General features: G+C 36.7%; 1 long non-coding RNA gene across 1 annotated transcript; it reads right to left on the reverse strand.

Annotated features, from left to right (window-relative positions):
• Positions 1-6,381: 6,381 nt before the first annotated feature.
• Positions 6,382-237,639, reverse strand: LOC140712842 (uncharacterized). Its single transcript, XR_012094649.1, has 5 exons — positions 237,482-237,639; positions 204,620-204,710; positions 86,888-87,008; positions 11,939-12,053; positions 6,382-7,003 (listed from the first exon to the last, which is right to left on the reverse strand). It is a non-coding gene; the product is annotated as an uncharacterized lncRNA (long non-coding RNA).
• Between the last annotated feature and the right edge of the window lie 50,719 nt (positions 237,640-288,358).

The following is a 288,358-nucleotide window of genomic DNA, read 5'->3' on the forward strand; positions in this document are numbered from 1 at the left end:
ACCTTTTCAGAGCAAATAATTGCCAGAGTCATGTTATCTGAAGATGTCAGAATTCCCACATAAAAGTTGTTACATAAATTAAAATAATGCATTGACATTAAACATTAATAACACAATGACAACAAAGATAAATAATTCATTTTTGTGACACAAAAACCCTAACAGGTTTCCAAACCTGGGTATTCCCAAGTCACATCCAGTAATACCTATGCAAACTTGTTAACATATTAAATTAGCCTGGAAATCTTGTAGGCAGAAAAGAAAATCTGCCCTTCTGAGCTTTCTGCTATTTCCTGCCTCTCGTTAGGCTGGAAATGTTTGAGGACTGCCTTTCTCCTGGTATTTCAACGTGCTGGCTTCTGGTCCCAGATGGAACCAAGAAAAGCAGAGGAGTGTGAAAAATAAAAATATTTTCAGTGTTGTTAACCCAACCTTTTAAAGTCTTAAGAGATTTCCTTTGGATTGGAAAAGAAACTATTAGAATTTAGGGGTGCTGCTTTTCCCCCCAGGCCAGATAACACATGTTCTCATGTTTCCAATGTCATAAAATATACCTTAAAGCAACTAAAATCAGATCAGCTGCAGGTTTAGCTGAGCGATTCGGCTTTTTAAAAAAATTATTATTATTTAAGTGCAGATCCTCCCCCTGTTCAGGGAAGTTTCTAAAAATGTCTAGTCCTGCTGTGTCCTTAATAACTTCCCCAATTGGAAGTGCAAGGGTGAGCTCTGTTTAGGGCCTGTAAAGCTCATGGTCTTTTAACATCTTGAAGCAGGCTCACTGCATATCAGAAAAAAACGATGAAGGTAATTGTTCTATCTACACTATGAGAAAACAGAAAGGAGACTTGAGCTAGGTCTTCACCACGAAATAGACTAAGGCAAAAAATGCAGATTTCTCAAAAAATAACCAACCAACATTTTTTAAAATCTCATTTCTCTTGAGAATTTTCATACCAACACAGATACACTAGCTATATTTATTTGCTTTTTTAATTCTCTTGAATTGAAGTGGCTGGATAGTTATTTTGTGTCTTCTTATTTTATCTAGGGGAACCAAGATGGTCACTGGGAGCACTAGAGGTTATCAAATATGTTTTTTTTTAAGAGATGAAGAATCTAAGCCCTATTGAGTTCTTATTGAGAGGCTGTGCTAGTCACATGTATGTGTTATTCTCATTTAATTTGGGATAACTTCTGATTATACTTATACTACTGCTAACAGTGTGGTAAACTGAATAATTCTACATCCTAATCCCCAGAACCTTTGAATATGTAACCTTACATGGCAAAAGTGACTCTGCACTTCTGATTAAAGAATCTGAGACAAGGAAGTTACCCTGCATTCTATGGGTGGGCCAGGATCAAGGAGCATGCATTGCATTTAGATATCATCTCTTTTCAGCATCCTTAAATTAGAAATGGCCCCTTAGTCTTTCTTTATTTTCCTTGGCCTAATATTTCTGAAGAGTATATTTGGTTACATTTTAGAATATGTCCCTTCTTTTGGGCTTCTCTGTTTCTTCTCATAATCATATTCATACAAGATATGGTTAAAACTGTAAACAAAAGCAAAGATCTCATAACATTCCAAATGTGAATATTAAATACAATCAGGCCCTAGATAATTGACGTTAGGACCTGCACCTATCAATGTGAGTATTCAGTCAAACTCTGAAACTCATAAATACAGAGTAAGTGTGCCATTGGAGATTTCTCAGTAATTTTTACAGACTCTCAACTTGACAAAGATAAAGAAGCCTCTTGCTGGTGTTGGATTTGCTTTTGCCTAGGCTCCCTAAAAAGCAGAGCCTGAGTCAAGGGTTAAGTGCCGATGCCTTATTGGGAGCCACAAATCCAGGGAAGCAAGGATGAGAAAGAGGCGAGGATGCAGCAAGAATGGGAAGCAGTGTGATGTGGTGCATTATGCTCAGCCTCCGCTTCTTGATGAAACTCAGAGACCCAGAAGGTTACTTAGCGGGAACGTCTGCTCAGCAGCACACATGATACTTCTTTGGACAGACTGTATGTCAGAGCCTCAGAGCAGTTCACAAACTGGATAAATGACAGAGAATCTCTACCCAGCTCCCCAGCTCCTGACCCATAGGTCAGAGTTCACCCATGAAACTTGAATTCCCCTGAATCTCTGGATAGCAGCATCATCTGGACCATTCGGTGATGACTCGGGACGCAGATTCCAAAAACTCTGAGCATGAGGTTTGTTGACTTGCTGAGGGATAGAGAGTAAGAGACAGAGAGAGAAAGAAAGAAAGAGAGAGTGTGTGCCAATCACTCCTAGGGTAAGTAACTGGCTGGCCCCAGGCAGTAAAAAACACATGGACAGACAGACTGGCTGGCTAGACCTGATGGAAATCAAAAGGAACACATATCTTATCTTGTCAGATGCAGTACATTTCTTCTCTGAGTCTGTTTTCTTAATTTTTTGGCAATGCATAGCTGAGTATTTTAAAGCATCTTCATTTCAAACTTCTAAAATAGACAACTGACGCAAGTGGACCTACCAAATATTGTAGCTGTTTTACAGTTTACAGTATATGAAGATTTGGCCCCTTATATAATGATTCAGCAAAGATAAAGAACATTGCATAAGCTGAGCATGCGATTTTGTGCCTTCAAGTATTTTAAAGGACAGTGTGGGGGAAGTGGCAAGAGATAGCTCTTCTATTCCAGTGACAAAAAGAGAATCATTGTGGAGGATTTTAATGTCCTAATTAAGGTTCATAATGACTTGCACAAATACAGGAGCTCAATGAAGAAAAAAATAATAGAGTGGGTCAGGAGATTTGAAATATGTTCAAGAAATTTTGTCTTAATAAAATGAAATGGCTGAATTGGATATAGCAGCTCAAGGTGAAAGATTCAGTGAGTTGGCCTTTTGTATGAGAAGTGAGCAAAGGTGTTTTAGAATCTATTGATCGAAGAATGTTTCCATTGTATAAAACTGGGAATTAGATGAGACGAAAAGGTGACATCATCAAATGGAGTCTTGAAACAGTTACAAAATCCAAGAAGCAATCCAAAGACACTCTTACTTTGATCTAGTTTTCCAGAATATAAAAAGTATATTTTGTGACGTTACCAGGTCAGTGCCAGCTCTCTATAACTTTATATTATGGAAGGTAGAGAAAGATGTGAGAAAGATGGAAAGATACATATATGCAGATATTATATTTATTATTTTTCCAGAAAACTTGCCTCAAAACCTCAACTTCATGTCCTCTATGAAGAGAATCAGTTAATTCACTAGCTAGTAAAGAATGAATGAAACTATCGTCTTTTGTTCAGTAGAATGGTTTAATTAAGTAGTTAAGTAAAAAGGAAGCATATGGAATACTTTGGCTTGGTTTTCAGTAACTTCTGGAACAGAAACAAAGGTCCACTTGTTTAAGATCTCAAAATAATTCTAAATACGGCATTTAAAAACAAACACAATAAAATTCAATCCTTAACCGAAGATCCATAAAAGACAAACAATTAGAGTAATTGTTTTTACTGCTGTTATTATAAGTAATAATTTCATTTATTTCATGGTGAGTTTTGCTTAGCTACAGTGGTTTTCCATAAAAGAAAAACATTGAGGTTTTTTTGGTGGTAATGAAGAGGAAAGAATATATAACATTTTTTAAGTGTGGAATTAATTATTTTGAAAAATGTTTCAGCAGTATAAATTATCTGAAAGAAATATATCTGCTATAAAATTTCTGACTTATGTAATTGTATGTCTATAAATATTATTTTAATAATCATTTTGCTTGTATTGCTAGTTGTGTTGACCGAAACTCAGAAATAGAAAAGTCACTCAATAAGAGTGACATCATGGGGCTTCCATATTCTCCCTCAATGACTTCCAGATCAAATTTTCTCAGTGTATAAATGAAAAGATGATGTTTCTAACAGCCAGCCCTGCAGACTCGACCTGGGATCTGAAGATCCAGCTGTGTTCACTTTGCTTCTTCTACCGTCACTGTAATGAACATGCTACATGGCTGACAACTGTGTTGACGGTGCGTGAGGTTGAATATCATCTAGCTTGTCTCTTCTGTGAAGGATTTTCTGACTCTGCCAGCCTAAGAAGAATAAAGAAAAATGAGTATATTTTGGTCTTTTAAAAATGTTTGTCTCTTGAGCAGGATTAGAAAGAAACTGGAAAACACACAGAGCGCCAAATTATTGACTAAAGACGATTCTTTTACAGAGACACTTTGCATCCTTCTCCACATAATCCCTTCTCTATCAAGGGATGATAATTGAGGCTCTATGCACTTCACCAAAGAACAACCCACACACTTGTCACTGCTGTGATGAAGGATGATTTCTGTGGGCCGCAAAATATTTAAGAGTTTAATTCTCATCTGATGTCACAAAATGCAAGTAATTTAAAGTCACCCATGTGCTAAGAGAACAGCAAGTTTTTATCATTCAAAATTCTTATTCTTTGGAGCATTTTACTTCCCATGATTGTGATCATAGAACTCATACCTGCCCTGAGCCATCTATATTCATATCCATTGTCTATCCAGAATCATTTTTTTTCAGATATTTTCGCCCCTTTCTGTTTCCTTTCTCTCACCACAAAAATCTGCCTGCTGCTTTCCTCTTAACCTACCCCACCACGCTGAGGCTATCAAGAGAGGTGTAAACAGGAAGAACTTAGAAAATAGGGGTTTAAGGAGCTTAGATGGAAGCATGATGCCCAAAACCCAAGGGTCAGGGATGTGTAAATCTTTGTAAGGATGTGTCCTGATGGACTACAAGTGCCAAGCGGTCAGGAGGACAGATGGGAAGAGGAAAAGGTAGGAAGGAGATCAACGGCATGCATGCAGTGACAACAGTCCCTAGAAGTAAATCTGAGCCGGGCTTGAGCAGCCAATCCCACTTGTTGTGCTTCACCCCACTTCCCTTCCTCTTTACACATGCAGACTTCAGCTCAAATGCCCAGAAATGCAGGTTCTCCCCTGCACTGTTAACTCTTCATCATATCAGCTGTTTTTTTCCTTCTTGTGACTTAGCACAATCTTTAATTATCTTGTCTATTCAATAATTAATTTTTAGAGATGAGGGTGTCATTATGTTGCTGAGGCTGGTCTTGAACACTTGGGTTCAAGCGATCTTCCTGCCTCAGTCTCTTGAGTAGTTGGGGTTACAGTTGAGTGTCACTGCACCTGGCATTGTCTATTAATTTCATTTTTATATATCATTCTACTAGATTGCACCCTTCCTGAGGTTAGGGACTCCATAATTGGATCTTAATAAATATTTTAAAGAAGGAATAAGATGTATTGAAAAGACAATGGATGGAAAAGCTTGAAGTGTGGCCAAAATGAACAGAGAAAGCATTTCAATGAAGGGAAAGAACAGATCCTATAACTAGAAGCTGAGATTTGTGTTTTACAGTTACATAGTGTCCTGATGTGAGCACCAGTAGGCACAGAAGCTACTCAGCTTCTTCACTGACTGACCATACCATTGTCTAAGCAGATTTTCTAAGAGGATTGGAACATTGGGAAGAAATGGTAATCAGTGATTTGGTGGTTCTCAATAAAACTAAAACATCATATTTTAAACTGGATATGTGAGCCAAGCTTAAAGAATGAGAGGCTGCTCCTTGTGTCTGGAATCTGGTGCTGGTTATTTGATTTGTGGTGAGATGGAATGTTCTGGCAGATAGGGGCTTAGCACAGCAGAGGGGAGATAAGAGAGTTTGTGATTCAGTGCTGTTTGTGCTTTGCTAGTCCCTGGCTCTACTCAAAATCTGGCTCTTGAGTAAAGCCCCAGATTTACTCAACCTTCAGGAGACTGGAGCACCGAACACTTGAATAATAAAAATGTATTAAAAAAAAAAAAAAGCTTATGAAAACATTTTGTAACATTTTTCAATCACTATACTTGAAAAGCAATGCAGCAGATACAATATGGAGTTTAGACTAAAGTTCAAGTTTGAATCCACTTCTATCAATTACTGGCTTTAAGACTTTAAACAATTACTTCATTTATCTTAAGAGCGTTTATCCATCTGTAACATAAAGATAATGATAATGGAGCTGTTGAAAAGATGAAAGACATTGTGAACGTATTTTTCCAACTCTAAAATTGTAAACACATTTTAATAATTACTACATCTTTTAACACAGAAATTGATGTTCTTGAAGAGTTCAGCTCAGTTGACCACCACGTATTATAATTCAGTTTTTAAGGATGTGGGTTCTGATGTCAGGCTAGCTGGATCGGAAGCCTTAACTTTCCAGTGCCTCAAACTTTTCATCTCTAAAATGGGTATAAAGATAGGGTTTACGTCACACTATTGTCTTAATATGAAATAATCCATATCAAACCCTTAACACAGGTCTAGAACATAGTAGGAGGTCCATCCATGTTGACAGGTATTTATTACTTTTATTGGCATTCGTTTTACAGGTGTTGGTTTTACTTTCTGTTCGCTATGGGATGCCCCTTGAGACTTCTTTGCTCAAGTCCAGGTGCATTTACACATGATGACCACTAGATGGCAGATGCACCATTTTTATTGCTCAGATTGGTACCCAGCAGCACTTTGTTCTTGGACTCTTCCTGGCATTCAAGGATCTTGGAGAACCCCAGAAACAGCACCTTGAGTGAAGTAATCAGATTACTTTTTTCTAGGAATAAGTCATTTGTAAGTGACGTTTATTAATATGCTTTTGTGTTGTAATCATTCAGGATAACAGTCAAAAAAAGGGATAAAACATATATATATATATGGATATATGTATGTATATATATCTATCTCAATAGGTTATACTTTCTCTTCTAACAATCTCCAAAAGAAAGGTGGGTGAAAGAGCATTTTCTTCTGAGAGTTTATGATCCGTATTCGATGTTAGAACTGGTCCGTGGGTTTTCTGAGAGTTTATGATCCGTATTCGATGTTAGAACTGGTCCGTGGGTTTGAGGAAGAAAGATACTGAGCTAGACAATACGGAGTTTCTATCTTCATGTAGCTTACAGTCTAGGAAGAGAGAAACATAAAAGGACATAATATGATATGATGTAACATATGATGATAATGATATGACATAAAGATAATGCTATCAGTGATAACACAACATGGTCAATTCTGGTGCTGAACTAGTAACTGATTACTCTGAGAGCTCAATTAACTCTGGGAGTTAGGGACATGTTCACAAGAAGGTAACATTAGAGTTGCGCGTTGGAAGTGATGAAAATAGTAGAAAATAAATAGGGAGAAGTGGTCTTCTAGTTCCCCACACCCCAAATGCACATATAAAGGCATGAAGTTGTGAACGACCATGGTGCATTTAGGGGAACAAGAGGAATGCCTGGTAGCGCTACATCACACAAAGCCTCAAATGATACAGAAGACTAGCAGACAGTCTTAAAACACGGAAGTCACAAGATCCAAGTGAGTTGTTGGAAAATTACTTTGACAAAATGGCTACAGTTTTTGGAGGCATGAGACCTAAATGAATGCCGATCCATTTCATTACAACCATATCTTTATCTCCTTCCACTTCCCCCATCCTCGGTTTTGGAAATAGGTATTAGTAGATACCAAATAGCTCTTTGCCAAACATTCTGTTTTGAACCTAGAGTTAAGTCCTCCAATAGCCAGCTAAACCACAGAAAAATTTGCCCTACGAGTCCATTTGGGACATTGGGGTAGGTTAAGTGAGACAGTCTTCCTGCCTCTCATTCCTATCATCTGATTACATAGGGCCTTTGGGACCATATTCAGTATTTTGCACTTTATTTGGAGTGCAATGGGAACTTTTGAACGGGTTCTGAAAGATGAGTGAAAAGAACTTGGGCTGAAACGAGGCCTGTGGATTAGAGGGTAACTAGAGTGAGTGCCACAACCTCGACAAGGCAAGGTGAGTTTTACCCAATGCTAGTAGAATTGGAGAGAAGGGACAGATTTCTGATATGTTTAGTGATTAAAATACCAAACTTGGCAACCAATCAGATGTTGTGAGTCTTCCAGAAGGCACTGCTAATGAACATATCATTTCAGCTTGTCTCTTCATTGCTGAATACTTTACATCAGGAGCAGCAACAGAAAAGGCCAAACCTCAAATCTGCTACTATAGATGTATTTTTATAGGCTTCTAATAAAAATGGGTCTTCATTACAATATTTAACTGCTTTAAGAATCTTACTGAAGTTTTAGCTCTCCTGTTGTGTTAGTTAAGAAGGTCAAGGGTAAGCTGAGGTAACAGTGTTAAAATCATAGTGATTTAACACTGCATAGACTTATTCCGCCTTATGGGACATATGCAGTGTGAGTTAGTGAGAGGGTCAGCTCCACGTGGTCATTCAGGGAACCAGCCTCAAGGAGGTTCAGCCATCCTGTAGCTGCACCTCTGAAACACAGGCCTTCCTCAGCTGCCATTGCAGGGGAAGGGAACTGAGAATCCCACCTGAAGCTTTTCATGCTGCAGCCAGAAGTGATATATTTCCACACACATTCCACTGGATCAGTCACATAACCCCACCTAACTGCAAGACAGCAAATAGAATATCTAGAGCATTACAGGCTCTACCTCACCCTGCCCCCTGCCCCCCACCCCCACTGCCCCCGCCCCACACTCATCATTTTTCACAAAGAGACATTTTTTTTTTTCCCCCCTAATTCTTCCTCTGAGATACTATCCCCGGGTGAGGAGGAGAGAGTAACCCATAGTGGAAGGTGGATGCTGGGTAGTCAGCGAGCCTCATTTACTGGCTAAGGAACTTTTTCCTCCAGATGAGCAAGACTGAAAATTGGGCTTTAACAGTTTTACAAAGACCTCAAGTCATGGGTTCTCAGGTTTGTAGGAAATGAGTGCATTAGAAACGAGAATGTCAAGGGTGGGCTGCAATGACTCATCCTCCCTGGAGCACTGGGCTCGCCCTTTCTGGGTGTGTGAAGGTCGTTGACTTCTTTCCTCCACTCCTGGATCATCACTGAACGGAGACTTTCCTAATTGAGATGTCAACTCTCAGTCAGATTGGCAGCTAAAGCCCCTTCTCAAGGCTCAGCTATTGAGTGAAAAAGGATTTAAACTGACATGAACACCAACCTGGGCCGAGAACAAGTCTGTGAGGTAAATTCTTCATCCTGACGACCCCAGGCCTCTTTCAGATTCTCTATTATCTAACAGAGTCCTGCTTTGACTCCTTGAGTCATTGCTAGCTGCGTACCCAGAGTCACTGCAGAGACATCGTTCTTGTCCCCTTTAGTTTGGTTCTAAATGAAAAGTAACACAAATGGAGTCAAGGGTCTTTCTGTCTGTGTGATTGGCTTCTACCCTCAAAGAAAACTTTTTCAGGCTACCAGGCTGCTATTTAGATTCGCAGTGGCCTCAGCTTGGGAGGCCACCATGCTGCTGTTCCCTTCGACCATCCATCTCCTCAGAGAACTTCCTCGTTTTACCACCCCCAGAAGCTCTTAAATTACATAATGTGGAAAAAAAGCGATTGCTTTGGAGATCAAATCTACATAACTGGAAATTTTAAAGATAATTTTTGGAAGGTGTGTGTGTGTGTGCGCGCGCGCACATGTGTGTGTGTATTCCCCTTTGCTTCAAAATGCTATTGCTTGTCATATAGTAAAATGCCAAAAACGTATTAGATAAAAATACTTCTGTCTGTGTGGTCACAGTTGAAGTGACTATGGCAAGTTATTTCTATGATTTATTTTCTCCCTTTGTAAAATGGAGTTTTTCCAAATGCAAATTGCCAATACTAAACACTGCCTAGATCATCAAGCTGTTTCATAATAAAATAATGTATGTGGAAGCTCTTTAAAAAATCTTTTAATCACCATACACACATCCAGTATTTCTATCATTAATACTCCCTTTTTTTTTTTTTTCCGTTGGGAAGATGACTGAAACAAGGGACTTCCAAAAATAATTTGCACCTTCAGGAAGTTCTACTACACACAGTTCATTGAAAATATGAATGCAATGACAATAAATAATGGCTATGCAGCAGGATTTTCAAAGTAGAAGTAACGACTATTGCCTTAAAAGCACGCACATATGCAGAACTACAATTATCCCCACCTCCTTTGCAATTCTTTTTTGAATTAGTTCTGTCTGCTCTTCACTTTAACATCCCTCCAAAATAAATTAAAACAAATCTTTTAATTTCTGAATGAGATATGGTACCCTCTTTTGGATATTGTCATCATATCACCGATGGAACGGTACCAAGGTCTATTTCAATGCAACAAATGAACAGACCAAAATTCAGGGGACCACGTGTTCACTGGGTTAGGAGACAGTTTCTCTGGAAATACACAGTGTTCATCATCCCTGCAATGTAAACTATCTATTTATATCTCAAATAATGATAAGTGGAAGTGTGATCATGAAAGGAGAGATGCAGATTTTCTATAAATGTGTTTTTCTTGTGATAATATGTGAAATTATATTCCATGTTAAATTGCTCGAGGCAAGCAAGGTTTAATATGTATCTAAATAATTAAGCTAATTGTGTAAAAATATATTTGCAGAATTCACCAAATGTGTTAATACATTTCACATCATGTTTACCCATTTTACATGACTGAAATTTGCTTTGTGAAATATTCTCCAAAATACTGAAAGACCTCACAGTCTTCACAATTGTTATCAATACTCAGTGCTTCTTGGGAAGGCAAAATAGGTGCGAAGAGTCACATCTCAAGAAACGGCATGCTGTCTTTCCCTTTCCTCTACCTGTTTCTCCCCCTTCTTCTCTATTGAATTTCAAATTCACGTTCCTAATGTACTTTGGGATATTCATGTCATACCCCTAATGGCATTGTAAAAACCAAAGCATATCTTCTTACAGGAGAGTGTTCCCATCTCAATTAGTTTTGCAGGATCAACAGTGCAATTTGCCAGCAGATTCCCCTTGCAACGTGTTGGTCAGACTGATGTCACATGACCTTTCCAATCTTTCCCATGTATAAATTGCACAGAACGTTGGGTGTGGAGCCAGAGTGCTGCCATTGAAAGAAGAAGGAGAAGAAGGAAAAAAAATAAACAAAAAAAAACCTTTACCACTCCTTATTTCTTCTTAGAGTGAATACACATATTTTGGTGTGCAAAAGAGTAATGCCGGTCAGGCATGTTTTGGCACATAAACATATTGTGAATGCCAAATGACTCAGTTTTTGACTGGACGTGTGTTTGTGTTGCTCAGTTAAAAAGTGCTAGTGTGCTGTCAGCACAATTTATAAGATGAGTAAGGAGGACAACATCTCTGGGCTGCCTCTCCCACTTTGCCTCAGGGAGAACTTCACAATTTCCTCGGAATTACTGCTCCTTGTTAACCTCTGCCTTGTTTGTTCCCCAGCACAGCTCCTCTCCCACCTCACCTTTCTCCCAGTCTTCCTGTTCTCTACTGCTATGGGTCTTAGATATACTTCTGTCACATTGTGTCAAAATTATGTGGCATACATTCTGTCTACCCTCTGTATGGGGCCACTTGAGGTCTTTGCCTTACTCATTTTGGGTGATCTTTATTTTCCTAGACCAGAGCAGCCTAAAGATAAGCACGGATATTGCTATTACATTACTGAGCAGTACCAATGTAGTGTTGTTAAGAGCACTACCCCGGGGGCCATAATGCACATTCAAAGGTTTGTGGAGGAAAGGTGCCCACCGGTAGCCTTGACACAGATTGTCACAGAATGTTTATACTCCAGACTAAGGATGGAGGATGTTATCTCCAAATATAGTTTTTGTTTGTAGAGACTTGTTCTCAAAACTTTTTATCTTCAGTTTCTCTTCCAACTTAGCTTTTTGACTGAAAGTTAGCTGCCTAGAGAAATGCATTAATTTTACAATGGCTCAGGGATCATGTAGTGGAGCAGAGCTGATGCAATGGACCCAGCTTTCCAACCAACTCAACACCATGCATACATGAAAACACAGAACGATTCACTGCTCACATGAGTGTAGATAGTCCCCTGTTCACCTGTCGCCACCACCTGCTGCCCCTTCCTCTCGTCTCCAAGGTTCTTCCACACTCTGTCAGTATCTATATCTGTGCCTCAGCTTCTGCATCTATAAAAGGAAATAACATTGCCTACTTTTAGTGTTTTTTGAGAATTGAATAAATGCATGTAAAATACTCAAACAACTCACAAGGTAAGTGTAATAGAAGTAGTAAATTGTAAAAAAAAAAAAAAAAAAAAAAAAAGTAACATAAATAGTAACTGTCAGCTACCATCATCATCTCAGTCCCTGATATTTGCCCTTTGCCCTGTAAAATAATATTCATCTGGATAGAATTCTCCGGCTCACTTTTAGTATCCTCCGCAGAACTCTGCTATGCAATACAGTAGCCACTAGTCACGTGTGGCTACTGAGAACATGAAATGTAGCTAGTCCATAGCAGGATGTGCTACAGGAGTAAAATACATGCTGGATTTACAAGACCAAAAAAGCATGTAAAATATCTCATTAATATTTCTTATAGATTACATGTTAAAATTATATTAATATTGTGGATTGCATAAAATGTATTATTAAAATTAATTTTCCTTGTTTCTTTCTACTTTTCTCAAAATGTAGCTACTAGAAAATTCCAAATTACATATGCAGCTTCCATTTGTGGTTCACATTATCGTTCTATTGGATAATGGTATCCCAGGTTCTAATTCCTTTAGATTTCCCTTCAGGAGCCCCACCTCTAGACTGTGAGTAAGAGATGCTTCTGCTTTCTGTTATGAATTTGCAAGGCCAGGGTTGCCTGGGGCAGTTAAGTCTAGCCTGCTCTGCCAAGAGAGAGTGAAGGGAGAAAAACTGATGGGCGTGCAAGTTACAAGTTGGTTACTAAGGGCCTAAGTGGAGCCCTTAGGAAAGAGTTATTGCCTCTTAAATAGCACCTTTCTCTCTGGGAGTGAATGAAAGGAGGAGTTCTTTCTGTTAAAGTCATTTAAGATCCTTTGCTGAAAGGAACCATATGCTACACAATGAAATATATTCCAGGCAAGATGCATATGCTTTGCACAATAAATACATATGCAAATCTTACAGAGATTTTTAAAAAGAAAATGTGCTGATATTATTCACATCAGTATCGTTTAATGCATTCTTGTTCTTCTGATCTGAAGTCAAATCTAAAGCTTTTCCTTTCTCCTCTGCCCTAGCCCCTGACAATGAATATTTTATACAAAAACAATCTAAGATTTTTGGTTTTGGTCAAGAGGAATTTGTTTCTAGTTCCTGAAATTTAAGTCTCAATAAATCATAAGCTCCAAACAGACTGGCAGATATCCAAATGGGCCTGGCAACATCTGTAAATGCCTCTCTGGGACAATATGGGTGGGAACAGCCCTGAACAGAAATCCCAAGACCTGAGACTGCGGCCTGCCCTTTTCAAGTCTAAGAATCACAAAGCATTTTCTCTTTAGGACCATTCTCAGACTCAAACTATTTTGAACACAGATCTGCAATCCGTAATTGGAACTGGTATTGAAAGGAAATCAGAATGCTCCTTCAATCACATACTTGCAAGGTTTCTCTCTGCCTAAATGAGTCTCCATTGCAGGTGGTAGAGTAGGAGAGGCCTTGTGGGGGTCCCAATAAAGTTATGCTGGCTGGTAAATAAAGATGAAAATTCAGAAATCAGTGCAGTCCTGGGAAAGTCCATTCAGGGAGTAAAAGGTCTCGTGGAGCATGGTGCTATCTCTTTAATTGTCCCCTGCTCCGTCTGTTGCTTCCCATCATACATTCTTCTGAAAAGCCGTATTGCTACAAATACACATTTAGGATTTGATTACAGAGTCTCATCCATTTACATGTACAAGATGGAGCCTACTGTGACAGATTAATGCTCCTAAAGTTTGTACAGGAAGGTTAAATAAAGTGTTACTTTTATGACACCAAATATCTTTATGATGCTTTTGCTAAATCAGAGACCTCTTGGTGATGCTGCAGATGTGCCAGATACTTATCGCAAGCTGGCAAAATGCCACCAGTGCTTTTCTCATCTATCACACTTCCTACCTTTCCGCATAAGCCATCCTCACTGCTGTGTGTAATACAATAGTCTCCAGGCAGCTTTCTCTTCTGCACATTTAGTCAAAGTGAAACAATTCAAGTCCTGTCATCCTGAGATGTTACAATGTTACTAGAAAGAGCATTTCACACACAATTCTGCCCTTTCCAACATGGATATGACACACCCACACACAGATAGTCTTTGGGAATTGTGAAGTCATCATCAAAGCTGCCACCACAGTTCACATACTTCTCTCCTTCCACCCTTCTTTTGATGTTCATTCACTTCCTTTGTCTGGCCCTTCTTCCCATGTGAAAGGCCTGGAATGTTCTCTGAGCATTTTTGACCACACACTAAATTTCCTGCTTCCTTCCTTTTTTAAAACTTTTATTTTAGGTTCAGGGGTACATATGCAGGTTTGTTATATGTGTGTCGCAGGGGTTTGGTGTACGGATTACTTTGTCACCCAGATAATAAGCATGGTACCCATTAGGTAGTCTTTTTTAATCTTAATGCTCCTTCCACCCTCCACCCTCAAGCAGGCCCCAGTGTCTATTGTTCCTTTCTTTTTGTCCATGTATATTAAATGTTTAGCTCCTACTTATAAGTGAGAATATGCAGTATTTGGTTTTCTGTTACCATGTTAGTTCCCTTAGGATAATGGCCTCCAGCTGCATCCACGTCCCTGCAAAGGACATGATCTTGTTCTTTTTTTATGACTGCATAATATTCCATGCTGTATATGTACCACATCCTCTTTATCCAGTCTCCCACTGAGGGGAGTTTAGGTTAGTTGCATTTCGTTGCTATTGTGAATAGTGCTGCAATGAACCTATGCATGCATATGTCTTTATGGCAGAATGATTTATATTCCTTTGGGTATATACCCAATGATGAGATTGCTGAGTGGAATGGTAGTTCTGTTTTAAGTTCTTTTGAGAAATCACCAAACGTCCTTCCGCAACAACTGAACTAACTTTTATTCCCACAAGCAGTGTGCAAGCATTAACTTTTCTCCACAACCACACCAGCATCTGTTATTTTCTGGCTTTTTAACAATAGCCACTCTTAACTGGTATGAGATAGTATCTCATTTTGGTTTTGATTTGCATTACTCTAATGATTAGTGATGTTGAGCATTTTTTCATTTGCTTGTTGGCAGCATGTATGTTTTATTTTGAAAAGTGTCTGTTCATGTCCTTGCCCACTTTTTAATAGGGTTGTTTTGTTCTTGCTTGTTAATTTGTTTAATTTCCTTACAGATTCTAGATATTAGGTATTTGTGGGATATATAGCTCACAAATATTTTTCTCCCATTCTGTAGGTTATCTGTTTCCTCTGTTCATAGTTACTTTTGCTGTGCAGGAGCTCTTTAGTTTAATTAGGTCTCATTTATCAATGTTTGTTTTTGTTGCAATTGCATTTGGTATTTTCATCATAAAATCTTTGCCATGGCCTATGCCCAGAATGGTATTTCCTAGGTTATCTTCCAGAGTTTTATAATTTTAAGTTTTACATTTTTTTTTTTTTTTTTTGATGGAGTTTCACTCTTTTCGTCCAGGCTGGAGTGAAGTGGCATGACTTTGGCTCACTGCAACCTTTGCCCCCTGGGTTCAGGCGATTCTCCTGGCTCAGCCTCCCGAGTAGCTGGGATTATAGGCACTTGCCATCATGCCTGGTTAATTTTTTCTTTTGTATTATTAGTAGAGACGGGGTTTCTCCATGTCAGCCAGGCTGATCTCGAACCCCTGACCTCAGGCAATCCACCTGCCTTGGCCTCCTGAAGTGCTGGGATTAGCCAGCACACCTGGCTACATTTAAGTATTTAATCTATCTTGAGTTGATTTTTATATATGATATAAAGTAGGGGGTCCAGTTTCAATCTTCTGCATCTAGCTAACCAGCTATCCCAGAACGTTTTATTGAATAGGAAACCCTTTCCCCATTGCTGATAAAGTTTATATATTTGTTCCCACCCAAATTTCACGTTGAATTGTAATCTTCAGTATTGGAGGTGGAACCAGGTGGGAGGCGATTGAATTATGGGAGTGATTTCTCATGAACTGTTTAGCACCATCCTCTTGATGCTAATCCTCACAATAGTGAGTGACTCACTCACGAGATCTGACTGTTAATAAGCATATGGCACCTTGCTCTCCCCTTTTCTGGCTCCTGTTCTCCTAATGTGACATGCCTGTTCCCCGTTCACCTTGTATCATGATTGTAAGCTTCCTGAGGCCTCCCCAGAAGCTGAGCAGATGCTAACACCATGCATCTTGTAATGCCCACAGAACTGTGAGTTAATTAAATCTCTTTTGTTACAAATTACCCATTCTCAGGTATTCTGTGCAATGCAGGAACAGCATAATAAAGAAAAATGGTAATGAGAAGTGGGGCATTGCTATAAAGATACCTGAAAATGTGAAAGTGCCTTTGGAACTGAGTAATTCTTTGGAATTACTCAGAGGATGGAAGAGTTTGGAGTGCTCAGAAGCAGACAGGAACACAAGGGAAAATTTGGAACTTCTTAGAGACTTGTTAAGTGGTTGTGACCAAAATGCTGATAGAAATAAGGACAGTGAAGGCCAGACTGATGGGGCCTCAAATGGAAATGAGGAATTTATTGGGAGCTAGAGCAAAGGTCACCCTTGTTGTGCCTTAGCAAAATAAGTTGGCTGCATTGTGTTCCTGCCCTAGGGATCTGTAGAAGTTTGAACTTCATAGTGATGATTTAAGGTATCTGGCAGAATCAATTTCTAAGCAGTAAAGCATTCAAGATGTGGCCTGGCTGCTTCTAACAACCTAGCCTCAGATGCAGGAGCAAAGACATGACTTAATGTTGGAATTTATATTTAAAAGGAAAGCAGAGTATAAAAGTTTGGACAATTTGCACCCTGGTCATGCGGCAGGGAAAGATAAAGCTTTTTTGGGAGAGGAATTCAAGCTGGCTGTGGAGTAACCACTTGGTAGAGATATTTGCATAACTGAAAGGAAGCCAAGTGCTAATACACAAGACACTTGGAAAAAGACTTCAAAGGCATTTCAGAGACCTTCACTGCAGCCCCTCCCATCACAAACCCAGAGACCTAGGAGGGAAAAATGGTTTTGTGGGCCATGCCCAGGGCCCTGGTGCCCTGTCCAGCCTCACACACTACTCCCCACATTCTGGCCACTTCAGCTCCAGCCTCAGCTCAAAGGAGACAAGGTACAGCTCAGGCCACTGCTCCAGAGGGCTCAAGCCATAGCCTTGGTGATTTCCATGTGGTGTTAAGCCTGTGAGTGTGCAGAGTTCAAGAGTGAAGAATGCTTGGTAGCTTCTGCTTAGATTTCAGAGGCTATACGAGAAAGCATGGGTGCCCAGGCAGTAGTCTGCTACAAGGGTAGAGTCCTCACAGAGAACTTCTACTAAGGCAGTGCCAAGGGGAAATGTGCAATTGGAGCCCCCACACAGATTTCCCAACGGAGCACTGCCTAGTGGAACTGTGAAATAGTGCCACCATCCTCCAGACCCCATAATGGCAGATTCACCTGTAGCTTGCACCTGTGCCTGGAAAAGTTGCAGGCATTCAACTCTAACACGCAGGAGCAGCCCTGGGGCTGATCCCTGCAAAGCCACAAGGGCAGAGCTGCCCAGGGCCTTGGGAGCCCACCCCTTACAGCAGTGTGCCCTGGGTATGGGACATTGAGTCAAAGGAGATTATTTTGGAGCTTTAAGATGGATGTTCTGCTGGGTTTTGAACTGGCATGGGTCCTGTAGCCCCCGTCTTTTTTTCTGATTTCTCCCTCTAGGAATAAGAATGTTTACCCAAAGGCTATACCCCCATTTTATTTCAGAAATAACTAACTTGTTTTTCATTTTGCAGATTCAGAGGTAGAAGGAGAGGAGTCTCAGATAAGATTTTGGACTCGGACTTTAGACTTTAGAATTAACACTGGAATGGATCAAGACTTTGGATGGTCATTGGGAAGGTCTGACTGTATTTTTCGATGCTGTTACCAGAAAGGGGTCCCAATCCAGACCCCCAGAGGGGTTCTTGGATCTCATGTGAGAAATAATTCAAGATGAGTCCACAGAGTAAAGTAAAAGCAAATTTGTTAGGAAAGTAAAGGAATAAAAGAATGGCTACTCCATAGACAAAGCAGCCCCATGGGCTGCTGGTTGGTTATTTTTATGGTTATTTCTTGATCATATGTTAAATAAGGGGTGGATTATTTATGAGTTTTCTGGGAAAGGGGTAAGTAATCCCCAGAACTGAGGGTTCTTCCCCTTTTTAGACCACATAGGATAACTTCTGGACATCGCATTTGTAAACTGTCATGGCACTGGTGTGAGTGTCTTTTAGCATGCTAATGCATTATAATTAACCAATAATGAGCAGTGAGGATGGCCAGAGGTCACTTTCATCACCATGTTGGATTTGGAGGGTTTTGGCTGGCTGCTTTATTGCATCCTGTTTTATCAGTGGGGTCTTTGTGACCTGTGTCTTGTGCTAATCTCCTATCTCATCCCTTAGGCACCAAGAATACCTCACCTCCTGAGAATGCAGCCCAGTAGGTGTCAGCATCATTTTACCCAGACCCTATTCAAGATGGAGTTGCTCTAGTTTAAATGCCTCTGACAATGTGAGAAGGACATGAGATTTGGGAGGGCCAGAGTTGTGTATCATTACTGCTTGCTATTGGGCCAATGAAAGAAAGCAAGAGAAGACAGAAGATAGAGAGGGCCCCTTCAGGTATGCTATGTGTGTTTTTCAAGTATGACAAAGACCTTTTAGGACTTTTGCCTCCTCTTATGTTGTATTTCAAGCCATGATGAATGGCTTGAAACTAAACACCAGGCTATTTGAGAGATGGTCAAATGGTACTGAATAGACAACTCTGCACTTGCATCTGGAAGGATCTTAAGAATCTCTAGTAAAGGGTATAGGAATACAAAGAAAGAATATTCTTTTCTAAAGGAGTTGAGTCTTCCTGGTGTAAAAAATCATTTGCTGCTTAAATAGCACAGAAAGAGGCTGGGACCTTGAGCATTCCACTAGAGCACTGAGTAGGAGAGGTGTTAAAATAACATTCCCCTCCCCCATATAGCTGCCTCATAAAGTAGATTTACTCTCAGCAAACACTGAGCCAGCTTTTCAACTCACTCTCAGTCCCCAAGGAGCTCCCTATGAAATCAGGGAAAGTGTCACAGCTCAGATGAAGTCACCAGGGGAAATTTAGTCTTCTGGTCAAACTTAGGCTGTCTAATTCAATCTACCCTTCATCACTGGTGCTCAGGAACTCAATGGGATCACAGAAGAAGAAGAAACAAATTGAAACCTTATTTCCATTTGCTCTCTCACTGATTGAGTCACTCACAAAAATGTTTTAAAATACCAACAAATCCAGACCATGCCAGTAAGTCCCCTCTGGGTTCTTAGGTCATGTGTACATAGAGTACTAATGTGAAAAGTGATTGTTGATTCCTTCTTTTTTATTGAATTGAGCCCAGATTTGTTTGAGCAAAGCTTTCAGCTATGACATGATGAATATGAAGATGCTTTGCAAACTGTGAATTATAATACAAAAATGAAAAACTGAATGTAAAGCACCATGCAGAATGGAATACTACACTGCCCTTAAAATATACACTGAAAGAGATAGAGGTCCTATGTAGTGAAGTGGCAAATACAATTGTTAATGTCATGTTTATAATATAATCCTGTTTGGGGGCAGAAATACTGTGTGTGTGTGTGTGTGTTGGGGGCAGGGGTGTGTGTATTTATAGTATATTTCCATAATAAGATTTGAAAGCTGGAAGCCAGTTATGTACCATGGTCACCTCAGGGATGTGGACTTCAATGGGGGAGGTCCTGAAAGGATAAATTTCTGTATTGTTTGAGTATTTTCTCCACTTAGAATGCATTACTTTTGTTACTAAACTATTTTTAAATAATAATGAATCAAATCGAAATTAAATGTTCTCTCAAATCCACCGGTTCACAATTAAATCTGCAAAAGATTAGGGCACTTAATCACTAATTTGATCAAAATCATCTTTACTTTGCATTTGAATGCATCGTCACCAGCTTGGTGACCACAAGAAGCTCCTATAGCAGTAACTTCCTCACTGCTAGACTGCAGCTAAAATGGTGTGACCTTACAATCAATAACTGAGAGGCAACCTGCTGATCTTCCAGCTCTTCTGACTATTTCCCTGAATTTAATCCATTTCTGTGAAAGTATCTGGGGTGGTTTCTGCTTCCTAGGCTGAACTCTGATACAAGGAGAGAAAATAACTGTCCTTAGTCCCTGGAGAAACTGAGGCATTCTGGTTGAGTTCAGAGGGGAGGATGTTCCTGCAGGAGGCATGGGAATAAGCAAAATTCCGGAATCATGGACTTTGATTTCTTTTCTATGATATAGTTGGGAGACATTTGGCTAGAGTAGAAAATAAGATGTTCCCAAAGGTGGTAAAAATTGAAGTTGAAAAGAAAGGTTTGAATGAGATTTTTCAGAGTACTGAATATAAAGCTAAAAATTGTGGACTATACACAATGGGAGTGGAAAAGTTTTTTGAGGAATTCTATGATCAGGATCCACATAAGCAAGAGAAAGAGAGAGACGCTCTTTGTAAAAATGTGGCCCTGTGCTAACTTTTCCATGGGAATTTTAAGTTCAGTTTAATGGCATTTAATGAAAGAATACCATGTGCATGGCACTAAAGAAGTGACAATTGATTTGTTTCTTTGCCTGCTGACAGAGAGACCCAAGAAGCAGGTCTAGCAGCCTCCACAGAAGAAAGAATTAAGACTGGCAAATGTGAGCAGATCTAATACTAATAGTGTGGTCTGGGGCAGGCTGATACCCCAATTCTGGAGACATTTCTGGATGTTACGATGCATCATGCATTCTGGACAGTGAGACAAGTTTGTGCTGCAAAGTTTGATATCAGGAAGTACAAGTGCAGGGGAGGCCTGGATCCATAACCCCCTTCCCGAATCCTTGGGTTGGTAACTTAACCACTCCAAGCCTCACTTTCATTTTAGTGCAAATAGAAATCACACTAACTATGTTATAGTGTTGAGAAGATTAATTGAAATTATATTTGTAAAGCACTTTAAACTGAAAAACATATAAAAATATAAAGTACGCAAATGTGTTTCCAAGTGGACAGACTTGCTATGTGCAAAAATTTTTCAAGAATTTCCTTTTCACAGGGTGTCAGAAGTGTTTCAGCTAGCAGAAATAAATATGCTAATTGGAAGTAGATGAATCATAATCTGTGTCTTTTTTGTGAGAGGTTAGATGTGACATGAACTATGTGAAACTAACAAAAGAGAATCATGATTAAAACAATTAGGGGGCGATCAAATCAATGTATCTCAAAGATGGCCCTGTCTGTAAACTCTCAGCTTCTCTATATGAACACCTAACTTCGCACCATATTTTCATCACATAGTCAATTCTGGAATGCTACATCTGTTTTTCCTTTTTAATTCATGTTTCTTTACATTTTATATTTAGACAATCTCTTTATTCTAAGATTAATCTATAATATTTTTCAGAATTAAAAGTAGAATTGCCATGCACACCATCATGCATGATTCCTCCAAAAGAGGAATCATGTAAGATTCCTCTTTTCTGTTTCCCGTATGCCCTCATAGAGCAAGATAGGGTGCGAGAAGCAAGAGGAAGAAGAAAACAGAAGGGCAGCCATCAAGGAGTAATCTCTTCTACCAAGAGACTGGAAGAAAGCAAGAGGAGAAGTTAGGCTGCTTGTTCCCCTGGTTCCCTACCGGCATGGTTGTCTTAGGCTGGATGTCCATCATTCCTAAGGGCCAAAACTTGCAGAATGAGCTTCTCTACAAGAGACTCTTTTTTTCTGGATTCTGCTAATCACTCTGTTCTGTCATACTGTAGGACCTAGGGATGTCAAAAGCTCAACAGATACTAAGCGTGGGTTATCCTTGTTGCTTCCCTTCCCCTTCCCACCCCTCTGTACATAGTCCTGTTATAGGTAAATCCCCCTTAAATTATCCTAATTTGAGCATACCATCTGTTTTTCCGCGAGGTACTGACTGGTACATCCTCACGAATAGGATGCTTCTCAATCCCCTCTTTAGACGAAACCATGGTGGATGATAGACAAGGAGCAACTTCAGGGAAGGTGAATCAGAGGCCAAGGGAAAAAATTGACAAGGGAGTTCTTCTGAAAGAGCAGAATCAGGGTCTAATCAAATAAATTTCTTGAATGTGTGCCCAGTAGAATTTTTAAATGCTTTCCATTTTTTCACTCCCTGAATAGGAGTTTTTATTGTTGCTTTCTTGCCCCCCTTTCCATCTTACAAATAAGGTTTGTGTGGAAAAGGAGAAACTAGATTTTGTGTCTTTTTAATTCACAGGTAATCAAATCAAAGCAGCCAGTTGTATACAGGCTTGACAGAGGTAAGGTAACATCACCAGGAGGCCGCAGACAGAATGACATGGCTGCGTCCTTTTGCAGAGGGATGAGTGTGGTTAGTGTATGAGCAGAAGGAAGCTAAAAGATACTTCGTGATGAGGAGTTTAGACTGTGGCAGGTACTGTTAGTGCCTATGAATATCTGTCTTTTTTCACTTCCTGGTACGTAACTGGATTGTATTTTCTAGACTTTCCTGCAGTTTGATGGAACTGAATTCTAACCTATGAGTATGAGAGAAAGTGAAATGCAACACTCCCAGGCCTGGCCCATAAAAATTTTCCACAATCATATCTTCTTTATCTTCTTTATCCATCTACTACCTACATGGAGAAAACTACGAGAACCTGGAAGAGGTCAAGACATTAAAAAAACAAAAAACAAAAAAAAAAGCCCAGTCTTTTAAGGACCACCTGGAGCTGAGCCCTCCCAACAATTGCCATTAGACTGAGATATGAATGAGAAGACAAATATTTACCGTAAAGCCATGAATTTGGGAAAGTTGTCTCTTAAAGTAGCCAGCATTATTTACCATAAGGAATACAATGAGTCAGAACATGTTCAGCTGCTAGTGTCAAACAACTCAACCTAAACTGGTTTAAAGCAAACTAGAATTTCTGAGCTAACATAATGGGGAGTTCAGTGGTAGGAAACCCTTTTAGGTATTGCTTGATGCAGAATCTCACTGTCAGCCAGACATGATTCGCTCTGTATCTCAGCTTGATGAGGTTCTGTTCTCTGCATTGTGCTGTTTTCTTTCTTCGGCTCTCCTTCTCCATTATATGATGCCTGCAACAGCTGCAGAATTCACAATCTCACTGCTTGGTTTTCATGCTCAGCCTGCTTTCACTGGCCTAAAATGGCCCAACTTTGGCTCAGCCACCTTTATTGGTCGTGGGTGGGGAACAGGCTGATTTATGAGGTCCCTTCGGGGCTCCCAGAGAGTAAATATGATGCTCTCTAAAACCACATAATAGGAGTTCAGAGTGGAGGAAAAGATAATTCTCAAAGGAAAGTCAGGGTAGTTCTTCCCTGGTAAAAGGTATGTGACAAAAACTATAAATGCTCACTGCATTCTCTTTCTTCCAATTCTTCCCTTTTGTCTCTCATTGTTATTAAGCAACAATAAAACATTTTCTTTTATCTCTCTTCTTATTTTTAATACACAGCCCTTTTATACCCCTAATTATGGTTCATATGAGTTTGAGAAAAACCATAAATTTTGTAGTTGGATTCAGCCTAATGAAGGGCTATGCCATTAATTTGTAGACATCTTGAAAGATACCTGTCAAAAGGAAATTATCTCTTGTAATTAAATTCTTTTCCCTTCAAATACAATTAATGTAAAATGTTTTCAAACTACTTCTAATTTCTCTCATATTTTTAATGTTTAGTTTAATTCCTAGTCTTGTATAACAGTATCGTTTGTTACTATTTTCATTGCCAATGTAAGCTACGCTGTGAGCTAAATAGACCTTTGTGAACTACTCTAGGAACCTTACAACTATTTGTAACATTGTTACAATGGGGAAATGTATTCTGAGTTTCAAACAGTCAATTTTTAAATAGTCTTTTAACATACAATTCCTTCGTAAACACAAGACTCTTTCATTTACCTTTTGCTATGTAATAAACCACCTAATACTTTGTGGCACCAAACAAATATTTTTATTTCTCATGGTTGCTTGAGTTGTCTGCTCAGTTTGGTGTCTCTTGCTTGAGAACATGTCATGTGGTTACAGCCAGGAGAGCAAGCATCTGAAGGCTCAGCTAAGTTATTAATAGATGTCTCACAAAGCTCACTGAAACGTCTTGCAGTTGACACTAGCCATCGTCTGGTAGATGAGCTGGGGATGTTACAGGAGTACCTTCCGATGGCCACTCCATGGGATTTGGGCTTCTCAGACTATGGCAGTAGGCTCTGGGAGACAGAATCCAGACAGTGAGAGCTCCACATGACCCAGGTGCAACCTACATGGCTTTCTATCACCTGGCCTCAGAAGTCCCTGAATGCATTTCCACCACATTCTATTGGTAAAGAAAGTTACCAAGGTCCACCTAGATGTAGAGGAGGAAAATTAGACTCCACCTCACAATTTACAGTATAGCGCAGAGTTTTCCGGCATTTTTGTTGCACCATGGAGCCTATTGGGATCTCTTCAGATGTAGCATAGATGAAATAGCTAAAAGCTGGACTACCTCTGTTCATATTTAGACTTTATTCCTTGTTGATGTTGAGTAAATTTCTTAACCTTCCATGCCTTGGCATCTTCATCTATAAACTGGTGATAATACTGACCTATGTGGTAGGATGGTTTGAAAATAATAAGTAATGTTTTAAAAAGTGCTTGGTTCAGTTCTTGGCAAACATCATTTATCATTATTAGCATTATCTGGGTTTAAAGATGATGTTTCAAGACAAGCGTATTGGGGGTCTTCAGAAATCCATGGAAAAGGTGTATTATGAAAAAAACTGTGTGAATTTCAAAATGTTTTGGCACAAAAATAAACTCATACTAATTTGTTATAACATGTCTAAACAGTAGCTAGTTTCAGGCACTAAAAAGGATAAGACATGGTTTGAAAAGTCCGCCTATCAAAGCAACATGATTTCTCTTAAAATTGAAGCAAGAACAAACATCACATTTATGATGATACTCGGGTGGAAGAATGGTGAAATCATCGATGCTTTAGAAAAAGCATATGGGAACAATACTTCAAAGAAAACAGCAGTTTACAAATGGATAACTCATTTTAAGAAGGGACCAGCTAATGTTGAAGATGAAGCCCACACCAGAAGACCATGTGTGTCAATTTGGAAGCAAAATATTAATCTTGTTTGGGCCCTAATTGAAGAGGACTGGTGATTAATAGCAGAAATAATAGCCAACACCATAGACATCTCAATTGGTTCAGCATTCACTATTCTAACCGAAAAAGTAAAGTTGAGCCAACTTTCCACTGGATGTATGTCAAAACGGTTGCACCCAGATGAGCTGCAGACAAGAGCAAGGCTTTCAACAGAAACTGCAAACAAGTGGGATCAAGGTCCTGAAGCATTTCTTCAAAGAATTGTAACAGGAGATGAAACATGGCTTTACCAGTACAATCCTGGAGACAAAGCAGAATCAAAGCAATGGCTACCAAGAGGTGCAAATGGTCCAGTCAAAGCAAAGGCCAACCATTCAAGAGCAAAGTCAATGGCAAGAGTTTTTTGGAGATGCTCAAGGCATGTCACCTGTTGATTTTCTGCAGGACCAAAGAATGGTAACATCTGCTTATTATGAGAATGTTTTGAGAAAGTTAACCAAAGTTTTAGCAGTAAAGCCCCTGGGAACCTTCGCCAGAGTCCTGCACCATGACAGGGCACCTACTCATGCTTCCCATCAAACAAGGGCAATTTTATGAGTTTCTATGCGAAATTATTAGGCATACACCTTACAGTCCTGATTTGGCTCCCTCTGGCTATTTTTTGTTTCCTAATTTTGAAAAGTCTTTAAAATGCATCAACTGTTCTTCAGTAAATAATGTAGCAAAAAGACTACACTGACATAGTTAAATTCTTAGCACCCTCAGTTCTTTGGAGATTGACTAAATTATATCATAACTTGCCAAAGTGTCTTGACTTTGATGAAGCTTATGTTAAGAAATAAAGTTTACATTTTTTATTTTTATCTTTTAATTCTATTTTCCATAAACATTTTGAAGTCCCCTCTTATTTGAGTGTGGCATCATTTCTATGGAGCTCATCCAAGCATGTAAGATCTTTTTTATTTAAGACTGTCAGCAGAGCATGACACAATTTTTGAGTGCCTTTTTTTAAAAAAAACAAATCTTAGGGACTGGGCATCAATTCTCCCACTTCCCTCTCGTGATAGAGCTACTTTGATTGCTATTAGTCACATTTGAAATCAGATACACAAATGCTTTTTGCATAAGCTGGGCTGTTACTATCTTGCTTTTGGTTGGTTACTGGAATGCCATTCATATATCTTTCCTGTCTCCTAGCAGGGAGACTAAATTGGTTTGTCATGCAGGCCAGTGGATCTCTTCTACTACTAAATTTGGTGAGTGATAATAGAGGAACTAATTTTTTAGAGGTAAATTAATTTACATGTTCTATTACACATCACATCTTCTAGGATAACTGCTGTTTAAAATAAAGATTTATTTTCAAGTGAGAATGAAGAAAATATGTTTATGGCATGATGAATTATTTTAATACATATTTTTAAATAGAAAGTAGTGTATAGATTGTTTTTCAATAAGTGAATAATTAGAATTAACTTCTTTATAAAAAGATACACGATTTCTATCACAGCCTTTTTATCAGTTCTTAAATGGGACATCCCATGAAAATTATAAGGCTAATACAAACACGTTAGATTTTTATTTTGGCCAAAAGAACTCCGAATAGCAGTTCTACAAACCAAAAAAAAAATTTGGCAGAACAGATTGTAGAAATTATAACTAAGCTAGAGGACATTTTCTATTTCTAGAAGAAAATGTTACTTGTATCCAAGGAGCATTGTTGTTTCGGGTTTAGGCTCCCTTTCCAAAGAAGTCTGGAGTTTTTTTCATCTCAGCCTACAGAATAGAGTAGTTAGGTGCTGGGACAGCTTAAAAGACTGCCTTTTTGGATCAAGTATAAAGGGAATGTGAGCCTTCTGGGACTTGGGTAGAGTACATTGCTCAGGTCATCTTGACCTCCAGGGATGGCTAGTACTGTTTCTCCCATAAAAGCTGTTTTCCCTGAACTCTCCAGGGACAGAATGTCAGAGCAAGTAGGGTCCAGAGAGCCCATAGATGATCCCTGTTATTTTACAACTGGGGAAACTGAAATCAAAACTAGAAAGTTAATTATTTGTTGCCTATTTGTAGCAGTGTCCAGGTATTAGACTTCAGTGTTATTCTCTTTCCAGTAGACTAGGAAGCCCTCAAGTACTCTGTACCCACTGCCACAATGCCATGAGCATATCTTAGGTTGAATATCTATTGTGACCCAGGGCATCAATAAAAGATTTTTGGGGAGACAGACTTCACTCAACTGGAACTTGTATGTTAGCTCTAGGGACTAGTTTTCATTTGAGCCAACTCTCACTTTGCTATTAAGTCACATTCAGAGTCCCGTTCTTGCTAAGATTGAACTTACTCTTAACCTTACGAAAATCAAATAGTGCATTAGAGGGTGTTAATCTATATACCTTTAAATAAGGTCCCCTCCTTTATTCACTCACTCACACACCCATGCATTCATTCACAGATAACTCATTCAACTCACTCTATGCCAAGCACCACGTGCAGCACTGGGAAAGTAACACACACAGTCCTGTCTTTATCACCCATGGAAAGTGAAAACATATTTAACCCTAGTCAAATTTCAAATATACACATTTCTTATCTTACCTGACTCACCTTTTCACACTCTTAACCTTGTCTTTAATGAAGAAAGTTCATAATTTTAATAAAAGTATGTTTCAATCTTTTTTGGTCAGTGTTTTTGTTGTTGTTTTGCCCGTTTTAAAAATTGAGCAAAAGATGTGAACAGAAGCTTTGCAAAAGAAAATATCTGAATGGAAAATGAGCACATGTAAAGATGTTCAGCATTATTAGCTAGCAGAGAAACACAAAGTAAAATTTTAGTACGATACCAATGCCTCTCAACCCGCAGGGCTAAAATTTAAAAATTACAACTGACGATACCAAGTATTGGTGAGAATGTGAAACAACTAGGACCTTCATACATTACTTGGTGTTAGTGTAAGTTGGTATAGCTAATTTGGAAAATCATTTGACAGTATCTACTAAAACTAAATATATGTTACTTTTTATCCCAGAATTCCACTCCGAGATATATATCCCAGAAAAATAAGTGTTTATGTTTACCAAGAGATACATAGAAGATTGCTTATGGCAGCATTACTAAGGATATCAAAAATTTGGAAACAACCCAAATGTTCATTAAAAATACAGCATGTAAATACATTATGCTATATTTATACAAAGGAATACTGTACAATGGTGAAAATTAATGACTCCATGTCCAACGAGATGAATCTCTCAGGACTTATGTTGAGTGAAAAAATCAAAACACTGAACAGTATATCATGCATTGTTTCATTTATATAAAGTTCCAAAGCACATTAAACAAATCTAAGGTGCTAGATATTAGAATAATGGTGTTATCAACTGGGAATCCTAGAAGTTGGCATAGATTCTTAATATGTTCTATAACTCAGTTTGGATGGTGGGTATATGGATATATACAAATGTAAAAAATTCTTTGAATTGCACACGTAAGGTTTATCTACTTGTGCAGTGTAAGCTGTATCTCACTAAGAAAGAAAAATAAAATACGTTCTCTTCAGAAATTAAAGAAAGTGAACAAAGGAATTGAATTTGCAGGTGCTACATAACTTATAGAGGCTTGCTGAGTTGTTACACACTTTAGTGCCTTTCTCCCAATTCATCCATGGACAAATAGTCAGTTGACCTCTGTTTATGGCGCGGACACCTGAGTCTCACCTACCCTTCTATTAAGTCATTTGTCTTACCATCACAAACATAAGTAAAGGTCTACTAGCCATCTCACTCATAATGTCCAATTGATGGGATCTGGAGTTTTCCAGTGTTGCAATGAAAGTGTCAAGGAAATGGTCTCTCATTAAATATTTGCCCAGAATGTATTGTGGGTCTGAGTGAAATATAAAAGATGCCAGTTAAACCACTTTCTACAGCCGCCGAAGGGGACTTCTTCAGAATTGCACCGTATTTGCTGAACTGTCATTTCCTACTACATTGAGACAAACTCGTGTTCAAGGATTCATGGGTTTCTGTGATTGTAATAGCAAATCATAATTTAGTTTGTGTGTAATTCTTACCAATCTTGTAAAAGTGCCTCATCTTAATTTAATGTCTCAAATTAATTATAATTGAATCAATCAGCATCTGAGAATTTCTGAGAGGTTTTGTAACATCTCTCGGAAGAATTAATGTCTCCTGCAGGGTGTTGCGAAACAAGGGATTTTAATCATTTACAGCCTTTTCTCACCTTTAAGTGTGCTGCAGATTCAAAGTATATATCTCCACAGTAAAATCTAGATTTTGGCTCACTAAAAAAAAAAAAAAGAAAAAAATGTGTGTCCCATCCCACCAACTGACAGTGTTTCAAGCTATTAATAGGCTGATCCTTGTATACTTGTTTCTCTGATATTTTTAGAGTCTGCATTGGAGTGCATGAAATTGTTTTTTTCCCTCTTCTTAAAGAAGTAATTATTGAGACTAGATTTTGCCAACAACATCATGCAAAATAAAATAATAGCTTAGAATTGTTTAGGACTACAATATTACTACTTTCACATTGTTACTATGAAGAGTATTTTTAGTGGTTTATTTCATGTAAACAGAGCATTCTATGTAGCCCATCATTACATTAGTTTATGTTTACTGTACTTCCCTTAAAATTGCCTTTGTAGAGGGTACAGAATGCATATTTTCTTTCAACAAGGGAATACAATGCACTGGAAAGTCAAATCAAGAGAAAACCACTTTAGGAAATGATTACAGCCAAACGTATGAAATTGCACCCACTTCACTAATTACTGCTAATCTAATTTTATTTTTAGCTTCTAAGACAACACCCTGAAAACACACTTCTCCTAGATGATCTATATAAAGTTATTTTACAATCCCAATGAAATTAACCTAGTAATAGTGTCAAAGACAAGGAGAATCTACCTTTGGAATAAGGCCTTTTTTTTTTTTTTTTTTTTGAGACAGAGTCTTGCTCTATTCCCCACCCCAGGCTGGAGTGCAGTGGCACCATCTTGGCTCAGTGCAACCTCTGCCTCCCGGGTTCAAGCGATTCTCATGCCTCAGTCTCCCAAGTAGCTGGAATTACAGGTGCATGCCACCACACCCGGCTCATTTTTGTATTTTTAGTAGAGATGGGGTTTCTCCATGTTGGTCAGGCTGGTCTCAAACTCCTGACCTCAGGTGATCTGCCTGCCTCGGCCTCCCAAAGTGCTGGGATTACAGGTGTGAGCCACCACGCCCAGCCAAATAAGGGTTTTTAATCTGAGGCTGGACACCATGGCTCATGCCTGGAATCCCAGCACTTTGGGAGGCTAAAACAGGAGGATTGCTTGAGCTCAGGAGTTCAAGACCGACCTGGGCAACATAGTGAGATCTTATCTCTATAAAAAATTTAAAAATTAGTCAGACATGTTGGCATGCACCTGTGGTCCCAGCTACTCAGGAGGCCAGGAGGCCGAGGTGGGAGGATCACTTGATCCGAGGAGGTTGAGGCTGCAGTGCACCATGTTCACCCCACTGCACTCCAGCCTAAGCAACAGAGCGAGACCTTGTCTTAAAAAAGAAAAAAAAGGAAAAAAAAAGGAAAAGAAAAAAAGTATTTTTAATCTGACTCTCTACTTATAACACATCACCTCTGCTGCAGTCCATGATGAAGATGTTACCTATAAATCTATGCCAAGGATACATGGTGTTAATAGGCCCAGATGCCAGTCCTGCATACCGACTCCCAGATAGCAGTTTGGTCATGTAAAGAAGGACTCAAATTTTAAGAAGGATAAAGTCCTGACCCATGAGATTACTTTTGAGTTAGGCTTCTAGGGATTCAGAAACTGACTTAGCACTTCTGAATCCTAGCATTTCTAGGTCTTCAAAAAATTCTTGTCAAAGAAAATAATTTGTTATGGCACTTAATAGCATATTTACGATCAGGTTGGTACACAGGTAATTGCGGGTTTTGCTACTGCAGTAATGGCAAACATTACTTTCTTTCAAAACTCAACCAAAATGCAAACAACTTCATGTTTCTCCCCTCCTTAATCTCAAAAGCATTAGATGTTCTGTGTTGGATTCTAATAGGAACCTAAGAAACTCTGCATTTAGTAGTAATAGGATTAATTATAATCATGTGTGCGTCTGTGTGTGTGTGTTTGTGAATATGTGTCTCTGTGTGTGTGAGTATCCCTCTAGAGCTGTGAAGTCCAGCGTGGTTGCCACTTGCAATATTCAGCATTTATTTGAATTTGAATTTATTAAAATCGAAAACACAGTTTCTCATTTATACTATTCTCTTATGGCTAGTGGCTCCTCTTTCTGACGCTGAAGAAAGTTCTGTTGGATAGCACTGTTCTCCAGAGTGAGCACTCTGGGGCAGACAGTATTTCTCATGTATATCACAATACTTAGCACATAAGAGGTCAGTACGTGATTGATGATTGAATAAACAAGTAAATTCTTTTTATATGGCAGGCAATAAATAATATTTATTAATAAAGGAATTCAACGAATAATTACCTAAAGCATTGCTGACTTTGATCTCCTGATTTTCAACCTTTCTCTGCTTTTGATGCCTTAGATCGCATCTCTTTTCTTGATTAATGACATTTCCTAATTAATGTTCCCTCTTTATTCTAACCCCTTTCAATCTACAGTCTAAATTTCTCAGATAGTGATCTTCCTCAATAATGTTACTGTACTTATTCATATTTTTCCTTTGCTAAAATATCTTACGGTGGGACTTCTGCTTCAGGCCACATTGGAATAGATGACACCAGACAATCTCTCATCATATACAACTGGAAAATGAAACAATATTTAGAAAACATTCATTTGCCAAAATTAGACAAAGGACAGAACGAGATTCTGATGCTGGAGAGTAAGAAAACAAACAAGACGATCAAGTTTTTCTTGGAAGAACTCCAATACCATGGTGAAAGGAGATGGAACCCAAGCAGAGAATGGCAGCTTGTATTCTGACAAGCCAAGGTGATGAGATCTTGTTGAAAATCCAAGGTCTTGAACAGAGGCACCAGAATGTCACACCTTCCTTGCATGGATAAACTATCTCTAGAGTGAAGGCTACTCTAGACTCATCCTGGCAAAGCTTACACCTAAGCCTCAGATGCTCAAGTGGATCTAAACATAACTTAATTGTTTGCCAAAATAAATACCTTTTAATGAAAACTAAAATTTAGACACCAAACAAAATGTTTAAATTTCTAGACATATGAGGAAGCAGGAAACTGTGACCCTCAATTAAAACAAATAAATAAACAGAAACAGGCATGGAAATGTCAGATATGAGACATAAATAATGGGATTAAGGGTTAAAAACTTTAAAACAGCTATAAAAATGCTAAGGATTTTAAAGAAACTTAATGTGAGGCCAAATTAAAGCAATAAAAATTACCAAATGGGAATTCTATAGTTTAAATATACAACATTGAGAATTAAAAATTCACTCAATGGACTTAAGAGTGGATTGACAGAAGAAAAGAACAATGAACTTGAACACATATATTAGAAACTATCCAGCTGAAGCAGAGAAAGAGAGAAAAGGTAGGTGCATGCACACACACACACAAAATGAACAGAAATTAGTGACCTGTGAGACAATGGTAGATAGCCTAATATACATGTTACTATGTAACTATCTTTAAAGGGGCAGTTAGAGACTGTAACATATTTGACAAAATAATAGCTGAAAAGTTTCCAATTCTGATGAAAACTATAAATCAACAGATTCTGGATACCCAGCAAATATGTAGCATGACAAACATAAAGAAAACCACCTCAAGGTATGTCAGAATCAAATTGATGTAAACCAGAGATATTGAGAAAATTGTAACAAAACAGAGGGAAAAAAAGGCAACATTACATACAAAGCAATGAAGATAAGAATGACTCCTTGAAAACAATGCAGGTCAGAGGACAATAGAATGAGAATTTTCGTGTGTAGGAAAAAGGTAATCATCACCCTGAAATTATATATCCAGTAAATGAAAATGAAAAGTAAAATGAAAGTAAAATACATAGATTTTCACTTAAAAGAAGTTGAGAGAATCAATGGCCAGATATCTGGCCATTGAGAGAAATAGTAAATCTGCACTGAGAGAAATAGTAAAGAAAATTCTTCATGCTGAAGGAAAATGAAATCAGATGGAAATTTAGATCAACAGAAAGATATGTAAAGGGAAATAGAATTAATAAATATATGAGTAAATATAAAAGAGATTTTTCTCAATTTAAATGTCTTTCAAAGATAATTGGCTACATAAAGCAATAATAATAATACTAATAATAATAATGTGTTTTAGGGTTTGTAACACTCATAGATGTCAACTATATGACCAAAATAGTACAAAAGATGAGAGGAAAAAAAATGAAAGTAAGACTTATTGGTAAAACAGTATTAATATTCTTCAAAGATAGATTATGAGATTTAAGATACATATTATAAACTCAGAAGAGACCACTGGAAAGAAACTAAAATGGTATACCAATCAAAACAATGGAGAAGATAGAATGGAACGCTAAAAATAAGTAAAAAGAGAAGTGCTAGGAAAGGAGGTAAAAAGCAATGAAGAATAGGTAGAAAACTAGAAAATAAATAACAGAATGGCAGATTTTAAAATCAGGCAATTTGATGTTATTTTAAATATAAATCATGTAAAACAAAGAATGGTTAAAAAGAAGAAACTGTCTTAATGGATAATAAAGCAAAACTAAACTATATACTGCTTATAAGAAATACAGTTTAAAAATAAAGATGTAGATATGTTAAAAGAAAATACCATAACCCAAGCCAAGACTATTCTTAAGAATGCAGGATCCTCCTGTAGATTTTATTTCTGGCCAAGGTACATTCCTGAGGCCCAGACACATCCCTCCTATCCCTTTGACTTGGCAGTTTAAAATTTCCTTAGATTTCACCATTCTTTAAATGCTCCCTTTGCCCAAACTATTAAGAGTTGGCTTCTTTTCCATGAGACCAAAATCCAAGTAATATAGAACTTTAGGAATGTCTCCCCATACAGATTAAGGCCCTAACAAAAAGAGTGTTGCCCTGGCTCAAGTCCACCACTTCTACTGTGAGATATGTCGAGAATCACTTTCCTAGATGACTGTGCTCTTAAGTCATCACAAATAAACCTTGTTCATTAACACATGAGTGGTTCGATTTCACTTGCAGGCCTTTTTGCCTTTTGGTCCTACGGATGGGGTAAAAAGCCATAGAGATTATGGTTAGAAAATGGTCTGTGATGAGCTTTGACAAATGATGACTGGGTAAGTAAACTTCTTATGATGGTGAAATTATTTTCTAACAACACTTAATGCAAGTGTGACATTAAGACCAGGGCGATTCATCATTAACTTAAATAACATAATCTGGACCTTTTGAAGAAAAATCAGAAGAATACATAAAAGGATAATATTTTAAAATAAAGTGGCTTTGAAAGATTAAACTAGGCTGAACAAAAACTCCCAGATAATGAAGCCAATTTCAAAGGCAATAGCAAAAATCCAGTTGAACCCTTAAATTTTTGTTCACTTACACAAGGGAATTTATTGACAGAGATTAAGAGCCATCCTTGGTGATGGTGTAATCATCTTTTCATTTGTTGATGGGCAGACAATTGCATTTAAATATAAGAGTAGTAATGCTCTAAAGCTACCCAAAGTGCATCACAGGTGCAGCTACTAAAGCCAGCACTCCAGAAAGTGAGTGTTCATGGGCTGTATGCTTATAAAGGTAGAAATCTGCAAAGCACATAGAAACATAGGGAGAAAAAGAAAATGCACACAGCCTTATATTCTTCTATACTATTAGGAAAATAATGGTAATTACCTCAAAATATTGCTGTGAAAATTAAGAGATAGAATTTATGTTAGAATCTGAAACATAAGAGGCCCTCCATAAATGTAAGCTATGCTTATTATTAATGTGCCATCTAGGGTCATATAATAGTCTTAGTTTAACTTCCCAGCAGCAAAGGTATGACAGTGAACAAGGTCGTACACAGGGTAACATTGGCTCAATCCACAGGACAGAGAGAGATGTCCCAGTCTGGACAAGGGAGATGCAATATTTACACCATGCTTCCATCAGTCATTGGTTAAAAGCTACCCTTCAGGCACCTACATTCCCAGGCACTTCTGGCAAAGCAGAGTCTGCAGCCAGCCTGGCAGAAGTCTTTCAACAGAGACGCAGGTGCTGGCTTTGGGAGGGAAAGTACACTAGGAATGGTGTGCACAGAAATGGTGAAGAGATCTGAGGGATGCGGATGGAGCATCTACTACAATGTCCTTTCTGCTTATGTTGTTTGTTTATATAGTTGAAAGAACATTATAAAATTCATTATGTTCCTCATGGAATGTAATATCCACAATGGAAGAACTTTCTGGTTTTTGGTTTTTGGTTTCATCTCTGGTAGTACTCCTTGACCTGGAACAGCGACATGGCTGGCATTCAATAAATATTTGTTGAATAAATACAACTTTGTGATCTGCTTTTATGGTTCAACGTTATATGGCAAAAATCTCTTTCTGAAAATACAATTCCTATTTTTGTAAAACTTTCCTCAATACAGCACTCCTAGTTTGTATAACCATTTAGATTTTACATCATGTTTAGCTATCATAAATGCTGTTTTCACAAACTTTCTCGATAAATTCACAGATATAGAATTACTGGGTGAGACCATACTCATGATTTTATAAAATATGGCTTTTCTTCTCTCAGATATTTTGACAAGCATGATCAACAGTATTGACTCTGAGGTGACCCTGAACTAAATCATTGGCAGCTGAAAATATTAGGCAGATCATATTCTTAACTCAGTCAATTCACTGTAAAGCAATAACATTGTCAAAACTTCTGGTCAGAAGACGATCTTGAACTTTCAGTATATTATATATTTGGAACAAACATGACACATATCTTAATGACCATCAAATCTCAAGCCCAAATGCTAGGTAGGGCTCTGTCCACAGGCATCAAAGCCACACAGGCCAGCAGCTCAGTGTGCCTGAACTGGTTATGTGAAGACACCTGCTGACACCAGGATTCCCAAGTATTTCTTGTTTGATGAGCAGAGAAGGACAGTATTGCATACTTGAAAATGCTGGAGCTTTGTGTCCCTGAAGACAGTGGTGTGTGATTGGCGGTTTCAGGTCACTCTGATTGTATATTGACTCTCCTTTTGATAGCAGCTGCCAGATACCACTTGCAGAGTTCACATCCTGGCATCTTCTCCACCAGGTCAGCATGACATTTTTGTTCAAAGGGAGTCATCCCATCTCTGATTGCTGCATACCACTGGGTTCTGGTGGCTTCAACTCTTTTCCTATCTATTGGAACCTCTGAGCTGTTCCATTTCTTTCCCAATATGTGCATGGCTCCATTCATTCAACAATGCAGACACATTTCTGTGAGTTGCATGTCAGATATCCAACCCCCAGCAAAATCAGGAATGCTACCTTAAAAGAAAAAAAAAAAAAAAAGCTATCTATTCTAAGAATGCCTTTCAATTAAAATGTAGGCTAGATTTTCTGGCAGTAGTAGAGAAATTAACCAAACTAGTTTCATTTTCAGACTTCTTATTTTTCAGACTTATGTTTCAGAATCTAGCAATTTATATTTTCAAGTCCTTGAAAATAGGAACTTGTCATATACCATTTTTATGCATATATGCAAACATAGCATCTATAGTGTTTTGTATATGAGAAGCTTCTTGTAAATACCTTTTGATTTAAGTGAAAACGGCTTAATGAAAGTTTTTTTATTTGTTAAAAAAAACTGGATTCCTTTGTGAAATGTGGGCAAAACAGACAGCTGGATGACTGATATTTTTCACTTTTCAGAAAGTACTGGCTTTGTGTCGAAAGGACTTTGGTGTTTTAGGTCTAATTCCATCTGCGGCACTCTAAGCACTATTTCAATTGCCCCTTTCAACTAGCCTAGAAAAATTCCATGAAGTTGAGTCCTGGCTAAGCTTTTAGATTGCTTTATGGCATTCTTTCCTTTCTTTGCACAGGTTGTCAGCATGTACTTTTTCTAAGCTTAAATAAACTACTTCTTTGCTTATAAGAAGTCATGTACAGTATATTGTACTTCTCAAGGGTAATATTCCTCCTTCTGCATATATTCCCCAAATGAGAGAACTGTAAACATCTGTTTCTGGCAAGCTAAGAAAGAGAAGCGATGTCAGAGCCAGCAACTTGCTTCCTATGGGAATAATTTCGGGTTTGTACACCTCCTTGACTGTTAATTTATAAACATGCTAACTATATTATTCTCCCCATCAAAAATTCATGCCAGTTTTGAGCAGTCTTGTGGAAACAAAAACAACATATAATAATCTAGAATCAAATTCTCAAGTTTCCATTAAGTGGAATAGAGGTCAAGGAAAACTGAGCAAATGTTATATTGTCTCATGCATTGCAAATCTAAATTATGTACAAATAGCATAAATAGAGTTCATACTATAGAAGTAAATTATCTTGCTCGTATCATCTCCAGGTAGAATAAGAAAACCCAGCCAGAAGTGGCCAGCAACTAGTGGGACTGGTTAGACAGGGGCCGGGAAGCTGAGTGTGCAAGATGAAGTCTGATTATTGAGGACCAGATAACTACTTAATTGTGAGAGCAGCCAGGATTTGAAACCCTGGGTCTGGGCCATGTGCATGGAGTTTGCAGGTCTTGGTAACCAAAGAAAGACAAAGAAAATAAAGGCCAGAAACCAGTCAAGGAAAGTCTGAGCAGACAGTTTTCTTAGAAATAAAGCAATAGAGAAGGTGAGGGAGTTTGAGGCCATATAAGTTTTTTAATTAGTTCATTTATTTTTTAATTGACAACCAAAAGTATATTTATCACCTACAACATGATATTTTGATATATGTACACATTATGTAATGGCTAAATAGAGCTAATTACCATATAAGTTTCTAACTGAAGCAGCAAGGTCGGTCTGATTCTAACAAGATGATTTTTTTTTTTTTCCTAATGGGGCATGGATCATAGGAGCAAAAAGGAAGCAATGGCAGCTAGAGCGAAAGTCAGATGCTCTTTGGGACACATCAGAACTAGAAACTAGACACAGTGGGAGAGAGGGCCAGACTTGGAATATCAATAGTCTTTTGGAGGAGGTCCCAGCAGCTGGGGAAGTCCAAAAAGATGGCAGAACCTGCCATCCAGGGGATTTGGCAACAGGTAGAAGCTGGAGGTCCAGGTAGGCAGGTGGTGCATATAGAAGGGCCAGAGGTGAGTAGTACCTGGCTCCCTGGCAGGTGGGCAGAGCACAGGAAAAGGGTATGTTGACAGTAGCAGATAGAGTCCCAGACCTGAAGAAAAGGGATCAAATGGACACTTTTGTCTTTAAAACAATTGTAGCTGGCAGGTAGGAACACAGGGAAAAAATGAGAGGGAAGACAAGTACCTGTGTCTTGTAGCCAAGGCACGAAGCTGGGCCTAGACACATGGAAACAAGGAAAATAAATATTCAGGATCAGAGAGGGGCAGGAAAGAAGGCAAACTTGATATAAATCCTTAGCACTAGGGATGCTTTGCTTTCTCTTGTCCAAGGACCAAGGAAATCACAGAAACTACAGCAAGAGGTACCTCTTGATTGTGAGGGTGGAAAAATTGTTAAGAGGCCCCAGAGTTGGGAGATACAGGATGCAGCGAGACAGATAGTACACAGACCTAAAGTGGAACAGGGATAGGACATAGGGCCAAGAAGAAGTCTTACAATATCCCCCTAATGCAATGGTGTCCTCGGTTCCAATCTGGATCCCAGATTTGTAGCAATAGATGCAGTGGAGTACTCAGGAATTTGCAGGAGCGTATGTGTAATCTCTGGGTTCCTGTTGTTGTTTTTCTGATGGTATCTTTCTAGTTTATGCTGAAAAGTGGTTGATTTAAAACGTGTCCTCAAACTCTTTTACACTCCTTCTATCAAGAGGTGGAGCCGAATTCCTCTCCCCTTGAATATAAGTGGCCATAAGAGACCTGCTTCTAAAGAATGGGACACAGAAAGGAGTAACACTGTATGATTTCCCAGGCTATGGTAGAAAAGGTGACACAGATTCCTTCTGGCTTGCTCTTGTTGCTCTTCTTTTTGAAAACTACTCTCTGTGCTGTGAAGGCCAAGTCACATGGAGAGGTCAGCTGTGGTTGTTTGATTGCAGTCCCCACTGAGGCCCCAGCTGACAGCTAGCACCAGCAACTAGACATAAGTGAAGAAGTCTTTGAGATGACTCCAGATTCAGCCACCATCTGATTTCAGTCACATGTGAGATCCTAGTAAGATCTGCCTAGCTTAGTTCAGTCAACCCCTAAAACCATGAAATCACAATGATGATGATGAATAACTTGTTTTACACCATAAAATTTGGAGCAATTCATTACACAGCAGTAGATAACTAGAATGACTTGGATACCTTAATGGGGTTGCTATTGTAACAATAACAGAAACATGGGTATTGGCTTTGGGGCTAAACCATAGGCAGATGCTAGAAGGGCCTTGAGGAGGCTGCTGGTGAGGGGATAAAGGAAAGGGAAGAGAAAGATTATTGGATGCTGATGGAAAGATACTTGCTATATAGCAGCAAAACTTTTAACAGCACTGTTGCTTACAGTAATATAAAAAATAGAAATGTATCCAATGAGTTAGATAATTTAGCTAAAGAGGTTTCCAGAGTGTGAAAGTTGCTTCCCAGCTTCTCTAGCTGCTTATAATAAAATGACACAGGAGAGAGATGAACTAAAAGCAAAAACAAAATCAAGAACAACAAACCCCCCAAAACTGTTAAGTATATCACAAATGAGCCACAACTTGCTGGGTTCAAAAATAAAGCTGTTTTCTCATTTCCAGCTTCTCCAGGTGGTAAATGTTTTCTCTTGCCATTTTTTCAATTGCAAAATCATACCCCATCTTCCTAATTAAGTATGATAATAGCTGGCTTTCTTAGATGCCCTTTATTAGGTCAAGGAAATGTCCTTCTATTCTTAGTATGCAGAGAATTTCTAAAGTGATTGAGTGCAATGTTTTGTCTAATACATTTTTTTCATCCATTGAGGTACTTGTTTCATATTGTTAAAAACTAAAAGTTTGCTAATAGTTGGGCTGCATTCAGTGATTTCCAGATGTTAAATCAGCCTTCCATTCTTGAGTTAAACCCAATTCAGTGATGTTGTATTATCCTTTAATATATATATTGTTGCATTCAATTGGGTAAAATTATGTTAAGAATTTTTGAGTTTATGTTAATAAGAGCTATTGTTCTATGGTTTTCTTGAGATTGTTCCACGTGGTTATTGTATCAGGGTAATCCTAGCATCATAAAATGTACTAGGAAATGATCGCTGCTCTTCTATTTTCTGAAAGAGTTTGTTTATAACTGGTATTACTTCTTCCTTAAACATTTAGTAGAATTCATTAGTAAAGCCATTTGAGCCTGTAAATATTTGTGAAATTTATAATTATAAATTCAGTAGATGTGGGACTATTTAGGTGATCTAATTCTTCTTGAGTGAGCCTTGATGGTTGTGTCTTTCAAGATGTCTGTCCTAGGTGGTCTAACTTAATGGTACAACATTATTCATTGTATTTCCTTATTACTTGCAATGTCTGTAGGTCCTCCAGTTATGTCCCCACAGTCATTTCTGTTACTGGTAATTTATGTCTTTACGCTTCTCTTCCTGATCAGTATGGCTAGAGATTCATCCATGTTATTAGTCTTTTTAAAAACCTGGCTTATTTAATTTTTACTATTGCTTTTCTATATTTCTTTTATTTCTGTTGTTGCCTATATTATTTCCTTAATTCTGATAACTTTATATTTGTTTGTTTCTAGTTTATATATTTTTAATATAAACATTTAATGTTATGAAATGACTTCTATGCTACATATTAGAAGTTTAATAGATTGTATTTTATTTTCATTTAGTATAACATTTCTAATTTTACTTGTTATTTTACCTTTGAGTTCTTTAAAATGTTTTTTTAAAATTTCTAAATATTTGAGGATTATACAGATTTTTTTGTTACTGATTTCTGGTATAATTCTATTGTGGTCACTGAACGTAATTTAAATTTATTGGGACATATTATATTGCCTACAAAGTTATCTACTTTAATTAATAGTCCATGAGTACTTGAAAAGAATGTGTATTTTGCAGCTGTTGAATTGGATTGGTCTATAAATATAAACCAGTTTAGAGTGCTTTAAAGTGTTGTTCAAGTTATCTTATCATTCCTGATATTCTGTGTAATTGTTCTATCACATACTGAGAAAGCATGTTGAAATGCCCAACTATTATTTTGTAATTATTTTTTCTTTTTATCCTGTTAGTTTTATCTTTCTATATGTTTCAGCTCTGTACACACATACATATTTAGTGAGTGAGTACATATTTGGTGCTACATATGGTGAGTTATTTGGTGAGTACATATTTAGGATAATTTTGTTCTCTTGATGAATGGCTTCTTTATCATAATGGAATGTTCCTCCTTAACTCTGAAAATAATCTTTGTCCTGAAACCTACTTTGTGATTAATATAGCTGCTCTACATTTCTTTATGTTAGGGGTAGTATAGTATATCTTTCTCTGTTATTTTACTTCTTGCTTATCTGTGGTTTGATATTTAGAACCGGTTTCTTGTATACAGCATATTCGGTCTTGCTTTTTTTAAAAAAAAAAAAATCCAACCTAATAATCTATGCTATTTTGGTAGAGTGTTTAGATAGTTAAAATGTAATCTAATTAATACTGTTTCTAGGTTTAAATTTATCGTCTTGTTATTTGTTTTCTATTTGTACTATCTTTTCTTTATTTTCATTTTCCTCTATTTTTAATTGAGTATTTTTTTGACTTCATTTTATCTCCATAATTGGTTTACTAGATAAATGCTTTGTTTACTTACTTTTTAGTTACTGCTGCAGGGTTTAAAATATGTATTTTTAATATGTCACAATCTCCTTTCAGATGTTATACCATTTCATGTGTATTTTCGTTTTCTTCCTTCTGTGTGTGTGTGTGTGTGTGTGTGTGTGCATGTGTGGCAAAGCAGGGGTGGAGGGGATTGTCCTACGTTAATTTCTATAGATAGATGGATACGTTATCAGGGCCACACACATTGTTATTCATTTTGGTTTAAACAACAAATCAACTTTTTTAAGTACTCAATATTATTCTGTTCAGTTTTCCTACATATTTACTATTATGGTGCTTATAATTTCTTTATGAAATCCTAGTTTCTATCTGCTAATATTTTCTTTTGCATGAAGAACTTCCCTTAAAATACCTCTAATTAAATTATCTCAGTTTCTCTTTTTCCCTAGATGAGTGATTATTTACTCTTAAATTATAAATATTATTTTACTGGGTATAGATAGAATTGTAGACTAATTTCTCTTTCTTTTGACTCTTTCTGACTTTTGACTTTTTAAAAAGATGTTGCCTTATTTTCTTCTATTTTGCATAGATTCTGTCAAAAAAAACTACTGTCATTTTTATCTTTCATCATTTGAATGTGTATTGTTCTTTTATTTGGCTGCTTTAAAGTGTTTTATTCAATCCCTGGTTTTCTGAAATTTTATGATGATGTGTATTTGTGTGGTTTTCTTTACTTGGGTTTTATTAATTTTCTTTATCTAAAATTTAGTTTGTATCAAGTTTGAAAACATTTCAAATATGACTTTTCTTTTCTGTTTCTCTCTATCCTCCCCTTTTCACCTCACATTCTAGGTCTCTCCTTCCCGTACTTACGTTGCACTGTTTGATGCTGTCCTACAGGTCACTTATGCTCTTTCTGTTTACTGAGTACTTGTCTCTTTGTATTTCATTTTGACAAGTTTTTATTCTTATGCTTACAAGTTCACAGGTATTTTCTTCTGTGGTGCCTAATCTGTTAATTCCATCTGCTCTATTTTTTATTTGAAGTACATTATTGTAATTCTAGATATTCCATTTGTTTTTTAAATCTATTTTACATGCCCTCCCATCATGTTCATTTATTTTCTGTACTATCTTGAGTATATTTAGCGTATTTATAGTCAGTATTTAAATATTCTTTCTGCTAAATCCTTTTATCTGTGTCATTTCTGACTTTCTATTTATTGATTTTTCTGCCTGATAATAGTTTATCATTTCTGGCCTCTTGTCCTGTCTAGCAATTTTTATTGGATGCCAGACATTGTATTTTACTTATTAGATGGTGGGTTTGAATGTTGTTCCTTATACAGATTGAAATTTTTTATGGTATTCAATTAATTTGTTTGGAATAAGTTTAATACTTTTGAGGTTTGTTCTCAAGCTTTGTTAAAGCGATTCCAAAGCAGCCTTTATCTTGGACTAACTTAAGTATTTTAACTAAGAGGCTGTCCTTCCGAAGACTCTATAATATTGTCTGTGTATTATGAGTTCTTTTAAGCCTGGCACAAATTCTTCCCATCCTGCATGAGCTGCATAAATTGTCTGATCTATTCCCTTCTGGCAGTTCTTTCCTTGATTTAAGACAGTTTTTCCTTGCCATACAGAGATTAGCACACAACCAAAGATTTGAGGAAGGCTCTCTCTTCCAATCTATGGTGGTTTCTCTTACTGTAGCCCTCTCCTTTGTGATACTCTGTGCCAAAAATACTCCACCGAATTGGTCTCCCCAAACTCTAATTTCTGTCTCTTTCTCGGGAAGACTGACAGTATCTGTTTTAGTTTCTGCTTCTTGTAGTGGAAACTGCTTCTAGGCAATAAGCTTGGAAAATCATACAGCTCACCTCCTTTTTTTCTACTTTTTTTCAGGAAATGCAGCCCTATATTGCATATTATCCAGTGTTGAAACCTATTGTTTCATACTTGCTTCTTGGTTGAAGAACTGTTTAATTTAAGGAAGTAAATATGGTGCTTACCATTATATGAGAAACAGAAGTGCTGGTCATATTGATTAAATCTACACTATTTATTATGGCCTCAAAGGCCCTGTTACTCTGATAGCTACCTAGATCTCCATAAGCTCATACAACTTTATCTCAATATTTTGCTGATACATTAACCTCTCTTCTGTTTTTGAAATGGGCCAAGCACTTTAGGACCACTGCCTAGAATGTCCTTCATTCAGCACATCCCATGGATTGCTCCTTGCCATTCTTGAGAACTCAGCTCACTTGTTACCTTCCCAGGCAACATTTCCCAGGTGCTCATTATATCAAAATAAATACTACTCATCATCCCAGTTATATACGCCAGTTATTGTGTTGATTAGTGTTAGTAGCTGTATTTTTATTTGTTTTTCTTTACCAAGCCAAAGTTCTCTTCTACTGTCTTTAATGGTGTTTCCACAGCAGCATTTAGAACAGTGCATTTCATATAGTAGACAATTAATATTGTCATTTTTTAAATTGATGCATAAATTACATATAATGAATACTAATATCTGCTATGGTTTGACTGTGTCTCCCAAAAAGCACATATTGGAAACAGTACAGTAATGCTAAGCGATAGGACCTTTAAGAGGTGACTAGGTCATGAAGGCTTCACCCTCATGAATGAACACTGTTACCACTTTGATATAAAAGGCTGAGTTTGACCTTCTGTTCTGTCTCTTACCTTCTCTTTGTCCTTCCTCCATGGGATGACATAGCAAGATAGTCCTTACTAGATGCTGGTCTCTTGATCTTGGACTTACCAGCCTCCAGAACCATAAGTCAACAAATTTTTATTAATTATAAAGTACCCAGTATGTGGCATTCTGTTATAGCAACATAAAACAAAGTAAGACAGAAACTGGTACTGGAGAGTGGGTGTAGCTATAAAAAAACACTTAAAAATGTGGACATGCCTTTGGCACTGGGTAATGGCCAGAGACTGGAAGAGTTTGGAGGAGTTGGCTGGAAAAAGACTATTATTATGAATAGAGAATTAATGGAAATTCTGGTGAGGGCTTGGAAGAAGAGGAAAGCTGTAGTGGATGTCTGAAACTTCTTAGAGATTATTTAAGTTATCATGATCAGAATTTTGGTAGAAATATGGATGGTAAAGACAAATGACAAAATTTCCATGGAAATGAGGAACAAGGTGTTGAAAACTGGAGGAAAGGCTATTCTTCTTATAAAGTAACAAAGAACTTGGCTGAATTGTGTTCTTGACCAAGGGCTTTGTGGAAGGTACAATTTAAGGGGGGTATCTTTTGGAAGAAATATCTAAGCAGTGAAGCATCCAGTGTGCTACATTGCTTCTTTTAACTGTATATAGTAAAACATGAGAAGAAATTATTTAAAGATGGAATTTATATTTAAAAGAGAAACAGAACTCGGGAATTTGAAGGATTTTCAGCCTGGAAGAGTGGTAGAGAATGACGAAGCATTTTAAGGAGAGGAAACCAAGGAATTGGCCCAACCATTTGATAAGGAAATTAATATGCATAGAAGGAATCCAGAGGTTATTCAGCAGGACAATGGAAGAATAACTCTGAATGCACTTCAAAGATTACCTGTGCCACCCTTACCATCACAGTCCCAGAATGCTAAGGCATAGGGGAAGGAAATAAGCCTAAAGAAAGGTCTAGGGCACCCTCAGAAGCTAGGGGCTCACTACCCAGGGCCACTGACAATCTCTGTTCCCACATTCTGGTACAGCGCTCTTTAGCTGCCCAGCCATGGCTCAAGAGGGCCCAGGTACAGCTCAACCTACTCCTCCAGAAGGTACAAGCCATGGCATCAATTTGGTGCTAATTCTGCAGGTGTACAGAATGCAAGAGTTGTGGGAGCATGACTTCCTCCACCTAGATTTCAAAGGATGTTGCTGACAACCTGGGGACCCAGGCAGAGACTTGTCACGGGTAGAGGCACCACAGAGAGCCCCTACTAGGGAAATGCCAAGTAGACCTATGGGGCAAGGACTATCACAAGGTAATGCTTAGTAGAACCCAAGAGATGGACCCTCTTCCAAGACCCCCAAACTGTAAAGGTACCAGTGTTTAAAATCAGGTTAGGAGAGTTGCAGGCCTGAGATTGCAACCCATGAGAGCTGTTGCGTGGGCTAAGCCCAGCAACACCATAAGGGAGGGGCTGTGTGGGGACATAGGGGCCAAACTGCCCTCTCAGTGTGTCCAGGAGGCAGTAATGGAGTGAAATATTATTTTGAAGTCTTAAAATTTAATTTTGTCTGCACTGCTGGTTACGGACTTACTTGGGGCCTGCTACTCCTTTCTCCCTCCTGTTTCTCACTTTGGAATGGCAATATTTATCTGACACTTGTCCTATTATTGTATTTTGGAAGTAGATAACTCATTTTGATTTCACAGGCTCACAAAGGAAGGGAATTTGCTTCAGAGTGAATTGTGCCTTGAGTCTTACCCATATCTGATTTAGATGATACTCTGGACTTTGGACTTTTGAGTTGCTGATAAAATAAGTTAATTGGGCTATTGGGATGGAATAAATGTATTTTGAACGTGAAAAGGACATGAATTTGGGGGGTCAGGGTGGAATGTTGTGGTTTGAATGTGCTACCCAGAAAGGATGGGTTGAAAACTTATTCCCCAATTCAACGATGCTAAGAGGTGGAAGCTTCAAGAGGTGATTAGCCATGAGGGCTCCACCCTCATAAATGGATTAAGGCTGTTATTGAGGGAGTGATTTCATTATAAAAAGCCAAGTTCAGGCCCCCATCTCCCTCTCTCTCTTTCCCTTTCTCTCTCCTTCCCTTCCTGTCTCTTTGCCCATTCACGACAAGATAATATAGCAAGAAGACACTCATCAGACTCCAGCCCCTTGATCTTGGACTTCCCAGCTTCCAGAAACATGAGCCAGTAGATTTCTGTTTATTATAGATCACCCAGTCTTAGGTATTCTGTTACAGCAGGAAAAACGGACAAAGACATGACATATATCAATATGAAAACATTTTTATAACCCCAGAAAGTTCTCTTGTGCTCCTGTGCATCAATTCCCTATGACAAAGCAACTATTATTGTGATTTGTATCACTATAGGTTAGTTTTATCTATTCCAGAATTTCATATAAGTGCAGTAATACAGGATGCCTATTTTGTGTTTGATTTCTATCACTGAGCATAGTATTTTTCTTTTACCCATGTTGTTACATGTATTAGTAGATTATTTCTTTTTATTACTGAGTATCTTACTGTATACATAAAATAACTTATCCATTATCCTGTTGATGGAAATCAAAATTGTTTCTAGTTTTGGCTTATGATAAATAAAACTGATGTGAACTTTTTTTGTATGAAGCTTATGGTAGAAAAATGTTTTCATTTCCCTTGAATCTGTACATAGGAGTGAAATTGCTGAACCATAGGGTAGATGTGTATTTAACTTTTTTAGAAACTGAATTTTCTGAATGGTGGTATTACTTTACATTTCCACAACCAACTTATCAGAGTTTTCAGTTGTTTTATATCCTCTGCAAAATTTGGTGTTTTCACTCTGTGATTCAATAACTTGCCATTCTGGTAGATGCGTGGGTAGGTATCTCATGGTACCTTAATTTAATTTGCATTGTCTTAATGAGTAAATATATTCAGCACCTTTTCATATACTTATTAGCAATTTGCATATATTCTTTTACCAGGTATCTTTTTGAGTCTTTTACCAAGTTGTATTGGGTTTGTTTGCCTTTTTTGTTATTTAATTGAGTATTCTTAACATTCTGAATACAATAAAGTTTCTCTTCGATTCTCAATTTGCTGATAATTTTATGCATATAGTAAATTGTTAAATGTTAGCCTCTGTCTCTATTAGGATAATCATTTTTTTTCTTTTTAAATTTGCTAACATGGTTAAATGTACTGTTTGTCAGATGTTGAATTAATCCTGGATTCCTAAGAAAAACTCAAATTGATCATAATACGATATCTTTGTATATTTTGATTGGATTCATTTGCTAAAATTTCTTCTTCATTGATAAGAATAACTAAGGAAACCAGATGGACCTGAAATTTTATATGTGGAAAATTATTTAATTACAAATTTCGTTTCTTTAAAGTAATAACATGCTATTTAGATTTTCTGTTTTATCTTAGTCAGTTTTGGTAACTTATATCTTGCAAGGAATTTCTCTATTTTTCCTAAACAATAACACTTCCTGGCATTCAGTTGTTCACAGTGTCTCATCATTATCCTTTCAACATCTTCAGGATCTGTGCTAATATTCCATATTTTATTTCTGATATTTTCTTGGTTTTCTTGATCAGTCTTGCTAGGGTTTATTATTTTGATTAACTTTGTCAAAGAATCACATTCTTGCCTTGTTAATATTCTCTATTGTTTTTTTCTCTTCAACTTCATTGAATTCCACTCTTACTTTTATTATTTTCTTTCTTATATTTACCTTATCTTTAATTTGTTCTTTGCTTTCTAAATTATTCAGGTGAAAGTATGGTCATTAGTTTTACCTTTTTCCTCTAACACAAATTTCTAATATATATCTCTGACATTTATTTATAAATAATATTTAAATAAAATATATAATTTTAATGTAGATTTTCTTCTAGTGATTGCTTCTTCTGCATGCCTCGTATATTTATATTTTTGTTTTCAGTATTTTAGAGTTTATAATTTTTTCCAATTTCTATTAAGATTTTTTCTTTGATTCATAGGTTAATTAAAAGTATTACTTGGCCCAGTGGTCCATGCCTATAATCTCAGTGCTTTGGGAGGCTGAAGCAGGAGGATCACTTGAGGCCAGGAGTTCAAGACCAGCCTGGGTAACAAAGCTACGTCCCTGTCTCTACAGGGAAAAAAAATACATATCTGGGCTCAGTGGTGCACATTTGTAATCCTAGCTACTCTAGAGGCTAAAGTTGGAGAACTACTCACATCCAGGAATTCAAGGCTGCAGTGAGCCATTATCATGCCACTGCCCTCCAGCCTGGACAACAGAGCAAGGTCCCCATTTCTTAAATACCAAAAAAGTGTTACTAATCTTATAACTACTGGTTTCTTATTTAGCATAATGTGGTTCACAAGCATATTCTGTATAATTTTAGTCCTTTGAAATATATTAAGACTTGTTTTATGACACAGCATGAAGTCTGTCTGAGCCAATATTTCATCTGCACTTTAGAAAAATATGTATTCTGCTTGTGTTGGGTGTATGGTTCCATAAATATCCATTAGGTCAACTTGGGCGAGAGTGTAGTTTAAATCTTTTGTATCTTTATAAATCTTGTCTATTTACTTGTTTTATAACAGGGAGAGCTAGCTAAAGTTTCCAATTACTGTTGAAGATTCATATAAATTCTCTAAAAATGTTTCCCTTATATATGTAGGATCCTTGTCTTTGGATGTAGATGCATTTCGTAATATTATGCCTTCTTGATTGATATTTTTATCATTATGAAATTCTTTTTATTTTTGGTTTTACTCTTTATCTTATAGTTTACTTTGCCTAATATGTGTATGGTTAGTATTTGCATGCTGACTATTTCAATCATTCTGTTTTCAACCTGTTTATGTTTTTAATGAATTTCTCATAAGTAGCACATAGGCAAATCTTACTTTCTTATTCAGACCATGTTTTTCTTTTAAATGTTTAGTCCATTTACATTTGCTGCAATTAATATATCGTTTTTCAAGTTTATCATATTTATGTTTGATTTTTCTTTGTCGACTCTACTCTCTCTTTTCTTTTTATCTGCCTCTTTTTTTTTTTTTTTTTTTTTGCTAGAGGTGAATTAAACATGTTTTATTATTCATTTAACCTCTTCCAGTAGATTTTTATTTATGTCTCTTTGTGCTAATTTTTTAGCTGTCAGCTTATTACAATATGCATCTTCAACTTACCACATTCTATACTCAAAAAATATTTTGTGTCATAAAAAGTGAGAACTTGATAACAATATACACATATGTATATTACTGTACTCCCATTTTTTGTCCTTGTCATTTATTTTAGTTCTATGTTTACCACAAAACTCATGCTCACATTTTATTATTTTTACTTTAAATAACCAATAGATTTTAAAGGAGATTTAATTATGTTTATGTATAAAAGAAAGGGTAACTTTTTAAAGGATATTTTGAAATATCTTTTAAATTACAGGCACGGTGGCTCATGCCTGTAATCCCAGCACTTTGGGAGGCCAAGGTGGATGGATCACCTGAGGTCAGGAGATTGAGACCAGCTTGGCCAATCTGGTGAAACCCTCTCTCCCCTAAAAATACAAAAATTAGCTGGGCATGGTGGCGGGCGCCTGTGATCCCAGCCACTCAGGAGGCTGAGGCAGGAGAATCACTTGAACCTGGGAGGCAGAGGTTGCATTGAGCCTAGATCATACCATTGTACTCCAGCCTGGGTGACAGAGTTGGACTTCATCTCAAAAAAAAAAAAAAAAAAAAAGAGAGAGAAAAGAAAAAATATATTTTATGTTTACTGGCCTATCACTTTTGTTTGAGTTTCTCCATTCCTTTCTTTAGAATCAAGTTTCTATCTGATAATATGTCCTTTCTGAATATAAAACTCCTTTATAAATTTATTATAGTGTAGGTTTGCTGTCAGTTTTCATCTGCCTGAAATATATTTATTTGTTTTTTAATATTAAAGTGTACTTTAAAGAATAGAATTCTAGTGGCCGGGCATGGGCTCACCCCTGTAATCTCAGCACTTTGGGAGGCTGAGTCGGGCGGATCACCTAAGGTCGGGGGTTCAAGACCAGCCTGACCAATATGGAGAAACCCCGTTTCTACTAAAAATACAAAGTTATCCAGTCGTGGTGGTGCATGCCTGTAATCCCAGCTACTTGGAAGGCTGAGACAGGAGGATCACTGGAACTGGCGAGGTGGAGGTTGCGGTGAGTCAAGATCACACCATTGCACTTCAGCCTGGGAAACAAGAGCAAAACTCCACCTCAAAAAAAGAAAAGAATAAAATTCTAGATGACATGTTATTTGCTGTTGGTGGTGGTGGTGGTGGGGGTGATGTGTGTGTTTGTGTGTGTGTGTGTGTGTGTGTGTATTCCAGCCATTTAACACACTGTTCATATTGTCTTCTGGCTTTTGTTGCATTTTGAAGACAATTCAGTTGTAATTTTATGATTGATTCATAAAAGTAACATTTCTTTTTTTGTTGCCTTCAAGTTTTTGTTTTTGTTTTTGTTTTAATCTTCAAATCTTAGCCATTTAACTGGGAAGAGTATGTGCATGTGTGTTCCTTGGTATTTTTCCTGCTTTGGGTTATCTGAGATTCTTAGATCTATGACTTATTGTCTTTCGTTAATTTTGGAAAATTTTGGTCATTATCTCTTCGCATATTTTTGCTGCCCCATTTCCTGTCTTCTATATCTGGCTTTCCAGTTCGATGCGAGTTAAACTATTTGATTTTTTTCCACAGGCTTTGAATGCTATGGGCTGTTTTTTCCTTCACTCTTTTGCTTCCTTGTATTTCAGTTTAGATAATATCTATTCGCCTAACTTCCAGTCCACTAATTCTTTTTTCTGCTGTGTCCAGTCTGCTGATCCACCCATAGAAGGCGTTTTCCCCTCTGATATTGTTCTTATTCCTAGCATTTTCATTTGTTTCCTTTTTTACAATTCCTTTCGGCCAAAATCGTTCCTCTGTTATGCAGGCTTTCCATCTCTTTCAACTATGTACATTAAGATGTCAAGTACAGGAAAAACAAAACAAGAAGAGTTCCCAGAGGGAAAAGAAAAATGATATTCTAGCTAAAAATGGTCTATAGATAAACTGAAATAGTTGATGGTCAGTTTTGAGACTCAAATAAGTATAAGAAATATCTCAAATACAAGCAAAAATAGAGTTAAAAGCCATTTGAGAAAAAAACTAAGGTAAATACAAGATACATTCAGGAAACTCAACATGAAAATGACTGAATTCCTTAAAAGAAAAAAATAGGACAATGGTTGTATTAGTCCGTTTTCATGCTGCTGATAAAGACGTACCTGAGATAGGGCAGTTTACAAAAGGAAGAGGTTTATTGGACTTACAGTTCCACATCACTGGGGAGGCCTCGCAATCATGGTGGGAGGTGAAAGGCATGTCTCACATGGCAGCAGGCAAGAGAGAGAGAGCTAGCATTGGATCCCATGAGACCCATTTACAACCCCGAGAACAGCACGGGAAAGCTCCACCCTCATATTTCAATCCTGTCTCACTGGGGCCCTCCCACAGCACGTGGGCATTATGGGAGCTACAAGATGAGATTTGGATGGGTACACAGAGCCAAACCATATCAATAGTTAATAAAAAATATGAAAGAAAATTATCTGAAGGACATGAAAGCATGTTGGCAGACAAGGCTCTTTATATTCCAGGAAGAGTAGATCATAAAATACATTCAACTACAAAAGTCTTAGAGTCTGAACACTAAGAGAAAGTTGTTACGAGCTTCCGGAAAAAAATAAAGTACTTACAAAGGAAAGAAACATTGCACTGGCATTGTACTTCTCATCGGAAACACTGAATGTTAGAAGGTGGTAGAAGAAGGTCTACTGGTTGGGGGTGGAGAGGTCAGGGAGAAATGCAGCCCAAGAATATCAAATACAGCCCCAACAGCTTTCACTTTCAAAGTGCAATAAGAGATCTGCATGCATGGAACGTTTTAGGCTTAGGGTGTTAGTGTATGTGTTTTGATGCTATACCTCAAAATACAATAATCACAAAGAGAGAAATTTATTTCTCTCTTGTAATACTCCAGAGGAGAGAAGACGACGAAGGGCGTTCTAAGGAATAATCCCAGAATATAGGTTCCTCGCGACCTGCTGCTCTGCCATTCTGTAAGGCAGGGAATCGTTACCTTTGTTTGTGCCACGGAAATTTCTGACAGACTGGTGAATCCTATGAAGCTCATCTCAAAATAAATATAGATACATAAAATAAATTACACAGAATTACAAAAAATTGAATTATGATTATCAACATGTATAAAATACATTTGTGATAACATAATATACATGCTTTATAATGATGACATTAAATAACAATTTCTGGTGGTGGGTTCTAATAATTCTTATAATTTCAAAGTGGCCATGAGTGTAAACATCAGCTTGATGAGGTAAGTTTACCATTGTTCCTGTTTCATAGGTGAGGAAACTGAATTATGAGGGATTAAACAACTCATCCAAGATTACATGCCTAGTAATCAGCGGAGCCAAGTTTATAGCCTGGGCAGTCAGTCTGGTTACAAAGTCTATGTTCTAAATAACTAAGAGAAATAGGAAGTTACTAAATAACTGAGAGAAAAAGGAAGATAAGATTAATCAATAACAAAATTAATGAAATTAATTTATTATTATAACGGATAAGTATATACCAATATACAGATAAGTATACATAAGTAAAAACAGATAAGTAAATACCACAACAAGTTATTTAAAAGACCAATAAAAGATATAAACAAATAGTTAACCTAAATAAGGAAAATACAGAGAAAAATACAACTAGAGATGTGGGATGGAGCTACAGATTTAAATGAGAATATAAGTGTGACTTCTCATGATAAGTGATATGTTTCATTGGTTGTCCAGGGACCTCAGTGAAGTTACCAGGCAAAGCTACCTGTGAGTTCTTTTGTCCCCAATCAACTAGCCAGCCATTGACACTGGTCACTTGCGTCAATACGTTTGCCCCATTTTTTTGCACTTGAATACTAATTTAAAATGTTTTTGAAGAAATCTGTTGGAGTCAGGTAGAAGTTTAAGGCAGAGCCAGACAGGCTGCTGGTTAAACATCCCAGATCTGCCAGAGGTCAGTGCCTGGAAACCTGGCTGGGCACTAAGGATTTTGCAGCTAGAAGTGAGTCACGGGAAGTGGAGAATCTAGAAGCCAAGGAGTCGTGCAAGGGCGGAGTGAGCAAGGAGGTTGTTGAGGTCAAGGGGCCAGCAATCTACAAGGTCAGGCTGAGTCAGAATCACCATGGAGCAAGAACACCAAAGTGAGTCTGATGGCTGTGCAGGAAGTGTTTGTCTACCGGCGGCTGCATCCAGGGAGACAGTGAGGAACTGGCCAGTAATGCCAGATTCCAGATGGAGCAGGTGAAGCAAATGAGACTTCAGAGAAGTTCTCACACCAAGGATACACAGCTATTTCCTTTCCGAATAAAATCATTAGTAATGATCTGATCATTTGATTTAGACTAAGTGGTTACACCTTTCCATTCAAAATCTATTACAATGATGACTTTATAAAATGGAGAAACTAAGCACAGCCAACATGAGTTCCTTCAACAACCATTAGAAAAATGTAATAACAACTTAGATGTGGCCACAATATTTTCTTTTCTTTCCTTTTTTTTTTTTTTTTTTTTTTTTTTTGAGACAGTCTCACTCTGTTAACCAGGCTGGAGTGCAGTGGCGCAATATTGGCTCACTGCGACCTCTGCCTCTTGGGTTCAAGCGATTTTCCTCCCTTAGCCTCCAGAGTAACTGGGATTACAGATGCGCACCACCACGCCCGGCTAATTTTTGTATTATGAGTAGAGACGGGGTTTCATCATGTTGGCCACAATATTTTCTAGAACTAGTTTTGTTTACTTTAACTTCTTTCTATTAGGAATTCTGATCTTTGCCACTGGTTAAAATATAATAATGGGATTCAGTTTTCTGAGGGAATTTATAACTACATTGAACTTGTCCCTGAAAAGGAATGAAATGATGCAAGGGAACACTCATCCTCCAGATGTGCTTGACTGCTTGTATTTATTTGCTGGTGTTAATTTTAAGTTGTTTAAATATACACATGTACTGGATAGACTTCATGTAATATTAAGAAACCATTGCATAATTATGCCTTGAAATCTCTTGTGCCTAGTGAATGTGTGTGAGATGAGGACAAAGACATTCTAAATGTCATGTGGAGACATTCAGGAGTCCTGTAGTGGCTGGAAATGAAGGAACTCACACACATGTACAGGTACAGAAAGATTTAGGTTAGGAAAGGGAAGAAAGATGAAAGGTGGAGGGATTGTTCTAATGAGCAAATTCATTAATGTGATGTTTCCCATCTCACACATGACTCTGACAAGGAACAGATCAATTGGAAGTCATCGCTCCTCTTAGATGAGAAACAGAGTTTTGAAGCCCTGAAGCCCGCAGGTAAGGGAGTTGGAGAGGACCAATATGGTGCGTATCTGATAGTCCCAAAGATACTGTCTGAAATCTGACCTTGCTCTGCTAGGTCATCCTTAAGCAACTCTACAAATCCGACCAGGGACAAGAAGCTGAAATTGATTGAAAATACATATTTCATTATACTGATTCCTGCATCGGAGATGCCTCCAATCTGTGGACTGGGTCTTTTGTGATAGGCATTCTACATGCATACACTCATTTAATTTTCACAACTTTGTAATGCTGGAGCTGAAAATGCAAAAACTGCATTTCCAGGTTCCTTTGCCAGTGCACTGTCTCCTAATAGAAGCCACTCGTGGAAAATCAGCAGTTGTGAAAAGAGGAGCGATTGTTCTTATTTTTTACCTCTCTTGTTTTTCTTTCTTCTGGTGATCCCTGAAAGGGGCTATATCCCTGGTCTTTTCCACCATTCCAGTTCCTGATGCTTCTCTCCCATTTCCCCAGCCCTGTCACAGTAGTCCCTCATCAGGGTCCCCGTGCCAGAAGCATGGGCCCCTTTTCCACACTCCCAGGTTTTGGTAACCTCACATCTTCCTTTGTGTTTCCCTATCTAAAAGTGGTTACTAATTTCTAGATTACTTCATCTTCCATATTTTGTTCCTCAAATGTTACAAAATCTGCATAACCAAGATCATGTACTAAATTTCTTCATTTAAAATACTAGCGATTTTCTATTTTTTTTTTCTCCAAGGCCGAGGCTGATTCTGTGTCCTCCTGATTCAACTTTATCCCTGCTGACACAGTTCTTGCTCTTCCTCAGAACACTTTCTTTCTCCATGGTTAGAGAAAAAACACAGAGGGCAAATAAAGCAAAAAGGGTCTTCTGTGTACCAGATCACAAAACCCTATTATGCTAAATATGCACATATTTGCTACTTTATAATATTGGCATTCCTAGTTTGAAAGGGCATCTAGAGGCTGATGTCAATCCTTCCAGAATGAATATGAATCTAGTAACATAAACTGGGAGAGAAAGCAAAGGTCAACCCATAGGTTCAGCCTAGATATTAGAGTCTGTTATCTGGCCAAGGTGCTCCCAGATCCTAGCATGATACTTAGGGACAATATAAAACACCCACACATTTCTAGAAATCAATGGCAGCCTAGGACTTTCCATCACGAGAAAGATAGCATGCACTCTGGGTTAGGATATAGAGAATACAACTTATTTCTCTACAAATATGGATAGAATATTAGAGTCGAAAGGCAATAGAATATTAGAGTTGAAAGGCAATCTAGAGACCGTAAGTTCCAATTATATTTATAAAGGGGAAGAGGCCAAATGTAAGGACTGTGAAAGTAAAAGACATTCAAGGGTCATTGTAGAACTACTGTCTTGGCAAACATCAATAACAAAAACTTCAGACTGATGAAGAAATTAGGTACAGACACACAAACAATGAGGTGAATCCAAAAAGATTCCCCTCCTTAATGAATATAAAAAGAAGTCAGCACAGTTTTGATACACAGAGAGATCAGCAATAGCATCCAGTGACTGGGGAAGGTATAACATTTAGGTTCCTTCCGGACAATCCTCAGCAATAGGCCACATTGGGGAGGATAGGTCAGCCAGCGCGGAAATTGCATCAGACCTCTGAAACTTGAAATTTACCCTCCAAGCCCAGCTTTGTATTCGTAGGACTCTAGTACTCCTGTACTTAGAGTCATCTGAAAATGTGCTAGAGACCCCTCATCCTAGCCAGGTGTACCTCATTACCTTTGAATCGTCCGGCATACAAGAAGCCAGTGGAGAACAGCACAGTATAGAGCACTCGCGCATGAACACAGCCCTGGTTTGTACCCTGCTCTCCCAGCCCCACAGGGCCTAACAAGCTCTTTACCAGCTATAGGGCGCATCCTGCAGTCACAGAATTAATTATAGAATCTAGTCAAGAGTCCAGCATTTCTGATGCCCAGTCAAATGCTTTCTCCACTAAAGCACAAAAGAGTGACATCATTTTACAAGTGTACTAGAATTTTGTTGCACCAAGTCCTATTTAAAGTAAGTAAATTGGGAATTATAAATCCATTAAATATATTGAACTATTACTTATAACAATAGCAGTGTTGTTCTTGGATTCCCAGATGTGAATATACAGCCTTTTCCCTAATTAAGACAAAGGAATGCAAAATATTTTTAAAAGTTCTAAAATGAACCATTTATAAACTACTATACAGTAGTATGCACTCAATGGTTGCCTGTGGAATTGAGCTGAAATAAATCATGATGCATTTTTAGAATGTAAACTGAAACTGGTTTCAATGTGTTCAAACTGTTGTGTGTGTGTGTGTTTTAATTCTGGATTTCAGCCTAATTCAAATCTATTTTTAAGTAAATTCTCTAGTAGTTTTTCAGATAATTCTTCAGAATATTCTACTTATATAGTTCACAAAAAAGTTAAAGTGAAATTGGTTTCAGTTGAACTCAATCTGAAACCTGAGAATTGCCTGTTTTAAACAACATTTTTATTATTACTTCTGTTAATGTCTAATTCAAAGAATACATTAGCTATATATTGTTAAGACATTTTTTTTCCAAAGAGCAGTGTAGTTTCTTTTTTAAAACAGTGCTTTTATTTCAAAAAAAATAATATGTTCAATTATAGTAGGCTGCTGCATTTTAAATCATATGCCTATTTGTTTCATTAAAAGTAACATTTATCCATTTAAAAAACAAGAGGTTACTGATTCTAATGAAGACTTAATAAGGTTCTGATAAACATTCGGAATATAAAATTTTTAAATAACATGTTTATTGAAACAACTTTAGCTGAATTTCTGTTGGCTCAGTTTTTAAAAACCCAAGTTAAATCTAAAGTCCTGAGAGTGAATGCTTATTTCACAGTCAAATTGATGGAGTAAGCATATTTCTCAGTCAGAATGCAGTAATGTTTTGTTAATACCACAGCAAACAATTAGATCTGCAGGTTTGTCCATTCATAGCTAGCAGGCAAATTATTCTATCCGACATGTCTAAGTGATAAGATATTCAATGAAACATTGCTTAATAGACATATGAAAACAACTAGGAAGTAGATGATAAGCCTTAAATAAAGGTCAGGCTTGACTTAATTTAAATGTTTGAGGCTTTCCAAATTTCCACTTATATTTGTTTACTCTATTAATTGAGTCTTTCTTCCTAGGAACACACACATAACAGGCACTGAAGTGCTTAACAAACCACCATAATTACAAAATGCTATATTCTGAGTAAAAGAAAAACAAACTATGAGTTGTGTTTTTAGCTAAGACTCACATCTGTTTTTCAAACTGATTAAGATCTCTACCTACAGCCTCTGTCACTGTCTACGACAGCCTCTGTCACTAGATGCTTATGCAATTCATCTTACTGTCTGAATTAATTAGAGTAATTATTCCAGATCCCTGCACATAGTAGGCCCCCAACAATTATCTGCCATCTTATTGACTGGAAAATAAGTCTTGCACCTGTGATACTGCTCCTTGAAAGGCAGCTGCAGTTACACACCATTGAATCTTCATTTCTACAAAGGTAACTTTATCAACCAATGTACTTCAAAACGCTAAAGAAAATTTTCGTTTTCATTCTTTCTTCATGCTTTTGCAATTAAATTAGAATTGATATCATTCAAGAACAATTTTGACTTTAAAATCAAACCATTCTAACCACTCCACCCTGAAACCTGAGGGCAGCCCTCCGTGTCACTCTCCAGTTAGTTGATTTTAGATATTACATAATGCAGTACTTGACAAAACAACTTATCTGTTTCAATCTTTAATAATTTACATTACAGAATCACAGGAAAATGATCAATACTACTAATTTATTAACAGTCTTGAACATAGGCTAAGGAAAATTTGTGAATGCTAGTTTTCTACAGACTTGCTTTTCTCCATTACACCATTAAGCTGGGAGGATACAAGACTTGTAATCCCAAATACCACTGCAAACAACATCCGTCAATATTAACGAGAAATAAGCAAACACAGAAAGAAGCAATAGAGAAAAGAAGGAAAAATATATAGAAAGTACAGGCCCAGCAACATAATGAAGATGAAAATTTTAACCTATGAAATTGGGACTAGTACCAAGTAAAAATGGGATGTGGGCAACATTATGTTTGTAAATCTCTGCACTGTCGTCCCTTCCTCCACTCCACCCCAAACACCGAGAACTCCTAAATGAGAATTTTCACTGGAGCACATCAGTATTTGGTAGGTGAAAACGTAGCAAAAGCTCTGAGTCATAGGCATTTCTTTTTTCTGGGTATATGGCCACTACCCATTATGGGAAACTCCATACATGTTTATTTATAACTTATGTGAATACTATTTTTTTTGGTACCTTGTCCTAGCCTAACTCCTTTCAGTTTGTTTAATTTAATATGATCAAGTAGACTTAACTTGAAATTAACCAAAACATTTACTTTTTTATTTTAAAAATTTAGGATTTGGAGGGAATGAAAATACGAGTTATAATTTTGTCATTCCTGACTGAATTTCCATGAAACACTATAGCCAGCGCAGAATTCTTGGTGGAGAAAAACTTAGCAGAAATAAACATAAAATTCATTCCAAAAATTTTGTTAGAATAAGAGAAACAAGAGACCTTGTACATCTTTCTTATCTCTTGACTTTTCTGTATGTATTTTGTATGTATGCATACTCATGATTGTCTCCCCACTTGCAGGAAATCTCAAAGCTCAATCGGAATAAACATACTTCCCTTCTTTTCCTGTAATGACTTTTCTGTCTAGAAAATGCATTTATCTGTAAAATGGAACTAACCTTTGGCTCTTTCTGAAAAGGGGGTCATCTGAAAAGTAATGAATTTACATTTTAAAAAACTTCTATGAAATAGTATTATGCATAGATTGTTTACAAATTATTATTAGTTTATATCAGACATCTCATCGTTGACACAGGGCCTCACCAAAATCTCCTCTCAGCTGAGGCTCAGTAATTCCTACAGACAAGGATCCCTGCAGACATCTGATTTCTAAATTTTTGAACTGCAGAGAAGCATATACTAGGGCCATGTTTCTCTGGGCACTTGTTTATCTTGGGTTCAGTTGGTGTGTTACAGAAATATATTAGACCCCCAGTCCCAGGAGGAAACTGAAACTGTGAGAAAGACAAAATCTGGCTGACCTTCTGTAAAAACAGCCGGGCAACCCTGCTGATAGGCTACAGCAGCAAAAACAGAGGGCAGAATTACTGAGATTTTGTCTCGGAGGATGTCAATTTATTTTAAAATGTTTAACTCTGAAAGGAGTAACTCAGCTACACCCTCTCGTTTCATCTGCATTAAGCAGGTAACAAATGGCAATGTGTAATCTATATGGGTAATAGTGTCAATGAGAGATCAAGATTATACATGATACTTGCTAAATTTGTTATGCCTCATTAGTGTTGTGGCTTATTACGGAGAGCTCCACAGTTTCCAGGCATTCCCTCATGGGCTGTCCTGATGGATAATGCAAATAAAGAAAGGAAAGGCACCAATGACACAGTGCTCACACTGCATTTGTCAGGGGCATAGTTAGCTGGATTAGGTATGCTCTGCATTTTCTATCACCGTCACATATTGATCTGAATGTATAGTCACGCTCACTTAGCACTGCTGTAATTTCCACAGTAGTGTTCTCTGAGAGTACTAATCACACCCAAACCAAACTTTCTGAAAGAATGTCAAGATTTTCCCATATGAAAATGCCATTTTGACTAAATAGTGGTCTTTAAGATCTTCAGCTGAAAGACAAATTTACATGTAGATTAGGTTTTGGAAGTTATTTAAAAAGGAAAAACAGGCATTCTTTTTCTAAAGGCCATTCACAACATGTAAAAGCATTGAAAATGTATATATTTAAGTTCCTTTACTGGTTAATTAAAAGTAAGAAACAGTTTGACTAATCTATTCCTAAAGAAATAATGCTAATTTAGGATGTGGGTGTCTCTCACGTCCTACTCACTAGGTTCTCAGCCATTGATGCTTTCATGGGAAGTCATGCTCTCCATGTTTGCTTGAATGTGTCACCTGGATATAGATTATGATCAAGATTAATGCATTATTTCTTCTCTAAATGCCACCAAAGAAGGTCCTGTTTTTCACTTAAACAATATGGCACATGCTTACACTGAGATAGAGCAGAAAAAGGGATGGAATGCTAAAAATCGCCACCGTCAAGAGCTGTTTGAAAATTTCTAGGGACAACCATCTAGCAAATTGAAAAGAGGATGGTGCACTGAAATGAAGAAGATTATTATCTGCAGTGAGGTGCTTGGCAACTTATTTTTACCTTTGATTGGTTCCACCTAATCCTTTAGTTATTTTACCCAATACCCAGGAAATATTTTACTTCTGTTTATCCCAGGAAAATTGAGATAACCTTTTTCTCTCATATTCATATATTATCATGGGTACTTTTCATAAAAATACACTATGGCTGAGATACTCTAAATCTGTTTTCCCATTAAACATTTTCTTAACCTATAGCTCACACTGTGTACTTTAAGCTAAAGTTGTTAGAAAAACAATATATATTTAGAAAGGTTGATAAGAAATCCTGTGAGTTTCTAAGGAGACCAATGTATATTAGCGAGTTTTCAACCTCCAGCAAAATTAGAATCATCTGTGGAATTTATACTCATGCCCGAGTCTGACCTCTAGTCTCAAATAATTGGCTTTAAATGGGGTTTAACCACCAATATTTTAGAAAATTCCTCAGTCAGAAAAATTTCTAAGATTTGATCACACTGGTAGCCAGTGGTATAAACCAAATACTTAATAGAACAATGAATACTGGAAGAGAATTTTATTTTTAAAAAAAGATGGAAAGGTTATCAGGTAAAGAAAAACACATTATTGAGGAAGAAATACGAAGATATTCAATGCTAGCAATCACTATATTTTTGCACATGAGTAGGAAAAAGAAAATTTAAAAATACATTAGGAAAACAAACAAAGAAACAAACAATGTCTTATTGGAATCTCCAATTAGAGAAAGATGTATTCCACTAGAGTTTAAAACAAAAGTAGGATTTTTAAATGCAAGATAGAAGGCACCTCAGAAATTTTCTTGCCTGATTCCCACAACATTAGAGCTTGAGCTGGAACTGGGGAGCACCTTTCATTTGGAGAAATTAATATGCTAGGAGATTAACCACATATAATCAGGTTAATAAGCCAGTTAGATTAAGATCAGAGCCTAGAGACCCGCATGCTCCACATATGATAGTGGGCTCTTTCCCTCACATTTCACTGTTCCATAAGCATAGGAATCCAGAAGCATCCACATGCCACAGAAAGGTCTAAGGATGAAATTCAGAGTGTGTTGAAATTAACTTTCCACCTAGGCCTGGAGTTAACAGGGTTATGATAATTACATTGAAATAGCAATTAAATATTAGCAAGAACAGCACTGAACTGTACTTTGTGTATGTGTAACGGGGAAGGGAGGTGCAAAATCACTGATGCTAAGCATAACTCTTAATAAAATACTTGTGCTAATTTTTAGACAAGAGCCTTTGAGTGGAAAAAATATATTAATCTTTCTGAGTTATCAATTTCCATGATGTTTGAACCAAAAATTGATAACTAAGGCATCTCTTTCCTAAATATAGGAAAGATGTGTTAGAGAAAATTTAAAGTTTCAAGAGATGAGCTTGCAAGCATTAATCTTAAGCACTATAATGATTTCAAAAACACTACATTGTAATTATAATTTAATAATAACTTCTTTTTAAACTACTAGAATTTAGTAAATGAAAGAAACCTTTTGTAACTTAATTAACTTGGAAGGTTTTACACTTAGTCATTCAACAAGCATCTCATTGTTTACAACATGCTAGCAGTGTTGCTGGGGACTGAGAAGACAAGATAGACAATGCGGTGCTGTGGCTTTCAAGCTTTTTTGACAATAACTCCCAGAAAGAAGTACATCTTATGCAGCAAACAAATATTTGTGTTTAACCCAAACAGAAGTTTCAAAAAAAACCATACTTCCCCTAACTATATGTGAGGCACTTGCATATTTGCTTTTCTATTCTACTCTCTTCCTTTGCATACCATCATCCTATCTTTTTCATTTTCTAGCTTATCACATTGATCTTGTGACATAGCAATCGATCACATTTAGCATTCAGAAAATCACCTGAGGCCATGACTGAGAGCAACAAGTGAGTCCTTGCTTAAACTACACTGTAAAGATTATGACGCATTATAGACCATAGAGAGATAAATAATTCAGATTAATGGATGTGATTTTGGATAAGATGATGTTAGAAGCGAGGACTGAAGGAGAAACAGGTGGTAGGTAGGCGACTGGGATAGAAGATGCTTCCTGGGGAGAAAGCAGCAAATGTAAATGCAAGGATGCAAAACATATATAAAAATATTAGAGACTACAACAATTTTGGCATGTCTGAAGCTAATGATACTGTGTGCATGAAGAAGCAATACTAGACAGTACGGCCAAATGCTATACAATTGTACCCAAACTCACAGCCCAAAGACAGGAACTAAACCAGCTTCCCAAGCACTGATTTGGGAACTATTCATTACCAGTCTGTGAAAAGTACAGAAATTCTAATGCTCAGAAACTTTTCTAGAAATGTGACATTGTCCTCACATTAAAGCACCTGATTAGTGGGCTTGTTTCATTGTACGGGAAATAGACCATGTTGTATATTGTTGAACTCATGTGATAAGCCACATGTGGAACAAGATGTGTGTTAGTCATGCACAGCAGTACCACACTAAAACATTAATATATTAAGATCAGCTTTACAATTAAGTGTAAAAGTCTTTAAAAGGTATTCATTTGTTTTTGTATCTTTTAGCATTCATTTAAAAATTTTTAGCGAAAATTGCTTTTCAATTTATAGTCTAGTTTTATTTGCAAAAGTAATAATTTTATATTATTTATTTTTAATTTGCAGATGGCAAAACAAGCTTCACTGGAAATTTCCTTGTTTTTTTTTTTTTTTTTTTGGAGATATGGTCTCACTCTGTTGCCTAGGCTGGAGTGCAGTAGCACCATCATAGTTCAACCTTCTGGGCTCAAGTGATCCTCCTGCCTCAGCCTCCCAAGTAGCTGGGACTACAGGTGTGCACCACCATGCCTGGCTAATTTTTTAATTTTTTTTTCAGCTTTTTGTAGAGATATGGTCTCCCTGTGTTGGCCAGGTTTGGAAATTCCTTGTAAAAAAAAATAAAGACACACTTTTGAAAGTTGTATTACTAGTGATAAATCACGTAATTATGAACATGATTTTAAATAAAAACCCAAAGAGTTCGTGTTTATTTCATTTGGAAGTACAAATCATATGTTGAGTTCAATTTTGTTACCATAATTGACGCTGAAGTGCTAAAACCTACTGCGAAGGTATACTGGTTATTGAAACAATGGAACCATTATCATATAAGCAGTATTTACGTTTTAAGAAGACATAAAAAGATAAGTCCAAAACCAAAAGAATTCTTCAAAGGAAAGATTATTGATTTCAAAAGCCAGAAGAATCAGATGTCACTATTCCATAGAATATATTGAGTTTCTTGTAAAGGAAGACTTTAGGTAACTAAAATTAACAACAACAACAACAACAACAAAATCACAGATAAATGCCAAGACATTAATGAAAGTCTGCATTAAATGCATTTACTTAGAATCGTTGGGCAGATCTGTAGCATATGAGGTAGCTCAAATATCACTCTCCCATGATGTAGTCTCAGCACATACAGGAATTAGCTAACGAAGTGGAAAACCAACTCATAGAACACATAAGCTAGCCAAGTATTTTTTTTCTTGCAACTTGATGAATACGTATGTATTTCTAAGATGACAATTCTTTTAGTATATGTGTAGTCTGAACATGATGATAATATGAAGGATGAATTTTGTTCACCTTTATTGTGGATAAACAACAACATTTGAATTGTCTAATAGGAAGGATTGCATTATCAACAAAAGAAGTTTGGAGTTTGACTTTTGTGTAGAATTATGTCTAGTGGCACAGTTGTAATAGCAGGAAAACAGTCTGGAGTTATCAATCAGATTAAGAACTTGTATCACAAAGTGAATTGACACATTGCTTCCTTCATCAAGAAAGTCTTGGTACCAAAAAGCAAAATAAAACAAAAGTTTAAACTAAACAGTTTGCTTAGTGGGACAGTAAAAATTGTAAATTACATAAAAACTAGTGTGTTTATATTTGATATTTTTCCTTTTCAATAATATTGATGTTGATCATAAGCAATTGTTATGTATATTGAGGTAAGATTCATTCAGGAGAAAATATCTATGAAAAACGCTTGAATTGTAGAATTAATTGCTAATATTTCTGTAAGATAAATTTATTTTGCCTCAGGCTTTAAAGGTTTAAATTGCTCAGTTTGACTCGCCTAATTTTCTCATGTTTTTATACATCTAATGCTCTTGATACTTCTATGCAATGATGTAATACAACATAAAGTATGAAACTGATGACAAAATCATATAGTGAGATAAACACAAAGAAAGAATGTATAATGTATGAGCAAAAACGAATTTAGAAACTAGGAGTCCACTTTCAAGACTTCTTAATAATTGTTGATAGTTTGAAGTTATTAAAAATATTTTTTGCAAAATTTTAAAATTAAAATCTAGTATGGTAGAGGTAGATTTAGGAAAATCAACTCTTTCGGATTTTAGTCATTCTAATGAAATATAGCTATGTCTCGCAAGAATATTGTTGGGTTAAACTATGGATTTAGAAACTGTTTCTAAATCACAGGCCACAATTTAAAACGGGATGTTTTGGTATTAGGAGATATTCTTATTCTCTTCTACATTGGACATAGCAGCAGCAAATCTTTAAGGCTGAAAAAAATCCATTTATTCCTTTTCAAAAATCTGGGAATAGGTAATGCATTTTTTTTTAACCAGGAACTGCCAACCATAAGGCCAATAACTTCTTGACTTTCTTCATTCCCTGAGAGACCAAATTCTCATTTTACTTTGTCTTCTGTGACGCATATTCAAGTGTGGAGTTATCTTTGAAGTGAATTTTTCAAGTGACTTCACTTAGATAATCTCCAGGATTGAGAAATATAATAAATACAACAGTAAAATACATCAATCCTTTGAATTTGGTCAGTTTTTTAACAAGAACATTACCCTCAGGCAAACATCAGACTAAAAAATAGGGTAAGCACTTTATCCAAAAGGTTAACAGCCTACAATTCACTGAAGATCACAGAATGTTATGGAGTTTTTTCTGTGTGCCAGACAATGTGATAGGACTGCAAAATTAAAAGATAAGAAAGTGTAAGCCACTACTAAATCAAGTTTATAATTTTGGGACAGGATAATTTGCTCAAGTATTTAGAACATTAAAAATATAAATGCAATAAGAACACAGAGGAAATAATAACTAATTTGTAAAATGTTTCTGATGACTAACATAGATAAAAAAGAGCAGACTTTGGAGTCAAATCCAAGCTTGGCTACTTACTATCTGAAAGTAGAGAAGGCAGTGAACTCATCTGAGCCTTGTTTCCATCTGAAAATGGGACAATAATATATAATATAAATGGGATAGTCAAACATAAAAATAGCTATAAGGATAAAAAATAATAATCTATGGACTTAATAATAATCTATGCATAAAAAAATAATCTCTGTATTTTTCTAAATACAGAGTAAATGCTCAATAACTCTGATCTCCTCTTCTCTTTAGATCTTACAAAGCTTTTTCACAACAATCTTGTCAAATATTTGTAGCTGGCATCATTATGCAGCAAGGTCTGCAATTCAGTATTCAACTAATATTTCCTGAGTACATGTTGTATGCTAGACACTGCTAAAACAATGTCCCTGCTCTCAAGGAAAATACAACCAAGTGGGAGCAGGAGATAAGGAGCAGGAAATGAAAATGAAGGTGCATCTAGAAATAGGTTCTGTGAAGGAAATAAATGGACAACTGTGATAGAAAATAACGATGGAGGTGGAGATTCACATAGATGGATGATAGAGGGGAGACCATCCTGAGGAACTACAGATTAGAGTCCTGGCAAGGGGGCAGCTATGTGAAGTTCTGGGGAAGAGGAAAACGTGCAGAGGGATCATAATTGTATACAGTTGCTAAGGCAGAAAAGAGATCTTCCAAGTGAAGAAAGTCCAGTATCTAAAGAATAGTGACTGCGGAAGACCATGGTAGAAGATGGAGTAGAAAGAAGACATTAGGTCAGCTTATATAGGACTCTACAAGCCATGTTAAGAGGGTCGATCTAAGGAAACTGCATGATACAGTTGTAGAATTTTGTGTTGTATAAACCACTATGAGTACTACGTTAAGAATGGATTTGGGGAAACAATGATAGAAGAAACGACATCAGTTCAGAGCTTATCTGTCGCAGCAAGAAAGGCATGCAATAATTCTGGGGCCTGGGATGGCAGTACTGATGACAGACTGAAATTGTATGGATTTGAGGTGGTTTTCATATGTAAAATCTACGGCACTTTCTGGAAAACTGGATATGAAGAATTTTAAAAAAGGAAGAAATTAAGGAAAACTCTGGATTTGAGTTTGAGTAAAGAAGTAGATAATGACTTGAAAAATACAGTTGGTGGAATTGTGGAGATGGGAGCCTGACTTGAATAAGGTAAAGTGGAAATCACAGGGATAAAGTGTAACCAACTTGTATAGACCAGACTTTGAAGACATTTTACTGTATAGAAGAGTAGACAAAAATGGAGAAATAGCTGCAGGGAGATTTGAGGGGTCAAGGGCAATTTTTAAAAGATGGGAAGTAGAGGTAGCTTTGTCTTCTTTTTACAGGTATGAACCAATAAGATGGAGACACTAATAATATTGGAAAGAGTGAAAACATAAAGTTTTTGTAAAGGCGAGAAGGGATGAGATTTGCTGAAAAGGCCAGCCTTTTAAAAGTAAGGAACCTATCATCACTTGTTACGGGGGTGAAAAAATGAGGAAGAATGTAGATTTGAATTTTAGATTTAGTGATGAAAAACTGAGGGGGTGTCTGTCAGACTGTTTCTAATTTATTAATGTGTAGGAAAACTCTAAGGTAAGGAGATCAACTAAAATTGATTTGGAAGGGATATTGGTGGGCATAGGAGTTTTTAAAGATAGAGGAGAATATATGAAATGGTCATCTGATTGAATAAGGAGGACAAAATTGAGGACAGCAGTAAATTTCTGGGTGGAGTTAGATGGCCACTTAAGATTTGTAATTATAAATTTAATATAATATTAGTTTACCAAGTTATATAACATTCTTCAGAAACATTCATCTAATTAGGTGAAGACATAAAAAAGATGGTGAGTAGGTAGAGCTGAGACAGAAGCTGAGGCTGTACTAGATGATTATAGGAGATAAAGAGAGATTTTACAAGAAGTGACTATAATGATGTACCATGGTCCATGAAGTCTGAGTTGAATAGGAAGGAACGTAAACACAGAGAGAAGAGATTTCTACTTCTAGCTACATGGTATAAAGTGTATAGGATTTAACATCCCTCCCATAAAAATTAGGAAACAGAAGAATATCTGATTCAATTCTTTGCAAACATTGAAGAGCAATCAGAGACTATGATTACTGAGGAAAAAGGAAATAAATGAGGTGAACAATTGTTTCAACTCACTTCCTGAAGGTAGTTTCCAGGCTGCAGAGGAGGGAGAAAACCCAATCAAGAGTTTTGTAGTCTCTGTCAATTAGAAAGACAGAGATCAAAGTTCAGGGAAGTTGATGTGGTTTGAATGAGTGAAACAGATCAGAGAAAAGAAACCTGTACAAATATAGAGCTTTGGAGATGCAGATAGATGTCTCTTTTATGTTTGTGCTTAATGACCTGAGTGTATAGGACGAGGAACTTCACAAAACTCAAGAATGAACTATTGTAAGTCAATAGACAAAATAACACCTAGGGTGGGATATGGTTGGAATAATTGATGCTCCTGCCACCCAATGTATATATAACTCATGTGCCAGAATATTGTCCACCACTCTTTAAAATAATAACTATATATAGTACCTACAAATGTAAATTTTACAATAAAAATTTAGTTAGGCAAAGAAGCAGAAATATATGATCGACAGGCAGGGGAAAAAATCTCCACGAATAGAAACCGACCCTGATAATGGAGTAGTATATAAAGTGTCTGAGACAACTATCATTAGTATGTTCCATATGCTTAAGAAAGCATAAATATGTAAGGATAAAGATAAAAGATCTGTAATTTAAAAACTGTATAATAGAATGAGATTGACAGCAGAGCAGAGAAAGCAGAAAAAGATGTCAGTGAACTTGAAGATGTAGCAATAGAAACTATCCAAAATAAAGCACACAGTGAAAAGGAGGCTAAAAATATAACCAGTAACTTTCAGGACAAAATCAAACAAACACAAGAAAATTAATACACTTGCAATTGAGATCCCAGAAAGAAATGATTCAGAAGAAAAGAGAAAAAAACAATTGAAACATAACACTAAAAATTCTAAATTTGACAGTTATAAATAACAGATCCAAGAAGTTCAATGAGACATAAATAAAATAAACATTAAAATACACAAACTCGGCATGCACACATGCACACACACATCATATTTTAATCAAATTGCTTAAAAATATAATAAAAAGATACTTGTAAGCAGCCAGAGATGGGAGGAAAAAGGCATATTATATAGAGAAGAACAAACTTTTTACCAAAAAAAAGGTTGTACAAAATCTACAGAAAAGCTACTAAAACTAACAAGTGAATTTAGCATAGTTGCACAGTAAAATATTAATATATTAAAGTTGATTGTAGCTCTAAATTCAAGTAAGCGTAAATTGAAATAAAAAATACCATTTACAATAGCATAAAACATCTGAAATACTGAGAGGTAAGTTTGGCAAAAATGTACCTGATCTGTGTGTTAAAAACTACAAAATGTTACTAAGATAAATTAAATAATATCTAAATAAATCAGAGATATACCATGTTCATAAAATGGAACACTCAAGATTGTTAAAATGTCAAATCTTACAAAAGTGATTAATAATTCAGCATAATATCAAACAAAATCCCAGGAGGTATTTTATTTGTAGGAACTGACAAACTTTCTAAAATGTATATGGAAATAAAAAGTACCTGGAATGGCCAAAACAATTTTGAAAACAATAACAAAATTGGAAGACTATTCCTTGATTTTAGACCTTGAATAATATTTCTCCAAAGAAGAAATATAAATGGCCAACAAGAACATGACAAGATGCTCAATATCATTAGAAAAATACAAATTGAAACCACAGAAAGATATCACTTCATACTTAATGGCTATAATGAAAACAGATAATAACAAGTGTTAAAGGCAAAAATTGTAAGCCTCATACATTACTGATAGTAGTGTAAAATGGTGCAAATTCTTTGTAAAACAATTTGGCAGTTCTTCAGAAAAACTAAACACAGAGGTAATTGTGATACAGCAATTCTACTCCTAGGTATATACCCAAGAGAATTGAAAACATATATTCACACAAAACTTATACATAAATGTTCATAGCAACATCATTCACCACAGCCAAAAAGTGGAAACAAACCAAGGGTTCATCAGTTGATGAATGGATAAACCCATAATGTGATATATCCATACGGTAGAATATTATTTAGCCCTACAAAGGAATGATATAGATACACCCTACAACATTGATGAAACTTGAAAACATGCTAAACCAAAGAAGCCAACCACAAAATGCCAAATAATTAGTGATTCATTCATATTATATGTCCAGAATTGAGAAATCCGTAGACAGAAAGTAGATTAGAGGCTGCCAGAGGCTTAGGGGAGATAAGAATGAGCGTGAATGCTAATTGGTGCTGGGTTTCTTTTTGGGGTGATAAAAATGTTATGGAATGACATATTGACAATTGTGCACAACATTGTGAATATACTAAAATCCATGGAATTGCACACTTTAAAAGGGTAGATCTTGTGGTATGTGAATTATAAATCAATTTTAAAATACATTAAATCTAATTATAAGTGCTAAGACTATATAAATCCTGGAAGAAAACCTAGGAGAATATCTCAGCAAACTTGAATTTGGCAGAGAATTATGAAATTTAATTTTTAAAATACACCAACTATAAAAGAAACACATTACTAAGTTGCCTTTATATATTTCTTGGTTATCCCAAGTGCATGAGGATGCTTCAATATCACATAATGTATCAACATAATACAGCATAACCTCCACATATTTATTTCAATAATTATTAAAAAGACATTGAATAAGTTACACTACCTATTTGTGATTTGAAAATATCAAACTAAGGATAGAAAATAGCATCTTTACCTTGATAAAGTTCATGAACAAAAACCTTGAGTGAATAATGTTAATGGAAAATCTTAAGTATATTTCCTTTAGGACAGGAAATAGATAGGATGCTAGCATTACCCCTAATATTTAATATCCAAGAGGGGTGGCCAATAGTATAAGACATAAAAATGTAGTAAGAAATATAAGAATTTGAAAAGAAGAGGTTAAACATTCCATTTTTATTATATGATTATCTACATAAGAAAAAGAAAATTTGGAGACCAACTATTATTATATAAATATCTTTCTACACCAGCAAGGATCATCCAAATTTGTGACAAACTGAAAATAATATTCAAAATAGCAAAAAAGTACAATCTTAGGAATTTAACTTCAGAAAGAATAAATTAGATCTCTACGTTTGGGATTAAAACTCTATTAAGGAAGACTGAACAAAATAAGATATTCTATTCTTTTGTATGCAAAGCTTTAATATTATGAAAACCTCAATTTTCTACAAATTGATTAATATACTGAATATAATGCTAATCAAAAGCCCAGCTGGTATTTTATAGGAATGTGATCAATGTGTTTTTCACTTATATAGAAATATTAAGGGCCACATAAGCTTATCAAAATTGTATTATGCCATTCTTGCATTGCTGTAAAGAAATATCTGAGGCTGGGCAATTTATAAGAAAAGTTTAATTGGCTCATGGTTCTACAGGTTGTTCTGGAAGCATAGTGGCATCTTCTTCTGGGGAGACCTCAGGAAGCTTCCAATCATGGTAGAAGGCAAAGGGGAGGTAGATACATCACATGGTGAAAGCAGGAGCAGGAGAGAGAGAGTGGGATGGGGAGGAGGTACCACATATTTTTAAGCAACCAGATCTCACAAGAACTTACTATGGTGAAGATAGCACTCAAGCCATGAGGGATCCACCCCCATGACCCAGACACCTCCCACCAGGCCCCGCCTCCAGCATTGGGGATTACAATTCAACATGAGATTTGGGCAGGGACAAATATCCTAACCATTTCAAATGTTAGCAGTGGGATCAAAGAGGGGATACCTGTCTCTGCAGATGTTAGAGTATGCTATAGGCTATATAGAGCTATGTATAGAGTATGCTATAATGAGAGGCACATACAATTGGCACCAAAAATCAGTAGAGAAAGAATGGTTAGCAGGTGATGTTGAGAAACAAGCTCACGACATACACATCCCTATCCCATACCACATTTAAAAATAATGAATTCCAGATAAAATTAAAAGTAAATGAGAAACATAAAAGGAAAAAAGTTCTAGAAATTGAGAGTTTCTTATACTGTGATTAAAATATTTTATGTATTGAAAAGCAGTATAGACAAATCCTACAGGCAAGTCAAATATTAGGAGAGATATTTTTAGTTTATAAAATGGAAAAGTTAGTGGTATATAGGATATATAAGGAACTCTTAAAATTCAATAGGAAAAAAGAAAATCTAATGTCAAAATTGACAAGTTGTGAACAGTTGATTTATGAAAAGATAAATAGCTAACACACATGAGCTATTAAATACCATTAGTAATCAGAAAAAGGTAAAGTAAATCAAAGTAGCAATTTACAACCACCAACCATCATTAATTCCAAGCCTCATAAGTTTCATAATTCCACATTTTGGCAAAGATGTGGGAAAACAGCAACACTCATAATTTCTTAGGAAGAATGTAGATGGTGCAGTCATCACAGAGGGCAATCTAGCAGTCCTTAGTCAAACTAAGAATGGGTAAACTCCTGACCTAGCAATCCTCCCTCTAGGTCTATATAAAGACTTGTACAAATCTATTCACCAAAGATTTGTTTTCATTAGCAGAGAATTGGAGGCACATTAGTACTTCGCCATTGGTAGAAGATACAGCTAAAATGGAGTGGATGCACACAATCAAATGTCATCAATCAGTTAGAAGCAATTAACAAGAACAGACCAACATAGTCAAACACATACACATAAGCTGAGTGAGAACGATAATAAATGGAACACTGTATAAAATACGATTCTAGGCATATAAACTAAAATACAGTGATGCACCACATAACAACTTCTCAGTCAACTATGGACCACATATATCATAGTGGTCCCTAGAGATTATAGTGGAATTGAAAAAATCCTATTGCCTAGTGAAGTCATAGCCATCATAACATTGTAACACCACACATTACTCACATGTTTGTGGTACCAGTCATATAAAATAGCACATATAATTTTGTATAGTACATAATACTTGATAATGGTAATAAAATGCTTCGTTACTAGTTTGTATATTTACTATACTATACTTTTGATCACTGTTTTGGAGTGTACTCCTACTTACAAAGAAAAAGTTAACTGTAAAACAGCCTCAAGCAGGTTCTTCAGGAGGTGGGTTCCAGAAGCAGGCATTGTTATCACAGGAGATGACAGCTCCATGCATGTTATTTCTCCTGAAGATCATCCAGTGAGACCAGATGTGGAGGTGGAAGACGGTGATGTTGATGATCCTGACCCTGTGTAGGCCTCTTAGGCTAATGCGTGTGATTGTGTCTTTGTTTTTAACGAAAAAGTGTAAAAAGTAAAAACAAAAATTAAAAATAGAAGAAAGCTTATAGAATATGAATATAAAGAAACTATGTATGGTTGTACAATGTGTTTATGTTTTAAACTAAGTGTTCCTACAAAAGAGTCAAAAAGTTTAAAAAAACTAAAAAGGTTATAAAGTAAAAACGTTACAGTAAGTGAAGTTTTATTATTAAGAAAATAAAAATATATTTTATAAATTTAGTGTAGCCTAAGTGTACAGTGTTTATAAAGTCTACAGTAGGTGTATCCTAGGCCTTCATATGCACTCACCACTCACTCACTGACTGACCCACAGCAGCTTCCAGTCCTGCAAGTTCCATTCATGGCAAGTGCCCTATATATGTGTACCAGTATTTATCTTTTATATCTTTTTGGCCCCAGGGAACCATTTTGTGGAAGACCATTGATATGGTTTGGCTGCATCCCCTCCCAAATATCATCTTGAATTGTAGCCTCCATAATTTCCATGTGTTGTGGGAGGGATCCAGTGGGAGATAACTGAATCACGGGAATGGTTTCCCCCATACTGTTCTCACAGTAGTGAATAAGTCTCATGAGATCTGATGGTTTTAAAAGAAGTTTCCCCTTTTGCTTGGTTTTCATTCTCACGTGAGAATCAGACGTGCCTTGTAAGACACGCCTTTCCCCTTCTGTCATGATTGTGAAGTCTCCCAGTCACATGGAACTAACTGTGAGTCCATTAAACCCCCCCCTTTTTTTTTTTAAATTAATTACCCAGTCTTAGGTATGTCTTTTATCAGCAGCGTGAAAACAGATGAATACAACCATTTTTCCACGGATTGCATGGGGGGCCCACGGGGAGCATGGCTTCAGGATGATTCAAGCTCATTACATTTATTGTACACTTTATTTCCATTATTATTACATACTCACCATAAGGTAGAATCAGTGGGACCCTTATTTTCCTGCAACTAGGTGGTCCCATCTGGGGGTTATGGGAGACAGTGACAGATCATGAGTCCTTAGATTCTCATAAGGAGTGTGCAACCTATATCCCTTGCATGCGCAGTTCACAATAGAGTTCCTGCTCCTATGAAAAATTTAATGTCACTGCTAACGTGACGGGTGGCAGAGCTCAGCTTCCCTCCTTGCCTGCCACTCACCTCCTGCTGTGTGGCCAGGTCCCTCCTTAACAAGTCACAGACTGGTACTGGTCCATGGTCCAGGAGTTGTGGACCCCTGTTTTACAGCACGTTTTTGCTGTACCTTTTCTATGTTTAGATGTGTTTAGATATCCAAATAGTTACAATTGTTTATAGTATTCAGTACAGTAATATGCTGTACAGGTGTATAGCCTAGAAGCAATAGGCTGGACCATTTAGCCTCGGTGTGTGGTAAGCTGTACTTTCTCGGTTTGTGTAAGTACAAGCCATGATATTCACACAATGAGAAAACCACCCAATGACACATTTCTTAGGATGCATTCCAGTTGTTACACAACATGTGACTGTCTATAGAGTCAAAGATAAACAGGAAATTCATTACAGAAATTGCCTAGGAGGAGAGGAGAAAATGGAAGTGGAACTAACATAAATGAAATTAAATGAAGCAAAAGAAGAAACTTTTGCAGAACAATGATGATAATAAACCAAAAATACGATTAATATGATTAATTTAATACCCTAGTTCTGTATAAAGTATAACACAGGAAGCAGCTGACACCCAGACAAAAAGCAGTGAGCTCAATGAATTAGGGTACATTGAAAATATTTAAAGGGCAAGATAAAGTTAAGGCTCAGATGAGATGGAGAGAACCGCACAGGACTGAGAGTTCCCGGGTTATGATAATTAATATATTTGGGCCACCAGAGAAGACAAAGACAGGTAAATTAGAGGAATAACTCCTGATACTGTTTTAAGTGAGTGAGACTTCATTCTAGCTTTTCTCTAATATAGTATTTCTCAAATTTTCCCTGCATCAGAATCACCTAGAAGGTTTGTTAATACCTAGATTGCTAGTTCTCACCTCCAGAATGTCTGAATCAGTCAGTCTGGTGTGAGGCCTGAGACTTTTCATTTCTGACAAATTCCCAGGTGATGTTACTACTGCTGTTCCCAGTTCCACACTTTGAGAAATGCTGCTTCAATTGTTCAAAGCCAGGGAGCTTCAGACTCTCCGGTGCTCCCTGACAGCACATAGTATGGTGGAGGTTGAAAAAAGTCATTTATGGAACTTTGGTTCTTTAAAAGTGCTTAATATATACAAATAGTCAATAAGGCCGGCGCGGTGGCTTAAGCCTGTAATCCCAGCACTTGGGGAGGCTGAGACGGGCGGATCACGAGGTCAGGAGATTGAGACCATCCTGGCTAACATGGTGAAACCCCGTCTCTACTAAAAATAAAAAAAGAAATAAAAAACAAACAAACAAACAAACAAAAACTAGCCGGGCGTGGTGGCGGGCGCCTGTGGTCCCAGCTACTCGGGAGGCTGAGGCAGGAGAATGGCGTAAACCCGGGAGGCGGAGCTTGCAGTGAGCTGAGATCCAGCCACTGCACTGCAGCCTGGGCGGCAGAGCGAGACTCTGTCTCAAAAAAAAAAAAAAGAAATAGTCAATAAAACCTTGCTGAATGAATGAACGGCCCATTTTACAGATGAGAAAATGGAAGTTTCTGGAAAGTTAGGAGGCTTGCCCAAATTATGCCAATAGTTTCTAGTTTCCAAATCCAGTTACCTTCCCAGTGTATTATCCATGTGGAATCGAAGGTTAAAAATAACCCTTCTCAGCTTTGGCAAGAAAAGACTTCAATAAATAATCAGAATTAAGGCTGAGTCTTGAAGAAAGAAAATAGAATAATGTGAACTAAGTAAAGTTTGGAGGTGAAACAGAGAATTTAAATGATAATCAAGTTGTCTACTAAGTTTTATTTTGACAGAGTGATTCTCAAAATGTGAACCATGAATATTTTACGAAACCCTGGGGTATATGAGCCAAAAGAATGTAAAACTAGAAAACGGCTTGACCATATTGTGTAGCTTCTTAAATACTGGACCAAAGAGTTTGTGCCTCATTCTGTAGACAGTAGACAGCCATTAAAATTTTTGTGGAATAAAATTACATGATTGGAGCTGGTCTTTAGGGTGATGATTTAGGCAGTAACCTAACTCAAATTCTTCTCTAATTGGGAGGAAATCAGGTTCTGGACTTGCTATCTAGATGTCCAACACAGAGACGGCAATGCTTCAGCTCACTGGTTTAGGTATAGTAAATTGCCAACTCAGGGACACAAATCATATGTATTTTACATTTAAAAAATTTAAAAAGCTTGTAATAGCCACTGCTACACTGTGGTAATAAATATCATCTTATAAGCAAGTGATTTTATTATTCCATTTTCTGGTTGTCCATATGGACGAAAATCTAGAGATTAGTGTCCAGAAGAGAGGACACTTGTTTCTCATTCCTTTATGGTTGTTACGAGGACTGTTTGCAGCGGCTGCTTTCAATAGTGTCTTCATACCTTCTTTGAAAAGCTCATCTCATTGAGGAAAGAGTTATCATAAATTATAATGATTATCTGAAAAGGCATCATAAAATATAAGGAGACAAAAAAGTAAAAACAGAATTACCTAGTAAATCTCTAGTTTGTTATGGTGTTATATAATATATATATGATGATAAGGGAGCCAGAGACAATCTATGAGGTCAGAACAGTTGATAGTAAGGAGATGGAAATCACTGTATGGAAAAGTACTTTAGTCTTCTGTGTCTTGCAAGGGACTTAGAGATGTCTAAACTTGAAATAGATTTTATATGGGAATAGGCTTTTCTAATACGTTTCCAGAAGCTCAAATCTACCATCTGGTTGAAGCAGCTGTGAGGAAAACCTTTGTTGTGTTGTTTTGCAATTTGTTTCTGCTAGTGTCAGACAGAACCTCAATGCAAGAGGAAAGAAATGCATTACAAACAAAATAATATTATTTTAAATAGATAATTGGAATTAGGGTATCAGAAGTGTCTCCAAAATACCTGGCATGCTGGTAAATTTCACTGGCACACATAAGGAAGATATTTCTAGTATAATAGTGTACTACAAAAATGCCCCTTTGTAGAATCTTAATTAGATAACCACAATTAAAATGATGCTTCTGATTTTAATTTCATATTATGAACACAAGGTACATTTTCAACATTGTAAAAACAATTTAATAGTATATTAACATTAAAAAATTTTATTGAAATATATCTTTAATAAGAAATCTGATTAGAAATAATTTTTTTTTTTTTAGTATGAAAGTAATATATGGTTATAAGAGAGAACTAAAATGTAAAAATATGTTTGAAAACTATCCATAATCTCACCATCCAGAAATGACTTAATATTTGCCTATATTCCCTTCTAGTATTAGGCATTGTATCAAATTGAACATATAATTCCTCCATGAGGCCAGAAATGTTTGTCTTGTTGAGTTTTGCTTATTGTTATATCTTCAGTGCCTAAATCACTATCTACTTCATTGTAGGTGCTCAATAAATATTTGCTGAATCAGCTAATATTAACATAACTACATAATAAAAATAAAGCATCTATGATACATGTAATTTAACATTACATAAGGATGACCTATATTATTATTTTTTGTATAATAGTCCGTCATCTACTAATAAATATTTTTAATGGCTGCATTAAATTCATGAGTATATGATGATTTATTTAATCAATACATTACTCCTAGTCTAACTTCCTTGTATACATATTTTAGGAAAATTCCTCATTGATTAATTGGGATATATCCTTAGACGTGGAATGTTAGTCAGTGGGTATGAATAGTTTTACATATCTTGATATATATTTTATAGCAGTCCTACAAATGGTTGTGTCAATTTATATCAGTAGTTTAATATAATTTATACTCTCTAATCCTGAGGGCTTTTAATTTTAAAAAATTATTAATTGAATAGACAAAATAAATGTTTGTCTTGTAAGTTAAAAATATTTACCTTGCTGGTGAATTTGAACATTTTTATTATTTGTGTTAGCTGCTTCTGAGTAATTTCTTCATATTCGTTACTCATTTACGGGCAGCTGTTTTCCCTTTTTATATTAATTTTGAGAACTTTTTCAATATTTCCAGTATTCACTCTTGGTTGTCCTACATGATGGACATTGTGTTCCATTTTTCAATTTGACTTTTAAATTTTATGATTTTAAAATAAACATTTATATTTGATGTAACAATATATACAATATTTTCATTCTCTAGCAATGTTTCCTTTGATTCTGTTTATTTCCTTGCTCTTATGCTTCATAAGATATTTCCTTTGCAATATTAGATCCATTTTCTTCTAATATGTTTTTTGACTTTATTATTTACCAACAAGTGATCTGGGATTTATTTTTGTTTGTGGTAAGTGATGAATCCAAATATGTTTGTTTTTCCAAAAGTCTAACTAATTATTTTAGAGAAATTTGTCAAATAACTCATTTATTATCTGCTGACTTAAAATGTTACTTTATTTCATATATATGATGACATATATATCTATGGAATTTTTGGTGGGATTTCTATTCATTTCCACTGATCTGAATATTCTGTTTTATTACTTTTTTCAACTTTTATTATAGATACAAGGGTACACATACAGGATAGTTACATAGGAACATTGTACCCAGGTAGTGAGAATAGTACCCAACGGGTAGTTTTTCAACCCATGCCACCCTTGCTCCCCACTTTAGTAGTTTGCAGTGCCTATTTTTCCCATGTTTTTGTCCATGTGTGCTCAAAGTTTAACTCTCATTTATAAGTGAGAACATGTGATATTGGTTTTCTGTTCCTATGTTAATTCACTTAGGATAATGGCCTCCAGCTCCATCCATGTTTCTCCTGCAAATGACATGATTTCATTCTTTTTTATGGCTGCATAGTGTTCCATGCAGTATATGTACCATATTTTTTTCATCCAATCCACCCTTGTTAAGCACCTAGATTGATTCCATGTCTTTGCTATTGTGAATAGCATGGCAATGAATACACAACTGCAAGTGTCTTTTCAGTATAATGACCGATTTTCCTCTGGGTATATACACAGTACTGTAATTGCTGGGTTGAATAGTAGCTCTGTTTTAAGCTCTGTGAGAAATCCCCAACTGCTTTCCACAGTGGCTGAACTAATGTACATCCCCACCAACAGTACATAAGTGTTCCCTTTTCTCTGTAGTCTTGCCAGCTTATGTGTGTTTTTTTTTAGTAATAGTCATTTGACTGGTATGAGATGTTATCTCATTATGGTTTTGGTTTACATTTCTCTGATGATTAGTGACAAGCATTTTTTATATGTTTACTGGCCACTTTTATGTCTTCTTTTTTTATTTATGTTCTTTGTCCAATTTTTAATGGGGTTACTTGTTTTTTGCATGTTGATTTGTTTAAGTTATTTATAGATTGCTATTAGACTTTTTTTGTTGGATCCATAGGTTGTGAATATTTTCTCCCATTCTATATCTTATCTGTTTACTCTGTTGATGGTTTCTTTTGATGTGCACAAGCTCTTTAATTTAAACTAAAGTAGGTCCTATTTGTTTATTTCTGTTTTTGTTGCAGTTGTTATTACAGGCTTAGTCAAAAATCCTTTGCCAAGGCCAATGTCAAGGAGTGGTTTTCTTGGTTTTCTTCTAGTATTTTTATAGTTTGAGGTCTTATGTTTAAATTTTCAATCCATCTTGAGTTAATTATTGTATATCATGAAAGGTAAGGGTCGTGCTTCATTCTGCATATGGCTAGTGCGCTATCCCAGCACTATTTATTGAATAGAGAGTCCTTTTGCCATTATTTGTTTCTGTTGGCTTTGTCAAAGATCAGATGGTTGTAGATATGAGACTTTACTTCTGAGCTTTCTATTCTGGTCCATTGGTCTATGTGTCTGTATTTGTATCAGTACCATGCTGTTTTGATTGCTTTTGCCTTATAATACAGTTTGAAGCCAGGTAGTATGATGCCTCTAGCTTTGTTCTTTTTGCTTAGGATTGCTTCAGCTATGTAGGCCGGATCACATTGATTCACAGCCAAATTCTATCAGACATACAAAGAAGAGTTGGTATCAGTCCTACTGAAGGTATTCCAAAAAATCGAAGAAGAGCTACTTATTCTCCTATAAAACCAGCATCAGTTTTATACCAAAATCTGGTGGAGACATGACAAGTAAGAAACCTTCAGGTCAACATCCATGATGAACATAGAGGCAAAAATTCTCAACAAAATAGTAGCAAACCAAATCCAGTAGCCCATCAAAAACTTAATTCACCTCACAATGAAGTAGATTTTATTCCTGGGATGCAAGTTTGGTTCAACATGTGCAAATTAACAAGTGTAATTCACCACAAAAACAGAAATAAAAGCAAAAACTATATGATCACCTCAGTAGATGCAGAAACAGCTTTTGATAAATTCCAACATCCCTTCATGATACAAATTCTCAACAGAGTAGGAATCAAAGGAACATACCTCAAAGTAATAAGAGCCATCTATGACAAACTCGTAGTCAACATCACATTAAACAGGCAAAGGCCAAAAGCATTCCCTTTGAGAACTGGAACAAAGCAAGGATGCTCACTCTTACCAGTCCTATTCAACATAGTATGAGACATCCTAGCCAGAGCAATCAAATAATAGGCATTGAAATAGGAAAAGAAGAAGTCAAACTATCTCTCTTTACTGATGATTATTCTATACTTAGGAAACCCTAAAGATTCCACCAGAAGGCTACTAGAGCTGACAAACAATTTTAGCAGGATTTCAGAATAAAAAATGAGTAGCATTTCTATACACCAATAACATCCAGATGGAGAGTCAAATCAAGAACACAATTCCATTTACAATAGCCACAAACAAAATGAAATGCCTAGCAATATAGCTAACCAAATAGGTGGAAGGTCTCTACAAGGAGAACTACAAAACACTCCTGAAATAAATCGGAGATGAGTCAAATAAATGGGAAAACATTCCATGCTCATGGATAGGAAGAATCAATATTGTTAAAATAACCATATTGTCCAAAGTAATTTACAGATTTGACACTATTCCTATCAAGCTACCAACGCCATTCTTCACAGAATTAGGAAAAAGATAGTCTAACATTCAGGTGTTTTATCTTCATTCTATTTTCATTGTAATTGCTTGTAGTATATCGTATATTTTAGTATTTGCTAGAGTAAATCTTGTTCCATTAGTCATCTTTTCTGAAAAATGTTTTTATATTCATCTGCTTATTGAGGAATGATAGCGTATTTTAAGTTTTGAAAATTAAGGCTTTGGCCAGGCATGGTGGCTCATGCCAGCACTTTGGGAGACTGAGATGGGATAATTTCTTGAGCCCAGGAGTTCAAGACAAGTTTGGACAACATAGGGAGACTCCATCTCTACAAAAAATAGAAAATAATTAGCCAGGTGTGGTGGTGCATGCCTGTGGTCCCAACTACTCAGGAGGCTGAGGTGGGAGGATCACTTGGGCATGGGAGGTTGAGACTGATTGAGCTGTGATTGTGCCACTGCACTCCAGCGTGGGTGACGGAGTAAGACATTGTCTTATAAATAAATACATAAATATTAAGAATTTAAGTTATTTTTATAAAATACATAAATTTATTTTGAGAGATTTTGTATTTTATACTTTAGTGAGTCTTTTTTTATCGGGAATGTGGTAGAACTGTCTAATAAAATCTTGTTTCACGACCTTCAATAATTTTATATTATCTTCATATAACTAAAAATTTCTTGCTGAGTTTAGTAATGTATGTCACAGTTTTGTCTTCACTGTGCAGTTTAATCAATATGAAATAATCTTTGATTTAATACATTTTAAAAATTATTCTTTATGACCTCCTTTTACTTTATATTTGTATAAGTCTTTCAATCTTTTCACTTTTAATCTTTGTTATTTCACTAGATATTGGTGAATCTCTTATAAACACAATGCAATATCATCTTAGTCAATGAATTTAAGGATCTATTTTACCTTCATAAAGAAATATGGTTTATGTGTGTTTATTATTATTGACATATTTATTTTGCTTTATCATCTTATATATTTTTATTTTTGTTTGCTACTTCTACAGTCATTAAATGCATTATTTTCTCTGTATCTTTTTAAAAGTCTGTAGTCTAAGAGTTATAAATTTTATGTCATTTGCAGGTTATCTTGTTTCTCAAAAAAGCATTAACTAGAATTCTCCATTCAGTTGAACATAAACTGAATTCATAACTTTTTATTTCTCTTCATTTAAAATACATAATCAAACATAATTGTGCTTTCATCTAAGCTTAGAGTCATGCACTTATCTTTGTTCATGTATACAATATTAGAATAAGATTATCATGTATTAAAATGTACATATTACACTCATTGCTTTCAGAATGATTTTGACATTGTAGCATTTAATTTTAAAGCTATGTGTGAAATAATCATTTAAAATGAATCTATGTTTAATGTGTTTCTTTACTTATTGCATGTCCTTCAATTTTTTAATTTAACCTTATTTCTGGATTCTTAGGTCTTCAATTTCAAGTATATGAAAGGCAGTGTATTTTCAATGTTGTTACATATCTAAGAATATATTTTCTTCATATGTGAAAGAGAAACTCTCTGTCCTCTTATACTACAAAAGTATCTACGCAATGTCTTCATCACCCTTGATGAGTACTGTGAAGGGACAGTCACAGGCCATTGTGATATATTCACAGGGCTCGAGGAGATTTTCATAATCTTCATATTTCAAATATTTCTTCTTCTTTTAGTTATCTAGCATAGAAAATGGGGAAACCTACACATTTGCTAACATGAGTATTTTTCAGTCCAGAATATTTTCTCAAGTTATGATATTGATTTTGACCAATACTTTTTACTCCTTCTTTAAATGCTTCTCTTAAACTTACATTTTTATTTTATTATCTGTTGTCCAAATCTCTCTTGGATTTTATTATATGTAATAATAAAATTAAATTAAATTAAAATTAACCCATAAATAAAATAAAAACGTAAGTATAAAAGATAACAAATATAAAAATAAAGCCATAAGTATAAATGATGCATTTGAAGCTCCTAAGCTGTAGGGTAATTTGCAAGTCTGCACACTGAATGACTAATTAAATTTTCTGCTTTGTCAGTTTTGTATTTTATTACCTCAAGTACTTACATATTTGTTTCTTAGAGGTATTTCTTATTTATATCTGTTGATAGTCTATTCTATTGACTTCTTATTTTAGATTTTTCTCTCTTAATGGTTTAAAAGCATTATAATGACCTTATCTTTAAATTTTATTGAATGTTCCAATTTGTTTCCTGAAATATTTTTTCTGTTTCCAAAGTAGATCTATTTTTAGAGATTTCCTTTTAGGGTTTCTTACTCCATTGTTTATAAACACCATTTTCTAAAGCTATTTTATTTTTACTGTGATCTTATTCAAATTAGGTGAGATATCTTCAGACTTAATATTCACTAATGAATATGAGTCTGGACTACTTGAAGTTGGGAGATGATCAATTTTCTCCTGTGATTTTTCTTAGCCAGATTCAAGTTGACTTGCACAGAACCTATATAATTCTCTACTTTTGGTAGGCATTAACATACTGTTTAATAACCAGTGGAGCATATAACATGCTACACTACTAAGCTGGCAGTGCTCCAGGCTCCATTTTATCTGTGTTTGACCTAATGCACTTTACTTGTAGGAACCATATACCTCTTAAGCTGCAAAGCAAGCTTATTTTCAACTTACTGCCTTTTTGGCTTTTGTAATGTACTGAACCCTCATGAATGTGAATAGCTAGGCTTGAATAGTACGGATACGAACAGTCTTCAGGCTTCTCTCAAAATTAGCGCCTTGTGAGAATTGATTTGGCATAGGCTGCGGGTCTCTTTCTGAGACAATATGAAATATAGCATATTTACTTAATTTTTTTGTAGGCACGATGCATTGAAAAGCAAAGCTTGGATAAGATGTTTTCCCAAATCAAACTCATCTGCCTTCCACTGGTGGGATTCTGGCGTATATTGTCTTTCTTCTGTATCAGTGTTGATTTGTGAGTTTTTATTTTTCTAACTGTCTCTGTAGGTTTTCTTAAATTGAAATTTGTGAGGATCCGCATTTAGATCTAGGGCTGAGGTCCATTTTTATATGTCCATGTTCAGGTTTTTAGAAAAACGTAGTGCTTATGAATTATGCACTTAAGCTATGTAAAATTACATGACCAATAAAAAAATTACATGACTGTATTGTTGACAATTTCTAAATCTATTTATAAGTATCAACTAATAGTTTGATAATAGACAATAGCCAAAATGATAATAATTTATACCTTAAAATATTTTCAATTTATTAATCAAAATTTATATTTCATAACTTAGTATCAATGTCATCAGAAGCACTATAATAATATCCAAAATGGCACCAATGATTCTCTCCCAAACTTAAGCACTCAGAGATGCCTAGAAAGATCAAATACCATTCCAATGCTTCCCTATGCTCTACCTCCTGCCAAACCACGCTTGACATTCCAAATTTAGAAGTAGTCGGGTTTAAATTCTGCTAGGGATTTATTCATCTTAATGCTCTGGTTTCTGGTAAATCACTTGGGTTAGAGCACTTAAAACTCTCATCATATATTTATATCTCTCTCTGAAGAGGAGGTAGGCTTGAGATGTACAAGAGAGGGGAAGATTGAGGAGTGAAGCTGCATCCCCAGGGTAAAGAGATGCTTCCACTATTTGGGGAAAAAATCAGAGAACACAGAAGACAAAGGATAAATATGAAAAGCAGTCTTTGCCCACATTACAGTTTTGCTTCGAGCTAACACTAACCTGACTCTATGTTAGTCTACAAATAATTTCTTATCCACTACAAATCAGAATGTGATTCCATAGATAATGTCCTATGTGGGGGTGGAGTATTTGATCAAACAATATTCAGGAGGTAGACTTCATTGGCCATGCCCAAATTGTTGAGGTTTTGAGATGTTCTACTTGCCACAGCTTTTAACATGGCTTAAACCTTCGAACTCATTTTAAAATTTCTCTTAACCTGAATCTGCATGTGAAAAACATTAAAAAAAAAAAAAAAACTCATTAAAAACCAAGCTCTACAGGGACAGGGAATTTTTATTTTTCCCTTCTGTATTCCTGGCATTTAAGGGAGTGTTTGAAACATAATAGTTCCTCAGCAAATATTTGTTGATTGGATAAGTGGATAAATAAGAGATGAAGGAAGTCAGGAATCATCAAAGGGAAGTATCAAGATTGTCAAATGTTAGGAAACGTCTTTTGCAATGAATAGAGCACTGAAAGAGACATCAGAACTGGATTCTCATTTGTGGCATGGGGCCATGGGGCTAAACGGCTGTGTAACATTTGATCAACAACTTTATCCCAAACTATTGAGTTTCTCCCAGCCTAAGGTTTCCTTTCTGTAATATAAGTTCTGAGAGAGTGTTTAATGAATATAATTAGTATAAACTTCTCCACAAACCCAAGTAAGCAAATATAGCCATAGCCATAGGTATGGTTTTTTTTCCCAGTAAATTGCTCTAATATCACATGTATCATGTTAGCCAGAATATCTGTTTCTCTCTTCCCCTGAATCTTCTGTTGACCTTAGGGCTTATGCAATACAAAGAGAGAGAGAGAACATAGCATCTCACCTGTCTGCTCCTGCTATTGCTTTGCGCTGCCACATGGTATCTGTCACATTTGACAGATGGCACCAGGCCATCCAGCGATGATGCTCCTTTGGTCCACATATCTGGCCCTCCTGCCATGGCTCTAAGGGAGGGAGAATAATTGTAATTATCTGAGTCAGCTTGGGTAGCTCTTAGGCTGCAACAAGTAGCGTTCAACTCTTTGAATCCTAAACCCAACTGGCTCCCAGAGTGCAGAGCTAGCATCAGGACATGATTTGTTCCAGTAGTTGACATCTTTCTGAAGCAGAATTATCACCCTCTTCCCTTTGCAATGTTCATACCTACAGAGAGTGGGTTGATTTTCTTTAAACCCACAGAGCATAGGTTGTCTGGTCATCATATCTGTTTAATATAAGACACACCTGATTTCACATATTTCAATTTAAATTTTAATATATTTAAGGACTGCCCTCCTGCTGTCATCCAGGCTGGCTCTTTTTACACACTCTTTCACCACCCCAGGGGAATGTCAGAAAGCCAAGAAGCCCCTACCTAAAAGCCCTGTGGCTTCATCAAGGCTTGATAGTCTCTTTTATCTGAGAAGGAGAGGGGCGGAATAGTAACTGAAATCAACTCTGACCAGCTGTGTGGGAGCAGCTTGAAGCATATTGGTACAGAGGGGGTAATTGTATTTTATACTCTGGCAGATATGATAACAAACCCTTTCCTCTGGCAGTGGGACACTTTGCCAACCTTCTAAGAAAAATATCTCTAGGTGCTTCCAGAGATTCCCAAACCCACCTTTTGGAAGGAAGGCAGCTTCTTTCCAAAGATGATTTCCCATTGTAGGAATTAGAACAATAACACACAAATGTTATTCATCTCTGGGCAATGAAAATAAAGAAAAACAAAACATTGTCCATGGAATTGGCAAGCTGTAACATGTCTAAATTTAATTTGGAGTCTCATTGTCAAAGCCAATTGCAGGGAAAATTATGAAACAGATAGATCCCTACTCTAAACACTTTGCCCTAGCTCAGCATCTCCCTTTTCTATTCTATCATTCTGTTCCCTAAAATTCCAACACTCAGGCACTCAGGACTTCACACATGTATGTTTCTCTCTTTCTGTCAGTATGTTCCCAACTAATTCCTGCTGAGACTTGAGGTAATAACTATGGTATTGTTCACTGTTAGATATTAAGGAAACAGATAGTATAAAGAGAATTTGCATTGCTGAGTCTTTTGAGAGCTGACAGGTTTAATATGTTTGAGGGGAACATTGGCCTAATATTTCAAGTTGACCTGGGTGTACTTCTACTGAAAAGGCTTTTGAAAAATGTCAGGACTCCAGCTCAGTCTCCCAGCCTTGTGGCTAGGGACTCTCTGAACATCTGGTCATAGCCTGTTTGGCTTCATTGAAAACCTTTTCTGATCCTCATTCTTCCTACAGTATATGAAACGTTATGCTGAAAACCCACCCATAAGGGTGTGTGTGTGGGGGTGTGTGTGTGTGTATGTGTATGGGAAGTTTGACACTCTAGTAGCCGCCTTCACGTCCTACCCTTATTGAGAGACTTGCTCTGTGTATTTCTACTGTGTCATTGAGGTAGTGAATAAAATGAAGAATTGGAAGCCTCTTCAGAAAGGTTATTTCACTATAAAGCAAAATATTATTACCTACATTTTCCTGTTTTTCTTTATCAATGTACTTACCTTTTGCTGCTTTGCCTACTAGCCATTCTAAAATTAAAAACGTAAGCATATTTAATTGCAACCCACTCACACCGTCAACACTATGTCAATAGCTAGACCATCGTGACAAGAGCCTCATGGGTGGGTAGTAAGTCTCTTTCCATAGCCAGATTCTGGTAGTTATTGCCAGAATACAATCCTACATGTGGTATTAAATGCAAGTATTTTGATGAGCTCATCAAATGTAGCATGAAGGGAGGGGGAAAGAGGTTTTAATACAATATTGCATTTGAAGGGACATTCCCAGCATTAATTGATACAACAAAATTTGTAAAGGGTGAAAGTCATGGATCTAATTTTAAGTATGATTGCTCACATAAGTTTAAGTTCTACATGCTTTAGTTGCCAGTTTGGAAATTGCTTACTTTGTGGTCAGGTTACAGGTAAGGGAGGATAAAGAGGAAAGGACAGTTACCCAAACTGCAATCTAGTTGGACAATGTTTCATTCTTATTTCCACTTAAACTTGAAGGATATTTTGGTAGGCTATATTTAAAATCTGTATCTCTAGCACACACCCTAAGTCCCGACTCGTTTTTATTAATAATGCAGAACTGTTTTCTTTTTTAGGAGGGGTGAAATAATTGCATAGACTTTCTTCAATTATATTGTACCATATGTTGTAAGATAAGTTATATGAGCATATGTGTTTCATTATGAATATGAGCATATCAAGAAGAGAACACAAGATATTTGGACACTTATGCTGCATGCCATCTCTTCTCCAACCCCATCGAAACCCCTGAAGTCTCAGAAAATTTGGATGATAATCACCTGTGAATCTTCTCACATAAAATTTCCAGTAGTTCCTGAAGTTAATACAACCAAAAATGCCAATAGAACAGACTTTGCTATATTACAGAACATCTGGTTCTGATCCTGGCAAGACAAAATGAAAAGTAATGGAAACCAATATTTTGCCAGGATATGTTTTTTTCAAGGTTCTTTTTTAGAAATGGGCAGAGATTCAATGGGCATCAATTCCCAGAATCGTTTGTTTCCTCCCCATTTTCGGTTCTATAGCTCTTTCAATTATGCACACACCCAGATTTATATGCAGCCATATCTTCTTTTATTTGTAGAGCAAATCTTTACTTCACTGGAAATTTCTGATCTATAAGGTGGTACACTTGCAACAGAGTCAACGTGATAAATCTTTCAAGTAAGAGGATTATAGCTATTAATTAGAATCTGTTTTTGCATTTACTATTTTAAAAACAAGCAGTGGGTGTTCATGAGATGTCAGGGACACTGGCCTCTTATTATATTCATATTTCTCAAAGCTTATAAATCCTCAAGAGATCTCATGTTTCACAGAAACAACACAGTTCCAAAGACAAAATATGTTATTATGTTTGCCGTTGAAAAAAGGAATTTTTTAATTCAACATTTAAAAATAGCAAAATAATATGTGTGTGTATGTGAGTGTGTATATGTCTCCACATGTAACAAATATATTTAATTTTACATAAAAGAAAAGATCATTTTCTTTTAGATACATTAATGAAAAGGAATACATTTGTTTATGGATTTAATATTACAGGAATATTTATCAAAAAGCCACATTCCTAGAGAAGTCTGAAGAGGGGGTAGCCAGGTATAATAAGACGTTTGTCTGGGGATGCTTTACATTTCATTTTATATGAAATTAAAGCCACAGAATGGTCAGATGTTTGTGACTTTGCTAGGAAAAGAGAATATTTTCATTTTCTCATCTCTGTATACCCCTCCTTCCCTGTAATCAAAGTAGATTTTTTTGTGTGTGAAAAGTGGAATTTTAGCTACTTTGAACAGAGAAAGATGGCTTTGTGGAAACAAAGGGACAATATGAAAGAAATCACACAAGACATGTGGAAGAAATAGGGATGAGGAAAAACCAGGAATTCAGAAAATCGGAGCTACATCCTTCTAAAGCAATCTGTGGCATTACAAAACTTTTGTTTTTAAACTGATATCATGTTCCTATCATATTTATATCATTTTACCTTTACATGGTTCATGTTACTAAAGATTTCCGGTATAGAGATTTAATCCTAATCAACTCAAAAAACATTTCTCTTAAGTATTTTTATTCAACTTCCTAATTTTAGAAGATCAGATCTGCTGGAATCAGGGTAAAATATTGGGAAAACAAAAGATTTAAGGTCTTTCCAAGCTTTTCTAGAAGACTGGTCTAATTCTGTGAAATGTGCCCTCCTCTCTGTCCCCGGCAGCCTATGAGTCAAATGGAGCTCTCGTCCACAATGTGCCTTTCTCCTCAAAGCTTGTGTTTGTTCAAGGACTCACACAATCCTCCTTTTCTCATATCAGCAAATTTCCTAGGAATGGAGAAAAATTTGCACTAAATCCTTCAAAACATTAAGTCCTGTGTAACCAAAATGAAACCTACACAAAATATTTTTCAAAGTTTTCAGCAGTCCCTGTTTTCCTTCCATATGCTCAGTGTTTGTTTTTTATACTAAACAAATAAAAAGGGGAAACTTGTGTTAAGAGAAGTACGCTAGAGTTACTTTAGTGAAGTACTGCATAACTATCAAAGCCATTCTCAGTTTTGGTGCAGAAATAGATGCAAAATTTAATTAATACGTATATTCAATATCATGGCATGAAAAACGTATGCATCACAAAGGCTTAGGCAGGCCACGATCTGTCAGGTAAATACATGTTTTGATGCGTGTCCAAACCCCAAATAAAATTTTGAAACCATGTGGGAAGGTCTCAAGTAAATGTTCTTGATATTTAAAATATGCTCTGCCTTACCATATGTTTGAAGAATTATGAATATTGGCCAGTTTCTCTTTGCGAACAGTTGCAGTGCTAGGACTGACTTTTAGAAATTCCTCACTACAGGATAGTGTCTCAAGGATCATTTGAATTCTGTGTGTATGAACTATACGAAATTTTAAGTTTGGAAGGATTTGTGGCAGGGCAGTTGTGTTGGTTTAAACGCAAGGACTTGGAGGCAAAATTGGTTGCAAAGGAGCAAGGTGTATTCTTTGGAAATGGCAACATAATAGGCATTCTGCAGCAACACACTGCCTCTCTTTTTTGTGAGCAACTGGAACAATTCCCTGGAGCCGCAGAAAAGGGGTGAAGGCAAAGTGCTGTGAGACCCATGCAGGGAAGAGAAGAGCACACCACAGGGGTAGCTGAAGACCACCCACTCTATGTCTTAAAGACAGCTGAGGAGCAGTATGCGATGAACAGTAGAGAAGGACCCTTACAACCACATGAACTGGCTTTCCATTCCAATTCAGACTTTCTCTTTGGTAGTTCTGGGTAAGCTGCTTAACTTCTCAGACCTTTAGTTTCCTCATCTGTAAAATGGGACTAATCATCAAATCAATCTATACAGAGTTATATTAAGGATAAATGAGCTAACCAGTGAATGTATCAAGCACATGTTATTCTTTCAATAGGAATTCTCTTATTGAAGAGAATAAAATCATGCCAGGAGGGTATTCTCTCTCAGCATACCATCCTTGCATGATTTTATCCAAGCTTGAGATTTAAACTAAAATATGTAACGATAACTCCCAAATCTCTAATTCCAACCTTGCCTTCTCTCCAGAGTTTCAGACTCACACAGCCAGGCACCCTTTTATCTCTCAACTAGGCTAACACAACAGTTCCCTAAACAGTCTCTCTGCCATATCGCCTCAAATGCATCCTCCACACATTAGGCAAAGTGATCTATCTAAAATGCAAATCGAAATGTTCTGCTCCTTTAAAAATAATTCAGTCATGCCCCATCACTTGCAAAAAGAACCTGCAATCTACAGCCCAAAGGCCACAGAAAAGAGTATCCAACAAGATTACATGTGGTTCATAAAGGCTAAAATATTTACTATCTGGACCTTTACAGAAAAAAAAAAAATCTGCCAACATGGCACACTTTAAGTCTTGATGCCCACACAGCTCTCCTAATCTTTCTCATTCTCTTCCTTACTTTCAGCCAGACTGAACCACTGATACGGTGTTTAGTCAAATAGAATCTACAATTCCATGCCTCTACACCATAGTAAAGTCTCTGGTTTCTGTCACAAATGCCTTTCTCTTACCTTCACCTGACTAACACCTACTCATTCTTCAATTTTTACATTAGCTCTCATCTCCTCCAGGAAGCCTTTGAGTATCTGCCTCACCTATACTTACCAAGCAGAGTTAATTGTCTTTTCTGCTGCATTCCCATAATTTCTTATGAATGTTCCTATTTTAGTCCCTTTAGGCTGCTATAACAAATGTACCATTGACTGGGTAGTACATATGCAACGGAAGTTTATTGCTCACAGTTCTGGAGGCTAGGAAGTCCAAGATCAAGGTGCTAGGAGATTTGATGTCTAGTGAGGGCCTAATTCCCATAGATAGCAACTTCTAGTTGTGTCCTCACATGCCAGAAGGAGCAAACAGGCTTCCTTGAGCCTCTTTTATAAGATCACTAATCCAATTCATGAGGGCCCCACCCTCATGATCTAATCAATTCCCAAAGGCACCAGTACCTAATACCATCACTTTGGGGGTTAGGTTTCAACATGTGGATGGGGGTGGAGGGACATACACGTTCAGACCATAGCAGTATCTAACATTATAGTAATTCATATTATATGATTTTTCTCACTATGAGTCCTACTTTCCAGCTTTTTTGTATGGCTGATGATACCTGACTGGATGCTAGACATTGTGAATTTAATCCTGTTGGGTATGGATATTTCCATATTATTATAAATAGTTTGAACTTTGTTCTGAGGCACCTGTAAGTTACTTAGAAAGAGTTTGATCTATTTGGGTCTTGGTTTTAAGTTTTGTTATCTTGGACCAGAGCAGCCTTTGGGCTAACTTTGAGCCACTACTGAGCAGTCTACCTAATGCTCTGTGAATGATGAAGTTCTTCACTCTGGTTGGTGGAAAAAAAAATCATTCTCAATCCTATGTGAACTCCAAGTATTATTTCTTCTAATACTTTCAAGTGGTTCTTTTCTTGACCTTGAATGGTTCCCTCAGATACATGTGCTAATCAGTACTGGGTTGAAGACTGGAAGAGAACTCTCTTAAATCTCCAGGGCCCTTTCTCTGTGCAGTAATTTTCTTTCCTATAGTCTACCATGAGAACTCTAGCTGCTTGTTTTCCCTGAACTCTCAGCACCAACCTAAACTCAAGGGTTCCGCTGGGCTCTGACTGGGTTCTTCCTCCCTGCACCATGGCTTGGAAACTTCCTCCAGGCAGTAAGTTGGGGCTATCACATATGGCTGATCTTACGTATTCCTTACGTCTCAGAAATCATCTCATGTTTCAGAGATCTTTGTTGCCTGATGTTAAATGTCTTTTTAAAAAAAGTCTTTTATATATATTGAACATTTTTTAAAAAGTTACTTGAGCAGAAGGGTAAATTCCTGTCACTTCACCTTGATCAGAGGTGAAAGTGTCTTATAATTATTGAATTATGATTATACTATGGTCTGAATGTGTGGATCTTCTCAAAATACATATGTTGACATTGTAACCTCCAAGGTGACAGTATTAGAAGGAGGGACCTTTGGGGAGTGATTAGGTCATAATGGTGAAGCCCTCATGAATGAAATCAGTGCCCTTATAAAAGAAAGCTCTTTATTCCCTTCTGCCATGTTAGAACATAGCAACAAGAAAGTCATTTGTGAACAAGAAAGGAGGCCCTCACCAATGAATTTTGCCAGAACCTTGATCTTATACTTCCCAGCCTTCATAGCTATGAGACATAAATTTACTGTAAGCCACCCAGCCTATGGTATTTTTGTTATAGCAGCCCAAGCCGACTAAGGCAAACTGTGTTACCAAACCCTGTGATCTTTAATAGCAGGGATTTGTATGCCTAGCACCTGCACTGTATTGTGTTTCACACACAGTAGTTTCTCAACAACTTTTTAAACAAATTATTGTAATGACAGAAAAGTGAAGAAGAGAGAGACAGAAAATTAAATGGATTCTACATCTTGTATAGGGTTCTCCAGAACACTGTTATTGCCAGTACTCTCTTCAAACACAAGGTTGAATGCTTTCTAATACTAACTTTAAAGCAAGCCTGCCTACAAAGCCACATAACAAATGGAAATCAATACATAGCACATGTATTATTTATCACTATTAATCAGAGCCCACAAAAATATGCTATAATAATGTGAAAATCAAACAATGTAGTTTGACTTGATAATAATAAGTACTGAAGCTCCTTGAATTACAGAGTTTCTTTCATTGATAACCATTTGACCTCTTCTAGTCATACTGCTATGTTGTAGGAAGACAATTATATGATGTTTAACTAAAGAAATGTTTCAGTAATTGCTTTCATTAAATATCTCATGTAGATTGCTATATGAGATATTACCACCTGACAAACTGACAAACCTGCACTCTATAGTGGAAGAAAATGATATCAGATTAACGAATATTAGCATTAAATACCTAGTTTTACAAAAAGCTGTCACTAGCAGAGATGACTTAAAATACTTTTATGGGTTGAATCATGTTCTCTGAAAATTCGTACCTTCAAGTACTAACCCTGGAATGTGAGTACATCAGAATGTGACTTTATTTGGAAATGCGGTTGTTGCAGATGGAATGAGTTATATGAAGTCTTACTGAAATAGGCTGGACCCTAATTCACTCTGATTGGCCTTCTTATAAAAAAGGGAAGTTTAGACACCGACGTGCACACAGAGAGAATGCCATGTGAAGATGAAAGCAGAGATCAGAGTAATGGTTTTACAAACCAAGACACGCCAAGGATTGTCTGCAAACCAGTATAAGATAAGCAAGAAGGATGGGACAAATTTCTCCCTCACAGTATTCAAAAGAAACTAACCTTGCTGGCGTCTTGATCTCAGACTTCTAGCCTCTAGAACTGTGTGAGCTAATAAATTTCTTTTGTTAAGCCACTCAGTTTGTGTTACTTTATTGTCAGCCTTGCAAATTAATGCAAATACTAAGTTATCAAGTTCAAATATCCATTAAAGATTATCTAGTTCAAGGGCAGGAAGTTGGAAATTAGCATCTCTTGAGCTTCCACCCTGGTAATAGTATCTCATTTAAGTATTACATTTCCTTGATGTAAGTCTTCTCATCCTTGTTCTAAACTGAGACTCAGATTAAATATCTTGTTCAAATCAGAATTCAAACCCTTGTTTGTTCTATCCAAAGTCCATATTTCTCCAATAATACTACAGTGCCCTTCAAATGTTAGACATGGAAAAGGAAGGAAATGGAAGTGTAGAAGTCAGCTGATAAACAACCTTAATTCCATCTGCAACCTTAATTTCCCTTTGCCATGTAGAGTTATATATTTGAAGGCTCCAGGGATTACCACATGTTTGTTTAGGGGGCGGGGCATTATTCTGCCTCCCACAGGTCTAAGTCAGGTTATATGGGGCTTATAACAAGCCCATGTCGAATTACAGCAGAATTATTTAACGTTTTGGAACAAAGCCTTCATCTTTATTAAGTGTTTATTCTCCTTTTGGGAAACAGCTAATAGTTTGGCTTGCTACTGAACTCTCATGGAGACTGAATCCACAACTACGGAACGTCAGGTGAAAATGTTTTGGAAGACAATTCTCCATGGGTCTCTCATGTTTCTGCACATCTCATTTTCAGGTCTATGTTTCGAACTCTCTCTAAGGATGTTTTCGGGGGAAACAGTCTTGGAAGATGGAGATTATGTGGCCCTCTGATACAAAGGTTGTGCAAGTTTGCTAGTGGCCCCTTTTAAAGATTGAGGTTTCAGCTGGGTGTGATAGCTCACACCTGTAATCCTAACACTTTGTGGGGCACAGATTGGAAGATTGCTTGAAGCCAGGAGTTCAAGACCAGCCTGGGCAAAATAGTAAGACCCTGCCTCTATAAGAATTAAACAAATTAGCTGGCAGGTGGTATGCACCTGTAGTCCTAGCTACTTGGGAGGCTGAGGCAGGAGTATCTCTTGAGCCCAGGAGTTGGAGATTACAGTGAGCTATGATACATCATGCCACTGCACTCCAGCCTGTGTGACAGAGCAAGACCCTGTCTCTGGCAAAAAAAAAAAAAAAAAAAAAAAAATGATGTTTCCTAAGTTCAGGCCTCCTTAGCTGTTATGCAAACCCATTGTGTGTGATCCACCTGGGCCCTCTGGGACTTTGAAGGAAAAGAGAACCAATACAGATATGAAGCTTTGTCTACCTACTCTGCCCTGAGTAATAGAGTCCTTTGTCTCTAACAGAGGAATTGTGTGTCTTCTGCCAACAGCTATGAAAGTAATGGCAGGCTACTTTGTTAGCTTGTCAGAAGGGTCAAATCTCAGACCCTTGAAAATTCTTGAAAGTTTTGGTGACAAGGATGGGATGCTGACAGACTTGGCTTTGTAAAAGACAAAAGGACAAGGGGTTTTTGTGAGCTGGGTTAGGGAGTATGGGATGCCTTCCCAGCATCCAATAGGGAATGCTTTCACCCAAGTGGTGGGTTAGATGGGGCTCAGAGGATCCACCGCTGTCTTACCATTCAGTGAGACTGAGGGCCAGGATGTAGGATAGTAACAAGCTGCCTGAATGGTATGTTTGCTGTTCATTCTCCTCCAGGCATCAAGAGAAACAGTAAGAGGTCTCTAAAGCTTAAAACTCAAAGTCTTAGGTGGAACAGAAGCTTTAGAATTTCACTGGGTTGAGCCATGATACGGTTACTCAAAACCAGAGTGCCTTGCTTGCTTACTCTTTTGGAGGATGCCTCTCTCTCTCTCTCTCTCTTTCTGTGATCCCATTCCTTCACTCTCACTTGACCTCAACTATAGCTACTTCCTGAATGTGCCGGGGAACATCCTACACAAACCCAGGGGAGAAAGATTACCTGTGATATTGTTTGGATTTGTGTCCCTGCCCAAATCTCATGTTGAATGGTAATCCCCAATGTTGGAGGAGGGGCCTGGTGGGAGGTGATTGGATTATGTGGCCAGAGTCCCCATGCTTTTCTCATGATAGTGAATGAGTTTTCATGAGATCTGTTATTTAAGTATGTAGCTCCTCCCTCTTCATTCTTTTCCTACTGCTCCAGCCATGTAAGGTGTACTTGCTTCCTCTTCACCTTCCGCCATGATTGAAAGTTTCCTGAGGCCTCCCCAGCCATGCTTCCTGTACAGCCTGTGGAACTGTGAGTTAATTAAACTGCTTTTCTTTATAAATTACCCAGTCTCTGGTAGTTGTTTATAGCAGTGTGAGAACGGAGTAATGGAGCCTGGACCCCAATGATGGGGTTTGAGCAGGGATCCTGATGAGGGAGAGAAGTTAACAAGACCTGCTGAGTGGGTCCTTCAGCCAATTCAAAGTATTGTTTTTATTGTTTCCACTAATTGATGTGTTATATGCTGTACTTCCTTGTCACATTAGTGCCAAGGCAGATTATCCCAGTCTGGGAAAAGCTGCAGATAGAAAAGTGGTAGTGGGAACAAATTCCATTACCATTTGTCACTGGAGGGCTTCAGGATTGAATATGAGTGTTATCTCTTTCCTCTGATATGCAAAACTTCCACTATAGAGATGGAGACCTTTTGTTTGGCAAATCAGAAGTCCCAGTCTCAGTAACCCTCACTAAGAAGTGTACTACACCTCTACCAAAAGTGATGGCTGATAAACTCTGAGAATACTTGGGTTTGCCAAGTAAAGCTTTTTGGAGCTATGAGGATGGATTCGTAAAGCTCAATGTCAAGGAACAGTCAGCATCAGTCAAGAAACAACAGCTGTTGTTTCTTTGGTGTCTCACCACAAAAAGGAGGTGCAGCACCTTGTTGGACCCACAAATCTCTGGAACTGATTATTTTACCAAATGTAGCCTTTAGCAAAGTGAGGAAGCCTCTCCCTTGAGGCAGCCCTTGCAGCTTTAAATCTGTGGCCTTCCAGATAAGTCTACAAGGTGAATACATTTTGAAAAGCAGCTACTAGCTTGCTACTGAGCTTGTGTTAAAACTTTATGTCTGGCCATGAAAGCCTTGTGATTCTCTGGCTTGACATTCCATTTTGAGTGGGTTAATTTGGAGTCAATAACTAATGAGGTAGACAGGGCTCAGAAGAACTAATTGTCAAATGGGAATGGTATATTTAAGAATGTACCCTGCCTGTCCCTAGCAGCAACTCAGTTTTACATGAAAACGTGACAGCTGTCCTTCTGGGAGAAACTTTATCTCCTGCTCCTCAACGTGAAACTAAGCTACCAGCTCAATAAGGCCCTGATTTTCAAAGATTTTCCTAAATTCCTGGGTCTGGTTTATCAATGTTGACATTTTTTTCAGGCTACTGATTAGCTGACTCCAGATGCACCACTGTAGACCCTGAAATATATCTGTGGCATGTCTTTGGCTTTCCAAACCATTTGCCATCAAACAATAATGCAGCTTTTTAATCACAAAAGCTACTTCCCTTAGTTCTGGTTCCCCTAATCCATGCACCTTAGCAATGCAGTTTGGTCATTGGATGCAGCTGTTCCCAGAAATAGCTAATCTCTTTTCAGCTGTGTAGGGTGATTACCAGAATGAGAGAGGCTGGAGGTCTTACAGTTGTATTTTGAACATTCAGGATTCCATCTTGAGCATGACTGCGAATGGTGCATCTTTATATTCACCAACAAGAAATCCAGGTGAGCCTGGTGGGCCCATGCTCCAGGTAGAAATTTCTCCAGAAGAGAGCCTAGGGAAAACAAGCTTAATTCTGGGTAATTTGATTTAAAAAAATGCCATTGTATGTCTGGGACCTGACCCTTCCAGATGACGAGTCTGGGTAAAGCATGACTGGGGAAAAGGAGAACTTATAGCTGCTTAAATGGGACACAGTGATTTTGGGATAAGGGAGGGATAACAACACCCGGGCACCTGAAGATGGGCCTCCTTACACCCTGGAAAGTGTGAGAAAGGGAGGGACATTAATGCTTTCGGCATCTTCTTCCAAACGGACAACACCAGTGCCTGAAAATGAACTGCATGCTGGCCTGCCATTCCCAGCCAGATGGCTTTAAACCATGATTTGAATGCCACTGCCTGTACTCTGACCATGAAGTTTATCAGAGGCAGCAGGGGATGGCCTGGGTTCCAGCACCTCCCACACAAAACATGAGTCAACAGCTCTGGATGTCGTCTCCACTCCTTATTTACTGTGGTAGGTAAATGCCACCTAGCTGATGGCATGGATGAATAGGATTCCTCCTCAGGCAGCTACCCCAACAAGTACTAGACCCAATTATTTACACTGAACTAAGAATCGTAAGGCTCACCAGCCAGAAAAGAGGCCACATACAACGTACTGTGAGCCTGTGTCACTGACTGATATCTGAGTGTCCCAACACCTGTAAGCACTTTCCTTCCAGAAACACTGCAGGTACCCTTAGGATTGTACTTCTTTTGTGGAATCCAGGCATTGATTTGTTTACCTCCTTAAAACACAAACCCACTGTGCATGCAGGACCCATCTGAGTCTACTTCCATATTGACCCCCTGGGACTTTGGGGCAAAAGAAATTTGATACAAACATGAAGTTTAGGCTACCTGCTTGCCATGAGTCATAAAGTCTTTTGTCTCTGATCCAGGAGTCTCATGTCTCCCTCCTATGAACTGTGGCAGTCTAACCTCTTAGCTTGCAGTCAGGATAAATTCTTAGATCCTTCATGGGTATTGACAAGCTGCCGTCATGAACTGGGTGTTATCACTACTTTCGACTATCAAGTTGGACACACACAGTAGCCGTCAAATGGAAATAGCATCTACAGAAACAGTTATAAGCTGGCTGGCCAGAAGGCCAAAGTTAGCTACATGTGCCTTTAGCTTTTCAAGTGCTGCGTTGCTTCCCTTTTCTTAATTCCTGTGGCTTTATAGAGAATTTCCTATGATCAGTTGACTGGGCATGAAGAAAATCTCAAGCCTAATGTATTGGCTTTTCTTCATAAGTTAGCACAAGCTAAAGTGGACTGCTGTGGTATTACAGCCCCATTCAGTATGACCCTAAAATCTTCTCAGTAGGTCTATAGTGATTTCTGGCTAGTGACTAATAATCTGGCTGGGTCTTCAGTTTATATATAGACATTCTCTAAAAATAGGACCAGAACATGAGAATATTCACATCTCAGATGATTACCCAATAAAAATTTTTCCCAAAATTATGCCATCTCCATGTAATTTATTATATTTTTTCTTTATATATCTGAACTTTGCTGCATTCAAGAATCTGCATTTCTTTCTTTTTATTTTCCTTCCTTCCTTCCTTCCTTCCTTCCTTCCTTCCTTCCTTCCTCCCTCCCTCCCTCCCTTCCTTCCTTCCTTCCTTTTTTTCTTTCTTCTTTAGAGATAGGGTCACTATGCTGCCCAGGCTGGCCACTGCACCTGGCTAAGAATCTATATTTCATGAGTCAGTCATTTTTATAGCAAATTTGTGGTAAAAATCACTATTCACAGGTGCCAGTGGTCTATATATTTTATAGAAGCTATCAACAGCCCTAAATTCTCACTAACTTTCAAGATCTAATCTCATTTTGTCTGGTTTATCCTAATTTTATCTAGAAAATTTACCAAACTTTGTGTTTCTATTCTGGCATGTCACACTAAAAACTACTTCAAATAATTATATCTCAGCATATTTGTTTCACCAAGTAGTTTTTGTGGTCTTACAATTTATACAATATTGCCTGAGGGTTTAGGGAATGGAAAGATGCAGGAGACAGAATCTTATCCTTAGAACATTAGCAATTATAGAAAGTTTCACCATTCACTCAGTAAAAGATTCTCTTAAAATTCTAAAATGTTTGAATCTGAAGAAAATGCTAAAGACTCATAGCTGGAATAACATTCTCTAGGGTACAAAAAAACAATATTAGCCTAAAGATAAACTAATGCTCATAGACTGCCTCCCCCACTAAACCACCTACATTCTGTTAAATATAGATACTAAACCAGAAAGTCATATTTAGATTAATTTGGAGTTCTTTATGTTTCTTACTGACAGCCTTATGAGCTGTTCAATTTCTGCTCTGAGAAGTTTGAATGGTGGTGTCTCTAAGAGCTTAAAATTTTAACTTTGTATTTCTATTTTGTTTAATAAGCACTTTTCATAAACCGTCATTTCAACTATTAGTTTGAGAAAAGTAAGTTTTGTTACAACATTTCACCTAATTTTGGAAGACTTTAAAAAAAAAACTAGTCTCCAACAGGCAAGGGAATTATCATCTACTGCAACATTAACCAGAATGAAGTTAAAAATAGTAAAACCTATTTCAAAAGTTGACATTTTCTTTACAATTCTTCCCAATGTTTTTCTTTCTTAACAATTTATGTTATAATTTTTTAAATCTTCACAAAAATGATATAACTGCTGCACAGCTAGGTTATAATGACTGCACAGTTATGATTTCCAAGTATCTTGCTCTTTGTTCAGTATATTTCTTTGCTCCTTGAGAAAAGGTTATTGTACAATAATTACACACCTTGTTATACCATATTACTTTAGTATTTTACACTCTTCCCTGTTACCTTATTAGCAAAAAGGAAGGGATGTGACACAGGACTAATGGAAGTATTGACAAAAATAAGCCCTTAATAATTCCTGGCTCCAATCAGAAGCACCAATTATGATGAACATAATTAGATTAAATGAACAAAAAATATAGTTAATATATCCAACTACCTTCAGATTTCTTTCCTCTTCTTCTCCAGAATATAGACACTTTCAATAAAAAAGAGTTGAGAAGATTAGTGTTAAGCAGAGGGAAATGAAGAGGAAGGACTTCATTCCTTACTCCATATCTAAGTTCCTCACTATGTAAATTCTGGTTGCCATTTAAGCAGAAGATCATAGAATTAGCCTATACTATTCCTTGTTTCCCTCTCTATCTCCCAGTTTTTAGTTATTTTCTCTTCCTTAACTCATTGAGTTTAAGACCAACAGCTAAAGGATATCATCTCAACCTCCACTATAATTGTTCAGGAGTTATTTGGTATTATTACGTCAGTCTCAGATGAGTCCTGGCACAGTATTTCAGGTAATCAATAAGAGGACAAAACCTCACTCATTCAAATACTTATTGAATGCTCATTATGAACCAGGCCCTGGTCAAGTACTACAAATTAATTGGTGAGAAAGATGGATATAATCCATGCACTCATGAAGCTTATGGTCAAGAAGAGATAAATGCTGAACAAGAAATTAAGGTGCAAATGTCATGAAGGAGAAGTATAGGGTAGAAGCATGTAATGAGGAACTAAATTACTCTGGGGTGGGACAAACTGACTTGGAGAAAGTGAGGAAGGCATCCTGGTAGGAAATACAACTTTAAATTAATCACTGAAACCCTGCAGAAGTTAGGGAAAATGTTTAAAAATGGGAAAAGGAAGTTGAAGAAGATTAAAAACAATTCAGGAAGAGAAAACCTTTGCAGAAGTCTAGAAAAGGGAAACTGTGTGCCACAGTCCATGAACTGAAAGAGAGTTAATATGACAGAGTGTTGAGAACACATGGGGCTTTCCTTAAAGGATTTCCTTAAATCTCTGTCCTAAGCCCACTTTTCTTTTCGTTTTATACTGTTTTTATTGGCTTCAATGGACCATCACTTTTATTGTGACCTACGAGGTCATAATTTTACAATTTTATTTCTGAATGTCACACATGTCCTTTGAACTCTAGATTATTATATACTACATTCTATTCAAGGTTTCCACTGACTTCTTCAAAGGCACCCCAAATCCCACGTGTATAAAATCAGACTCATCCTCCTCCTCTGAAAATCAGTCCTCTTTCATTGGCCCCTGTCTTTCCATTATCTTGGCTTATAGACAAGAAACAGGAGTAATTTTGGACAATTGTCTCCATCCTCCTCCTGGTGATGGACTGCATGTTTGTGATCCCCACCCCCAGTTCTTATGTTGAAACCTTAATCCCTCCCCATTATGGTAGGATTTGGAGTGGGGACTTTTGGGAAGTAGTTAGACTTAGATTAGGTCATGAGGGCAGCGCCTTCATGATGGGATTAAGGCCCTTATAAAAGAGAAAAAGGACAGGGGATCCATCTCTGTTGGCTCTGCCATATAAGGATACAGCAAGAAAGCAATAATTAACTTTCGTAAATGAGAAAATAGGCCCTTACCAGATTCAAATATATTGGCACCTTAATCTTGAACTTTCCACACTTACCCAACCTTTGGAACTGTGTGAAATAAATGTTTGTTGTTTAAACCACCCAGTCTGTGGTTTTGTTATAGCAAGCCAAGCGAAGATACTCCTTTACACATCCAATATGTAATCAAACATCTTTATCTCCATCATCACCACCTTAGCCTACATAATTATCAACTTACCACTGGACTATTAAAGACATACTGCCTAGTTTCTCTCCATTCATTCTAGCTATGCAATATTTATTCTCCACACTGGAACAATAAAATAATTCACTACAGGCCTGGCACAGTGGCTCACACCTGTGGTCCCAGCACTTTGGGAGGCCAAGGTGGGTGGATAACTTGAGATCAGGAGTTCAAGACCAGCCTGGCCAACATGGTGAAACCCCATCTCTATTAAACATACAAAAATTAGCTGGGCATGGTGAAGCACACTTGTAGTCCCAGCTACTCTGGAGGCTGAGGCATGAGAATTGCTTGAACCTGGGGGGCGGAGGTTGCAGTAAGCCAAGGTCGTACGACTGTACTCCAGCCTGGGTGACAGCAACACTTCGTCTCAAAAAAAAAAAATTAATAATAATAATAATTTATGTGCTACAATATACATTTTCTGCTTCTGTGTAGGATGGAAAATACGAGAAAGAAAATATCTTCTAATCTTAAAAAACAAACAAACAAACAAAAAAACAGGATAATCTGCAAATTCCCATGATTTTTTTTTGAACCACATATTGAGCAAAGATCACAGAGTAAACCACTAACCTGAATCTAAGGAATACAGGTGCTTGCAAAGAGAGCATGTGTTAACACAGAGCAATGGTAAGAATAATTCAGCTAAAAATTTTAAGAAATAGGAGAAAACTCAGCCAACATCATACTGAATGGGCAATACTGAATGGGCAGAAGCTGAAAGCATTCCCCTTGAGAACCAGAACAAGACAATGAAGCCTACTCTCACCACTCCTATTTAATACAGTACTGAAAGTCCTGGTCAGAGCAATCAAACAAGAGAAAGAAATAAAAGACATTCAAATAAGAAGAGAGGAAATCAAACTATCTCTGTTTGCAAATGACATGATTCTATACCTATAAAACCCCATAGTCTCTGTGCAACTGCTCCTAGGTCTGATAAACTACTTCAGCAAAGTTTCAGAATACAAAATTAATGTACAAAATCAGTGACATTTCTATACACCAATAATGTCCAAGCTGAGAGCCAAATCAAGAATGCAATTTCATTCACAACAGTCAAAAAAGAATAAAATACCTAGGCATACAGCTACTCAGGGAGGTAAAAATCTCTACACTGAGAATTATAAACTATCTATGAAAGAAATCAGAGATGACACAAACAAATGGAATAATATCCCATGCTCATGGATAGGAATAATCGGTATTGTTATAACAGCCAAATGGCCATCCAAAATTTATAGATTCAATGCTATATCTATTAAACTACCAAAGACATTCTTGACAGAAATAGAAAAAACTATTATAAAATACATATGAAACCAAAAGAGCACAAGTAACCAAAGCAATCCTAAGCAACAGAACAAAGCTGGAGACATCACTTTACCTGAGTTCAAACTAGACTAGAAAGCTACAGTAACTGAAACAACATGGCACTCATACAAAAACAGACACATAAACCAATGGAACAGAATAGAAAGCCCAGAAATAATGCCACACCCCTAAACCATCTGATCTCTGACAAAGTTGACAAGAACAGGCAACGGGAAAAGGACTGCCTATTCAGCAAAAGTGCTGGGATAGCTAGCTAGCCATATGCAGAAGATTGAAACTGGACTCCTTCCATACACCATATAAAAAAATCAACTCAAAATAGATTAAAGACTTAAATGTGAAACCTAAAGCTCTAAAACCCTGGAAAATAACCTAAGAAATACCATTCTGGATATAGGCCCTAGCAAAGATTTCATGACAAACATACCAAAGGCAATTGCAACAAAAACAAAAATTGACAAATGGGACCTAATTAAACTAAAGAGCTTCTGCACAGCAAAAGTAACTATCAACAGAGTAAACAGACAACCTACAGAATACAAGAAAATATTTGCAAACTATGCATCCAACAAAGGTCTAGTATCCAGAATCTATAAGAAACTTAAAAAATTTTACAAGCAAAAACCAAACAACCCCATTAACAAGTGGGCAAAGAACATGAAAAGACACTTTTTCAAAAGAAGACACACATGTGGCCAACAAGTATATGAAAAAATGCTCAGCATCACCAATAGTTAGAGAAATGCAAATCAAAACCACAGTGAGATACCAACTCACTGTGACAGAATAGCTATTATTAAAAAGTCAGAAATTAACAGATGCTGGTGAAGTTGCAGAGAAAAGGAAAGGTTTATACATTGCTGGTGGTAATGTAAATTATGCAGCTGGGAGAGAGTAACAGAAGCAAACCGTCTACCCCTGGAATAGGGGCAGGAATATATGCTGTGCCAAGAAGTAACGCTGCAAAAGGACAGGAGCACTGAGAAGGCCACAAACCTTAATCCCAGGGACAGAGAGCACTTGCCATGAGGCTTACTGAGAAAAACAGTGAATAACACCACACTGTCTCTTACCACCAGATTAACGGGTTTAGAGTAAGAAGTAACTACAGTGTAGTGGTTTAAGATGGGCAAGAACATGAAGAGAGATCCTCTCGGAGTAACAACAAAACAGAGAGCTACAACTCAGGTTGGAACAGATGCTGAGAAAAACTCTCTAGCAAATCAACTCCCACTGAAATACGAAGTGATGTTGGAGGTATTTGAAGTCTGTGGTACACTTATAACTGTAGCAGCAACGGATCTACATCCGGCTCAACTCAAAAAGTAGACTCAAAATCTCACACTAACGACTTAGAACAAGGAAATGCATACCTAGTTCCAGCCATAAAACCTCAACCTCTGCTGTCCTAAATATGATGTATGTACATGTTTCAACTAAACACTGAGAGGCATACAAAAAATCAAGGAAAGGCAACACAGTAACAACAGACAAAGCAATATCTGATTTTAATCAGACTCAGGTATGACAAATGTTGAAACTATCATGACAGGTAACTTGAAATAACTATAGTTAATATTCTAAGTGCTCTAATGAAAAAGGTGGAAAACAAACAGGATGAGATAAATTATTTTAGCATAGATGTATAAACTATAAGAAAGGATCCAATGAAATGCTATAATTGTGTTTTTATACAATAAGAGAGATGAAGAATGCTCCCAATGAGTCCATAAGTAGATTCAGTACAGACAAAGAAAGATAAGAGGTCTGAAGATAAATCAATTGAATTTATCTGAAGTTAAACAGGAGGAAGTCGAACTATCTCTGTTTGCAAACAATGTGATTCTATATCTGAGAGAATATAATCTCTCACATATAGAGAATCATGTCATTTGCAAATAGAGAGGAGTGGAGGGACAAAGAATAAAACATTCCATAACTTTAGCACAATATCAAATTGGAATCACAGAAAAACTACAGCGATGCAAACAGCAGAATTACTTGAGAAAATAATGCCTGAGAATTTCTAAAAATCAATGATAGACAGCAAACTGTAGGCACAAAAACTCCAGGGAACAACACAAACAAAAAAATCTAGGCATATTGTATTTAAACTGTTGAAAACTAAAGACAGAATAAAATCTTGAACACAGAAGGGATTGGGGTGGAGAAGATACATTACCTACATAGAAACAAAAATAAGAAAATAGAAGACTTCTCATTAGAAATTATACAAACTAGTAGAAAACAGAATGACAGCTTTAAAGTACTGAATGAAATATCATGTCAACTAAAAATTCTACAGCCAATGAAAATATTTTCCAAAAAAATAAACAATTAAGACATCATTAACTAAAAAACAAAAACAGAGAGAATTATTTGCCATTAGACCTCTTAAGGAAGTTCTCTAGGCAAGATACATATAATAATTTTTTTCTACACAAAGAAATAGTGTTGGAAGTAGAATAAATATAGGTAAATATAAAATTTAATTTTTATTACTTTAATTCCCCTAAAATATCATCGACTGTCTAAAGCAAAAATAATGGCAAGGTATTATGTGTTTATTGCATATGTAGAGGTAAAATGTATGACAAAAATATACAAAGAATGGAGGGGATAAATTGGTAATATAAGGTTGTAAGGTCCTGAATCTACTTATGAACCAATATAATATTTTAAGGTAGAATGATGAATTAAAGATGTAGATTATAAAATCTAAAGAAATGACAAAAAATGTAGTTTGAGAAGTGTAAATAATAAGCCAACAGCGGAGAGAAATGGAATCACAAAATTACCCAAGTAATCTAAAAGATGGCAATAATAAGGGACAAAGCAAAGAACAGATGGAACAAATAGAAAGCTTGCTATATGGCAGATTTTAATTCAACCATATAATGATTATAACAAATGTAAATGGTGTAAACACACTAAGTTAATAACAGAGATAGATCAGATTTGATGGAAAAAAGTTCAACCCACTTTAAAGGCATGGATATATTAAAAATAAAAGGATGAAAAAGATATACCATGCAAACTCTACATAGCTATAGTAATATCAGACAAAGTGAACTTTAGAATAATAAATATTACCTGGAATTAATAGGGCCACTTGATAATAATAAAGGAATGAATTCTCTAGGAAGGGATAACAATCCAAATGTGTAATCATCCAAAAACATAGTTTCAAAATATATGAAGCAAAAATGGATTAAGCTGAAAAAAAAAAACAATAGACAAACCCACAGTTATGTTTGGAATCTTCAAAATTTCTCTCTCAGTGATTGATGGAAAAAGAAGACAATGAGCGAATAAGGATACAGAAGACCTGAAAAGAACTATCAAGAATTATTAACTATTTGACATTTGTAGAACACTCTACCCAACAATAGTAGCACATGTGTTCAAAGACAGAATAGACTCTAGGTCATAAAACAAATTTAAACAGAGTGTATTCTCTGATAGTAACAGAAATTGAAATAAAAGACAGATATCAATAAAACATATTAATAGAAATCAATAAGAAAGATATCTAGAAAATTCAAAGTAAAAGAAAATTGAACAAAATACTTCTAAATAATCAGTGGGTCAAGGAGGAACTCTCAAGTCAAATAAAAAACCATTATCAATTGAAAGAAAATGAAAATAGAACATACCAACTTTGTGGTGCAGTGAAAACAACACTTAGAGGAAAGCACAATCTTAAATTAAATCTTAAATTATTATATTAGAAAAGATAAGTCTCAAAACAGTAATCTAAGATTTACCTTAAGAAATTAGACAACAAAGAGCAAAATAAGCCAAAACAACCATAAAGAAGTAAATTAGATCACTGAGAAGAGAAATCAGTGAAATTGAAAATAGAACCACAGGAAAAAATCAATGAAACCAAGAGCTAGTTCTTTGAAAAAAAAATACTAAATTAATAAATCACTCACCAGCTTAACTAAGCAAAAATAGAGAAGACATAAATTACCACTATGAGAAATTAAAAAAGAGAAGATCACTACAGACCCAACCGACATCAGAAAATAATAAAAGAATACTATGAATAACTATATACCCATAAGTTTGGCAACATAGACAAAATGGATCCATTTCTTAAATACACAAACTACAAAAACCTAGTGGAAAAGAAATACACAGGCTAAGTTGATAATCATAAAGTAGTCAATTCTCTAGGAAGGTATAACAATTCAAATGTGTAATCACATAAAAATATAGTTTCAAAATATATGAAGCAAAAGTGAATAAACCTGAAAAAAATATAGACAAATCCACAATTATGTTTGGAATCTGTATTTAAAGCAAACTTATGTATATTAAAGCAATTAAGTTCTTAGTCAAGTACCTTCCAAACAGTAAAACTCCTGGTCCTGATAGTTTTTCTGGTAAATGCTACCAATATTTAAAAAAAAAAAAATTATACCAAATATACACAGCCACTTCCAGAAACTAGGATGTAGGAACAGTTCATATATCATTTTAAGAGACCAGCATCCCTGGAAACCAAACAGGGCAAACATATTGCAAAAAACAAAAGTGTAGAACAACAAATTTCATGAACATCAATGTAAAAATATCTTTAACAAAATGTTAGCAAACTGAGACCAGCAATATATTTAAAAAGACAATATGTTGTACATACATGTATTATCAAATGACTGTATTCAGGAAATCCATGGTCACTTTGGTATTCAAAAATAAACCAGTGCAATTTGCTTTATTAAAAGACTGAATAATGAAAACAATACCGGCATCTTAACTGTAATGGTATTTGACAGAATTTGGCATCCATCATAAAATATCTTTTAAAATCTACAATAGAAAAGAATATCCTTACTATGATTAGGAGTCTCTACAAAATTCTTACAGTCAGCATAGTATTTAATGGTGAAATATAATGAAATGAAATACTCCCCTCCACTCCAAATCTGGAAGATAGCAAAGATACCCCTGTCACTACTTCTTTCCACCATTGTATTTGAAGCCCTAACCAGTGCAATAAAGCAAGAAAAAGAAATAAAAGGTGTATTTATTGGAAGAAGAAATAAAGCAATTTTTTATAGCAGAGGCATAATTGTCTACATAGAAAAATTCCCCCTCCCAATTCCAATAAATGTTTTTAGAACAAATAAGTGAATTTGGTAAGGTCACTGCCTATGAGGTCAATATACAAAAGTCAATCATATTCCTTCACACTAGAAATGAACACTTGGAATATAACTGGAATTCTCTTATTGCTGGTGGGCACACACAACGGCATGAAAATTTGAAAAGTAATTTGTTTTAAGGTTAAACACACACTTAACTTATAATCCCAAATGCTACTACCAGTAGGTATTTATCCAAGAGAAATAAAGACATTTTTCACATAAAACCTATATGTGAATGTGTATAGCAGCTTTATTAATAATAATAGCAAACTGGAAGCAATCTAAAATATCCTTCAACAACTGAATGGATAAACTTTGTTATATTTATACAATGAAATACACCTCAGCAATACAAATGAACAGACTGTTGAAACATGCTACAACTTGAATAGATCTCAAAGGCGTGATGCTGAGTGAAAGAAGCCAGATCCTGAAAGTTACATGTAGCATCAGATAATTTATATGACATTTGGAAAAAGACAAAATTATAAGGACAAAGAGCAAACTAGTGGTTGCCAGACTTTGGGAGTGGAGGGTGTATTTAACACAAAGCGGGTGAGGGGGGGGAAAGAAATTTGGGATGTGATAAAAATGTTAATGTTTTGTTTCTTGAGTGTGGTGGTGGATACATAACTACATTGCTCAAAACTCATGGAATTGTACACCACAGAGTGCATTCTACTCTATGTAAATTTAAAATGTCTTGAAATATTTTTATAACTTCCTCCTATTTTTACAAGAACAAAAAATCTTTAACATTATCTCAATGACTGTACATGGTCTGGTTCCTCCTTATATCTCCATCCTAATTGTGTATCAGGGTACCCCTACTCTCAAAGCCCTTAATACATCCTTCTTTCACTCTTTGAATACACAATGCTTCCTCTTATTTGGAGATTCTGAGATATGGTTTACATTGTATCAAAATCTCTTCCCCTATCCAGCTTGCGTGCTATTATCTTAGTTGTTTCCTATTCTTCCTTCAGATTCCTGTGGAACTATTATTTTTTCAGAGAAGATTTCTCTCATCTTCCTCTATTACAAGTTTTGTATTTTCCAATCTCTTGTTCATAGAATTTACTTTCAATAGCATTAATTATTTTGTTAATATTTTTCTTGCCCACTAGTACCAAGTATAGGGCATGGCATATAGCAGGTGCTAAATAAATATTTTTCTTTATGGAACAGACATATAAACACTTTTTTCTCTAATTTACAAATAAAAACTATATATAGTTATGTTGTATAACATGATGTTTTGATATATGAATATATGTATACATTGTGGAATGGCTAAATCAAGCTAATTAGGATATCCATTACCTCATATACTCATTATTTTGTGGGAAGAATATTTAAAATCTATCCTTTCAGCAGCTTACAAGTATGTAGCACACTACTATTAGCTATTGTGTACAAAAGATCTCTTGACCTTATTCCTCCTAACAGAAATTTTATGTCCTTTGACCAACATTTCCCCAATTCCAGCCCCTGGTAACCACCATTCTACTCTCTGCTTCTACGGGTTCAACTTATTTAGATTCATATATAAGTGAGATCATGATGTATTTGTCTTTCTGTGCCCGGATTATTTCACTTAACCTAATGTCTTCTGGTTTCATTCATGTTGTTGCAAGTGAAAGGATTTTCTTTTTTTTTTTAAGGGTATACAGTACTTCATTGTGTATATGTACCACATTTTCTTCATCCTTTCATCTGTTGATAGACACTAAGGTTGAGTCCATATCTTGGCTATTGTGAATAGTGTTGCAATAAGCATGGAAATGAAGGTATCTCTTTTAACATACTAATTTATTTTTCTTTGGATATATACTCAATAGTAGGGTTTCTGAATCATATAGTCATTTTATTTTTAATTTTTTGAGAAACCTCCATATTTTTCATAATGGATGTATGAGTTAACATTCCCACCAACAGTGTGCAAGGGTTCCCTTTTCTCCACATTCTTGCCAACACTTGTTATTGTTAGTCTTTTTGATAAAAGCCAATCTAACAAGTGTGAGGTAATATCTCATTGTGGTTTTAACCTGCAATATCTGCTTAATGAGATAGGAAATACTGGAGAAGGCGGGATTTCTAGGACGCAGAATACAAAGCTCTTCAGAGCTTCTATCCAGAATGATCATTTAACTGCTGAAAACTACAAACAAAAAAAGTATAAGAACCTCTGGAGATTGTCGTAACAACATAGAATGAATAGAGAAAAATGTTATACAAGAAAATCTAATTACTTCTCAACAAGAAAAGCAAAAATCTTGGCATCTGAGCCATGGTTGCTATTTTAACACCCCTCTTCCAGTTCTGTGCTAGGAAAGCTCTACCCCAGGCATTCTACTTCAGCAAGTTGTAATCATGAAGATAGGACTCCTCGCCCTTTCATCTGTTATTCTGGAGCTATGGTTTTACCCTGGGAGTGTCAGGCCAACAGTATTTCTCATGCTTCCAACCCTCAGCTCTGTGTTACAAAAGGTCTGTTCGAGGTAAGTATAGTAGAGGACTAGGTCTCCTTTTCCCCACTCAGTCTCCACTTACAGGGTGGAAGTCCTTTTCCAGATGTGACAGGCTGAGAATACTGGATTCACATCTGCCCCTACCTAGCTTGCTTAGGTTTCATGCCACAAGGGGCAAACTAGGAAAACTAGAAGCAAGCTACCACCCCAGGGCCTATTCGTGCCCATTCATACAGTGGGAGTGCATGCCTTCTCCCTCAAGTTCCAATGTAATGGTTCAAGGGTCTGCCCCAGTGGGAAAAGCAGGCTAGTTTTGAAGGATGATTTAGGGTTTTGGTGCCCCGCCTGAAGGAACCAACTTTACTTAGAACAGAGCAAGGAGAATCCATACCCAAAGGCACTGCCAAACAATAAACGTCTTGGTAGTTCCATGATACATGCAAGACCACAGAACAGCCAGAAGTTTAACAGACAAAATCAGGGAAAGAGACAATCAAGAAGAGCCCTTTGGGAAACACAGTCAATCCTGGATGTTAGGAAGATTGCGCACATGCACAAAGTTGCATCCACTCCGAATCAATCAGAGCAGAACATGGAGTATACTTGAAAGTTTTCCCCAAGGCAAACACAATCCCACAAATACACAGTGGAAACCTCACTGGTGAAAGTGGCTTAAGCACAATCTCTGATCAAACACTGACTGAAAAATAAATTAGTCTAGCCAAGGGGTGACTCCTAGGAAGCCAGGGTTAAAAAATAAAATCACACTCATTTCTGTCAGTCTGAGAAATTATGTATATGCCCCAAGCTGCACCCTTTCAGAATGGATCAGAGTAAAAATCTGTAAGCTACTCGCCCCTAATTGAACATGGGTTACAAAAATAATAATAAGGTAAACTCACTGAACTCTGTTAGCAGCCTCCAAGTCATAAATATATTCACAGTAAAAGCTTAAATTCTGACTGGCAAAGGGGACTTAATCACAACCTTCAACATATAAGCGACTTACGTTGACACCAGTGCAACCCTAGATGTGAAACTAAACATTTTACTAGGGATAAAGATAGTCACTTTATAATGATAAAATATTATTTTTTCAAGAAGAAACAGCAATTATATAAACATACATGCATTTAACAACAAAGCTCCAAAATACATGAAGCAAAAACAATTGGAGGGACAAATAAAGAACTAAACAGGCTGGGGACGTTGGCTCACGCTTGTAATCCCAGCACTTTGGAAGGCCAAGGCGGGCAGATCACCTCAGGTCAGGAATTTGAGACCAGCCTGGCCAACATGGTGAAACCCTGTCTCTACTAAAAATACAAAAGTTAGCTGGGCATGGGTGTGCATGCCTGTAATCCCAGTTACTCGGGAGGCTGAGGTGGGAGAATCGCTTGAACCCAGGAGGCAGAGGTTGCAGTGAGTGGAGATGGTGCCACTGAACTCCAGCCTGGGTGACAGAGCAAGACTTCATCTCAAAAAAAGAAAAAGAAAAAAAAAAAAAAAAAAGAAAAGAACTAAACAAAAATAGTTGAGGACTTCAATACTCCACTTTAAATAAAAGTTAGAATAACTAGCACAGTGTATCAAAGTCTATGGAATGCAGCTACCACTGTGCTTAGGGGGAAATTTAAAACTTCAAATGCCCATAATAATCAAGAAGGAAGATCTTAAATGATATTGCAGTATTCTGCTTTCAGAAACAAAAAAAGCAAAGCAAACACACCTAAAGAGAAGGAAATAAAATAAAGGATAGAGTGAAAACAAATGAAGTATAGAATAGAAAACTAACAGTGGATATCAAAAACCACCAAAACTTTGTATTTTAGAACAATCAAAAAAATCTGAAAATCTTTAGCTATGTTGACCAAGAAAAAAAAAAGAGAGAAAATACTCAAATTAGTAAAATCAAGAATGACAAAAGGGACATCACTACAATCTCTACAAAAATAAACAGGATTATAAGAGAACATTATGAACAACTGTATGCCAACAAACTAGATAACTTAGATGAAATGGACAAATTCCTAAGAAGATATAGATGCTGAAATTAAATCAAGAATAAAAGGAGAACCTAAATATACCTATGACAACTAAACAGATTAAATTAGCAATCAAAAACTTTTCCCACAAAGAAAAGCCCAGGACCAAATGGTTTTGCTGGTGAATTCTATCAAACATTTAAAGAGTGATTAATACCAGTTCTTTACAAACTCTTCTGGAAAACAGACAGCAGAGAACACTTCTTAACTCTTTCAATAAAACCTGTATTAACATGATACCAAAACCAGACAAAAACATCATGAGAAAACTATAAATGAGTATTTTTATGAATATAAACACAAAAATCCTTTAAAAAATACTAGCAAATCAAATTCAACAGTATATAAAAAGAATTATATTCCATGACTAAGTGGGATTTTTTTTCTAGGAATTCACGGTTGGTTTAATACATAAAAATCAACTGATGTACTACACCATAACAACAGAATAAGGAACAATAACAACTAGTCATCTCAGTAGACGCTGAAAAAGCCTTTGACAAAGTCAACACTCTTCTACAATTAAAACCCTCAAGAAACTACAAATAGAAATCTTCCTTAACCTGATAAAGGGCATATAAAAACAAAACACAGCTAACATCATACTTAATGATGAAAAACTGAAGCTTTCTTCTAAAATCTGGAACAAGACAAGAATGTCTGCTCTTAATACTCCTATCCAATATTGTACCGTAGGCTCCATGCAGGGCAAATAGATAGGAAAAAGAAATAAAAGGAACCAGATCAGAAAGGAAGTAAAACAATGTCTCTTTACAGGTGACATAATCTTATATGTAGAAAATCCTGACGAATTTAGTAGAAGACTATTAGGAATAATAAACAAATTTGCAAGCTCAACATATACAAATCAATTGCTTATCTTATACTCTAGAAATTCACATTTCAAACATGAAATTTTTAAAAATTCCATTTACAATAGCATCAAAAGGAATAAAATACTTAAGTATAAATTTTTTAAATGTATAAGACTTGTATAGCTTAAACAATTTTTTATTTTTCATTTTTATGGATACATAGTAGGTGTATATATTTATGGGGTACATGAGATGTTTTGATACAGGAATGCAATATAAAATAGGCACATCATGGAGAATGGTGTATCTGTCCCCTCAAGCATTTATCCTTTGAGTTACAAACAATCCAATTACACTCTCTAAAGTTATTTTAAAATGTACAATTATTATTGACTACAGTCGCCCTATTGTGATGTTAAATAGTAGATCTTGTTCATTCTTTCTAACAATTTTTTTGTACCCATGAACCATCCCCATCTGTCCCTGAGCCCTCCACTACCCTTCCCAGCCTCTGGTAACCATCCTTGTACTCTCTGTTACCATTAGTTCTATTGTTTTGATTTTTAAATCCCACAAATAAGTGAGAACATGCAATGTGTGTCTTTCTGTGCCTGGTTTATTCCTTAAAAATATTTTTGATAGAAAGTAAATAAAATATAATAAATCAAAAGACATCTCTAAGTATATTTACAGATAGACATCTCAGACATCTCTAAGTCTATCTACAGATTCCGTGTAATCCCTATCATAATCCCTATCATATCCCATAATCCCTATCATAATCATTTTTTTGGTAGTAATTAACAGCATAATCCCAGAATTCATATAAACCTACAAAGAACCCAGAATTGCCAAAGCAGACTTAAAAATGAAGCACAAAATTGGATAACTCACACTTCCTGATTTCAAAACTTACTACAAGCTACAATAATCAAAATAGTATGCTACTGGCTTAATGACAGAAATATAAGCCAATGGAATAGAATATAGAGCCTAGAAATTAGCCTTTGTGTACACAGTTAATTGATAAATTTTGATATGGGTGTCAACACCATCAATGCAAAAAGGACAGACTTTCAACAAATATTGCTGAGAAAACTAGATATCCACACGCCAAAGAATTAATTTCAGCTCCTACCTCATACCATACACTATTCCAAACTCAAAATAAATCATAGACCTAAATGTAAGCTAAAACTACAAAACTCAAACAAAAGAGCTAAGTATGCTCATTAACAAATGAATGGATAAAGAAAACATGGTACATATACAGCCATAGGAGTACTATTCAGCCATAAAAAAAGAATGAGTTCCACTCATTTTCAACAACGTGGATGGAACTGAAGATCACTATGTTAAGTGAAATAAGCCAGGCACAGAAAGACAAAGATTGCATATTCTCACTTATTTGTGGGATCTAAAAGTTAAAACAATTGAACTCATGGTCATAGAGAGTAGAAGGATGGTTACCAAAGGCTGGGAAGAGTAGTGGTAGGTTGTGGGGAGGTGAGGGTAGTTAATGGGTACAAAAATAGAAAGAATGAATAAGACTTACTTTTTTTTTTTTGAGACAGTCTCACTCTGTCATCCAGGCCGAAGTGCAGTGGCATAATCTCTGCTCACTGCAATCTCCACCTCCCAGGTTCAAGCAATTGTCATGCCTCAGCCTCCTGAGTAGGTGGGAGGCATGCACCAACACACCCGGTTAATCTGTGTATTTTTAGTAGGGACAGGATTTCCCCATGTTGGCCAGGCTGGTTTCAAACTCCTCGCCTCAAGTGATCCACCCACTTTGGCCTCCCAAATTGCTGGGAGTATAGGCAAGAGGCACTGAGACCAGCCAAGACCTACTATTTGACAGCACAGTAGGGTAACTATAGTTAACAATACTTAATTGTATATTTTAAAATAACTTTAAAGAGTATAATTGGATTGTTTGTAACTCAAAGGATAAATGCTTGAGAGAATGGATACCCTATTCTTCATGATGTGCTCATTTCACATTGCATTTCTCTATCAAAACATCCCATGTACCCCATATGTACACCTCCTATATACCCACAATTTTAAAAAACAATAATTTTTTTAAAACTATTGTGACTTTGGGTTAGGCGATGGTCTCTTAGATATGATACCAAAATCACAAGTGACAAAATAAAGAATAAGAGATATTGTACTACATCAAAATTAAAACCCTTTCACTGAAAACTATACTATCTATCAACAAAGAGGAAAATGCTGCTCACGGAATGAGAAAAAATATTTATAAATTAGATCTATGATAACACCTATATCCAGAGTATACAAAGAACACATAACTCAACAATAAAAAGAAACCCCAATTTAGAAATGTATTAACTGTGTTTCTAGCTTCCGTAAGTTTGATGCTGTAACATCTGCCCTACATGTACATGCTGGACACACCTTGTTCTGGAAAACTTGATAATATGCCTAAGTTACCTGCTTTCCTCACCTCCCCCATCTCCTCCCTGGTTGGCTCCTCCTCCCAGGGACGTGCTTTTCAAATGCAAACTGATCAATCAGGAGTCCACAACCCAACCACCTCCTTTATAAAATTCTCACCTTCTGGGCCAGTATACACCTACCTTGATGTACAGTGGCCCAGGGCCAGGTAACAGACAACTAGGGATAGCCTCTATACCCCATAGCTCACTGAAATTATTCAAATTAGCCAAACTAGCCTGCTTGCCCTGCCTCACTAGTTCCTTCCTGAAGAGATGACAGTAAGGGCCTTGCCCTCAGTTCCCTCCTTTCTCCTCTCTTCCTCATCACTGACCCCAGTCTTCTTCATCTGGCCCCATGTGGTGTCACATGCCTCCTCTCCTTCAACTGTGAGTAATAAACTGTCTTTTCAATGGCAGTCATCTCCTGACCTATAGGCCTTGCTTCCCTCCCTCCCTTCTTCCCTCCCTTCTTCCCTCCCTCCCTCCCTCCCTCCCTCCCTTCCTCCCTTCCTTTCCTTTCCCTCCCTCCCTCCCTCCCTCCCTCCCTCCCTCCCTCCCTCCCTCCCTCCCTCCCTTCCTTCCTTCCTTCCTTCCTTCCTTCCTTCCTTCCTTCCTTCCTTCCTTCCTTCCTTCCTTCCTTCCTTCCTTCCTTCCATGAGATATTTCTTTGTCACCCAGGATAGAGGCTGGAATGCAGTGTTACAATTATGGCTCACTACAGCCTTGAACTGCTGGGCTCAAGTGATCCTCCCTCACAGCTGGAACTACAGGTGCATGCCACCATGCCCAGCTAATTTTTTATTTTTGACATTTTTTAGAGACGGTGTCCCGCTATGTTACCCAGGCTGGTCTCATATTCCTGACCTCAAGGGAGCCTCCCACTTCAGTCTCCACAGTAGCTGGGATTATAGACATGCCACTGTACCTGGCTCTAATTTTCTATTAATATAAATATTTTAAAACAAATAAAGGGCCAAACATTTGAATATATATATTTCCAAAGCAAATATCCAAATGACCAATAAGCACATAAAAGGATGTTCAACGTTAGTCATTAAGAAAATGCAAATCAAAACCACAGTGAGATTCTACCTCACAACAACTAGGACAGCTATAATAAAAAATACAAACAAGTATTTTTGTAACAAGTGTTGGCAAAGATGGGAAGGGCTTGGAATCCTCACACATTACTGGTAGGAATGTAAAATGATTCTGCCACTGTGCAAAAGAGTTTGGCAATTCCTTAACATATTAAACAGAGTTACCATATGACCATGACTTGAATGTCCTACTCAATCCCATCTAATGAGTCAATTTCCTTATATTTACCCAAGAGAAATGAAAACATATATCCACACACAAAAAAATTGTACATGAATTTTCACAGCAGCATAATTCATAATAGCCAAAAGGTAGAGACAACCCAAATTTTGACCAACTAGTGAACAGATACACAAAATGTGCCATGTCCAAATAAAGAAATATTATTCAACCACAAAAGTAAATGAAGTACTGATAAGTATTACAACATGTATGGATCTTTAAAAAATTGTCCTAAGTGAAAGAAGCCTATCACAAAAGATCAGACATTGTATGATTCCACTTATATAAAATGACTAGAATAGACAAATCTATATGGAGACAGAAAGTAGATTAGTGGTTTCCTGAGGCTAGGAGGCCACGGGTAGGAAGTGACTGATAATTGATTTCTTTCGAGGAAGAAGAAAGTGTAAAATTAGATTGTGGTGATGGTTGCACAATGCTGTGCACTTACTAAAAAGCAATGAGTTGTATATTTCGGTGGATGAATTGCATAATATGTGAATTATATCTCAATAAAGCTATTAAAAATATTGAAAGAGCAGCAATTCCTTTGACATCCAAGGGAAGATACAAAGTTCCTGGCTGGAAATACTAATCTGATAGACATTTGCACACAGGGAAAGAGATATGAACTCACAGAGGGAGGCAAGGAGGTCAAAATAAGGGCTCAGTTGACTTTCTTCACTTTACTAATTCATCAAAGGGAATTTTCTTTCAAACCTTGAAAAAACTCAAAGTAAGAACTCAATACCATCTAATGAGTACATTTTTATTGTATTTATAATAATCACAGTTGCTACTGCATGTGCATTGTGAATAGCTCACTTTTCTGTGGGTTTTGCTATTTCAGTTGGCTTTGAAAGTGTCTTAATGGTATTATAAAGCTGGGCAGGGTTATTAGCCCATTTACAGACAATGTGCCTCGTTGAGGAGTAGAGGAAAGAAAAGCAGAAGAGAGAAGAGGGGGAGCAATGGAAATAGTAATAACTTAATAACTCCACTAACGTTCTTTATTAGGATGTTCTATGCTTTGGCATCCACCCAATGAGTGAGATATTTGGTAGCTGGTGCTGGGGCATGGGGAAAATGAAATCAACCAAATCTCTAGTAACTTTGGTAGACAAATTTCAAACATTATTCATTTTTTCATTTATGACAATTTACAAATGTGTAACTGTATTTAAGAGGGTAATTAGACATTAAATAATTTGATTTTTCTAATAATAGAGAAGCTAGTATTTCATTTATGGAATATTGTTTTCTCAAAGACACTTTTCAAGAGCAATGAATGCATCTGAAATGCCAGCTGAGCAACAGTGTAGAAGGTTCTCACAGTCATGCTTCCCTCTGAGTGGAAGTGATGAAGACCTTTCTAATAGAATTTCAATTATGTTTAATTAACTTGGCTGGAGAGTACAAGTAGAATTCAAATGAAATCTAGCAAAGTTGTTTAGGTATGTGTTCAAAAAAGCAGCTCATAATTAAAAAGAGGAAACCCACAAGACTGGAGACAGGTGAGACAGCTTAAAAAGTTAACTACTAACTTCATTGTTGTGGAACATGTCACAATTTCAAAGAAATATCCATGTCTAGTTACTGCGGAGGTACTCTTCACATTTTAGCTTTATGTTTTTCTTTACTATCCTCACCCAGCTTTCCTACAAAGTGAGTAGAGATTGTGTGGAAGCACCCTAGCATATATTAATACTTAAGTCTGATATTCAGTAAGAGATTACACAGTAATAGCATATCAGAATTTATATAAGAGGTTGACAAATAAAGGGTGATTTTTTTTTTTTTTTTTTTTTTTTGAGACGAAGTCTTGCTGTGTCACCCAGGCTGGAGTGCAGTGGCCGGATCTCGGCTCACTGCAAGCTCTGCCTCCCCGGTTCACGCCATTCTCCTGCCTCAGCCTCCCGAGTAGCTGGGACTACAGGCGCCCGCCACCTCGCCTGGCTAGTTTTTTTATTTATTAGTAGAGACGGGGTTTCACCGTGTTGGCCAGGATGGTCTCGATCTCCTGACCTCGTGATCCGCCCGTCTCGGCCTCCCAAAGTGCTGGGATTACAGGCTTGAGCCACCGCGCCCGGCCAAAGGGTGATTTTTAAAACACATTGTATTTGATAATTTTATATTGGAAAAAAACTATTGTTCCCATAAAACAAGAAAACTAGATAGAATAAGAGTTATCAGCCGGGTGTAGTGGCTCACACCTGTAATCCCAGCACTTTGGGAGGTCAAGGTATGTGGAGCACTCAAGGTCAGGAGTTCGAGACCAGCCTGGCCAACATGGTGAAACATCATCTCTGCTAAAAATACAAAAATTAGCCAGGTATGGTGGTGCATACCTGTGATCCCAGCTACTCAGGAGGCTGAGGCAGGGGGAATCGCTTGAATCTGGGAGGCAGAGGTTGCAGTGAGCCAAGATCATCACGTCATTGCACCCCAGCCTGGGTGACAGAGCGAGACTCTGTCTCCAGAAAAAAAGAATAAAACTTGTCAATATCTTACTGATCAGAAGGCACATTTGGACTCTTTTACAAAGAAAATACTCTTAGAGTATTGGGATATGGAAAGTGCAGTTTTATCTAAAGGTGAAAATGCCTTTAAAGGTTCAGAAACATTGCTTTAAATAAATTCTTAATTTATCAATATTGTAAGTTTGAATTTTCAGAGGTCTCTTTCTTCAAGCAAATATATGCATAAGACATATATGTACCCATAGACACGTATTTCCACCATATACATAATAATTTAAGTGATAGAGAGTTTTGTAAACTAATTCAAAACAACTGACTTCTGTGGGGTTTTTTTGTTTTTAGGGTGTGTGTTTTTTCTGTTTTGTTTTGTTTTGTTTTTTTGAGACGGAGTGTCACTCTTGTTGCCTAGGCTGGAGTGCAATGGCACGATCTCAGCTCACCGCAAAGTCCACCTCCCAGGTTCAAGCGATTTTCCTGCCTTAGCCTCCTGAGTAGCTGGAATTACAGGCATGAGCCACCACAGCTGGCTAATTTTGTATTTTTAGTAGAGACAGGGTTTCTCTATGTAGATCAGACTGGTCTCGAACTCCCAACCTCAGGTGATCCACCTGCCTCAGTCTCCCAAAGTGCTGGGATTACAGGCATGAGCCACCATGTCCGGCAACTTCTGTGTTTTTAATGTAAAATATTTCCTACAGTATATGTTATAGTATTATGATTATTTAAGAATATGTTAGACAAATACTTTCTACTCCTTTCTTTTAGGCAGCATATCTGGTTATAAGGAGATTTTTCCAGATTACATCATAAATCAAAAAAAAATTTGAGTCTCTGTCCAAATTAAACTGCATACATCTGGTCAGAATAACACCTGAAATAATCAGACAGGTGAGACTTCACTTAAGGAAGAAATTCTAGGGAAAACATGCCTATGACCTTGATATGATTTTGGCTATGTGTCCCCACCCAAATCTCATCTTGAATTGTACTCTTATAATTCCCACGTGTTGTGGGAGGGACCCAGTGGGAGATAATTTAAATCATGGGGACAGTTTCCCCCATACTGTTCTCATGGTAGTGAATAAGTCTCACAAGATCTGATGGTTTTATCAGGGGTTTCTGCTTTTGCATCTTCCTCTCTTCTCTTGCCACCACCATGTAAGAAGTGCCTTTCACCTCCTGCCATGATTCTGAAGTCTCCCCAGCCACGTGGAACTGTAACTCCAATTAAACCTATTTTCTTCCCAGTCTCAGGTATGTCTTTATCAGCAGCGTGAAAACAGACTAATACAGACCTCAACCATGGCTAATAGTTCTCCTGTCTAAAATTTCTCCTTATACTTAAAAGGAATCATTGCTGATATACTGCATCTAAAACAAATTTTTTTCTCTTTTCTAGAAGACAGATAATTATTAATTGGTCACCGTCCTTCAAATATCATTTTTATTTCTTCTCACAGTTTATTAAAATTTTTAGAATTAAAGAAATGCAAAAAAAAAAAAAAAATTAAAACCTCATTGGCTTTGGGAAAACACCAGACAGGGCTTCAAAACAAGGTTCCTCACGTATTGGATGTGTAAATTGGGAAAACACCAGACAGGGCTTCAAAACAAGGTTCCTCACGTATTGGATGTGTAAATTAATATTATTCAATCCTAGCTGGTTGTGTAGGTACATGCCTGTAGTCCCAGCTACTCAGGAGGCTGAGGCAGGAGCATCGCTTCAGCAAAGGAGTTCAAGTCAAGCCTGGGCTGCATATATATATATAACTCAGTCTCCTGGTTATAAAAGGGTGTAGTCATATCTATCTCATAGGGTTACTGTAAGGTTTAAATGAGACAAAGCAAATAAGTGATATATCATAGACATTCAGCAAATGATATCTCTTATCATAGCATGGATGAAAATTGGTAGAGTTTGCGGATTCTGTTTCCTCTCTTCTCATAAGTGGGAAAGTGAAAACCACAAAGTCAGGCAACAATTCTAAAGTCATCCAGCATATTGATGACAGCATGAGAATCTAGGTCTCCTGACTCCTTCACCAGCCTTCAAGGGCTTCTAATTTCACACAGGAAAAATTCCAAATTCCTTAACAAGTCGTAAGGCTCTTAAGTGAGCTCTGCCTATCTACCTGTCCAGGCTCACTTCCTATCGTGTAGCCCTTCATCCCTATACCCCAGATTGCAGAATTGTTCTAAAGTCTCAAGGGATTTCAAAATCTCGCCGGACTCCCAGACCTCCTGTGCTGTACTGGGTGACCCCTCCACTAGAAACTCTTCCTGATCGTCGTCCTCCTCCAGATGGAACTGTCCACTCCCTCTTGCATACTTACTACACTGTGCTCTTTTTTTTTTTTTTTTTTTTTTAAATCTCATAGCACTGTGACTGCACTGCAGTGGCTTGTTTTGATGTCTGAATCTGTCTATTAAAACACAAGCTCCTGTGGAAAGCAGTATAGTAGGTAGCACTTCTGTCTCTGCTTCTGATATAATCTCAACGGAGAAATGAAATGTAGGGCAGTTGGGAAGTGATTACTTTTGGCGTGAATATTCGAAAACAGCTGGGAGTGTTCCAATAAGGTCCTCTGAACAAATATGTATCTCCAAACATCATGGGAGGTAGGGGACTGTGTCAGTTATTCAAATAAATGTTGGAGTGGAGTCAGATGATAAATATTTACTCTCTTAGGAATAAAATGATTCCATGTGTATATTATGCTCAACTGGGGATTTCATCTACTATTTGTTTACTTTTCATCATTTTCGTACTTATTCTAATTGTTAATACTTTACTTTCATCTTTAATAAACACAGTGTTTTAAAACTCTTCTTGGGTCTGTAATTGAAAAAAAAATACACTTATTACTTAGCAACCTACACAGAAGCAAACTCTAAAACTCTGACCTATTATATATATCTCAGACCTAGTTGGTAACTGATACACACAAGCTTTTTTATCCTCAGGAAAGTCTCATTATTCTTCCAATTCCTCTCTCTCTCCCCACACATATACACAGCCTTGTTCAGTATCTCTCTCCTCCCTCTCTTGTTGTACTTCTCGGCTGCCACAGAGTAAGTGACAGAAAAAAGGGGGAAAAAAAAACTAACAAAGACCAAAAGAAAGTGCAGTGTGACAGGAGATGCAAAAAAGCAAAAAGGAAAACTTGAAGCAAAAATGAAATACGAGTGAGTGAGCGGCAGGGCTAAATGATGAGATAGTATCATAGATTCAAAAACTTCAAAAACAAAGACCAAAATAATATAAAGGTTTGGCTGTGAATTAAATGAGGAAGGAAAATCAAGGATGTGTCAAAATACATAAAAACGCCTTTTCTCTTCAACAGACAGATGGTCACACACGTCCATAGCCTCTGCTCTAAGCCTTTAAACGTATTTGAGTTTGTCTGTATGTATATAGGTATGTACACAATTATGCCTAATTTGCTGATAATTTTTACTTTCTCAAAAAGAGTGAATTTAGGAAATCAAACATTCCCAAAGAAGTATCATGCACAGATATTTTTTTCACAGAGTAATTATTATCAGATCCTCACTCAGGACCCAAATGAAGCAAACTAATAATTTGTGACCCTTTCAAAACAATCTTTAAGCAATATTCATTCAAATGTATTCAGTAAAGATGGAGAGGTACCAATTTCTATTAATAAATATTGAATTCACATATACATTTGCTCACTAATATATTGCAGTGACTGAAGTAAAAAGGCAAAATGTTTTCTAATTTTTGAGGTTTACATTCCAACCCCAGATTTATTTTCTAAACCAGGTATGTTTTGGGAAGCAGCATAGTAAAGTGTTTAAAATTTAAGTAATGAGAAAAATCACTTGTTCTCAGTAAATAGCACTGTGCAACCACAATTGTGTTTCAGAATTTTAGCTGCTAGTTACTGCCAAGTTTTGGTGACTATCTACTAGTTAGTTTCAGAGTTGGCTGGCAAAGACTTGAGTGCTGGGGTTTCTTTTTTGTTTTTAATTTTCATTCAGGGCAGCACCACTTTGGCGGGAGCAGGACCAATATTCATTTTGCCAATAATATAAGGAATTGCTTGTGGAAACCTGAGTTTTTTTGGCACCGCATATTTGATTTATTCCACTGAAGTTTTAGCGCCCTTACAGATTAGCACCCCTGGTGAGAACCAGCTGGCCCTGAATCCAGCTTGTCCCTCACTCAGAGAGCACTTGCTATTCAACATTGTGCTGGACTTCTTAGCACACTAGACAAGAAATAAGAGGTGTAAGGATCAGAAAGGGATAAACTAAATTGTCAGTGTTCTCAGATGCTATAAGTTTCTAAAGAAAAAAAAGGCCAAGTGAATCTATGAGAACAAATGCAAAGTTTAGCAAGCTTGGAGGATTAATGGTGTTCCTTCACCTCATTAACAAACAAGTACAAAAATTAATCACATAAGATGTTTAGATTCAAAAGTCACACAAAAGCTGTAATGCACCTAGGAATAAGTTTAACAAAATATATACAAGATCTTCATGTAGAAAGTTAGAATATTTATTTAAAAACGTGAAAGAAGATTCACCTAAATAAAGTGGCTCATGAATGAGGATGTGAATACTCAATATTTTAACAGTGTAAGTCATCTCCAAATTAATCTGTACAGTTAATACAATCCCCAATGTTTTGAATGGGAGTTTACTGATTGGAAAATTCTGATGGGCTAATAAAGGCTCAAGAAGAGCCAGTAATTTAAAAGAAAAAGAATAAGAAGTTGGCACTAAGAGTCATAAAAATATAGTATAAAACTCTGGTAATTAAAACTATGTGGCATTGCAGTAGATATTAGAAAAAAAGATAATTAGACTACATTAAAGGGCTGTGGAAGAGCCCCAAGTGTGGAAAGGAATATGGTTTACAATAAGAGGAAAAGGATGGAATACCCAATGAATGGTGAAATTGTGCAGAGTTAACTGTCATTGTAGAAAATTAAAATTATATTTTTATCTTCCAATCCTCAGAAATACATTCTAGATGGATGGAAGTATAAATGGGAAAAGAAAAACTTTAAAACATTCAGAAGAGAGGCCGAGGTGGGTGGATCACGAGGTCAGGAGATCGAGACCATCCTGGCTAACACGGTGAAACCCCATCTCTACTAAAAATACAAAAAATTAGCCGGGCATGGTGGCGAGCGCCTGTAATCCCAGCCACTGGGAGGCTGAGGCAGGAGAATGGCATGAACCCAGGAGGCGGAGCTTGCAGTGAGCCCAGATCGCACCACTGCACTCCTGCCTGGGCAACGGAGCGAGACTCCGTCTCAAAAATAAAAATAAAAATAAAAATAAAAATAAATAAAACATTCAGAAGAAAATGTAAAGACTTTGTTTATGACTTCAGCATAGAGAATAACTTTTGAAAAAGGCATTAAAAAGCAAATTGTAATGACATTACAATAAAAGTTACTTTATGACACACATACACAGAGACACATAAAACCCACAGACTGAAAGAAGATAAATACAGTCCATACAACCAACAAAATTGGTGTTCAGAATAAATAAATAAATGACTACAAAACATAATGAAAAAAGTAATCCGCCAAAGAGGAAAATCAGCAAAGGATATGATTATTTAATTCACAGGAGGAAAAAATTCATAAGCCCAATAAACATTTGGAAGGCCTGCAGCTTCAGTGTTCAGCAGGTCAAATGGGTGGTGTGGATTGACTCACTCTATATCCGTTCTTCCCTTCTTAATTGGAGAGGGAGAGAAAAATAAAAACACATTTCTAGACTTTCCAGCTGTGAGGATTCTAGATACAGATTAGGTCCTGTCTATAAGGTGCACTCAAGAGAAATTCACAAGGCAAAGTGAAAAGGAAGCCATTTTCCCAGTCCATTTCAGCTGTTGTCCCAGGCAAGCTGGGTGGAAAGAAACATGATCTTGCCTGCAGCAGGGTTCAAATGTCCATTCTGCAGCTACCTGTGCTTTGAGAAGTATTTGCAGCTGATGCAGCAGTAGGAGGAATTTCTTGACTATGGCTTTCTGGTCACTAGTTGGCAGCTATCAAGCATGTGATTTCAACTCATGATCTCCAGCAATAGCCTCAGAACTGGTAATTCTTCCAGAAGGGCATTTCTGCTTTGCTCTGAAATTACTGCTGAAGAGCTAGCCTGAAGGCTGACCCTCAACTCTTCCAATAATTTTGTAAGCTCTCAATATCTGTCTGAAATCCCTTACTAATCAGTATACCTAGAAAGTCTTCTTTTTTTTCCTGCACTGAACATTGATTGATACAACAGATACATGTAAATTAAAATTACACTCTTTTCACAGCCCTCCTATAGACAAAAATTTTCATTTCTGATACTAACCAAGCATTGCTGAGGAGAGCAGGTAGTAGTCAGTGAGAAAGCTATCAATTAAAATTTTTAACATCAAAAAGATAGGAAACAGGTAATGTAACTTACTGATTAAGGACATAGTTTCAGATCCAGATAAGCAACGGTTCAAATCATGGCTCTCCTAGTTACCTTGGAAAGTCCCTTTATCCAAATTTCAGTGACCTCAGCTCTAATATGTATAATAGGAAAAAAAAGAAAAACCCTAAGTATAGTAAGAGAATTAAATGCAATAATGAATAGTGTTTATTGTATCTAAAACTATCAGACTATAATTCTAATAAGTGAAACTGACAAAAATACAAAATACATGGGAAACAAAAGTGAAATTCTAGAAAATAATAAAACCTCTGGATATATTAGAACTTTGGAGGAAATGAGCAATTCACATCTCCTGGAGTTTTCAGATTGTGCTGAAGAATGAGATTACTCATTCTTTTTATATATAATTTATTGTTTTATTTCCCCACTGATCTATTTGCTATAACTATCACTCTCAAATTGTCTCCCTCAGTTTATTTCACTCCAGGCTTTCTGTCTCGATGTCAAGCTGTGGATACTGCCACTGACTTTCATGATATGATGGGTGCCCTACTGAGCCCCGCTCTGCTCCACGGTGATGGCCCCACTTTGACCGTGGAGAAGAAGCGGTGATCTTAAAGTTTCCCAGAATATAACTCAGACCAAAGGGAGAATGCAAACAAAGCTTGCTGCAGGCTTGTGAAAAAGGATAATACACCAAGTATCTTAAAACTGCTTTAAGTTGTGTCTCTTCTTAGAACTCCCATATTGAAAGCAAAAATCAGAGCCCTTGTGTTACACTGACAGTCTTTACACAGCAGTAATCAGCTGCTCTCTGACCACCAGGTTCTCCAGTTATCTCCAAACTGTAACATGCGGCCCAATCTCTTTTGGCCTACAGAAAAATGGAGATTTATTTCAGGTCTTGCTCCAGGACAACTGTGGAACATTTTCATTTGTTTCAGGGAAAATTCTATACCTCAACATGAGTTTTGATGCCCCAAAATCTGTTAATAATTAAGTACAATGTTTTACACTGATAGGTTTTCTGATGCTGAACTACCTTTGCTTTCCAGAGATAAGCCAAAATTTGATCATAATGCATTATTCCTGTAATGAACTACTGCATTAATTTAACATATATAATTTTACATTTAGCTTTCTAGTTGAAATTATCCCTCAGTTGGCCTTTTCTGTGAAGTTTTTGTCTGGTTTTGTATCTGAACAATGCTAACTTCAGAAAGTTAGTTCTATAACATGGCATCATTTTTAATATTCTGAAACAGATATAAAAAGTAGGAATTCCTGTTTCTTGATGATTTAGTAGACGTCTCCTGTAATATCACCTCTGACTTATATCTTTTTCTTTAAATTTCTGTGGATACATAGTAGGTGTATATGTTTATGGGGGTACATTAGATGCATTGATACAGACATGCAGTAAGCAATAATCATATCATGGAAAATGGGGTATCCATCCCCTGAAGCATTTATCCTTTGTATTACTTTTTTAGTTATTTTTAAATGTACAATTAAATTATTATTGACTATAATTACCCTATTGTGCTATCAAACACTAAGTCTTATTCATACTTTCTTTTCCCCAAAAAACCACATTCCCCAACTGCCCTTCCCAGCCTTTGGTAACCATCCTTCTACTTTCTATCTCCATGAGTTCAATTTTTTTGATTTCTAGCACCCACAAATAAGTGAGAACATGCAAAGTTTGTCTTTTTGTGTCTGACTTATTTCACGTAACACAATGACTTCTAGTTCCATCCATGTTGTTGCAAATGACCGGATCTCATTTTTTTTAATGGCTAAATAGCACACCATTATGTATATGTACCACATTTTCTTTATCCAATCTTCTGTTACTGGACATTTAGGTTTATTCCAAATCTTGGCTATGGTGAATAATGCTGCAACAAACACGGGAGGGCAGATATCTCTTCAATATCCTGATTTCCTTTCTTTTGGATACATACCCAGCAGTGGGATTGTTGGATCATATGGTAGCTCTATTTTTAGTTTTCTGAGGAACCTCCAAATTGTTCTCCACAGGGGTTGTACTAATTTACATTACTACAAACAGTATATGAGGGTTCTCTTTTCTCCACATCCTCACCAGCATTTGTTATTGCTTGCCTTTTGGGTAAAAGCCATTTTTACTAGGGTGAGATGGTATCTCATTGTAGTTCTGATTTGCATTTGTCTGATGATCAGTGGTGTTGAGCACTTTTTCATATACCTGTTTGCCATCCGTATGTCTTCAAAAATTGAGAAATGTCTACTCAAATTTTTTGCGCATTTTAAATCGGATTTTTAGTTTTTTTTTTCCTATAGAGTTGTTTGAGCTTCTTACATATTTTGGTTATTAATTCCTTCTCTGATGGGTACTTTGCAAATATTTTCTCCCATTTTGTGGGTTGTCTCTGCACTTCGTTGACTGTTTCCTTTGAAGTGCAGAAGGTTTTAAACTTGTTGTGATCTCATTTGTCCATTTTTGCTTTGGTTGCTTGAGCTTGGGGGTATTACTTATGATATTTTTGCCCAGACCAACGTCCTAGAGAGTTTCCCCACTCTTTTATTGCAAAAGTTTCATAGTTTGACATCTTAGATTTAAGTCTTTAATCTGCTTTGATTTGATTTTTATATATGGCAAGAGTTAGGGGTCTAGTTTCATTCTTTTGCATATGGATATCCAGTTTTCCCAGCACCATTTATTGAAGAGACTTTCCTTTGCCCAATGTCTGTTCTTGTTAGCTTTGTCAAAAATGAGTTCACCGCAGGTGTGTGGATTTGTTTCTGGGTTCTCTAGTCTGTTCATTGATCTATGTGTCTGTTACCTTTGCATTATATCTATTGCAGGATGATGACATCACCATTTTACTTTCTCTTACTGTCATTGGTTCATTCAACACTTTTTAAAATTAATTTATATCTCCCTATTTTTTTTCATTTTATCTAGATTTCTTTTCCATTTCTGATGTTATTATTGCTTTCTGCTCTTGATTAGTTTTTCCAGGGTCTTGTCTAGTTTGTTAGTGTTTGTAAAGAAAAATTTTTTGGATGTATTGATTACCATAATTGGCTTTTGTGTTTTATTTCATTATTTCTGTCTTATATTTATCTCATCTTTCATTTGGATTTATTTTGCTTCTAGCAGCTTCAGGAGTTGAACATGTAACTTGTTTATTTTTAATATTTTTAATTTATTAAGAAGGTTTGTATATGGTGTTTCTATGGTCATTCAATTGTAAATGTTTATAATTTCTATTTAGGGTTTCTTTTTAACCAATAATTTATGTATAAATGTGCTTTTTAGTTTCCAGATGGGGTGGGTTATTGGTTAATGAGTTTTCTGCAAAAAGAAAAGAAGTTGTACACATCACTTTCTACCCAAATAATATACAGCTTGTAGCATAATTTGGTCATATGATATTCAATAATGCCAGTGATTCATAATTTATGTAATCTTCCTCTTCATGTTTGATTTTTAGCTTGGTTTTAATTTTTTCTTGTTAAAGTTAATGCTTTAATAACTTCAAGCACAATGTTTTTTTTTCCCTTCTGGAGAAAATGGAGCTTGATATTGGTAAGAGAAACCTGAAAATCTGGGGCTTCACTAGGGAAAAGATTTAGGATAGTATCCTAATGCAGAATTAAATGTGGGGAAGGAATGCTGTGAGTACCACTAAAGGCATAATTTTCTCTTGCAAATAAGAGGACATTCAAGGAATTAAGTATGAATGAATATCATTAAATTTAGTAAGCCATAATGACACGTAAGCCATGAAGAGAAATCAGGATATATTTTAAATACAACACAGCGTATTATACAATACAGTATTCATAGTAGTCATGCCCAAGAAAATTGCTTTCTGTGTCTCTTGGATTTTGAACGGGTCCTTGAGTAATCAGTTGTTGTTTTTATCTGGGCCACAGAATTTAGGTCTATTTTCCCAAGCATTTCACATCTCATTCATAATTTCAAAAGCACATGAGGCACGGATGTGCAAAAAGTGCAGGACATGACAGACAAGGATCTTGCCACCAGTAAAGATCTCTACCACCGTTGCCAATTTCAAGGACTTGCAGAGAGAGTGCCCTTTCCTCTTCCTCAGGACATTTCCATTTCCTCCAACTCCCCTGCTTGGACGTTTCTTTTTCTAAGTTTAATTGGGTTTTATTTATTTACTTATTTATTTTAATATTCAGATATTTACAACAAAACAATGTTGTGCTCTTCTTTTTGATGGGAAGATGCTTTATTCTTTCTAAACAGCAGCCAAAAAACCAAAATGCAGGTTACCTTTTCTTGACCCTTAGCAATGCCTTGTGACATACTCATCAAGAAGCCTTTCTGAGTGTCTTAATGAAAATGTAAAGACCACCTAAGTCCTTGTTAAAAGTCAAACTAGGTATATTTTGTTGATGTTTCTTGCCTGAAATGGATGTCTTACTTGTCTCCCTCTGTTTTATGTAACTTTGCCCAGCTCCAACCTGGAGGTTTGCACCATGTCTACAATCAAACATGGCAGAGAATGTGGATTTTAAATAACATTTTCCTTCATAAAGGAGCTGAGAAAACAACACCATTTCAGCATTTCAAATGTGCTATTAGAGCAGGTAATATTAGCATTATCCTGGGAGGAAATCTAAAACTTGGTGGTCTCTTGAGTCACTCAAGTTAAAGTTTTAGTGGATTCAACATTAAAAGGGATTTGAAACCATTAAGGGACTACAGTAGTGCTGCTGTTCTCAGAGTCTCCATGCTTTTAATGACTTTTCTCTTTGCCTCCACGACCATGTCTCCTTCCTGACTTCTTATAAAACCAATGTAAAAATAATTTTAAAAGAGAAGATACATAGCTAAACATAAAAGAATAAACTAGGTAAAAAATAAAGATGATTAAAACAAAGTTGACACCATAAAATAAAAGTTAGAAAGGTGAGGTAAAGAAATAAAATGAGATATTAGAAGAGTACTTAACATTTGTAAGTTGAGGAATAAAATAAATTAAATGAAATTAATATAATGGTAAAATCACGATTTTATTCTAGAGCGAAATCAAACAAACTGTAAAATCTTGGGGGAAAAGTTAAAAAAATACACATTAACAATGGTTTAAAATGGATTAAACTAGTAAAAGAAAAAACGAAATTACAAACTAAGAGATTGAGAACAAGAAATAATTTGAGTAGTAAGGTATCTTTAAAAAGCAAAACTTTTTTTCCAGCCCCCCAACTCAAGGTCCCTTTAGGTAATTATTTTCCTATTCTCTATCTCGTGAGCCACAATATGTCTGGCAATGTCTTCGGCAGAAAAAAAACCACTGCACTCTCATCACTGCATGTGCTGTCCATTCTTTCCAAGAGTCTCATCAGGCCCAGGTGCACAGCAAGTTTGCCATACTGATACTTTGGTTTTCACAGGCATGTCTGGAGGAACATGGTTTCTGTGCAAACTGAACTCCTCGGACTGCCATTACTTCTCTGTCATCCTCCCTCCACTCCCCACCAACCTTCAGATTCTATATGAACACAAAAATGGTGAGAACAGGACAGACAAATTCTTACTAAGGTGACCCTTGGGAGACAAACTATGTGCCATTGCCAAGAGGAATCTGACACTGAGAATGCCAGTCCTGACTCCTGAGTTTCTAGGAATGGAGTGAGTTTGGAGGAACCAATGTTGGCCAAAGAGCCCTGAGGAATGGGTTAGTGTCTAGAGATTATTTCAAAACCTAAATACAATGCCCTGGGATTGACTGCATTAATTCAATGCTCTGAATTAGTCCTGCAGCTCCACCACCTCCCTAAGCACACTGGGATGGAGGCTGCAGAGTCTCAGGCCCCCCAACCCATTTGTATCCATCAACTCTTTCTCCCCCAAAGGCATGCAAGGAAACAGCTATCTGGATATAAATAAATACATGCAAAGCCTCAGAGCAAATTCCCAAGTTCCCACTTCTCCTCAATAACTGTGCCCAGATAGCTCCTACAAGGACATTCTGGAGCCACCATAAGCTCCACTAGAGGATTTCTAGGAGGCCTTGGAAGGCACCACCCATGGGGGCAGCAGTGGGACCTCCTCAGGAGGGCCCTCAGCACAGCGATGTCATTTAAGAAGCTGGCTAGAGAGTGGCAGCTTTGACACTCTGAAACAACCTCGTTTCTCCTAATCATAGGAACCAGCAACAGCGAGAGTGACAATAGGCATATTTACCTATTGATACTTAACGGAGATACTTAGTGGAGAAAGTGAAGAACAGCTGCATGAATTTGTTCATGAATATACGTCAGACATCTCCTTAGGACCCCAAGGAATGAGTGGGGAGAGGGTACACGGCAGGGCCTTGAAGACCTGTAATAATTGGAGGGTCGTAAAACAAAAAGCCAGCAAAATATTCCTTTCTATCCAATTTTTCCTCCAAGTTTGCTGTGGCTAGGGAAAATGTACAAAGGCATAAAGAAGGTAACTAAAAATGACAGTAGCCTGAAGTCCACAACTGAGATGAAGTCTGATAGAAGTTGAACATTCTATAATAATAGCTCAGCCCTCAATTCTCTAACTCTCCTTAAGGTTTTATTCCTTAGGGAATCACTCTCTGTCATGATATAATATCATCTTTACCCTACCAGTTTGCAAAGAAAAAAGAATGTCATGCTTAACAGATAACTTGGAGAAGGTCCAAAAGATCATAACAAAAATGAGCAGGGCTGTTAAAACGAACAATTAGAAAATGTTAAAGGAATCAGAGTGATGTGTCCTTGAGAAAAGGAAAGTAAGGATGGCTTCATAAGAAGTTCAGGAATTTCCTTTTCAGACCTGAATAAAAGTTTTTGATTAGACAGAGGGGGTACAGAGAGGGAATGTAGAGGAATGTCGATGGAGGTGTACACTGAAGAACAACTCTTCCTAGCAAACACTGAAAAAATAAATAAGTATCAATAACAAACACAACAAAAAGTGTGTGTGCAACAATTCATCTTTTAAAAATATACATTAAAACTCTACATTAAATTCAACCTCAAAATTTAGAAAGAAGATTAGATAGTATTTGAAACTTGGAGAGAGAAGTATTCTGTTACTAGGAACATATTAAGTAATATGAATTATTATTTGTCTTTGGACCTGTGAGAGGTGCTATAGAGAAAGATCTAGAACAAAAACAAAAAGCAATGTCTGGGACAAAGCAGAAAGAAATATATTACTAAACTTATTCCAGAGAAAATCATTTGATATATGTAGAAAAATATATGAATATAATATCTAGAAAATAAAAAGAATTTCTGAACTGCCATAAAGTTCAGAAGCCTGGGGCTTAGCAAGCCTGTCAAACTTCTTTTTAATATAAAAGAGAAAAAATTGGTCATGGAATGTTCTTCCTTAGGCAATTATATATTTCACATGACTGTTAGGCAGCTGTCAGTGTCACAATGACACTATGAAAATGGAAATCTTAAAAAAAAGGTCCTGTTTATATTGATAAAAAAAACTCTACTAACCAAGTGAAAGAAACACAATAATGAGAAAATATATGAGTAGTGATCCAAATACATAGTTCTTTATTATCCTTGAAGTTTCCCAAGAAAATTCTGATAGAAAGAAAGTGAATCTGAATTTGTCGTAGAAGATAAGAGATAATATCAGATTTGAGTCAAAAGGGGATGACCTTTTTACTCCCCTCATTCTTTAAAACAATGAACGAAAGTTCACTAATAAAGATTTATGGCAACACCTCATCTTTTCATTTTACTTATTTTATGTATTTTACTTATAGCATTAGGCAAGGAAGGAGCATCAAATGACAGGCTTGCAATGGTCTGAGTCAAGCTCTGGCCTCCGTAGCAGGTAAATTTCTGCATTAGCTGTTTGTCCATCCAGTTTGAAAGATTTCCATGGTTACAACTCCAAAATCTCCTCAATAGTACATTCCTATTTGAGGAGTTCTCCCTTTAGTATAACTGGTGTTTACATATACAAATCAACCATCTTTTCTTGATTAGATACAGGCTGGTCTTTGTTGTTGGTCTTTAATGTTCTCTTTGCCCGGTCAAATAGTAACAATTCCTTTAACCTTTCTTTGGTTGTTCTTGTCTGGACCACATCAACACTCATAGGAGGTCACGGTTTTTAAGGAAACAGACTTTTACAAAACTATTACACTGTACTACCAAAGGGTTCAAGGCAAGAGAAAGAAGGCAAATAGCTTCCCACTATTATGCATTTGGGCTTTATTTATTTAAGGGTGCCATATTGAGGGTCAAATTGAGCTATCTTAAAATAGCAGGATATTATTCATAATGGTTGGCTAGTAGGTCAGGTTACCTAGAGAAGAGGTGTTCTTTGCAAAAACAAAAATTCACACTCTCTCAAATTACATAACCCTGAAAATAAATAGGAGTGAATTCATAAGAAACACTTATTTATATTCATACACAGAAACAAAGCATTAATTAAAGCTACAAATTGTTAACTCCAATAATCAAAGTAGAAATAAAATGTAGAAATGTTCTTTTCCTTCCTCCTGTAGTTTTCAAATTCTTGATCACTCCAGATACTCCTTTCTTCAGATTCCATGGCTTAGCACTGAAGCATAGTCAGAAAAAGTGGTCAAATTTGGTGCACAGCACCTGCCAAGGACCTACTTTCTCCGTTACCTATGCTACCCAGAGGCGAAATGGCAAATCAGCACCAGACAGCCACCTAGCTTCAAGGTAGGAAATAACCTACACTATAGATGTATTCATTCATGTTCCAGTATAATAAAATACTGGAGCAAACAAACACAGGCTGGGCTTTCATTTTCAATAAAGTGGCATATAGCTATAGTCTCTTTTCTCCCCCTGGGCTTCAGGCCATGCCCTCCACTTGGCCAATGTCAGTCTGTCCACTACCCCTTCACACAATGCTTGACCTGGTAAGTCTATGATCCCCACAACTGGTGCACTCTCCTTCCCCTAGTTTGCCAACATCACTCATCTGATACTTTTACATAAAGACCTCTTCAGGCTCTACCTCCATGGTATGACTTTTTTTCTCATTAAATAAAAATAAAGCTTCTTCTCAATTAATGGCATAGAGCAACTCTTTATATCCTTAACCTATTGTACATGATAACCCTTAATTTTTTCCTTTCTGTTTGCTTTATGCTTTAATTCAGCATATAATCTCACAGTGGCTTGTTATCACTTTCCTCAGCCTATTGTCATCTGTTTTCAATTGCAAACTTTAAAGAGCAGCAGGGAGCGTGTCTGTGAACTGCTCTGTATGGTATCCAGCGCAGCACTACACAGAGGTCAATGTCGACTGGATGTTCATTAATGACAGTGTGCAGGAGGTTCTGTCTTCCCAGTTCCCTCTTTTATTGAACTGTCCACTAGTGAAAGAGTGTTTAGGAAAATTTTTTTTGTTAGAGTCTAATCAGAATGCCACAGCACTGTTTCCCTCTTTGTGCCATGCCCTACAGTGGCTCTGGCATTTGAGTGAGGGGCAAAGGAGAAAGAAGGCCAATGTTTCGCGTTAGGCTATGATATAGAAGGTTTAGAACATGGTGTTTTATTGGTGGGGAATTACAATTCCATTTGAATTATACAAAATACTCCTCGGCAAAGGGGCTTGGTTGCTTCCTTCTTTCCTTCTTTTCTTCCTTCCTTGCTTTCTTTCTCTTGATCCATTCAGCTTTGAACAATTACAGTGGAGAAGATTTTATATCACCAAAGACATAATTACATGGTGAATGTAAGAAATAACAGTTTGATACAAGTTTCTATAGAAAATGTATTTTGCATTGTTATTTCAAATACTTTCACCTTACCTTGAAAGAAAAGCTCTTTCAAAGAAGTGTTTGGCTTTTCATCATCTATCTGTTTAGCCATCGCTCCTGGTATATGCATATATAGGTTCTGTGAGTTAACAGAAACAACCCTTTTTGTTTCTCTTAAAGATATCTAACTAAAGTTTCAAGTAGCCAATTAGCTTTTTGACCTAAGCTTTGTTGGCTGCAGAAAGCCTGAATCCCAGGAACATTTGGTTCTCAAGGCATTTGGATCTCATAAGAAAGATTCAGTGCCAGCACCAATCAGAATGGCTGCCAGTTGTTATTCTTCTTCACAACTGGCGGCCATTTCCAGCACTGTTAAGGAGCCGTGATCAATCTCTGCACCTGTCTATCAGTGGATGTTCATAGAGAGAACAGTGTGGGCTGCATCTGCAGATACCACATGTAACTAAAGGGGAGAAAGGGGAGGGAGACTGTAAACCCCTGAATATGTAAGTGAGAAAGGCTACAGGGAGAGAAAAAAATGTACGAAAATATGCAACAACTAGGTATATGCCACTAAAGTCAAAATAAAAGAGGGAAAGAATGATCTATAATAGGATGTTTTTTGTTGGAATACAGTTTCCACCCCATGCATAATGTGTAAACTTCGTCTTAACCCTTGAACAGATTATCTGAATGTTTCATGTATTTATCTTGTCTTTGCAACAATATTTCAAGCTTCCTACCAAACCAGAGAGTCTTATTATATATATATATCCTATATCCTATGTTGTTAGACTCCTTCTGTGCCTATAATTATGTGTTACTGTGTAAGAACTTGGCATGTCCATTGTTTTCTATAGGTCTTTTTTTTCTTTTTTCTTTTCTTTTTTTTTTTTTTTAGTAAATCTGTTATCAACTTACTTCTTACAAACAAGAAATTGAGTTATAATTGTGACAATAAATAAAAGAGACTGTAATATGCCTTTAACGAGGCATCTATAAAGTGTCCATGATATATACCTGTATTTTATATTTGTGAATGTTATAACTCTTTCTTGAGACCTGTAACAGGAAATTATAAAGAAAATATTAGACTTCAGCCAGGTGTGGTGGCTCATGCCTGTAATCCCAGCACTTTGGGAGGCCAAGGTAGGCAGATCACCTGAGGTCAGGAGTTCAAGACCAGCCTGGCCAACATGGAGAAACTCCATTTCTACTAAAAATACAAAATTAGCCAGGTGTGGTGGCACATGCCTGTAATCTCAACTAGTCGGGAGGCTGAGGCAGGAGAATTGCTTGAACCTAGGAGGCAGAGGTTGGTATGAGCCAAGATTGCACCATTGTGCTCTAGCCTGGGCAACAAGAGTGAATACTCCATCTCAAGAACAACAATAACAACCACAACAACAAAATATTAGACTTCATTTAAAAGCATTGCTTTTTTTATCTTTGCAAAGGTATATATTTATGTCTTTCATATATTGAGTACAAGGTGCAATGTACGATTCCTGAAGCCCTTTAATTCTGTGTTGAAAGCTAAGTTCACACTGCATGAAATTTCTGTTTAATCGCCCTGCAATGAACTTTGCCCCTCAGCACTTCTTTCTCAGTGAGCTTAGAATGCTTTACATAGTCAATCAATAAAGTTAACAGTTTAATGTTCCTTCTCTGATTTCATAATGTTGTTTTATAAGTATTCTTTTCAATTTCTGTGTTCAGTAAAACTTCTTTGAAAAAATGGATTTGCGTTAGTTTAAAATTGGAATGGGGAAAAAGCATTTTCTGAAATCTTAACTCTAACAAGATGTCTCATATAGTTAAAAGATCAAACAGTCTGAAAGAAAGAGTGGAAACACAGACATATTTCAAATTTAACAAAACATTAAAAATATTCCACATATGTCTAGGGATCTCAGCCCTCTGTGATACCAGTTGAATCAGATCAAGGAATAGGCATTTTAGGGAAAAAATGTACATATGTAGGAAAAAAATATACATCTATATCCACCTAAAAATCCATATTTCTTGAGATTATGACTATACGGATTTTTAGATAGAAACGGGGAATACAGGAAAAGATATCTGGAATTCTTGTGACTAGGATTGCCAAAGGTTGTAGGCAGATACATTATTTGATTTAATTCACAATATCTGTAGACTCTCCTCCTAAAAAAAAAGGCTCAGAAATAAATATTATTTTCAAGACAGCCTAGAGCTCAGCTCGTTTGATAAAACTTAGTGCAAAAGGATGGCAAGTTTTGTATCTTCTATGGTTAAACTATGTATTTCTTCTACAATAGAAACACTGACTTTTATCAACTCTAGCAGAGCCTAATGTTAATTGAGACAGAATTCTCCTTAATAAAGTCTCATCACTTACAGATTTTTCTCATATTTTCTAATGAAAAAGTAAACAAGACTTCTCAGGACTCAGCTGGGAAGAAAGCAAATGATTTTATTACTTGGGTATCATTTTAAGAGACAGATATTCAATATTTCTGTTTTGGAATATAGTCTTTTTATCTGGATGACAATAAAGACATGAGCTATCCCACAGTGTTAAGAATTCTGTAATTAATTTGCTGACTGCTATAGCCTGAATGTTACTGTCCCTCCAAAATTCATATGTTAGAGCTTAACCCCCAAGGTAATAATATTTAGAGATAGGCCTTTGGGAAATGATTTGATAGTAAGTGCTCTACGCTCATGGATGGGATTAGCGCCCTGATAAAAGGGCTTCTGGGAGCAAGTTTAACTCCTTCTTCCACATGAGGAAGCGGCAAGAAGTAGCATCTATGAAACAGCGAGCCTTCACTGGGTAACGAATTTGCTTGCACCTTGATCTTGGGCATCCCAGCCACCAGAACTATGAGAAATAAATTTCTATTATTTATGAACTACTAAGTAAAGTATTTTGTTATAGCCCAAATAGATGAAGACATTGACCATTAAGTGTTTCAAACTACACTCCTGAGATAATATAATTTCATGATCACTTGAAATTGATCATTTGAAACACAGCATAGAGGAAGCCTCTGGGCAATTCGGTGAAGTAGTGAAGTTGGTCTTCAGCACCCTCCATTGCTCTTTCTGGGCACGCACTTCCCTTTTAGTGCTCACTATTTTAGTATTCTTTGTGGGCAGCCCGGTGATCCCAATTTGGCTCTCATCTTTCTCAATGGAAGCTCCCACTATCAAAACTTGGCAGTTTCATGTCTAAATCCCTTGTTTCCAGTAGGAAAAGTAAAGTAAACTGATCAATTAACTGACTTTAACATTTGAGTGGTTCATAACAGTTTTATCTGATGTTCTTCCTCTCCAGTGACCTGAACATCATCATAATAGTAGAAAACGGAGACTTTAAGCATGATGCAAGACAAGTGAGAAGATAGCTGGGGCAAGAGTATCAGTGCCCATGAAATCAAAAAAATAAAGAGGGCTACTATTTCAAGAAGTCACACTTTCTACATGGATGTCGGGCCGTGAGGAAGGTGAAGACTTGCCAATCCTCACCACTTCTTGCATATCGCTTTTGCTGCTAGTCCAATTTCTTAAACAACAGCAACCAGCCCAGTTGATTATGTCTAGCTATCTTACTGCTCCTGGAGTTTGGAGGTGAAGATTCCTCCAGAACTAACCCATAATGTAAAACTTAAGGCTTAAAACCATATTAACAAGTTCTTCACCTTCCTCTGGCTTTGATTCCAGTCTTGCAGGCATGAGTTTCTGACATCCTGCTTTCTTCTGTGAGCACCTTAGCTTTACTTTCTTCACCTAACCATGAGGAACTGGCTGGCTGCTGATTGTCCCCAGAGGTTTGCGAAAAAGTGAAGGATGAAATAGCGTAAGATTTATTTTTAGACTTTTATATGCCCTTAATGAGGAAAAGAGAGTTTTGTATAACACCACAGGTCCATATACTGACAGCAAGGAAGCATACCTCCATATGGCATCAAATTCCTGCTGCAAGCAGAATTCAAGCAAATAAAAAATAGAAGAGACAGTCACCTTTACTGCAGTGTAACTTATCGTTATTTTCTTGCTGGAGTATAAAAGTGGCATGTAGAGATAAAGCCTCAAAGTATTATTTTATGAAGTCAACATTACTACTTTCAAGCCAAGTCAACATGCAATGACTGTAACAAATCCGCATTTCAGTGTCAATAAAATGTGAGATGACAAAACTGCTATTACAAAAGAAATTCAATAAAAAGTTAATTATCAATCTGAAAAGTGCAAAGCAGAAAGGCTTCTAATCCATCAGTCATGCATTCACTAAATATCAATAAAACACCTACTTTGTACAATAAATAGTGTTTATTATGAGTTTAGATACACTAACTCGTTTAATCCTCAAAATAACCCCATGAAATCAACATGAGACTGAGAGAAGTTATGTAACTTGCCAGTACTCAGAATTTTTTGGGGTATACAGATGCATGAGACATGTTTCTTGCCTTTGAGAATTTTCATTTTGGGAACAATTTCATTTGAGAATTATAATCAATGGAGGCAGAAGTCATGCATGTTCTATATTTGATCCTCCACTACCAGTACAGTATGTGGAGCCTAATATATACTAAGAAAATATTTCTGGTAAGAATAAAATAATTAGCAGAATTCTTCTTGAGGAGAGTATTAAGTACCTGCAAAGGGCATTTAAATTGTTGAAGGGTCTCTGTGTAGTGGTAGATGAAGATAACTTAATTAAAAATATCATTTTTTAAAATTTATTTTGAGACGGAGTCTTGCTCTATTACCCAGGCTGGAGTGCAGTGGCTCAATCTCGGCTCACTGAAACCTCCTCCTCCTGGATTCAAGCAACTCTCCTGCCTCAGCCTTCTGAATAGTTGAGACTACAGGCATGTGCCACCACACCCGTTGATTTTTTGTATTTTTAGTAGAGACGGGGTTTCACTGTGTTAGCCAGGATAGCCTCGATCTCCTGACCTTGTGATCCACCCACCTAGGCCTCCCAAAGTGCTGGGATTACAGGTGTGAGCCACTGTGCCTTGCCTAAAAATATCATTTATTTAAAGTAAATATGATTAATATCAAATGTCTTTTGATAACATTGTTTTTTAAAGCATCTTTAGGTTACTTTGACTTTTAAGTTCTAGTTTTTACTTGAAAGATAAGTCAAGGAATTCGAAATTGTCTGTTATGAGATTATAAGAGATCGTAATCTAAATATCAAATTATTGGAGGAAGTTTTAAAATAGAAAGTAATTGCCCTGGCGTGGTGGCTCACGCCTATAATCTCAGCATTTTGGGAGGCTGAGCTGAGTGGATCAACTGAAGTCAGGAGTTCGAGACCAGCCTGGGCAACATGGTGAAAGCCCGTCTCTACTAAAAATACAAAAATTAGTGGGGTGTGGTGGCAGACGCCTGTAACCCTAGCTACTCAGGAGGCTGAGGTGGGAGAATCGTTTGAACCCAGGAGGCGGAGGTTGCAGTGAGGTGAGGTTGCACCACTGCACTCTAGCCTGGGCAACAAGAATAAAACTCCATCTCAAAAAGAAAAAAAAGAAAAAAAGAAAAAAATGTAATCAAAGAATAACCTAAAAATTATGAATCAAGGTTTTGGATCTTCTCATTCTCTGCCTTTAAAAATGACGACTCTTTTTCCTTATGTAAGAAAATCAAATGTCTTTGCTTTGTATTCAAGTTCTGCCTCAACCTAATACCATCATTCAACACCAAACTCAAAAGCTGTCTCTCTTTTAAAGCCTTCCTAGATTCTCCCAGAGAATTAATTTTCTCTCCTCTCCTTGGCACAGCTACTTACATTGAAGTAGTATATCTTTTACAATATTTAATATAATACTCTACTTTGTATTAGAGCATTGTGTTATTCCTATATTAAGTGTGGATTGTTCCAATGAATAGAATATATCTTTCAACCACTCTTTTGGGGAGGACTCTTTAGAAACTCACAAACTGCACTGATTACAATTCAATGTCTTTTTGTTTTTACTTTCTGATAAAGATAATAACAAGAAAAGAAACAGTCATGTGGTAGCCAACAGCTTAAGGAAATAATAGTAATGGTGAACCAGAATCACCTTCAAACTGAGCCATATGCTCTGATTACCTAAAAACACAAGCAGAATGTGATGCAGAAACATCTGAATGAGGTGAAAGGAGAAAATTGTAGAAAAGACACTTGGGTAGGATTACTGAAATAAGGAAATGACAGGAAGGAAGCTCTGCCATGTCATTTCCCCTGTATATCTTGGGAGTTCACGTTCTGAGCAAGAGTGGTTTCTATAATAACCAATGAAACACCTGTTGAGCCCCTGCTATGCGACAAGTTCTGTTAGAGTTTGAAATCACTGTAAGGTTTGACCGTAAGGAAAATGTTACTTAGGTTCCATCAAAGATGATATGTGAATAGGATTTACAGACACCAATTCTGTGATCAGAATCCCTTCTCATATTAAGGACTGCTAAACTAAATACAGCTGCATTTGGCTAGCACCACTACGGACTTAGGCAAAGTTTCATTGATACCTAAGAAGACAAAGAGAGAAAGTGTGAGAAAGACCTCTTGAACAATTTTTACATGACACCTAATATCAAAACATTCTTTTAATTTTTACCATAAGTCTCTTTTCCAATCAAAACACTACAAAAGTTATTAAAATATTTAAATTGCCTGATTTTGGCATTGGCTTTTCCCCCATTTTTTTGGACGTGTTTCCACTTAGTGCCTTCATTATTAGTTACATAAAATGAGAATAATGTTTGCCAAATTTCATTATGGTATAGGGGAGGAAAAGACTTCTTTTTCTCACCCTTCAGTAGGTTCATACCTGAGGCCCCTATAACAAGAGACAGATTAACAAGAGAAAAGCAGACACATTTATTTAATATAGTGTATGTGACAAAAGAGCCTTTAGAAATGAAGACCCAAAGAAACAGGTAAACCTGGATCCTTTTATACTGAGTTTGATGAAGTGGATAGGCATTGAGAAGTATGAATGGATTTTTTAAAAAGTATAATCTAACAGTAATTAACTGGGGTAACTTAGAAGACTTTATTTGTTCAGATTCTTTCCTGTGTCCTTGTGTCTTCTGAGATAAGGATGTTCTTTTCCTCCATAGGAAAGGCAACTCTGAGTTAGGGTCTTACGACTTTGCCTTAGGGAAGAGGTGTGAAGGGAAAGTAAGAGTGATCTTATTACTTCTGCTACTTTCCCAAATGCCAAGGTGCCATATATTGGGGTACTATGTCCTGAACCTCATCATTAGCATTGCAGTGGGAACCAAACAAATATGCAGATGAGATAAATATGCATATGAGAGAAATAAATTTTCAAAACACAGGAACAATTATACTCATTTATACTGTAATTTATTATTCAAACATACTAATGACCCCAAAAAGGAACAAGAGAATGAAGCAAGAGATGTAAGTAATTGAGAAATTATTCAATTATGTCTTACTTTGTTTGGAAATAACATTATAAAGAAACTGAAATATAACATTGTCCATAGCACTTATGGATTAGAAAAATGAGCTTCATCCTGACTCAAAATTATGAATCAGGCTATTTAAATATTCATTCAATTATTTGGAGGGCAGGTGTGAAGGCTTTACTCTTTGGCTTCCCATTACATATAGAAGCTAATATGGTAGGGCTTCTTATTTCATATGGGAGTTAATATGAACTTTAAATTAATTCCAGAAAAATCATACCCTATGCATCTTTGAAGGAAATAATAGAGGCTTAAAATCATGAATTTTTTTGTTTGCCAATGGAAACTAACCTTCGGTTGAGGAAAACATTGGTTGTGTTTATACATCACCAAAAAAGGCTACCGATTTTTAAAAAATCAGGTAAAAAAATTACTTAGCATTGCTTAAAAAAAAAAAAAAAAGGAAACTCAATTAGTTTGACTAATTAGCTTCTCTATTTCATTTAGCTTCATTTTCATTGAGCTTTGTTTCTTAATTCAGTCAGCTGGTCCTGGATCCATAAGTTGAGTGAACTTGTGCTAAAAGGAAAGAACTGTAGTATGATAGAAGGATGCGGCAGGAGGCTTCACTTCCACACAGTCTGTGATTTAACCCTGCAGGAAGCAGGAACTACCTGGCTCTGTGAGTCTCGGGAAAGCAAGACTATTGCACTGTAACAAGAAATGAAAAGAAAGACAGGGAATTGCCTGAGAACTGTCTTCAATAAACTAATGAGGAAAAATACAAGGAAAGGAGGGCATATTGTGAAATTTGGAGAGAAGTCATGCTCTTTCTCCTCACATAACAATTGTTATGTTAATGATTGCAACTTAGTGCAGTTAGAAAAGGATTGAATAATCTATCACAAGCTAAGAAATTGTTGATACCTCTTTCTATTAGGAGAGGTTTGTCTACTGCTGGCTTTTAACTTTTGTTTTTAACTTACGTGTTAATAAATATGGGAGGATTAGATAGTATCTATACATGTTTTTAGTAGGAAAGGAAACGCATAAATAAAGCAAACAAACTTGTCTCTTAAGACTTTTTGTTTTGTACTTAACCTCATAGTCCTGATTTTAGAATAATAGTTACCTTTTATGTAATTTATCCTTCTTGGCTACAGTTGTGGTAACTCAGAAAAATTGAAATGAATTTTGAAGGTGACGCCCACATCGATCTTGATGATTTAAAGAGGTTGGGAGGTTGGCTTACCCCTCCTTTCATGCAGGATTATCTCTAATGTTTTCCAGGGAACCCAAGTGCATCCATGCAGTGGTTCCCTAAATCTTTTTCTCTACAAAATAACCAGCCAGAATTCTTGGGATGGGCGATGAGAGAGGCAGAGACATCAGGATTCTCCAATGCACTAATTGATTTAGCAGCAGTTTAAAACAATGTTGAGCATTGTCAGAGATGCTCCTTTGAGGTATTAAATCAAGTTTCCCAAGATGGATTGCATGCTAACCACATACTATCTAAAAATCTCCAGGGCTGTTTATTGTTCTGCAATTTATGATCGCCTTGTTAGAGGGTTGCACATCAGCTTCCCTAGAGCCTAGGAAGAAACAGAGACAAATAGCATGCAAACTATATTGAACAATTCATTATATTATACTGTAGAAACCTAAGCACAGTGTGGAGATAACCTTTTTATGCACACTGCCTTATTGAACAGTAATCACTCTGCAATGCTTTAGATATTTAAATCATATTTATAATAACACATATTAATGTAACATCCCTCATAAAATTCTCAAGGCATTTTATGGGATATATAAACCATGGAAAAATACAAAATTTTAAAATGCAGATATACCTACCCTGGGGTCTTTGAGGCAACCTAATGAGGAATATATACAAAATCCCAGGCTGACAGTTTAACTATTTAAATAGCATATAGAATAACTCAAACACATTTTAAGATATTGCTGGTTACGAACTCATTCTTTATCTAAATATTTGGCCAGGTTGTGTAAGTGCTTATTTTCAGTTTTACTGTTATGGGTAAAAAGGAAAAGGGATTAAAAATGTTTAGAACATTTTCAATCAAAGCTTTCAAATTCACATGCCTGAAAATCAATCACTGATTTGGGTTTATGTATTCTGTAAAATTACATTATTAGAGCCTTGGGGTTAATTTTAAGGCAAATGAAGGCATTTATCTTTGCATGGCTTGCCTAGATTTAGTATAGTGCTGTGCATTTATGTGTCTGATAGTTTGATAATTAGTTGTTGACTGATTAATCTGTTTATCTTCAAGGAAATGAAGAGTCTCCGTGTTTAATGGGGACATTCTGTCCCTTTCACAATATGGGAGGTAGATCATAGGAGGACTAAACTGACCTAGTTCCTTCACTCAAATTTTTCTTTCGGTTTTTAATGTAGTGGTGCAAGCATGCAGCATTGCTAGAATGACTGCTCCCCGGTCTTGAATGTTCCCACAGCAAGGACATCACCATTTAGTGGTCAGTTTGCAACTGATGTAACGATATACGTAGTAGTATTTAAAGCATTGGGGTCATTTTTTTAGCATTTTCTTATTTGTAACACTCAAGGCAGAAATAATATGAGTTAAAGCATGTTCTACTTTTGTTTATAGTTACCCTGCTTTCATATGAATAAGACACATAATTCATCTTCTAAAACTTACCATGTTCAAAATCATGGAGGAAAGAAAATAAGAAGAGAACATCCTGAAAACAAGCCAGTCACACCATTAGTAGTTTTGCTACCAATTGTAGCCTTTCACTTCCCTTTACTGCACTTGGCTTGATTCTATTGTATTATTCAGAGGCTAGGAATACATTGAGTGTTGTGAGAAAGCAATAGAATAAATGCAGAATAACCCAAGTTGGTCACGAGTTGTTCCAGGGTCAGAAGCCTTTCTCAACAACATCATCTGCAAGACATTATATGACTTAGAATGTTTCACATGAAGGACACATTACAGTGTGAATAAATGGTTTCCTTTTGGTTGGGAAAGAATGGAACCCAGAAGGAATCTGTTATTGGCATTGACAGTCAATTGTTTAGATATAATGAAAGGTTTTGCAGTGGTATCCTGCAGGCTGTCTGGTTCTGTGTTCTTAATTTTTTAGAAAGCTGTTAAATCCAGAAGTCTGTTCACTAGCATTGCCATAATCTGTTTAAGTTGCCGTGCAAGCCTCCTTTTATGAAATTAGGGCTTTCTGGAAAAATAGCTAAGTTCAGGCCTGACAGTAAAAGAAAAACTCTTGAGAATGATGGGTAGCTCTGCTGTTTTAACTGGCACTCTCTAGACCACTTATCTTCAATTTCCTTAAGTTTGGAACTCAAGTCTTTGGAGTCAAAACATAAAATGACAGGAAAGATTAAAAACACTTCCAGAGGTCCTGAAACTTTAATAAACCCAGTTCATTCTGGCTGAACATTTTTACATAATTCCTAGGAATGACTACCTATTGCATTTACTGTGATCCATTCAGCAATTATTTACTGAGGTCCTGTTAGATGTAGGGTTCTGTGCTAGTGCTGGGAATTCAACTGTGAACACAGAATCCTTGACTGAATAGGTTTCCCAGCCTAAGCACTTTACATTTTCAGATGATTAGACAATTGGGGGATTGGGGAGAAGAAAACACAGATACAGATATAGGTGTCCAAAGTAGGTTATGCCTGTTTGCTTCAATGAAATAGACAGATATGGGCTGACACGTACTCTCTTATTTTAAGCCATTAGTCAAAATTCCTCATGCATTATAATTGAGAACACCTCCAACAGTGTTACTTGAATTAGAGGGAATGACAGTTCATTGAGCCCTCTTCCTAGTGCACATACTATGGCTGCTCGATGGACTGAGCTCTATGGAAATCTCCCTGATAAACTCCAGGAGCTCTGTCTTCTTCCCATTGCCAGTGTTATACTGATTCCTTTTAAAGTTGCCCCCAACAACCAATACAGACACTATTTTCCATCCAAATAAATCAGAGAGACTTCTTATTTATTTATTTTTTGAACTTTTTTTTTTTTTTTTTTTTTTTTTTTTTTTTTTTAGAGACAGGATCTTGTTCTGTTACCCAGGCTGCAGTGTAGTGGAATGGTCTCAGTTCACTGCAGCCTGGATCCCCCAGGCTCAAGGGATCATCCCTTCTCAGCCCCCTGAGTAGCTGAGATTTTACGAGTGTGCACTACCACACCTGGCTATTTTTCTTTTTAACTTTTAGTAGACATGGGGCCTCCCTATGTTGCCCAGGCTGGTCTCTAACTCCTGAGCTCAAGAAATCCTCCTGCCTTTGCCTCCCAAAGTGCTGGGATTACAGACAAGACTTTAGATAATAGGTTTGTATCTAGTACCCTGTTTGTGAACAGCACTCCAGAGAAGCTACCCATGTGAAGGTGTTCATATAAATGGTTGATCAACAGACTAATTCCAAATCTGTCTCCACACTGTAACTTTTACTAAAAGCCCTTATTTGTGTCTTTGGATCAATCCAGAGTCAGCCTCCTTTCTTTATCACAGGATAGCTTTTAAAGTGTTTTAACCCAACTGTAATATTGTTTCTAATCTCTTCATGAGACCAAACACATCCAGTTTCAACTACATCGTTTGATGTCATTCAGGGATTTCCCAACATTATGATAATCCTTTTCTCTCTGATCCAATTTAGGCACTTCCTCAGTTCTCTACTCTGGAGGGGTACTATTGATGAAACTTCTGAAGTCAAAAACCTTCCATAGTGCCTTAGATTTTGTCCAGTAATCTACAATCTTTACATAAGTTTCCCATTATGATTTCGCCAATAATGACAAATGTGTATGGCAGCAGTTATAGATGTGGGTCTGGAATTAAGCTTCCTGGATTCATATCTGACCTCTGCCGATTACTAGCTCTGTAACCTTGAACCAGTGGATGAACTTCTTATGGCTTTGTTTCTTAATGCATAAAATGAAGATGATAAGTACAGTGCCAAGTTCATATGGTTGTTGTGAGAGAGAGCGCAATAAATGAAATAAAGTAATAAACACCTGAATGGAAACGGAAATACAGTAAGCATAGGAGGAGCTGTGAGCTATTTTATTAATGTCAAGAATATTTCCAGAAATAGCAAATAATCTGAGACTTAACCAGATAATCAAGTTTCTTTGTTGGCTCTGATTTTTAAAAATTAGAATATCTGGTTTTTAAGACATAATGTCTAAAATGATATAGGTCGTATGTGAAATCAACTTGTGATTTCCCTTAATATTTGAAAGCTCCGTTGAACTTTGAACATGATAGCTCATTCCAAATGTGACAGCATCATTGTTTAAAACGTCATTGTCCCAAATGTGCACAGGTCTGATTCATATGTCTTAAGTATATGTGGTTCTTTTTACAGGACTAGAAGAGATTTAGAAACATAATTTCATTTTCTTCCAAAATAGTCCTTGAGTTTAAATGAAGAAGATGGCAGTAATCCATATTTAGTAGGTGGAGAAACTGAGGAATTGAAGATTTAAGTGAGTTATGACCACTCTGCTACTTAAACATATAATGGATATTATAAAAAATGTTTCCTGTTTCCTGTGGAATTTGAGTTCTGTTGCTCCTAAGACTATTTTGAATAAGAAATCATATATATCCCATAAATCCTGAAAGATTAGCTTATAGAGGAAGTGAGCAAAACATCAGGTAAAGATATAAAGTAATTGGCATTGGTTAAAGCTTAAAGGAAATGGGACACAGTCTGCCAAAAAAAACAAAAAGCAAATGACATAAAAAATAGTTAAACAAGGGATATTAAAATACCACCAGTAACGGCGAGCACAAAGTGAAAACTGAGTGTGAAATTTGTGTGACTTTGAAGTGGCCAAGATATTAAACTCATTTAAAAAAAAATCTCTTTAGCATAAAAAAAGAAATTGGGCTGCCAAGTCATGAAATCTTGCAAAAATATATTTCAACTGAAAGCCTGTTTGCGAAGTACTTTTTCACTTGAACATAGATCAGTATGTCCAGATGACAGGGATCTATGGGTATTAGTGTAAATGGCAAGAGAATTTTCTAAGCTTCTTACAATTATGTTAGAAGTCTCATGTAGTCACAGGATATGCTAAGAACTGTCTTGGCTGCTTTTCCCTTCCCAATCTCTCATAGTAAGTATTTAGGTGTAGGTACCTATTTGGAGTCCTCTAGTGATTGAATAAGCAATCTAGCAGGTTTAAGTAACCCAGAGAGCTCACTGTTCCAGATATTTAGAAAGCTTCAACACTGCAATTTTGTTTATATATGAAATGACTTCTATTAGTAGATTAAGTCTTTGCTCATTTTAATACCCAACCTAATTATTCTTTTAATTAATACGCTCTTTCAATTCAATCAAAAGAACTAATTATTTTGTATGTGAACATATATGACACATGTGCATTAAATCAGATTTTGCTTAATTTTGAGGTTCTCGGGGAACCAAATTATCCTGGATTGAGTTTGCAAATCCAGGATAGAAGAACCAGAAAACTTGGTTTACAACTCTGTTATGTCATTTTGAATGAGTCACTTCATTTCTCTCAGTGTTTGTTTCCTCATCTTTAAAGAGCTGTATCAGTCAAGATTGGGTAGGCTATGTTGCAGTAACGAATAATTTCTAAAACCTAATGATTCTTTATGGCAGTCACTCAAGGAGCCAGACTTACGGATGGTATATTCCCATGCTTTCATGATTGCTGCAGGAGAAGAAAAGCTGCTCTGGTGATTAAGTGTTCCTGTCTGGAAGTGACATATGTCCTTCTACTCAGACTTCATTGGTTAAAGCAAGTCACATGGTTGTATCTAACGTCAAATGGGTGGGGAAATCCAAACCTACCATATGCTTGAAAGAAGATGAGCTAGTTTATTTATACTTAGTCCTATTCACTACCTAATAATTAGCTCTCTAGAATAAATGAAGTTACTTATTTGAAAATGCTTAGAATATGCTTAATCAATGATTGCATTTGGTTTGTTTGTATTTTTAAAGAACAGGGAAACAGAATATCAGAAGAATTGTAATATATGAAATAGAATGACTGAACATGTTTAATCACATTTTAAGTTCAGATTTTATTATAATTTATCACCATTCTTATGCACAAAAGTTAAGGTATACTTGAGTCTCTCTAAAAATATAAACTGGAGCTCTATTTTTAAAATTAAAATACATCTTTTATTTTTAAAAATGAGAAAATAAGAACATTAATGTTAAATGAGGTAAAAAATTTTGAAAAAAATTCAAATTTACTTGTATATGTGGACTTACTTTTTTACTTCCTCATGGTTTACATTTATATCTGTGAGGTAAATTAGAGAACAGAGGTAATTCAAGCAAAAGTTACCTCTGCTTCATTTTCGTGCAGACAAAATTACTAGGATAAATTACAGCAAAAATTAGTCAGAGGGCTGTGTTTAAAAAGAAAATGAGTTGCTTTCCTTAGTTTGAAAGTCATCAAATCTCTCCTATTTCTGTCTCTTTATTTTCCAGTGCAATGAAAGCTTCAAGCATGTAGAGAGAAAAACAACAGGACATCTCACCCAAAGAGATCAACCTCCGCAGTAGGCAACGGTTGCCAAAATAGGCAACCTTCTACCTGGATCAATTTCCACAGTAGGCAATGCAGCCAAAGAAGCCATGGAGAAGTTAGTTTCCACCCAGTTATTCCTCTCCTGGCTCCATCCTTGCTTGAGAATTTCTTAATGAAAATGAGTTCTAGCTGAGCATAGAGAAAGCATGTCAAAGCAAATTCTGTCTGTATTAAGACCTATATACATTGCTAGCAAGATTCCACTATTTAGTGGGAAGCATACCTCTGTCACTTTAAAGATGTGTGACTTGAGCAAATTACTAAATCTCCATTTTCCTGTTGTAAAATGGGTAAAATGTTACTTATCTACACACCGTGCAGGATTTGGGAGAGAAACAATGGAGATGAAGTTTGGAAAAGTAATCTGCAATGATAAAAATCAAACAAAAAATAAAATAAGATCATTTTTCTCTATCACTATGCCCTCTACGTTTGTTTGTATTTCTTTCTACACATGAGATGACGTTGCCTACTGCAGCACTATCTTCGTATGTGGCACCAAATCCAGGGTAATTGATAACTGGATATTTCTTCCCATTCAAGAAAACCCAGCATAATTTAAGTGAATACAAGTGGTATTATTAAAGAATAAACTGGATTTCTGTAAATTCATTTTAAAAAGTACATAATTTGCAAATGTGTGTACTTCAGTTTAGTGAAAACCCTTTGTGGCTTATCTCACAATAGATTATAACTCAACAGATCTAGATTCTGTGGTAAAAAGCCACTTTTCATTCACTTAGAAAAAGATGGATTTCTTAGTAATCAGGGTCATGCGCACTCTCTGTTTTGGCATGAAGAGGTGGTATGTGTAACATCCGTTATTGACTCAGATGGTGAACAACAGCAGAGACCACAGTGGTAATAGTGAAGGCAGCATCCCAACACAGGAAGCTAACACTGACTCCTAAGATAGTGTTTGCCCAAGCATAAGAATCTGGCAGGTCTCTTTATAGGTTGAATAAATGATTGTGTGTTAGAGAAAGCAAGAATGGATAACAGGCTTGTATATGTCAGATTGTAGGTACCACTGGAGCTCTCACAAAGGGCATCAGTCATAAGAGGGGGACAAATTACAGAGAAATTCACCCATGACTTTCCACATCATTTCCCCAACACTTCTTCACCTCTCATCAAATCCAAAGAAAATGACTATTTTAGATCCTAACCTGAATGGAGTGTCTCCCCTTGCATCTTGTTGTTGTACCTTTTTCCTGTCTAGTCATCGTATGCACCAAAAACAACATGTGAGGAAAACTTTTACTTAGGATATACCCCGTGGCTCCAGCACATGGTTCATTATAGAGCTGCTAACAGTCAGAGGTTGGCAGTCTTACTTAATGGAATAACAGATAGAGAGCAAGGATAATAGCTCCCTTGTCTCTCAGTCTATTAATAGTGGAACCATTAATATTGCAAAATGACTGGTAATAAGAATATTTTAGGGGGGGAAAAGCCTTTGCAATAAGTGAACTTTTATAGCTAAAAGGCTTGTTAGAACACAAATCTAATGCTTAAGAAAACAGAGCACCAGTTTACTGAATACACATATATTTATTATTTGTTATTATTGTTTGTTTACTATGTTATTCTTCCTTCCTAAAAAACATGTTTAGTCATTTCCCCCTTAGCATCAATGTCCAAAAAATACATGGCAATTCATGACCTAGGAATATATTTATATAACATCACCAACGTTTTCCATGGCAACAAGCCTTGTCAAGCTGTCAGATGCCATGAGACCGACTCCTGCGCAGTTCCCAAACAAATATAATTCTAATATAGAAATGAATAAGATCCCTGCCGCCTTACCGTAATATCTAATGCTGAACCCCCAAACATATAGGACTGTATATTGAAAAAAATAAAATAAAAAGGGAAAAATGATTTACCTCCAAGATGCATGCCACATAAACATTGTCTCCTTGGAAGATGACATGTTGTCATTATCTGAACTCCACTTACTTGAATAGTAGTTTATTTTCAGAAGATGTGACTATTGTCTTGAAATTCTGGTGATTTTTCTCAAGCAAACATGTTTCTTGAACAGTTAAAATTCAATACAAGTTTTAGACACTCAGCGCTGAAAGTAACATTGGTGCCATTGATATTCCCCTTATGAAAATTGTAAAGACTTAAAATTAAGGTAATAATGGCAAAACTTTGCTTTTTCCATCTCAGCTCTCCTATACTTACTCATGGGCCAGAAAGCCACAGAGTAAAACAGACATTTGATATAGAATTGCAGTCTAGTTCGTTGGCCAAAAAATAGAAGGCCAAAAAAAATAGAAATGGGTAGATAATATATAGGTAAAATGGATATGGATGGATGGATGAATGGATGGACAGATGGATGAATGGGTGGCTGGCTGGATCTATCTCATGGTTAAATGACAGCAGTCATTAAATCCAGGATATAGAGTACATTCTAGTCAATAAGTTAATTATTATACAAATTGTGCAGTTGAGAAAACAGGTCAAATAAGCACAGTTATTCATTCTGCATTCTTTATTAAGTTTTTATTAAAGAATAAACAGTATGAGTTCCTTGCCCTAGATGACCTACGTTCTAGAGCTCAGAAGACATGGATTTTTGTCCTGATTCCTCCATTGTTTTGATTAACTAATGCTATGTAACAAATTACCCTTACTCTTAATGGCTTTAAAAAATTAAATTTCTTATGATTCTGCGGGTTGGCAACATTTAGCTCAGCCCGGTCTGGAGGGTGATAATCTATGTGCTGCGTGTATCAGGGGGGTCCCCTGGGGTTGGGACACTGGGTCAACTGGATGCTGTCTCTCCCTGCAATGTGTCATAACCACTCCCTCTCGTTGTGACATCTTCATTTGGTCTCTTCTACAGCATAGCCAGACTTCTAAATGGGGTTAAGGGATTCCAAGAGCACAAAAGCAGAAGTTTCCAGGTCATCTTAAAGCTTAGGCCTGGAAGTAGCACAGTGTCAGTTTTGCCAAATACTATTCATTACTGTGAGTCGCAGATTCAAAAAGAAGAGACCACATTACTTTATCACAAATAGTGTAACCTAAATAATTGTTTCCTCAACTGTCAAACTAAGACATTGGACTACATTAAAGTCTGCCTTTAATAGCTCAAAGTTCCCTGAGCTATTCAATACATCATTTCGTGAAAATGATCTCCAAAACCCATAAAGTCTTAAGCTTATTTTCAAATCCACATTGAACATCTTTGATGTCTGATGGAATTGGCAGGCATCTCAAATGAGCACATTTTAACTGTGATCTTACTTTTATATCTGCTCTTACCCTTATAGTCCCTATTTCAGTTGATGGCACCTCATACTCCTAGTCATCCTTGTCCAGAAACTGGAAATCATTCTTGACTCCTCTTCCAAAAATATCCACTAATCAGTAAGTAATAACCATACAACGAAGAAGGTACTATGATTATCCCCACTTTTTAAATGAAGAAAATAAGACACAGGGAGGTTATAAACTGCCTAATGTCACAGAACTAAGCAGAGATGACTTGTTCTTAATTATGATGCTGTGCTAGGAACAGTGACCTCAACAGTTCCCAAAAGGATGAGAAGATTTGAATTGCAACTTCACTATTGCAAAGACATGAATTTTTTTGGAAAGTATAATAGATGCACTTAGATTGTGTAATAGATAATTCATAAAATTTTCAGTTAATAGTGTAGGTCTAGGAGCATGACTTTAGGAAAAGAATCAACTGGCCATCTTAAAAATACTTTGTAGCCAATCATCTCTCACACACACACACACACACACACACACACACGCACACATCCCAGCACTTTGGGAGGCCAAGGTGGGTGGATCATGAGGTCAAGAGATCGACCATCCTGGTCAACATGGTGAAACCCCGTCTCTACCAAAAATACAAAAATTAGCTGGGCATGGTGGTGCACACCTGTAGTCCCAGCTACCTGGGAGGCTGAGACAGGAGAATCGCTGGAACCCAGGAGGCGGAGGTTGCAGTGAGCTGAGATCGCACCATTGCACCCCAGCCTGGTTACAGAGAGAGATGTTGTCTAAAAAGAAAAAAGAAAACCACATTTTGTTTTAGTTACCTTATAAATTATATGGAGGGCTATAATATAAATTCTGTTTCATGGATGAGGAAGACTAAGATGTTCATGTTAAATGATTCAGCCCAGGGGAGCTGGCACTAGAATCAAGTGTAGAAACTGCTAGCAATGAGTAGCTAATAATTAATTAGCTGAAGGAACTTGGACATATGGCCTAGGTTAAAATTATTCAGAAGGCCATGATGCTGAGGTCAGACTCTCAGTAACACAATTAATCTGTTACTTTGTATCTATTTTAGTTAAAACCATTGCAGAAAACTGAGGAATGTGAAGCAAGGATCATGTGCTACAAACTTGAACTAGCAAAATAGTTTTGAAACTATTTTTAATACAATGTTTGTGTTGGGGGTGTAAGATAAGGTCCCTAAGACACTTGAAGTATATATAAAGGCTTTTCTGGAAATAAGGGAAACTATTCTTGGAAATGTTTCTTCTCCTGAGAGTGAAATAAATCAACAAATTACTATTTAAAGCATGCGAATAATCCCCTTCCCCCAACTTTTTCAAATTGCTTGTTATGGCTTTGCATATTTTTTTCCACGATTTTTTCACTGCCAAAAGAAAAATACCACATTGGCAAGGATAAAGAAATTTTCCTTGCAGCCACTGAATGGTTACAGTGTGGCTAGTCACACTCTCCCTCTTCTTGTCTTCTGGCTGCCGTTTGACAGGAGGACCCTCCCTTAGGACAACGAAGGAATTTCTTCCATCTTTGGTGTCTCCTGACGATATACCTCAAAGATCATCAGGAAAGAATTTCACAAAGACTTAATAATCACTTATCTATATAGTCTCCTCAAATTCATGCGCTTTCGTTTCACTCAAAGATTGCTTAACTTCCTTAAACATTCCTCAGAGCTGCCCTCTGTTTGTGGTTCCCAATTTCATCCAGGCTTAATATAAGCTACCATTTAGTTTATATTACCTCCTCCTCCATCCTAGCCTTCTGGCAATTCGTAAGTCTACTACATCTAAATTCATCCATTGCTTGCTATTAAACTCCACTAGATTTTTATGTAAAAATACACATTCGCTACAATGAAAAAAGAAATACAGAAATGTCCGTTCCTCCTACTGCCCCAAATGAAGTGTGGAACTTTTTTTTTTCTTGCCACATATTCATCTAAAGCCAAGTCATGAGGAGAGAGCAGAAGAGGTTTATGAGGATGCTTTGATCTGAGGCTCAGAGTAAATTGTCCACTTCACAACCCTATCCCAAGTGACCCAGTCAGGGCGCTTTCTCACGACATTTCTGACCTCATCCCAGGGAAACCATAAAATCTTCCGTATAATGCATAGTTCAGCTGGGTTTTCATCTAATAGAGATAAGTTATCTGAGTTTATATGTAGAAAAACAGAAACATTTTACTAATATATTTGGTCCAAATTCTAAAGCCAAAAAAGAGTTAATGAAGGGATCATCAAATTTCATGGCTGAAAGTGACTTCAGACAGTATTATAGTCCAACTCCTAAAGATCCCTCAAAATCCATCCTCTTTTGTCTTTCTCCACTGTCACTGCCTCCACGTCAGTGGTGTCATCTCCCATGTGGGCTACTGATTCCTCTCCCTCTTCCCTGACTTCAGGCATCACACCCTCTCCCTGCCAACTGCCCCCCGTCTTCCTCTTCTACCACCACACACACACTTGCTGCCAGAGTCCTTTTACTGAGACAGAAGCCTCACCTTATTCCCTGGCTTACAAATCTCCAATGATTTGCCACTCCCTGTTGGATGAAACCTAAACAAAACAGCGTGGGCTTTCCAAACTGTTCCAACATCCCTTACAAGGCTTATCTCTATCCCCTTCCTTCTACCCTATGTTCGGACAGGCCAGACATTTCACTGTTGCCCCAAAAGCATCATGGCCCTTCATAGCTTCTCACCTTTGCGCAGACTGTGATCTCTGTCTACCGGCCCTTCCTCTCCTGCTCCGCCCAGTAAACTCTTTATCTTTAAAGACCCAAATCAAACACTGTCTTTTTATGGCACCTTTCCCATTATTCACAGGGCAAGTTGGTGTGTAGACTCTATGCTTCACTACCACTTTGTACATATATGTCCACAAGCGCACCCGCCATGATATATCAGGACTACATTTACTTCTCCCTACTGGACATCCAGCATAGGGGTCATATCTTTCTTTCTCACATCTTTCTGTCTTGATTAGTGCTTGCGTAGAAGAGGCACTATACCTTTCTCTTTTTTTTTTTATTAAAAAAAAAAAGGAGTCACGATCTGTTGCCCAGGCTGGATTTCAGTGGCACAATGTCAGCTCACTGCAACCTCCGCCTCCTGGGTTCAAGCAATTCTCCTGCCTCAGCCTCCCAAGTAGCTGGAACTACAGGTGTGTGCCACCACGCCTGGCTACTTTTTGTATTTTTAGTAGAGATGGGGTTTCAGCATGTTAGCCAGGATGGTCTCGATCTCCTGACCTCATGATCCGCCCACCTCAGCCTCCAAAAGTGCTGAGATTACAAGCGTGAGCCACCACACCCAGCCAGCACTATAGTTTTCATTCATTCATTCATCTTCTGAATAAACATGATATGACTGATATACACAGTGTTAGTACTGAAGAACATATCAGACATGGCTTCTGCTGTCATATAGATTATAATTAAGTTCGGGAGACAGACACTAGACAAACACAAATGAATATACAATTACTGTCTGTGATATGTACTTTTATAGAAAAGAGCAGAGCACAAGAAAGAGAATAAGGAATGGATAGAATAGCTAATTTAGATGGGGGGTGTGGGTGGCAGGAAAGATATCTCTGAGAATGTGGCATATAAGCTGGAATCTGAAGGATGAGGAGAGGGTAGCCAAGAAAAGAGTGAGAAAAAGCCTGTGTGAAGGTCTCGAGGCAGGAATGAGCTTGTGAAAGGAATTGGAAATAGGTCCAAGCAGCTAAAACCGATTGAGCGAGGGGAGTAGATTGTGGAGAGGCTGGAGGGACAGGCAGGGCCAAATCACAAAGGGTGGGGAATTTATCAGAAGTGCCTTGGGAAGCCCTCCAAGTGTTAATAAATGCTGAATGTAAGTTCCATGAACAGAGGGCACATTACCTTTGGAGTAACAAAAGACTTTGTTCCTCAGAGATCCTGGATGAGAGATGAATTGAGCTAATGCTAGGATACAGGCCCTGAGCAGGGAAGAGGTTATCACTTATTCTTATAGAGTGAAATTATTGCAAGTACCCCGGGGGCAAGCTGACTTTATTTGTCACCAAAAGCTACAGTTTCAAGTATCTGAAAAGTTATGAATCACCCCCTTATGACTGAGAAAAGCATGGAATAGGTCCTCAAAGGAGCAATATTCTGATGAAGTACTAGGTCACAAGTGTTATATAACTAGCACATAATAAGCAGCACAATAGATAGAGATCTTTACTGTAATTCAAAAAGTCACTTCCAACTCAATCTGCCTAAGATAGGACATACCCTCCTCAGTCTCCCACCCTCCCACTGCTACCTGTGTCCATTAGGCCTCCTCCCAGCGTTCCCTGTCTCAGTGCATGCCAGTCCCATAAATTCCAGGTTTCAGCACTGATACTTTCCTGGCCCTCATCACCCAGAAACAATTCATTACTAAGTCCTGCTTATTTCGCTTCCTAAAGATCTCTCAAATCTGTCAACATTCCTCCACCTCCACCACCATCACAGTTAAAGCTGTTATCACCACTTGCTGAAACCATCTTTGTAAAATGATGACAGGAAGAGAAATCTGACATAGCTAACTCTATCTTGCTTCTGACCTCCAAGCTGTCCTTGGTCATTCCTGGGGCATAGACCAAGTTAACTTTGTGGGGGGGAATTTAGTTGATAGTTTCACATGAAAGCAAGGGTGATAACAGTTCCTCCTTAAAACTCACCCCACCTTTGCTCAGGGACCAAAAGCCACTTTTGTTAAGCCTAATCAAAGTTTGCAACACTAGGATTATGGGAGGGGCCTGAGCTCTACAAAGATGTAGGCATAGTTTCTATTATCCTTTACTACTCAGGAGTCATGTGGCCAGAGATCACAAGATTTGCGACTTCCCCAATTGCTCCTATAGATAACATTGCTATTGTAGAACCTAAGATTGGCTTTTTTAGATATTTTTTGGACTGTCCTTGCCTGGACCCACGACTAATGGCTCAACTGGTCCTGTGTCACCACCCAGAGGCTGACTCTGCACATGAGGACGATTTTCTACATCCCTCTGATTTCATCTCCAACCAGTCAATAGCACTCATTCCTTAGCCCCCACCAGATTGTCCATAAAAACCCCCTAACCTTTGACCACTGGGGAGAGTGATTTGAGTGATAATCCCAGTTCTTCTATGTGGGTCAGCTTTGTGTCAATAAAACTTTCTCTACTGCAATGCCAGGGTCTCAGTGAATTGATTTTGCCTATGCAGTAGGCAGGAAGAACCCATCGGATCAACACATTGCCTGGACCTCTGCAATAGCCTACTAATGGATCTCCACTATCAACTCTTCAACCCTCATATGTTTATTCTTTATCCCAAAGACAGAGGAAGTTCTAAAAATGCAAAATGGCTCATCCTCACCCTTGCCAGTGCTTAAGGCAAACTTGCAGAACAAAGTTTACTATGTACTGTGTACTGTGACTTTGGATACACTAACTAGCCGAGGTTCTGTGTGTTCTTGCTTCTGTACACCTTTCTAGCTTCATCCTGTCTTATGTTTTCCCCTAGCCCCTGTCACATTGTAGCTGTCATACAGTTTCATGAAGGCACTGTATTCGATCTTTCCACCAAACCTTTATGCAAAATGTTCCATCTGTTTGGAAAGACCTACCCACTCTTTGCCTTGCTAACACATATATGGTCTTCATCGGTCGGTTCAACCACTACTGAACTAAGTAAATCTTCCATTGCATCTTTAACTATTGCAAATCCCCTGGGTCAACCTGAAATCATCAGAAGAATTAGAACCCAATTTAAAATAATTTATTGAAACACAAAGCTGAGATACACATCTGGGTAACACAAACTCCAAAGGAATGGGGTCAGTGCTCAGAAGCTGAAAAGTTGAGGTCTTGCTTATATAGGCAGAAAACAAAGAAATTTAACAGAATTACCACATTTCCAAACAAGACTGGTTTATGAATTGCAGCAACTTGATTAGTTACAGCTTGTTTTTTCTCTCTCTCTCTTTTTTTTTTTTTTTAACAATTTAATAGAGTATATTTAACACTCCATCTTAGACGACGTGATTAGTTTTGGGATCTTGGTATAAGGGAAGTAAGAGGGAAGTTAATGTACAATGAAGATCAACAGTTAAGAGAGAAGAAGTCTCTGGCTTCGATTAGTCTTTCACAACGTCTTGCAAAACAATGTAGGTAAAGAAAAAACACTCGTCTATAATCAGAGGAACTAAGGTTACAGCTCTAGGTTATAGCTGCCTGTCACATGACTCAACTTTCATAATTCTATTTCTTTAAGGCTCAAAATAATTTAAAGACACAACAGCTTTGATTCTGAATTACTTATTTTCACACCTGTAGTACTTTGTCATAGAGCTCTGTATCCCATCTTGCATAACCTGTAGTTGATGTTTTAGATTTGATTCAGGTTTCTCTCTCTCACTATACCATAAGTTCTACATAGCATCAATCCTGTCTGCCTTGATTCTTTATCACATCCTGATTGCCTAGAACGTAGTAGGTACACAAAATATCTATTTATTGAAGGAGTTAATGCTTAGCAGTAGAAAATCATCGCCTGGGTGAAATGAAGTGCTCCTCCTCCCCACTCTGTGCTTTACTAGCCTCTAAACCTGTTTCTTCTCTGGGGTCTCTAAGAGATCTCTTAATAAGTCTGGGAGGAATTAAAATACTTCTCTCACTCAATGTTTTAAAATTCATTAACATATGTCTGCTCATTTCCTATACTAAATATTAGGTAATTCTTCTACCATTACTGAGTTTAGACAATCAACTTATATTCTCTTACAGCGACGCAGAGTTGACCCTCCCCATGCCCACTCTTCCCCCATTTTTACTGGTTCTCTGGCTTTCCTAGAATGCATCCAGAGGTGACTTTCTAAAATGAAAAATCACCTAGCTCCACAAATTTCACTCAGGTTAATGTACAAACTCTTTCTAAGGCCTTTTATGAGTTGGCCCTACCTATTCAACCCCACCACTCCCTCTACCTCCTACTCCACACTCCCAAATCACCTGCTCTCACTCATTGTAGGGCCTTTAGACACTCCCTTCCCACTGCCTCAGCTCTCCTCTCTAATCCATAGTCTACCCATATCACAGGTCTCAAACTTGGATGCTGCCTCTGCCAGCCCTTCTCATTCTCCCAGACTTTGGATTAGGTGATGCCACAACACTTGTGAAATTCAATCTTCCAGCTCCTTTCATACAATATTGCAGGTGCTATGTAGTAGACATGGTTTTGGCCTGAGCCTAAAGTCATTCAGACTTGGCTGAGTAAATTGGATGAACAATGATTGGTAGCCCTGTAAGATATCTTTAGGTATGAGTTGAACACAGTGATTTTCTGCTAAAGAATGAGAAAATAAGGGTGCATGGAACTTCGAGTAGGATATTATGAGAAGGTGGTATTAGCATCCAGTTCCCTCACAGAATTCATATACAGGTTTTGAGAACTGAAACCATGGTAGGTAGCTTTATGATTTTGTGGGCTCTAGGCACTTTCGTTTTCATGCCCCACCCACCAACACACACACACTGAGACAGAGAGAGACAGAGAGAGAGAGAGAGAGAGAGAGATCAAGAAATATATATATGACTGTGTTGACATAAGAACAAATATATCAATATTACATAATAATAAAGCATTTTCTTTAACCTAATAGTTCACTTTTTTCTTCTGATTTAAAAAAGAGAAAGGATGTTCCTGGGCCCCTAATGGTACTATGGGCCCCTAGGTGCCATGCCTCCTGGGTGAGTCAGTCCTCACCGAAGGTCATGCATCCTGGTTTGGCGCCTGGAGTGTTTCCCAAGTCTTGAATGGTCTCAGTGGAGTGATGGTTACCGAAGTGGTAGGATGCTAGTGGGAGAAAGCAGATGCTCCAAATACACAACAGACACTAGAAATGCCAAAGGGAGACTGGGAGGAGGATATTAGCCCGAGGGGCATGAATATGTTCTTGAAGATGTGTGAGATGGTTTCTTATGAGACCCATAGGAAAGGGCTATCTTGTGTGATTGTCAAGGTCCCAACAGGAAACAGATGGCACACTCAAATAGGGTACTATATGGAGGGTTATTTATAAAGGTGGTATTTACAAAGGTGTGGGTGTAAGAGAAGCAGAAATCAGTGGGAATGGAAACTGTCGACTTATTCTGTATGGGTCAACCTCCAGGGAAGAGAGCAGGGTGGACAGGAATGGAAGATGGGTCTGCAGGGGCAGTGGGAAATCTGATCATCTAATGCTAATGTGATTTACATTTGTATTCACAGGGTAAAGCTATCTGGGATAATTTAGGTTCAGCCCATTCATTGTTTATATTCTTCAGTAGACTGTTAAGATGGAAACTGTATCAGGCAGCCCACATTTATATCCTTAGCACCATTCTCAGTGTCTAACACATAGTAGTAGATGCTTAATAAAGATTTATTAAATAAATTAATAAATTTAAAAAAACATATTTCTGAGGGTTTTCCTACTAAAGTCAGGGTTGCTAAAGATAATTAGAGAGGTACACATTTTTTCAAAAAGAAGACAGGGACCCAAATGTGGTTTGCACTGTGGTCAGAGGGAGCAAAATGCCTCTCAGACAAAGCACCCATAGCAGAGACCTGGAGCAGATCTGAGGATGGAACTTCAGACTCTGGAGATTCTGTTACAGGTCTCCCATCACATGAGTATTTTTCTAGAGAAAGTAGTGCCGATGTGAGCATTTACTAACTTGTTTTTGCCTATGTGAAATGAAGTATGCCACGACTGATGCTTCCACTCGCCTTCCTTGTATCAGCTAATTTACCTAATGACTGAGTATCTGTCCTGCCTCATATGAACTCCATCCCAAGAAATAGTGAAGCAGCAACACCGAAGTAAGCTGATGATATTACCCTTGGATATCTGTGTGGTTAATCTAGCTGAAATCTCTTAGGCTTATGTCAATGTGAGTCTTTGATACAGAATATATATAAATGTTTTTTCTGAATTTCTATTCAAACTGTGAGCAATGTTTTTTATGACTATTTCTAAATGTGTGTATGCAGTGAACATCAAGTAATCATCCTGTTGAAACCCCATGAGAGGCTTTATTTCAGTGATAGATAGAATGAGCAGAGGAAGTTACTCATTAAGATAAATCAAGCTTTGTTCAAAAAAGAGCAGTCTTTTTGATATTTTTGTTCCTGATTAGTTAGAGCAGGAAAACAGAGTAATTGATACTTGTGACAATTACTATATTATATTTATTCTGTACTATTTATAACATATCATTTACATAATAATATACATAGCATTATTAGGTAATAATATATAATTTATAACATATAAACAATATAAATATATAATAAAATAATATATAATATAAACATAATAAATAATATAAATATATAACCAATATGTAATTTATTATTACATTATAGTATATATATTTTACTGGTATATATTGGTTTTTTATTTATAGTATCAACCAACAGGTTGTTAATAATAAATAACCTATTACATATCCCAGAAAAAGTAAATATATGAATGATAATGGGATCAGATTTCTCATGTTTGGAAAACAGACTATAAGTATTGAAATAAAGATGCTAGAATAAGTGGTTTTTTATTAGAATTAGAAGTATCTTTATGAATGCATAGGAGAGAAATAGAGACAGAGAGAAAGAGACACATAAGTTTATGTCTAAGTATGTATGCATAGCCATAAATATATATGCATACATATATCTCTAACTTTGTCCACTGAGAAGACTTGGGAACAGCACATCTCAGTAGTACTAAACACATTTATCTCCCAGATCTTGGCTTCTAAATAGCATTCTGCACTACGAGGACCAAGGATCTTTGGAGAAAGGGTTGAGTCCGGGGCTGTGGCAAAGGAAGTATAAGATTATTCTGGAATATCTTTTTGTCCTGGAAATCAAGGAACTGTTCATAGAATGATTAAAAACATGTCTAAAAGGATGTGGAAGGCAGCTTGAAGGGACGGCCATTGATCAAATCTGGGATAATTTAATGTTAAAATAAATAACACTTATAACAAATTATAACTCGTTGAACAAATCTGAAAGCCATGAGTTCAATTATATATGAACAAATGAAATAAAAGAAAATAATAAACGTAATATTTGATGAGAAACAAGCTATGTTACATCACTTCAGAGTACCCATAAAAATGCTTATTGTCTAGAAAGAAGAAGAGTAACTTTAAAGTAGGGAAAGCTGGCAGGCAGTGCTTTAAACAAGAGATCTAAATAAATACGAATAGTGGGCCTGTCAAAAGCATGATCCCTTAGATAAGATGCAATAAAAACAGAATAGCATCATTTTGTGATTCTTTTTGTCAAAGATGCATGATCCATTCCTAATCATGAGAAAACACTAGACTAACCCAATTTGAGAGATATTCCACAAGATAACCAGCCTGTCATCTTTGAAAGTATCAAGGCCATGAAAGTTAAAACTGACAAACGATTCCAAAATGAAGGGAACTAAAGAGGTACAAAAAGGAAATCCAAGTCAAGATTCTAAGTTGAATCCTTTTGTTATAAAAGACATTATGAGGACAACTGGAAAATTTTGAATGAGGTCTGCAGATTAAATGGTAGTAATTCATCAATGTTAATTTCCTGATTTTGATGGTTGTATTGTGGTTATGTAAGAGAATGTCCTTATTCATAGGAAATACACACTAATGTTTCAAGAGCAAAGGGGCACAGGTCAAAAAATTATTCTTCCATGATTCCAGGAAAAACAATTATCTTTGCACTGTATTTGCAACTTTTTGTAAGCCTGTGAGCCTTTTAAAATTTAATCTAAAAAGTTTTTTTATCATAAGCACTCTTCAGTGAGTATATCAGCTCTGACACGGGGTTGTCACTAGCTTAGGATGTGCATATCATAGGACACAGAAGTAGATCAGTATATGAAACTAAACAAAGCAAAGAAATGAAAAGGGTTCAAACCAGAATCCCAACAGACACTACCCAGAACATGCCAAACTAAGAGATGTTCTGTTAATACTCTAGTAGTTAGGGATTGATAGTTACTGGTACTTGTCCTGTAAAAATATATTTGAGTAACTGTTCAAAATTTATTTAATAGTGAAGGTTCAGTTCATCTCAACTTCCTTTTGTTGAATTTTCCAAGTTCTGTACGTAGAAGATGTCAACTTGCAGGGATTCAGTGGTTTTTGCTTTTCTGGTGAACAAGTAGCACGCGTTCACAAATGATCACTGAGTAGAAAAAATTATCAGGAGTTCAACCCATTGAATTTGATGGAAGCCCAGTCTGCCTTATTCAAAAAGCCTATATGGCAAACCCTAGCTAGGAGTTTAAGTGAAGTAAAATTCTATTCATTTTTTTGAGAAAAAGAAACTCACTTCCAACTCACTCTACTTCTACTCAGTAGAAAAAACACAATACACATAATATATACACTTACACACAATATATATATGCACACTAAAAATATATATATGCTATATATAGTTATTTAAAAAATAGAGTTGAGAGACTCCAGTTACCCCAATCTATTGAACATAAATAAAAATTGATTTTTTTGCAAATTTCTCAATTTCTAATTTTTAAATATTTACTAATGTAAAGTCATAACATATAATTTTATATCTAATGCAGAAAAAATCTTACAAATTTATTACTCTACATTCCATATTTCTAAATTATTGTCTTTTAAAAGTTGATTTGCTTTATTTCTTTTTCATTTGTCAAATTCCTTCTCTATAAAAATAGGGTTTATTTGGTGTTTCTCTACAAAATGGTAAATATAATAAAAGTTTTCAGAACTATGATAACTAAAAATGTAGATATTTGAAATCACTGACATCTGTACCCATAGTTTACTTTAGCCTTTTTATTCCCCAAAGGGGGAATAAATCATGGGTCCAACGTAATTTAATCTGCAATGTAGAGTATAATGAAATACTTACTGTATTTTTTGCCTTCATATTGTTGATTAATAAGAAAAAAATGCTCATTTCCCTTTAAAATACACTGTGTTTTTAAAGGAGAATAATAGATTTTTTTCCCAAATGGAACTCAAATACAGAATGCTAATTTCATCAAAGGTGCTAGCTAGTTGTAGTTTTTTTCCCCCATTTTTAACCTATAAGTGGCTTTCCCTGGCATTAATCACATCGTTCCATGTATCTATATTTATAATTTTAACAGATACTTCATAAATATGGAATCAGGCTATTATCTTAATAATGTGCCACTTTTCTATAAATACAGAGATAGGGTAATTACCACTAGAACTATTTGATAAAATTCAAAAATAGATAAATAATGAATAAGTCTTCCATTCAGTCATTAAAATTCAGAAAACAAAACAAAATATATTTAGCCATTATCCTTTTGATGAATTTGGCTCTCTGCCTTCAAACCACTACCAATTTCAGCTGGCATATAAGGAGCGTTTTATGAATACTGCCCAGTATGCGATGAACTGAACTGGAGACACTAGTCAATAACATCCCATTAGCATTATCCAAATGAAGAGGCAAATTAAGCATGAAAAATATTTTAAACAATATAAAAATTGACATGAGAAATACAAAAATCTATGAAATTTTAAGTGAAGTTCAGCATGTTTTATAATCCAAATTATGTTTCGAAACTAGAATACCATATTATTCATAGATATATGTCAGTTGCTATCAATTCCTGTGTAAGTATTGCAGAATGATAACATGATTCTTTACCTGTTTAAAACTTTATTACTGTAATGTGATTTGGCCACTATAAAGGGCTGATATGGTTTCAGGCTGCATTAGTACTGCAGGGTCCAGTTAATATGAATTAATCTCACTCTACATGATCCTCAAATTCATATGTGGAGAATTGTGTTCAATCATTCGTTCAAGAAATATTGTTTTCCTATTATGTAATGGGCTTTTATTTATTCAATACATTTCTCGACAAATATTTATTAGATACCCACATAATTTGGAATGGGACCTGTGATAATTCTTGCAATACAACAGTGAATAAGATGTTGCTTCTGGTTGCTTAAATGAGTAGATAATTTTAAAACCACAATAAGACTACGATGGTGTTAACCACTTTGTGCTACAAAAACATAGAGAGGAGAATCCAACTAGCCTTTAGAAAGGGATTTCTGCTGAAAAGACTACTTCTAAGAAACTTTTCTAGACTGCCTGGTGTATGTTAGGCAGTGTATGCACGCCCTTTGTCTTTTCTTGAGGCCAGGTTTTACAGTTTGAAATTCCGTGTCTATTTGAGAGGTTTTTCCGTTCAGTCTCCTCCATTCAATTTCAGGCTCCAAGAGAACAAGGGCAACCGATTTTGTATGCCATTGTTTCTCCATTACTTGGAACCTAGCGTGTGTTTAATAAATGACTGTGTGAAAGAGATAATTTCATGTTTGAACTCCAAGGATAGCTAGAAGTGTGTTCAGTGAAAAAAGAAAGAAATTCATTTTTAATAGGTGGTCCAAAGGCATAAAACTGAAAAAAATGATAGTGTATTTACAAACTAAGGTGAATATAGTTGACTGAAAATGGCAGTTAGGGAAATGGGGTTGGGGCCAAGGGAAATGTAGGAGTTGCATGAAGGAGGGAAGAGTTCCAAGAGTTAAAACTAAAGAAAGGAGCAGGGTCTAGACCTAGGAGAGTCTTCAGAAATAACTAAAACAATCTACATAAAGTGGTTAACAAAATATCTGGCACATATTAAGCATTTGATCTTTAATCATTCATTTATTCTTTCACTTAGCAAACATTTATTGATAGATCATAGGTTTCAGGAATTTTTCTAAATACGAGGGATTGGCATTTAACAAAATTCAATAGTTCCTTCATTCATGGAGTTTGCATTCTGGTGAGTGAGAGTGAGACAAGAGATAAGCAATAAATAAATAATTAAACCAGAAACCATAGTGTGATCATAAAAGCTGAGAATAAAACTGGGGATGTGATGTAACAACTGGAAAGCCATGTAATACGGTCAAGAAAAGACTCTCTAAGAAGATGACTTTTAAGTTGAGAATGAGTGATAAGATAGGAACTGAAGACCTAGGAATGAGCATTCTGGGCAAATTTCTTTTTAATGTGGGAACCAGCTTGGTCCAATTTTTTTTTTAATGTGGGAACCAACTTGGCATGTTTCAGGAAGACAAAGAGAACCAGTTTGATGGGAGTGTAGCGAGCTAGAAGAATCACTGATGGAGATGACTTTGAAGAGCTAGGCAGAAACCATACACTTCTCCTTCTTATAATTAAAAATCTGAGCTTTATTTTTAGTGCAATGAGGAAACAGAGGGTTTTAAAGACAAGGGGTTATATTAACAGACTAATGTTTTAGAAATATTATTTTCAGTGATGTGAAAAGACTAGATTTTATACTGAAGGGAATATGAAAAGATAATGTAGCCATAGTGCCTGCTCAGTAGAGAAAAAATAAGTAAATAATTTTATAATATTATTTGGTGGGGATGTAATAAGGGAAGAGAAACATTTGCCCTTTGGGGTAAAAGGCTTATCATAGATGATCCAAGTCATCACCCTCTCTCACATGTAAACTCTGAACCTGTCTCACCTCTTCCACCATTGCCCCCATTCAGTCTATTCACAAAACAACCACCAGAGTGATCCTTTAAAACAGTCAAATCATCGTGTCCTCCAGGTTCTTCCATGTAGTTGCAAATGACAGGTTTCCTTCCTTTTAAAGGCTGACTAGTATTCCCTTTTGTATATATACCACATTTCTTTCTCCATTTGTCCACCAATGGACATGTAAGTTGATTCTATGTATTGGCTATTATAAATAATACTGCAATAAACTTGGGAGTACAGATATCTCTCAACATGCTGATTTCATGTCATCTACATCTATACCTATTAGTAGGATTGCTGGATCATATGATAGTTTTATTTTCAATTTTTTGAGGAACCTCCATACTGTTTTCAATTATAGCTATGCCAATTTACAACCCCACTAACAGTGTGCAGGTGTTCCCTTTTCTCCACATCCTTGCCAACATGTATCATCTTTAGTCTTTATCTTTATCTTATCTTTAGTCTAACAAATGTGAAGTGATCTCTCATTGTGGTTTTAATCTGCACTCCCCTGATGATTAGTGATGATGAGCACTTTTCATAAACTGGGTTGGCCATTTTTATGTCTTCTTTGGAGAAATGTCTGTGTAGAGAGTAGAATGGTGGATACCAGGGAGGGGTGTGGTTGGGAAGATGTTGGTCAAGGATACAAAATTTCAATTAGATAGAAGTAATAAATTCAAGAGATTTATTGTACAACATGGTGACTATAGTTAATAATAAGGTATTTTATTTTGCAAATCACTAAGAGAGTACATTTTAAGTGTTCTCACCACAAAAATGGAGTATGTGAGAAAATACATGTTAATTAGTTCAATTGGGCCATTTCACAATGTATACATATGTCAAAATATCATGTTGTGCATGATAAATGTATACATTTATTTATTTTATTTGTCAATTTAAAAAATAAAATTACCCTTTTTTTCAAGATGGTTGACCAGGGACTTCAGATACCAACTCTCCTCAGAAAGATCAAGTTACAGGTGAATGGCAGTGATTTGAATGGAAAGCTGAGGAAAGAGAGCCAGGACCTGTCAGAGCCCATGGGAAGAAGCTGGGTTACAGAAAAGGAAAGTAGCAAGTTTGGCAGAGATTGACCCTTGAGGAACCCAGAACCATATGGAAATGGTAGGTGGGGTGCTTCTCTGCTCCACTCCCTCCATGACAATTTGCTGACATCCAAAGTGTCAGCAAGCCACTCTGTCCTTGTGATCCTGAGAACCACTATTGGTGGCAATTTGAAAACTTCCTGGAAACAGGAAACCAGGTGGCCAGCTCACACAGGTATGTTCACACTCCCCTCAGGCCTGAACTAAAATAGAAGACACCAGACTGAACCTATATCCTTTATGAACCACTGCCCTGCCCAGGGAACCTCAGCCCTTAGGTCACTGCATCACCAGGTCACCCACAAACTTACCCCACAACTCACTCTGACTTTGGCAACAAAAGGGGACTGGTAGGGCCCTGCCAGGTCCCTGCAGCTGCAGGGTTCCCCGAAATCTAGCCCTTGGCATGAACTTCCCCTAGGGGAGGGAGGAGCACAGTCCACCAAAGCCTGCCCTGAGACAACGGAAATGCGGGTGTGGCACCAATCACTGAAGCAGGCAGCATCAGTGGCCAGGAACACATGTGAGGAGAGGATTATTCCCCCATCCATCTAACCCTGTTGTGGATGGAGAGGCTCCCCTCCCTGGAAGCCAGTGCATGAACACTTAGAGACAGCCTTTTCATCATTTTGTTCTGCAGCTGCACCCTGTTGAAAGTGAGCCCATGCCACATGGGCTTCCACAAAGAATGGGCTCATCTCCCTCTCCTCACACACAACAGCAGTGTCCCAGCAACATAGGGCAGACAAGCTGCAGAGCTGTCTGCTCTGGACTAGGGGAAGAGGCTATGCCCCAAACCCATTTTGGTGGTCAAGTTAGAGGAGTGTTTCCACAGTCCTCAGCCTTGACTGGGAGTCAAGGGACAACATCTACATGAACTGAAGATCATGACTCTGCATCAAGGGCAATAAGAAAGTGGATTTCAGTCTTGCCTTCCTAGGATGAGGCACTGGTGCAGCCCTGACCATGCCCCTACCCCTGATACCTTAGCCACCCCAACATGATTCCTCCATCCCCACCCCTACCCACCATCAGGGCAGGCAGCTCCACTCATTAATGGGCACCTAAGGGTGAACTGGCTCTTACTCTTAAGCATCACTTACTGGATAGGAGATTGAACTGCCCCACCAAATAGTAAACCTGCTGTCAGGACATAGCACTAGTATATGAGATAAACTTCCTGAGATCTCCATACTCTTAGCACTGCAGAAGATAGTGTGTCAGCGCATACAACCAATATATCACTTTTAAAAAGCAGCATTTGAGAATGCAACCACACAAAAGCTACCTTAACAATCAAAAAACCCACACAGAGCCTCACCCCATTGAAAGCATCCAGAAATGAAGTCAAATGACAGCATATACCACAATCATACACTCAAGGAAACAAATAATTTAAAAAATTTAAAAGGCCTATTCAAATTATAGCATATGCAAATTTAAGAAGCAACAGCTCCTTCAGATGAGAAAGAATAAGTTCAAGAACTCTGGCAATAAAGACAAAGTGTTTTGACACCTCCAAAGACTGCATTAGCTCTCTATGAATGAACCCTAAGCAAAATGAGAATTCTGAAATGGCAGATAAATAATTCAAAGTATGAATTGCAATGAAACTGAATTAAATTCAAGAGAAAGATGAAAACCATCACACACACCAAAAAAAACAGAAAAATGATTCAAGATATGAAAATGAGATAGCTATATTTTAAAAAAATAGAACTTTGGGAGTTAAAAAATCAACTGAATGAAAGTGAAAATACGATTAAAGTCTTTAATAATAGACATGACCAAGCAGAAGAAAGAATTTTAGAGTTTGAATGCTGGTCTTTTGAATTAATATAATCAGACAAAAATTAAGAAAAAAGAATTTTGCAAAATGACCAATATCTTCAAGAAATATGGGATTATGTACAGCAACCAAACCTGTGACTAATAGGCATTCCTGAGAGAGAAGAAAAAGTAAACAACTTGAAAAACATATTTGAGGGAAAGATCCAGGAAAATTTCTCTAGTCTTCATAGAAGTAGACATCCAGATACAAGAAATTTAGAGAACACCTGTGAGATACTTTACAAGATAAACATCACCAAAGCAATATAGTCATCAGACTATCCAAGGTAAATGCTAAACAAAAAATCTTAAAGACAGCTAAAGAAAAAGATTAAATCACCTATAGAGATAAACCCACTGGACTAACAGCAGACTTTTCAGCAGAAATCTTATTAGCCAGAAAGGATTAGGGGCCCAATTTTAGCCTTCTTAAAAAAAAAAAAAAAAAAAAAAAGACGCCAGCCAAGAATTTTGTATGCTGCCGAATAAGTTTCATAAACAAAGGAGCAATAAAGTCTTTCTCAGATAAGCAAATGCTAAGAGAATCTGTCACCACTAGACCAGACCTGTAAGAAATGCTCGACAGCATTCTAAAGACGGAATTGAGAGGACAATACTTGCTACCATAAAAGCATGCTTAAGTACAAAGTTCACAGATCCTATGAAGCAATTATACAATTGAGACAACAAAGCAACTAGCTAACAACATGACAGGAACAAAACCTCACACATAAATATTAATTTGAACATAAACAATCTAAATCCTCCACTTACAAGATACTGGCTGAAAAATGGGATTTTAAAAAAGCAAGACCCAACCACCTACTGCCTTCAAGAAACCCACCTATGCACCCAACACCAGATCACACAGGTTTATAAAACAAATACTATTAGACATAAGAAAATAAACAGCCATACAATAATAGTGGGACAGTTCAACATCCAACTGACTGTACTACACAGACTATTGAGACAGAAAGCTAACAAAGAAACTCTGGACTTAAATTAGACTCTTGAACAAATGAACCTAATAGACATCTACAGAACATTCCACCCAACAACCACAGAATAAACACTTTTTCTCATCTGTGCATAGCACATTGTTTAGAATTGACCATATGCTTGGTCACAAAGCAAATCTCAATAAATTTAAAAAACTTGAAATTGTATCAAGTGTTTTCTCAGACAACAGTGGAATAAAATTAGAAATCAATACAAAGAGGAACTCTCAAAGCACACAAGTACATAGAAACAAAACAACTTGCTCCTGAATGACTTTTGGGTAAATGATGAAATTAAGGGAGAAATCAAAATAAATTTGAAACAAATGAAAATAGAGACAGCATACCAAAATCTCTAGGATACGGTAAAAGCAGTGTTAAGAGGAAAGTTTATAGCATCAAATACCTACATCTTATAATGTACAAAGATTTCAAGTTAACAACCTAATGTCACACCTGAAGGAACTAGAAAAACAAGAACAAATCAAACCCAAAGCTAGCAGAAGAAAAGAAATAACAAGGATCAGAGCAGAAGAAAATGAAATTGAGATTTTAAAAAGTCATACAACAGTTGAATGAAACAAAAGTTTAGTTCTTTGAAAAGATAAACAAAGTAGACTGTTAGCTGTATTAGCCAAGAAAAAAAAGAGAAGATTCAAATAAACAAAATTAGAAATAATAAAGATGACATAAGAACTGATACCATAGAATACAAAAGTTCCTCAGAGACTTACGATGAACACCTCTGTGCACAATCTATAAAGCCTAGAGGAAATGGATAAATGTCTGGAAACATATAACCTCTCAAGATTAAACCAGGAAGAAATTGAAATCTTGAATAGACCAATAATTAGTTATAAAATTCGATCAGTAATAAAAAAAATCTATCAACCAAAGAAAGTCAAGGAGCAGACAGATTCACAGCTGAATTCTACCAGACACACAAAGAAGAGCTGTTACCAATCTTATTGAACCTATAGCAAAAAAGTTGAGAAAGAGGGATTCCTCCCTAACTTATTCTACAAAACCAGTTTATTCTGATACCAAAACCTGACAAGGACACACACACACACACACACACACACACACACACAAACACAGAATATCAATAGGCCAATATCCCTGATGAACATAGACACAAAAATCCTCAAAAAATACTAATAAATCAAACACAGCAGAACATGAAAAAGGTAATTCATCACAATTACATGGATTTTATACCAAGAATGCAAGGTTGGTTGAACATACGCAAATAAATAAATATGATTCAACAAGAGAATTAAAAATGAAAATCATATGATCATCTCAACAGATACAGAAAAAGCACTTGATAAAATCCAACATTCCTTCATGATAAAGACCCTCAAAAATCTAGGCATTGAAGGAACATACCTCAAAATAATAAGAGCTATCTAAAACAAACCCACAGCCAACATCATACTGAACAGCACAAGTTAGAAGCATTTCCTCTAAGAATTAAGGCCAGGCACAGTGGCTCACACCTATAATCCCAGCACTTTGGGAGGCCGAGGCATGTGGAACACCTGAGGTCAGGATTTGAGACCAGCCTGGCCAACATGGTGAAACCCTGTCTCTACTAAAAATACAAAAAAAAAAAAAAAAAGTTAACCAGGCATGGTGGCAGGCACCTGTAATCCTAGCTACTGGGGAGGCTGAGTCATGAGAATCACTTGAACCCAGGAGGAAGATGTTGCAGTGAGCCAAGACTGCACTACTGCATTCCAGCCTGGGGGACAGAGTGAGACTTGGTCTCAAAAAACAAACAAACAAAAAACAAAGTAATCAGGCAAGAAAGTTGAATAAAAGGCATCCAAATTAGAAATTTAGAAATTAGAAAAGACATCTATTAGAGAAGAGTAATGTTAAATTATCTCTGTTTGCTGATATAAGAGCTAATACCTAGAAAACTCTAAAGATTCCTCCAAAAAATTCCTAAACCTGATAAATGCCTTCAGTAAAGTTTCAGGATACAAAAGTAATGCATGAAAATTAGTTGCATTTCTATACACCAACAATGCTCAAGCTGAGAACCAAATCAAGTACTCATTCCCATTTACAATAGCCTAAAATATTAAAATACCTAGGAATATATTTAACTAACGAGGTGAAAGACTTCTACAAGGAGAACTACAAAACACTGATGAAACAAATTGTAGATGACATGAACAAATAGGTAAACATCTCATTCTCATGGATAGGAAGAATCAATATTGTTAAAATGACCATACTGCCAAAAGCAATCTACAGATTCAACACAATTCCTATCAAGTTGCCAAAATCATTTTTTACTGAATTAGAAAGACAATTCTAAAATTCATTTAAAACCAAAAAATAGCCCAAATAGACAAAGCAACCTTAAGCAAAAAGAACAAAGCCAGAGGCATCACATTACCTGACTTCAAACTATACCTCTCAAGTCTGTAGTAACCACAATAGCATGCTAGTGGTACAAAAATAGACACATAGATCAATGGAACAGAATAGGTAACCCAGAAATAAAGCCACACACCTACAACTAACTGATCTTTGGCAAAGTCAATACAAATATACACTGGGGAAAGGACACCCTATTCAATAAATGGTGCTGGGAAAATTAGACAGCTATATACAGAAGAGACTGGACTCTTATTTCTCACCATATACAAAAATTAATTCCAGATGAGTTAATGATCTAAATGTAAGGCAAGAAACTAAAAAATATTAGAGGAAAAACTCTTCTGGATTATTGGCCTAGGCAAAGTCCACGATCAACTCCTCAAAAGCAAACACAACAAAAAAGAAAACAGACAAATGGGACTTCATTAAACTAAAGAGCTTCTGTACAGAAAAAAAAATCAATGAGTAAACAAACAACCTACAGAATGAAATAAAATATTTGCCATCTATGCATCCAACTAAGGACTAATATCCAGAATCAATAACGTACTTAAACAAATCAACAAGAAAAAAATAAATAACCTCATTTAAAAGTGGGCAAACGACATGAACAGACACTTCTTAAAACAAGACACACAAGTGGGCAACAAACAAGAAAAGAATGAATGCTCAATATCACCAGTCATCAGAGAATGCAATGAGATACCATATCACATGAGTCAGAATGGCTATTACCAAAATTTTAAAAAATAACAGATGTTGATGAAGATACCAAGGAAAAAGGAACATTTATACCCTGTTGGTGGGAATATAAATTAGCTCAGCCTCTATGGAAAACAGTACAGAGATGTTTCCAAGAACTATAAATAGAACTAACTACCATTCAACCCAACAATCCTTCTACTGGGTGTCTACCCAAAGGAAAGGAAATAATTATACCAAAAATGTACTTGTATGTTTATTACAGCACTATTCACAAGAGAAAAATCATGGAATTAACCTAAGTGTCCATCAGTGGTTGAATGCATACAGAAAATGTGATGTATATGCAGCATTAAATACTATACAGCCATAAACAATAATGAAATCCTGCCTTTTGTAGCAATATGTATGCAACCAGACGTAAGTATCGTAAATGAAATAACTCATAGAAAGTCAAACACTGCATACTTTCACTTATAAGTGGGAACTAAACAATGGGTACATACAGACATAAAGATAAAAATAGTAGACACTGGGAACTCCTAAAGGGGAGAGTATGGGAGGGAGACAAGGTTTGAAATACTACCTATTGGGTACTCTGTTCACTATTTGAGTGATGGGTTCATCTGAAGCCAAAACCTCAGCATTACCCGTGTAACAAATCTCCACATATACCCCTTGAATCTAAAATAAAATAAATAAAAAAACCGTGTGTGTTCGGCTGGTTCTTGCATTGCTATAAAGAAATACCTAAGGCTGGGTAATTTATAAAGAAAATAGGTTTAATTAACTCGCAATTCTGCAGGATGTACACAAAGCACGGCATTGGCATTGCTCATCTTCTGGTAAGGCCTTGGTCTGTTTACAATCACGGCAGAAGGCAAAGTGGGAGCAGGCATGTCACATGGCAAGAGCAGGGAGCAAGAGAGAATGAGAGGGAGTGCCACACATTTTTTGAACAATAGGACCTAGGGAGAACTCACTCACTATCATGAGGACAACACCAAAGGGATGGTGCTAAACTATTAATGAGAAATCCACCCCCATGATCCAATTCTCCTCCCACCAGGTCACACCTCCAGGATTGGGGATTACAGTTCAACATGAAATTTGGCAGGACAAATATCCACACTATATCATCACTACAACAACAACAACAAAATGGTCAGAATCCTCCAATGTCTTCGATGTCATTCAGAGTAACAGCCAAGGTCCATACAACCACCAGGCAGAACATACATAAACAGACTCTCCTGCTACCTATTTTTATTCATCACCTAATACTCTCCTTCCCACTACGTCTACTCCAGTCTTTCTAGGCTTTTTGTGATCTCTCAAGCCAACAAATAGGTCCTCACCTCAGCGCCTTTGCATTGACTTTTTTTTTTTTTCTGCCAAGTCTCCTCTTCCTAAAACTATTTTTATGGCTCAATTCCTCTCTTTATTCTAGTTTTTGGTAAAACACCACCTTTACCAGTAATGCGAATACTCATTGCTTGGATAAAACATACATACTGTAGTTGGCTGATAATGGCCCCTAGGATATGGTCATGTCTTAATCCCTGGAACCTGTGAATATTACCTTATTTAGAAAAAAGTTCTTTGAAAGTGATTAACTCAAGGATCTTGATTTTGGATTATTCTAGATTATACCAGTGGGCCTTAAATGCCATCACAAGTGTTTTTATAATAGAGAGGCAAAGAGAGATTAGACACCCAACAGAGAACAAGGTGATAAGGAGATGAAGACAAAGATTGAACTAATGCGGCCTCAAGCCAAAGAATGCCAACAGCTACCAGAAGCTGGAAGAGCCAAGGAACAGCTTCTAGCCCTAGAGCTGCGGGTTTGAGTGTGGTCCTACTGAAAACTTGATTTCAGACTTCTGACCTCCAGCAATGTATAAGAATAAACTTCTGTTGTTTTAAGATACCAAGCTTGTGTGATTTGTTAAAGCAATAATAGGAAACTACTACACATATCAAACACCTAGCCTCTTTACCTTCCTTTGTTTTTATTCCATAGAATCTCTTTTATCTCCCATAATATGCAATTGCTTTTGTTTGTGGTTTTAAATGACAAGAACATTTTGTGCAGTACCCCATTCTATAACAATGTGGGACATAGTTCTCAATGATTACTCGAGAGAGGGAGCAAAGAGAGGAAGAGAGGGTGGAAGGGAGGGACAAGGGAGGAAGAATTCAGTCTTGAATTTTTCCAGGTGGAAGAGGGATAGCACTCTATGACAAGGAGGATGTGTCCTGTTCTTAGTACTCTCATTATAAGGGCAGGATAATTAAGTAGAGTTGGAGGAAATCACCAATGATAGTGAAGGGAGTAGTACACTAATGTGCAAAATGTGATTGTAGGAGCTAGACATCTCTAATTTAGAGAAGATAATTCTTGGTCTAAGTGTGGGAAATAAATTACAATGCAAACGGACCAATGATTAAAAGTTTTGTAAAAGTGTATTCTATCATAGAAATGGGGAGTAGAATGTTGTTTACCAGAGGCTGGGGTCAAAGGGATGAGAAAAGGGGACCTGTTGGTCAAAGGGTACAAAGTTTCAATTAGACTGGAGGAGTAAGTTTTAGTGATCTGTTGGACTGCATGATGATCATAGTAATAACATTGTATATTTCAAAATTGCTAAAAGAAGAGTTTTCAAATGTTCTTGCTGCAAAAAAAATAAGTAGATGAGGTGATGGATATGTTAATTAGTTTGACGATTCCACAAGGTGTATATATATATCAAAACATTACATTCTACCCCATAAGCATATACAATTATTATAGTCAATTAAATTTTTTTTAAAAAAAAGCTTTAAAGAAATTCTAAAAGTTAACACTGAATGTATATTAGTACACCCTTTATGGAAAACAGTATGGAGATTTCTCAAATAACTTAAAATGGAACTACAATTCAATCCAGCAATCACACTACTGTGTATCTACCTAAAGGAAAAGGAATCATTCTATCAAAAAGACACCTGCACTTATATGTTTAGTAAAGATATGGAATCAATCTAAGTGTCTATCAATGGATGTTCAGATAAAGAAAATGTGGTGTATATACACAATTGAATATTATTTAGCTATAAAAAGAATGAAATCATATCTTTGGTAGCGACATAGATGAAACTGGAGGCCATTATCTTAAGTTAAACAACTCAGACACAGAGTCCAGTACCACATATTCTCACTTGTAAGTGGGAGCTAAATAATGCACACACATGAGCATAGAGTGTGGGATGATAGACATTGGAGACTCCAAAGGTTAGGAATGTGGGAGTGGAGTAAAGTATGAGAAATTGCTTAAAGGATACAAGTACATTATTCAGGTGATGGATACAACAAAAGCCCAGATTTTATCATTAAGCAATATATCCATGTAACAAAACTGCACTTATATCCCTTCAATTTGTACAAATTTTTAAAAAGAAAGAAAAGAGAGTGTTATCTATATTCGGGCACTAGAATTGACTGCATCCATAAAATATTTCATGAATGGAAAGAGGGACAGGACTAGACTGGCTCAATATTAATCATGAATGTTATAGAAAAGATTCCCACATTATGTAGCAAGTTTGAAGGGCATCTAAAATTGTTTTTATTTAAATTGGAACAGAATTAATCACGCTAATAAATGCTTCTGCTCTGATTTAAAACAGATTAGGACACCAATTCTGAGATAGCATTGATTGTTTATAATAGTTTATCTATCAACCTTTTTGTTTTGATAAAACAGAGGAATAAATAAACTCCTATAAAAATGATGGGTCACTAGAGAGTGGTTTTCAACAGAATGGGGAGTACATCAGAATCTCTTAAGATGTGAGTGGAGTCATGTATAGTGTATAGTTTAGGGGAAAAAAAATGATGGTTCTGCTGCGCTCATTGAGCTGGACATGTCTCTGCATTTATTTATTGGCCTAAATCAAGGCTATCCTTTAAAAAAAATCTAATGATTATCCTTTTAAAATGAACTGAAACACTTGATTTTTGGAGGGAGGGGATCTTCAATCTTTTGTATGGTTCCTTATTTTTTCACTTTGGATAAGATTTAATGAGTACTAATAGTGACAATGAATGGAAGTGCTTTCCTAAATCACTTTCTTTTTAGAAGTAAAACATTATTCAAAAGAAAGCTTAATGTTATTTAAATGATTCTTAAAAACTAACAATTATTTGAGAGAAATTAAGAAATTTAAGTTTTTTCATTTGCTTATTTAACGTTAGGTGGAAAGGGAGGAAAGGAAGGAAAAAAGGAAATAACTTACGAAAACTATTTTAAGAAAAGTTAGAAAACCTGAATAGCTGTATAAATGTTAAATCGAATAAAACAAAAATAAAATATTTTCACACACGCACACAAAAACAGAAAAATACCAGGCTCAGATTTTTTTTAAAAAATGAGTTCTACTGAACAGTTAAGGAACAATTAATTCTAGTCTATACTATAAACTATAGTAGAGTATAGAAAAGTAACATAATTCCCATCTTGTTTCAGAAACTCAGCATAACCTTGATAATAAATTTTGACAAAGACATTATAGGAGAGGAAAATTATGAGACTAACAAATAATTACAGATGAAAAAGGTGCTAAAGAAAGTATTAGTAAACCAAATATGGCAATGTACAAAAATCATAATAACTCATGACCTAATGAGTCATATTTTGGGAATGCAACATTGATTTAACATTAAAAATTAATCAGATTAAAAAAGAAAAGCCATATAATCACCTCAACCTATTTTTAAAAAGTAGACAAAATTCAACACCTGTTAAATATTGTTAGTTAAACCCTGTCAAATTAGAAATACAAAAGAATGTCTTCTTTTGAGAAATGTCTGTTCATATCCTTTGCCCACTTTTGGATGGGGTTGTTTGTTTTTTTCTTGTAAATTTGTTTGAGTTCTTTGTAGGTTCTGGATATTAGCCCTTTGTCAGATGAGTAGATTGCAAAAATGTTCTCCCATTCTGTAGGTTGCCTGTTCACTCTGATGGTAGTTTCTTTTGCTGTGCAGAAGCTCTTTAGTTTAATGAGATCCCATTTGTCAATTTTGGCTTTTGCTGCTGTTGCTTTTGGTGTTTTAGACATGAAGTCTTTGCCCATGCCTATGTCCTGGATGGTACTACCTAGGTTTTCCTCTAGGATTTTTATGGTATTAGGTCTAACATTTAAGTCTCTAATCCATCTTGAATTATTCATACAGTCAACAGACACATGAAAAAATGCTCATCATCACTGGCCATCAGAGAAATGCAAATCAAAACCACAATGAGATACCATCTCACACCAGTTAGAATGGCGATCATTCAAAAGTCAGGAAACAACAGGTGCTGGAGAGGATGTGGAGAAATAGGAACACTTTTACACTGTTGGTGGGATTGTAAACTAGTTCAACCATTATGGAAAACAGTATGGCGATTCCTCAAGGATCTAGAACTAGATGTACCATATGACCCAGCCATCCCATTACTGGGTATATACCCAAAGGATTATAAATTATGCTGCTATAAAGACACATGCACACGTATGTTTATTGCAGCACTATTCACAATAGCAAAGACTTGGAATCATCCCAAATGTCCATCAGTGACAGATTGGATTAAGAAAATGTGGCACATATACACCATGGAATACTATGCAGCCATATAAAAGGATGAGTTTGTGTCCTTTGTAGGGACATGGATGCAGCTGGAAACCATCATTCTTAGCAAACTATCACAAGAACAGAAAACCAAACACCGCATGTTCTCACTCATAGGTGGGAACTGAACAATGAGATCACTTGGACTCGGGAAGGGGAACATCACACACCGGGGCCTATCATGGGGAGGGGGGAGGGGGGAGGGATTGCATTGGGAGTTATACCTGATGTAAATGACGAGTTGATGGGTGCAGCACACCAACATGGCACAAGTATACATATGTAACAAACCTGCACGTTATGCACATGTACCCTACAACTTAAAGTATAATAATAATAAATTAATTAAAAAAATACAAAAAAAAAAAAAGAAATACAAAAGAATTTCTTAACATGAAAGAGAATAACTACAAATAACAAAGCAATCCTACCATTACATTGCAAAGGGTGAAATTATTTCTTTCAAACTTACGGACAAGAGTTCTTGCTTTTCTCAATTTTATTAACATTGAATTAGAGGCATAGGCAGTACAGTGAGGCAAGAACAATAAATAAAAGAAGCCAGACATGGAAAAAAAAGAAATAGAAAGTCATTATGTAGAGATGACATGGTTTTGTACATAGAAATAAAAAATAATCAAAAGACATTATAAGAATTAATGAGAGGTTAGCAAAATGGTGAGACATATAACTTAATACTATTTCTATATATCAGCAACCAAACGTTAGAAAATACAATCTGTAAACCAGACACCACTTGGAAAGAACATTAAAAAATCTTTCTCAGAATCTATCTAATAAAAGTTGCACAGTTTTAAAATATGATTGCAAAATTGACAATCTTCCCATCCTGAGGAGGGATCTATGCCTTCTTCCTTGAATCTGGGCTCTGCAACTGCTTGACCATTAGAATCTGGTGAAAGTAATACTATGCCAGTTTTCAAATGCAGGTCTCAAAGAAACTGGCACCTCCATTTCTCAGGATGCTGGCTCTTAGAACTCAGTACACCTTGCTGCAAGGAAATGCCTACCAACCTGCGTAGAAAGACCACAGGGAGAGACCTGTAACTGCAAGAAGTATGATGTCTGGCTATCTTTCAACTGCTGGACATTCCTCCTTTCCCATCATCCTTATCCCATCCAGCATCAGCCACCATCTCACTTCAACCATGAGAAAGATCTGGAGCCACAACTGCCAGTTGAACCCCAACCACAGAAACCATAAAGGGCAATAAGATGATTTTTATTGTTTTTAAGTCAGTAAGTTTTGGGATGATTCGTTACACCAACAATAAATAATTAGAGATATCTCTATGGTGAAATTTTAAAATTTTGCTGACAACATAGATCCAATGCAACTGCACCAAAATCTCAACAATCTTTGTTGGTGGTGCTCCTTAAGAACAAAGTGGGGTCTTTTCATATATCAAGAATTATTTTGAAGTTATAATAGTTCAGTGTGGTATTGGAGTAGACATAACAAATTCACTAAAACAAGGAAGAGCTCAGAAGCAGAATCACACGAATATGAAAAATTTCAATATGCTCTAAATCACATTACAGACTAGTTGAGAAAGAAGAGCATTTTCAATAAATGTCGTGAGGACATTTGTTATTCGTGACAGAAAAGAAAGTGGACCTATACCTCACACCATATACAACCAGCATTTCCAGGTGGAATAAAGACTTATCTATGAATGATAAAATTATAAACTTTTAAGATACGTTATAGGAGACTTGCATTACAACAGTCTACTAAGAATTCTCCCAATGCATTAAGAACTTCTGTAAAACCTTAAGAAAAAGACAGACAACTCAAGAGAAAAATGAACAAAAGTTATGGGCAGGCACATCATAAAAGAGAAAGCCCAAATTGCCATTAAAATCTTAAGAAATCTAAAAAGAGTGAATTTTACTGTATGCAAATTATACCACAACAAACAAACCAAAATAAAAATGTGAAAAATATGACCCTTATGAGTAATCTTGGAAATACAATTTAAAATCACAATCAAAACATTTCTCACTACCAAATCAGCCAAGAAATAAAAATTCCAATAAAATAAAGTTTTGGCAAAGATATGAAGCAAATGGAACATCTATGTACTGCTGGTAGGAATACAAATTAGCACAATTTTGGAAAACAATTCAATGTTAATAAGCTACGGATGGCACAGCAATTCCTCTGCTGGTTTTACACCCTAAAGGAATTCCTACAAATGGGCACCAGAGTTATGTAAGAGAATGTTGTAGCACTGTGTGAAATAGCAAGATTCTAGAAATAACTCCAATTTACCAATAGTAAACTAGCTAAATATATTGTGGAAACCAATAATGTAAAACATACATCAGTGGGAAAATCAAGGAACTAGATTCACAATAGTCTATAGGCAGTACGAGACCATTTATATATAATTTTAAATCATACAAAACAATGCTATGCTTTATTTAGTAATAGATATATTGTAAAGACACAAGATGTGTATGTTCATTGCAGCACTATTCCCAATAGCAAAGATATGAAATCAGTCTAAATGCCCATCAATGATAGACTGGATAAAGAAAATGTAGTACATATACACCACGGAATACTAAACTGCTGTAAAAAAGAATGATATCATGTCTTTCGCAGGGAAATGGATGGAACTGAAGGACATTATCCTTAGCAAACTAACACGGAAACAGAAAACCATATACCTCATGTTCCACTTATAAGCAGATGCAAAATGAGAACACATGGACACATAGAAGGGAACAACACACACTGGGGCTTATGAGAGGGCGGAGAATGGGAGGAGGGAGAGGATCAGGTAAAATGACTAATGAGTACTACGCTAAATACCTGGGTGATAAAAGAATCTCTACAACAAACCCCCATGACACAAGTTTACCTATGTAACAAACTTATACATGTACCTCTCAACTTAAAAGTTAAAAGAAGAGAGAGAAAAATAAATTTTAAAGAGTCATTTAACCGGTTACAAGATGGTCGAATAGGAACAGCTCCAGTCTACAGCTCCCAGCACGAGCGACGCAGAAGACGGGTGATTTCTGCATTTCCAACTGGGGTACCAGGGTCATCTCACTGGGGCTTGTTGAACAGTGGGTACAGTCCACGGAGTGCGAGCCGAAGCAGGTCGGGGCATTGCCTCACCCGGGAAGTACAAGGGGTTAGGGAATTCCCTTTCCTAGCCAAGGGAAGCCATGACAGACGGTACCTGGAAAATTGGGACACTCCCACCCTAATACTGCACTTTTCCAACAGTCTTAGCAAACGGCATACCAGGAGATTATATCCTGCGCCTGGCTCAGAGGGTCCCATGCTCATGGAGCATCGCTCACTGCTAGCACAGCAGTCTGAGATCAAACTGCAAGGCGGCAACAAGGCTGGGGGATGGGTGCCTGCCATTGCTGAGGCTTGAGTAGGTAAACAAAGCAGCTGGGAGGCCCAAACTGGGTGGAGCCCACCACAATTCAAGGAGGCCTGCCTGCCTCTGTAGACTCCACCTCTGGGGACAGGGCATAGCTGCACAAAAGGCAGAAGAAACTTGTGCAGACTTAAACGTCCCTGTCTGACAACTTTGAAGAGAGTAGTGGTTCCCCCAGCACAGAGTTTGAGATCTGAGAATGGACAGACTGCCTTGTCAAGTGGGTCCCTGAACCCCAAGTAGCCTAACTGGGAGACACCTCCCATTAGGGGCCGACCGACACCTCATACAGCCAGGTGCCCCTCTGAGACAAAGCTTTCAGAGGAAGCATCAGGCAGCAACATTAGCTGTTCTGCAGTATTTGCTGTTCTGCAACCTCTGCTGGTGATACCCAGGCAAACAAGGTCTGGAGTGGACCTCCAGCAAACTCTAATAGACCTTCAGCTGAGGGTCCTGACTGTTAGAAGGAAAACTAACAAACAGAAAGGATATCCACACCAAAACCCCATCTGAATGTCACCATCATCAAAAACCAAAAGTAGACAGAACCACAAAGACGGGGAGAAACCAGAGCAAAAAAGCTGAAAATTCTAAAAATCAGAGCACCTCTCCCCCTCCAAAGTAATGCAGCTCCTTGCTAGCAACAGAACAAAGTTGGATGGAGAATGACTTTGACGAGTTGAGAGAAGAAGGTTTCAGAGAGTCAATAATAACAAACTTCTCTGAGCTAATGGAGGATGTTCGAACCCATCGCAAAGAATCTAAAATCCTTGAAAAAAGATTAGAAGAATGGCTAACTAGAGAAAACAGCATAGAGAAGACCTTAAATGACCTGATGGAGCTGAAAACCATGGCATGAGAACTACATGGCGCAGGCACAAGCTTCAGTAGCCGATTCAATCAAGGAGAAGAAAGGGTATCAGTGATTGAAGATCAAATGAATGAAATGAAGTGAGAAGAGAAGTTTAGAGAAAAAAGAGTAAAAAGAAACAAACAAAGCCTCCACAAAATATGGGACTATCTGAAAATACCAAAACTACGTCTGATTGGTGTACCTAAAAGTGACGGGGAGAATGGAATCGAGTTGGAAAACACTCTGCAGGATATTATCCAGGAGAACTTTCCCAACGTAGCAAGGCAGGCCAACATTCAAATTCAGAAAATACAGAGAACGCCACAAAGATACTCCTCCAGAAGAGCAACTCCAAGACACATTCAGCAAAGTTGAAATGAAGGAAAAAACGTTAAGGGCAGCCAGAGAGAAATGTTGGGTTACCCACAAAGGGAAGCCCATCAGACTAATAGTGAATCTCTCGGCAGAAATTCTACAAGTCAGTAGAGAGTGGGGGCCAATATTCAACATACTTACAGAAAAGAATTTTCAAACCAGAATTTCATATCAAGCAAAACTAAGCTTCATAAGTGAAGGAGAAATAAAATCCTTCACAGACAAGCAAATGCTGAGAGATTTTGCCTTCCTTACATGAGGTCCTGAAGGAAGCACTAAATATAGAAAGGAACAACTGGTACCAGCCACTGCAAAAACATGCCAAACTGTAAAGACCATCAGTGCTAGGAAGAAATCGTCAACTAACGAGCAAAATAACCAGCTAACATCATAATGACAGGATCAAATTCACACATAACAATATTAACCTTAAATGTAAATGGACTAAATGCTCCAATTAAAAGACACAGATTGGCAAATTGTATAGAGTCAAGACCCATCAGTGTGCTGTATTCAAGAGACCCATATCACGTGCAGAGACACACATAGGCTCAAAATAAAGGGATGGAGGAAGATCTACTAAGCAAATGGAAAACAAAACAAAACAAAACAAAAAGCAAGGATTGAAATCCTACTCTCTGATAAAACTTTAAACCAGCAAAGATCAAAAGAGACAAAGAAGGCCATTACATAATGGTAAAGGGATCAATTCAACAAGAAGAGCTAACTATCCTAAATATATATGCACCCAATATAGGAGCACCCAGATTCACAAAGCAAGTCCTTAGAGACCTACAAAGAGACTTAGACTCCCATACAATAATAATGGGAGACTTTAACACCCCACTGTCAACATTAGACAGATCAAGGAGACAGAAAGTTAACAAGGATATCCAGGAATTGAACTCAGCTCTGCACCAAGAGGACCTAAGAGACATCTACAGAACTCTCCACCCCAAATCAACAGAATATACATTCTTCTTAGCACTGTATCTCACTTATTCCAAAATCGACCACATAGTTGGAAGTAAAGTATTCCTCAGCAAATGTAAAAGAACAGCAATTATAACAGTTTCTCAGACCACAGTGCAATCAAACTAGAACTCAGGATTAAGGAATTCACTCAAAACCACTCAGCTACATGGAAACTGAACAACCTGCTCCTGAATGACTACTGGGTGCATAACGAAATGAAGGCAGAAATAAAGATGTTCTTTGAAACCAATGAGAACAAAGACACAACATACCAAACCTCTGGGACACATTTAAAGCAGTATGTAGAGGGAAATTTATAGCATTAAATGCTCACAAGAGAAAGCAGGGAAGATCTAAAATGGACACCCTAACATCACAATTAAAAGAACTAGAGAAGCAAAAGCAAACACACTCAAAAGCTAGCAGAAGGCAAGAAATAAGATCAGAGCAGAACTGAAGGAGATAGAGACACAAAAACCCTCCAAAAAAATCAATGAATCCAGGAGCTGCTTTTTTGAAAAGATCAACAAAATTGATAGACCGCTAGCAAGACTAATAAAGAAGAAAAGAGAGAAGAATCAAATAGATGCAATAAAAAATGATAAAGGGGATATCACCACTGACTCCACAGAAATACAAACTACCATCAGAGAATACTATAAACACCTCTACACAAGTAAACTAGAAAATCTAGAAGAAATGGATAAATTCCTGGACACATACACCCTCCCAAGACTAAACCAGGAAGAAGATGAATCCATGAATAGACCAATAACAGGCTCTGAAATTGAGGCAATAATTAATAGCCTACCAACCAAAAAAAGTCCAGGACCAGACGGATTCATGGCCAAATTCTATCAGAGGTACAAAGAGGAGCTGGTACCATTCCTTCTGAAACTATTCCAATCAAGAGAAAAAGAGGGAATCCTCCCTAACTCATTTTATGAGGCCAGCATCATCCTGATACCAAAGCCTGGTAGAGACATAACAGAAAAAGAAAAGTTTAGAATAATATCTCTGATGAACATCAATGTAAAAATCCTCAGTGAAATACTGGCAAACCGAATCCAGCAGCACATCAAAAAGTTTATCCACCACGATCAAGTTGGCTTCATCCTTGGGATGCAAGGCTGGTTCAACAAATGCAAATTAATCAGTGTAATCCATCATATAAACAGAACCAAAGACAAAAACCCCATGATTATCTCAATAGATGCAGAAAAGGCCTTTGTCAAAGTTCAACAGCCTTTCATGCTAAAAACTCTCAATAAACTTATTGATAGGACGTATCTCAAAATAATAAGAGCTATTTATGACAAACCCACAGCCAATATCATACCGAATGGGCAAAAACTGGAAGCATTCCCTTTGAAAACTGGCACAAGACAGGGATGCCTTCTCTCACCACTCCTATTCAACATAGTGTTGGAAGTTCTGGCTAGGGCAATCAGGCAGGAGAAAGAAATAAAGGGTATTCAATTAGGAAAAGAGGAAGTCAAATTGTCCCTGTTTGCAGATGACATGATTGTATATTTAGAAAACTCCATTATCTCAGCCCAAAATCTCCTTAAACTGATAAATAACTTCAGCAATGTCTCAGGATACAAAATCAATGTGCAAAAATCACAAGCATTCCTATACACCAATAACAAACAGAAAGTCAAATCATGGGTGAACTCTCATTCACAATAGCTTCAAAGAGAATAAAATATCCAGGAATCCAACTTACAAGGGATGTGAAGGACCTCTTCAAGGAGAACTACAAACCACTGCTCAGAGAAATAAAAGAGAACACAAACAAATGGAAGAACATTCCATGCTCATGGATAGAAGAATCAATATCATGAAAAAGGCCATACTGCCCAAGGTAATTTATAGATTCAGTGCCATCCCCATCAAGCTACCAATGACTTTCTTCACAGAATTGGAAAAAAACTACTTTAAAGTTCATATGGAACAAAAAAAGAGCCTGTATAGCCAAGACAATCCTAAGCCAAAAGAACAAAGCTGGAGGCGTAACACTACCTGGCTTCAAACTATACTACAAGGCTACAGTAACCAAAACAGTGTGGTACTGGTACCAAAACAGAGATATAGACCAATGGAACAGAACAGAGGCCTCAGAAATAACACCACACATCTACAACCATCTGATCTTTGACAAACCTGACAAAAACAAGAAATGGAGAAAGGATTCCCTATTTAATAAATGGTGCTGGGAAAACTGGCTAGCCATATGTAGAAAGCTGAAACTGGATCCCTTCCTTATACCTTATACAAAAATTAATTCAAGATGGATTAAAGACTTAAATGTTAGACCTAAAACCATAAAAACTCTAGAAGAAAACCTACACAATACCATTCAGGACATAGGCATGCGCAAGGACTTCATGATTATTAAAACACCAAAAGCAATGGCAACAAAAGCCAAAATTGACAAATGGGATCTAATTAAACTAAAGAGCTTCTGCACAGCAAAAGAAACTACCATCAGAGTGAACAGGCAACCTACAGAATGGGAGACAATTTTGACAATCTACCCATCTGACAAAGGGCTAATATCCAAAATCTACCAAGAACTTAAACAAATTTACAAGAAAAAATCAAACAACCCCATCAAAAAGTGGGTGGAAGGATATGAACAGACACTTCTTAAAAGAAGACATTTATGCAGCCAACATACACATGAAAAAAATGCTCATCATCACTGGCCATCAGAGAAATGCAAATCAAACCCACAATGAGATACTATCTTACACCCGTTAAAATGGTGATCATTAAAAAGTCAAGAAACAACAGGTGCTGGAGAGGATATGGAGAAATAGGGACACTTTTACACTGTTGGTGGGACTGTAAACTAGTTCAACCATTGTGGAAGACAGTGTGGCGATTCCTCAAGGATCTAGAACTAGAAATACCATTTGACCCAGCCATCCCATTACTGGCTATATACCTAAAGGAGTATAAATCATGCTGCTATAAACACACATGCACACGTATGCTTTATTGAGCCACTATTCACAATAGCAAAGACTTGGAATCAACCCAAATGTCCATCAATGATAGACTGGATTAAGAAAATGTGGCAAATATATGCCATGGAATACTATGCAGCAATAAAAACGGATGAGTTCATGTCCTTTGTAGGGACATGGATGAAGCTAGAAACCATTATTCTGAGCAAACTATCACAAGGACAGATAACCAAACACTGCATGTTCTCACTCACAGGTGGGAATTGAACAATGAGAACACTTGGACACAGGCTGGGGAACATCACACACTGAGGCCTGTCATGGGGTAGCGGGAGCAGGGAGGGACAGCATTATGAGATATACCTAATGTAAATGACGAGTTAGTGGGTGCAGCACACCAACATAGAACATGTATACACATGAAACAAACTTGCATGTTGTGCATATGTACCCTAGAACTTAAAGTATGCATATATATATAAAAACATTAAAAAAAATCCATGAGGTTGATTTTAAAAATTCATGATTGTGGTTTTCTTGGGTTGTGCTATTGAATGACACTGGTGGGGAGACACTTGCAGGATGACAAGTCTAGGCTGGGTGTCAAGCTTGGTGTCTAAAAAGTTGTTCAATATATTATTAATTATTTCTCTATTTTGTCTGAAGTAGTCCATAAATTTTTTGTATTTTTATGTCAGATGTTGACGGCCTGAAAAATTTACAGTTCTCTGTATATATGAGGCTATTACGCCAAGACAGGGTGGAGGATACGTATTTCAAAGTATGAATGTTAGTTTTATGAGAAAGTTGGATCATAATTTCTAGGAATTATGTTCTGTGATTTAGAGAGAGTTCAGAGGTTGACATTCTATTTTTAACTGAAAGCAGACCTGTTAGCCTATGTTTCTACTTCAAAAGTATTCTTTCCAGGTGGCAGCAATGAAAATGTCTGAATCTAGAATAAGGGATAATTAATATTTATTAATCTCTTAAAGATAGGTAAGATTAAGACAATACAGGAAGGTTAAAAGATCAGGATCTTAGCATTGATTCTCAACTCTGAAACTATGGTAGTTACTGAAAAATATAACTAAAAACAACCTCAGGGTCAAAATGATGCATCTGTTTGCTTTTTTTGAGATTGAAGATTCATGTTTGCTGACTCACTTTGAACTATTTGAATCTGGTTTATCTGCTCAAGATGAGACACAGGGATCCACGGTTATGTAGAATTTTCTTCATGTGATTGTAGTCTTTTAAAAAATATGAGTAAAGGTTTTTAAAATGTTAAATAGGGACACATTTTGATTATATCTATGATTAAGCAGAAAGCAGAATGAGATCAGACGAGGGCCAATCTAAAGAGCAAGTTATCAACTGAGAAAGAATGTACGGAAACCATTTTAAATAAAGCAACTTGAGTTAATTCCATTTGTTGATGCCCTAAATACCTTGAGGGATTGACATTTGATTCTTTCAAGAACACTGAAGGTGGAAATATTATGTCATGGCCTACATGAAGGGTTAACACACATGCCAAATGTTTTCAACCTTTATTTTGCACCTTAAGTGGCAGAGCTTGGGGTAGAAGAAAGAGATGAGTCATATACATTAGGGAAAAGATAATGGGCTGTTTGGTCATGAAATCCCTACCCTGTTAAACACCTGAATTAGCCTTCTCTTTAGTCAAATAATATTTTGCCTACAACTTTCAATGTATTACATTAACAATTTTTTTCTTATAAATTTCCATACTTAGGTTATCTTTTTGTGTCTGTCTAGCATTTTCCTCTTCTGGAATCATGACATCAGATACAGAATTTTGTTGACACGTTAGGTCTTTATTTTGCCGACTCTTTGATTATAATATCTCCATGTGACATTGTTTGGCATTTGCTCACATAGTAGATTTCCATACAATTTTTAATTATTTCATCCAGATCCCTAAATGTTTTGACAAGTTAAGCTGCTCTGATTCATTTGCAACAACCTCTGCTCTGAGAAAGAATGCCTTCAATTAAAATAATGAGTGAACAGTTCAAGGAAGATATTATGGAAAAATAAAAAGGGATGCATAATACCATTGTCTATGCTTCACTGTTGAACACTCCAGCTTTTTTCCATGGAGACATAACTTTCGGCTTCCTCTTTTGCTATTAAAGATTCAAGGTACTTTATCTTAAACTACCATGCTCTAACACTCTTTAAAAATGTTGATTTGTGGGCCAAGTTCCAGCAAAGAAAAGAAATTACATTGTATGTTGTTAAGATCCTATAAATTTAAGATTTCAGGATTAAGAATGGCCATGTTTTAATAAATTGCATGACTAGGTGCTGGCTGTCCCATTCCACAGGCTGTAGAATCAAAAGCATTCCACTCATACTGCTATGTTCCTATAAAATGAAACACAGTTTGAGTCAGTGTGATCAACTGCAACAAAATGAAAGCTTGTCATTTACACCAATTTAAATGAATATGCCAAAAGGATCCAGTTATTAGCTACTGAAATATGGTTCTATGGGAAGACATGATTACTGAGCAGTAAGATCAGTCTATTTCAACTGAGATTTTTTTGTTTTTAAGACCATGTAAATCCTCAGGTCAATTGTTACACATATCCTCATTTTAGCTTTTTTTCCCTTTTAATGCAAAACATAGACAAGAATTGTTTTAATAATTTAAAATAATTAAAAAATATTTAGATAAATGAAAATTGTTATAAAATCTAAAAATTCCTCCCTCAATTATTCATGCACAAATAGAACTTCAGAGAAAAAGAGTTACAACTTCCTTTTAATGGGAAGGTAAAGCTTGTAAGAATACAAAAAAATAAACATAAAAACCACATTGGATCAAATCCATGGTCTAGCAAGCCCAAGATTCTATGTATTGTCACAAAAAAATCTACCTAATGATTGCCATCAGTGATATCATCCTTAAAAATCAAGACTTTAATTTTATACAAATAAATCAATTAATCATGTGTATATCAATGATTAGTTATACACCTCTTTATCTCTTTACAAATATTCAAGTCTCTTATTGTCTACTGTAAACTCTTAAGGAAAATTTGGGCTTGCTAATATATCCCTATGCTTCTTGGGAAATATGAGGTAATTTGTTCTATTTGGATATAAAGGAGCTTGCAGGCTGAGTTGTTTAATAGCCTTAGAATATCTTGTACTGCTTTTACCTTGTATAGCACAAACAATATAGACATGGAATGTTAAAGGTAAAAGGTATTATTGGCTGTTATAGCCAGAGAGATATTCAGTCACATAATGTATGTCCAGGATCTGATGAGGATTGGTTTTCATGTTGCACTAAGATGGAAAGTTATTATTTTCCAATGAAAGAGTCAGAAAAGAAACTATACAATTACACCATAAAGTAAGGAATATATACAAAAAGGGGGGAAGAGGAGAAACAAGTTTGCTATACCAGAAAAGGAGCAGAACAAATGAGAGATACTGTAAATATAAATATTTTATAAGAGTATTTCAAAGGGGAAATAGTGTTAGCCAATAAAATTAAAAGATGCAGAGTAACTTCTAAAGAGGAGGTTAAGGAAAATTATTATATTTAGATATTAAAAGACATAATTATGGTGAGAGAGGACCATGTCTCCAAATTTTTAGAAGAGAAACAATTGGGAAAATGATAGAATTATAAAAAGCAACAGAAAGCAGTCATAAATCAGTTACAGTTTCCTCCTTGGTAATTGTGACTACTGAAAACCATATAAAAACATTTTTCCCCCCTGTGGATCTTGATGTGGGGAATGTATCTCCAGTAGCTGCTTCCTGTTTGCCATGCCTCCTTCATTGCTCTCACCTGGTTGAATCTGTCTTCCAGCATTTTGTCCACCCAATTAGGAGTTCCCAGAAGAGGTTAGATGGGGAACCCCCAAGCCATAGCATCTAGCAAGTCTGAGAGTATGAACGATTGACCAGGGAAAACACTGCAATTCTTCCTCTTCTTACCTCCATCAGAACCCCCAAATAGTTAACCTATATTAGATGGTCATAAATAAACCTAAAGGGAAGAGTTTTACAAAAGGCTGCGGACAAAATTTGTGTTTCATTGGACTGAGAAGAAATTCTATGGTGAGTAAACAGAGGCAATAACTGAATAACTGTAAGAGTTTTCCTAAGAAATTTATTACTAAAGAGAGAGAGTGCAGCAATTCAAAGTTTAAATCATTAGCATAGCAAGAGGACATGCTAACTGGAGATGGTTGCTACAGAATTTTGTCTATGTGTGTTATTGGTGGATGATGCCTTTTTACGTTATCAAATAATGCTTCTGATAAAAGAATCCTGTTTATGCTCAAGAATTAGCCTGCTGCTGTTTTAAAAATTTTTTCTATGATCTATAATCGACAAGTGTCACTGAAACATTCATGATCATTTTAACAAGCCTTTAAAACACTTCATACCCTATTGACAGACATTAAAAAGCCATTACTCACAAAGTAAAAATGGTAATATTCTAGACTTACCAAATTTGATTCTATTGCCAACACCTGATCCCTTCCCTTGCTTAACAGAAGAAAAGCATATTGAGTACTAGATTTCAGAAATGGTCATTTGGTGTCACTCTATTCTTAGCCTCAAAATTATTAACACTGGAAAACATAGATATGTCATTATTATTTTTAGTGAGGTTTTTTTCCCTAGGTAGACTTCACCTTGGTGTGATAATGGCTTTGTTAAATGAAAGAGCTGGCATACTTGTAGGGGGTTGTAAAAATTCAAAAGAGGAATACTTAAAGTGGAAATATTAAATTCATCTTTTGACAGGTTTTCCTATAGCAAGGATGAGAGGGAGACTTTAGAGACAGGACTCTCCAATGAGGCTTTGAATGGTCTTATTTGGTCTGCATTGAGCTAATTACCTGGCTATCTGCCAAAAAGCCCCTTTACCTTGTGCTATGTAGAGTCTAATGTTAGATAATATCTAATTTTTAATGCTAAGAAGTGGCATTTGATGTTGTTACTAGTATCTGGTGGAAAGCAAGGGACAGGAGGTCAGAAACAGTTTCCTGGGAAGTGCTCTTAAACTGTTTCCTATGCAGCAGGGAAGGTGAACAAAGAGAAACCCTGTAGCCACCATTTCCTTATCCTTCATGAGAATAAAGGAAAAGGAAAAGATTTAACATAACCCGCTCAGCAGGAAACTCAACTTTACAGTTTCAGAACAGCATAATTTGGATATTTTATATCAGTCTATCGTATCCAAGCATTTCAAAAATAAAACAGGAACAGCTTTAATGCAATCTGTGTTTACTAATATGAGCTAATAAAATCTCATAATATTATTCTGTATTGCACTAATGGATATTGCATTATAGGATATTAGTTAAATCACCCATTATTTCAGTATTTGGTGTGTTATTCATCGTAGAAGCATACACACCACAGTATGAGAGATCTGAGGGGAAAAATAGAGTGCAGAAGAAAAGATGGCCTTTTAAATATGTTGATGTTAAGGGAAGGAAAGAAAGAGGGAGCAATAAAGCAAACAGGGCATTCATTTATGGAAGCGCTAAACCTTATGAGGGAGGAGGCAAAATACAGCTTCTCAGATTGCCCTGGTGACTTACAGGTTGCTCCATTAAGAATATAAATTCAGTGCTCATGGTGTTCTGAGTGATGAGAATTCTATACCCTAAACTCTACCATCATCAAGTTTGCCATCTTCCCTTTATCTCCTCAAATCTAAACACGTAAGCTTATATACTGAGATGAAGTCGAGCCCAAAATTCTACGGATAATAAATGGTGGAATGCAGACATCCACTGAGGCTATTCTGACCCCAGCCTACTACGTTACACTGCCTTCTTATCATAGTGTTTACAAAATGCCATTACATATAATTCTGTGCCCAATCAGATACCATTACTCATTAGGGGGTACTGTGAGTGGTTGGAAGCAGGGATCAAACATTTAAGAAAAACACCCTATGTTCCTGTATATCAATATTAATTCATATTTAATATTAATATTAATGCATAAATATTAAGTTAGACAAGATGATCCAGAGTCTAGAGACCTTTATCTATTTCATGCAACAAATGTGATGAGAGATTGTGGATTCCTGTGAGTGGGGCAAGTATACAGAACATCCCTTAAGAGCATGGATCTTGAAATCAGAGACAGCCTCTCTTCTTTCTCAGTTTGGCCTTTTCTAGATGTGTGACCACACGATGACAATTAAAATTTCTATCACTTGGTTTCTCTATCTAAAGTATTGGGATAATAAACATTTCCTTAAATATATTTTAATGGAATTAAATAAAATTATAACAGTAATATTTTTATTCAGTACCACAAATATAATAAAATCTCACTAAACAGACATAATAATTATTTTGAAATGCATAATAATAGCTGGGACTATGCACGGTGACTCACACTTGTAATTCTGGCACTTTGAGAGACTGAGGCAGAAGGATCACTTGGGGCCAGGAGCTTGAGACCAGCCTGGGCAATATAGCAAGACCCCATCTCTACAAAAAATATAAAATAAAAAAACAGCTAGGTGTGATGGCACATGCCTATAGTTCTGGCTATTTGGGAGGCTGAGGTGGGAAAATCACTTGAGCTCAGGAGTTTAAGGCAGCTGCAGTGAGCCATGATTCCACCGTTGCACTCCAGTCTGGGGGACAGAGCAACATCCTATCTCAAAAAATAAATAATTAATTAAATTTAAAAAGTAATAGGTGGGATGACCTTACATCCTGCTTTGCCTGAAGCAGTCTTGTTCACACCTATTATACCAGCAAAATTATTCATGTTGCTCTTTCATTGTCAAAATTATCTTTGTTTGAACAATAAATTCTTTGGGTTCTTTAATGATAGCTATGACTTAATGAATACTTATAATATGCCACTCCTGTTTTTCTTAAATGCTTATTAACTCCCTTAATCCTTATAACACTTGAAAGGTAAATACTATTATTATCCCCATTTTATAGATTGAAACAAAATAAGGCACGTAGAAGTGAAATAGCTTGGGGATTTTAAAACAAACTTTGCCATGAACTCCTAGAAATTTATTTTTTAACCGTGTATTTATTTGGGTGACCTTAGCACTGTAACTGCTCAAACATAGAAAAATAAGGAAAAGAGTAGTGATGAAAAGAGGAGAGGAAAAAAAGAACAAATAATTCCTGGATCAACTCCCTGCTCTGGATGCTATAACCATGCATTAGTTTTCTTAGTTACAATCTCCAAAATTCTAAGCCCATTTGAAAAAAAGTTTATTTGCGGTGCTGAGATATCTGAATTTCTATATTCAGCTGTAACTTCCACAAACATTAATTCTTCTTCTTTTCTTTTATGATATGACAGTGGCATTGTATAAAGTTTCATATAATTTGGGTTCATCTGTTTGCTCATGATTAGCTTTAGGTTATGCATTTGGGGAATAAATTCTACCTGAGCAATGTTGTTCCTTCTCATGATGTCACCACAGGAGTGTAAGGGTGTAAGTTTGTCCTGTTACTGCTGTTACATTTCATCACTTGGTTTAAGGTGGTATCCATCAAATTTTTCCATCATAAAGGTATGTGTATTTCACTTTATAGTTAATATATGACAGTTGGTAAATACTTGAAACCATCTAAAAACATCCTGTTCTCCAAAAAACATCCTCCCATTGTTTCATCATGCATTGCTGATTCCTCCCTGAATTGATTATTCTATTGTAAATAGTTATTTCCTAACTATATTCCTTCAACATTTATTGATTGACATTCTGTCATAAAACCAATCTTTCCCACTCATCTTTTCCCCCCTTCCTGTGTTTATTAGGTTTCTTAAAATTAAAATTAAAAAAAATTCAATGTGTCATAATCAATTACTGACTTTAATCATTTTGCTGCTCAAACTGAACCAGGATTGTCCAGCTAGGGTCCCATGAAGCTGGTCCCTGTGTCCTTTGAACATGTTCCTCCTTAGTTTCTGAGCATCTTCTTGCTTTCTGATAAAACAAGCTTGTTCTTGTTCTTTCTTAGCCCTGTAATGAATTGCTGTATAACCTTCCCTTGTTCCTTTAAAACCAAGATTTGAATGCTAAATAAGGGCATTGCTACTGAGGTGTTATTGTTTCCAAGCCTTTCAATAGACAGAACTAATATAATACACACACACACAGAGAGAGAGTTGCATGCATTATGCATTTGAGTTATACATAGATCATAAAGCATAAATATATTATGTATATCACTGATGTGTCATGGATTCATATTACTAACCATAATTACAATTCTACATCACAAAATTCTTTCTTGCACTCCCTAATTCCTTATTGGTATCTCTCTTTACTAACAGTGAGAACCCTGGTTTCTGACAATATCTAAATATTTATAAAATTCCTGATTCCCACAATACTTAAGAATCATTTCAGGATTACTATACCAACACCATTAAAAACAGCTAATTTTACTAGGTAAAGTTAATCTCTGTTATGTATAGTTAGGTTTTTTCTGTTTGTATTCATTTTTAGGAATTTGTTTAACCTTGTCATTTTAAACTTCTTGTATCTGCAGAATGTGAATATGGTTCCAACATGAAAAGTATAAAAAAGAGTATACTCCAAGTGTTGCTCCCATATTCCTTCTATCTCATCCCTCTCTAACCCTTGTAGACAATCCATTTCTTTTTCTTTTTTGGATTATCCTTCTTGTTTTCTATGTTTCTTTTTGTGCATGCATAAGCTTATTTGCCCTCCTTCCTATGATAGGTGTAGAAAGAAGTAGAGAAAATAAGCACAAACACACATACACACACACATATACACAGACATATAATTTTATTACCACTTGTTTATATATTCTAAATATATAAAGTACATATTATTTATGTATATAGTATGATATACTATACATATTCTTTTGTATGTTGCTTTTCTAACTTAAAAATATATCCTGGAAATCACTGTATATCGGTTTCTAGAGATATTCCTGATTCTTTACTATTGCACAGATATATGCCATTGTGTAGATACACCGTAGTTTATTCTAGCAATCTCCTGTGGATAGACCTTCAATTGTTTACAAAATTTTGCAATTACATATAATGCAATAATTCTGCAGTAGTTCAGTGAATACCTTGTACATTTTTTCATATTAACATGATACCTTCAAGGTAAATATTCAGAGTTTACTGAACAAAATGTAGGTAGGAATGGAGTTTTTTTTAGATATTACCAAATTCCATTTTATAGGTATCACATTTACTGCATTTCCTTAGGTATTGTATAAAAGCTCCTGTTTGTCCACAACCTCAACAACAGAGTGTGTGATCAATCTTAAACTTTTGCCAAACTGATAGGTAAAAATAGTATTAAAATAATTAACAAAATAGCAGTAGTAAATCCTTACCCATCAATAATTACTTTCAATGTAAATTGATTAAATTATCCAAGAAAAAGACATAGAGTGGCTGAATAAATAGAAAATAAGATCCAACTATATGCTGCCCACAAGATAGTCATTTTAGATTTAAAGACATACATAATTTGAAAGTGAAGGGATGGAGGAAACTATTCCATGCAAATAGTAATCAAAAGTGAGCAGAGGTGGCTAAAGTTATACGAGATAAAATACACTTCAAGTCAAAAACTGTCACAAGAGACAAAATAGGGTCACTACTTAATGATAAAGTGCTCAATTCATCAAAAGGGACATAACAGTTGTAAATATATATGCACCTAACATCAGAGCGTGTGTGTGTGTGTGTGTGTGTGTGTGTGTGTGTGTGTACATATACATGGCAAAGTTTAATGGACATGAAGGGAAAAATAGATAGCAATACAATAATAGAATAATAGTAGGAAACATCAGTACTCCACTTCCAACAATGATCAATAAGACAGAAAGTTAATAAGCAAATGCTGGAATTGAAATGTATTTTAGGTAAAATGCACCTAACTGATGCATACAGAACGTTTCACTCAACAGCAGCAGAATACACATTCTTCTCTAGTGAATGTGTAATATTTTCCAGGATAGACCACATAGTAGGCTACAAAACAAGTCTTAACAAATTTAAGAAGATCAAAATCATATTAAGTATTGTTTTCAATTACAATGATATAAAACTAGAATTTTGGAGAAATATTGAAAAATTCACAAATATGTGAAAATTAAACAATGGTCTCCTAAACAAACAATGAGACAAAGAAATAATAAAAATATAGAAATATTTTGAGAGAAACAGCAATGGAAACACAGCATACCAAAATCCGTGGGACATGGCAAAAGCATTTTTAAGAGAGGTTTATAGCAATAAATTCCTACCTTAAAAAAGAAGAAAAACCCCAAATAAATAGCCTAACATTATGTCACAAGGAAAAAGAAAAATAAACTAAACTCAAAGGTAGCAGAAAGAAGAAAGTAATAAAGTTTAAAACAGAAATAGAAACTATAAAAACCATAGAAAAGATTAGTAAAAATAAGAGTTGATTTTTTAAAAAATAAGCAAAATCAACAAACCCTTTGCTAGACTGAAGAACAAAGAAGACTCATATATATAAAATTAGAAATGAAAGTAGAGACATTACAACAGATGCCTTAGAAATAAAAAGGATCATAAGGGACTATTACGAACAAGTATATGACAACAAATTTCATAAAAAAGGAGATGGATAAATGTCTAACAAAATCTAGCATATCAAGCTTGAATCAAGAAGAAATAGAAAGTCTGAACAGACCAATAACAAAGAGATTAAAATAGTAAATAGAAACCTCCCAATAACAAAAAGCCCAGACGAGGTAGCCTGATGGCTGAATTCTAACAAATACTCAAAAAAGAATTAATACCAGTACTTCTTAAACTCTTCCAAAAACTAGAGCTGGAAGGAGTACTTCCTAACAAGTATCAAGATGGTACTGGTTTTGTCAATGTGTTACAAGTCAGACATCAACACCAAAAGAAAAGAAACTATAGTCCAGTACTTCTGATAAATATTGATGCAAAAAAACTCAATAAAATAATAGAACATCAAATTTAACATCACATCAAAAATATTATACATCATGATAAAGGGGGATTTAATCCCTGGCATGCAAGTCTGGTTTAATACATGCAAATAAATCAATGTCATACATCATATTAACAGACTGAAAAACAAAAACCACATTATCTTATCAAGGCAGAGAGGCATTTGACAAAATTTAAAGTTCATCTGTTCTTCCTGAAAACTCTTAATAGTTTAGGTACGGAAAGAAAGTTTCTCAACCTAATAAAGTCCATTTATGAAAAATACACAGCTAACGTTATAATCAGTCAGGGGAAACTCAAAGCTTTTCCTCTAAGATCCAGTATAGGGCAAGGATGTCCACTCTTAGCACTTCCAATCAACATAGAAATAAAAGATATCCAAATTGGAAAATATCTCTATTTGCAGATGACATAATCTTATATGTAGAAAATACCAAAGATTTCACCAAAAAAACCTGTTAGACCTAATAAATGAATTCAGTAAAGTTGCGAGACATCAATTCAAAGTACAAAAATTTGTGGTATTTCTATACACAAATAATGACCTAGCCAAAAATAAATCAAGAAAACAATCCTATTAAGGATGGCATTAAAAACACTTAAGAATAAATATAACCAAGGAGATAAAAAATACGTACACTAAAAAGTATAAATTATTAATGAAAGAAATGAACACAGCACAAATAAATGGAAAGATATACCATATTCAAGGATCAGAAGAATATCATTAAAATGTCCATGCTACCCAAAGAAGTATATAGATTCAAAACAAATCCTATCAAAATCTCAGTGGCATTCTTCACAGAAATAAAACAAACAATCCAAAAATTCATATGGAACCACAAAACACCCCAAATAGCCAGAGCAATTCTGAAATAAAAGGAATTAGAGGCATCACACTTCCCTATTTAAAATTCTATTATAAATCTATAGTAATCATAACAGCATAGTACTGGCATAAAAACAGACATGTAGGCTACTGGGACAAAATAGAAAGCCCAGAAATAAATCTAAACACATATAGTTAACTAATTTTTAGCAAGATCAACATGAAGACACAATAAGGAGAGGATGAGCTCTTCAATTAAAGGAACTGGGAAAATTAGATTTCCATATGCAAAAGAATGAAACCGGACCCTTATTTTACACCATACACAAAAATTGACTCAAAATGGATTGAAGACCTAAACGTCAGACTTACCACTATAAAACTCACAGAAGCAAACACAGGGGGAAATCTCCTTGATATTGGCCTTGGCAATGATTTCTTGGTATCCCACCAAAAGTTCAGGCTGCAAAAACAAAAGTAAATAAATGAGACTACCTCAAACTAAAAAGCTTTTGGACAGCAAGGGAAAGAAACAACAAAATAAAAAGGTAACCTAAAGCTTGGGAAAAAATATTTGCAAACCATGTATCTAATGGGGGTTAATACCCAAGATTTATAAAGAACTTATACAACTTAATAGCAAGGAAATATATAACCTGGTTAAATAATATGTAAAAGATTTGAATAGACATCTATCCAAAGATGACATAAAAATGGCCAGCAGGTATATTAAAAGATATCCAACATCACTAATTATTAGGAAAATGAAAATGAAAACCACAATGAGGTATCACCTCACACCTGTCAGGATGGCTATTGTAAATATTGGCAAGGGTGTGAGGAAAAGGAAACCCTTGTACACTGTTGATGGGAATGTTGATTTGTACAGCCATTATGGAAAACATTGTGGAGGTTCCCAGAGAAACTAAAAACAGAATTACTATATGACCCATAATCTCTCTTCTGGGTATATACCCAAGAAATCATCACCCCAGAAATATATCTGCACTCCCATGTTCATTGAAGTATTATTCCCAATAGCTAAGATATGGAAACAATTTAAGTATTGATCAGTGGTGAATGGATAAAGAAATGATGGTATATATACAAGGGTATATTATTCAGCCTTAAAAAGGAGATCCTGCCACTTGCCACAACACAAATAGACTATGAATAGAGTACATTTTGCTGAGTCAAAAACGCCAGATACAGAAAGAAAAATATTGCATAATCTCACATATATGTGGACTCTAAAAAAAGAAAAGGTTAAATGTGTAATATTGTGTTTTAGAAAACGAATATGGCCATATCAACAGGCATCAAGGAGCTAAAGATAATAAAAGGTGACTTCTTTTATATGTCTAGTACCATATTAAAAATTGTCAGATCATCTGGGACAAGGATGGAAGTTTTAATAGTCTGCAACTGGACAGCCATTTGCATAAAGATGAAATTGGATTCATGCCTCACACTACATAGAAAAATAATCTCTAAGTCTAAATCTCTCTTGAGAGGTCTGAATATACAAAGTAAAACCATACAAGTAGAAAAAGTGAATGAATTGCTTTAGAACCTGATGAGAGAGAGAAGGCTTTCAAACTGTGACTCAAAATCTATTTGTACTATAATTAAATATTGGTAAATTTAAATGTCTAAAAATAGAATTCTTATGAATGATAAATATCACCATTAGCAAATTCAAAAGGCAAATGACACGCTGGAAGAAAAGATTTGCAACGTATGTTGTAAACAAGAGGCTAGCACTTTTTATTTTTTTAAATGAATTTTATTGTGTATATTTAAGGTATGCCACATGATATTATAAGATACATATATAGTAAAATGGTTACTATAGTGAGACAGATTAACATATCAATTATTTCACATAGTTACACCCAATTTTCCCCCTTTGGCAAGAGCAGCTATCATCTGTTCATTTAGCAAAAATCCTGAATCCTGAAACATAATACTGGGGAAAAGAGCAAGTACAGTTACACGTTTTCAATTTAAAATACACACAAAACTAAAAACTGTGTCTTAGCATTGGGATACTTTTGTATATAGTATAACTATGAAGATATTCAAAGGAATGGTAAGTAAGAAATACTGCTTCTGTTTGAGGAAAGGTGAATGTGGGAAGTACATGGAGGGCTTCAAAGTTTTAGTAATATTTTATTTCTTAAGCTGGGTGTTGTTTTATTAACATTTGTTTCTACCTTATATTCCATTCATTTATTTATTCCACAAAGATTTCATGATCACCTACTATGTGGCAGGCATTCAAGGTAATTGACACATGAATGAACAAAACAGATGAAAAATCATTACCTTTGTGGATTTTACATTCTAGAGGAGAAATATAACAAAACAGATTTTAAAATATTATGTTAACAAAATTACATAGCATGTCAGATGGTGGTAAGGAGGGTCAGCAGTACAGGCATTAGAGGGGATATTCATTGTAAATAACTCAGGCTGGGAGGACTTTTGAGGTGGCATTTGAGCAAGGACTTAAAGGAAATGAGTAAGTATAAAGTATTTCAGAGGATAAGGATTTTAGCAGGTGCAACACTTTGTGCAAAGCCCTAAGGCTGAAAGCCTTCAATATAGATGGAGCCGAATGAGTGAAAGAGAAAGTTGGAGAAAATGAAGTCAGAAATGGCATGGGAGGTGATCAGAGGTATTCTAGGGCCCTGAAGGCAAGTGTAAGAATTTTGGCTTTTACTTGAGTGAAATGGGGAGCTGTTGAGCAGAGAGTTGACATTTTTTGCTTACTTTTTAAAGTATCAGTCCAGCTGAGGTATGAAGAATAGACTGTGGGAGGATAGAGGTGGGGAGAGGGGCAAAGATGAAATCAGGTTAAGCAGTTAAAGAGCTGCTGCAGTAATCAAGGCAAGAGATGATGATGATCCGGAGCAAGGGAAGTAGTACAAGAGGTGGTGAAAAGTAGATTCGATTCTGAACTTACAGACCACAGGATTTCTGAAAGGATGAACACAGGACGGAAGAAAAAGAAAAGTCCAGGATAACTCTATAGATTTGAGCATGGGCAAAAGAAGCATGAAATTGTAGTGAACTGACTTGGGGAAGACTGTGTGTATATTAATCTGCTAGGGTTGCCATAACAAAATACTACAGACTGGGTGGCTTTAACAACATAAATTATTTTCTCACTGTTCTGGAGGCTAGAAGTCCAAGATCAAGATCAAAGTGTCAGCAGGTTTAGTTTCTTTTGAGGCCTCTCTCCTTGGCTTGCAGACAGCAGCCTTCTTGCTGTGTTCTCATATGGACATTCCTCTATGTCCACTGACGTCTAGCACTTGTTTACTTTTTTTTTTTTTTTGAGATGGAGTTTTGACACTGCAACTTCTGCCTCTCAGGTTCAAACAATTCTCGTGCCTCAGCCTCCGAAGTGGCTGGGACTACAGTCTTGCAAAACCACACCTGGCTAATTTTTTTTTATTTTTTGTAATTTTAGTAGAGATGGGATTTTGCAGTGTTGAACGGGTTGGTTTTGAATTCCTGGCCTCAAGTGATCTGCCTGCCTCAGCCTTCCAAAGTGCTGGGATTAGAGGTGTGAGCTGCCGCACCTGGCTTTATGAGGACACCAGTCAGATTGAATCAGGGCTCACCTGTATGGTCTCATTTTACCATAATTACTTCATTAAAGGGCCCTATCTCCAAATGCAGTCACACTCTGAGGTGCTGGGGGTTAGGACTTAAACACATGAATTTAGGAAGGCAGGAGAGATATAAATTCAGCCCATCACAGTGTACGAGTAGGTTTTGGGATGCATATTAAAAAGTTATGTTTTATGCATGTTAAATTGAGGTATCTTGGATGTCTGCATAGGATTTTGAGTAGGCAAGGTGAAAAAGAAAGGGTCAAGGTTGGAGCCATCATGCCTTCAACAGCAAGTCATCAATGATCAGCAAGAAGCTCAAGGAAAACTAAGGACAGACCAATAGGAGAAGAAAATTCAATTAGCAAGACAAAACAAAGGTAGCAAGGAAGGAATGATTGTATGTTGTAAATGTTGCTGATAGGTCAAATAAAATGGGGTTCAAGAATTGGTCAACGTGAGTGTAATTGATAAAATCTGTAAGTCTCTTCTATTGGTAAAGTGGTGAGGACAGAAGCCTGGTGGAGTGGGCTTAAGAGAGAATAAAATGAAAGAAGCTGGGCCGGGCACGGGGGCTCACATCTGTAATCCCAGCACTTTGGGAGGCCGAGGCGGGCGGATCATAAAGTCAGGAGATCGACATCATCCTGGCTAACACGGTGAAACCCCGTCTCTACTAAAACTACAAAAACAAAATTAGCCGGGCGTGGTGGCGGGCGCCTGTAGTCCCAGCTATTCCGGAGGCTGAGGCGGGAGAATGGGGTGAACCCCGGAGGCGGAGCTTGCAGTGAGCTGAGATCGCGCCACTGCACTCCAGCCTGGATGACTGAGCGAGACTCCATCTCGAAAAAAAAAAAAAGAAATTGAAGTCAGAGTAAAGATGCTAGTTTCAAGAGAGTAGCAGAGAGAAAGAGTAGCTAATGGGGAAGATGGAGTTAAGAGGAAGTTTATTTTTATGATGGAAGAACAATAGCAAGTGAGTGTGCTGATGGGAAAGATCCCATAGATAGGGGAAAACTGACGGTGTAGGAGAGAGAAAGGGGATTGCTGCGTCAATGTCTTCAAGTCAACGAGTGAAAATATCATCTACTAGAAGGATTATATTTAGGAAGGGGCAAAGATAATAACAGAGAAATATACATTTATATAATGTGTTATATACACATATTTATTTTAATATATTTACATTTATGTATCATATATTTATTTACCAATATATTAAATATGTCAGTCTTAAGTCTGGCTTAATGAATAGTTACTGTTTTACTTGTTCTCCCTTCCCACCCTCATTCTATTATTCTGGAAAATGCTCCTTCATACCAAATGGGTACTTCTGCAGAGAGAGGTAGGCTGCCCATTGGCCTGAAGAATGAAGACATGATTCACAGTGGTTTACGGTAAGTGGTCCGGGTATGGTCATGTGATTCAGCTGGAACACTCAGTGTCTTTTCCCGAAATTTTCAAATGGAATTTGAGGAAAGGTTAATCATAGCACTGCAAAGTTGTAAGCTTGAAACTCATTGATGTGTGGATACGCTGTCCCAGAGAATGAAGCCAGTAAAGAGTCAGAGGAGATGGAGAAGAATGTATTCCTGACATTGTCCATGTCTACGGTTCTTGTTGCCCTCGAGGGCATTTCTGCAGAATCCTTCCCACTAACCTGAACTGTAAATAATTTTTTTTTTTTTTTTAGCTTAAGCCAAAACAGGGTGGATATTCGAGATTCTCCAGGACCTACAGAGCTGATACAAATAATGCTTCTTAACATTTGCTCCTGATGTTTCATCCACACTCTACTTAAAATTGTAGTCAACCTTTTCTCTTCGTCATTTCTCATCCCTCACATTCTAATAATTAGCCAATTCTTGAACCTCTACAATCCAACTATTTCCAGAGCCATGCCCCATCTCGCCATCCTAGTCCTCTGCCATCCTAGTCCAAGTCACTCTCATTTCTCACCTTGCAGGGTAAACAAATGATTCTTACTCCCTAGATTTTTTCCTACATTTGTTCATGCTGTTTACTCCACCTGGAGTCTCCATCAACTCAGCACAAAACTACACCCTGCTCTGCAGGGGATCCTGATCCCTACAACCTAAGTGACTTCTCCTTATTAAAAATTCTTACACTTCTCATATCATTTGCTTCATTTTTGCTTTGCCTTCCATTATTTGGATCTCTTTTAAGATGATAAGTACACTAAGAGCTGTTTAGTCAATAATGTTTCGTCTGTAGCCCCTTGTATATATTACATTCTCAGTAAGTACATATTGTTCTGAGTTACTATAAATTAACCTAGTCTTTTTGTCATTTGGATGAGAGTATTTGACTGGGGGGAATATTATGATAAACACTGCTACTACTCATAAAGTGACTTCTGGTAAATATCTGTATTCATAATGGCAAGTGGTGAAAGATATAAGAATTTATGCCTCTTGGCATGTTCCCTTCTCCACTTTAAATCTTAAGATTCAGAAAGTTGAGCAATAATGAAGGAAAATAATGTGTAAATGTAGCATTTCAGAAAAGAACATGGATGTGCCATCATTCTTCAACTGCAATTTTTTGTTCTACAGAAAAATATCACCGTGACCCCAGTTGAAGATAGCCTTCTGAACAGAAACACATCAGTTCATATCTCCACATAATTGTTGACCTAGAAACTGCTATTCTAGCTTTATAAATATTGTCTCATTTCTGAAACGTATTTGCTTAAATAAAAGCTGCTGCTATAAGGCTTAGAGGTTAATTATGCCTATTCACCCAAAAAAATGTTTGTTTTAAATTTGTTGCTAAAAATTTCTAGGTTGAGTAGCAAAATTATGTTCACATAAAAATTTGTAGTTGAAGTGCTAATAGAGATAGCTGCCAATGACTCGTTGATACTTTTACACCTTGAACCATTCATACCTCTCCTTTTAATACCACATTTTGTCAAATACACCAACATGAAATGATGGCAATTAAACAGCTTATGATTGTCTGCATAAAACCACTCTTTCAGCATTAACATTCATCCCAAACATCAGAAGATACCAAACTGAAAGGAATTCTAGTCCATGATCATTCATCTAAAAAATCTGGTTTTACAGATGGTGAACCTAAATAATAAAATGTACTATGCTATAAACATATACTAAGAAACCCCCACTGCATGATAAAGCTAATAGCTTGTCTCAGCTACAAAAGTGGAAAAGCAGCACTATTCGACTAGTAACGCCATATGATCTACCATGTAATGCAAATACTGAATATTCTATTCCTAAACAGAAAAAAGTGGGAATTTTGTTTCACGGTTATGGAATGTTGTATACTCTTTGGATTATCTTCTTTGCGCCCATTTTTATCCTGAGATAATGAAAGCTTTGCATGAGTAACCAAGGATAGACTATGGTCTTTTGAAACTAACTTTTTCTTACTGCCAAATAAATCTCTTTTAAATATGTTCTCTGTGAGGCAATCATGACATCCATTGGCCAACTGGATCTGGGGTTATGCCTGGATACTTTCCACATTGCACGTGGTCGTCAATTTGAATTGTGTATCAACTACCCATCATATTTGGCACATCTGTACTTAACATTGGCATTAATTTTACCCTATTGTTCTAATTGCAGTACTTTGATGTAATGACACCATTCAATTCACAGATGGTACTGGTGGGGGGTTTTCCCAAAAAAATATAATGTAATTTTAATTTGGAATCTGAGAATGCCAAAAATAAGAGCTTCATTGATTAAGTTATCTCAGCCTGCTAAACAGTTGAACATTTGAACTAAATAGGAAAAACTGGGAAAGAGAACAGCAGGTTTCAGTACTACTGCAAGTGTTTTGTTTTTTGATTATAGTCTATGGGGCATGCAAGACTTATCTGTTCATAAACAAACTTTGACATACTTAAGAAAAAGAAAATCTATATTTTCGAATAAGATAAGGGCATCCTGTTAAAGATGAAGTCTTTGCGAATGGGAAGCCTGCAATTTGAAAGGTAATCATTTAATTTAAAATATTAAATGTAAAAATTATTTAAAATATCACAGATTTGACATGTATATATCTCCACATATACCTATCTTTTAAATATATATATACACAAAGATTTCCTGGAGTATCATTCTCACTATTTCCTATGACATCATTAAGTAATGCCTATCACAATTTACATTTTATAGAATCAAATCAGGGGATAATTAAGGAACTTTTCAAAGGTCACAGGACCCCTCACTGATGGAGGAATGACTAGAATACAAATCTTTATCTCTTACATGAATGTATTTCATGAGATACTGCCAATTTTATTGAATTTAAAAAATGCCGCCATGTTGTTTCAACAGGAAACAGACCACTTTTCCTGTTAAGAAGAGTGGCAAGAGGTGTGAATGTAGGACCATTACACTTAGCTTTGGAATGGGGTTGGGAGAGAAGGACATTAAACCATAAGAATAACTCATTTTAGCAAGTTACCTAGAAATAAAAATTGGTGCTGGAAAAAATCATAAAGGCAGGGAGAGGCATCTGACTGCAGTATGAGTAAAAATCCAAAAGGACTTGCCACAAATCGTCAATTTACTTCAGTCAAATACTGGCAGCCAGGGTCCCAGTGAACTAAGAGAATTCTATCATAGCTGGTATGTTTGATGAAGTGATGGGATAGTAGACCTTTGAGATGTGTGTGTGTGTGTGTGTGTATCCAGAGAAGGCTGAAAGATGTCAAATCTCTGGTCCTCCCCTAGCACTGTAGTTGGGCCCCATAGGAAACAGGCTGCAGATTGAAGCCAAAGGAGCTATTTTCATCATGGACATTTCTTTATCTTGGCATCATAAGCAGTACTTCTCTGGTATGTGCAGGACAAAGTTCTTCCCACTTCTGGGTGGAAGACAGAATGGCTTCAGTTCAATGATGGGATAGGAAATTCTAGGTTATTTGGTACCATAAATGCTGGTTGTATTAGCTCATACCTTTGCCACAGGGAGAAGTATGAAGTGACTCGGCATCATTCTCAAATAGCATTGTAAGTAGCAGATATTAGAATGGGGTCCAGATTCTGGGAAGAGTCAAGGATTATTTCTGAGTACATCTGACACACCTTGAAGTTCTGTCAGATATAACTGAATGAATGAAAATTTTGGAGGTAGATGAAGAACTTGTTCATTAACTTTCACTCACAACAGAAGGTTATGTTTTACATTTACTATAAAAATCATAGGCGGCCGGGCACGGTGGCTCACCCCTGTAATCCTGGCACTTTGGGAGGCCAAGGTGGGTAGATCATTAGCTCAAGAGTTCGAGACCACCCTGGCCAACATAGTGAAAACCCATCTCTACAAATAATACAAAGAAAAAGAAAATGCCAAGCACGGTGGCGGTTGCCTGTAATCCCAGCTACTCGGGAGGCTGAGGCAGGAGAATCGCTTGAACTCGGGAGGCAGAAGTTGCAATGAGCTGAGATCGCATCACTGCCCTCCAGCCCGGGTAACAACGTGAGACTTCATTTCAGAAAACAACAACAACAAAACTCATAGGCTGAAATGTCTTGGGAAACTTGTTTTTAATGTGCAGTATTCTTAGAGTAGCGATCTAACACCTTGCTCCCTGCCAAGTGTCACAGGAGCCCCAGCCCATTAAAATTGCCAACTTGTGTTACTGCCCATAAAAGATATGCACACACTGTATAGAAGGCTGACCTGCGAAGATGTAGAGATATGGAGGAATGCTGACTTACTGCAAGCATACTTTTGAAACTATCATCTGCATTTCTGTTCAAGCTCTTTCTTCTGAGCCCCTCCCACTGTTTACATAAGAAGTAGTTATTTCTTTAAATGACATCTACCATGCAAAAAGTTATACTAAATTCTGTTTTAATTTCTCATTGTTTCTTACGGAATTTCAGTATAAATCATCCCCAAATTTGTATTGCCCTTATCTGCAGTGATCAGTATTAAAATGTTGGCCTACCCTTGATTTTTCTAGATCATGTCCTGAGTGGTAAATTGTGTCTCATGAGGTCAGTTAGAAGTCTCAGATGAGAAATCCCATTCATACCTCATGGTGGCCTTTCAAATCCTTACACATTTTTATATGCAATGGACTCCAGGAAAAGTTAATTGTGGAGAGTACATGTGTGCTAAGAGCCTTGGAACTCAGTGGGCCATAAAAGAAGGAGGTTCCTGATAGCATAAATTGCTCCCTCTACTCTTAGCTAATAGGCATCTTAATTTTAGACAGGCATCCTTTCTGAATAAGTAAACAAAGAGGGCACTTTGCATTTCTATATTTTACCACTTCTTTTTACCGTTATCTAGAATATATTTTCCTTCCAAAAATACACTGCTACCTCTCCACTTAATTTAGGTTTATCTGCTTCTATATGTCTATTACCATACTTTTTTAAAAGGTTTTATTTTCAGGTATATATTTTTATTTTACGTATACGTGTGCATGTGTGTGTATATACAAACTTCCTCACTTACTGCCAAAAGTTACTGCATTTTAGTTAATTTTTGAAGCTTGTGCAGCTGTTAATTTAAGTGGCCATTACAAGATGAGTTAGCACATAATTTTAGAATAGCATACTGCAACTTTGAAAAGACCTACACCTGTGTTTACCTGAGTACTATAGCTGGTTTTAGGGAAATCCAGATGAGACCCAGGTGCCCAACCCACTTAGTTGCAATATTTACATTTTGCACTAAATGTGTTTATGCCTCACATTTCTAGTTACACAGTCATAATTATGATGAACAGTATTTCTATACCTTCCTCTGGGAAGTGGAATTCCTTTTTTTCATGAAGCAGAAATACAAAATTGACTTACTGTTGTGCTAATTTTTCAAGCTTATTGGATGAAAATTCCAGAGCATTACTTTTCAATGACTCTCACTTTTAAGATAACTAAAGTAGTAAAGCATCTTTTACTACTGTTTGTAAGAGAAAAATAAGATACTAAGACACTGGAGGGAAGAAGTTTGATCAGATGAACTCAGAAGCATTGATAAAAGTTTGCATAGCTTTTGAGTCTACAATGTTAAATATTTATGCTAAGTAACATGTAACGCTTGATTTTTATTTATTTATTTATTTTTTTTGGAGATACAGTCTTGCTCTCTTGCCCAGGCTGGAGTGCAGTGGTACAATCTCAGCTCACTGTAGCCTCCACCCGCCGGGTTCCAGCAATTCTCTTGCCTCAGCCTCCCAAGTAGCTGGGATTACAGGCGCCCACCACCACGCTGGGCTAATTTTTTGTATTTTTAGTAGAGATAGGGTTTCACCATGTTGCCGAGACTGGTCTTGAACTCCTGAGCTCAAGTAATCCAACTACCTCAGCCTCCCAAAGTGCTGGAATTACAGGTGTGAGCCATTGCACCAATGCTTGATATTTAAATTTGCACCACTGAGACTTTTGAATATACTCTGTGCTGCCTTTCTCTTCACTGTATTCATTTGATACTTGTTGCGACAAGAACTGAGAAATTCTGAAATGTGATATTCCAGCTGAAAAGTTCTGGTTACAGGTGATCAGATTTTAAAAATTCAGGCAGCTTCCAATTGTTTCCTGAAATTAAGTCTAGATTCACAATACTCAGATTATTTGGTTTTTAAGCAACCTGTTTTCCAACTAGCCTAAAATGTGATACCAAATTAATGTAGGTTTAATCTCATTGTCTTAGTCATCACATAGGCTCTTCAGACACTAAAACGAAAAATATTTTCTTAGTTGTTCTTCATCTGGCCAGTCATTCATTTTGACCTAACGTGGGTGTCCTTTGCTCAAGATATGCTATAAGTAGCACAGTATGAATATACTTGTAGTAAGTCTGTGGGGTTATCCAATGGCATCAGCATTTTCTGGCAAATGGAGTAAATCCTTCATGCGTTTTTTTTCTGAGTTTTAGATGTTCATGATATTGATTTTTTAACTTGTCTATATAATAAGGACTTTTTTCACACACAAGTACCTTTAAAACCACTAAATTCAGTATGCAATATTTTGAATGATCTGAAATCATTCACTGGGCTGATAATAAAACCGTATCATTTTGTTGCCATCATTTTAAAGTGATATTCTTGAGTCTTAACAAAATATTTCAAAAATTTTAGATTCGTGTGTGTGTGTGTGTGTGTGTGTGTGTGTGTGTGTGAATGCCTGAGCCTTGTCTATGGGCACTAAGTTTCTTTACAGGAAACGTTATAATATATATTATATCTATATTTATAATAATGTATATAATTATAAACATAATAATCACAATAGAAATGAGTTAAGGCTACTTAGCAGCTTCCTTTACATATTAGAACAACTTTTTTTTCTAATGAGGGTTATGATGACATGAATTCAAAATATTTACTCTTCACTCTATTCCTTCTAAAAATGAAACAAAACTTATCAATACAGTCTACCGAGGCCATATCTTTTTTTTTTTTTTTTTTTTTTTTTTTTTTTTTTTTTTTTGAGAAGGAGTCTCGCTCTGTCACCCAGGCTGGATTGCAGTGGCACAATCTTGGCTCACGGCAACCTCCACCTCCTGGGTTCAAGCGATTCTCCTGTCTCAGCTTACTGAGTAGCTGGGATTACAGGCACGTGCCACCATGCCTGGCTAATTTTTCTATTTTAAGTGGAGACAGGGTTTCACCATGTTGGTCAGGCTAGTCTGGAACTCCTGACCTCAGGTGATCCATGCACCTCGGCCTCCCAAAATGCTGGGATTACAGGCATGAGCCACCATGCCCAGTCCCATCTTTTATAATGTTACTATTTCTTCATTCAAAATGTATTATGACTTATAAGTATGCAAAAGCTGTGATTAGATTGCCATTTTGTCATAATACCAACCCATTGTCCCATGCCTTTATGCTTGGACTTCCATCAGTCAGATATTCGAAGAAATATGAAGCATGATTCTCTCCTATTTAGAACACAATGCTTGATATTAATCAGTTAGAACAAGATAATATGTTTTAAATGAGAATCAACTGGCTGTTACTTGTGTCCCAAAGAAACGGGGAATGAAACTACAGCACAGTTATTTAATTGGCTGTGTTCTAAGTTCTAAACTAAACATTTTACTTTTTTTACTTGTTTATCCTCATAAATGCCATGCAACATTATAAAATTCCAATTTTATAATTTAAAAAATAAACTTTGGAGAGTTAAGGCAATCTTCTCATGCTTTATCAACTACATCCTTATAAAATGTCTTAGAGTTGAATTTATATATACATCTTCCAATTACGAGAGGTTGCACTCAACTTTTGGGCAAAAGTCACTGGCAGAGGCTAAACACATCCCTATGAATTTTATAAGACTAATCAGGGAAGAAGAGAGGGGAGAAATGAGAATATGCCCAGCCTGAGCATATTCAGCATTCATCATGAGATCAGCTGGTTCTCTGACCTGCTTCCTCAGAGTGGTTTGCTGCCTAGCGCCTCAGAATCATGTAGACCCTGTCATAAGATTAGAGTTCCCCTAAGCACCCTATAGATAATAGCTTAAGCACTGTGAAATGTTGTTTTCCCTTTGAGATGTTCTTTCAGGTCCTGCGTACCACTAACATCCACTGATCTAAAAGACCCAAAGAGGAGCTGACTCACCAAAGAAAGAAGTTTCTACATCCTAATGATTTCATCCCCCTTATCCCAACCAAGCAACGACCCCAGTTTTCCAGCCCCTTGCCTTCCATGATTCCTTTAGCAATCCTAGCCCAGATCTCCTAGGAGAGATCTATTTCAAGGGTTCCTCCCATCTCCTCGTTTGGCTGCTCTGTGATCCTTAATCTATTTCTCTTCTGCAAACCCGGAGGTCTTGCTGTACTGGTCTGTTATTGCACAGTTGGTGTATGAACCCATTGATCTTGTAACAAGGTATACAACAAATTTTCCACATACCTAATTTTAAACTTCTCACAAAAACATCAGTTACATCTGTATGTCAAGTAACATCAAGCTGAATTATGTATCAGTTAGTGCTCTTAACATAATTATCAACAGACTTCTTAATTAACCTGCCAATTCTCTCCAAACTAAAGCTCACTATGGCTTTATCTGTGAGAGTAGGTTGAGTACTTTTTCTTCCACTGAGTTTTTATTGGCTGTATTGGCTGCAGGGTCAAATAGCCCAGGGGAATGTATGTTTATCATAGCGACTACAGAAAACATATTTGCAGCACACACACAAGTGAGGACTTAAAATGTACTTTTTTTGTGACACTTCGTCACTTCATACACAGTTGAGATATTTATTTCAGTAACGTAAACTTTCTTTACCTATTACGTGGATCACCCATGTTAAGCTACTCTTCTGTTTATTGAGTTTGATTTACTGTCGAAGACTCTGAGTGTGGAAATAAACCACAGGAATCAATTGAAAATGGGGGACAGAAATAGATCATCTCTAACTTCCCCTCCCAATTCTAACAGATAGGAGCTCTTTAATGTCACCTCTAGGATAATTCCCTATGCAGCATCATAATGAAGACTTATAACTAGAAATATACAATGTAAGAGAAAAATGGAAGCTACCAATTAGGGAACACTTATTATGAGACAAAACTATGCCAGGAGTCAGCATACTTTTCCTGAAAAGGGCCAAATGGCAAGTATTTTAGGCATTACAAACGACATGGTCTCTTTAGAAACTACACAATCCTGCCATTAGGACATTGAAGCAGGTTTTGCAAAAACTAAACAAATGAGAATGGTTTTATTTTAATAACATTTTCAGTAGAAAAACCTGCATTTGGCTGGGGCCTGGCAAATGATATATATGTTTTATGTAGTTGCTGTGACAAACATCAAAGAAAGGCATTATTTAATTCTGTAGATGAAGAAACGGGGATTCAAAGAGATTTAGTATACATCAGATCTACCTGGGAAAACAGAACTGACCACCAGTAATTCGGTAGAGGGCATTTGATACAAAGCACTAGTTAAAAGGATGTTAGAAGTGCTAAGTGCTAAAGAAGGTACAGTAAGACAACCCCAAGGTTAGCAACAGAAGGAAGCTGCTATCATCCAAAAGGAGGCAGTGGCATTCATAGAGCCCAGAAGCTGTCCACCAGGGACCTCCCTGGAAAGGTATGTCCAGCGAGTCCTGGGATCCTGGAAGAGATGCAAGCCCTTTGGTGATCCAACAGAATGGGGAAGAGGTGCCCTGTCATCCTGCTTCCTGCCCCCAAATCTCCCACCACAGTGGTGGATCTCAGCCCTGAATTTTAGTTCGCAGATAACAGCTTCTTGAAGTACAGAGCCCAGCAGGGAATTGATCTCAGAGCACGCAAAAAGGATCAAGTCATAGTAACATTGTCATGATTAGGATCTCGGCCTGTCTCCTCCAACTGCTATGCACTTTTACTGTACAACAGTGTAAGTAGAGCTTGCCTCTTATCTTTTCTTCTCACATTTTACAAATGTGATATTTCTCATGCTCAAAAATATAGCTCTTGAAATTTCTAGCTTTACTCTACAGCACTCAATGTTCTCTTTCTGTAAAAAACAAAAGAGTGATGTCCATATCCACAGAAAAGTGAAGGTAATTCTGCCAATTTGCCAATGACTTATTTCACAGTGTTGAAAAGAATGTGTTTATAAAAATGTTAGCTGGTTTTCTATGTTATTTATTTATATCTTCATATGGGATGCACATGAGGACCATCCTAATTTTATTTGAGTATTAAGATGGTAGATTTTTATTCCCCTTAAACCTAGTTTCACAAAATTATTTTCAGGATAGATAGTAAAATAGTCGTTGATAGCTTGACAGCCTTGGTAGTATCTACATACATTACTCAAAAGATAACCTGTCTCGCTGTTTGCTAAAGTCACTTTGAACATATGCAGCCTACATGACAGCTGGCAGAATGGTTAATTTTAAAGCTCCGGGGTGGGGGGGGGGGGGTTACAAGAAGGCAAGATGGACAATAAACTGAGATGCCCAGAAATTATCATTTACTCCAAGATTCTCTATCCTCTGGGGGAACTTTTTCCATCACATTTCAACATGGAAATTTTTCCTCAGAGTTAGGATCAGTAACATCATGAACAGACCAAGCAAATCAGTTAAAGTTTTTAAAGAGATAGTAAAGAAAGCTGTGGCACCACACGGACGGTGTGAGGGCTCTTCCCTCACACCAAAAAAAAAAAAAAAAAAAGAGGCAACAGGAATTTGCAGAATGTACAGTTGACCCCTGAACAACAGGGGTTTGAACTGTGTGGATCCACTTATACACAGAGTTTTTCAATAAATATATTGGAAAAAATTTTGGAGATTTGAGACGATTTGAAAAAACTCAGATGAACTGCATAACCTAGAAATAGTTTTTAAAAATAAGAAAATGTCAAGTATGTCATGAATATATAAAATATATGTAGCTTCTAGTCTTATCATTTGCTACCATAAAACATACACAAATCTATTATAAAAAGTTAAAATTGATCAAAACTTACATACATAAACACACACTGTAATGGTGCCATTTGCAATCGAGAGAAATGTAAACACATGTAAAGATGTATTATTAAATTGCAACTGCATAAAATCAACAGTAGTACACATACTGTCCTACTGGAATAACTTCGTAGCCACCGCTTGTTGCTATGGTGGTGAGCTCAAGTGTTACCAGTGTCCGCTTAAGCCATGCTGTGACGCTAATCATTTCTGAGTGAGCAGTTCGTCTCTGCAGTAAATTGCGTGTCACAGTAAAAAGCGATCTCTCGTGGTTCTCGAGTATTTTTCATTGTGTTCGGTGCAAAACAGTAAACCTTGAATAACATCATGGGACCCATACGAATTGCCACTAATGATGCTGGAAGTGTTCCCAAGAAGCAGAGAAAAGTCATGACATTACAAGAAAAAGTTGAATTGCTTGGTATGTACCATAGATTGAGGTCTGCAGCTGCAGCTGCCCGCCTTTTGAGAAGGACAATTCATCTTGTAAACAGATGATATAAACTTAAGGTATCCACATATACAGTACAATACTATGAATGTGTTTTCTCTTCCTTATGATTTTCTTAATAACATTTTGTTTCCTCTAGCTCCCTTATTGTAAGAATACAGCATATAATACAAATAGCATACAAAACATGTGTTAACCGACTGTTCATGTTATCTGAGAGGCTTCCTGACAACAGTAGATTACTCATAGTTAGATTTGGGGGAAGTGAAAAGTTACATGTGGATTTTTGATGGCATGGGGGTGTTGGCACCCTTAATCCCCACAGTGTTCAAGGATCAACTGTACTTAAAATGGAAGCCTGTCACTTAAATATAAGTATAATTAAAAATCTAGAATCTGAATTCAGAATTTGAATTATAAACAGTTGCAGATGGGAAGACTCAGAGTTCTCTGTGGCTGGAATTCTAACTCCAGTAACAAAATGCAATAATCGCTCCACAAACTGACATGGAAACAAAGAGGAGACCCAGTGGACATTTCAAACTTACTCCCTGAGAGAAGACGCTTGCTTTAGCCACACTCACCTCTATGCCACATCCACCGCTTCCTGAGAAATTAAACAGAACTACACCATTTCTTATTTACAATCAGCTATGTATTTATTTCCTTTTAGATGTTCTGAATAATTGACAGAATTTAGTTCTCATTTCAAACTCTGGCTACCTCTATTCTGAGTGGAGACCCTGAAATTTTCCCATAGTCCTGAATTAAAAGAAGAAATGTAATTGCTACTGAAGGAAAATATTTGGTTGTATCCAACTGGCAATTGCTCTTGAGTTTCTGTGCCCAGTGCGCTGATCAAGGGAACTGAATAATGTAGTCAGTAAAGGCAGGTGCTCTGGGTGCATGGGTTTGAATCCTACTCTGCCACTGACTAACTGCAGGCATTTAATTAATCCAAGTTCTTTGTGTCCTCTGTGCCTCAGTTCTCTCATCTATAAAATGAGGCTAATAATAGTACCTTCCCATATTGTTGTTGTAAGAATTAACCAAGTAATGCGTTCTGATACAGTGCTTCTCCAACCTGAATGTTCTTTACAAATCACTTGGGAATCATGTTGAAATGCAAATTTTCTTTCAGTAAGTCTGGGGTGAGGACTGAAATTCTGCATTTTTAACAAGCTCTAGATAATGCTGAAGGTGTTCGTCTGTGAATCACACTTAGAGTAGCAAGGCGTCATAAAAGTGCCTGGCACATAATAAAAGTTAAATAAGTACTATGTACAGTATTATTATTTCACAACATCCACTGTAGAATCGTGGCTCACTATATCTCGTCCTATCTGGCTGTCACATACTACATACATCATGTTGCAGATACCATCTTCAAGAGTAGTTATGTTTTTCTTCTACTGGCCTGCCTTAGTTGCCCCAGGCTGAGTCGTTTTACTTTTGCTGATCCTTCCTTTTCCTTACCACATCTACTGAAGAGGTCTTTCTCTATTTTCTCAATTATTATAGAACATATTTTCTCTAATATTTTTGCAAAATGACCATGTATCATCTTTTGAGAACTTTCATACTGTGTTAGTATCTTTCTCTCCAAATAGATTGCACGTTCTCCTGTCTCATCAGCCTTCTGTATCAACCCCTTTTCCTAAGCTAAAGCTCTGTGTGTCTTAAGTGCTCAATTAATGTGTTTGGTCATTTGGAGTTGGAAAAGCCATTGCTCATCCATACTTTCTTCTTTCTAAGTTGAGTTGACAAAGGTTGGGATATGAGATCCTCTTTCTTTGTACAATTCCTGGGATACCTGGCTTACTACATTTATTTTTCTAATCCAGTTTGAGACAGAGATGCACAACATGTTTATTTCCATTAGAAAGGAGGGCAACGTGAATAGATTCCTTCCAAACATCTCCTAGCACTGCCAAAATCTTTAAGGCTGCATGTGAAAGATTTGAGGCTAAAAAGTCATACATATATTTTCAAATATTCTGAGTGTCACTTGTGCATCACAAGTTCTTCTGATAAACATTTTTGATGTTTTCTGTCTCTGCTAAAAATTTTAACTTGCTTCATGTATGTGTCTGTGCTGGTGGTTGGATGATTTTATAAGAGATTCTTCTGACTTGAATGGAGTCTTTTTGGTACTTTCAACTTTACAGGTCTAAACAGAAGAGAACATAAAGATGTAGACTTCACATTCATGAAGACCTAGGTTTTAATCCCATCTCCACTACTTCCTGACTCTGTGACTTAACAAGATACCTAAAATTTTTGTTCCTTAGGTTTCTCATTAACTACATTAGAGTAACTAATAATTTTTGTATATTTGTCCAGTGTCTGGCACAACAAAAGTGATCAATGAATCTGAGCCATTCTTATTGAAGAGAATTATTTTCATCTTTATGAAATTCAACCTGAAGTTTATGATAATCAAGTTCTTCCATAAAAGTCATCCAGTATAGTCATTCCTCTCCTCTTTTGTGAAGCTTCTTCTCCATAAATCAGAGCTTCACTCGAAAACACGTAATTTATGGACCAATAAGGATTTATTGAGTGCCAAATCAATTGAGTGTTTAGCACAACATAGGAACCATGAGTTGAATCAGAGGGAGTACAAGGAAGATTCATGTCCTAATTTTATAATAATCCCTTAAGATTGAGTTATTATGTTGTTTTATTCTGAAGAGTTGTTTCTTTGGCTTGTTTTCTTTTTTAAAAGGTCAGGAATATTAAGATTGTTTGTCTTCAGTTTTGGTCAATCAAAAGAATGAAGATAGGAAGAAATAAATAAAGGGCGAATAGCAACAACAGAAGTCAGGGAGGCAGGGACAGAGGGACAGTAGGGAAAGAAAGAAACCAATTGCGTTAAGAAGAAACTGATAAATAAGCAGTCAGGTGAAATCTCTCTAGAGAAAGGACAAATGAGCACAACTTGACTTTCATGTAACCCTTAATCTATTTAGAGAAGGAAGAATTGGGAAATGAAGTACTTCTCAGCAGTAGTTTAAGTGAAGAACTAAAATTAATTTACTTGACTTTCCAGCTATGAGACTTGTTTATACTCTATAGAAACCACAATTTCACACTCCTAGATTCTAGAACAATGTTGACAAAACAAATTCCTTGAAAAATCAGGCAAACTATTCACCACCAACTGCACTGCATCCAAGATGTCTTTATTGTGTGAGATAATCACCCTTCTACTAATTGAATAAAGCAAACTCCTTTGGAACCCAGAAAAATATATTTGAAAGAGGATGGACATGGTTACTAGGGTCTTAATTTAAAAGACTTGTTGTTACTTCACATTAATTTAAACAGTAAAAACTGTGAGAACTCTATCAATACAATTGAATAGTTATACTGAGCCAACTTTTAAAAAATGTCAATGGTCTAAAAATTTTTAGGCTAAATAAAGAAGAACAAACTTTTAAAGCAAGATTGCACTTTTTATTTTAATTATTGGAATGCTAAATGGATATTATTGATGCAATTTGATCCAAAAGTAAAATTATCATAAACAAATCCAAAAATGAAATTATTGTAAACAATTATAGCCAAGATTTTTACTCTGAAAAACTGACCTCAAGAAAAAGTTACATTTAAAACATATTGTATGCCAGATAATGTTCTGCTATATTTGTATTAATAAATGTATATGAAATAATCATTTTTTGTATGATAAAAAACTAATGCAAAGGAGCTGGATCATTAGTTGCTACAAAATATCCATGTATTACTGTATTACATTAGTTAGCTATTGCCAGAACAAAGTTACATACAAACAAAAGAAATCTCAGTGCCACACTATTAGAGACATTTTTTAAGGTAATATAGCTGTGGGTGGGGAGGAAGTTTATTGACCCAGTTGGGTGCCTCTCATTCAAGTTGGGCATGGTTACCTGCTGGGGTTTCTGCTTAGGTTTACTTCGTGTGTGTTTATGCTTGAACTCATGTTGACAAGGCAGCAGCTAATGAGAGGAAACTCCTCTCATGTCAATGGCAGACAGCAAAAGAGGACAAGTAGAAATAGTCAAGGTCTCTCAAGGTCTGGCCCTGCAAATGGCATACCCTCTCTGCTACCCCATTCAATTGGCCATAGCAGAAAAATTGTGGGAAGATCTGCAAAGCCACATGGCAAAGAGCATGGTTATAGGAAGGGCCTTTAATTATGGCCTGTTATGCAGCCCAACACCACAACCATCTTCATATAAAACAATATCATTGTTAATAACAGGAAGGACCACAAAGGACAATTATAAATCTATGAACATTTCCAAAGAGATATCTGAATGGAAGTTGTCTAACTGGAAGAAGACCCAGTTAGAGAAATATACTTATAGTATATCAGTGAGGAAAAAAGAAAGGTAAAGTCTCAACTCAAATAACTGAAGAATGATGCAGTTAATATCTACTAGAAAGCTCAATATTTAAAAAGCAAGAATGTTAAAAATTGAATTTGGAAAAGGATCTATTCCACAGCAAATTTTAAAATCCAGATTTTTTCTGTTCTTTCTCTTTCTCTCTCAAATAAGAAGGGGAAACAATGCAATATTGAAAATATGCTTTATTCTTTCATGTTATATATATATGCACATATATTTCATATATTTATGTACTATATATATATACACACACACACACAACACATATGAATGTGTCAATGTGTCAATTTAAAAATTCAGTCAGATGACGGTCTACCATTGAATGTTATGTTGATATAATCACTACAGTTGGAAGGTGCTGAGTGTCATGGTGAGGCTCAGATGGTACCATAAGAAGCCAGGGAAGAAAGTCTGTGTTGGCCGGGCACGGTGGCTCACGCCTGTAATCCCAGCACTTTGGGAGGCCGAGGCAGGTGGATCATGAGGTCAGGAGATCGAGACCACCCTGGCTAACACGGTGAAACCCCGTCTCTACTAAAAATACAAAAATTAGCCGGGCGCGGTGGCGGGCACCTGTAGTCCCAGCTACACAGGAGGCTGAGGCAGGAGAATGGCGTGAAGCCGGGAGGCGGAGCTTGTAGTGAGTGGAGATTGCGCCACTGCATTCCAGCCTGGGCGACAGAGAGAGACTCCGTCTCAAACAAACAAAACAAAACAAAACAAAACAAAACAAAAAAGTATGTGTTAACTCTGCCCTGAATATTATCTACTTCCCTTTGGGGTTTTTAACGGAGAGAGCCAAACTCAGCTACCATTTCACTAGCTGAAGAGGCCCTAAAAATTGAGATGGTGACATCTGAACAGTTTTTAGTGAAGTTCAAAGAGTCGAACTCACAAATTCCTCTGAGCTTCCCTTCCTGGCAGAAGCAGCCCCTGTTCCACTGTCTGAATCTAACCTCCCCTTGCGTAAAGACCTGTAATGACTTCTTATGAAGGCATGACTTTGAAAAGAACTGCTGGTCCTCCCTATGACCCATGTCTACTGCTTCTCAATGTCTCTAGACTCAGATCTAATTAGATCAGAAATACAAAGTGTGAACAGGTAGAGATACCACAGACCCCAAGAGAATTTCAAGATTTTTGCCAGTTATTCCTGAGGAATACGTGTGTGTGTGCGTGTGTGTGTCTGTAGGTTCTAAAGATGATAGAACAGGGTGACAATAATGTGATATTTGATCTGATCGAATTTATTGATATTGGTACATAAACCAGAGACTGATAATTCAAAGGGGGATGATAATAATTTTATCAATTTACTTGAATGACTAACATAAACCTGAACGCACAGTACCCAGCAATAAATGAAGTATAAATGCCCGAACTTTCTTGGTATACTGTAAAATGGAAACAGGTAAACCAAATGTAATTCATGGACCAAATCCAGTCTGCAAACTGTTTTAGTAAATAGAGTTTTATTGCCACACAGCTATACTTGTTATTTTATGTATTGTCTTTGGCAACTTCCATACCAAAACTACAGAGGTGGGTAGTCATGACACAGATCATATGGCTCACAATGCCTAATTTTTCTCATCTGGCCCTTTAACGAAAGTGTTTGCTGACCCCTGCCAAAATCCAAAAGTCAAGGGAGGGGCTGGAGTGAAACTTACTATGTGTGATCTACTTACCTTCCCCATATCTATTTTTTCTGGTGAATCTAGAGAACTCTTTTTTCACCAAGACCCTGAGAAATGCATAGGTAAAGGGAGCACCAAGATATCTGAAAAACTCTATAAGTCAGGAATGCTGCTGGGAAACATTACTACTGAAAAGAGCTCCCTGATTCTAACAAAACAGATGGAATCCTGGAATAACAGAGGTCAAGTGGAATACTTAATTGCCAGTGACAAGGTGTGGATAATTACCGAGACGTGCAGCCAGGCTGCAGCAATAATCTGAATGGCCTGACCTACAGAAACCTTTGTTAATGATTAAATGATCATGGTGACCCTGTAACTGGTATAAATGGACATTCTACTAAAGTCTTACTTGATTTCTAAAAGCAAAGTGAGTCACAGCCCACAACACTCTTGCCAGCTAGAGTCAATCCACAGACCGAATGAAGTAGTTCTCTTTGAGGTTCCCTTTGAGGAAGAATCCTATTACACTGCCAAAAATTTACATGGAAACATTCGTCCTAGCCTAACCAAAGGGACCTGTGTTCATTTTCTAGGGCAGTCATGCATGGGAAAAAAGGGAGAAAATACCTAAACTTTTCAAGGATTACTACCCTACATGTGAAATGATGCTAAACCCTTGGGACTCCAAATCTCACTGGTCCACTGGCCCATCAGAGTGTGGAATTAAGGCAATCAAGTGAAAAATGGACTTTTGGCTCAGATCCATCCTACAGTAGGCCCAGTGGATTCCTGAACCCATTGTCTAGCAAGGCCATGTGTTTGTAACAAAGAACAATTAACCGTTCAAAAAGCATCTCTTGGATGGCACTGGGCCACAGTAGAGAATAAGAACATAATCATGAAATATTGAACGACCGTGCAACTAGATAACGCTCATCATGAGCTAGGCATTGTCAAACCTACAAGTCATACATTTGCATCAGACACAGGAGCAAAGGTATATATTAAGATTGGACACAGGTAAATTACATGACCCAAACCTTATGTCATCTGTCTACGTTACACTTATTCCTCTTCCTCTGCTCACATTTATTGCCTGTTGGGGAATTTCCTATGATCAGTTGCCAGAAGATGAAAGATACCCAGGTTTGGTTCATCGATAACACAGCTCAATATGCTGCAAGACAAAATTAAAATGCTAACCCATAAAGGCCTCCATGAGGGGTGGCCCTCAAAAACAGTGACAGGAAATCCTCTCATTGGTAGAGATTCAAGCAATACCCCTGGTCTCCAACTTGGTGTGGAAGTGGAAACTGCCTAAGGTAAGAAAATAAATAGACCCTCTCAAATGGTTCAGTTGGTTGCTCATGGTCTAGAAGACAATTTTGGAGGACCAGGAAAAAGAAATCTGGTGAAAAAGCATGACGGTAGACTTACAGGAGTGGATTCAATGTGTCTCACATCAAGACCTCCCAGAAAGCATATGTTGCATTGAAGCTATTACACAACCAGTTAGATGGGATGATTCATCTACAGTCAGTCCTTGGCCAGTCCAGTACTTCTGCAATTGTCCAAGGATCCAAATGCCATGATGGCAAGAATGGAGGCTATACATGGGTCCCATAGCATGAACTTTCATTCATTAAGGCTTATCTAGCTACTGCTGCTTCTGAATATCTGACTCAGATTTTCAGATTGATATCTTTTGAGTACATCAACCAGGCTCTTACTGGCAAGTCAGTTATATCAGACCGTCCATCCTATGAGAGAGAGTGATATGACCTTCCTGAAATTGATAAGAGTCTGTTTGTGGGTTTGTTTTTCCTGCCCACCACTAGCACCACTACTACCTGTGCTGTTATCCAAGAACTCATCTATCATCATGGGTTCCTTTATAACATGTCCTTTCACCAAAAGACCCATTTTGAAGTATGACATTGAATGAAGTATAACAATGTATACACAACTATGGGGTACATTTGTCCTACCAAAAACCACATCACCAGAGCCTGCTAGCCTATTAAATGTAAAGCTGAGGTTCCAGCTTGGGTGTCATACACAATAGGGTTAGGACACTTTTCTTCAAGATGAGTTCAGGCATGTAATGAGGAATGGTAGAGGAACTTGAGGATACTTGCAGGGAAATTGGCTTTTTTTTTTTTCCTGAGTGAAATGGGATGCCATTAGAGAGTTTGAACAAAAGAGTGAAATGGCTTAACTTATGTTGCACAGAAACCACTCTGACTGAAGTGGAGCAAGGGCAGAGCAGGATGACCAGTTAGGTGACCTATTGTAATAAGCTATGCAAGGGACGATGATAGCTTCGCCCAGCTGAGAGCAATGCAGGTAGTGACAAATGATTGGATTTGGGCTATAATGTGATGTTAAAGCCACAGAATTTCTTCTTTTAATTTGCATTCATTTACTAGTGAGTTAAACATTTTATCAGGTAGATGGATCACATGCATGCTTTCTTTGTGATTTTCCAATGTATTTGTTCCATCATAATAAAAAATGGCAGCCCAATGAAGGAAACAATTTTGATACTTATTTTCATTCAGTAAACAGATTCAAAATCCCCCAAACAGGATACTTGAAGACTCAGATTATGTTGCCTTTTCTCTGTAAAAGTCTCTTGAAAAACTCAAATCTTCATTAATCTTTCCTTTAGAATGTTTACTTTGTGTCAATCCATCTGAAACCTGATTTTTTTTTCTTATATTTTCTTTTATACTATTTTAAGTCCTTACATACCAGTTCTTTGTGATTGTTATAACTGAATTTTAACTCCCACCCTCAAATTTATGTTGAAGCCCTAACCCCCAATATGACAGGGTTTGGAGATAGGGCCTTTAATGAGGCAAGGGTAAATGAGGTCATAAGGGTAGAGCCCTAATCCAATAGAATTGATATCATTACAAAAAGAAGAAGAGAAACCAGAGAGCATTCCCTCTGTCCAAGCAAGTACAGAGAAAAGGCCATAGGAAGACACTATGAGAAGGTGGCAATCTGCAAGCCAGAAAGAAAGGCTTCACCAGACACCAACCCTGACAACACCTCGATCTTGGTGTTCTAGCCTCCAGAACTGTGAGCAAATAAATTTCTGTTGTTTAAGCCACCTCGTTTGTGATACTCTGTGATGACAGCTCTTGTAACTAAATACTCTTTATATATTTGGACACATGGCAATTGTTAAATAAAGTTTTGTTGAACTGATCAGAGGTGAAAATTAAAATACAGTATCTAGGATGGTTATAAAAAAGAAGCAGCATATGCAACAACGAATAAAACAGGAGGTTCTGTCTGTGTAAACAGGAAGTTTTGACCTCCAAATATTCTGCAAGTATTTATTGTTTGCAACCTTGAAGATATTTTCCTTTAGGAATAATGTGATAGTTACTAGTGAGATATAGCTGGTTCAGATCTTTTCATAGTCCGTTCTTTGCTCCCACTCCCCTTCACCATGATTATTTTCTTATCATTGAAGTTTCAGCATAAATACTATTTCTCAAAGAGGTTTTTATCTCACGCACACTACCTGGAGTTGCCCTAGTCACTCTGTCTCATTATCCTAGTATATTTTCTCCATAACATTTATCTCAATTTGAAGTTATCTTATATGTTTGTTTTTTTTTATTTCTCATGAAAATATAAATGCCGCATGACCTTGTTTCTTGCTCACTGCCATATTTCTAGCATCTAAAAAACATCATAGGGATTCAATAAATATTATGTGAGAGAAATATTTTTAGAACTGACTCAAGAAATCACAGAACCAAATTTATGGTTTACAATATGGCCCACATTCTGTGAATTAACTTCAATTAATCCAACATTTCTACCCATATTTTCCTTTAGCATTAATCTTAGTTCATCTCACCATGTTATATATTTTGTAGATTGTCATTATATCTGAATATCTTTGCAAATTGTTATAAACGTGTTTTGAAGAAAGCATATAAATAAGCAAACAAAAATCAAAGTTAAAATCCGAGATTTTGATTCAAAGGTGTTTACTCTGTCATGAAAATGAAGTAGACCACAAAAGGAGCGTTTTGATTATAAACGACAACTATGCACTATGTAGTATTTCTCCTAATGGCTTAAATACACTGGTTTGATTTTTCCAACTGTAGTAGCCTGCTGTTGTTCCCTGCCACCTACCCTTTTCTATGATTCATTATGTGCATTTCTCTGTCTTCCTCTCCATCCCACAGGGCTGACCTCCAGAGCTACATTGCTCAAGTCCCCTTGCCATCTGGCTTCCAGTTGGATTCAGCCAATGGCAGGAACTGACAGGAAAATGGAGGATGGGAGGAGACAGAAGTTGAGTATTTATCACCCTGGGTTCATGCCCATACGCTCTTCCTGCCTTGCCACTGTCCTGACAGTGACAACCTTCTGCTTTGACCTTGGATCCCATCAGACCCTTTGTCTTTCACAGCTCCAGCATCCTTCATGATTTAGGAACATCATTCCTACCCCTTACTCTCTCAGACCTAAGGGTGGCAATGACTTCTCACTGTTACTAATCTCTAAGGTGTTTTTATCTCCTTGGCTTCCTTAGTCTTGGCCCACACAAATAATTCTTTCATTTACTATTCTTTAGTTAAACTCTTTGGATATGCCATCTTTTTCTTGCCAGCAAGGAACCTGATTGCATCTAATAATGAAAAGTTCCCTGGCTGTGTTTTGGTAGAAGAGGCAAGTAGTAAAACTACTCCTAACTATACCTTCATTCAGTACATATTGAGCATGTAACATATGCAATGCACTGTGCTCTTTGCTATAATAGCTACAATGCTGCATAAAACATGACTTCTGTTCTCAAGGGAATAGTTAAACAAAGGGGAAAGTAACATAAATTATTCTGTTTATTCTAACGTCAAAAGGGATGATTCTTTTTGTCTCTATATTGGCTGAGATCCCCAAATCTGAGAACAAAAGATATTGGTACCTTTTCACAATAAAAAATGTGTCAGAACATCCTTATAGAACTTTGTAAGAGACGACTCCCAAAATATCAGGCAACACTTAGCCATCACTCATTCTCAGAGTACATAAGGATAGGGGAGAAAGAAGATGTCAAGAGAACCTTATTGGTACCTACTACAATGTCTTTATAAATATGAGAGATTTGGGAACTAGTATCTGACTTATGTCTGAAAAACAGTCTAAATTTTAAAAGCTGGCTAGGTCTTTGTTATTATAGAATATTCAGAAGAATGCACCACAATCTCATCTGCAGTGAAGAAAAGGTGTGCTTCCCTGGGGCCAAATGAGAACTCTGATGAAGGGATATGATTCTGAAATGTCTTGGAAGAAACTGTGCAAAACCTTAAACAGGGAAAAGTGGACTTAAACACTCCAGGGATTGGGTAAGAGGCATAAGGAGCTAGTGCATTGAAGCCAAAGTTCTTAGTGGAGGAATCTCTGAGAAACTCATTACGGGAAGGATTAGCATTTGGACAAGTGTTCCCATGCCAGACTGCACATTTACCAGTCAAGCAGTAGCTTTGTATCTACCCTCACCTCTTTTTTTCTCCCCATTTGTAGTGGACTGAAAGCTTATGTTTTTCCAAAATTTGTTTGTTGAAATCTTAATCCCCAAGGTGATGGTATTAGGAAGTGAGGCCTTTGGAAGAGCTCTGCCCTCATGATTGAGATTAGTGTCTTTATAAAAGAGACCCCAGAGGGTTAGAAGCTAGTGAGTCCCTTTCACCATGGGAGGACAGAGCAAAAAACTGCCATCATTGTGCCAGAAGTTTGGGCCCTACCAGATACCCAGTCTGCCTTGATCTTGGACTTCCCAGCCTCCAGAATTGAGAGAAAAAAATGTCTGTTGTTTATAAGCCACTCCATTTATGATATTTTGCTATAGCACCTAAATAGACTAAGACACCATTCTACTCCCAGAAGAACCCTGAGACCACACAGTGAATGGAGGTGATGAGTAGTAAGGCAGGGTCGGGAAAATAAGATTTCTCAGGCTAAGCTGTGAGAGGAAATAAGTTTGAATTTCATGAGAGATTGAAGATCTAATAGAAAATGAGATAATTTTTTTATGTTTGAAAATGAAGATAAATGATTTGGCATAATCCCAGAATATCACAAGATTGAGAAAAGACTTAGAAGACCATGAAAGAAATGCAGTGGTATGAAAAAATGAAGTTGCTTTTTGGTCGGCCTCTATCTAATCCAGTTTACTCAATAACCTCATTAATACTGTAACCGAAGGAAGAATGAGTGTTGTATTAGTCTGTTCTCACGTTGCTAATAAATACATACCCAAGATGGGTAATTTATAAAGGAAAGAGGTTTAGTTGACTCACAGTTCCACATGGCTGGGGAGGCCTCACAATCATGGCTGAAGGGGAAGCAAGACATGCCTTACATGGTGGCAGGCAAGGGAGCTTGTGTAGGGGAACTTCCATTTATAAAACCATCAGATCTCGTGAGACTTATTCACTACCACGAGAACAGTTTGGAGAAAACTGCCCCCATGATTCAATTATTTCCACCTGGGACTGACCTTGGCCTGTGGGGTTTATTACAATTAAAGGTGAGATGTGGGTGGGGACACACCCAAACCATATCAAGTGTGACAGGAGAAAGATCTCAAATTTACATTTTGGCTTGAGTAAGACCATGTTTGCTCAGGCAATAGATATAAATACATTATTTAAATTTACCAGTTCCTACTAACCTGTTGGTAAAAATCATGTACAATTTAGCTGAGATAATTTTTTACCATATTACCCAAAGAATTCCAAGACTGTATTCAAACTTGCAACAAAACTGCAGCAATTTTTAAAAAACCAGTTTTGCTAACTCTACTTTTGAATTTTCTTGTATATCAACCTTCTCATATGATTTTAATTTTTCTGGATCCAGGATCGAGGAAATTCAAGGCAACTTAGATACAGTACAAATAATAGTAATACAGTAATAATAGAAGTAGTACAATAATAATAACTTTTAAAGTGCTAGACACTTATGATACTACTATGTGCTTCATATGTGATATATTTTAAAATTTCAAGATTCCTAGGATATACTAGATAATATTGTTTCAATTTCCAGATAAGTGCATATGTTCTTAAAAGTCAGACCTGATTAAAATTTTAAAAAGAAAGGTAGTTCTCAACTGTAAAAGGCCATTAGTCTATAGCGAAAGCAGATTTCACTGAGACTGTGATTTGTGAATTTTTCTTTTCCTACCACTTAATAAAGGCCATAACATAACCAATTTAGAGAAGATCATTCAACAGGGTATTTGTCAAATGAATTAATAATAAAAAATGTTGAATGAATATCTAAGACTGAATTTTCTATACCTTGTAACAGAGGTTAAATAATATAAAATAAAATTTAAGTCCTTGAAAAATGCCTATCTCAAGTAAATATAAATTCTTATGTGACAAAAAATGACAAAGAGGCTTTCACCACTGATCCCACATAAATGAAAACTACCATCAGAGAATATTATAAACATCTCTACATAAATAAACTAGAAAATCCGGAAGAAATGGATAAATTTCTCCCAAGACTAAACCGAAAGAAGTTGAATCCCTGAATAGACCAATAACAAGTTCTGAAATTGAGGCAGTAGTTAATAGCCTACCAACCAAAAAAAGCCCAGGACCAGACGGATTCACAGCTGAATACTACCAGAGATAAAAAGAGGAGCTGGTACCATTCCTCCTGAAACTATTCCAAATGATTGAAAAGGAGGGACTTATCCCTAATTCATTTTATAAGGCCAGCACCATCCTGATACCAAAACCTGGCAGAGACACAACAAAACATGAAAACTTCAGGCCAGTATCCCTGATGAACATCGATGCGAAAATCCTCAATAAAATACTGGCAAACCAAATCTAGCAGCTTATCAAAAAGCTTATCCCCCACAATCAAGTCAGTTTTATCCCTGAGATGCAAGGCTGGTTCAACACATCCAAATCAATAAATGTAATCCATCACATAAACAAAACCAATGACAAAAACCACATGATTATCTCAATAGATGCAGAAAAGGCCTTTGATAAAATTCAACACTACTTCATGCTAAAAACTCTCAATATACTAGGTATTGATGTAACATATCTAAAAATAATAAGACCTATTTATGACAAACCCACAGCCAATATCATACTGGATGTGCAAAAGCTGGAAGCACTCCCTTTGAAAACCGGCACAAGATAAGGATGCCCTCTCTCACCACTCCTATTCAACATAGTATTGGAAATTCTGGCCAGGGCAATTAAGCAAGAGAAAGAAAGCAAGCATATTCAAATAGGAAGAGAGGAAGTCAAATTGTCTCTGTTTGCAGATGACATCATTCTATATTTAGAAAAACCCATCATCTCAGTCCAAAAACTTAAGCTGATAAGCAATTTCAGCAACAGCTCAGGACACAAAATCAATGTGTGGAAATCACAACCACTCCTATACAGCAACAATAGACAAGCAAAGAGCCAAATCATTAATGAACTCCCATTCACAATTGCTACAAAGAGAATAAAATACCTAAGAAAGCAGCTAACAAGAGACGTGAAGGACCTCTTCAAGGAGAACTATAAACCACTGCTCAAGGAAATAAGAGAGGACACAAACAAATGGAAAAATATTCCATCCTCATGGATAGAAAGAATGAATATCATGAAAATGGTCATACTGCCCAAAGTAATTTATAGATTCAGTGCTATTCCCAGCAAACTAACATTGACATTATTCACAGAATTAGGAAAAAAAAAAAACTATAATAAATTTCATATGGAATCAAAACAAGAGCCTGTATAGCCAAGACAATCATAAGCAAAAAGAACAAAGCTGGAGGCATCATGCTACCTGACTTCAAACTATACTACAAGGCTACAGTAACCAAAACAACAGGGTACTGGTACCAAAACAGACATATAGACGAATGCAACAAAACAGAGACCCCAGAAATAACACCACACATCTACAACCATCTGATCTTCGACAAACTGGACAAACACATAATGAGGAAAGGATTTCCTACTCAGTAAATGATCCTGGGAAAACTGGCTGGCCATATGAAGAAAACTGAAACTGGACCCCTTCCCTACACCTTATACAAAAATTAACTCAAGATGGATTAAAGATTAAATGTATAACCCAAAACCATAAAAACCCTAGAAGAAAACCTAGGCAATACCATTCAGGACATAGGCATGCTCAAAGACATCATGGCGAAAATGCCAAAAGCAATTGCAACAAAAACCAAAATTGACAAATGGGATCTAATTAAACTAAAGAGCTCCTGCACAGCAAAAGAAACTATCATCAGAGTGAACAGGCAACCTACAGAACGGGAGAAAATTTTTGCAATCTACCCATCTGACAAAGCTCTAACATCCAGAATCTACAAGGAACTTAAACAAATCTACAAAAAAAAAAAAAAAAAAAAAACAAAACTCATCAAAAAGTGGGCAAAGTATATGAACAGACAATTCTCAAATGAAGACATTTATGCTGCCAACAAATATGAAAAAAAGCTCAACTTTGCTGATCATTAGATGTATGCAAATCAAAACACAATGAGATACTATCTCATGCCAGTCAGAATGGCAATTATTAAAAAGCTGAGGAACAATAGATGCTGGTGAGGCTGTGAAGAAATAGGAATGCTTTTACACTGTTGGTAGGAGTGTAAATTAGTTCAACCATAGTGGAAGACAGTTTGATGATTCCTCAAGGATATAGAACCAGAAATACTATTTGACCCAGCCATCCCATCACCTAGTATATGCCCAAAGGAATTTAAATCATTCTACTATAAAGACACAAGCATATGTATGTTTGTTGCAGCACTGTTTACAATAGCAAAGACATGGAACCAACCCAAATGCCCATCAATGATAGACTGGATAAAGAAAATGTGGTACATATATACCATGCAATACTATGTAGCCATAAAAAGGAATGAAATTATGTCCTTTGCAGGGACATGGATCAAGCTGGAAGTCATCATCCTCATCAGACTAACACAGGAGCAGAAAACCAAACATTACATGTTCTCACTCATAAGTTAGAGTTGAATGATGGCAACACATGGACACAGGGAGGGGAACAACATGCACCAGGGCCAGTCGGGTGGTGGGTGGCAAGGGGAGGGAGAGCATTAGGACAAATAGCTGATGCATGGGGGGCTTAAAACCTAGATGATGGGTTGATAGGTGCAGCAAACCACCGCACACGTATACCTATGTAACAAACTTACACATTCTGCACTTGTATTCTGGAACTTAAAGTAAAATAATTAAATAAAAAACTCATATGTAACTATTTCATCTCATTGATTTTAGCACTACTTATTTGCTGCTAAATGTGGTAAATATTCAGCTCAGCAATTAAGGATATTAACATCTTGACAATCATGATGCCCTAATTGAGGTTATTTGGGATCTATTAAAATCTGATGGAAATTTTAACCCTGTGAGAGAGATATTAACATACAACAACATTTTTTTTTAACCAGAAACCTTAAGGCACCCTGACGGTAAGGACCTGATCTAAATGGACGAAAACTGTGAAACTGAAACATAGTGATTTCTAGCAACAGCTCTTAAGCAGTTGTAATGGAGGGTGTTCTGCACAATTCCCAAAGCATAACATGACATATTTGGCATTCTGCCTGTTGCATAGATGAAACAAACTCACAGTTCTCTAACTCCAAATTCAGCTCCAATTGCCGCATCCTTCGTGGAACCTTCACTGAACTCCACAGACCAACGCAGTCTCTCTACCCTCTGTGCTTCTGTAGAACTTAGTTTAAACCGTTAAATCAGTAAAGAGCTGGGTTAAAAAAAATTAAAGCAAAAAAGATTAATATGAATGAGCACAGGACAACAATGTCCAATAGATTTTAGTCATTTCTGGATTAGTGTCCTGAGTTCATCCCTGGATTTCATCTTTAGAACAGAATAATGCAACAATGTGCAGATTTCCATGAGAAAGAAATAGGAAGAGGAAGACAGAAATGGCCACCTGTTGTCTTAACATCCTTTCCAGGAAACCTGCAGCTTGTATCTTATTCAAGATATAAACAAATCTAAATACTAAAGGATTGTGGTGGTATTTGGGATATGTGTGACTGCTAAAGAGGCTTAGATACAGTGTTTGTTTTTAAGAAGATAGCAAATTTGTGAAGAAGTAATCAGAGTTTCAGCTGCAATGCCTATTGCTTGATTTAGCAGAATACAGAAGATCAACAGACATGCAGACCCTGGAGTCACTTCTTGTCTCAGGAAATGTTCTTTTCCTTAACCTTATGCACTGCTACATCCTATGCTGCTTTCACCTTCCCTCAGTATTTGAGAGTGGTACAAGTAAGTGTAAAGTTTTATATGTACATATACACATATTTATATAATTAACTAAAATATATAACAGTGGGCAAAAATTATTGCAAATGTAATATTAGAAAATAGAAGACTATCCAAATAGTCATCCTCAAATCTCAAAACATAAACTAAACATTAGACTAGGTGTAAGAAGGGCTGAAAGTTTAAGTAAATAATCTTGTGCATTTCAGTGGATTCTTTCTAATGGGAATAATAAAACCAAATATCCAATTGTACTTTAGAAAAAGCGGTGATTTTGTGAGAAACCTTTTTCAATTATTGTACACTATTACCCCAATTTTTATAACAAGCTGCCATCTCTATTTGCAAAGGGAGGAACAAAAACATGTATCGTCTGCTGGCGATGGACTCAAATAAGAGAATTTCAATTGTTCCAAATTTTAGTGGTTTATTTACACAATTCAGTCCTATTTAAGAATCTCTGATTGGTAACAAAGACAACTGAGTTTGGACCCAAGTATTTGCACTAAAGCAGTGACACTTTAGATGTTTACTTTCTAATCTCTCTTAACCATAAATTTTTCCTTCTGTATTTGGGGATAATATATTACAGAATTTGGGAAGTAACTTTTAACAATATATGAAAAGCACTTGGTTAAGTGCCAGGTAGCTTGGAGGCCTCAACAAATTTTAGTAATAGCTATGGAGGCTATCTTAATTTTCAGTGGAAAACAATCACGTCTTTTAGTCACATCTGATTCAACAAAATGATCTGGAGAAATTGTACTTAAGGGACTCACTATTAGATAAGATCTGAATTCAATGGTTCTCTAAGCTGCAGCTTTGAGGGAGACATGCCCTGAGGTTATCTCAAAGGAATAGTTACAGTTATTACAGTAATCCTAATAAATAATAAAGTGTGACTGATACAAAAGTAATTCATATTCATGGATTAGCTGGGTACATAGGTTTAATAATATTGACATTACAGTAATATGCTTAATAGCACATTGTCATCGTATCATCTGTTAAGTATTTCTTACCAATGCATTTCATATCCTTGCCTAATAATAATTTGTTAAAGGCAATGTAGCTGCACATATTAATTCTTTCGTAAATGTGAACATCACATTCTTGAATGGCACATAACTTAATTCATGATAACTTGGGTTGCGATTACATGAATAAAAACTCAGCCTCATCTGAATTGGAAGATTGCACATTTGTAGCCTTATTATAGTTAGGAAATTGAAATGTGAAAGGAGTGACAACTGCTAAGATATGCAACAGAAAACATTTGACTACATGCAGTGTAACTGTTCTATGTCACCTTGCCACTCATCCCTTGCCATTTTAACCTCTGATTCTGAAATGTATAGCAAGATGGTTAAGAATGAAATGACCTCTCCCCTCAGACACTCAGATTATATATACATGTTCATTTCACCTTGCCTAGTTCAAAATAAAATTGATAGAGCTCAACTAGTTACATTTTCATCTATCTTACTTATAAGAGCATATTATGTTTCATTCACTTATTCAATAAGCATTTATTGATCACCTGCTACTCACCCGGCAATGGGTTAGACACTATAGATCCAAGATGAAAGACATATTTCCTATCTACAAAGCACCATAATCAAGAATAGAGATTATATAACAAATTAGAGATGGAAGAGACAGATAATGGGCAAACTGCAGCAATACTTGTCAAAACTTCTTGTCCAAAATGTACCTACTTACGATTTTTAAAAACTCATCAAGCAAGTTGTTTGCCTTCTAAATAATGTTATTCTTATGAAAGGCAATGAAATACAAGATTACATAAAGATCCTTTAAATGATTGATGTTAAATGTGGTAGGCAGGTCTGATTTTTATGTCTTCCTTATTACTCATCATATAAATCTTGCTAAAATCCATGAGATATCTCTTCTCCTGCCATGAGTATTCTCATTTTAAATATTTTATTTCTTGTATGACCTTTGATTTTGCATACTTTATACAAAGTATCTCCTGTGATAAAACTGATAATCTTGAGACTTAAACAAATGGATCCATTAGACTTCAATTGGGATGTTCTCATTTTATTGAAAAGCTTCAACAGAGGTAACAGATTGTTTCATCTTTTGTTTCTACACACAGATTATGTCTGCTTTGCTTTCCAGGTAGTGTGAATAAAGAATTAGGCAGATCCTATTATTCGTCTCATATTTTTCTCCTCCCCTCTCAGACAGCTATTGTTCTCATTTTTCACTATTACTTGAAGAAAAACAACAACAAAAACAAAACAAGCTGATTCTAAAATTCATGTTGATATTCAAGGGACCAAACATAGCCAAAATAATCTTGAAATAAAAAGTAAACAGCTGCAATACTCGGAATTCACAATTTTCAAGTTTACTACAAAGCTACAAGAATCAAGACAGTGTGGTACCCGCATGAGAACAAACATGTAAATCGACGGAATAGAATCGACAGTTCAGATATAAACCCTCCATTTACTATTAATTGATTTTTTTAACTAGGGTTCCAAGACAATTAAATGGATAATAATAGTCTTATCAACAAAAGATGATAGGACAATTGAATACCACATGTAAAAGAGTAATATTGTACCTTCTACTTCACATGGTACACAAAAATTAACTCAGAATGGATCCAAAGCCTAAAACTGTAAAACTCTTAGAAGAAACATTAAAGTAAATCTTCATGACCTTGGATTAAGCAATAATTCCTTAGATAGGTTCCCAAGTACACAAGAAACTAAAGAAAACACGTGTAAACTGAATACCTTCAAAATTGAAAACTTCTTTGTGTCAAAGGACATTATCATAAAAGTAAAGAGATGATCTACAGAATGTGAGAGAATATTTGCAAATCATATCTCTGATGAGAGTCTTGTCTCTAGAATATAAAAGGAACTTTTACAATTTAATAATGAAAAGATAACAACCCAATTTTTAAAATGAACCAAGGATCTGAATAGAAACATTTTTCCAATGAAAATATACAAGTGGCCAATAAACACATGAAAAGATGTACATTATTAGCCATCACAGAAACGCAAGTAAAAACCACAATGGGACATCACTTGATTCCCAATAGGATGGCTATAATAAAAAAGACATAATAATAGATGTTGGTGAGGATGTGAAGAAACTGGACTCTCATACACTGCTGGGGATAATATAAAATGGTGCAGCCGTTTTAAAAAACAAAACAGCAGTTCCTCGAAAGATTGAACATAGAGTTATCATATGATCTATCAATTTCACTCCATGTATGTACTCAAGACAAATGAAAACATGTATCTACACAAAAGCTTGTATGTGAATGTTCATAGTAACATTTATATTTGCCAAATATCAAAAACAATCCAAATGTGCATTAACTAATTGATTACTTATTTCACTCAGTATAATGTTTTCAGTGTTCATCTATGTTATAGCATATATTAATACCTTATTTCTTGTGATAGATGAACAATATTACAATAAATGAAGATCTCAAGAGAGCAGCCAGTCAGATAAGAGGCTGACACAAAGAGAATAGAGCACTGGCAGCTCTCTCTTAATGTTTCAAAAGCATTTTGAAGATTAAGAAACTACCAACTCCATTAAATGTCACTGAGACGTTGAATAAAGTTAGGACTGAAAACTCCCCCTGAATATGTTGATAAATTAACCTTAACAGAGTTCTTTGAGTGAAATAGTTGGACTGAGTTCAGGAGAGAAAAGGAGAAAGCAGAGAAAACTAAGAAAACAAACATTGCCCAATCCTGTAAGGACGTTTATCACACAGAGAAGCAGAGAAATGCTGCAGAAACTGGAGAAAATATGTGGTTAAGGCTGTATGTTTGTAATTTTTAAGAGATCAGATATATTATGGTGTATAGAACACTAATGGAACAATCTAGTGAAGCTGGAGAAGTTGATGGTGTAAATAACCTAAGGCAACCAGATTCCATATCTCACTTCTAATCCTTTCAAGCCAACCACTCCTTCCAAGATATTATTACAAAGGCAACACTCATATAGATACAAATCTGCAAGAGGGAGACAGATAATTTTATCTATCAGGTAATGGGAAAATGTGGAAGTTCTCTCCTGGTTGCTTCTGTTTTTATCAATGGAAAATGAAACACGCTTCTGAGTTGAGAGTACGGAGGAGGATAGAATATTACAATTTTTAGGTATGCAATAGTCACCTGGACAGTGAGGGAGTGAAGTAAATAGAAAAATAACTAAGAAAACATGATGACATTGGCAGGCACTATCAAGGGCCCATAAGCAGTTTGTGGTCACAAATTCAATTTGAGGCCAGACATTATAGATGTTTGACTCTGATTGCCACATTCCGCCCCTTGAATGTAAGCACATAGCAGGAGGAGAGTTGGAGTTGAACAAGTTGGTTTTTTACCAGGTGTGTAATACAGAGGGAGAAAGAAAAGAAAGTAGAGATTCATGCAAGGGAATATGATAATAATGGATATGGATGGACCATGCAATCTGAGCATAGTTGGGAGAAATATGTCGATAAAAATGAAGTGATAGTGCAATGGCAGTGGGGTCAATGGATTGGAGGTTCTGGTTTGGTAAAGAATTAAGGAAATAAGACAACGTGAAAGGGAATTATAGTAGATAACAGTCAGAGAGTATAATAATTTAAACCGAGCAGCTGGAAATCCTGCAATTACTGGTGATGACTTGGATGAGGGTGAGACCTTGGGAGTGGGTGGCTGAGGTTAATGGAGAACAAGATCAGTGAAGGTGAGGAAGCCAATAGCTGAGGGGGTAGAACTTGTTTAAAATGGATTGTCCATGGAGATACTGAAATCACAAAGACAAGAAGAATAATGATTGCAAAATGGCTAGTGGAAGGAAAGCCAGCCACTATTAGAGAAAACTAAAAGGGAGCATTTTTGTTAGAACCAGCAGATTGTGATTAGGGCAAGAGAGTAAAGGGATTATTCAGCAAAGAGACTGAAAATATAAGAGATTTTTATAAATATCTATGCCAGAACATACGTCTATAATAGGGAAATGTTTGGGATCTTGGGGAAGGTAGAAGATGTGGTCAGAATGGCATATACAGAGCTATGTAACAAGTACAGTGTGCATGGCTAGCTCAAGTTTACAAACTGTGTTTACGATCATACAGTAGTTTGAAAACCTTAAGACAACATAAATACATGAACTCTCATTTTCCATCAAAAGGAAAGATTTGAAAAGTTTAGCCATTTCATCTAATTTTGTGTTTGTGGAGGGAGATATGTCAGAACACCTAACCATGTGCTGGGAGATGCTGTATTGATTAGAATTCTTTTCATTTCCTTTGAGTATAGCCAAGAGCTTTTTTCCTCACACAGAATACATAAGGACTGAGTATCTGTTTGCCAGCGGACCACTGGATGGGATGAAGACAGCTCATTCTTTATTCCACTTCGATCTCTGGCCTGTCTGATGGTACTGTCAACAAGGGGGTGACACAATGCCAAGTATCGTTGTGATTTTTATGACCTGGACATCTGTCTAGTATGTACTAGACTAGGACCACAAGTTCTGTCACAGAGGCCATGGAAAAACTGCCAGATGGTAATGAATTTTAGCCACTGCTGACTTCAGCTGGATACAAACAAATGACCTAAGGGGACCAGATTCCATATCTCACTTCTAATCCTTTCAAGCTAACCACTCCTTCCAAGATATCATTACAAATGCAACAATCATGTAGAAACAAACATGAAGCCATGGAGGAGCATTAAGGTGCATAATTTGGACAACACAGCAAATATAAAACATGTTTAGGCAGAGATTGAACCAAAAAAATTACATTTTTTGTAAACCTTTGTATTCCCTTACCTCATCTCAAAAAGCCAGAAACAGAAATAATGAAAATTTGCCACGTTTGTTTTCTGTTCTGTTAACCCCAAAATAGAAAAGGTTATTGCAATCATTACCTCACTCACAACATTCACAGAATAATGTATCTGAAAGATGAAACATTTTAAAACCAGGCTTATAGCCAAAGGACAGGTTATTTTGTTCTGACGAATGTAATTTTCTAATAAATGAAGTGTTTTGTTTCGTTTTTCTTTTCATTTTTGTTTTGGTTTCTAGTCTTACCAACTTATCCAAATGTTTAGGTACTTAATTCAACAACATAGTAAATGGAAATGACTATTTAATTGTCTGCAGGGCCTACTAATGAATCTTAGTTTGGATGGCAGGAGACAGTAGACTGGATTTATACTTACCATGGCCTTGTTATGTTCACAAATATGAGATCTTACTAATATGAGATTGAATTCCTGTATTTTTTCTCTCTCTCCCAGAAATGAGGAGAGAAAGAATCCAACCTCATTTATGGTCAAAATAGTTGGTGTTCAAACTAATTAGCTCCAACTAATTAGTGAATTGAGAGCTAAAAATAGTAACCTTATATCCCTAAGTTCATTTTCTAGACATAAATTCACATAGTAAATTGCGTGGGATCTTAGTAGGAACTGTGCAGAAAGAATGCGGTAGAAAAAGTAAGAAAGATCCAATTTTCGGTCATTTTTATTTTAACACACTGTCTAAATATGAGGATTTCAGGTCCTTTCTTCCATACGCCAAGTTGGGCTACAAAGGAAACTTTTTCCAGACAGATTCTCAAAGGCCTACGGCACGTGATTCTTTCTTATTGTTCAGCTATTAGAAGTTTTGATAAAAGTTCAGTATGAAATGTTGGTTTAGAGGCTCCATATTTTAAGAGTAATGTAGAGAAGTAAAATAAAGTTTAAAATAAATGCAGTCTGTGAAGAAATAGCCAAGAGGAAAATAGTTGCACAATTACCTGGATGTGTAGATCTCCTTTCCCAAAATTCTTCCTCGCATTTGTTTTGTTTTCTTTGGGTATTTGTCATATTAAGCTTTCTATATTTGATTGGCTTTTATCATATTTCATCAAATCAAAGACTCAAGTGATTGTACAATGTACCCTATGTTATGTACTTCTAAGGAAGAAAAGAGATTTTGCCACTTAAACTATTACAATATCAGTTATAAGACTAATTTCGATTATAGAGATGTTAGAATATGTGGGGCAAGGAGAAGTGTATTCTTAGAATCAAGGACATACCAGCTCTTATAATAAGATGCCCCATCTTATCTTTCCTACTGAGTCACAAATGCCTGGAAGGTGGGAACTGTGGTCTCATCCGTCTGGCTGGTATTTTCCATAGAGCCTTCTATACAACATGTGCTCAATAAATATGTGGTAAATAAATGAATTCCCTAAGAGAAGTATCTCCAGCAGCAATAAAGTTACAACCAGAAAGTTGTTGCGATTGTCTATTAACTAACCAGTAAAGAAATTTATGAAATCAACCAGCCTATAAAATATCATCACATGTTAATTGGAAATTGCTTAACTACCTACAAGTAGGAATATTCCTAGGGGAAGCCAAAAACTAAAAATAAAAATGATAGTCCCTACAATTTAAAGCTAATAATCTAGGACAAATAAGAAATAAATATATAAAAGGAAACTAAAATAAACACACCAACTGTTATGCAAAAGAATGTAAAGAGGAGTGGCATGGACCCAAGTAATACAGACAGTTGTTATCAAAATTATTGATGATGATCCATTAGGACTGTCTTTTTGGTAGGTATATCTATTGATATTTGCCATATTCAGTTCAAATAAAAAATTTAAAGAATTCATTAATTCACTCAAAATAATAAAAAATCATTAGAGGCTAATAGTAATATTTTATTTTGAGGACAAAATAGCTATATTTGTCAAAACCAAAAAAAGTAAGAGCCACATAGACATTATTTCAAATCTCTTTAATGTCCAACTTAACAGAGGTAAGTTGAATTCTCACATTTGCTTCTGCATTGATTCTGTTGCAATACCATATGCCATGTAGCCTCTGGAAATCTCCACACTATTTTCATGAAAGAATGAGAGAGAAAAAGGCAAACAACGTTTTATCATGATTATAAAAATTGTTTTGATGTTGCTGATCTCCTGAGAGGATGTGGTGGCTCTAGGGTGACAGTTTCACACCTTGGGAATCCCCGATATAGAAAGTCAGGACAGACATAGCAAGTCAGAGAGAGGAGAGAGAGTGATGAGTCTGGAAGAGTAGGAGAAACTTTCATGGGATGTTTTCTGAAGTGTCTATGCTGGAAAGCATTCAAGTCTAAAGATGTAGAATTGAGACTTCATGAGTCATTTAAACATTTCTGCATTTCAATTTCATTGTCTGCACTTACCAAGGTTGCTGTGAGAATGTAATGAGCTAATATATATAAAAAGGCTTTGTGAAATATAAAGCTTTTTATACCTGCTATTACTTTTGTTTAGTAGGCTGGTGAATTAGGATTCAAAGGATGAATAATCAGCATATGGGTGTCTAGATCAGGTAGAAGAGAATGTTCTATTTCCGTGTATGTCCAATGATCCACTTTAGTCCTCATTGTACTTGCCCTACCAAAATATTTGACCCTGTTGATCAGTCTTTCCCCCTTTAAATGCTGCCTTTATTGGGCTATCAGTCAGAACACTGCTCTCCTATTTTCCTACCTGGGGACTCTATTTCAGCTGTCTCTGCTGGCTCTTGCTCTTCTCTTGGAGCAATTACTGTTGGGGATCCCCAGACCACTGGTCTTGCCCTTCTCCAATCCATCTGCCCTCTCTCTGTAAGCAATTTTGCCCCATCTCATGGATCTCATGGCCTGAAATAGCATCTCCGTGCTGATGAACCCCAAATTTGCATCCCTAAACCTGAATAACTAGCTGCCTATTTTACATACCTACCTGGATGCCCAATAGCAATATTAACATGTCTAAAAGCAACCTCTACCTTCACCTTACTGACTCCATCTCTTATTCCTCGCTCCTTTCCTGTTTCAATATACAGGATTCCTTGACCTTCCAACACACCTCACAGCTTCTTGCTCAAGACCTTTCCATAGCTCTCCTCTCCTACACAGATCTTCCTGCAAATACGCCCCTGGCCCCTTCCCTATTGAATCTTTGCTGTGATGTCACTTTTGCAGTCAGACCTATTTAGAAGCTGCATGCCTATTAAAATTTTCAACTCTATGCTCCTCACCCTTTCCTGGCATTCTCTATCCTACTTAGTATCTATCTTAGCATACTATAGTATGTAGTACATGCTAAAAGATGGCATAACTATTTATTACGGATTTGTTTCTCTCTTGAGTTCTAATTTTATTCGTTTTCTTTCTACATAAGCTCCATAAGGATATAGATTTTTGGTTTATTCACTGACGTATTTAATTCACAATAATGAAAGGTAAACCTTGAAATAGGGTTTTCAGGGATGCTATGAAGTCTTGTTCCACGGAGACTGCTAAAAATAGGGAGAGCCATTTGTAAGCCATTGTCTGCAGTAATCTATCTGGAGGCAGAGGCTGAATAAAATGATTCCTTGGTCCTTTGCAGTTCCATGTCTTGTGATATATGAATATGAATTTCAACTTGAAAAACACGTCCCTCACTAGTCCAATATGGGCCCAGTCTGTTACCTAATAATATAATATAGTTTAGATAAGCCTGTTTTTGACAGACTTCAAATAAGAGAAAGAAAATGAATGGGAATATGCATTGAGGAGGTTTTGAATGATCTTCTATGAGTTGTTTTTTAAGTTATATTTTTGTTTTGCCACGTTGCCAAAAATAAGGCTGGCAACTGGGTTTTCCATTTTTTTCAAAAGTCTCTACGGTTTTCTGTGCCATTACAAAGCATTTCCCAATCTTCAACAAAGATACATTTTTCAATAAGGGAAAACCTGTAGAACCAAGTTTGAAGGTTAAAAACTCAGTAATGAACGTTCTTGCTCTTCTGAGTTATCTCAGATCCTTAGCATTATTTTAATGTCATTTTTAATGTGAATTTCCATGCTATTTTAATTCATTAGTCATGGGCTATCATTTTTTGAAGTAATTACTGTAATTTCATCAAATGACATAATTATAGTAAATACTTTGATGTAATTACCATAAATATGGAAAGAGACACCCGAAGGTGTAATAATGTCACAAACTAAGATATTTATGATGTGTAAAGACAAATTATGATGACATTTATGACATGTAATAACATCACTGAGTTCTATGTTTATGTTGTATAAAGAATAATGATATAAATAGAATGTAAAATTACATCATGTAGATTAATTTCTTTTATAAATAGTATAGAAACTTGAGAACTCCACAAGGCCTCAGGTTCAGATAAATAGATCATTGCCACTTTTTAGCACTTTCCTCTTTGGACCCTAATAAATGACTATGCTATTTTATTGGGGTAAAAACATTTGCCTTTTAAAAGCTTAGACATAGACACAAAGCAGAAACACTAAATGAGAACACATATTTAGTCCTTGAATAAAATGTTCATTTGAAGAGTTGAAAATAATTATATGTTTGGGAAATAAGCCAATGTTTGGTCCATACTGTCGGTTCAGACTAACAGGTCACTTTAGCATTTTCTTAAAAAGGAATCAGCTTGGCCATTTGCTACTTACCAATGCAGACATCTATTTAATTGAAATACTTCTTCTCTCATCAGATTGTTAAGTTTTAAGTTCATGAAGAAATAACTTTGCATGTCTTCATTCTGCCTATTTGAATATGTGAAATAGGTTTTAAGAAAAAAATAAGGTAGAAGATCTCAAGCCTGAAACAAAGATTAATTTTGTGAACAATTTAGTTCTGGTTAGACTGAGGCAGACAAGTGCTGTAAAAAAAATTTCTACTGTAAAGTTATAGCTCAGGCTGATAAGTATTATGGGCATCAATCAATTTATTTATGGTAGTATTACTGATCAGTCTCTCTTTGTATACAAGGGAAATTCAATGACAGAAAATGATAGCCTTTTGCTAACATATTACAGGATTTTTTTTTTTTTTTTTTTTTTTTTTTTTTTTTTTTTTTTAGCATTCACTCAATCTGATTATACCTTGAGCCTAGAACTTCATAGTTTGAATTAGTGATTCTTTCTTACTCTCCCATGCATCTTGAAAGATGCTTCCCATTCCACAGCCTTCATATCCTCCTGTCCTTGATAATGTTTTAGGGCATGGTAATTTTCCCTCCATGGATACTGAATTCCAGATGAGTACAAGCGATGATGCTGCTAAGTGTTTTGTAACTTTTTGCCATGAACTGCCCAGGCTCCAATCACTACATAGCAAGTGGATTATGCTTGTGTTTTGTTTGCAAAACCAATAAGACCCAAGAGTCAACCATGGATTCCTATTTCTTGGAAGGTTTGTTGAATGCAGGCACTTCTGATTGCAACTTCTGAATTTGTAAGTGTTCTTAATTGCAAACAACAGAATCGACTCCAGCTAGTTAAAGCAGTAAACAAATTACTCTGGAGTTTACATAATCACCATGAGGGCTACAAAATTAGGCTCAGAAACTACACTATCAGGAAAAAAATTCCAAACGATGCCACCAGACTGCTGGCAGGCACATCACTTTCACAGGGAAAGCTTAGCCCTTCCCTGGGAAGATGATCACAGAGCCTTGAAAAGTTACTGCTAGGACCTCTGTCCCTGCTATATCTGAAGCTCAATGTCCCTGTCCCGTGTTCCTCTACACATGTCATCAACAGGATGGTTGCTGAACATGCCTCATTCCTCACATTGCTCTTTGCTGCAAGGAAGTCATTGCCTTTGTTTAATTTGCTTGTTGAAATCTGGGTCATGTGACTATCCCTCACCTACACAGGAGGTAGAAAGGTGAGGTCTTGGCCTCAATATTGAAGAAGAAATGACAATGTGGAAAATTATCTTAGAATATGATTTTCAAAAATGTGGGGGCTGACAGAAACTTTATACAGATGCTTCTTAATTTACCATTTGTTATGTCCTGATAAGCCCACTGTAAGTAAAACATATCACTAGTTGAAAGGCATGTAATGTCCCAATAAAACCAAAAGTTAAAAAATCATTCAATCAAACCATTGTAAGTCAAGATGCTCTTCGACTAGTGATAGAATTATCCTCAAAACATAACCTTTCATAAAGTTAAACTTTTGTTTAAAGTTAAACATAAACAGACTGAGTGCAGTGGCTCATGTCTATAATCCCAGTGCTTTGGGAGGCCAAGGCCGGGGGATCACCCGAGGTGAGGAGTTCAAGACCAGCCTGGCCAAAATGGTGAAACCCCATCTCTACTAAAAATTTAAAAAAAAAAAGTTTAGCTGGGCAAGCTGGTGTGTGCCTGTAATCCCACCTCCTGGGGAGGCTGAGGCAGGAGAATCACTTGAACCAGGAGGTGGAGGTTGCAGTGAGCCAAGATCGTGCCACTGCACTCCAGCCTGGATGACAAAGTGACACTCTGTCTCAAATAAATAAATAAATAAATAAATAAATAAATAAATAAATAAATAAAAAGTTAAACATAAACATATGTAGAAACATAAACTTCCCTAAAGTTGAAAAATCAAGTTATACCATTGGTAAGTTGGGGGCCATCTGTTCACATTCCCTATATCTAGGGGATAGTCTATGGGACTTCAAGTTTAGAAAACATGTGGTAATATCTTCAGCTGTTTCCAAACTATGCTACTCCAGGTTTACTTTTTTGTTAAATTACAAAGACATTTGCATGCTTTTGAGTTTCTTCCACTGTCTTAGTTACTCTGCTTCTTAGAATGAGGTTGTGGTGTGAAGAGGAGAACACAAATGAACCCTTTCCTGAATGGTTACAAGAATGGGAAAACATTGTTCTGAAAACTAAACGTCATTGTAATTTATTACATTTCATCTGTTTTAATTTAGAATGCTTTTGATTTACACTAATTTACTGGGGTCACTACCATATATCTGCCACCAAATTGACCTATAGCTACCATGAGTTCAGTTACGGTTTCTCATAGTGATTTGGACAGGCAGGAGAGTTCAGTACCAGCCAGTCACTGGGGTAGCCCTGAATGTTGGACCAACCTTCTTTTAAGCCAACAGTTTTCATTTTGGAGAAAAGAGTTACAGTGATTTAGGATCATGCCGCAAGTAAGTGTGTGTCCACACTCAGCTGACACTGTTTTTGGACCAAGTTGCCCTCTACTTTAGCTCAAAGTTAAGTAGTTTTCCCAATAGAGAAGTTCACCTCACAATCCTGCAGGATGAGGATGCAGATAGGTTGAAACACAAACAAAATAGAAAGAAAAGCTAGTACGTATAAAATTTATGAGATTTTCCAGATATTTGGGAATGGGGTAAATTATTAAAAACTATCAGAAATTTAGTCTACTGTGTTGAAAAACACAAGGCCTACTTTGGAAAATTCTAGCTAAGCAGCTGAGGAAGGAAAGTCAGAATAATCATTTTTATTAGAGTATTGAGAAGCAAATGACTGAATGTTTCAGAATGTATCTATTTAGCAGAGATGACACAAACAAAGTTAAAATTTGCAAGTAAAACTGGAGAGTGCAACTAATATTTTTAGTGATTTTTAGTTTCCTATAGTGAATTATTTTCTTAAGTCTACTATCAGCATGTCCAGTACAGATGTGGAAAATGCTGCACTTCAACTCCATTTTGCCCTGTTTTCTTTTTAAGCCACATTGCACCAATAGTTTCTCAATCACTAGAATTACTTGCTATCTAAGGCCTAAATGGTGTACTTGTAACCAGCTGTTTTATTTTCCACTTTATTCCTTCGTATTGTTTGTTTGTTTGTTTGTTTGTTTTGAGACAGTCTGTCACCCAGGCTGGAATTCAGTGGCACGATCTCAGCTCACTGCAACCTCTGCCTCCCAGGTTCAAGTGATTCTCCTTGTCTCAGCCTCCCAAGTGTCTGGCATGCACCACCATGCCTGGCTAATTTTTTTGTATTTTTAGTAGAGATGGGGTTTCACCATGTTGGTCAGCCTGGTCTCGAACCTCTGACCTCATGGTCTGCCTGCCTCAGCCTCCCAAAGTGCTGGGATTACAGGCATGAGCCACCACACCCAGCCTATTCCATTTTAAATTAGTTTTATGGCACAGAACTGTTTTGGAGGTTTGATTAAAGGCTCCACTTTCTCCACACCATCTTCAATGGAAGATACCTGAATTAATAGACTTTCTGAAGAGGTTAGTTAGGATAATGGATGCCACTAACTCTGAACATCAGATATCAGGAGTGCTGAAGGAGAGATGTTAAGCAGTCCAGAATGGGTGGTGTATTTAAGACCTGTTAATTTTTAATTTGCTTCCATTCCTGCCTTCCTGTGTGCCGCCCTGGACAGATAACCTAACCTCTCTTGCCTTGTTTCTCTGTTTTTGCTCATCTAGTGAATTAAGAATTGCTATGGTATGACACGAATATGTTCGAAACTAGTAGAAAGTGTTCAGCCCACATCCTCAGCAAAATGAAACAAGCTCCCATTTTATTTTAAGAGTGAACTCGGTTGCCTGATTTATGCTGTCACATGTTTGCAAAGACTGTAAATTGATTTTCAAACAAAACAGACTGAAAAGTCAAAGTACTTGCCAAACTTGACATTACTAACCTGTTTGAAAATGCTCACCAAAACCCATGGAACCTGATGGACTATAAATGTTTAAATCAGATTCTTGGAGAGAGAAATTCTAACTAGAAGCATCTCACAGAAGTAAGCTAATTGTAAGCCATACAAGGAAACCAAAAAATTCTCCATAGAAGTGCAACACTCAGTTTTTCTCCAAACTGATTAATTCAGTACAACCAGACTGAAAAGGCCTTATACGTATTTATTTTGAGAAAACTAACTTCTCGCGGCAGATATGCAGGGTTTACATGGACCAACATTTTGTGGGGGAGGTGGTACTTTTTAAAAATGTAGTTGACTTGGGGTAGACTTGGAAGTTTCAGAATGCTGGAAAAAAACTCAGTAGGAACGTGACTTGCCATTTTGCTGTATGTAAACACGAAGGCTAAGAGCTTAATACAAGCTTTGGGTAACACTGGGTTTGAAATTAAGTTCCATGATTTAATATTCTGTGCTTTTTTCATCATCTATGAAGTGGCAACGATAATGATTCTGACCTCATAGAGTTGTTGTGAGGGTTAAACAAGGTGAAGCCCACAAAGGGATCATGCTGAGTGAGTGGTTTTTATCAACATCTATAAAATCAAAATTTCTTTTTATACCTTCTTGAATAAGAAAGAAGGGAAATATGCTCCAGAATTTTTACAGGGCTTTTCTAGAGCAATCAACCATCCAGGTTTGTTCAGGGCTTGGCTATTATTATTATTATTACTTTGAGAATGTGAACATTCAATGCTAAAACCAGGAGAGTCCTTGGCAAACTGGAATAGTTGGTCGCCATAGCCTTTGCTAAGGAGAAACTAAGACCTAGTAGAATTAGAATCATGCCAAAAGTTAGTGGGAGCCTGGAATAGAATCAAAACTGACTGTATGCTTTTTACTTGTCCACATATCCCTTGGTGTCATAAACATGAATCAGCAAAGAGTCCAGTCTTCTCATTCTTCTCATTCATTTAATCATTCAATGAACGAGAAGTGAACCAGATGACCAGATGCTTCCACAAACTTTTATTGAGGATCTGCTATCCTCAATAAGTAAATGTAGTTGGAATGATAAATATGTAACTTCATAAATGAGATAAAGTGTGACAGCTGCTACAATGAAGGTAAGTGCAAGGTACAGCACAAAAACAAATTTAGTTTTATTGCCGAGCTCACAGTGTTATTTTCTGTTAACATGTGACTCTCTCAGCATATCCTAAACTCCTTGACAACAGGACTTGTGTGTGTCTTCTTCACCTGTAAGTCTGTGGTATCTACAGCAGTGCCTGCAATATAATAGTTGCCCTGTAGGCATTCATCAAACAAAGTATTATAGGACATTCAAAGCATGCTCCTACAGCACATTATCACATCATCATCAGTAAGTATTTCTTACCAAGAGATATATTGAGTTTTATATGCCTATAAGATGACCAGATCAATATGTTTGTTTAGCAATATATACATACACAAATGCATGCTTATATAATGTGTGTGTGTGTGTGTGTCTATCAGGGAAGAATCTGAACTAAAGATAATGACTTGAGGATTATCCACACAGAGGAAGTTGGTGAACACATTTTTAGACATCCTAAATGGAGAGATATAGATAGGATGGTAAAGTGACTGAAATAATATTTTTAAAAATAAGCTTTCATTGTTTGAATATTTTTCGATTTACAGAAAAAATGTAAAGACAGACCAGAGAGTTTCCACGTACCCTGCACCCAGTTTCCTGTTATTAATATCTTGCATTAGTGTGGTACACTTATCACAATACCAAGGTTGATATATCATTATTAACCAAAGCCCATACTTTATTCATATTTACTTCGTGTTTTCTTAACATCCTTGTCTGTTTTAGGATCTCATCCAGGATACCACATTACATTTAGGTGTTGTGTCTCTTGGGCTCCTCTTGGTTTTGACAGTTTCTCAGACTTTTTTCTTTTTCATGCCCTTGACAGTTTTGAGAAATACTTATCAGGTATTTTATAGAATGTCCTGCATTGGGATTTGTCTGAGGTTTTTCTTACGATTGGACTGGGGTTATGGGTTTTCAGGAAGAAGAACACTGAGGTAAAGTGCCACTTTCATCACATCATATCAAGGGTACATGCTATCAACATGACTTATCGGTGTGGATATTGAGCTCGATCACCTGTCTGAGACAGTGTTTGTCAGGTTTCTCTACTGTAAATAAGGTTTTATGTTTTTAATAATGAGTTTGAACTACATATAAAATTTTCCTGAAAATTACTTAAAATTTTCAAGAAAATTAATTGAAATGAATCTGCAAGAGTTACTGAAAAGAGAATAATGTTTTAATATATAAGACATATTTGAGAGTTTTCTTTTATAGTAGTACAACTTTACTCTTTCAGTTTTCCATTCTGCTGGTGGTTGAAATTAGAGAACAATCTAGCCCTATCGAATGCACTCTGGGTAAGAGTGTCAAGGCAAATCAATGCATTCTCCCAGACATTTGAATCTTCCACTAAGAAAGTAGTCAAAGTTGGTTCAATATGAGTGTGGCACTCCTAAGAAACTATTCATTAATTCTGACTATCTAGTTTCTCAAAGCTCTTTCAATTCCTCCTGTCCTTCTGGTTCTTCTTCTTTATTTTTTCCTTTGATTTTGTGACTGACTCTATTATCTTCCCATTTACCCATTCATTTTTTTCTTAATCTAGTTGGCTTCTGATGCTTACAGTGGAAAAAATCATTAGCTAATACAGTTATTTAAAAATAATAATGAAAAAGTTTATGTTTCAACATTAGATTATATTTCTCCCTTTCTCAGCTAATAAAAGTTGTCTCCCACTTTCTCCACTGCAGTTTTGTTAGTTGAGCTATTGTTTTATATTTTCATGCAATCTAATCGTAATGCTTAATCTGGGTTACAAGCAAACTTAGATCTTAATCGCTCAACAAAGGTTTTCCCTGACTCCTGCTCTATGTGCATCTCAGGTGTACCGGAGGCTCTGCTCCATGTCGCTTTACTCTAGATAGGATTTCCATATTCCCAAAGGCAGCAATCTTCAGCATTGGAGAAAGAGAAGTCTGAATTCCTGATAATTCTTGGGAATTTCCCAAATCATAGGTTAATCAGGATGCTTCATTGCACTCTACATACATATTATTTAAAGACTGGTCATAGCAATAAAAAGTAAATCCCTTTTCTGTCATAGGGTTCTACTAAAAGTTTCAGAAGTTTTCCTTAAAGAGAAAAAAAAAGATTCTTTTGATGGGTACAAGGCTTCTTTTGACTGTGCTAATCATGTTAAAAAATTAGGTAGTAATGTTGTTTATACAACCCTGTCACTATACTTAAAACACTGAATTGTGTGCTTTGAAACAGTGAATTGTATGTATGTGAATTATATCTCATTAAAGGTGTTCTAAAAAAATAATAAAAGCATAGTTTATAATTATTATGAACCAATATATAATGAGGTTATATATAAAATATAGTCTAATAAAAATTTACTATATCATATAAATATATGTTATATAGTATATATTACTATTAACCAATAGGTGATACTATACATTTTTATATAGTATATATTAGAATACATATTACATAGTAAATATACAGCATACATATGTTTATTATATTATACTATATAATATGTATTCTATATATTATATATTAGAATATATATTACAATGTATATATTAGAATATATATTACATAGTAAATATACAGCATACATATGTTTATATTATACTATATAATATGTATTCTAATAGTTACACTATATACAAATATATGTAATCTTATGATAATATACTGGTTAATATTAATAAACTAAATTTTGTTATATATAACTATACTTATAAAAATATTTGTTGTAAATTGTATATATTATATGTAATTATATACACATATATACATACACACCCATATAAGAATAACACATGAAAATTATATTTACCTAATATTGATATTTGATAAAACATTTAAAAAAAATCATTATCCCTAAAATTAATGTCAAATAAATATAATTTAAATAATTGATAGATAAGACTGCAAGTATTTAAACTCCCCTGCCAACCTTACTATTTTTTGATGTTTAATTGGGGCTTGATATTTTTGGATGAATATAAGCTTATTCATCTATATGTACTAGCACACATTGAGAGAGTAATTATGTATGAGTACTGACACATGTCATTTGTTAAAGTACCTCTCAGACTTTCCCAATATCTCCAGTTTCCCTTGAGTCTCTCTAATTCCTTCATTTTCCTCAGTATTCTGAAATTCTGAGTATAATCCTCTCTAATATTAGTTTAGATGTTTCCTATTTTACTTGGTGTATATACCTATATTTAATATAATTTCCTATGTCTCTTTTATATTATAGATTGAGTATCCCTAATCCAAAAATCTGAAAATCAAAATGTCCCAAAATCTGAAACTTTTTGAGTGCTAACATTAAAATATGCAAGAGAAATGTTCATTGGAGCATTTAAGATTTTGGATTTGGGATACTGCACCAGTAAGTATAATTTGCATTATTATGTTCTAGAACCTGAAACAAATCAAAATGCTTCTGATTCCAAGCATTTTAGGTGAGGGATATTCCACCTGTATTTCTTCTTCATTCATTTTTCTTTTTTGATTACTCAACAAAAAAAGCATATTAATTATTTCCATCTATTAACTTGCAAGTTATACATTCTAATTTCTAATTTAGACTACTTATTGTTAGCTATACTTTTCCTGATTATCACAGAGATTATAACACACATTCATGGTTTAAGTGGAAATAATTAAAATTACTGTTTTAACCACTTTACTAAACATGTAGAACCTTCTGACTTTTTTGTCTATTGATCCCCTCCTAATTTTTGTGTTTTTATTCTCTGGTATTTTAGCAGTGCATACATTTTAAATACTATAAGATGTTATTATTGTTGTTTGGAACAGCCAATGTCCATTTCTAATTATCCACATATTTTTCTCATCTAGTTTTCATCCAGTCCCTCCTGTATTTCAATGTATCTTTCTGGGATCAATTTTATTCCTCCAGAAGGGTTCTAGTTTTTGTTTGTTTGTTTTGTTTTGTTTTTAGTTTTTACATTTTAAGTCTGCTGTTGACCATTTTCTTTGTTTGAAAATGTCTTTATTTCATTTTCATTTAAAAAAGTTATTAAACAGCCTTCACAGCTCTTAAAAATATCACCCTATTGCCCTCTGATTTTTATTATTTCTGCTGAAAAATCAGCTGTCAGTCTTGTTGCTACTTTGAAGGTAATGTGATTTTTTTTTGCCAGTGGCTGTTTAGAGTTTCTCCTAATCTTTGCTTTATAGAAGTTTTACCTCACTGTGCATAGGTAGGGTTTTCTTTGTGTTTATTCTGAATTGGGATTCTCTGAGATTCTGAAATCTGTCAGTTGATGTGTTCTTTATCCCCATGAATTATGTTTCTGCACCATTCTCCTTCTCCTTCTGAATCTTCAGTTATATGTACATTAGAACTTTTAAGGATGTCCAACATATCTCATGCTCATTTGTTTTTCTTTATTGAGATATAATCAATGTACCATAACATTCACCCTTTAAAACATTATAAGTGAAATAAGCCTGTCATGAAAGGACAAATATTGTGTGATTTCACTTATATGAGGACTTAGATGGGTTGAATTTATAGAGACAGAAAGTAGAATGGTAGTTTGACCGAATTTGAAAAGAGGTGGAAATGGGGAGTTATTGCTTAATAGGTGCCGAGTTTCCATTTTGCCAGATGAAAAATGTTTTGGAGATGAATGTTGATGATGGTTGCATAACATTGTGAATGTACTTAACACCACTGAACTGCACAATTAAAATGGCTAAAATGAGAGTGGGGCCAAAATGGCTAACTAGAAGTACCGACCTTCAGAGGCTCCCATCAAAAAAAAAAAAAAAAAAAAAAAAAAAAAAAAAGCACGCATAATAAGCATGTGAATCCTTCACTGGCAAACAAGCTATCCAGGTTCTCTCATCAAAATTGACTAGAAGGCTAGTGTGACCCATGGACAGAAGGAAGAGCAGTGTGGTGTGGTGTCCCACCTGAGAGCCACATGGGAAAGAGGAACCCCCTCTCCCCAGCCAAGGGAGGCAGTGAGTGAGTGCACTACCCAGCCAGGGAAACTGTGCTTTTTCCATGGTACTGTGCAACCCATGGATCCAAAGATCCCACGCATGAACCCAAGCCACTGGGGCCTAGCATCCCAACCTGGGAACGTGGAGACTCTTGTAGCCTCTCAACTGGAGTCTGCTTAAGCCCAGTGAACTCCTGGGGGAAGGGGTGACTAGCACCACCTGGGCTGTTTGCTGTCTAAGCCCTTTGAGCTCCTTGGGGGAGGGGCAGTAGCCAGCACTGGGACTCACAACTGCCTAATAAGCTAAGCTCCCTGAGAGGGGAAGGGCGGCATTTCTATAGCTCCAGGCTGCACTTTTCCCCTGCTGGAGCCAAGGAGGCTGGATGGCTTGGTCCCAAGACTTGTACCCACAGTCCAACATACCGGCTTTGGCAGTCTGTGGCCAGAGTGGCTCTTCAGGTCTAACCCTGACCCATACTTCCTCATTGGACAGGGCTTCCCTACAGGATCTCCAATAACTCAGCCAGAGGCTCAGGGACAGAATCGGATCTCCCTGGGCCTGAGTCCCTCAGGGGAGGGGTGGCCACAGTCTCTGTGGAACAGCAGACCTAGCCCCTCCTCCTGGTAGTTCTGAGGAATCTGGGCAGCCCAGATGAGTGGGTTTCACCCCAGCAAAGCACACCCTCTCCACCAAGGGACAAGGTACTTCATTAAATGGGTCCTATTCCCTGTGTCACCCAATTGGGTGAGGCCCTGTAACAGGGGTTGTCAGACACACTATACAGGAGCAATCCTACTGGCATCAGGTTGATGCCCTTCGAGGTCAGAGGTCCCACAAGAAGGTGCAGGCATCCATCTTTGCTGTTCTCCAGCCTCCTTGACTGACATCTCCAGACACAGGAGCAAATCAGAGAAATAGGGCTAGAAGTGAACCCCCAGCAAACTTCAGCAGCCCTACAGAAGATGGACTTGACTATGGAAAGAACAACAAACAGAAAGTGACAACAACAGAATCAACAACAACAACAACAAAAAGCCTCCACAAAAACCCCATCCAAGGGTCAGTAACCTCAAATACAGAAACCAGACAAATTCATAAAAATGAGAAGCAATCAGTGAAAAAATGGTGAAAACCCAAAAGGCCAGAGTGCTTCTTCTCCTCCAAATGATCACAACATCTCTCCATCAAGGGCGCAGAACCAGGCAGAGGATCAGATGGATTAGTTGACAGAAGTAGGCTTCAGAAGAGGGTAACAAAAAACTACCTATGATGAGCTAAAGGAGCCTGTTCTAACCCAATGCAAATAAGTTAAGAACCTTGATAAAAGGTTAGAAGAAAGTGCTAATTAGAATAACCAGTTTAGAGAGGAATATGAACAACCTGATGGAGATGAAAAACAGCCCAAAAACTTCATGAAGCATACACAAGACTCAACAGCCAAATCGACTAAGCAGAAGACAGGATATCAGAGTTTGAAGACCACCTTGCTGAAATAAGACATGCAGACAAGAATAGAGAAAAAAGAATAAAAACGAATGAACAAAGCCTCCACAAAATATGGGACTTTATAAAAAGACTCAACCTATGATTGATTGGAGTACCAGAAGGAAATGGGGGAATGGAAATAAGCTGGAAAACACACTTCAGGATATTATCCAGGAGAACTTCCTCAACTTAGCAAGATAGGCCAACATGCAAATTCAGGAAATACAGAGAACACCATTAAGATACTCAGTGAGAAGGTCAACCCCAAGACATATAATCATCAGATTCTCCAAGGTTGAAATCAAGGAAACACTGTTAAGGGTGACCAGAGAGAAAGGCCAGGTCACATACAAAAGGGAAGCCCATCGGACTAACAGAAGACCTCTCAGCAGAGACTCTACAAGCCAGAAGAGATTGGGGGCCAGTATTCAACATTCTTAAAAAAAGAATTTCCAACCCAGAATTTCATATCCAGCCAAACGAAGCTTCATAAGCAAAGAAGTAGTAAAATCCTTTCTAGACACGCAAATGTTGAGGGATTTTGTTACCACCAGGCCTGCCCTGCAAGAGCTCCTGAAAGAAGCACTAAATATGGAAAGGAAAAACCAGTATCAGCCACTGCAAAAACACAGAAAAATATGAAGAGCAATGACACTGTGAAGAAACTTCATCAACTATTGTGCAAAATAGCATCATGATGACAGGATCAAATTTACACATAACAATACTAACCTTAAATGTGAGTGGGCTAAATGCCCCAATTAAAAGAGACAGACCAACAAATTGAACAAGGAGTCAAGACCCATCAGTATGCTGTATTCAGGAGACCCATCTCATGTGCAAAGACACACACAGGCTCAAAATAAAGGAATGGGGGAAATTTTACCAAGCAAATGGAAAGCAAAAAACAGCAGGGGTTGCGATCCTAGTCTTTGACAAAACAGACTTTGAACCAACAAAGATCAAAAAAGACAAGGAAAGGCACAACATAATGATAAAGGAAACAATTTAACAAGAAGAGCTAACTCGTGTGTGTGTGTGTGTGTGTGTGTGTGTATGTATCCAATACAGGAGCACCCAGATTCATAAAACAGGTTCTTAGAGACCTACAAAGAGACTTAGACTACCCCACAATAATAGTGGGAGACTGTAACACCCCTCTCAGTATTAGACAGATCAATGAGACAGAAAATTAACAAGAATATTCAAGATTTGAACTCAGCTCTGGATCAAGTGGACCTAGTAGAGGTCTATAGAACTCTCTACCCCAAATCAACAGAATATACATTCTTCTCAGTGCCACATGGCACTTATTTTAAAATCAACCACATAATTGGAAGTAAAACACTCCTCAGCAAATGTAAAATAGCTGAAATCATGACAAATAATCTCTCAGACCACAGCGGAATTAAATTAGAACTAAGGATTAACAAACTCACTCAACTCACCAAAATCACACAATGTCATGGAAATTGAACAACCTGCTTCTGAGTGACTCCTGGGTAAATAATGAAATTAAGACAGAAATCAAGAAGCTCTTTGAAACCAGTGAGAACAAAGAGACAACATACCAGAATCTCTGGGACACAGCTTAAGCAGTGTTAAGAGGGAAATTTATAGCAGTAAATGCCTATATCAGAAAGATAGAAAGCTCTCAAATCAACCCCCTAACACCACAATTATAAGAGCTAGAGAGGCAACAGCAAACTAATCCAAAAGCTAGCAGAAGACAAGAAATAACTAAGATCAGAGAAGAATTGAAGGAGAGACACAAAAAAACCTCCAAAAAAAATCAATGAATCCAGGAGCTGTTTTCTTGAAAACAAACAAACAAACAAACAAACAAAAAACAGACTGCTAGCCAGACTAATAAAGAATAAAAGAGAGAAGAATCAAATAGATACAATAAAAAAATGATAAGGGAGATATCACCACTGACCTCACAGAAACACAAACTACCATTAGAAAATACTATGAACACCTCTACGCAAATAAACCAGAAAATCTAGAAGAAATGGATAAATTCCTGGATGCATACACCCTACCCAGACTAAACTGGAAAAAAAGTTGAATCCCTGAATAGACCAATAACAAGCTCTGAAATCAAGGCAGCAATTAACAGCCTACCAACAAAAATCAGAGGGATTCACTGCTGAATTTTATCAGAAATATAAAGAGGAGCTGGTACCATTCCTTCTGAAAATATTGCAAACATTGAAAAGGAGGGACTCATCTCTAACTCATTTTATGAGGCCAGCATCATCTTGATACCAAAACCAGAATGAGACACAACAACAACAAAAAACCTTCGGGCCAATATCTCTGAATATCAATGTGGAAATCTTCAATAAAACAGTTGCAAACCAAACTAAGCAGCACATCAAAAAACTTATCCAGCACAATCAAGTCAGCTTCATCCCTAGGATACAAGGCTCATTCAACATATGTAAACCAATAAATGTAATCCATCACATAAACAGAACAAAGACAAAAACCACATGATTATCTCAATAGATACAGAAAAGACCTTTGATAAAATTCAACATCCCTTCATGTTAAAAACTCTCAACAAAGTAGGTATTAATGGAACACATCTCAAAATAATAAGAGCTATTTATAACAAACCCACAGCCAATCATACTGAATGGGCTAAAGCTGGAAGCATTCTCTTTGAAAACCAGTACAAGACAAGGATGCCCTTTCTCACCACTCCTATTCAACATAGAACTGGAAGTTCTGGCCAGGGCAATCAGGCAAGAGAAAGAAAAAAAGATTATTCAAATAGGAAGAAAGGAAGTCAAGTTGTCTCTGTTTGCAGACAACATGATTTTATACTTAGAAAACACCAAAGCTCAGCTGAGAAACTTCTTGAACTGATAAACGACTTCAGAAGTGTCTAAAGATACAAAATCAATGTGCAAAAATCACAAGCATTCTTTTACACCAATAACAGGCAAACATAAAGCCAGATCATAAATTCCGATTCATCATTGCTACAAAGAGAATAAAATTCCTGTTAATACAGCTAACAAGGGATGTGAAGGACCTCTTCAAGGAGAATTACAAATCACTGCTCAAGGAAATAAGACATGACACAAACAAATGAAAAAGCATTCCATCTTCATGGATAGGAAGAATCAATGTTGTGAAAATGGCCATACTGCCCAAAGTAATTCAAAGATTCAATGCTATTCCCGTCACACTACCATTAACATTCTTCACAGAATTAGAAAAAAACTATTTTAAATTTCATATGGAATCAAAGAAGACCCTGTATAGCCAAGACAACTCTAAGCAAAAAGAACAAAACTGGAGGCATCATGCTACCTGACTTCAAACTATACTACAAGGCTATAGTCACCAAAGCAGCATGGTACTGCTACCAAAAAAAAAGACATATGGACCAATGGAGCAGAACAGAGGTCTCAGAAATAACACCACTCATCTACAACCATCTGATTTTTGACAAACCAGACAAAAACAAGCAATGGGGAAAGGAGTGCCTATTCAGTAAATGATGCTGGAAAAACTGGCTAGCCACATGAAGAAAACTGAAACTGAACCCCTTCCTTACACCTTATACAAAAATTAACTCGAGATGGATAAAAAACTTAAACATATAACCTAAAACCATAAAAAACCCTAGAAGAAAACCTAGGCAATACCATTCAGGACACAGGCATGGTCAAAGACTTCAAGACAAAAATGCCAAAAGCAATAGCAACAAAAGCCAAAATTGATAAATGAGATCTAATTAAACTAAAGAGCTTCTGCACAGGAAAAGAAACTATCATCAGAGTAAACAAGCAACCTACAGAAGGGGAGAAAATTTTTGCAATCCACCCATCTGACAGAGGTCTACTATCCAGAATTTACAAGGAACTTAAACAAATTTACAAGAAAAAAGCAAACAACCCTTTCAATAAGTAGGCAAAGGATATGAACAGACACTTCTCAAAAGAAGACATTTACACAGCCAACAAATATATGAAAAAAAGTTCAACATCCCTGATCAGAGAAATGCAAATCAAAATCACAATGAGATACCATCTTATGCCAGTCAGAATGGCAATTATTAAAAAATCAGGAAACAATAGATGCTGGCAAGGCTGTGGAGAACTAGGAACACTTTTACACTGTTGGTGGGAATGTAAATTAGTTCAACCATTGTGGAAGACAGTATGGCGGTTATTCAAGGATCTAGATAGATGTAGATCTAGAAATACCATCTGAACCAGCAATTCTATTACTGGGTTAAATCATTCCACTATAAAAACACATGCACACATATGTTTACTGCAGCACTATTTACAATAGCAAAGACATGGAACCAATCCAAATGCCCATCAATGATAGACTGGATGAAGAAAATGTGGTACCTATACACCATGGAATACTATGCAGCCATAAAAAGGAACAAGATCATGTCCTTTGCAGGGACATGGATGAAGCTGGAAGCCATCATCCTCAGCAAACTAACACAGGAACAGAAAACCAAACCCCACATGTTTTTACTTATAAGGGAGAGGAACAATACACACCAAGGCCTATTGGGAGGATGGGGGGTGAGGAGAGGGAACTTAGAGGATGGGTCAATAGGTGCAGCAAACCACCATGGCACATGTATACCTATGTAACAAACCTGCACGTTCTGCACATATATTCTGCCACTTCAAGTAAAATGCAGATTTTAATAATTTAATCATTTGTTGTCTGTGTTTTTATGTTGCTCATCATTTTGTTGTTTTTATTATTGTTTTCTCTGTCAATGTTCATTACTTTTTTTTTTTTTTTTTTTTTTTTTTTTTTTTTTTTTTGAGACAGTCTCACTCTGTCACCCAGGCTGGAGTGTACTGGTACGATCTTGGATCACTGCAACCTCCACCTCCCAGGTGCAGGCAATTCTCCTGTCTCAGCCACCCAAGTAGCTAGGACTACAGGCACCTGCCACCATGCCTGGCTAATGTTTCTATTTTTAGTAGAGATGGGGTTTCACCATGTTAGCCAGGCTGGTCTTCAACTCCTGACCTCAGGTGATCCACCTGCCTCAGCCTCCCAAAGTGCTGAGATTACAGGTGTGAGCCACTGTGCCTGGCCTGTTCAGTGATTTTTTTATTCAATTGTGTCATTATCTATAAAATAAACATAGAAATGTTATTTTGTCCAGAGATATTACCCTCTTTTTCTTTTAAACAAATAGAATGAGAGGCTGATTCAGCTGGACCTGGCAGCACTGCCATTTGGCAAAACTGAATCTATCTCGGGTGTCCCCCTGTTTTTAGGGCATGGCTTTCTTGGGCTTTTGATTTAGAGGATGATGGAACTTTATCTCATTCATTATAAAGTACTTGAGGAAATTTAGTTGTCATTCAATTTCCTAGCCCAATTCTCTAGCATTGCACTCTGCAACCTCAAAATCTGGTAAATATTTTGAGGAGACAATGGACATGGTTTGATGTAGGCCTTTTCCCCATGGCAGGACTTTCCTAAGCACAGTGAGCCTGGGTTTTACATTCTGTGAAATCCCTGATCAACAGTGACCCAGGTTCTCACTCTCATATCACTCTTGGGAAGGAGATGATAAGTGTGCATTCAGTTATTCTCAAATAATCCATGTTTTTCAATAAAATTCTGAGAAAGCAAAAACTAAGTTTGAGTAATGCTGTGCTCTGTATCCCTGACTGTATATGATAACTCATCATAGCATGTAAAAGCTCTGAAAAGAACTATAGTGAAGAGATTGTTTGACTTTGTTTAATCAGATACTTTCCCAAGTTTTAAAATCTCAGAACTCTATATTTAGAAGACCCATTTAATACTCTGCCCAACATATTCTGGGAAATGTTATTAGAAGATTGATAATATCTGGACCATAAAAATCTACCTATGATCTAACATGGTAATTGAGGATGTTTGTATATATGTTTGGTATCCAACCATTACTTAATTTAAAATTATTTACAAAGATATATATAATTTAATATTGTAGTGCAAACTAAAAGTGAAGTGACTGAAGGGGAAAAAGGGAGGTAAGAATATTTTAAACCAGAAATGAGACATGCTAAAAGTACATGCTAAAATCAGTAAGAGTTTTTTTCCCCCAAGATGGCAGAGTAGAGGCTTTTAGTGTACCTCGGCCACTTGGAAATAGCAAGATAGTACGTAAAGATCAACTCTGTGTGCTTTACTTCAAAAAGAAAAACGAGAGTCCACTGGAATTGTGAAGGACACCCCAGATCCCACAGACGATAATGCCGACAAACAGCCCTTGTGTTGGCATACAGCTGATAAAAGTGAGTGACGTCCCAGTATGTGAAAGAGGCAGAGCCTCCCTCTGTCAATCTCCTTTCTACTGGGGATCCAAACAACCCAGACCTTTGTTATTCCCAATCACCGGAGCTAACATGGGGAGAGGCTTGGAGATGCTGTGAGACAAAGATATCAAGAAAAGCTGCAGACGTTTTCCCAGATCCGGGACCAAGAGCGAGACACCATTTTTAATCCAGATGCATGCAAAGTCAGCTATTCTTTGACAACTTGGCAGCATGGCTGTGCAGGTATTTTAGCCTTGGGCCAGACACTGGAGCACCTGTTCTGGAGTAGGGTAGGAAGCTTCACAGCCAGAACAGTAAAAGGCACCTCAGCAGTCACTGCTAGAATTGTGCTCTTTCCTGTCACAAGCCTGGAGTGGTAGTAGAGCTGCTACAGCTGAAGTTTCTGCTGGGTGGGGAGATTTGCAGCCAGGGCCAGCTGAACAACATGGAACTAATCTGCATGCGCCACAGCTAGGCGCCCTCCTCTGCCCCACCCCGATACTGTGGTGCAGCTAGGCCCACCTCACTCCAGCCCCAGGCAGAAATCCAGGTAGTTGAATCACCCATTTGCCTGGACAGCAGCCTCAGCTGCCCCACCCTTCCTGGACGGAGATCACGATGAAGGGGGGTTGGCGGTGCCTCCGCTCCACACCCAGGAAGATCTCCAGGTAATTAGAGCACTTGCTCACCTGGATCAGCCACCTGATTCACCCCACCCTTCCTGTGCAGAGATCCTGGTGCAGGGAGGCCTTTTCTGCTTCACACCCAGGCAAATCTCCAGAAATTCAGAGCACCTTCTCATCTGCTTCAGCAGCGTGAGTCACTCCACCACTCCTGGACATAGATTGTGGTGTAGGGGAGCCCTTTTTCCTCCACACCCAGGCAGATCTCTAGGCATTCAGAGCACCAGCTCACCTGGATCAACAGCCTGAGTCACCCCACCCTCTTATGCAGAGCCCCTGGTGTAGGGCAGCCCTCTCTGCTCCATGCCCAGGCAGATCTCCAGCTATCTGGAGCACCCACTCTCCTGGATTAGGAATTTAGGATACAGAACAGAGAGCAGCCCCTGTACAGAGAACTTGGGGATGAGGACGTTTCCCAGTTGCATGTGTAGGCAAACCTCTGGGCACTTGGTGGTCACCCACAGGACACTTCCTCATTGCTGGTACATATGCCTGCCATCAGTGGACCTGTAGGTCGACCCGCCTAATCTAGCCCTGCCCTTCATGGTTCCTGGCTCCCCAGGGGTCAGAAGGGAGCTCAGACCACTGCACATTTGAGAAATCGGTCCATTGCCTGAGGCAACAGAGAGCAACTGCCAGGTAAACAAGGATTAAGTATATACCCAGCCACATTGGCCCCCTCTTAACCTAGTGCTGGCTATCAACTACAGATGTGTATGTCAAACTTCACAGCCCAATATGAAACCTACTAATAAAAAGTGCATAGGGCTATTAAGAGCAAAACCAAAAGGCCCTACCCAGCATTCCTTCTGTTGGACCCCCTATGAAGGCAGGAAAGAAAAGGTGGGCAAAACAACCCCACAATATTATAGCGAGAGGATGAAAACGAAAAAGTCCTACCTGCACAAAAATAATTCCAAAAATTAGAAGTGCCAGCATCTTCAGATGATAAGAAACCAGTGCAAAAATTCAGGCACCATGAAAAATATAAACATAATGAAACCACCAAATGATTGCACTAGCTCTCTGGCATTGGTTCCTAACTAAAATGGAAATTCAGAAATGACAGATAAAGATTTCAACTCACGGATTGCTAGCAGGTGCAATGAAATCCAAGACAAGATTGAAAATCAATACACAAAAATATCTAAAGCAATCCAGGAAATGAATGAAGAGATAAACAACTTAAAATAAATCAATCAGAGCTTCTGAAATTTAAAAAAAAAAAAAAGAAAAGAAAAAAAAAAAGGAAAAAACTCATTTAAGGAATTTCAAAAATACAATTGAAACCTTTATCAGTATACTGGATCAAGCAGTATAAAAAATTGCAGGCCAGGCACAATGACTCATGCCTGTAATCCCAGCACTTTGGGAGGCCAAGGTGGGTGGATTACCTGAGGTCAGGAGTTCAAGACCAGCCTGGCCAACATGGTGAAATACCATCTCTACTAAAAATACAAAAATTAGCCAGGTGTGGTCATGTGATCCCAGCTATTCAGGAGGCTGAGACACAAGAACTGTGTGAACCCAGAAGGCAGAGCTTGCAATGAGCCAGAGACAAGATTGTGCCACTGTACTCCAGCCTGGGCAACAAAGTGAGGCTCTGTCTCAAAAAAAAAAAAAAAAAAAAAAAAATCAGAGCTTGAAAAACAGTCTTTTGAAGTAACTGAGCCTGACAAAAATAAAAATAAATATTTTTTTTAAATGAACAAAGCCTTTGAGAAATATGGGATTATGTAAAGTGACAAAGCCTATGAATTATTGGCATTTATGAGAGAGAAGGAGAAAAAGTAAACAAACTAGAAAATATATTTGAGGGAAAATTCAAGAAAGTTTCTGCCATTGCAAGCTTGTGGACATGGCTATCCTGCCCCCACCAGAGTGCACCTGCACCCTGCACCCTACCCCCCACTGACACGCACACATGCTGCCACACTGCTGCCACTACAGCACTTACTTGTGTGGACATGCTGTTGTGGGCCCACCAGCACATGTGCACCTTGCCACACTGTCACTGCTGGCACACCTATGCACACAGACACTGCCACCCATCCTCATGTGGAGGCCACCATGTCAGCCCCACCAGCATCCTGACCCTGGTGATGTGTGCACACTCCACCGTGCAGCAACTGCTGATGGCATAACCACACATACAGATGCCACAGCCATGTCCCCACTGGCATACTTATGCAACCTACATCACTGTCACTCTGCTGATGTATGCACATGTGTGTGGACACCCCCGCCTCAGCCCTGCTTATGCCCCATCCTCATCAATGTGTATGCACCCCACTGCATACCCCCACAGTTGGCAAATGAGTGCAAGCACTGCCAGCACGCTGACAAAGCCCTTTGGCCCACGCCGTCCAGAGGAGTGTTGTTGCCAGGAGACCAGGAGCACCTCAGCCCCTCCAGCACAGTAGGTGCTTAACCACAAAGAGCCAGAGAACAAAACCCTGGACCTGGTATCAGCCCCCCAGGGTTAGAGCATGCAGCCCAGAAGTGCTGAGCTGAGCCTTGGGCCTCTGACATCTTCCAGAAATGAAGCCGGTAAACCCAACTTTTACCACAGTTAAACCCCCAAGGGCATAAAAGGATACAAAAGCAAAAAACTCTGGCAACTCAAAATTCCAGTGTATCTTTTTACCTCCAAACAACTACACTAGTTCCCCAGCAATTATTCTTACACAGGCTGAAATGGCCAAAATGACAAACATAGGATTCAGAATCCAGATTGGAATAAAGATCACTGAGATTCAGGAGAAAGTCTAAACCCAATCCAAAAAAATCTAAGAAATCCAACAAACCAATACAGGAGCTTAAAGATGAAATAGCCATTTTAAGAAAGAACCTAACTCATCCCATAGAGCTGAAAAGCTGACCACAAGAACTTCATAATACAACTGCAAATATTAACAGCAGAATAGACCAAACTGAGGAAAAAAATTTCAGAGCTTAAAGACCAGTTCTTCAAATTAACACAGTCACCCAAAAATAAAGAAACGGAATAAAAAAGAAAGAGCAAAACCTCCAAGAAATACGGTATTATCTAAGGAGACTAAAGTTTGTGACTCATTGGTGACCCTGAAAGAGAGAGAGAAAGAGGAGAGAGCAACATGGAAAACATGTTTGAGGATACTGTCCATGAAAATGTCCCCAACCTTGCTAGAGAGGTTGACAATAAAATTCAGGAAATGCAAAGAACCTCTATGAGATAATGCATGAGAAGACCATCCCCAAAACACATAGCCATCAGATTCTCCAAGGTCACTAAGAAAGAAAAAATATTAAAAGCATCTAGAGAGAATAGGTGGGTCACCTACAAAGGGAGCCCCATCAGGCTAACAGCAGACCTTTCAGCAGAAATCCTGCAAGGCAGAAGAGATTATAAGCCTATATTCAGCATTCTTAAAGAAAATAAATTTCAAACAAAAACTTTATATCCAAACTAAGCTTTAAGCTTCAAAAGTTAAGGAGAAATAAGATCCTTTTTAGACAAGTAAATGCTAAGTGAGTTTGTAAGCACCAGACCTGCCTTACAACAGGTCCTTAAAGAAGTGCTAAGCATAGAAATGAAAGACTGTTAGGGGTCAACACAAAACCACACTTAAAAACATAGACAGTTAACACTGTAAAGCAATTACACAATCAAGTCTGTGTAATACCCAGCAAACACCACAATGGCAGTACGTATCAATATTAGCCTTGGATATAAATATCAATATTTGTAGTACATATCAATATTAGTACATATCAATGTTAGCCTTGAACATAAATGGACTAAATGCCCCCATTTAAAAGGCACAGAGTGGCAAGTTTGATAAAGAAGTAAGACTCAATTTTATGCTCTCTTTGAGAGACCTATCTCACATGCAATGATACCCATAAGCTCAAAATAAAGAGATGGAGAAAAATCTACCAAGAAAATGGAAAACAAAAAAGATAAGGAATTCCTATCCTAATTTCAGACAAAACAGACTTTAAATCAACAATGATCAAAAAAGACAAAGAAATGCATTACATAATGACAAAGGGTTTAACAAGAAGACTTAACCATCCTAAATATATACACACCCAACATTGGACCACACATAATCTTAAAATAAGTGCTTCAAGACCTACAAAAATACCTACAAAATACCAATGGCATTCCTCACAGAAATAGAAAAAATAACCCTAAAATTTATCTGGAGCCACAAAAGACTTAGAATAGCCACATCTATCCTCAGCAAAAAGAATAAAACTGAAGGAATCACATTACCTGACTTCAAATTATACCACAGAGCTATAGTAACCAAAACAGCATGGTACTGGGATAAAAACAGACACATAAACCAAAGCAACAGAGTACAGAACCCAGAAACAAATCCACACACTTATGGCAAACTCATTTTTGACAAAGTTGCCAAGTACTAGGGAAAAGAGAGTCTCTTCAATAAGTGATGCTAGGAAAACTGAATATCCATAAACAGAAGCATAAAAATAGATCCCCTATCTCTCACCATATACAAAAATTAAATCAAAATGCATTAATGAGTTAATTCATAGACCTCAAACTATGAAACTACTCCAGAAACCATTGGAAAGATCTTCAGGATATAGGATGAGAAAAATTTCCTGAATACTATCCCACAAGCACAGGCAACCGAAGCAAAGATGGACAAAAGAGATCACGTCAAGTTAAAAAAACTTCTGCCCTGCAAAAGAAAGAATAAAGTGAAGAGACAACCCACAGAATGAGAGAAAATATTTACAAACTACCAAACTGAGAAGAGATTAATAACCAGAATACATCAGGAGCTCAAACAACTTTATAGGAAAAAAAAAAAAATCTACTAACCTGATTTAGAAATGGGCAAGAGATTTGAAGACATAGAAATGATAAACATGCACATGAAAAGTGCTCAAAATCATTGATCATCAGAGGAATGAAAATCAAAACTACAATGAAATATCATCTCACCCTAGTTAAAATGGCTTTTATCCAAAAGACAGGCAATAACAAATGCTGGTGAGGATGTGGAGAAAAGGAAATTCTCACACATTGTTTTTGGGAATGTAAATTAGTACAACTACTATGGAGAACAATTTGGAGGTTTCTCAAAAAACTAAAAATTGACCTACCATAAAATCCAGCAATCTCACTGCTGAGTGAATACCCAAAAGAAAGGAAGTTGGTATATCAAAGACATACCTATGCTTTCATGTTTCATGCAATACTATTCATAATAGCCAAAATTTGGAAGTTACCTAACTGTTAATCAATGAATGAATAAATAAAATGTGGTACCTATATACAACGGAGTACTATGCAGCCATAAAAAATGAGATTGTGTCATTTACAACAACACTGATGGAACTGGATCCATTATGTTAATTGAAATAACCCAGGCACAGAAAGATGAACATTGGATATTCTCACTTGTGAAATCTAAAAATCAAAACAATTGAACAAATGGAGACAGAGAGTAGAAGGATGATTACTGGAGGCTGGGCAGAGTAGTGGGGCAATGGTGGCAAAAATGGGAATGGTTAATTGGTACAAAAATAATTTGAAAGAATGAATAAGACCTGGTATTTGATAGCACAACAGGGTGACTCTAGTCAATAATAATTTAACTGTACATTTTAAACACCTAAAAAATTACAACTGGGTTGTTTGTAACACAAAAGATAAATGAATGCTTGAGGGAATTGATATCTCATTTTACATGATGTGATTATTACACATTGCATGCCTATATCAAAATATCTGATGTACCCCGTTACATATACATCTCCTATGTACCCCAAAAAAATTAAAAATGTTGTAAGTAGTGGGGTATTTCAATATCCCACTGTCAGCATTAGACAGGTCATCAAGGCAGAAACTAACAAAGAGTTTCTGCATTCAAACTAGATGCTTGACCACTTCGCCCTAATAGACATCTAGAGAATACTCTATCCATCAACCACAGAATATACATTCATACAGAACAACTTCAAGATTGAGCATATGCTTGGCCATTAAGCAAGTCTCAATTTTTTTTTTTTTGAAACTTGAAATACACAAACCATACTTTGAGAACATAGTTGAATAGAAATGGAAATCAATATCAAGAAGATCTCTCAAAACCACACAGTTACGTGAAAGTTAAACAACTTGCTCCTGAATACCTTTTGGGTAAACCATGAAATTAAGGCAGAAATAAAAATATTGTTTAAAATAAATGAAAACAGAGACACAACCTCCTGAAATCTCTGGGATGTTGCAAATCAGTGTTAAGAGAAAAGTTTAGAGTATTAGATGCTACTTCAAAAAGTTAGAAAGATCTCAAATTAATGATCTAACATCACACCTAAACCAACTAGCAAAACAAGAACAAACCAACTATAAAGGTAGCAGAAGAAAAGAAATGACTAAAATCAGGGCAGAACTGAATGAAATGCAGACTCAAAAATCCATACTAAGTATCAATGAAAACCAAAAGTTGATGTTTTGAAAGGATAAACAAGATCAATAAGCCACTAGCTATATTAACAAAGAAAAAATAAATGAAGATCCAAATAAGCCCAATCAGAAATTACAAAGCTCGCATTACCACCAATCTGCAGAAATACAAAAGATCCTTAGAGACTATTATAAACACACACTTCTACTCACATAAACTGGAAATTCAAGAGGAAATGGATAAATTCCTCAAAAAACGCAATCTCCCAAGATTGAATCAGGAAGGAATTGAAACCCTGAACAGACCAATAACGAGTTCTGAAATTGAATCAGTAATAAAAATCCTATCAACCAAAAAAGCCCTGGAGTGGATGGATTTACAACCAAGTTTTGCCAGACATGCAAAGAAGAGCTGGTACCAATATAACTGAAACTATTTGATAAAACCAAGGAAGACAGACTCCTTCTTAACTCATTCTATGAACCAGCATCACTGCCATGCCCAAACCTGGCAAAAACACATTGAGAAAGGAAAACTTCAGGCTAATATCCCTGATGAACATAGATTCAAAAATCCTCAACAGAATTCTAGCAAACTGAATTCAACAGCACATAAGTATGTTAATTCACCACAGTTAAGTAGGCTTCATTCCTAGGACGCAAGGTTGGTTCAACATACACAAATCAATAAATGTGATTCACCACATAAATAGAATTGAAAACAAAAACCATATGATCATCTCAAAAGATTCAGAAAAAGCTTTTCGTAAAATTCAAAGTCCTTTCATGATAAAAATCCTCAATAAACTAGGCATCAAAGAAGCATAGCTCAGAATAAGAGCCATCTATGGCAATCCCGCAGTCAAAATCATACTAAACAAGGAAAAATTGGAAGCGCTCCCCTTGAGAACTGGAACAAGACAAGGATGACCACTCTCACCACTCCTATTCAACCTAGTACTGGAAGTGCTAGTCAGAGCAATCAGGCAAGAGAAAAAAAATAAAAGGCATCCAAATAGGAAAAGAAGTTAAATTACCTTTCTTCACAGATATATGATCCTACACCTAGAAAACCTTAAAGCCTACCAAAAAGCCCCTGGAACTGATGAACAATGTTAGTAAAGTTTCAGGATACAAAATCAATGTACAAAAATCACAAGCATTTCTACATACCAATAATCTTCAAGTTGAGGATGAAATCAAGAATGCAATCTCATTTACAATAGCCAAAAAAAATCATAAAATACCTAGGAATATAGCTAATCAAGAAGGTGAATGATCTCTACAAAGGAAACTACAAAACACTGCTAAAATAAATCATGGATGACACAAACAAATGGAAAAACATTCATGCTTATGAATTGGAAGAATCAATATCATTAAAATGACTATACTACCTAAAGCAATATATAGATTAAATGTTATTCCTTTCAAACAACCAAAGTCATTTTTTCACACAGTTGGAAAAACTATTCTAAAATGTACATGGAACCCGAAAATATCCCAATAGCTTAAGCAAAAAGAAAAAGAGTCAGAGGCATCACATCACCTGACTTCAAATTATACTATCGGACTAGAGTAATCAAAACTGCATGGTACTACTGGTACCAAAACAGGCACATAGAACAATGGAATAGGTTAGGGAACCCAGAAATAAAGCTACAGTTCTACAGCCATCTGATCTTTAAGAAAGTCAACAACAATAAGCAATGGGGAAAGAACTCCCTGTTCAGTAAATGGTGCTGGATAACTGGCTAGCCATATGCAGAAGAATGAAACTGGACCCCTACCTTTCACCATTTAAAAAAATTCACTCAAGATAGATTAAAGATTTAAATGTAAGGCCTCAAACTATAAGAATCCTAGAAGAAAGCCTAGGAAACACCATTCTGGACATCAGCCTTGGAAAAATAATTTACAATTAAGTCCTCAAAGGCAATTGCAGATAAAACAAAAGTTGACAAGTGGGACCTAATTAATCTAAAGAACTTCCGTACAGCAAAAGAAATTATCAACAGAGTAAACAGATAACCCACACAATTGGATGAAGTATTTATAAACTATGTGTCTGACGAAGATCTAATATCCAGAGTCATCTAAAAGGAACTTAAATCAACAAGAAAAATAAATAAATATCCCCATCAAAAAATAGGCAAATACATGAACAGACACTTCTCAAAAGAAATCATACAAGCAGCCAAACAAACATGAAAAAATGCTTGACATTACTAATCATCAGAGAAATGCAAATCCAAGTCATAATGAGATACCATCCATACCAGTCAGCATGGCTACTATGAAAAGGTCAAAATCAACAGATGCTGGCATGGCTATGAAGGAAAGGGAATGCTTAAACATTGTTGGTAAGAATGTAAATTAGTTCAGCCACTGAAGAAAGCAGTTTGGAGATTTCTCAAAGAACTTAAAAGGGAAATACCATTTGACCTAGCAATTCCATTACTGGGTATATATCTAAAAGAAAACAAATTGTTCTACCAAAACCACACATGCACTCATAAGTTCATCGCTGCATGGTTCACAACAGCAAAGACATGGAATCAACCTACGTGCCTATCAACAGAGGATTAGACAAAGAAAATATGCACCATAGAATATTATGCAACCACAAAAAAAGAAATTATGTCCTTTGCAGTAACATAGATGCAGCCGGAGGCCATAATTCTAAGTGAATGAACCCGGGAACAGAAAACCAAATAGCACATGTTCTCACTTATAAGTGGGAGCTAAGCACTGGGTATGTCTGTATACAAAGATGGCAACAATAGAAACTGGGGACTACTAGAGGGGGAAGAAATTGGGGGAAAAGGGTAGAAAAACTAACCGTTGGGTATTATGCTCAGTACCTGAGTGATGGGATGATTCTTAACCCAAATCTCAGCATCACTCAATATACTCAGGTAACAAAACCAGCACATGTGCCCCCTGTATCAAAAATAAAAATGAAAAAAAAAATCAATAGCACCTTTTTTTTTACTAGTGGAAAATAAATTTCACTCAGGATTCTGATACCTAGAGTTAAAAATATAAACTAATGCCCTTCTACAATGTTGTTTTTATTATTCTTTATTATTGTGGTACATAATTACTTGTATTTTTACATATATTAATATGCTCTTCCCAATCACCTAACAAGGGAGAATTTATCAATATTTCTTTTATGTATGAGGACATTGAGACTTAGGAAAATATGTAATTTGAACAGGATTACACAGCTACTAGATGCCATTTGACTAACTTATTGACTCCATATAATGTTCCAGGCACATTACTGTAAAAATTATAAACTTATAGCACATCTGAGAGCTAAGTATTATATAATCTACACTTTTTATTAATGAGTACATCTCAAATGTCCAACTGGCAGAGAAGAACGCTTAATAACCACATTGTTACCTTAACAGGATCAATAATCAAATTAATTTGACCACTGGAGTTACTTGTGAAAAGGAAGAAGGAGCAGGAATTTTCCTCCAAACATAGTTTCCAATTAACCCTGCAACAATGTTTCTAGAACCAGATAAACATGGGCCTATAATTTTTGGAAAGGTGGACCAAGGTGGAAGATAAAAAATGTGAAGACAAGCACATGATTTTGTTTCTAGCTTGCCCTGTCCCTAAAAATGTAATAGAAAAGAAAATATTAGCTATGTCCTTGGTGATAAATTGGCTACCATCCTTAGCTTCTGTGGATACTTGGATCTTGCCTTCAAATAAAACTGCTTTGAGGCTTTTATATTGCCAGTAAAGTCTAAGGTCAGTAAGGTTGTCTTCCCTCTCTGTGCTGGAGAAATTTTGTGCTATGAAATTATGAAATTTGTTTAATTGTGGAACAGCAGTGGACAAAATTTCTTATGAAGGACACTCCAGTGTCTCAAGTAAGCTGCTCAAAGTTGCATCCAGAGTCATTAAACCTTTGACCTATACTGTCTGGGCATATGCCCAAATGAAACAAATAAAATAAAAAACCTCAACCCCATTACTACCTCTTGCCCTAAGCTCTTTGTCTTGGTGAATAATTTGTATGTGGCAGAATTATATCTCTTCTTGGCAAATGCTTGCTTACTTCTGTACTCAGGTGTCTTTTGAGATGAAGAATATCCTCCACAAAACTGAAGCTTAATATTCTTACTTCATTCCTTCAGGTGAGAACATGGGAAGTATATAGAATTTTCAATATTACATACTTGTGCTTCTTCTACTGGTTCTTTTCATTTATTTATGTATAAGGGCAATTTCTGCAAGTCAGTGATTAAGCAAATAAAATTGTAATGCCAAGAAATAGCTCCTTGTACAGATCTTATTTTAAGACAAGTAAATGGAGGGATAGTGAGGAAGAGAGGAAGGGGTTCTCAGGCAGCACAGAGAGAACTATTTTATAAGTGTACACATGCATGATCTAACTTTGCTACCGATTTATTTTACATATAAAAATCCCTCAATTATAAATTTACATGTATCTTTTTTTTGTATGTTCTCTTTAATTTTTATTTATACTTTTACTTAATGAGTGTTAAGTAAAACATCTTTCTCTCTTATTCTAATATTGCCACTTTACCTCCATCCCCCCAACACTAACACAAGGAAACCAATCTACAACTGAGTATATAGATATATTTTTCCATGCATTTGTAATTATATTAAATGAATATATGTATATATGAACATACGCACATATCTAAGGTGTTTTTGATCTTTGATATTGCTACCGACTGAATGGTGTCCCCTCCTACCAACCCCCAACTCATATGTTGAAGCCCTAACAACCAAAGTGATGATTGCTGGAGATGGAGTCTTTAGGAGATAATTAGTGTTAAATGAGGTCATAAGGGTGGCGCTCTAATTTGATAGGACTATCTCCTTATAAGAAGGGAAAGAACTCCTGACCTCAGGCAATCCACCCTCCAAGGCCGTGAAACCTGCCTCTACTAAACATACAAAAAAAAAAAAAAAATTTAGCCGGGCGTGGTGGTGTGCACCTGTAATCCCAGCTACTAGGCAGGCTGAGGTGGAAGAATTGCTTGAACTAACCAGGGAAGTGGAGGTTGCAGTGAGGCAAGATTGTGCCACTGCACTCTAGCCTGGATGACAGAGCGAGACTCCATCTCAAAAAAAAATAAAAAATAAAAAAAATAAAAAATAAAACAATGGAAAGGAAGATCTTTTTCTCACTATCTGCCATGTGAGGGCACAATGAGAAGGTAGCCATCTGTATTAGTTCATTCTCCCCTTGCTATAAAGAACTACCCGAGACTGGGTAATTTATAAAGAAAAGAGGTTTAATTGGCTCACGATTCCACAGCTGTGCAGAAGCAGAACTGGGGAGGCCTCAGGAAACTTATAGTCATGGCAGACAGTGAAGAGAAAGGAGTCATGTCTTACACGGCTGGCGCAGGAGGCAGAGAGAGAATGGGGAGGTGCCACCCACTTTTAAACAACCGGATCTTATGATAAGTCACTCACTATCACAAAAACAGCATGGGGAAAATCCTCCTTCATGATCCAATCACCTCCCACTAGGACCCTGCTTCAACACTGGGTATTACAATTTGACATGAGATTTGGGCAGGGACACAAATCCAAACCATATTATCATCTACAAGACAGGAAGAGAGTCTTCCCCAGAAACTAACCATAATGGGAGCCTAATCACAGACTTCCAACCTCCAGAACTGTGAGAAAATAAATTTCTATGGTTTAAGCCATCTTGTCTGTGGTGTTTTGTTATGGCAGCCTGAGTAGCCTAATACACACAATAAATATCCTTCTTACATCTCATTCTTCCGTTTCAACAAAAGTTCTTGAAAATCCATTCAAGTCAAATGGTGTGATCCCAACTTACTCTTTTTAATGACTACAAAATATTCTAAAGTGTGGATTTACCATAATTTATTCAGTCTATCCCTATTCACAGTCATTCCATTTGTTTCCAGTTTTCTAAAATTCTAACAACTATGAATAATGCTGGAATAATTATCCTTGTACATATTTCCATACACACTGGTGCTTTTCACTCCTTAGGATAGATGCCCAAGAGATGAATTAACAGGTCAAATCGTGTGACAGAGTAGGCTGGGCAGGATAACTCGGGCTCTGCCCTCTTCAGGGGCACCCTCACTCACCAGCTTAGACAGCTGGAAGGAGAAAAGAGCACAGAGGAGCATATACCAAGTATGGGAGGTTTAGATGGGCTGGGCCTGGAAGAAGCACACACCAATCCTGCCACAACAATCCTGCTCACAGTCATTGGATGTATCTGTAAAGTGAGGCCAGAAATTGCAATCTAACCACATGCCCAATAAGAAGAGGAAACATAGATTCTTGGAGAGCAGCAGACATTCTTTATCAATACGTGTGTGTGTGTGTGTGTGTGTGTTTATTTTACTAGATAATGCCTACTTGCTTTCTAAAGTGTCTGCAATTCCTCATTTCTTTACTGGATGAACATTGGTTTTTAACTTCAGATACTGTGATAGTTTTACAGTGATATCTCATTTTTTAACTATAATTCACATTCATCTTTCCAACAAGTAAATTTGAACATCTTTTCAGATGTTTGCTGGCCACTTGGGCTTGCTTCTCTATCAATTGCTATTTCATATTGTTTGCCCACTTTTTAAGTGAATAGTTTTTGCCTTCTTATCAATTTGCAAAAGTTTTGTTACAGTTATTAATTTCTAAATTGCAAATATCTTTTTCGAATCTATAATTTTCTCTTTACTGTGTTTGCAGTACTCTTTCCTGTAAAAATAGTAGTTTTAAATATTAAAATATCTACCTTTTCTCTCACTGTTTTTGGTATGCCATCTTGGTTAAAAAATTCTACACCCCTCACCCTAGAGATTGTGCACATAATCTCTCACATTTTTATATGTAACTTTATTGTACTGATAAAGTTTAAATCTTTAATCTACCAGGGTATTATTCATGTTAGAGGAAGCGATAAAACCGTGGATATGGGTAGTAAAATTGAGTTAATCCAAACAAACAGGTTGGCAGAACATTGGCCCGTATAGTGTAAGACGATCCGATTTTATTTTCTTCCAAATGTATAAGGGCCCAACCTCTAGGTTTTTATTTTTTCAAAAATATTTAAACCTATGTTAAAATTTTTCTTGTCATTTTTTCCTATTGTCCTTCTCTTGGAGTGTGACAAAACAAGTCAAGGAGATCACTATAAAAAGTCCTTTGAGAATTTCTGAGGAAGTGAACATCTCTTATCACATTGTAAAGAAGACATGCCTTATCCAGGCAAATCCAGGAACTGATCAAATTCTGTTTAAGTCCTCATTTGATGTCATAGGGAAAAATAGAACTATAAAAAGTTAATTACAGTCTTGTGTCACTTATCGATGAGGGCACAAACTGTGAAGTGCATAGTCACGTGTTTTGTCATTGTGGGAACATCCTAGAGTGGGCTTACACAAACCTAGGTGGTATGAGATGGGCACAAACCTAGAACCCATTGTTCCTGGGCTACAAACCTGTACAGCGTGTTACTGCACTGAATACTGTAGGCATTTGGGATACAATGATGTGTATCTAAACATAGCTGAACATAGAAAAGGCACAGTAAAAATCTGGTATGAAAATTTTCTGGGACTACTGTCATATATGCAGTCTGCCTTTGACCAAACCAAAACTCTGCATGATAAAAGTAATACTACACATCTACACCATTAAGGAGACTACAAATGTGAATGTCTCACACATGAACATATTTTTTCCCCATCATTCTTTTTGCCTTTATGTTCAGGAAGTAATTGTGACCCACTCATTCTTTTCTTTCATTGTCAAAGAAAAATGTCAAGGTGAGAAACCACTTCCAGTCACGTGACTCTGGAGCTTTACTCTGTTGTCTCTTTCCTCTTTTAAAAGCCCTTTGCTTGGGCTTAGTAGGGCAAATTGAATGTCTAAGATCTAAAATGTCATAAAGAAATGCTCTTGTTAAAAAAAAATCACATTTCCATGAACAGAAATATTCAGAACACAAGGAGAGGATAGCACATTTTAAAATACCAGAGTAAACCATGGTATTCTTTCCCCAATCAGCTGTACACAGCTTCTGTTAGATTGTATGCTAACGGAGCCCTCACACACAGAATGTCACTGACATGAAGAAATTCTAAGAAAAATTTTTAAATGAAGTTTGATTTTCCTGGCAGACATTGCTAAAGCTATTTAGATGTTCTGAGCACAGCCCTGAATTTCAGCACTTCTCTAGTTTCAATCACTTCCACAGGCATATCTTTATTTAATCATTCCAGTTTGAAAGGCATATTTGTTGTCCATTTTAAGCACATTTCTTTCATTATCACTTTGTCACCCGAAAATAGTATTTTCTTGAGGGCTCATTTTTATTTAGCAAAAATGACCATAATGCCCTTTAAAAGTTGTGAAACCTTCTTTTGAATATTTTCAAATACCTAGAGCTGCACACTCAAAGATTTTCTGAATAATTTAACTCATATTCATGTATCAGGCTAAAATATGTCTGGAGAAGAAATAAAATAGTGTGTGTAGTTGAGTGGTGATTTCTTCGTTGTAAAATTTGAGACCACTCAAACAAACAATTTGTCAGGAATCTTTTCTGGAACTATTCTGTCCATCTTCTCAAAAGCATTTTCTAGTCTAATGGTAAGTGACTGCCTCATGAAGAGAACCTTTGTGAGTTACCTGGTTTCTTGTTCCTCTTTTTGTAATGCTTTATGTTTAGAGAGTGGCTTGATTCAGTAGCTTCTCTGATGGCTATCAAACATTATTGCATCTAGATGTCATGAGAAATGTAATCACTTGATTATCTCCAACAGTGGCACTTATCTACTTGGGTTCTAGAAAATTCTGAGAAGCTGAGAAAAAGCAAGTTATTTCTCTCTTGAAGAATGAATATAAGAACAAACATTGGCAGGTTGGTGAGGTGTTTCTTCAACTTCTTGAAGTCCATTAATTTAGACACTCTAAATATTAATTTCCTCTTTGAGGTAATCTATTCCTATATAACAATATTGTCCCAAGCTTTGTACTTAAAACTACACATATTGGCCAGGCATGGTGGCTCACATCTGTAATTCCAGCACTTTGGGAGGTAGAGGTAGGTGAGGTCAGGAGTTCGAGACCAGACTGGCCAACCTGGCAAAACCCCATCTCTATTAAAAATACCAAAATTAGTTGGACATGGTGGCGGGCGCCTGTAATCCCAGCTACTCGGAGGCTGAGGTAGGAAAATTGCTTGAACCTGGGAGGCGGAGGTTGCGGTAAGCTGAAACACCACAAAGAAAAACACCTGCACGTATTTATCTTCTCACAGTTTCTACATGTAGGTATTCAGGCAAAGCTTAGTAAGGTTCTCTATTTCAGAGTCTCACAAAGTTGCAGCCAAGAAAGGTGTTGGCTGGGCATGTGGTCTCATCTGAAGCCTGACTAGGGAAGAATCCTCTTCCAAATTGTGTGGTGTTGGCAGAGTTCAGTTCCTTCCAGGGCCTTGAAGTCCTCAGTGTCTGGCCAACTGTTGGTCAGAGGCTGCCCATCATGCCTTGCCACTTGGCCCTCTACATTGGGGTCCCCAACCCTCGGGCCACAGACTGGTACTGGTCTATGGCCTGTTAGGAACTAGGCCACACAGCAGGAGGAGAGTGGCAGGCTAGCAAGCAAAGCTTCATCTGTATTTATAGCCGTTCCCCATCACTGACATTACCACCTGAGCTCCGCCTCCTGTCACATCAATTGTGGCATTAGATTCACACAGAAGCGCAAACCCTGTTGTGAACGGCACACACAAGAGATCTAGGTTGTGTATTCCTTATGAGAATCTAATGCCTGATGATCTGTCACTGTCTCACATCACTCCAAGATGGGATTGTCTAACTGCAGGAAAACAAGCTCAGGGCTCCCACTGAATCTACATATGGTGAGTTGTATAATTATTTCATTATACATTACAATGTAATAATAATGTAAATAAAGTGCACAATAAATGTAATTACTTGAATCGTCCTGAAACCATCCCTGCATCCCTGGTCCATGGATAAATTGTCTTCCATGAAACTGATCCCTGGTGCCAGAAAGATTAGGGATCACAGCTCTACATGGTCAACTCAAGACATTACAGCTGGCTTCAGTACAGCCAGCAAGGGAGACAGAGTCTTCTAGCAAGACCATTTACAATCTTAAGTAACATAATAATGCACTCATTAAACATACTTGCTGTCACCTTTGCAGTATTTTGCTGATTAGAAGCAAGTCACAGATTCCTCCTACACTCAAGAGGAGGAGAATCACACATGGGTATGAACACCACGAGGTGGGATCAGGACAGCTGCCTTAGACTATGTCTGTCACACTCATCTTTAAAAAAATTGGGCATAAAAATGCCTTCAGTATCTTCCTTACGATGTTGTAAAAAAGGTAGAAAAGAGATTATGTATAATAAGAGATTCTGCAGGGGCCATTTGTTTTAATGGGAAGGACCCTGATATGGTTTGGCTGTGTCCCCACTCAAATTTAATCTTAAATTATAGCTCCCATAATTCCCACATGTCATGGGAGGGACCTGGTGGGAGGTAATTGAATCATGGGGGTGGGTCTTTCTCATGTTGTCTTCCTGATAGTGAATAAGCCCCACAAGGTCTGATGGTTTTATAAAGGGCAGTTCCCCTGCACATGCTCTCTTGCCTGCTGCCATGTAAAACGTGCCTTTGCTCCTTCTTTGCTTTCCATCAGGATTGTGAGGCCTTTCCAGCCATGTGGAACTGTGAGTTCATTAAACCACTTTTCTTTATAAATTACCCAATCTCGGGTATGTCTTTATTAGTAGCATGAGAACAGACTAATACATACCCCATACTTTGCCTGTCTGCAGGTTGTGTCAGCTGAGAAGGGGCTGGAGGAGTTTATACTGATTGAAAATTTTGCTGCCACAGGTACAAACAGGAGAAGCCCCTGTCTATGAGGAAAGCAAATTGTGGGAGGCATCACAAAAGAGATCAGAGATAGTGCTCTTCTTTTTTGTTTTTTGTTTTTTTTTCTTCTTTTTTTTTTTTTTTGAGACAGGGTCTCACTCCTGTCACCCAGATGGAGTGCAGTAGCATTATCTTGACTAATTATAGCCTTGACCTCACGGGCTCAGATTATCCTCCCACCTCACCCTCCTGAGTAGCTGGGACCACCAGTGCATACCACCATGACTCGCTACTTCTTTTTTTTTTTTTCTTTTGTAGTTTTAGTAGAGATAGGGTTTCTCCATGTTGCCCAGGCTTGTCTTGAACTCCTGAGCTCAACTGATCTGCCCACCTCAGCCTCCCAAAGTGCTGGAATTACAGGTGTGAGCCACTGTGCCTGGCCTGATACTGCTCTTCTGATATGTAAGAATGGAGCCATGAAATCTGGAAGCACACCTGTAAATAAAGTCTGTTGGAAAAAAGGCAATTTTATCTGAAGACTTTTGATTATTTTTGCCTAATGCTAAACCTAGTCTTAAAACCTCTTAATGGTTTGAATTTGAATTGTGGCTTCTTCAAATTTATTTTTAAATGTATTTGGTTTTATTTCTCAATCTCATTGTCTCTTTAATTGCTAATAATATTTTATATTACTTATGGTATTTTGTTATTTTATTCTTTTAGATCTCTGCTTTTAAATCTTTTAAAATATATCCCTTTCATGAATCCTTTCTTCATCCCAGATAGTAGAAATGACCATTGCCTCCTCGGGGACCCCTTCATAATCTGAACATACTTCTATTGTGGTCATAATAATCATATTCTATATTTACATTGCCATGTTTGTCCTCTCCTTGTCAGATAGCATATTCGTTAAGGTCAGAAATGACCATTTCTTTTTATATTCACAGTGTCTGAAACTTAGAAGGGTTTATAAATGTTTATAGCATGAATACATGAATACATAAATGAGTTCTGCTTTTAATCACTCATTCTTAATGTATTTCATGTTAACCTCTTCTATTTTATAGCTTTTTTAAAAAAACACGTGTCTCATAATAATTACCCTTTAAAGTTTGTGTGCTAGATGCCATAACTGTTCTAAGCCCTTTACATGTAGACTCATTTAATACTTACAGCAAGCTGTGGAGTAGGTATTGGTCATGAGCCTCATTTCCAGATGAGGAACCTGAGACACAGAGATTAAGTCATTTGACTAAATGGCACTGCATGTCTGTGGCAGGAATAATACTCCAACCCAGAGTGCCCGATTCCAGAGCATATTCTTAACCTTTATAATATATTACTTCCAGTGCCAATTCTTCATTATTATATTTGATTCTTTTCTTTGCATTTTTTTTCTCTTTTATCCTTATGTTTTCTTTTTGTCTTTTTTTGTTTTTTCTGAGATAAGGTCTTGCTCTGTCACCCAAGCTGGAGTGCAGTGATGCAATCTTGGCTCACTGCAACCTCCATCTTTTGGGTTCAAGCAATTCTCCTACCTCAGCCTCCCGAGTAGCTGGGATTACAGGTGCCCACCACCACACCAAGATAATTTTTGTATTTTTAGTAGAGACGGGGTTTCAACATGTTAGCCAGACTAGTCTCGAACTCCTAACCTCAGGTGATCCACCTACCTCAGCCTCACAAAGTGCTGGGATTACAGGTGTGAACCATCGCACCCAGACTTATCTTTACATTTTCAATAAAATATCTCATTTTTGTATATTTATAACCTTATTTCCTTTGTCTTTCATAGTTTATTTTCACCAATGTTTTACCATTAATATTTGCAACATATAATAATGCTGAAAGAACATTACATGAAAATCTCTATCCCCACCATCTAGGTTCTACCTTTAATATTTTACTATACTGGATTTTTCACATATCTATGCATCTATATATCCCTCTATCTGTTTTATTTTATTTCTTTGTGTATTTCAGAGTGTAGACACAGCAGACCAATCTGGCTCAACTTTTGCATAACAAAGTTGTGAGTTGTTTTTCAATTGCCTTAGACCACCAGGCTGAAGATCATGTAAACTGAGCATGCCCAGATGAACCAAGTGTACAACTGCAGGTGCAACCTAAGTATCAGACCAAGGAGTGGGGACTGAATTAAGAAGTGGACCTAGCACGGCAGGATCCATGATCCAATCAGATTGAACTGTGGCATTACCCTATGGCAGGATCCAGTCAGATTACGCCTCCTGGCATCACATCATTGTAAGATCCAATCACATCATGCCTCATTACCCTCCTCTGCCTATAAAACCTGCCCCAGCTCCCAGCTTGGGGAGACAGATTTAAATGTTTCCTCCTGACTCCTTGCCAGTGGATTTACAATAAAGTTTTTCTTTTCTCAAAAGTCACTGCCTTGGTATTGGCTTTTAGGCACATTGGACAGCAAGCCCGTTTATTGCTCAGTAACAAAAGTAAGCTATTTTCTCATATAGTTTTGATTATACGGTTTTGTTTGTTTTTGTTGTTTTGTTGTTGTTGAAGTCATTACATCCAAAGTTTCATTCCTTTTTAAGATTTTTCTTCTGCTATACTTTCTGTTATCTTAGGACATGGAAGACAGTAATGCCAATAAATTGTCAGCATTGTTACTATGAAACATTTGGACTTTTAAAATACTGCTATTTTCTCACAAGGTGGCCCATTAACTGCTCCTAAAAAAGTTATATGTTTAAATTTTGATCTGCATCTTTGTTAGACATATAAACATATCAAACTATATAAACAGCTCACAGCAAAAGAAATGAAAAAAGGAAATAGTTGGGAGGTTCCTTGTAGGAAAGTGTTCTCAATTGAACTTCACAGATTTCATTTTCATAAAGATGTCTATGGTCTTGAGCATTCCATAAAAGTCAACTGGGGTGCAGTAACAGGGCCAGCTGAGGCTGTGTAACCCTTCTCTACCAACTACCTCTGACGTGTTTATTACCAAGATGATGCGCATCCTTCCAGCTATAACTTAAGAAGACTCTTCATAATACAAGGTTGAAAATTTCTTTAACTTATGATGGGAATGAAGTGAAGGTTGGAGAACAAGGGCTGGAATTATTCCCAGCAGGGTCTTTAGAGTGAAGGAGGTTGCACTTTCTTTTCTGCTGAGAATTATTTAGCTGCCATAAGGATCTTGCAAAAAGATCTTTTAAATTGAACAAATCAATAAACAGCAGTTCCAATCACACTTTCCTTCAGAAAGTGCAAACCTTATCCAAATAGGTGTGTTACCTATTCAAAACTCATCGTTCATAAATAATTGGTAGAGTTTAAACTTGCTGGGTGTCTTGGGTTAAAGTTCTAAATGTCACTCAATGTTTTAATGTATTTTTAATTAAAATAATGATAATAATTCTGAATTTCTCAGTAGAATATGGAGTAAAAATTTAATAGTTCTAAAGTCCTTAAACACGTAACAGAAAGCTGTGTTCTGTATTTAAAACAGTTAAGTAGTTTTTATAAAATTGATGAGTTACTACATATTACTTCTTATTTTTTTTTCCTTTTTACAGAAAAGATTTGGGTTATATTTGTTATTTTCAAAAGGGACAAATTTATTGTTTCCAAGCCAAATTATCAGTTATTTCATGGGTAAGGTGATATTTATTAAATAATTTTAAAACCCCATTAGTAATATAAGAATTATATTAGTTATAGTAATACAAGAATTATTCTCTCCAGTGCCTATGTTGCTCAAGGCTCTTGGGCGATAAGTTACCATGGGAGATGGG

Source organism: Chlorocebus sabaeus, chromosome 11 (assembly GCF_047675955.1).
Source record: "Chlorocebus sabaeus isolate Y175 chromosome 11, mChlSab1.0.hap1, whole genome shotgun sequence".
Lineage (NCBI taxonomy): Eukaryota > Metazoa > Chordata > Mammalia > Primates > Cercopithecidae > Chlorocebus > Chlorocebus sabaeus.